The 288,358-nt window shown below is 43.3% G+C and overlaps 1 protein-coding gene and 1 long non-coding RNA gene across 5 annotated transcripts; both read left to right on the top strand.

Moving 5' to 3' along the window:
- The first annotated feature begins 20,218 nt into the window (after positions 1 to 20,218).
- Positions 20,219 to 37,846, top strand: LOC128787071 (uncharacterized). Of its 3 annotated transcripts, XR_008430559.1 has the most exons (7): positions 20,219 to 20,313; positions 20,556 to 20,649; positions 30,206 to 30,233; positions 32,793 to 32,940; positions 33,942 to 34,048; positions 34,435 to 34,555; positions 36,903 to 37,846. It is a non-coding gene; the product is annotated as an uncharacterized LOC128787071 (long non-coding RNA). The 3 variants fall into 3 exon arrangements; XR_008430558.1 differs by lacking the exon at positions 30,206 to 30,233; XR_008430560.1 differs by lacking the exons at positions 30,206 to 30,233; positions 36,903 to 37,846 and adding an exon at positions 36,210 to 36,642.
- An 8,363-nt stretch (positions 37,847 to 46,209) lies between these two features.
- On the top strand, positions 46,210 to 286,885 carry MAML3 (mastermind like transcriptional coactivator 3). 2 transcript variants are annotated; one of them, XM_053941499.1, is made up of 5 exons: positions 46,210 to 46,770; positions 200,253 to 201,725; positions 278,016 to 278,258; positions 280,126 to 280,213; positions 282,891 to 286,885. In XM_053941499.1, the coding sequence occupies exons 1-5, from the start codon at positions 46,324 to 46,326 to the stop codon at positions 283,880 to 283,882; spliced, it is 3,243 nt and encodes a 1,080-aa protein (XP_053797474.1). In that variant the 5' UTR covers positions 46,210 to 46,323; the 3' UTR covers positions 283,883 to 286,885. The 2 variants fall into 2 exon arrangements, with proteins under 2 accessions (XP_053797474.1, XP_053797475.1); XM_053941500.1 differs by lacking the exon at positions 46,210 to 46,770 and having other exon boundaries at positions 200,386 to 201,725; positions 280,129 to 280,213.
- Positions 286,886 to 288,358: the final 1,473 nt, after the last annotated feature.

Raw genomic sequence — 288,358 nt, 5'->3', positions numbered from 1 at the left:
TGCAGCTTACAGAAATTGTAAATTTTGTGCTACTTTTTAGGTTTTTTCTTCTGTTCTTTTAATTGCTTTTTTTTTATTTAGGCTTTTCGATCGGTGTCAGTGAAGTTATTGAGAACTGCTTTCACACATTATTGAAAACCAAGTACTTGCATTTTCAAAACTGTGTTGAGTTGCTTGTCTTTTGTTTTATACAGATCAGAACCAGCTCAAAATTTACCTTGTTGGTCTTGGGGTTCTCTGACTCAAGACTAGGGATTGGACTAGATGATCTTGATAGGTCCCTTTCAACTCAGCATATTCTATGATTCTTGATACTCTGTAAAGAGATTTACTGGTTACATTGCAGATCCTTGAGTATCACAAAGGGGTTCTGGATCATTTGGGTTTTTTTTTTTTTCTTCTTTCCAGGATGCAACAGCATGCTTCAAAGCTCTCATGATGAAGATAAAGCTAGAAAACATTCTGATCTTTTGTCTTCATTTTCTCTTTTATTGTTCACAGATGTGTTATGTATGGTAGAAGCATTTCAGCAAATTAGTTTGGAAGGTCTGTTTCTAAAAACATATGCAATTATATAATCTGTTACCTCTGAATTTTTAAAAATTGTATGCTTGGGGAACCTAAGGGCTGTATCTTGTCAGAACTGTGAAGCCCCCATCCGACTGGTTTAATTAACTTCTCAAGCCTGTATCAATACTGTTCTGTTATATTGGCCATGCAGGTACCCTCTGGTAGATACAGTTTCCATGTAAATTATTAGCTGGTTTTAGACAGCTTGTCACAGCAGCCAAGTGAATATGGATGTTGTGAAGTTGTTATCCATGTCTAGATCAAAGCCATTAGCAGAAGTGTTGCAGAGCAAAGGCTGTATTTTAATAATAGTCAGTAAGAAAGGTTCCTCCTGGTGATGGAGCATATGATTTTGGGAGGAGCTGGGCTGTGTCCTGAGATACACCAATCCCTGCAATTTATGGAGTCAAGCTCTTGAATTTGTGCTAAGTGCACTCCACTCTATATGGCACCAAAGAGCAGGTTACCTGAGGAGTGTTTTGTCCTTCCCTACAGAGCCAAGACTCCAAGGCTCAAAAGTGAGGCTCTCTGCAAGTGTCTCAGAGCTCATTAAAGCTCCCTGTGAAAAGGCCTTTGGCAGATGGCTTGTTTGACTCATTTCCTCAGTCAGTGCCTCTGCCTCCGAAGGAGAGAGGGAAGGTACAGATACGTGTCTCTGGGTGCATGTATCTGCCTGTGTATATAGACAAAGACAACATGGGACTCAGAACCCACACTGTTTTACAGAAGCCCTTTGCTTCCTGTGAGGACCTGGGAATCAGGTTTGTGGGAGACTTACACAGCTTGCTCGTGGAAGACTCCAACACAGAGATGGAGTTTAAAAGGAGTCTACAGTGTGGTCTTGTTTCTTTCTTGTCCCAGACAGTCTTCATATTTAAATGTGTACCTGTGTTCTGTACCTTTAAAGGCACTGTAGAATTATCTGTGGCTTGCTTGTTTCTATGAGTGCTATGGTAAAAAAAAAATTCTTTGGTGGTGTCCTGATATTTTACTGGTGAAAAAACATCTTTGGGCAGGAGATGCTATGTTAAAGTACAAGTACCCATTTCTTGCTGTCACCATGTTTCTTTTAAAAGGAGGAACACAAAGGAACAGCAGCAGACAGAGAAAGAAAAAAGCTTAAAAGAAAGCTATGTAATGGAATTAACTGTCAGAGCAAAAGGAGTTTAGTTATTTCCACAAAGTGAATTATTTTCACTGCAGTAATGGATATTAATGTAAAAGTTAATTTGGTTATAAAATATCAGTCCATCTTTCTGAGGGCTTCATTACCAAGTTGAGCAGAAGTTGTGGAATGCTGAGCAGCTGTCTGGCTGCCTTTTAAAGTAGGTGTCAGGAACTGGCAGAGAAGGTTGAGGATAGGGGAAGTATGGGAACAGCATCTTCTACAGCTGCTCCTGAGCCTTTTTGTTTGACTTTATAGCAGTAACATCATTTCATGTAGCCATGTGCTGGCCCGGTTTTGATGAGTATTGATAACAAGCATATCAGCAGATCACTGTCTGGTTATGATGGCCATCAAAGCAATAGAAAAACGCCCAGGAGTGTCTTCAGCTTGGTATTGAAATGAAGCCCAAGATTTTGAGGTTGATCTGTGTCAAGGACACAGTTACAGCAGGGTGTAGATCTTTAGATTTAAAACACCATAGCTAAACCTCCCTGGTAGTAGGTTTGCATTTGCATTACTGTAAGTACTGTGTAACTGTTCTCTAATTAAAGTGTTTTAATAGCGACCTGAAAAGGAAGTTGGCTCTGAGTTAAGTAAGGATTTATGGAGGATTTTAGCAAAACTGCAGCATGTGCTATGACTCCTGTTTATACCAAGAGTGTAACAGTGCTTATAGCAGCATGGCTGAGGCAGACTTCAACACTTCTTGGATCCATTCAAACCTGCCCTGGACTGGGAGCCGGGGAAACACGGAGAGCTTGCACTCTGTGGCCTGCTCTGGGCAGCAGCCTTTCCCAGTGCCAGAGGGACTGATCACACAGCGACCACCCACCAGAGAGACTTTCTGAATTTGTCATCTCTTCAGAGCAGCAAATGAGCTTTGTCACCTGGTATTGTCCATTTAATTTTTTTTTGTGCTGGGGAGTACTTTACCTGTTAAATAAACAGGATTTTTCCACTTCTCTCTGAGAAGATTCTTCCCAAACTGATCGGGGGGGGCCCTTTATGGAGGTTTTCTCACAGATTTGCCCTAAGCCAGGACAATAACCTGTCCCAGGGTGTGTGTTCCTTCTGCTTTTGGCAATGTATCTGACCACTAGCATCCTTCTGAAGTGAGTGTGACCAGAACACAGGAACTCTTCCTTCTTCTTGGGTGTCCCTAGGCCCCTCCAGGTCTGTAACCAGCTGACCGCTTTGCTGCTTCTGTTCCATAATGCAGATAAATGGAAAACATTTCAGATTTTGAATGTGTAGCCATTTATTGTAAACTCAGGTGAACCCGGTGGGAAGAAATAATGCTGTCTGACTCCAGTTCAGAAGGCTGAATTATTTTTTTATTATAACTATACTATAATACATTAATATACTATTTAAAGGAGATACTAAAACTACATACCTACTTTTTCTAACTACTATACCTAACTCACTCACAACTCCTGACCCTCTCTGAGAGTCCAGACACAGGTGGATCTGATTGGCCATCAGGCTCAAACAATCCTCACCAGAATCCTATCAAGCAATCACCCCAGGTAAACAATTCTCCAAACACATTCCACATGGGAAAAACAAGGAGCAGAAATATAAATTGTTTTCTCTTTTTTCCCTCTGTGCTCCTCTATGAAAAAAATCCTGAGAGAGAGAAGAATGTGCCTGCCACAGCCATTAAAATTGTCATTGCCAAATGGATGGGGGAGGCTTAATCCAAAGAAAGCTTGTTGACTAACCAACAATTAAATGCATATAATACTAATAGATTTTACTTTGCAAGAGGATTGCAGAAATGGATGGATCTCAATGCAGCCATAGAAACTTTCTGCACAACAGTTTAAGTGCTGAGATCTCTAGTTTGAGTACTTAAGCAGTGTAATTTCAGCACTGATTTCAGTGCTGGCCTCAGAACTAGAGCTGGTTTCAGGATTAGAGTAAGTGCCTTCTGCTGCAGCAGCAATGCAGACATTGGTACGCAGTCCAGCAGGGTGTCAGCCTACTAGCTCTTCTGCATCTCTTCTCAGAACCTTACCACTTACCAGGAAGAAAAATAGGGCAGATGCATAAAGCATTTTTACTATTTCAAAACTTTTTTGCCAAATCAGATGCGATCTCTTCGTGCCCTGAATCCTGCCTGCTTTGGGCTTGAATTTCATTGGATACTCTTAACTGGGCTGCCTGCTGTTGCTGCAGGCTTCGAAGGAGAGAGTCATGTGGGAACTGCATATGCTGGTCTTGGCTACTTTTGTGTGTCTAGGAGGATTTTGGCTTGTTCATAGCCCTGTAATGTGCAACTGGTGAAGAGGACTGGATCCAGAGTACCAGGCAGAATTTTCAAGCCCTTGTTGACCTATTAGCTGAAACAAATATGGCATTTGTCATTTTCTCTGACTAAAGCACATAAGCAGGCTGCTGCTCCTCGCTTGGAGCACTCTGCAGAATAAGGCGTGTGTCAAAGAATGACAAAGTCCATGCATGTATATCTATTTTTTCAAAGCCCCATACTTTAACCAATATTATTGTTGCTTGCCTGCAGATGCCTCATTTGAAGATCTCAAGTTTCCTGTTGTCACCCATCTGGTTTCTAGAGGAATCTGCAGCGGAATGCAATCATGTAACACATTTGCTCAGTCATTTGTTCCTTGCTTATTTTTGGATGTTGTCTATTTGAGCTGCAGCTATGCTGGCTTTCCTTTAGTACAAGTCTCCTGGAGGGTTATTGCTGATGGCATCTGTGGCCAAAGCTGGTCTGGAGTGATGAATTATTTAATGTGACTAATGCATTTAATGGACTTGATGATCAATAATGCTTATAATGATACGATAGTAGGGAAATCTTAGTTGAGAGCGAGAGATGTTTTCATATATGATAAAAGCAATTTCTGGAGAAGCTAGGGGTCTTTGGAGGTATTTTTCCCCCTACAAAGTGGGCTATTTCCCAGTGACTTTAGTAGAATTGTGCATAGATCTTAGTTTTATCATGAATCTTAAAATGGTGTTTCCTTAAAAAAGACCAAACTGAAATTATGTGAGAATCTTCATGGGTTTTATTTTTAAAATGTGTGACTTGTGAAAGTTAAAAGGATACCTGTGAACCGTGACAGAAACTGAACACAAATGTTAAGTATCTGAATGTATTAAGGAGAAAATCTGGTACTTTAAATCTAAATCCATGAGTCACAGCATTTAAATGCTGGACTACTCACTTTGTTCCCATGTTTTGCTCTAAAAATGTTTTATTAAGGCAAGGGTTTTTTTTTTTTTTAGAAATTTAAGTTTTTTCTTTTTTTGAGACTGTAGAAGTGGTTACAAGATTACAAGGTGTTATCTCTTATATTTGTGTTTGAGTGGCTTTGCTTACCAAATTTCCTGGGTGGGAATTGCATCATCTTGAAGAAAAGGTTTTCAGTTTTGATTTGGAAAAGCTGAAAGTAGATGGGTGTAGCAGTTTGAAAGCAAACCAGTGGGAGATCCCAAATCAAAATTACAATTTAATAGGAAAATTAGGATAAAGGCAATAATACAGAAACACTGGCTTAACCAGTCAGAGTCAAGATAGAACCTGACACCCTGTTGGTCAGGGTATTGGTAGCAGTCCAATTGAAATGGTGGCTGCAGCCCTCCTGCAGTGACAGATGTGGTTCTGTTGGAGCAGTGATCCTGTAGAAGGGTGGAGTTTTCCTCTGAAGGTCCAGTGGTGGTTATGTAGCTCTTGTCCTCTGGGAATTTAGTGGATGTGGCTGCTTGTGGTGTTGCAAACCCTCAGATTATGTCCAGGTAGGAAGGCTTGGTTCCTCCACCTGGGCAGAGCATCTCACAATGGGATGGTGTAATTTTTATCAGTCATGCAGTGCCATTCAATGGACCATTACCAGGAGATGTCTCCTGGAGTTATCAGGGATGAAGAGATAAAGAACACTGTTTTTAGCAGTTTAGGTAGATGGTGATAGAATATATACTTTTGGTGACATCTTACATTGTAACCTAAGGCAAGGGAAAAGAGAAAACAGTAAGAACAAAATGAAGCTCAATTTCCAAACCAAGTAAACTATTCAGGAAGGAAAGAGTGAAGCTGTGACAGGAATGCTAAACTTCAAGATTCAAAATGCTGCTCTGTAAGTGGTTTGACCTGAAAGAATAATATTTGGATTGCTTTAACCTTTGTGCTCTTTAGCCATGGGCATTAATACTTCTAACACCTCTTTGGGCCCAAACAAATTTTAGTTTTGTATAGGGCATCAAAGCTAAGATGTTGTTGATGAAAAGTGCATCAGGTCAAGATATAGGAGGAATTACACCATTATTTGGACACAGTCCAGGACCAAATTTTAAGAGTTGTAATGATACCTCACACTGTGAGGACCAGCTGCAAGGTCCCTGCAACAGTAACTGTACACATTCTATGTGAATGTTTGCTACCAAAAAAAAAAAAAAACACCTCACCAAAAGCCAACAAGTAGAAAAGTTGCTCTCAGAAGTGGCAAGTCTAATGATGGAATTACCTGGCATGGGCTAAAAAATGAAGCAGGTGAAGGAGCAGCAAGAAGCTTTCCTGTGTCTGTGCCTCAGCTGAAATTTCTGTAAATATGGGGAGGAACTTGGAAGCCCTTCACTCACCTCTGTGCTGTGGTTCACAGCTTTTTAGGCTTTGATCATAAATATAACGCAAGATCCTAGTACCTGGGGAAAGGGATGGGTGGGAAATCTGGCCTTATTTTTAGGAACACTACACTAATGAAATGATACATTCATAGGGAAAAGTTAAGATTGCATTATAGTTATTATTCCAAAGGTTTCATCCTTTGGAAATGAAATACAGTAACTTTAAGGGTGTTCTTCTACTGGAACAGTTTCAGGCAGAAAATGAAGATATCTGCATGTACAAGAAATTAATGGGTGAAGAGATTTCCTAAGTTCCATGGATTCTCTGCAAAAAGAAAAAAAAAAAAGGCTTATTAGTTCTCCTCGTCTAGTGTGTGAAGAGCCAGATCCTAAGATACACGCGTGGTTTTTCCTTTAACAAACTCTGAGGAAAATTGTGGTTAAGAAGCAAACAAACAAACCCACCCAAGCATCCTCTCAGGATGTGACTCTTTACAGTAATTTTCTCATTAGTCAGACCAAGAAGATGTAAGAAGATGTATTTGCCATGCAAAGGGAAAAGGAGTAATCTTTTTTCTTGATAATCTTTTCCACAGAAGGTCCCCTTCATCTTTGACTTCCCAATGGATCTCAGTCCCTTTCCTTGTATTACTTCCCAGTGGAGCAGTAGTTCCACACTCCAGCAGTGCTATGAATCAACAGCCAGGCTTCAGTGATGAGTTTGACATTCATTAATGCTAATTATTCATGCTCTGTGTATTGTATGCTTTGCATGTGTATGAACCTCACATCTCTACAGCTATTTTGTTTGATTAGCTGAGAGTTTTCTAAAATCCATTGCTTTGTATGCAAATTATCCTCTCTAATGAAAGTAGGGAAGATATTTCCAAGCCATTTTGTAATGTCGCTAAATAAATGTCTGGAAGTGGGCCCCTTTCATTTAGATTGAAGCTAGTTTGAAGGACTACTGCATATAGTGTTAAATTTAATAAATATTCCCCTCTCCAGGTCCATAGCAAGCATGGCATGAGATGTGTGGGGTTTCAGGGTGGTATTTTTCAGATAAGATTTTTAATCATGATTCTTTTGGTTAAATTCCAAGGATGGACCCATGGGAATCAGCTAAAGGATGCAATACCAGACTTGATTCCTCCAGAAGGGACTTTCTTGCTGTATTCTAAATCTGATCCAGAGGAGGGCAATTTTTTGTGTGTGTGTGTTTTTGGTTTTTTGTTTGTTTTTTTTTTTAAAGAAAGTGTTTCAGTTTGTTTGAAAAAGTCTGACTGAGACACTTTTTTTTTTAATTGAAGTTGCTGTGACAGTTGCTACTTGGGTCAGCAGAGTGCAAGGTCAGCTTCCAATTACCAGTAACTAATGGAGAAATACATTTTACTAAATCATTGCCTTCATATAGTGTCGTTGATTTTAAATTATGGATGAGGCAATGAGCATTCTCATATGCTCATAAAGCAGTTCACCAAGGTGAGCTAGACTAACATAGCTAGACTAAGTCCTTGTGTCATAATAGGAGTGCATCTATCATAAGTTACTACAGACTAACTTGGGAAGTCCAAGGATAGTTAATTTGCATTTCATTCTGCTAAATATACCCAACATTTATATGCAGTTCTTGTAAGTTTTTGGTTCTTTTTAGTTAGTTTGGTTTTTTTTGCAGAATGTATTTCTGAGCAGACTAGAAAGTGGAACTAAACACATCTATAAAGGCTCCTGTTTTGGTGGGAATGTTTACTTGATTCTTGGAGCACCACAGTAACAAAACTCAGCAGCAAATTCTTACACACATAGAGCAAGGAAATCAAGCCATAGCATTTCTAGTTCTGCTTTTTTTTTGCTGTTCACCCCTAATTTTAGCACTTTTATGCTGTGAATCTAATATCCACAGTGCATATCCCCAAATTAAATCAGTTTTGTGTGATGAGGCTCATTTAAGTGATGCAGTTGTCATCTGTTTTCCTGGGGTGACTTCATGATGCTCATATCCCAATTTGTCTGTTTAGCCCAGAAGTAAGTTTTGCACCTTTAAGACTGGTTCTGAGAGCGAAGGGAAGGAGAGAAGAAGCGTGCAATTTTTTCCACTTTTCTCCTAGGAAATCTTTTTCCTGAGCTGGTTGGGCGAGGGGTCACTTGAATTTGCTTTCTAGGGGAAACCCCTTTAGAGGTTTTCTCCCAAATTTGCCCTAAACCCGGACATCTCTGCACACGGACTTAAAAGGTTTGGCCTTTGGATGTATAAATAAATATTAGGAATTCAAGGTCTTTTGGTGGCTCAATAAGCATAGCAACATTTGTAATGCTGAGTTTCCCTGTCCCGTAGTTGCCTTCACAGCAAAACTTATCTCAGGATTTAATGTAGAGCGCAGTAATTTGTGAAAATCTTGCTTACAGCTTTGCCAACAGCCCTGCAAAAATGCTTTTTCTTAATTTTTTTAGTTCTGAAGTGGTTTTGATTTCTGACAAAATATATTTTCCAATAACATTTTGCCAGAAATGCCACCTAGAAATATAACAATTTCCTATAGAAATGAAAGAATGTGCCAGGGAAATTTACCTAGGTGTAGTCCTCCGTAACAAATATGACTTGAGCTTTACTGGCATCTCCTCAGGCTCTGCCCTGCAGTATTTTCTCAAACTGTGAACCTCTTTAATTTCATTACTGTTTATATTTATGTTGTGTACCTGATACTTAGCTGCAGGTGCAGAGTTCACTGTGTTTGATGCTGTACAAATGCAGAACAAAAGGACCACTGCTCCAGAGGGGCTGCAATTAAGAGAAACTAAAAAGAGGTGGAAGCAAGAAGAGACAGTGGGATAATGTTGGCTTTATGCCAGGCAGTATTTTCAGCACACTCACAAGCTGACTGTTGCCAAAGTTTTCTTTAGAGCATCAAAGGAGGACTGTGGAGAAAGGTAATCGGGCAGTGTTGTTGATATGTTGCAACTATCTTTAGCAAGCTGCTAGTTTGGGAATATAACAATTAAGCATCCAAGCTTGCATGGCAGTGTAATCAGAGTGGAGCATCTCAGTAAGGCACAAGAAGGTGAGAGAAGAGAACTGAGAAGTCTGAGCAATCAAAATGAGTTGAGTTTGTAGAAGAGAAGCAGCTGCTGTTTGAAAACTATAAAGAGAAAGAGATGGCCCAGTCAAAAAAAGGGGAAAAAAAAGAGCCAAGAGAAATTATCTTTGCAGTGGTATTTTGAATGAAATAAGACAGACAAGACTGCATCTGCCAAGGCCAAGGAGAAGGATGTTGTGGTAATCAAGATGAGAATCAGAGTTTCAAGCTGTGTGGATGGGGAAGAAAAGTCATGGCTTAGATTTGTTATCCAGTAAGAACATACAAGACACTTCTATTGGAAAGTACAGGTCATCTGCCTCAAGCAGTTGTTTATTAAAACAGTTGTCAAACTGTTAATTTCAGAGGAAGTGGGAGGAAGGGTGAAAAGACAGATGAAAGAGGTAAAGAATAAACTACAAGAAGGTTTTTAGCACTGCTTTCATATGCCACCATACCACAGCCAGAGGCTGATGGCATATATCTGATCATAAGGTGAAAGTTGGTCTTTTTCTTCATTATTTCATTGTTTCTCAGATCAGCAGCCTTGGTGCTGTAACGTTGAAGGAGTGTTGTGCGTCCACCCTTAGAGGTGATGATTCTCATGAGCTAAACTAAACCATCAAGCCTGCAGGACTTAATAGATACACCTCTGCCTCAAGCTCCAGCAGAGCAACTGACTGGGCTTAAATTATTAGCCAAGCCCTGATCTATGGGTTTTCACCAGCCCTGTGTTTTGCTGACAGTAACCACTTTCCTAGTGAAGTTTGATTTGATTCTCCTTCCTTACTTCATAACAACGTTTGGGTTCTTTTAAGTGTTATTTACTGAAAACACTATTGGCTGGAGTAACAAGAACATCATTTTCTCCCAGTTCACATGCATGTAAACCAGTTTATTTGTTAGTTAAGACTACAGAGAGAATCTGGCAAAGAAGTGATCACAGAATTTGCTGCTCTCTGGAATACCTAAGGGTGGTAATTGGGCCTTTTCTTCTTCTGACATTCAATCCATGGAATAAAGCTTTAATGTCAATTGACTTATGTTGTTAAAAAGATACGTAATTCTGTCTCAGTATTACACTTCACAGATGCAAAGCATTGAGTCCTAGTGAGTCATTACTGTATTCTGTTACTGGGTATCTTTCTCATACAGTCCCCAAACAATCTTTTCTATGTAATAATTATGAGTTCATGTGAAAGATAGCTTGTAGCTCAGAGAACTTCCTTGGAATATTTCCCTGTGAAATCTTGTTGAGAATGTGAGGGAAGGATTGCTCCAAACAAGCAAATGTTTTGATAGCTACTCCTTTTTCTTGGTTAGGTGATGAAAATAAGTCCTGAATTCACAAAAGCTGCAGTTGCATATTTTGAGATTTTAGAAATACAGGAGAACAGTGCTGAGACCTGGGAATCCATTAGGTAGAGTGACTTTGGTGCTTAAGGAAAAAAAAACAAACCCAAAAGCGCAACACATTTATTACAAGGGGAAGCAAGACTTACATTTCTGAATGATTGTGTTGCTCCTTCTGTTCCTGAAGTGTAAGAAGAGGAAAGAATACAAAGAGAGCTCCGAAGTCATGTCACCTGTCATGCAAAGTTGTAGATGGCATGATACCTCTTTTCTGCTAACACTATCTTGTTAAGATTTCACAATCCAAGGGGGCAGACGCGGTCTTCTGCAATAATTAGAGAAATGAAAATTCTTTTCCTGTCAATTGTGTTGCAGCAGAAGAATGTGTTCTCCTGAACTATCTTTGAGGATCCCAGAAGCCTATTCTTTGCTTGGGTTGCTTATGGAAGAAAAAAAATCGAACATCCATGAGGTGAAATAACGTTTGGCTGGCTAATATAATCCTTGCTTCTTGAGTGGCACCTTAACCCATAGGCTCAATGCCACTTGAGAGACTGGATGAAGATTTAACTCTTACATTATCTTGGGGTCATTTTGTACCTGGGTCTCCTATCTCCGTAAAAATATCAATAGGAATTGCAATCACAATTAAATGTACTTGAATTACAGCTTCCCTTTTGTGAAATTACAGCAACATGCATCCACATCAGGAACGAGAATTTGCAATTTGTTGTTCATTGCCAGAGGTTTGTTGTTTTTTTATTTAAAGTTCAAAACTTTCCTAACTATATTTTATAAATCTGTGTTTGTTTATTACCAGTTAAAATACTTGGTGTATATTGTTACAGCCCAGTTATTATTATACACTCAACCTGGATCTCTGCATTTGTTATGCTCCTCTTCTTTGGGTGTCATGGCTGGAAAGATGACATGTTTTACATGTACTGCAAAGTGCATGTTCAAGTCCTTAAGAGCTAGTCCATGTAAGAAACTAAAATGTCAGTGTGCTTGTTTGTTGACATGGTCCCTAAGTTGGTAAGTGGTTCTGCATTCAGCAGGACATTTTCTTTTTGTCTTTGCTGTTGAAGCAGAGAAAGAGGAATGCTTCTTAGAGACTGAGACACTAGAAAATCAGAAGACAGAAATTCAAACTATATCACTGATAAAAATGTCTAGGATAAGTTTGGGCAAGGTCTGGTGCTCTTCTCCCTTTTTCTCCTTTGGCAATATCTCTTCTCCTATGATCTCTCTGTCTCATCTGTTTAGACTGTTTGCCCTACTCTGGAGAACTGTTTGTTATTTTATATTTGAACAATACCAATTTTGGTTGGGGTTAATTTATCACATCAGTCATCTCTGTTCTCATTTGGTGTTCAGTTGCTCTTCCTGTTCCAGTGCATGGCAAATACTTACTTGCATTTGTTTAAAAAAAAACTTTGTTTTCTAGTGAAGATTTAAATTTTTGATTAGTGAAGTTTGAATACAATTGTCTTCAGCATCTCATTTCCTTGGCAATTGAAAGCAGATATTGTTTCAAAAGAGAGGTGACTAATAATTAGGGCTATAGCACAATCCTGTAAATCAGACTTTACCTCAAAAGGATTTAATCACTACTGTGTGACTGTCAGGATTTTTAGATTTTCAAGAAATGTAGAAAAATCCATCTACCTCTCCATATTTTCCATTTGCCTAACTTTAAATCAGGGCCTTTTTTGGTACTTTAAAATTAAATTGAGCTGTGTGGTTATTCTTTTGGGGGATAGATTCTAAGTTTTCAGGCCACTGATCTTTTGATTTAATATTTCAGCATACAAAATATAAACCCATCTAGCTGCTTTTCCAAATACATGGACTATCTGACTGCATCCTGAACCTAATGTTGTTGATGGCTTCCCTAAGGTAAGTTATGGTATCTTGATTTCTTTTCACTAGCCATATTCTAAGCATAAGAATTTAGGAATTTACTGCAAGGTGAAGTTGTACAAAACTGGAAAGGTTACAGATCAGCATAAATGGGTGGTTGTGTGTACTGATCTAACAGAATATTTGAAGTAATTATATTGAAGCTGATCCTATTATGGCTTGGTATTACAAAGAACAGGAGGAGAATGTTTCTTTTGTCAGAAGATTGCTTTAGTAGTTTATGGTGACTTCTGGTTTTTGTTGAACTACATAAATTAGATCTGCATCACTGGGGAGCATCCAGAAAGTTCTCAAGTATCATTGTTGACCTTTAAAAAATTACAAATTTAAATCTACATTCTTGTAGATGAGCTAGGAGTGCAGAGCTTTCTTTTAAAGTCTCTATTTGACTGTCTTCTGTGGAAAAGAGCTGTTGAAACTACAGAATTTTGTTGATGCAGAAGAAATAGGAGAAATGGGTTAAGACTGGGGCTAGAGAAGTTATCATTAATTTGAGCAGAGTATCTTGGTTTGACAGCATTTTTGTGCTCACTTGCCTGAAGAGAAAACTGCTGTAGAGGGTAAAAGGCCAAGGCAAAGCATCCAAGCAAACTATATTTGTTTTATAGAAAATTTAGGTCCTGTAGCTCTTCTTCTGCCTCTTCCTCCTCCAGAAACAAACTCATGTGCCTTTTGCCCAGATTTGTTTGTTTGCCAGTAATTAATGCTTCAGTATTCCACAGCCTTGGTTCTAACTGTGGATCATGACACAGGGGAGCATGACAGCTAAAAGGAAAGAAGTGAGTCCATTCTGATCACTGTATGCTGGGAACTGAAATACTTTGGCTTATTTTTGCAGAATACAATTCCCTCTCTTTCCTTGGAAATAGTGACAGGTAGGGTACATGATCTGCTGCCCACTTAGTGGTTAAACAAGCAATTTTATTTCTCAAACAGATGTTGCCTACAGGAGCGGTTTAAAATGTACGGAATATGCCTTATTTGAGTTTCATTTATTTTTATCCTTAACATTTACTTTAAAATGTTCTGATCAGACTGAAGTTATTTATGCTTATATAAGTAACAAAAGAAAATTTGCACATTTACAAATGAAGTGTGATCACTTGGTAGTTTCAAAGTTTGCTTTTGTTGTTTTATTTGCTTGCCTGTGACTTTCACATTAACAGCATGCTTATTTGCAGATGTCACTTTAAATAGTATTTTTCAAGAGTTTATTTTTCTTAGAAAACAGATGTCTGTAATTATCTTCTTTGACCTTGAAACTTATCAAAGTCAAACAGGTAATCATCCAATCAGACGAGGTATCATTATCAGAAGAAAAGTAATTATAATCTGAATGTGTTTGAACATGATTATTACAAGCTTTAAACAGTTACACTTCTGATTGGGGCAGAACTAAAGACATTATCACTTCATAATTCACATGATGTAGCTTCACTTGCTCTTGTCATTTTGGAACATGAAGAGCTAAATTTATTGAATAGTCTAGTTCTTAAAACTTGAAAAAAAAAAGTTTCTCACACCCTCTCTAAACCCAGAAGCATTCTCAAAATCTTTCTACTGAAATTAAGGAAAACTCCATTTGTAAGCACAAGAAATAAAACACAATTGAGAGCAATCTCTGAAAGGACTGAGAAGTACAGTATGTGTTTCTGTATGAAAATGCTTGGAATTAAGTGAAGCAGAAAAAACCGTTGGTAAGTGGAGAATGGAGAATATATGGGGAGAATATATGGCAGCCCTTAAATACACAGGGCTGCCCGTGGTAGAAGTTTTGATTGTTAGAGTGTGTTGCTTCCACCTGACAAGACAGGTAGAACTTGAGCATAAAGCTCTGGAGTCACACTAATATCATAGCCAGAGATATTTTCTCATTTTAAGAGAAAATTCCTGAAGAGATTGTACCTGATGAAGTTCCTGTGAGTCTGAAGGACAATGTGACCACGTTCAGTTGCTGAATATTCCTGCTCTGCACGAAATAATTGTGATGGTTGACTTTGCCAAGTGTGAGCCAGCAGAGCCAGAACCAGCTGACACGAAAATGCTCGCCAGGGGATAGTCCAGATTCTGTTTAGAGTATTTCAGCACTGTGCTTTATGTTCAAATTGGGTGGAGCAGAGTGATCTGAGAAGCAGAATCCTTCTACTTAGGATTTTGATGGTCCTGCACAAAATGCATGTGTGGAGTATGGACTGGCTCATCAAGCAGTTTCAAAGAGGGCAGAAGCTTCCCAGATCCCTGGGGAAATCTGTCAGAATTATCTAACTGCAGTGTTGGCCATTTCTTGGATCTTGCACATAGTTGAGAAAAATTACCAGCATTAGATTCTCAGTGGACCATTTGAAAATCAAATAATTTTAAAAGATGAGGAAACAGATTCTTTCATGGCAGGGTATGTCCTGTGGTGATATGAATGGGTTTGGGTTTTTTTTGCTTGGGACATGCTTCAGAGCTTCACAGAGACTTGTAACACCTAGAAGATGTCTTGGTGCTTACCACACCTCTGAAAAGGAATCAATACTCTCACACATTGTTAAGAATTATCTGAAGGCTACCAATCTTAATTAAAGCAAAATAAATGGAAGTCGTTTTGTGAAGAGAGAAACCACTTCCAGCATAACCAGTGAGACAAGAATTTGCTTGGAGGAAGAGGAAGTAGGGAGGCTGGAAGTTCTGCAGAACTATCTAACTTGCCCCAAAACTCACTGGCTTGCAGATTTTTGAAGGGCTCTATACCCATAACAGAAGGTTTATCGGTATGTGTAACCGTATTTCACAGTCCCTGCATAGGCTGGGTGAAAAAAGGAAACCGTTCCAGGAGCCAACTGCATGATTTAACATTTTTCAGCACTGAAAAGGGAGTTTGTGCACTTTCCAAATCAGCCATGTCTCAGAGTCCCTCTGATGCTGAGCATCACTATTAAAACTTAGTGTTTGACACAGAACACAAATGATGTTGCTGACTTGCTACAGAAAAGATCTAAACTCTCTGTGGAGAAATGAATTGCACTGTCTGAAATTTACAGCAGTGATTAAATGTACACAACTTTTCCACTGGTATCTGTAAGAGAGAAAGGTTATAGGCAGGAGATGAAGTGCATTGCTCTGATGAGGACTTTGCATTCAGATGTTCTTCCTGATAATAGAAAAATGAGTATTTTGATGTTGCTGCTGCTTTTAAGTCCAGGCATAAACAAAATGATGCATGCTGCTGGTGTCTGTAGCCACTGTTGCAGGTGGTTTGTTGTCTTTGCATGCTGGAGAGCAGGGAACTGACTGTCAGTAAAAAATGTGACTGCTGCAAAGAAAGCACAGTTGTCATTTTTCCTCCTTGCTTGTCAGAGGCAGAAATATCTCCATCCCCTGGAAGAAGGAACACAGAGACCAGAATTAGCCCCTACTGCAGTTAAAAGCTTCCATGATACTAGAATAATGTATAACTAGCAATTTTAGTTTCTAGTAATGAATTAGAACAAAATGTTCATATTCTACTCCTGCCCTTCCATATCAGGGATGAACTAGAAATACCCTTTCCTGATTTGCTAAAAGAAATTTGGGAGAGAAGGAGAAAAAAGCTGTACAGTGACATGGACAAGATGGAAATCAATTTGTGTTTTTATCATGGAAATGCTGAGATAAAAATGATAAAACAATTATTCTTTAAGTCAGTTGTTGAGTTGCCTAATTCTTGCTGGACTTAGAACTGACATTTGGGACCAAGATGGGAAGTGTGTCAGTTAATGATGAAATTATTTGGCATGCAAAACCAGGTTTTCTTTGGGCTTTATGGAATTAGGTCCTAGTAAGAAAAGTGAAAGACTAGAAGATATTGCCTGCAGTAGCATGGTCTTCATGGAGAAGAGCTGTGGAAAAGCCAGCTCAGGAGATGAGAGATTTCCCTGCTGTTGCTGCTGCCTGATGTAGAGTCTAAGGCATTTCTAAGTATAGGTTAAGTATAGGAGAGGCAAGAGAGACAGCTCGTTAAGGCACAGGACTGATTAAAAGGCAGGCTGGGATTTTTGAACGACAGCTCTTTGTCCCTAGTACATTCAGAGAAGCACAATTTTATATATATTTTTAGAAGAGAAATCTTATCTTGCCAAAGAAATAGTCAATGTTGTTTTTGCAGTGGCACTTTGAAGGGAACAACATCCTGTGGTGGTTTGGTCCAGGTTGAAGGGGCAACAGTGTGTTTAGTTAACCAGCTTCCTTTGGTTTATTTTTCTGAATTTGCAGTAATTTTGAATTTGTTTTACTAATGCCATCACTTCACAACTGCAACCTTGTGTAAGTTTGGAGAGTGAGTATTGTCAGGATTTATCCCAGTCCTTCAGTCAATAAAGTTTGGCTAGTCCTTTTAAATTCTTTCTTGTCTACACATCAGTTTATAATAAAGATGGTCTGTAAAATTTTTGGGCAAAAAGGAGGTCTCCCCAGACATTCCACTCTTCACAAATAAGTGAAATCCATGTAAACAATTTATTTTATAATGAAGAATTTCTTGTGCACTGTCCATGTTCCAGTCATTTAACTCCTTGATCAACACAGAAATTCAAAACCAGATTTGGATCTATTTCTTCAAAAACATACTAATAAATTCTCCTTATATAATCTTTACAGAGTTTTTTGAGCCAAAAAGAAATCTGTTTTACAATTTGATTACTCTTAAATGAGTAAAGCAATGCTGTAAATATGAAAACAACCCTAATTGTTGACTATTTAACTTTTCTCTTATTTGTAGCTTTTTTCCTATTTCTTCAAGACTATGAATATTTAGATTAAGGAAGAAAACATTCAGGTTGTGAATGAGTGAAAATTGTTTTACTGATTGTTTTTTTTTTCTGTTTTACAAACAAGCTCAATACCTGCTCCCATATTTCAGGCATTTTAAATTTCCTTCATGTGCAGTTTGTTCCCTTCCCTCTCTCTTCTTATTTATCAAATTAAATCACAGAAGTATTATTGCAGAAATACCTTAACAACCTAGTGCAGCCTATTGCTTCTGTTACTGTTCTGCTTCACTACATGCCCATAAATCCATTTAGTTGAACTAAGCTTCATCTTGTTGGAGGTATCAATCTTTTTACCCCTCAATTTCCTTGTCTTACCTAATGGGTTACTATTGTAAATGCAGGTGAACCCGGTGGGAAGAAATGCTGATGTCTAATTCCACTTCAGAAGACTGAATGATTTCTTTATTATAACTATGCTATAATACATTAATATACTATATAAAGGAGATACTAAAACTACAAACCTACTTTTTCTAACTACCATATCTAACTCACTCACAACTTGTGACCCTGTTTGCCAGAGTCCAGACACAGGTGGGTTGGATTGGCCATCAGTCTCAAACAATCCTCACCAGAATCCAATCAAGCAATCACCCCAGGTAAACAATTCTCCAAACACATTCCACATGGGAAAAACAAGGAGCAGAAATAGAAATTGTTTTCTCTTTTTTTCCTCTGTGCTCCTCTATGAAAAAGTCCTGAGAGAGAGAAGAATGTGCCTGCCACAGGTTACAGCTGCTTGGCTCTTTCCACAAAAGGTACTTTTCTTTGGTCTGAAATATTCCACTGTATCATCTTCCCTGTCCTTCCTGGCCCCTAGAGCTACTGTGGCCACACTTCCTTTCTGAGGAGGGAGTCCTTCTGGGCACACCAGGAACATAAGTTTGGAGACTTACTAGAAATGGCTCTATAATTAAAAGTGAGTCCTGTTTGGAAAATACGAAACTATAGGCAGACGCTGAACTTCCTCATATGATTTATTCTCTAAATTATTTACATTCCAGGTTATGAGAATGAAATAAATTGTATCCCCTCTTTTTAAGGTCAACAGTTTGGAGCCCTGGGCTGTTACAGCACATTGGTATTTATAGACAGCCAAGTGTATTCATGGAGCTCTGTTAATTGAATAATAAAACTAGTACATGTCTCCCAGTTCAAAAGCATCCATTCTTTGGATCCAGTGGCATCTGCCTCAGGGACTCAAACCATGCAGTTGTAGGGCTTGAAATGTCTGGAGCAGTGCAGATCTTTAACTTAAAATAATGTAGTGTCTTTAACTTGGGCTAAAATACAAACTGAAATATAGATTCAATAACAATGAGAATTATTTAATCACTAAGAGATTAATGTTCTGTGCTCCAACTTTTCAGCAGCTAAAAGCAGCAGAAATTTTGTGAGGTACCTTCTCTGGGGAAAATTACCTGCAGATAGGTTTCCAGGGAAGCTGCATGATTGTGTGTTGGTGTAAGTTAAAATAGAATTTGTCTTGCAGTTTTTGTAATACATTTCTTATACAAAACAACTGGTGTTCTTCAAGAAAATTACTTTCTAATTCTTATTTATCACACATTTACTTCCTTTCAGTGTTCTCTTATTAACTACCTAACCTAATCTTTATCTTCCAAAATTAGGCCCTCTTCCCTTTCATTAATCTGTTCCCTATTCTATTTTCAATTTCTTCCTCCAAGCTTAGTCCACGGTACTTGTGCACGAAACACAGTTATTCTGCTGGCTAAGCTTAAATTGGAAGTGCATGCACATGTGTGCTGGGCAGATTCTGAACCCAGTGATAACCCCCACTTGCAAGGCTCCCAACAGAGCAGCTCCAAAGCAAAAGTGCTCTGAAATACAAGGTAGCCATCACAAGTGCCAAATCTTACTGCCTTGATATGCTGAAAAGGAACTACGGTTCTCATCTGGTTTTGCACAGACATTATTAGAACTGCACATCCTAAAAACTTCCTTGTCACATCTAAAATATCTAATATGCCACGGGGTGGGTGGTGGGCATTACAGCAGTTTTATTTACTGCTATAAGATGCCTTTAGCTTCTCAGAAGTAAAAAAGTAGATTTTGTAATTTTTTTAGTCTGATTTCTTTCCAAAGTTATTGACATTTCTGTCATTTGCTAAAATTAATCATAATTTCCTAAATCTGGATGGATTTTTCTGAGAGAGAAAAACCCTGCTTTTTCACCTTCTCTGCTAATTCTAGTACTGACTTGACACTCTGCATGTGTATTTCTGCTATTGCAGAATTCTTCACTCTGTTTTAACCCCAGTATCTTTCCTAAGGAATCTGAACTTGCTTAATTAAGTAATTTATCTAATCCTGCTTCAAAAATTCCTCTGTTCTGCATCACAGCTAATCCTGAAACTTGGCATGAAACTATACACAATTTATTTTGCGTTATCATGCTGTATTCTTCAGAAAGTCTGACAGCATGGTTAGTGGACACACTTTCAAAGCACAAAAGACTGAGACCTATTTAATCTCTACCTTTAGCACAAGGGAGTTCCTGACCTACAAACAGTTCTGGCTGGATGGACTGTTCAGTAGCTGTTCAAGCACATTCCATCGAAAAAAAACTGTACCCAAATTTGAATAGAAACTTTTCATATTGTGCTATAAATTGTGTCTCTTATACCACTGTTGAAGCACTAGCAAGTAGATGGTGTTAGTCTTGAATTATGACATATTGGTCTATTGGAACAATGGCTTCTGTCTGTTCATTAGGTGTCCTGCAGCTTCCATCAGTTCTGTCTGACCTCATTGGACATGAATGTTTGTAGCATCATGAGCACAGAGAGCACTTTTAGAGGAGGAATTCAGTTGACTCAAGGTTGGTACGTGTGTATCTTGACTGAAAACCCACAGTCTCACTTGAAATGCTTTTAAGTGTGCTTGTGTCATTACATTCTTGTGCTTCTAGTCATCTTCCTCTTTCACTAATTGGACCAAATACCTTCTCTTGTGAACAAGTATGGGACAATGGGATAGGATTTGAACCTCTGTTTCATAGTCTGATATCAATAGCCCTGTCTTTTGCATGATATTTACCTACAGCTTTTCAATTTAATGCAGATTAAGAACCTGTTTCAATCAGGGTCTACTTGCTCTAATATGTGTAGCTGACAAATAAAGCAATCCATTGGAATAATTTTCAGCTTTGAGAATGGTGAGTATTTATTATATAGTTAGCATTAATAAATCAAACATTCCATTCTCCAAAATAAAAGTGTTTTCCATAATAAAATATAAAGATCTAAGACAACTTAATTTATTGTTTAAATATTTTTAAATAATATATTGCTCATAGTGTTTCTATAGACACTCACTTATGAGAATAATTTATGTTTCTGTCTATACTCTGTCCACACACGACTAATTTGTAATAACATTATTGTGACTGCAAAGTCAAGTGTTTAATACTGTGGGTTGTCATAATTAACATCTTATATTTAATCTATTACATTTTCTCCTTTTGGTATTTTGCTTTGTGACACTGAATTTGAATATCATTGTATTCTGTTGGTTTGGGGGTTTTAATCCCCCTAACGATCTGTCTCAGTGTCTAGCAAGGATGGTGTTAAATGGAAACAAGTCTGTGCAACGAAACAGAAGCCTGTATCTGGAAGCTACAGGTTACAGTGTCAGTGGTGTAAGGGTTACAGTTACTCAGACTTTGGCCTCTTTTTAATTACATTCCCTTTATTTAGACATTTTGTAAAATTTTGGTTCTTCCCTTTTCTTCTGTCGCTTCTTGGTCCTCGTACATCAGATTAGCTCTCCTAGATATGCAGGTATCTCATCACACCTAAACTCAACTGCCCCCTGGTTTGCAGGTCAACTTCATTTACTGTGGTGCCTCAGTGAATCAGCTCCTCCTTCATCATCTTTAGCTTCCCTCCTCGGATCATATTCCTACGCGACTTGTCAGGCGAATTCATCTGCTCCCTTCCCTATTCCAGTTTTTAGATTGACTCTATCCCCAAATGAGGTCTTTTTTCAGAGCTGCAGTGGTTCGTGCCTTCCTCTTGACCCCTCTGCAGCTGATTCAATAAACCATATTACCTAAGTGAGAACTGACTCTTGACTCTCACAAATTTTCCCACTGAAAGGTCTTAAAGAAGGTTGAAGCATTTCCCCAAGTACAGATGGCTTTGACACTGCTTCCTCTTGAAATCTTAGAGAGCTGCAGAAAGCAAAGATTAAAAATAATGCATAGTACTAACTATTGAGCAGCTCCACTAATAATATATTTGATCATCTCTCTCAATTTCTGCTTACCATGGTGATTTTTTTTTTTTAATAGCAAAAGCCACATGCTGCATCTTGCAGAGAAGGCTTTTGATAAGCACAAGCGAGGGTAAACTTGTCTGACTTTCCTTGACATCCTGTGTGCTAGAAGCATTTGATTGCTGGTCACATCTTTGCCAAAATTATCTCTGTGTCTTTAAATATATCGATATAAAGCAAAGTAAAACAGCTCCTATGTTGAACTGTAGTTATTAAAATATTTTAAATATGCTTTTAAATGTGCTTTGTTATACTTGTCACCACAGAATCATTTTGGTTGGTGCTCTAAGATCATCAAGTCTGACCATTAACCCAGCACTGCCAGGTTCACCACTAAGCCATGTCCCTAAGGGCCACATCTAGAGTTGTAATAAAGGACAAGTAATCAGTTTAAAAGCAGTGCAGGAAAAAAAAAGGAGCAGTGGAACACAGCAGCAGTTTTGATATGTTGTCTTTGTAAGAATAATATATTTTCTTAAAATACGTTGATCGCAACTTTTAAGTAAAGCTAGAAGGGAATGAGGTATTTTGCTCTTCTACAAATAATGCCAAATGTAAGAGGTCTCTGGAGAGCTGGAGAACTTAAAAAGTACTGTATAAGTAGTGACTTAACCATCTCAGCAGCTGGTATGCAAAAAGGAAATTACTTTTCCAATTACTTTTCCAGGATTGTGTTCTTAAATATTTAAATATAGGTGCACACATGGGGAACACAGTGTATATAAATAATCCCAGTGACTTTAGTAAGTGACACATTTATACGGATGCTCAGGAAAAATGGATGTCAGATCTGGACATGGAAATGCCGTTTTATAGAGCAAACAACAGGAGTGAGGATTAACTTTCTGCTGAGGATCAAGGAGAACTTCCCAATGTTTTTTGACAGGCCTTGCACTGATGTGTGCCACAGCTGTATTTCCATCTCCAGCCCTGTCACTATTGCTTTCCTCATGGAGAGTTTCCATCCTCAACACTGCCACTACACTGTCATAGCCACAGTGCTGGTACCACAGGGAAATTGGGTTCTGGAAGTCTGTAGTGGTTTCCTGGAGAAGTAGCTGCCAAGCTGACAGGAGAGCAGGACACTCGTGTGGCAAGAAGAGGCAGGGTTTACTCGGGATATCATGGCAGAAATCTGCAAAAAGAAAGCGTTTGTGATGAGATGATTAGAAAGAATTTTCTGAACAAGGCTGCTAAAAATGGTTTTCGCTTGGGATAGATGTTCTTAGTGGGTATGCAGTTACCTGTTTGGATTATACAGTGTGCCATATTCACCTGAATTGTTTTTCTTTAAATAGAAACTTTTTAACAACAAAGAATATTTTAAAGTTCTAGTGAATCTAGTCCCATTTTGTTGCATTTTGGAGGGGAAGTAGTAATGAGGTACTTCAGCTGTGCTTTGGTTTGAAAGGCCTTTTAAACAGTCACTGTTAGTGTTGGCTGTACACGTTCACTACTTGTTTTGGGGAAGTAGATTTAGTTCAGTAGATGTTCTAACGAGCCTAAGTGAGAGGAAAGGATCACTGTTCCTGAATTAGAAATTTCTTCTGATGCAATTTACACAATAAAAGAAACTTGTAGTAGTATGGAATTTAATGGTTAGGGTTCGTGGGTCTTTAATCAGGAGGTATTTCTAAACTGCTGTGTTCATTAAGCTCTGGTTTGTTCCTCTTTGGGAAGAGGAATACTTCAGTTGGAGAGATCCCAATATACTCTTAGAGAAGAAAGGAAAACAAATTGCAGGATTTAAAGCAGTGCAAGTATGAAAACACTGAGGGTGTCTGGAGATGTTTTACATTTGTATATCACGTCCTTTCCCAGCATCCACAAAGTTGCAATAATGCATTACAGACTCGCAGTATCATAAATTGTGTGTTGCTACCTCCATTTCATTGACAGGGGCTGAGATACAGAAATACTTGGGGTTTTTCAATTCATTCCATGAGCTAGCTTAAAAAATGGAAATATTGTTCCCCTTTTTTTAATTCTTATTGTGTTTCAAGTCAAAAAGGTCTTTTCCACTCATGAAATAATGTAATTAAAATATATATTTTCTTTGTAATCCCCAGTAAGAGTTCTGATTTTTTATAATATCAGTCTCAAAACATGTTTGTTTAATTGGTTCTCTAGTGACAAATACATCACAACCTCTCCAGGCAATACATTTCAATGTCTCCCTGTGCTTATCACTAGAAAAGTTTGCTGCAATTTAAATCTATTAATTCTTGTTCACAATGGGCAGGCAGAACAAATTACTCCTTTGCTTTGAAAACAGTGGCCCTACTCCTCCTCAGTGTTCCCATCTGGAGATAAAACAGTTGCAGTTCTTTTGATCTTTCAGTGTAGGCTGTGTTTTCGAACCCTCTGATGGCTCTCTTTGCTCCCTGCTGCTCTTTCTGGTTAACAACATTCTTGACGCGTGCCCAAACCAAGGCGCCGCGCTCAGGCCTGGTGCCTTATCAGTGATGAATGCAGCAGCAGGATTACTTCACTTGTCTCACACAGCAGTTTCCTGGTGCACACCAAATATGACAGCCTTTCCCCCCCCCCCCCCAAGAGTGATTCCCCCCTTTGCTGTTTCACACTGCTTGTCCTGAAGTTGGTGACCTGTTTTTCTGGGGAAAGGCTTTCCTACCGCTCCGGTCCCAGCCCGGCCTCTGTGTGCCCACCTTGCCGTTGTCACAAGACATTTGGTTTGCAGTTTTAGAGTCAGACTGTCTTTATCCTTTCTAGTGTGGATAGATTGAGCTAACAGGAGCATAAAAAGCACAGAGGCCACCCAAGCCATCGTTAGTGCAGCCATCATCATGAAATATCTACTTCTATACATTCTTCAAATGTAAGCTTTTTCTTGCCTACACCACGTTGATAATTCTGGGATGTTTGTCACCACCCAAGAGCGGTGAAATATTGGATCTAGTTGAACTGTATTCACTTGTTCTCAAAGCAGAACATTCTCCGTGGTGTAGATACCTGTGCAAAGAACAGGTATCTACCTGTCCCTTGTTACTTTCACAAGGTCCTAGAAGCCAAGGCATTTTAATCTCCTCCTGTGTCTTGAGTACTGTCAGTGACAGGATCAACTTTGGCAGCATTGCATGTTTGACTGCTATTTTCCTGGGCTGGGGTGACTGCAAAAAAAAAAGAGAAAATAATTACCTGTGGCATCTGGCAGGTGATAAACAGGTGTTGTATTTTACTTTTTCCCCCCATTTATCTTCGTACTTTTCCACTTGTTCTCGTCAAAACATTCTATGTGACGTTTTGCTCTAATGGACGCCAATGCTCTCATTAATTCGCGGTGTATTACGTCGCTGAATTCCCGAATCCTTGCACAGTCCGTTTCAGGGACGTTCGCGCTGGACCCGCCCCTCTCCCTGCCCGCTGGAGCCGGGCATCCCGAATCCCGGTGCCGGCCCCCAGGGGGCGCCCCTGCAGCGGCTCCCGCCGGGCGCGGCGCCCCGGGAGCAGCGGGAGGGGCCCGGGGCGGCGGAGGCGGTGGTGGCGGCTCCCCTTCCGCGGGGACAGCCCGGCCTGGCACTCGGCTTCTTGTGGTGCCCGAGGAGCGCGCCCCGCTCCGGGAAGATCCGCTCTTGTCTCCCGGCGTGTGTCTCGTCTTCGGGGCTCGTCTCCCTGCGCCGCGCCGCTGGTTAAAGGGCATCCCGGGCTGGGCAGCGCCGGGCGAGGGACGGGCGTGCCCGCTGCGGGCACACGGCGGGAGCGGTGCTCGGCCGGCCAGGGACAGCCAGGGACAGCCTTTCCAGGGCTCCTCCCGCCCCGCCGTGCGCTCCCTCCGGGCGCAGCCAGCGCCTTTGCAGCGCGCAGCGGAGCGGAGAGAGCGATGGTGGAGCGGGAGCGGACCTGGAAAGGGCCTGCTGGTGATCGGAGCGTGGAGAGGCTGGAGCCTCAGTGCTCCCGCTCCGTGCTTTGAGTGGTGTGCTGAAGGTGGAAAGGCTGGAGCCTCAGTGCTCCCGCTCCGTGCTTTGGGTGCTGTGCGGAGCGTGGAAAGGCTGGAGCCTCAGTGTTCCTGTTCTGTGCTTTGGGTGCTGTGCGGAGCGTGGAAAGGCTGGAGCCTCAGTGCTCCCGCTCCGTGCTTTGGGTGCTGTGCGGAGCGTGGAAAGGCTGGAGCCTCAGTGCTCCCGCTCCGTGCTTTGGGTGCTGTGCGGAGCGTGGAAAGGCTGGAGCCTCAGTGCTCCCGCTCCGTGCTTTGAGTGGTGTGCTGAAGGTGGAGAGGCTGGAGCCTCAGTGCTCCCGCTCCGTGCTTTGAGTGGTGTGCTGAAGGACTTGGTGCAAGCGCTCGAGAAATCAAAAAGGCTAGATTCAGGAAGGAGATCGGAATTAAGGAGTCGCTGATGAGCCAGACTTGTAACGTCTGCGGTGTTGCTTCATGTTCTTCATTAATTTCCTAACAGTCTTGTTAGTCAGACCGTCAGTTTTGGGAAGAGGGCTGTCAGGGGCAGTAGGGCTCTATCTGTGTTAGGCAGCAGTGGGATGCAGTGGATCTGTGCAGTGAATCTTGCTGGTGCTGGATGACCATGCTATGTGCTTTTCAGGATACTTCACTTCGTGCTGGCTCTGGTCTGGAGCAGTGGACTGAATGTCCAGTAATGGCTGAAACACATCTTCCAGTTTAGCTTCATTTGAAATTAATCCAGCTTTGAACAGCTCCATGGATTGAACAGGCCAGGATGAAATTATCAGGACAAATCTCTTCAAAAGCACACTCCTCATACAAAATGAAATAGTAGTGCCAATGCACTCTGTGCATATTTTTTATCATCCAGACCTACAATTCTTACTCACTTTTAGTACTGTGGATATAATCCATCTATTCCATGAAGTTTAGCAGGACTGCTGGCCCAATCTTTGCTAATCACCTTTGATTAACTGGGATAGAACAAGGGCTTTCCAAGAACAGCACGGGCCTTTGTGGATTTCGGAATGCAGATAGCTGCATCTCTTTCCAAACCTGAGATCAAGACCACACAGTGGCTATTTTAAGTGAAAAGAGTAAGATTTTCAGACAACTCTGTGTAAAATATACTGGCTTTTTTTTTCCCCTTTATTCCTTCAGCAACAACTTAAAAAAAAAAAAAAAAAAAGGCAGAAAGTAAGAAAGGTACAAGCCTGCCTTTGAAAGTTCACAGAATTTCAGATCTATCCCTCTTCCTCATGCTGAGCAACATTTTAACTACCTATAGAATCCACCTCAATTAAACAGTATCTCTATAATTTCCATTCAAAATTTGGAAATTTCAGTGTGAGTACCCAGGTTGAACACATCTGAACCCTTCTGTGAGTACAAACACAGTGAGTGGTCACAGTTTTCATGTTTTCATCATAATGTAGGCATAGTCAAATAAAACTAAGTGAAAATACGGGATCTGTTTTGATTTCTGAAGAGCATTCTGTGCTGGAGTGAAGGGATAAGTTCTTCTATAAGATTTGCTTTTAACAGGGGGTGCTTACAGTTGATGTTGGATTTTTGTATTTGAAACTGGAACTGGCCAGTGGAATTACCACTGACACAGAAAATAGAGATGGAAAAGCCCAGTTATATCATCTAGCCTTTCTCCTTCCTGGTGTAGGATTATTGTGTACCAACCACTTCAGTGCTTTTTCCAGTGTAGTTTTAAAAGTCCTCAGGGATATGCCATGACTCTTCCTTCAGGAAAATACTCCACAACTTTCTGTACTTTACCATTAGGAATCTTTTCCTGCAATTTGACCTAAATTTCTCCTTTCTTAAGTATATTCCTTTTGCTGAAGATTTATTACCTTGAGGGATTCTAAGTAATTCCTGTCACTCTTTAGAATTCACATCTGTAACATGCTTGTTCTTTCCTAATGCTTTGTCCTTTAATCAGAACAGCTATCCATGACTAGCCTGTGTCTTTACAGTCTTATACCACTTCTGCTTTGGTCTGTAGGCTAATAAGGATTTTTGCACTATTTGTTGCACTGCCACCTTAAGTTCATTTTCTTGAGAGTAACTTTTATAAGAGTGACTTTTTCATGGTTAAAATGCCTGAAATGGCAGGGGTTTTTTTCTGAAGGAAAAATGTAAAAATGCTGTCATTATAGTTATTGTTTTTCAAAGACGTACAGATAGAAATAAATGATTGTTTCTAATTACCAAGCAGTGGCACAGGTTACCCAGAAAAGTTGTGGAGTCTCCATCTTTGGTGATAGTCCAAAACTATCACAAAAAAAACTGTCACAAAAGTCAGCACACCTCTGGAGCTGGTGGCTTGGAGCAGGGGACTTGGAGCAGACAATCTCTAGAAGTATCTCCTAACCTCAAGTATTCTGTGATTCATTTGGAAAAGGACATATCTGGCACTAACAGTGGTAATTACATGAGAGCATCTGAGTTTGCACACTCTGTTGTTACTGCTTTGTAACTAACATCATAAGGTGTATGAGACCCTAAACACTTTTGTTCATTTAAGTCTGTTCATAGGTAGAAGCCTAAGAAATTTCCTTTAGCAAATCCTCTAGCTAAGTCACTGGGAATCACAAATTGCTTAAAATGCAGAAGTCAGATGAGCTTGCTCCTTCCAATAGGTCAAGATTAGAATTTTGAGGTCCGTCCTTGAAGGTGGACAAATGGAAATTTGCATTCATCTTCAGGAATACTAATAAGGAATTAAAGTTTCAGAGGTTATCAGCAATTGAATTGAAAAGGCAGAACAAAGAAGTAGCCAGTCGAGGTGTTTGCCTACACAGCCTCCCCTGCTATTTCACCACTTTGCTTTTGTCCCTGAGGCTCACACGCCTCAGGACACCATTTAGGTTTATCATGAACTTTGATGGCTGGCAGCTGGGCTTTTGCTTTTTAGAAAAATAAAAATCCTTCCGTGCTGGTGAAGTTCACGGGAGCCAGCACATCCCATTCAAACAGGGCTTTAATCTCCAGTGTCTGTCCCTGTGGGATGCAGCGCTGTGGGATGTGCGCTGCGGGCTGGCAGCCAGGGAGGGAGCAGCTGGATCTAGGGAATGCTTTCTCCCCTTTCAACAGATAGATTTAGGGCAAGGAAGAAAAGGGAGAGGGAAGGCTGAAATACCCAGTCCTTGTAGCATCTCTGAAGGCTAAGCTGGCTCGTTGCTCACTCTTTTAACTTCTACTGCCACAGAGTGGGGACGTCCTTGTGGGTGTCCATGTGGCAAAGCCCGCGCGTTCCCGAATCCTGGGGGCTCCCAAAGCTGGCCTTAGCTGTGGGCAGGGAGGTGCTGCTTGCCCTGCTCTCAGCAGCCCTTGGCAGCTGGCTGGAATGACACACACTGCAGCTTCCCGGGGAGTGCGCCATGCTTGGCTGCAGCTCCGCTGCTTTTAAGGGTACGGCGGAGATGGAGAGAGTAAAAAAAAACGGGGGCACGGAGTGAAGGGGAGGGAGAAAGCCTAATTATCCCCCACTTCAACTAGCTGCCTTGTTAAGTCATTACGTGTTTCTGAAAGTCCCTTGATTGATGTAGATCCTAAATGAAATCAGATGAAGGAAAGACCACATTCAGATGCCAGGAACTCTTGCCACAAAGGATTAAAATATCAGAAACAAAAAAAAAAACCCTCTAAAGCCCTCTGGGAAAATATTTGTTATTTATTTTACTATGCTCTACTAAAAAAAAAAAAATTAGGCTAATTTATCTCTTTTGGAAGGAAAGATTACATTGAGCTAACATATTGCAATGACTATTTTTGGTCTTACCATTTAAAATTATGGAGTTATAAATAGAGCAGTGCAAAATGCTGCTATTTTGGTTCTCACTGGGGTTCACACAGTCATTTGCTTTGCTTTCTATCATTGGATTCAACCCTCCACTCAATGCTGATTCTTCTTTGAATACAGAGGTTTTGTCATTTTTTTGATTTTTAAACAGCCAAATCAATTTGTATTTGAGATTTTTTTTTTTTTTGCTGATACTAGACCTTAAGCTATCTATTGTTTTTACATCACCTCAAGTTTGCCAACAAAATTGCAAAAGTTTCAGTGAAGGTGGTTTTGCAAAGAAACCCAGAATGAGGCAAATTTTGCCTGGCAGTGGACATTGTGACAAAAGCTCTGGTTATAAGGGTAGGAACATTTGTAATGGAAGTGGCCAGAGAATCCTAAACAGCAACAGAATATATTCCTATGAAATGTGTGTACCTAGAGGGGGAAAATATTATCCCACTCATGACAGAAAAGCAGCAGCTTACTCAGAGCTATTCTCAGATGTTAGAGTCGTTCACCAACTCCCTGGTCTGTGGTGGCATCCTTCTAAGTTTTGGCCTCTCCAGGCAGCTGTGATTTATGTTTTTAACAGATGAAGCAGCCAAAGTGCACAGAGAAAAGGTGGGCAAGGCTACCTGCTGTGCAAGATTATATTTAGGGGTACAGCAGAACTGTGGCTTGCATGTGTTTGAGATTTTTTTCTTTTACTCTGTTTCTCAGAGGTGAAAAGCTCCTTGAGGCCATCCAGGTGAGTTATCTTAGATCACAAGGTGTTGATTAATTACGGGTTGCCTAATCATATCAGCACTTCCTTCAAGCAAAGTCCGTTCTGAGCGTGGATCCTACACATTTCCAGGCAAGTACAGCTAAGCTTGAGTCTGGGGGATAACTCTAGGTTGTTATGGCTGCTTTACTACCAGAGTATAGTAGGGGATATTAAAACTGGGGTGCTTGGGACAGGCTTCTCAGGTGAACTTTCCTGTTTGAAAGCTTTAAAGGTTTCTTGTTGAGAAATGTGAAGTAATGAGTTGAGCATTTAGAGGTCTGCGACGGGGACCAAACTAGTGCCTGACTATTGTGCCATTGCTTCTTTCTTTCTCTCACTTCATACCACAAGGAAGAAAGAGTATCATGTACCTCTAATGGACCAAAGTCTACTTTAATTTACCCAGTCTAAATATACATATTTTTTACATGTATTAAAAGAGTAACTTCACAGCTTTCCCGACTCCAAAGCCCATTGTGTCTCCAGATGTTTCTTAAGGTTTTCCTAGATCCTGGCTCCTACTTACCCAAACCAAGAGCTTGTTGCTATTCCCATCTTACTAGGCATTAGGTTTCTGTGGAAATCAGGCTGTAGGAGGAAAAGGCTGATACCAACATAAACACAAGATTTGGTCAAGACCTAGGAAGACTCTTGCACTTTATATATCATGGGGTTACCTGCACAGATGGGAGGGAAATAGGGATCTGTAGCTCATAAACCTGTGTTTACTTAGGTGAATAAATAGCCTAGTTGTTGGAGACCGAGAGCTGCACCTTCACATCAGAGCAACACAGCTTATTTTATGGCAGCAGCATAATTGTGACTGACGTACTTATCTCAGGCATGTAGTATTACAGGCTGTTGGACCCAGAGACATCACCTTTGGTGGCACTTTTGCCTTGAAAAAAATGTTTATATTTAATAACATTTCCCAGTTAAACATTCAAAGGTATGTTTATTAGCTGATACATTGCTCAAAAAAACACCTGACGCTACAAAACCTCTTTGGCACCCAAGAGCTTAAAAAGCAGATGGATTTTTTTCCCAGCTTAAAATTAAGAAGCTCATGGACTAAAATTTCTAGTAGAACACATTCTTAAGAGCACCTTTTAAGCCTGTACAAATAGGGAGTAAATGGAAGCAGTCTCAGTTTTTTAAATATAGGAACAATTTAAAACAGAGGTTTATAGGGTTTGTAGGGAGATGAGTTATTGTTTCTTTGCATTAGGCATTAATGAAATAATTTGATGATACAAGAGAAGTTCTGCTCTTAATAGTGGGAGAAGTTAATACTGATTAAATGGTCTGACCTTATTTTATACAATACCTCTTTTATTAACAATGTTAAAAACATCTGCTGGAAGTCTGTAACACTGATTTAATAGGGAGAAAAATTAACAAAGTTCTTTAGCAATTCTGTCTTCAGTGTAATATTATGAACTTCTTTTAAAAGAAGGTTTATGTGTGCTACATTATTAACTGAAGCTCTGCTCAAATTGAAATCAGGCCCACAAAACTTGCTTTTCTTGAGATCATGCTAGGTTTTTATCACAAATATTTAAAATTACACAAGAGAATGAATGTACCTTCACTTTCTTTAGGATTTTTAAAGGCAATCAGGTCAGGTAGAGAAATATTTCTAAACACCTCTTCTCTCACTTACAGTATGTGACCTCTCTAGCAGTATTAAAGTGCCACAAAAAAAATTACCAACTTCCTCCACTAATTCATTACTAGAGAAAGAAAATCACTTCCAAAGTGACTGAATTATAACTTGTAATAAAACACCCAGTACTTTATACTGGCTTTGTCAGGTGTGAAAGATATGTCTTTAGTTATGAGAGAGACTGGGGGCAGACAAAAGGTGGGGATGGCAAAGAGGCAAAGATCATGGTCTGGAAGAAAGCTTCCTTACAGGAATTAAATACTGAGCTTAAATTAATCCCACTGTTGCCCAACTATAGATAGCATTGTGGAGTTGTTCTTTTCTTTTTTTTTTTTCCAAATGTAAATGATAAAGAATAAAATAAAGTAAAACACTTGGTATTTTTATCACTTAAATTTGCAGAGGCCTCATGTTTTCCACACCTGTAGCCTTGATGATTCTTTAGGCAGTTCTGCCAGTGATAAAAGGAATAACTCACCACTGTCAGAGGATTTGGCTGTTTCGTCACTGACATGAGAGGCCAGCCTAATTCCATGGTGGTTGCTGTGTAAATGACTTAGGTATTTTCTTTGTGCATATTTTGACTGAAGAGCAATAACTCAGGCAATGAGTTATTTGGCATCAGCCTCCAAGACAATCTGTTTCTTCTTATAAATCATGTAGTGCCTTTCAGCCACCCATTTTTAAATAAGACTATTGTGGGTTAGCTTCTAATGTGCCCTCTGTATTTAGTCAAAGGATGGTTAAAATAGATTTGCTGCTATTCTTCTTTGTTTAATTTTTTTTTTTTTTTTTTTTTGTAAAATTATATTTCCTGAAGTGGTATTGAGAAAGTGAGAGGTGAACTGAAAGACTGTCTTTATTTTACAACATAGGAGCGTGACAGGGCATTTCCTTCCTGCTGGTAGTGACACTCTCTCTTCCCAAGAAAAGACCACATTGTCCAAGAATCCAGAGGGGAAAAAATACACTAACACCAGCTTGACACTAAAGTCTTGGACACACCCAAGAGGAAGAAAAACAGTAAGTAAAAATTTTCAACAACTGAAAAATTATAAGAGATTGTGCAAGGAGGAAGGTTGTTGTACTGTAAATTTAGTAAACAACAGGTAGACTTATGCTGTGAAATGGACAGGTTTTCCCATTTGGATTTTTTTTCAGTTCTATCCAAGTGTTTGGATGAAAACAGCAGCAGTTTCTTTGCTCTAGATTTTCTAGGGTTTTATTTGGAGGATTCCCCACATAACAGGATGACTGAGTGTTAAATACAATCTGAAGAGGTGGTGGGTGCTTTGGACATCCCTTTCTGAGTGTCTTTTACTCTTTTTATTAAAGTAATCCAGTTAAATCATACAGCAATAGTCACAGCTTATATTTCTATTAAACCAATAGATCTCTTGTGTTTATCTTTTTTTCACTTTGGCTCTTAATTTTTAGACAAAGCAGTGACTGAAAAGTAGAGGTGAGTTTTACAGTATTTCCACCACGGTAATGCACAGGGCTCCAAGTTCCAAGAATCCATATCCTTTTAAGGCAGATGTTGTTTAAACAAATGTAAGGATGCAGTTCCTTCTTTGAAAGTGTGTATGAAAACCATCTGCATCAGGCAAGTGTCTTGATTTGTGTCACCAGCTGAAAGACACCGCCTTGTCAGTCCCGTTTAAAACTTGAAATGACAGTGCATCATTGTGTGGTTACTTCCAAAGAATTCTAGCTATAAAAAGTGTAGTATTTGTCAAAGAAAATAAGAATTATACATAAGGAGAAAAACTAATCACAAAGCAATTGTATGCACAGAGTCAAAAGACTCTCCATTGCCCTTACTGAGGTAGTTCAATGAGTGTCACCTGGGCTAAATTTGTATTGGGGGGTTCCTGTTAGGCACCCAAAGCAAATCAGAACAGGATTGACAGAAGAGGGGTTGCCATTCTTCACTTTTCTCTCACTCTTATTTTCATCCTTTCCTATTTTTTTTCTCTTTCATGTGTATTTTTAGGTTTTCATTTGTATTTTTTATTGTTCAGGTCGAGCTCCCTCATGAAAAAGAAGGACTTGCAGTCTTCTTCACTGTCATGGGAACAGACTGATTAGTTTTTCATTCCAAGTAGCACCCTGGAATTCGTGGCAACAGGTGGGGCAGGGCTGCTGGCCTTGGCAAACTGCAGGGCATGTTTGAGACCCAGAACTGCCTGCTATACTCGGTGGCAGTCCTGAGAGCTCTTCTGGTGCAGAAGTAGAGTTCAGCAGCAGTCCATGGCTGTGCAAACTTCCCATGTCACAGCCACTTCCATGACTGCTCCGTTGATGCCATGGTGGCTGCTACACTGTGCTTACAGTTGATGCTGCCTTCTATTCCACTCTTCATTCTCTCCATTCAGGGGTTGAATGAAGGTCCAAAACTTCAGATCTGAATTTGCTGGTTTGTGATTCTGACATTCTGATTTATTGATGCCTGATTTTTTAACCTGACAAAACCTCACTTTTATTTTCTGGTTCATTTTCGTTCTTTCTCGACAGTAAAATCTGCCAGTCATGGGAAATCACATGAATGATTCTGTGGAGGCTAACCCAAGATTGCTGAACTCATTTTCATGCATGGCTAAATGCAGAATTGAACCTCGTGCTCCAGAAATGAAAGGTTATTGATTTTAGATAATTTTAAAATAATGCTATAGGAGTGGATACAGCTACTCTCAGTCTACTCTAATCCTGTTTTTTGTTGACTCTGCCCTTGTGAAGGCACTGCTTTCTGTCAGTGATTAAGAGGAGAGATTGGCTTTCAGTTCTGTGCTGATTCAGCACAGCAAAGAATCAGTACATTAGCAAGGACTGTGAGGGAATTTTAAATATTGGTAGAGTACCAAACTTCTACTGTTACTATGTCTTGGAGGTGAAATTCCAATGTAATTACTGTCCCAGGCAATGTGGGAGAGGTGACAGCTCTCTGAGTTGTAAGAGAGAAAAATGGAGAAACCCTGTATCCAGTTTTTGGCTTGTTAGTGTCACTGCTATAAAATGATGATGTGCAAAATATAGGCCTATAGAGCTAGTGTGCATTCTACTGGACTCTTCATTCATTACCAAAATGACAGCTGAGTAATAATTAACTCTGCCAATTCAGTCTCTTTGCACTTCATGGAATGATATTCTATAATCTTGAGGTCTCTTCTTGTTTTTTGGTTGGTTTTTTTTTTTTTTCCCTAACTGCACAAAGTTAGATGCTTTCATAAATACAATGTGCAACTTGGTTCGTTTTGGTGGATGATGAGGTGCACTTAAGCACATGAAGCTCCCTCATCTGTACATCCACCCAGTGGTGTGACACTGACATAGAAATTGAAGTAGTTTGCCATTAAATACCAAGGAAACCCCACCAAAGAAAGATTTTCTTTTTTTCTCAGCTGGCAGTGTGCATAGCTGCCCTCGGGACAAAACTGGTAAAATGGGGTTAAAATGGAGTAGCTGCTGAATATTCCAGCTTGAGATGATATGTGACACAGAACTTGCCTTGGTCTCAAAATATTGCTAAAAAGCTGGATGAGTAACTTAGATTAATAGGAGAAATGGCAGTCAGACAGGTGAAGTGGAAAATGAATGACTGTACATCTCACAGGACAAGAATTAAGCAAAGAACAAATCTATACATATAGGTATTGATGCTATACCCTGGAAAAGTTAAAAATGCTCTTATTTATTTCTTGTTTTATGGGGTATTGCTTATGGCCTATGTGCTTCTGCAAAGGTAGTGCTTTAGTGGTTTTGGCAGGTAGTGCTGGATTTCTCTAGAACATGTCCCACATGGGTCACGGGGACATCGATGAGCTCAAAGGCCCATGTGTCTGTATCACCTTATTCAAGCACAATGCCTTGATGAGCTATCAAATACTAGACATGCTTAAAAAGTGAACAAGTCACCTTGAAATATCTGTTGCATGAAAATCATTCTGTGTTACATTGATACAACACAAATATTTGTTATAAACAGGTGGAAGAGGGACTGGAAATAAGGGTGTAAAAACCTCACCTGGGCAAGTTTACGACATAAAATCAACTGTAATTATAACAGCAATTAGAAGCCGATGCCCCCAGTAGTTTTACAAAGTTTGGGATCCTAATAAATAAAGGAGATGCCAATATAGGTAGCAGAGTGAAATGAAGTATCACAGGTACTGTCTTTTGCCACTTCTCTCTTCTGTGGCTCATAAATTCTCTGCAAAGAGGAATGATGACACTCAGAAAGGTCTGAGAAGCACATGCAAATAAATTCTAATTATCATCTGTGTGTATTTCAGGCAAACTCAGGAATCAGAACAGACACAAATGAACCCTCAATTGTGTCTGGTTACATCCAGGAAAACCAGAAGTCCTTTTGCAGTTGTTTGAAAGTTTGCCAGTCAGTTTAGTGCCCTGTATATGTAATTTGCACAATTACGTATCATGAATACATACACACATACATAAGCATATATATGCATATATACATATATATCTTGCCTAACATTAAGATTGCTCTTTAAGAATGACCTAACGCCCTTGGATTCCATATCTTTGGGGAACAATAGAGGTCTAAATGCCCACAACTGTTGTGTTCATTTCACCATGGGGAATTATGTGAAAATGAGAAAGTTTACCAAGAACAGACAAAGAATTCCACACAAGACAATTAAATCCATAAAGGCAAGATGAAGACTACAGAAGGAGACCCAATAGGCAGCAGAGTGCCAATGCACACTATTTACTGAACATGTCTGAAATACAAACAAGCAGTCATGGCCAAACAGCAAAGAAAAATAAAGAGGGTGTTCTTTCAAAAGCTAAAGACATATGCAGATGAAAAAAAAAACAAAAAACAAAAAACAAACAACAAAAAAAAAACCACCAAAGTGTCATAAACACTGATATATATACTCTCATAACTATTTCAAGTCTGAGACCTAACTACTGAGAATCAAAAATTGGTCAATATTCTTTTTTCAATCTATCAGGAAGGAAAAAATTGTCAGCGAGTCCGAAAATGACAAGAGTATAAACTGAACTCTCAGGAAGGGAAAAGTCACTGGAGAGAAGCTGAGCAATTTATATCCTTTGTTCACTGTGGAAGATGGGTTTGATGACCCTGACAGGATGCCAGGTGCCCACCAAGGCTGCTCTATCACAGCCCTCATCTGGACAGGGGAAAGAAAATATAACAAAAGGCTCATGAGTTAAAGACAGGGAGAGATCACTCACCCATTACCATCGTGGGCAAAACCTCCTCCCTGTCCTTCTGCACTGACCTTGGTGTCTGCAGAGTTGTTTCTCTCACATATTTTCACTCCTCTCTGTGGCTGCACTTGTGCAGGGTTTGTGGTTTCCCCTTCCTAAATACATGACCCCACAGGCATTACCACCATCACTGATGAGCTCAGCCTTGGCCAGTGGTGGGTCCATCCTGCAGCTGGTTGGCTTTGGCTCCATCAGACATAGGGGAAGTTTCTGGCAACTTGTCACAGAAGCCACCCTTGCAGCCCTCCCCTTCTAGCAAAACCTGGCCACACAAACCCAACATGGAGAAATCAGGGAAATTATCCTTCCAGAGTCCTTTCGGGGTGTTCAGGGAACTTGGCAGAGACTGTCTCTAAAACTGAAATACCTGGAAGGGGTTATGGTACAAAAGACAGGTGAATGCAGAAGACTCTCCAGGATCTGAAGGATTTACCCATGAATTCCAAGAAAACTCAGGGATGAAATTTCTACTAAAAGCAGCATGTGACATGTCTTTTCACTGTTCCTCTGTACATGAAAATCAGGTGTCAAATGTGATGTCCATCATTAAGAAAGGTTCAAGGGTATCCAGCAACTTAAAACTGACATCTGTTTCCAGGTGAACAACTAGACATTGTAAGAGAGAGAGTTAATATCTACCTGAATAAATATTACCTTAACAGTGAGAGTTAATAAAGCTCTCAGAGTTCTTCTAAAGGGGTCAGAGATATATAAATTAGGATCATCTGACTGATACAGTCAACTCACGTTTTTGAAGGACATCTGACAGAACTTTTTAATTAAGGCGTTTTAGGGAAATCAAGCAACACAGAACTGCCAGTGGCATAAGAAGGGAGATGCTGAAATGGATGAGAATATGATTTAAAAGATGGGAACATAAGATAGACCATCACTGGATGGAAGAAAAGGGTCAGTTCTTGCACAGGAAGGAGAACACAGGCAGAATTCCATCCTATTCCGTATATTCTTAAATGTCCTGAAGAAGGGAGGTTATCAGCAAGGTGACAAGGCTTTGCTGGCTACAGGAGGTTATGCAAGGCAGTTAGGATGAGGAAGATTGCATAGCCTACAGAAAGATTAACTATAGAAAAAACGAGCTGCAATTCAGCATAGATAATTGTAGAGTGGTACATTTGGGGAAGAATAATCCTATCTTCACATCTTGGGTAATTTCTAAGCTGAGCCAAAGGTCTTCAGGAAGAAGACCTTTGCATTACGATAAATATAAATATTTCCATGAAAATATCACTTAGCAGTAGTAATTCAAGGGAAAAAAAAAGTTAGGAATGATTAAGAAGTAAATAGAGAATGGACCAAAAAGGTTTGTTTTGTTCAAGTCTGTTCAAGTCCATATGCTACTGTAAAAATCCAGGGTTCTGGTCCATTTCTCTAGGACAGGATATCCAGAACTGAAATTATTTGGAGATGACCAAGGATGGTCAGAGGTATATTGTGATTGCCATTGCAACATGAAAGGAACCCATCCACTGAATATCCAAGAATCTTATTTGGAAAAACACATGACAGAGTGGGAAGGTAAGGAGGGGTTTGCAGAACTGAGAAGTCTGGAGAAAAGTAGAGTGGGATTGACTTTTTCCTGGCTCCTCTAATACAAGCATGAAGGATGTTGGAAGATAGTAAGATCTTCATTCAAAACAAACCAGAGGAACCAGTTCTTCAGACAGCCTATGTGGACCTGTGGTGATACTCCTTAAATTACTTTCTGGGTCAAGGAATTTGTGAAGAGGCAAGGAGAGACTGGAAAAAACTTTGGAAGAGATGCTGTAGAGTCCACTAACTAGATTAATCACATAATCTGACTTTAAAATTATTGAAGGCTGGGACTCCTTGCACTCCTTGCACTCCTTCTGTTTTTTCCTGAGTGTCCACTCCCATGGCTACTGTGGGAGATGGAGCACTGTGCTAGATGGACCTGTGGTCTTAACCAGTAAGTTCATATATAATCATCTCATTGTACACCAAAGTCAGAATTAAATAAATGAAGTTATTAACACCTTAAAAATATATTTATGGCTTTCAAGCTCCCTAAGTAAATGTAATGCTATGAGAATTTAGGACTAGAAGGAACTTGAAGAACCTAATCCACCACTTTGTTCCATGGCAAAATCAATTACATTGGTGTCGCTAGTGACAAATTTGTCTTACCAGTTCCTAAAGCTTTCAATGATGGAGACTCAATGGCCTCATAAGTAATCTATGTAAGTCTCACTCTTCATACTATGAGAAGGATTTCTTTCCCTGTCTAAGTGGAATCTAATCAGCTGTTGTTTGCTGCAAACCCTTAGTTAGCTGCAAGCCTGAGCTAAGATTGGAGGCGTCCTAGACTTCTGAAGAATTCTGTCCAGAAAGTTCCATGACTCTGGAAATAGCCTGAACACAGGCTCGGTTTTTAATGTAGCTTATAGTTACTTGTTTTTTAGTTTGGGTAACACGACTGAGCATGGTCAGGGATTATTTCTATGCCCTTTTACAGTTTTTCTTGTTATTCTAATGTCTTATCTCTTTAGCATTTTCTGGCTTCAGGTAAACTTCCCCTGAGCAGTATTTTCTAAACACAGCATGTTTTGACTTAGCTGCAGCAAAACCTATTTGAAAGGTGTGTCTACAGAAAAAATGGAACAAAAAGATTTCTTTAAAAATATTACTGAAAACCAGCATTTAGTATTTTCTTTCCTGTAAGGTCTAATTCTGGTTTTGCCTGTGATTCACTGAACTGTATGTGTGTGAGATTAAATGCTTGAGCTTTCTTACATGATGCTACTCAGTTCAAGCAAACTCTGCTTCTTGCAGATGGTCATTAATTGCACTCCCCATTCTCCAGGTTTGAGAATTGGGTTCTGCCTGGCAGAAATGCCAAGCACCTATGTATTCAACTGAAGTTGATGTGAGCTGCTCTTACAAAACAAAGTCTGCTCTGAGTTGTGTAGGCCTTTATAAAAAATCAGCTCAATTGGAGCATTTTAGCAAAACCTCTTAAGCTGAATTTCCTTATTCTCAGTCTCCACTCTCCAATGTAAGAGCGGTGTCTTCTCACTTGCCATGAATTGTGAAAATCAGTTTGTTGGTACAAGTGAAACACTGGAGCAGGAGTGGTAGCCATTCTTGGAAATTAATGTATATGAACAAGGTTTAAATCAATAAAAACCCATGAGGTGATATGAGGAACTAAAAGGAAAAGAAAAACAGCGTTAAATATGTTCTTCAGTGGTGAATACTGATGATTCTTTGTACAGCATGAAATAAACATCCTGTGGGAAAACAGTGTGTAACAATGTATTGGAAGACTTCATCATGCTGTGGATTGTGCAAAGATTGCACAAGTGCTTTGATTTTGGTGGTTTTAAACTCATTGCAAGGCTACAACCTCAGTGATGCAATTTCAATACAAGTCTGCAAATGTATGTGATATAAAGGTTTATTTGTAGGTTGTCAAAGTAACAGAAGGACATAACTTTGGCACATCAGAATTAATTCTCTGAATTCTTCATAAACTAAGATGTATGGTAATAACACTAATCTGACAGGATAGTGTGTGGACAACAATGCCCATTCATGGCATTTTCTTCTCTTCTTCATGTTCTTATTGTGGCATATCTGTAATCAGAACAGGAGAGAACAAGTCCACATTTTGCATTCTTTCCCCATATTTTTCCAGCCCTTACTCAGCAGAGTACTTAAGTGTGTGTGTATCTCAATCCATTTGCCTGTCCTGTTATAATAACTGCTGAATTGGGGCTTTCAGTGTTGGTCACAACTGGAAAGATTTTGTAAAAATTCTGATTTGGATTCCCCGTCTTCTACAAATTGTCATGTACAAGCTGGAAAATGTGTCTTGAGGGTGTTTTGGTTTTGTTTGTATTTACACAGACTGATCATTCCATTTCCTGCAGTGCCTCTTAATCTCTGCCTTTTGCAATTTGAACTTGCTTTCTGATTTTCTTTGTTGCTTCCCCTTCCTCCCTTTACTGTTTTGTTCTTATGTTCCTCTGAAGCTTTGATGACTTTTTCCTTAACTATTTAGAGCAACTTTTTTGTGCTCCAGATTCAGTTGATCCCTTGAAGAATCCCTACAGTTCTGGATGTTCTTACAGCCGTAGCTTGTGCCCACCCCAACTGTCATGAGAATTTTTGCCATGCTGCAGTTAGATTTCACAGATACATTCATGAATGGAGGTTGTGGGCTTTTTAGTTTTCAGTGAACACTCAATATACAGCTTTACTTTAACTATTCTCCAGATGACATTATTATTGTCCTTTTTTTTTGGCCATGGATGTATTAGACAACATGTGTTTCAGGAGCTTGTGGCCGTAATGGAAGCACATTTGATTTGCTGTTAGGTAGCACTGTGTCCAAGAGAACCTTCAGCAGAAATCCTCTGAAAAATCCTCTGAAAATCCCTTGTCAAAATGTAAGAAAGCTGCTCCCTTGCAGACCCAAGAAGTTCCAAGTTACTCAGTGAACACATTGTGTGGTTGCCTCTGGGTTTGCCTTCCAGCAGATGCCTATTTCACCATGTCATCCACTGATTTAGACATAAATCATTTCATTATTGTAGGAGCTGGCAGAAAGGTTTCTACCCAGGTGGCTACTCCGAAGGTCAATCTCTTGCCCAGGATGGTCTGAAACTTGCTGTCACGATGACTGGAGTTTCCAACCTGACTGGCAGTGCCAGGAACTAAAGTGTGATTTCTAGTGGAGTGGGACTCCCATTTGTCCTCACAGTGGTATTTTTCATGTTGCCCATCGACTGAATAACTGCCTAACTCAGTTGACCAAAGGAAAGTGGCACGTTGCTCTGCAAAGGCATATTTTATTGGCATATTTTTATGGAGCCCCTCCCACTAATATGACTAACTAGATTATCTGTAAGGCTGTGCTTGTTCTGAAACCACTATTGATTAAATGCTGAGATGATTTTTTTTTTTTTTAGAAGCTGTCATTGGAACATGCTTAGGCTGCACTTGCTGTCAGCTTAACAGTCATGTTTCTGTGTCTTCCTCTAAATTCCTCTCCCAGCTGGGCTCTTTCATATCTTAGCATTAAAATAGTTCCTTCCTAATTAGACAGATCTCTGTCATGATAATCATCTTGAGAACGTATGCTGTATTTTCATACTGCGTATCTTTTCACAGATCAGCCTGTTTTATAATTTTTTTAAATTGTAGCTCACCAAATAGATCTCTCACCAAGCAATCATCTCCTGTAACTGGTAATTAGTGTCCTGTCAGCTGATACCGGTAGGCATTATTGCTCATCTGCTGCCATCAGCAAGTTCATCTTAAATCATTTAGAATTCTGATAGATTTGATTCTTTTCAAATTCCAGTCGTGAAGATGGTATTCCAAAGCTGATGTGCAAACAGGGAAAAAAAAAAAAAAAGGTTATAGAGCAAATAAACACGTTTGTGCGTGCAAAGTGAATTTCTACTGAAGAGGTGTTTGTTTGTAAGTCCATGGTCATACAAGTAAGAGCACACACAATCATTAGTGAGTCTGTGATTGTTTCTGACTACAGAACAGAGTTGTTTGGTCAAGGTTGTGAAGAACATCTGCTTTAATGACAATAATCAGTAGTGAGAACAAAATTGAGATCTCTCTATTTCTTGCATTGCTCAGGTTATAATACAAGGAATTTGTTTCGTGTTTTTATTTTTTCAGACTCAGAGGCTTAGTAGAAGTGTTGTCCTTCTCAAAAATTGGATTTAAATAGTTCACTAAATAGCTCATTTTACTTTAGCCTTTTAGAAGCTGGTAATTGTTTATGTAAGTGTCCTTAAAATAAACGATGCAAAAATGAACTGTGAAATCTTATCTCTATTATGCTAGTTTACAATTGCCACTCAATACTTGGCTTTAAAAGAAAAACCTCCCGTCAGAAGAAAATTTTCTGTTAGCTCTTAGGTGCTGGATGACAGCTGTAAAATAATAGAGGACAATGGCCATTTTTTTATGAAATGAAAATTCTGATTCTGTTGATTGTCTTTATATATAGGAGGGGGTGCCTTATCTTATAAGAGATTGTACCGTAGAATAATGCAAAAATCACCACTGTGCTGTTAAAATGAGTAGGGAAATAGATATATATTTGCTCTGCTTTGCTTTAACCTGAGCCAATAAAAAGTATCTTTTAGTCAGAATCAAATGGGTTTTGAATGTATTCAGATGGAGGGGTTTTGTTGGGGGAGTTTTGTGTTTTGTTTCTTTCTTCCTTTCTTTGGTTGGTTGGGATTTTATTTCCACAAAACTGGTGATTTATTTGTTTGCAAAACTTCTAACACTAAGCACTGGTTACTCCAAAACTTCTTTTACTCAAATAATTTATCCTTGGCCTGTGCAGCCGGGCAGAACCAAGGTACGTAGACAAGAGATAAAAAAATTCCTACATTTTTAATAGGCTGAAATTAAATTCTATAGCAATACAACTTCCACTTCAAAATTACCATGTTGACAACTGCCAAAGTAATATACTGGAAGTTATTTGTGTGACTTCACAGATATTGAAAAAATGCTATTAATGGCAGTCGTAGGAAAAGAAGAGAACTTTTATAAAATGCACCGAAAAAGCAGTGTGTAAGAAGACCACTGCTTTTGCACGTATTTCTGACCCTGTGGGTGTAATAAAAGCTGCTTTTTTGGACTCGAGTGCTGCCCAGCGCTCTGTGGAGCCGGGCTGCAGCACACGAGCTGCGGGCTGCAGGGGGCACTCCTGAGGAATCCAAAAAGTACAAGCGCTAAGTGAAACGTACTTCACAGCCCTCTCCCTCCCTGGCCTGACTACATTTTCCATTTCAACAACAACAACAAAAATTATTATTATTATTATTATTATTATTATTATTATTATTATTATTATTATTATTATTATTATTATTATTATTATTATTATTATTCCCTCCCCCCCCCTTCCTTTTTCCTCCTCTTTCTATTCCCATATTGAATCTTAAATATTCGATTCAATAGTTGCTGAAGAAATTACAACACAACCCCCGTCTCCAAATTAAGAGAGGCACAAATCTCTGATTGACTCAGGATTGCAGTTTCCCCGTGTTCTTACACTGCTTCTGAGCAGAGCTGTAGTTTCCCCGTGCTGGTTCCGTGATAACGCAGTAATGATCATGAAGAACTTTAAATTCACTGTGGCTCTCAAACTGACACTACAGAAAAGTTTTCTTTTTTGGGGGGAAGATGTGTTTGTTGATCCCAACGTAGGGAAGGTACTAATTGCTATTTTTATTTGCCCACTATTATGTGCCATCTCAATATAGTCATGAATTGTGGCAATAGGCATGAAATCAACCCCAAATTTCACACTGCTCAGCACTTAAATAAGACAAAGACTGCTCTTTGCCACTGTATCTTAGAAATAGTATCCTATGCTAATCTGCAATGGCAAAAATGAAGATGGTTTAAATCAGATCACGTTACTAATGCCCGAGTTCCCAATTTTTGTTATATCAGCTGCATGTCAGAGAACACGGGAGTCTCTCTGAGATAATTCTGTTCTATACAGATGTATTTAAAAAATTGAAAGTCCATTTCTCACAGGGCTAGACAGAAAATAACACTCAGTGACAATTGTGGGCGCAATAGCTTTGTCTGCGAAATGGCTTAAAACTAGATTCCCGGGATGTTATTCCTGACCCATTAATCACCCGCGCTCTATATGGAGGCAGCCACCGCTCGCTCCGACAAATGCTGCTGCCCAGCGTGTCATGTTCCTCCCGCTGTCTAAAATAGAAAGTTCAGCCCCGTGCCGGGGAGGCGCAGGGCTCCGCCGCTCCGCTCCCATTCATTATGCAACAGTTGACACAGAAGGCAAGGGCGGCACACGCCGCCCGGCCGCGGGCTACGGCCGCCCCGGCGCTGCCCTCGCCGCAGCCCCGAGCGCCGGGCCCCGTGTGCCGGCGGGGAGGCCCCGCCCGCCCCCGCGCTGCGGGGAGGCCGCGGGGCCGGCAGGTGTCGGGCCCCGCTCGCCGCCGCCGCCGCCGCCGCCGGGCGTGAGCGCCGCGGGGGAAGCGCCATGCCCGCTCCTGCCGGGCGCCGTCCGTGCCGGGTTTTGCGCCTTGTCCCCGGGTCTGCCTCTCGGCCCGGAGGAGCCGCCGCCGCCGCCGCCGCCGCTGCGGTGTTTACTGAGCGCTCCTGTCCTGATATCACTCCGCTGGCATGGAGGAGGAGGAGGTGGAGGAGGAGAGCATTTGATCATTGTGATGGTGGCAGGAGGAGCAGCAGCCAGCACGACACAGCAAAGCGCTAGGCTGTATCAGCTCAGCGTTTGGCAGAGACTTCAGAGCGCTACTTTTTTTTTTTTTTTCCCTTTTTTTTTTTTTTTTTTTTTTTCGTCTCCAGCTCGGTCCGGATTGTTCATGTGTTTACTTCCCCCAGCCCGAGGATTTGCTATTTAGGTTCCTGTTGAAATGCAACTGAGCAGCCAAAGTACTTTGCGAACGCGGTGCGGCATAAACACCAAAACTTTTTTCTAGAAGGAAAATACAATAAGCAAGCGGCTTTGCCTGTCTTTTGATGCCGTGGAGTGCGAGTGAGTGTGCCGTGTGTACCCAGCGTGTGCCTGTGCTTGGATGTGTGTGTGCGAACGTGCGTGTGAACGGGTGTGTATGTGTGTGCATGTGGAGGGGCGCGTGTTTCTCCTTATCCATGGGGAGAGAAGGCTTTTGGCAAAATCTCCGGAAATCTCACGGAATCTGTTTTGAAATAATGGATTATAAAAAAGAAAGAGGAGGAAAGGAACTGGTCTGATATCTCCTGGAGTTTGCTAAGCCGAACTGCTGCTGCTTAGTTTGTTGTGCTTTTTGTGTGTGTGTGTGTGTGTGTGTGTGTGTGTTTGTTGGTTGTGTTGCTGGCGATAACCTTTTAGCACCTTCTCTATTTCCCTCCCCCCTTCCCTCTCTCTCTTTTTAATGTTTTGGAGCTTCTCGAGAGGGATTGGCTGGGGGAAAAGAGAAACATTTGCTTGGGATCGCTGTTTCCCTGATACATGATGGTGCCCCTTTCCCCCCCCCTCCCCGGTTCTCTAAAAAGTATCCCATCAGGACCCCAGAGGAGACTGTATGTGTGAAGTGTAGGATAAAAAGTTCTTCCAAAATAGTGTGCACGGGGACGAGGATGGGGGATTTTGCAGCCCCCGCTGCCGCCGCGAATGGCAGCAGTATTTGCATCAACAATAACCTGAAGAGCAGCCTCAGCGGGGCCGGTATCGGGGTTAACAGCACTCCCCATGGCCCTCCTGCCGCCGCTCCCGGTAACAATAACGCTGGTAGTGGCGGCATTCCCAAGCACAGCACGGTGGTGGAGCGGCTGAGGCAGCGCATCGAGGGCTGCCGGCGGCACCATGTCAACTGCGAGAGCAGGTACCAGCAAGCCCAGGCGGAGCAGCTGGAGCTGGAGCGCAGGGACACGGTGAGCCTCTACCAGCGGACCCTGGAGCAGAGGGCCAAGAAAACGGGCACCGGCGGCGGCGGCAGCAGCAGCAGCAAACAACAGCACCAGAGCAAACAGCAGCAAGATGCTGAGCCCGCCACGGCGGAGCAGAGGAACCACACGCTGATCATGGTAAGGGGATGCGGGCCGGGGGGGCGCAGGGGTGGCCGTCCACTCCGCGTCGCTCGCCGGGATGAGCTGGAGGTCGGCCCCGTAGCTTGTCAAGGGGGAACGGGGCTCCACTCAACTTTGGCAGGGTCTCTGGCGGGACGCTTCGCAACTTCTCACGGGCTGGGGTGGAGGGAGCGGACAATTTTTTTTTTTTTCCCCCGTCCCCTTCGGAAGGGCAGAACTGCTCTGGGGTAAGGGGGGAAGAGCGGTGCCAGGCGTGTGCCGCGGCTGCCGAGAGCCGGGGGAGTGTTTTGTGTGTGTGTGTGCGTGCGTGCGTGTTTCGCCACGGCTTCTCCGTGCGGGGGGCTGGCCGCCTTTAAATCCCGCCGCGGAGGAAGGTGGAAGGTGACTCCGCAGGCTGGGCTGCCGACTGGAGGAAAAGTTGGGCAGGTTCCTCGCTTGGGCTGCCCCGGCGTGCAGCAGCCCGGCTCCCCACGCGAGCTGAATCGCTTCCCAAAGTTTTCTCGGGATTTAAGGAGCTTAGCGAGGAGCGGAGGGAGGGGGGGGGGGGAAGGGGGCGGGGGCTGAGCCGGTAGAAGCGTAGCGGCAAGTAGGAAGCGGAGTTTCCCACTCCCAGGCTGCACCGATGATGAATAATAAGAGGTGTGGGGGGGAGCCGGGCCCTGCGCTCCGGCAGAGCCTTATTTATAGCCAGTGGTTCTGGTGGGGCGGGGGGCTGCTGCTGTTCGTCCCGGCCGACGGGGGCAGACGGGCGGCCGTGCCGCGGGCGACACACGCGTGTGTGTCCTGACGTGTCCCCGCGGCGGGGCGGGGGCGCCCGGAGCTCGGGGGCGGGCACGGGGCAGCCGGGTCCTCGCTGTCTGCCGGGCGCACAATGGGCGGTGGAGAGCGGCGGGGAGGAGGGGAGGTGCGATGGCAGCAGCGTGTGGTTTACAAGCTTCGCACGTCCCTCCCTCTCGCCTTCCTCCGCTGCGCGGGGAGGCGCGGCCGTGCGGGAGGGTCCGGCAGGGCGGCAGCTACTGCCGGCCTCCGGGGGAGGTCTCTGTGACAAAGCGGCGGGGTGGCGGTCCTCCCTCTCGCCCCCCTTACGTGAGAGGAGGGAGCCTTGTGTTTCTCCGGGGCCGCGCCGAGCCTGCCCAGCCCCGGCCGCAAGCGGCGGTTCGGTGCCGGGCGGCTCTTCCCCGCAGGGACGCGGCGCAGCCCGGCGGGCAGCACCCTTGCCGCTGCCCTGCCGGGCGCTTCGCCTGCCCCCGGCCCCGCTTGCTCACGCTGGGGTGGCTGGAGGTGGGGATCGCTTCGCCAGCGGCGAACAAAAGCTCAGCGCCGAGGGCTGCCCCCGCCTCCTGGCCTCGGGAGCACAGCTGCCGGCGGCTCGGCGCATCTCCCGGCGAGGCCGGCCGGGAGGCGGGGATGCGGAGGGAGCGGGGCCGGGCGGAGCGCGGGCGGCAGCCCTACAAAGCGGCGGGGGTGGCGGAATGCGTGCGTGTGCGCTTCGCAAACAGGAAGCAGAACGACCTCAGTGACATCTTGTTGCTTTCCTGATGTTGCCAGAGAGGCATTACCATGTTTCTCTTCCTTCTGGCGCCTTTCCTCAGGGCCCGAGGCTTTTAAATACACGCTGCCCCGCAGTACTTTGCCTCGGCTTACACCTACTCCCAGGGCAGCAACAGAGTCACTCCCTAAACCCCACGAGCAGGGACTATCTTTTCGTCAGCCCAGCTGTCCTCAAATCCCTTTTCACACCTCGTGTCTTTTCCACAAGATACGGGAAAGGGGCTGGAGGCTTAGGAGACATTCTCAGAATGACTTCTCTCCAGGGCAGCGTTATGATAGCGCTGTGTCCCCATCCAGCTCCAGAGCAGTTCGGGTGCTTTTGGGCCTAGGCTAGCGGTGGGTTGTCCTTTCCCCTTTTTCCCAAACCCAGATGCTGAAGCATTAAAGGGCAGGAATTTTACATAAGGAGGTAATTGGTCTTGACGTGAAGATGTGGGACAGAAAGGCAGAGCTATAATGTGAAAGTTGTAAAAACGAAAAAATAAAAGGAGGAAGTGCAGTTTCAGCTCTCACTCTTACTAGATTCTTTCTGCTTGGGACATTTGAAGAGCTAAGAGTAGCCTTAATGAAGAGGTAGTTTGCTATGAAATTTGTCGTAACTCAATTCCTGTGCTATGATCTTCATGTTATTTAAATATACTCAATGTGCCCTATGCTTTTAATCTTAAAAACATAAATTCTACTGCCTTACTACAAGAAAATACCCATTTCCGTTTCTTTGAAAAAATACACAAATGTTGCCAAAAAATCTAGACACATCATCTGCTTTGTTTCACTTGTAAAGTGTTAATTATGATTTTTGACTAATGTGTAAGAACACTGGGGAGCATCCATGGGAGCATGAAAGCAGTACTTAAAACCCAAGAAATGACTCTTTTTTAAAGCAGTTGAAAAGTATTTTCTCTGAGACATTTATGCTTTTTGCAGTAAAATCAAATGCAAACTCCCAGACTTCCTAATTTCTAGCAATTGTAACAGTATGGTAAGTTTAACTGTTTATGTGCACCATAATTTTTATTTAGCAAAACAATTCAACTTCTCTGGTAAACTCCAGTGGAGAGTTTTACAGTGGAACAGTCATCTTTTTACACAGAAATCATTATTAGATTTTTCTCTCATATTATTAAACTGCATGCTTTGGGAAAGAAGCTGTTTGGATTAAATGACAAACACAACGAGGACAGCAAGAAATGCTTTTTCTAATTTTTTTTTTTTTAATCAAGGAAAATTAAAGGAAAATGTGATCTGTGTGTGTGTGCGTGTGTGTCCTCCAAACCAAAAGATGCTGAGAAGGGAGGGAGGGGAGATGTGCTTAAGCCAGGCAGCGAGTCACCCAACAAACCCTCCCAGAAGCTGGTACTGACACATGCTGAGTGCCCTTCAGCAAGCTGGGTAAAAAACCCAAAAACATCTTTAGAAGATGGTTATTTAAAGGCATGCACTCGGATTTTTTTCACTGGATGGAGTACAAGCAATGCAGTTTGTACAGCGATTCTTGTTACCACCCCCACAATTTGCATCCTCCCTCCCAGAGTTCATGGAAGGCACTGTGCAGTCTCCACTGTTTAGGATTCTGTGTCAACTGACAAGAGGCTTTCAAGGGAAGCCTTTTTTCAAAACGGGGTGTGGGAGTGTAGGTTTGGCTGTATTTCATGAGTTGCTGATCTACCCTGAATCTGCATCTCGTTACAGAGAAAGTTTTCACTTGCTGAATTTTGAAATACCTGGATTTATAACTCCTTCAACCTCTTCTATCGAGGAGAACAGTGGGTTATAGAACTAGTTTGCTCATACACAGGCATAGACTGGGGTGTGCACAGAAATTAAAATAGTTTATCAATGTCTTTGTGGACCTTTCCCCCTTCCCTAGCTCAACCGGGCAAAAACCAAAGTTGTTTTCTGTGATTTTGAGTTGGATTATTAAAATGCTGTGCCAGCCTGGCTTTCAGGGGAAGTATTGGGAAAATTTGCACTTCATCCAAAACTCTGCTACTCATCTTTGGATGGGTTCCAGGAAATAACAACACATTATATCAGTTCTTTGGCTCTTTGTGAGCTAATCTGCTTTCTTGTTTCCTTCTTTCAGTGCAAGAGTCTTCTTGGCTCTGCATCCATGTTATTGTGTGGGGTTCAGAGGTTGTAGGTGTGTGTATACACATACATTATATATAGAGTAAATAATATATATTTAGTGTATAATAGCCAAATACATAATAATAACTGCAAATTATATCACCTCTTTTTCTTATCCCTGTGACTGTTGTTCTTACCATGCATTCTTTGTCCAGTGACATGTGTAATTATCACACTGGTCTTCTGGTACACATTTATTTGCATCTGAGTTCTCTTGTAAACTATGAAGAGGCTGGAGCTACTTTTTCCTACTTTAAGGCTCTTTGAGACTTTTTTTTTAATTTAGCATTGTTATGGGTTTGATAGCCACTGTCTTACTCTCTGTTTCTAACCCTAAACCCAGTTCTTAGGAAATTGTTTTAAACACCTAAACCTAAAATGTTATTTAGATCAGAGAAACTAGCGACAGAAGTCAAATAACCGACTAGATCATCTTTTTTGTTCCCCTGCTGAAGTATACTATGTCAATTCAGAATTAAAGTCAGTGAAAACATGGCTGGAAACATATGGTATTTTCCAGTCCTGCACTTTACCCATTCTGGGCTAAGGCACTGCCTTCCAGAAGTTAATGATCACACTGCACTTCTACCTGAGGGAAGGAAAATGAGCAGGCCCCACTCCTTTCAGCTTTCTCTGTGTAGGGACAGAATGACATGTCCAGAATTATAGAAATCTGGTTATATCCTTTCTGGTAGATATCCCACCACAGAAAAGTAGCTCCTTCCTCCACCTGAGTCTCTTCTTTTTGTTGAAAAAGGTATCCAGAGTGAAAAGTGGAGCATCTTCATTTGTCTTAGTGATTCATGGATAATGCCAGTAATGGAACTGAGTGCCACAGAATGTTGTCAGGCTTGTGAGGAGTTTGTTAAAGCTTACACCTGCTGTATTTAATATGTACTTGTGCACATGTTCACAAACCTGAGCTCATTTCTTGTGTTCTTTCTTGTGTAATATTGCTATTCATCTTACTTTACAGGTGTTTAGGAGTTTATCACTTGCACTACAGGAAAAGTCTATTTCTCAGGCATTGCAAAGATGAAAAAAGAAGATAATTTTTTAGATTTTATTTTCCACAAGATACTTGTAGTCCTTACTCATGCCTGATGACTAAGTAGGATTAAGCATCTCTTCAGTTAATAAGCTATGTCTGATCTTGCTCATGCAGGGGTAAAGTCAGTAGTAAATACACAACAGGAATGATACCAGAATTAAATCCCAGGCCAGCAATGCTCCTTCTCTTTCGTAAGCATCATAGAAGGAGTCATTGTGTAACCCTTTTTATTTTCCTTTTCCTATAAGGGTGGATCTCTGTGTCTTTATTACTCCACAGGCCTCTCCCATTTGTTTTCTCCTTTTCGTACCAACTCGCGCTCGATGCGCCTGTGTGGTTACTGTCCTTTAGGACGAGGAGTTTTTGTGCTGACCTCCTTTTGCAGCTAGTCAGCACAATAGGTTTCAGTTTAGCAAACTGAAAGGAATGAAGAGACTCTTCACTTCAAGCACTGCTAGCCTCTGATGACCTTTAATGCTCCGATGGAAAGTGTGTCCCTTTCAAAGACAGTGGCTTGGGTTATTACAAGCCGTAGCTGGAGCAAGGCAAGTTGTATTTTGACACAGGGTATCCAGGGGTAGTGAAATCTCAGCTTCAAGTTGACCAAACAGAAAGTGTTGAAAGTCCTGCAGTGAAATTCTAGGCATTGTTGAGTTCAGGAAGAACAGCTTTGCCTGGAGCACATCAAAATCTCGTTCTGCTAACGCAGCGCCAAAAATATTAACACGTGATTGTGTTAGGACAGTTGGTTGCATTTAGATTAACCTCAATTTACAGTAACTTGACCTAAAGCTTAAGGCTTCACAAATGGCTTCAGCTGGTGTAACCTGAGCTGCCGCCACTGAGGAAGTCTCCTCTTTCCTGCTCTTGTCGGGAGCTGTGTTTGCTGCCTTTGCAGCCGCACGGCCAGCGGGGTCACCGAGCAGGTAAGGAGGGCAGACACGCCTCTTCCTTTTCTCCTGGGTTCGTTTTTAGCTGGCTCAGATCCATCATTTGTTTGACTGTCCCTCCCGTGGGTAGCACAGCGTTGCGACATCTTAATCCTCTTGTGAAACTCAACCCTTATCCCAGGATAAACATCTGGGACCTCTTAGTTCAAACATGCTTACCTGGTAGCACACACTGAACCTCAGCTACGTTACACCTGGTGTCAGTACGCGATTCTGCTCCTGGGCACAGCCGCTGAAACAGGGGCGGCTGTAGGAGGAGTCAGGGTTCATTTTTATTTAAACACTTGCATGTATAAGACATTTGGTTGCATATTACTCCAATATGTATAAATCGTGTGAGAGATGTGCTTGAATTAGCAGAGGTTTAAGAACAGGCCTGACAGCCAGTAACTGTAATCTTTCAAGTGTGTTTTGTGAATTGAAATGTGAGGTACAATCTCTGACTGGAGTCACAAACCTGTGATCAGTTTTGCAGTCTGGGATCTCACAGGCTGTTCAGATAAGCAGCATGCCTGTACATTCAGTGGGAATTTGGGAGCTGTAACAATTTGAAATATATATTTTCCTAGTTTGTCTAAGCTGGTGAATCACAAAGTCATGTAACTTTGATTGCTCTTTTGCTTCCCTCTTACTTATTTTAGTTTCCTGATGTTAGTAGCTCAAAAGTCCTACAAACTGCTCCTGAATACTTGAAACTCAGTTTCATAGGGCTTAAGAGAAAATGTCTTTTTAAACTTGCAGCAGTTAATAAGATTGGAGCTGCTGAAATTCTGTGCTTACAGGAAGAGCTGCCTTCTTTCAAGACTTCCCTCTTTCAGACTGATTTTGTTTGCCTCCACACCCCATTAAAATTGGTGAGGAGATAAGAATAATTCAATCTTCAGTTGACCTGAGAGAAGTGTGTCCACCCATAGGAACTTTGCATTTTCTAGAAGTTTGTGGAAGTGCTAAAATCTAATGCTGCAGTGCTGTTGGTAGCACAGATGATCTATTGCCGTTTGCTTGCTGTCACTTCTTCACAACCACAGCACACAGAGAGCAGGAAAGAGGTTTGAATTTATGACTTTCAGAATAAGTAAGGGAATAAATAGAAAGATCAACAGGTCAGGGATGTGTTTTTCCTTTTTTTTTTTTTTTTAATCACTTTCTGTAAGGTTTTCATATAGGGCTCTGTAGTGTCCTTTAAGTTCTCAGCTCTCAGCAGCTGAAGCTTGCTGGAGTTGTGCTTCACTTTCCTGTCTCCTCCCTCCATTACTTTTACTATGTGCCATACAGTAACACTTCAGGTTTAATGGAACAAATCAACTTCATTTTCCTCTGCTCTTCAGATTCAGAGGAGCAATTGTTCAGTGCTGCAGTGAACGTGTAGTTTTTCTGCATCATCTTTATGATGCTTGTGAAAATCTTGGGCCAATTCAGAAAGTCCTTGGATATTGTGTACCTTGGAAAAGAACAGAGAATTGGTTTTTAACCTTACTCTGACCCCAGGTAGCATCACAACCAAGAAGCCAATATGCCTTTTTTTGTATGTGTGTTTGTATAAACCAGCACCTGTACTTACACACTGGTTTTTAACTGTACTCCAAGGCAAAATGAAAAAGGTTATGATAAGTTTTGATGGTGAAAGGGGATGTGATAGACCAACAAGTTTAAGAATCACTGACACATACCCATTTTCTATATTTTCATCCTCTTTCTCTTTCCTTTGGCTCATATCTAATCGTCTGTGATGTTTTGGCACATCTGCATTGTGTTTCATCTAAAGGAGGAAGGGAGGTGTCTATGGCAAATGAGATTGTAGAAGAGTTCTGGAAAGTACAGGAGTTTTTTAATCATTTAAGATAATTCCTTACATTAAGGAGGATAGATCAGCACTTTGCCAAAAAAGAAATTGTTGCGTTCCCTACCCCTTCTATTTATGCAGAATATTGTATTTCAGACTCTCTAGCATCTGCAAAAACGACTTTAAATCTGCCTTACCTCACACTAGTTGCCTTTGGACTGCTAAATGGATTGTTCCATTTCAGCTGTGGTCTGTGCTGCTGTTCTTTTTTGTCTTCAGAGCTGGTGGCTGTTGTTCTGATTTCTCTGGATTGCATTCCAGTGCATAACTGAGGCAGCAGAGGGAAAACTGCTATTGACAGTAAATAACCAATTTTTTTTTTTTTTAACAATGCTTTTGGCAGGCACTGTTGCTATTCATTATACATCTTTTTAGTTGTCATCAAAGCAGGTAATGCAGCTTTGAAGGCTTTAGTGGACTCATGCAGAAGACTGTAGATTTCTGTAAGTGAACGGGGGTCACATTGAAATTGGCTGAAGTGTTCTGGTGTGTAATCCATGGCTGTATATGAAGCAGTGGTTTAAAATAATCTGTAGGTCCTTCTATTATTGCACGTTTCTGGGCCGAGCTTGCAGTCCTTGCCTTCAAGTAAAAGTGGAGATATGATGCTGCGGTTGCAGCGCTGTCTTTTTTTTTTTTTTTCCCTAATTTATGCCAGGTAGTTTGTACACTGAAAGCTTTAAAGGCTGGATTGCTGCAATTTTGAAAATTTACCTAAGAGAATTTGACTTTACACTTTTTTCACTCCATAGGATTTTGCTGGAGCTTATTTTTTCTAACCCATTTCAATATGTGTTCTACATCATGTAAAACAACAACAAAAAAAATCCCACTTATTATTACTCTCCTCCATTTCATTTACAACAAAACAAAACCACTTTATGGTCACAGTAAGGTTTACTGCCCTTCTCAGTAACACTTTTGCTGTGGAAAATGTCAGCAGCGAGTATGGGGGGGGTGAAGAATTGTGAATGTAGAACAGAAAAGCTAAAATGAATTTTTGACTATTTTTGAAAATTTCACCTGTCATTGTGATCAAGTATCCATTTACTTACAACTAGACAGGGGTTCTGGTAAGTTAGGCACTACTTTTCCACTTAATGGTGTCTTCAGGTGCTACTGCCTTGGGGTTAATTAGATGAAGCAGCTGAAACAAATTAATGTTTTGCTGCCACAAAACGAGGTGGTCTCGGGGCTGCAGTCCTACACCTATGCTGTCTGCCTGTGGTACCAGTGTAGGAGGAAAATTAGCTGTCTGGGAGGAAAACTGTGGGGTTTTTTTGGATCATGCTGCCCAGGGGAGTGTTAAATATCCCTTGAGATATTTAAGAAATCTAGATGTGGCACTTAAGGACCTGGTGTAGTGATGGGCTTGGCCATGCTGGGTTAATGATGATCTTAAGGGTCCTTTCCAACCCTCCAGGTGAAAGCCTGGTAGTTGTGGTGCATTGCTGGAGTTAATTTGGGAGTGAAATACTTACACAGTTTATGGACCATCAGGCAGAACATTATTGGAAGTGTCTTCAGGAATACTGCTGCAGTTACCCTTGAGGGTGAGGTGATGATCCGAAGTGTAAAGGATGATGAAGAAAGTATCTTTCCAATCTAGTCCAAAGAAGACATCAGCTGGCCATAGCATGTATCAGGTAGGTGATAACTGTCCTTCCTGTAAGGAAAGAAAAACAGGGGGGAGCTTGTGTTCTTTTTTTTTTTTTTTGGTTTGCTAATTTCCTTCTGAAAATTTATAAACTTGGTCTCTTGCTAAAAGAAGGTTTTGCTTGATTTTTGCAGTGTGATGATTGCATTTTTTTTTTTTGGGCTGCTCAGTGTGTTGTGGTCATTTTAATTCCATGTAGAACAATTACTAGGTTGAGTAATTATGAAAAGCCCACATAAAAAGTTATCACCATTGTGATGTCTTGACTTGCATATGGAACTTGAGGTGACACTGAAGCAAGGGCCTGTGTCCAAGACAGACATTCGCATGTAGTTTTATTTTCCTTCTATCTGAATCCAAATCTGGGCAATATGATAATAATTGTATAAGTTAGTGATTAAAAAGTTCAGTGGGTTTTTGTTGGGTTTTTTTTAGGATTTTTTATGCTAATTTTTTGTTAGCATTTTTAATGTTTTTGACCTGCCTTCTCAGATGTTTTACTTCAGAATTAGCTCGTTTGCTAGAATCCAAGCTGTTAGCACAATAGGTAGATAAGAGTATTAGCCATAGTGGAATATCTAGTGCAGTGTGTTCCCTATGTTAAGTTTCACTAGTGGAGAAGACATTGTTTCTGGTTTGAAAATCATTTACTTCCCAAATCTGTGACTTGTCTCTTGTAGGTAGTGAATGCATGGGGGAGATATGTCATAAAGTCAAGTAAAAGGGTTTATGGCAGCAGGTTTGGACTAGCTAGCTTGTCCCTAAATTTAATGGCAGGAGCAAATAGTTCTGCTTGTCTCAAACATGTGTAACAAATTTTGACCAAAGTACTTCACCTCATGTTTTTTTTTTTTTTTTCCTACTTTTACAATGTGACTTTTCTCTTTTTTTTTTTGAGAAGATTTTCTAAGCTCATCATCTATAAACTTAGACATTTGTAAATGTAGAAAGATAACTGATAACTGAGGCCAGTAAGTGAAAAGCAATGATTGAGGCATATACACCGGGCTCTGTGAGAAACCTAGCACAAACAGACTCATAAAATAGTTCATTATTTTCAGAGATGCTCTTTGTTTACATATAGACAGTTCTTACACGATTCAAGATTTAGTATTTAAACTGAGGGCCTTTCCTATTGTAAAGGGAAGAAACAAAATGCCTACAGTTGTATACAACTTCTATTAATGTGATACCAGGCATATTTTTTAAATTAGACATCCATATTTTTTCAATTTTATAATACACATTTTTTTGCAAGAGTTAATTTTATAGGATATATTTCTTGCCTTTTGACCTTGGGTTGGTTGGTTGGGGGTTTTGTGAAGTGGGTTGCTTGTTTTTTTTTTTTTTTTTTCTATTCTTTGATGGGTTTTGGTTGGCTGGTTTTGTGGTTTGGAAGGAGAAGGAGGAAGGTGGTGCTTCAGAAATGCAGACACCTGAGGAAGCAGGTGGGAGGACAGGAAATAAGTGTGGGACAGAAGATGGATGGAACCCAGAGTGGGGTACACAGAGTGGAGCTAAGCAGGCATCAGCTGTAATGGAAGGACAGAAAGATACAGGAGGGTGTTTGACTTGTTGAACCAGTCTGAAGAGCAGAACTTTGCCCCTGCCCATGTACTTGGGCTTCACAAAGTCAGTGAGAGCACAGGGAATTGTAAGGAGCCCAGCTTTTGCCACCTCGAGCAGCCAGAGTTTGGTGTTGGGGCACTTAACAGGGCCATACTCGTGGTCAGCTGCAAACACCAGGTGAATTATTTGCTTTGGTTTTCTTGCTTTTCCAGGTCTTATGTCCATCAGAACATTACAGTGTGTTAGGCTAGCTGATTTTCTGCGCTGCTGTTAACTGGGTGGTGACCTTTGTTTTGTTCAGATTTCAGGAATTCCAAACACTTTCCAGTGACATGGCTAATGAATATGCATGGCAATCATTCAGCAAATGTAAGCCTCTGGGCAGCAGACTTGCTCTTCTTAGTTACCTGTTGCATGTTCCCTGGAAGTCACCAGCAGTTCACGTGAAAACCATTGCCTGGGTAACTTCCTACACATTAGTCAGGGACACATGTGTGTATTTTAAATCCTTTATGTCCAAATCCTATTTGCACATTTCTAAAGTTGGTTTAGTAAGTGGTGTGGGTTTTTTTTTTTTTTCCCTCCTGATGGATTAGCTTTGTTTTGCTAAAACAAGCTGCATTTCAGTGCACCTTTTCCCCCCCGCCCTCTATGCATATGTCCACTGCTAATATAAATCAGTTTTTAGAAATGGTTGGTGTGGCAGGTAGAAGGCAATGCATGTTTCTCAAAGCAGTGGAACAAGTGGAAAGTACTTGAGGTGGTTTAGGCACAGAGTTTTAGTGGCTGACTGTGATCCTGTTTTCTGATGGATAGAGAGAACTGCTCAGCGGTGTGCTGCAGGCACACTTAACAGCTATGAGAGATTTCCTTTCCCTTGGGTGGTACTGTCTCATATTTTGGGAGGGGAAGGAATAAACTTCTGTCCCTGAGGTCAAAATGCAGCACCAAACAGCAAGGGTTTTTGGAAAATTTACAGTTTAATAAGCCACAGTTATAATCTTGTCCTCTTGTTGTCCAAGCAATCCTCTCAGTGCCTTGGTGTGTGAAGTTGGTGCCTCAGATATTTGGGGTGATTTGCATATCCTTAAACAGGTGAGCTTGAAAATCAGTGCTGTTTTTCATCAGACCTATATGGGCCATTCCTGTCTTTGTCAAAAGAGGTGGGGTTTTCCACAAGAATCAAAAACTCTTCCCGGTGTTCTGTAACATCATTTGTATGCTCCAAAAGTCTGCCTTTTGCAGACTTAGATTGTCTGGGGAGTCCACAGAGCAAAGTTTTATATGCCACGTTCCAGTCATCATACTGAGATGTCAGCATTCCTCTATTGGTAATCACTCATAATATTGGCATTTCAGGAAGGGTCTTTGTGTCACAAAGTTGCCTTCTTTGGTCTGGAGGGTGGCAGAGGGACATATGTAGCTGACTGTGTCTTTTCAGCACAATGTTTTATCTGTCCAAGAAGTATCTGAGCTCAGTTTGGACAATTTGACTTTGGCCTTGAGGTAAAGAGAAAGAATGATATGGACGCTTATTGTTGGGAGGGCATGGGAAAATCCCTGGGGAAAATCCCATGGGAAAATCCAACTTGTTTCACACTTAGTAGGTAGGCTGTACCATGAGAGAGACCCTTTCTTTGCCCTTGGACTGTAGGACTGAGTGGAAGGTCTCATATTATTTTGTAATATTTCGTAATAGGGTTCTTATTTTCCTCTCTCATTATTGACAGCTGTGGGTTTGTGTTGCTTCTGTCACTTTTGTTGTCCTGTAAATATCAATATGAGTCAATCTCTTATTCTTTGTTCAGTTTTAAAGAGATTGTTTGTATAATGAGATATAAAAGGTGTCCTATAACTTCAGTGTAGTTCATCTTTGAGACACATGTCATAAAGGAGGCAAATTGGAAGATGCCCGTGGTGACAGAAGTGAAATCTTACTGGTAAAATTTGAACAAATTTGGGGGTATTTCTTGGAAACTTACTGCTGACAGGCAGAACCCAATTCTTGCATCAAGAACTATCTTAATTCCTGTAAGAAACTGAGTTTTGGCAAACTGTGGGCAAAAAGATATTACAGAAATCCCCAACTTATCACTACATTTGAGCCATTTATATGGATGATTTTATTGATTTTTTTTCTGTCACACGTCAGCACTTCCTGGCCCTGTTTTCCAATACTCCCTATACGTAAGTTTTATTTCTAAACCTGTAAAATTTAGAGAACCAGAGCTGTCATTTCTCACAGTTAAGAAAAACAATTTGTGTATAGGAAATTTCTGGAAGTCCTCTGCATCTCTGCCAGGAAAAAAAACTCCCCCCATGAAAGCTAAGAATCCACAAACTGTAAGCTATTAAAAACTAATACAGACCTTAAGAGCCACACGTCAAGTGCAAGATATTTTTGTAAGTTTAGGAGGTATTAGATTCAAATGATTGTTGAAGTATGTTGGCTTGGCTCATGACTGAAAGGAAGATGATAAAAACCAGATTTTTTTTTTCTTTTTTTGTTGTTTTTATTTTCTTTTTTCTTTATTTCTTTCTTTTTGTCTTTTTTTCTTTTCCCCCTTTTTTTCCTTGTTTCTTTCTTCTTGTTTCTATTTTTCTTCCCCCATTTCTTCCCCCATTTATTTCTTCCCTCCCCCCTTCCTTTCTCCCCACCTCTTTTTCCCCCCATTTTTTCCTTTTCCCTTTCATTCTTCTTTCTGTGGTAGGGGCTTTCTGTGGTCAGTCCTTCAAGGGGAAGAGACACAAATCTTCTGAATTTTTACTCTTTATGAGTGTTATTTTGTATAACTGATGTGAAAGCACACAAATTCCTCACAGCAAACCTGTCCTACGTTTCATATGTGTGTGGATATTTAAGTGCAGTCTCTGTATGATTGGTTTTGTTTAGCACAGGTGATGCCCACAGATGGTTTGTTTTTATAAGAAAAGGTACTTTCACAAGTTCTCTGTAATGATAAGTATGGTCTGTTGCTCTATCACTCTTTGTAGCAGAAGATGTTGCATTATTTTTTTAAGTGTCAGGGCAGAGCCACACAAGAAAGCCTTTGCAGTTCAGTGGCCTCATGCTGAAATTGCTCATGAGACAGTATAATTAATACAGAGAGAACCTTACAGTGAGTAATGGATTTATTTATGGCAAATGTGTGTTTTGACAACTGGGACCATACTTTTCATTTCCATTTGTAAGGTGGAAGTTTGAAGAATCGGGGGGTTCTGACACTTCAAGAAAATTATGTGATTGGAAAAAAGCTTAATTTCCTGCAAAATCATTTTTTCTGCAAAGCCTTTCATCCTGGCACAGTTAAGTTAGTTTAATTCCTCCAAGGGAAGTGTGTGTGAGTAAAAGCTCACAACAAAACTCTGTTTCTGCAATAGGGTTTTTACTGGCTGCTTTAGTTCAGTGCCCCCCTGTTACTGCATATGGATTTATCTCAATTATGGCTCAGTCACATAAAGGAGATGAAGTTTCAGAACTAGGTCATCTTTAAAATTTGTTTAGTGTTGACTTTATTCTTTCTGGCTGAAGCTTCTGTCAGGTGTAGACCACTGCTTTTAAGAAAACTGAATTGTACTCTGGTCATCTCATTGAGCTGGATGTGTGGGAATGGAGAAGTGGCAAGATCTTTCCCAGTAGTGGTATGTGAAATTATTTTCATTTAGGTGTGATGTTAGGAATATATTCTGACCTATTCAGTAACAAAGGCTGCAGGTTTTCCTCAGCACAACCAAAAAACCAAAAAAAGCATGCATCTTTAATTTTAGTAGCAAATAGCCAGTGGCTTGGAAAGGCTAATTCCACACAGCCAGGAAGGAGACCCTGATGGGCAAAAATAAAATTAATTTCCATTTCAGTGCCTATTCTCAAGGTGATGTTAGCTCTGTATTTTTGGAGTAGTTACACCTGTGTGTGTTAGTCCAGGAAATGAGGAAGCACTGGGATTAATCTGCCCCCTTATGCCACAGCATCAGAAGGTAAAAAGGAATAAGGCCATACTGCTGACTTGTTCCCTGGTGTCCTCTTGGATCCATCCGAGCTCCTCTGTTTGCTGGTCAAGCTAGAGAAAAGTATTGCAGAGAGGCAGAATCTCCTGGTCCCTGATCAGCATGTGCTGAGCTCTAGGCTGATCCCCTTCACTTGTGTGATTTCAGGGTTTTGGGATTTTTTTTTTTTTTTTTTTTTTTGGAGGATAAACAGGAGCATCAAAAGATTATTTCTTCCGTTTTTAATAAATAAGGCACATACTAGTTTAATACTTTCATATGAGCAAGTACATTAGGTACTTTAAAGAATGAAGCAAAGCAATTAAATATAAATGCTGAAATAAAGTCTGCTCTTGAAAATACAAGTTAAGGGAAGCATTTAAGTTACTTAAATCTCTCACGAAGTGTAAGGTGTTACAAGTTGGACAGTATGCAGAGCCCATTCCCACAACTAAAAAAAAAATCCTTGGCATTACTCCTGTGTGCAGGGGGAAACCCTTGATAATAAGCTTTGAGCTCACACGCTATGCTGGACATAAAAATAGCCAGCTGTCCAGGCTGTGCAGGGCTGCAGGGAGGCTTAGGAGGCAGGAGATGTACACTCCTGCTCATTGTGTGATGTGCTGGTCAGCAATGGCCAAAGCACTAGTGTCCTTCTGGGGCTAAATCCCAGCTGTTAGATGAATGGTTTTGAGGTAGGGGAGGAAATACTTTTTAAAAGATACTGTAAAAAAAAATGTGTGTCCCTCTCATAATTCTGATTTTTTTTTTTTTTTTTCACGTGCTATTTTTCTGCCATGGTTCCTTCCAATGCACATTGTTCAGTCAGTGTCGCTCACTTTGTGCAGCAGGAAAAAGATTTGACAAGAGCTTTAAAAAATGGTATTTCTGCTTTAGTTTTTTCCTATTTTTGGCACGGACTGATGTGTGAGGAACGCTCACAGATTCACTGTAGCTTTGAGCACTTTTATATGGATGTATTCCTCACTGCCCTGATTGTTCAGCTTCTGCCCCAGAAAGTTAACAGAGGCAGCAAGGGAAGAATTCACTTAGACAGAAGAAAAAACCCCAAGGTGGATTATCCTGGTAAAAGTAGCAATTCTTGGTGTCTTTCTTAAGAACTGCTACCATACTTAGTAAAACAGATTAGTCTGGCAAAAGGAAAAAATCTGCTGCCTTTTGTTTTCTGCAAACAGGAGCGATGCTGCTTTTTGCAAGCTGGAGGAGGATACGGGGAATCTAAAATTAAGCCGTGTCTGTTGATCACTAGAGAGCAGTCCAAAGGGTTTCTTTCAAATTTCCCATAGCATGGTTCCTGTCACAGTGAAAAACCACTGATAGCAGCATCCTACCCAAGACATTTTGAAACAAGACATAGCTATTTAGAATATCATATCCTAATGCTCCTTTTCCTCAGGTCCATAAAGAACTCTTTCCTCTCCCAGGTTTTGAGGTGGCTATAGAGTCATAGAATGGGTTGGGAGGGATTTTAAAGATTGTTTTACTTCCAGCCCCCTTGCCACTGACAGGGAAACTTTCCACCAGACCAAGCTGCTCAAAGCCCCATCCAAACTTATGCTATTGTCCTCTGATTACTTGCAGTCTGTGTTCCAAAAAGATAATTCAAAATTAACCAGGTTAAACTGACAGATGAGGGTGATTATTTTTTTTTTGTTGTTGTTTTCATATGTCAGCTGCAGTTATTCTTTCATGAGTTGTTTGTCATAGGTGTTTATTTCCGTTTCTCTGCTGAGGCCCTTGTTTGGAGTGTGATTTGATTCTTTTTTTTTTTTTAATAGGCACACACACACACTCTCCCCACCTGAAACACTGAATTCTTCCTAGTTCTTAATTCAGATTTATGAGCTCTATTAGTAAAGTTAAAATTAATTTTCAAAACATAAATCGGATGTGAAAACAGGATAGCCTGGGCCTAAACTTGCTGTCACCTGTTAAAATAACCCAACCACTAAAAAACAAACAAACAAACAACTGAGCACCATATTTATACTGAAATTTTGAAGGAAATTGAACCAGCAAAGGTTGACATTTAGGAAGTATTCTGGAACAAGGGGGTCCTAAAATTCTGGTCAAGGCAAGAGAAGCATTCTGTGCTGATACTGACATGGGGTCTTCATCAGTTTACTAGATTCAATTACTTTGTTTGAGGCTGAAAACTGAGTGTGAAGACAGCTGGAGGAGATTTCTGCTTCCCATAAGGTGAAAGCCAAGGTATCTACTAATCTTTAAATATCTGTAAATACAGCAAAAACCCAATTTGAACTTTCATTCTTGCATAACAGGTGCACTGAAGGTATTTTAAAAAACTAATTAGAGAACAGTATTTTTGCTATGTGAAGGCAGAGTGGTTTGTGTGTTTATGCAAAGGACATATGGAGTTGTCAAGTAACACATTTTAACAGTTACCAATCAGTAGGAATTGACCCTTCCTTAGAAAAATTAGTACAAATCCAACCATGCTCCCAAACTGATCTATTCATATCAGGATTTCCTGCTTGATCATTTAAATCCTGTTTAAATTCAGCAACTTAAATCACTTGGATTTACATCAGCCATTCTGCCTTCAAATGAAGTGGGAATGAGCTGGGACTGAGTCTTTTTGCCATTTAGCGCTACGCTTATTCCATCCTCCAATTTCAAGTTGCTTACACGGTTTGACTGATACCTATCTGCACTTCCTTTGCTGTGCTCATCAGTTCAAACATGTTCCTTTGTGTGTGTGTTTTTTAACACATATCAGAATAAGGAAGGGGTTGAGTAGTTTAACAGTGTAATTGAGATGACAATGCAGCACAAATGTGTAATTTCTACAGAGGTTTGTGACCAGTAAATATTTTGTATCATAATGAAATTTGTTTATGTACAGTTAATTTCTTTTGTTTTTACCATTTTCAGTTCTGTTTATTTTTTACTGGACTAAAATTCAGTGAGATCTTGATGGGTTTGTTTTTTTTTTTCTCAGCTAAGGACATCTCTGGCCCTCCCTGTCTCTTTTCCTTTAATTTGAAATCACAGGAGAAAATGGTACTTTTTCAGCCACAGTCTCCAGATCAGATGGATTTAATCTGTGCTCTGCTGCCAGGGGGTAAAGGTGTCTTCAGAGCAAGCAGATCTCATAAATGCACTGCTCTAGTCACTAGGGTAAATTGATTACTTTTATTTACTTAAGTTAGCAATGATTTATGATATATCGTAATGGGAAGGTTTTTTTTTTGATGCATCAACTGGCACTTTGGAATCATTTGTCATTTTAGTGTCGAAAACAATGAGGAAGGACAAAGTGTTCAAGCAAAACGCAGAAGTTTTAGAGAAATTTAGTAGTGGACTAGGGGTCTGTTGATCTAGGTGCAAAGTTGCTGTGGTGGAAGGTTTGGAAGAGCACACCACCACCCCCTCTCCCTGTTGGAAACCAGTGAGCAGACATTGTGACAAAAGATATATTTGTGTTTAAATTGAAGAGTAATGCACCACATTTCACACCACGACATTTAACAAGGAGATGAGCTTGAGGGTTGTGGAATGCTGATATCATCTCCAGCGTCTCAGTTTCAGTGTCCAGATTGTTGAATGGCTTGTCTGCCTGTTCTTCAAAGGGAAGGAATCAAATGTAACCCAGAAAGTTTGAAGTAGTAGTGGATGTGAGTTCAAGTGTCCAAGCTGTATTGTTCTGTTAGCCTGGCTGGTTGGAATGAGTCTTTTTATGTACTCTCCTCCTCAGCATTATTTGGTGCATAGATTGCAATAAAATCAGTGCAGACTGGGACATGGTTCCATCACCAGTGAGTTTTAAGTTTGTGTTGGATTTGCTGGAGACCTGATCTTGATAGCTCTTTATCCTTAGAAGAATATGAGTGGGAAATATGAGGGTACTGGATAGTGAATTCCCTTGAGGAAATGGATTTACGTGGGGATTAAAACAGAGAACTGGTTTGGCAGATGTTTTACTTCTCTGATTGTACAGATCTCACCACAGTAGAAAGTGAAGGGGAGGGTAGGAGGTTTTAGCCTGTCCTGGTAATTCATTAGAACAAGAAGGTGTGCCTATGTTTGGGAAGTACCTGGCACACACCATTGATCAGAGGGAATAGGCAGCATGGTTCACTGTGGTTTTGTAACTAAGTTTCCTTCATTATGGAGATGGGCAAAGTCCAAAAACAAATTCTGAGATTGTCATTAGTACAAATGGCTGACATGAGCAGCTAAAGACTCTGTGTGTGTGTGTATATGTATATATATGTGTATATATATAATGACATGTAGTTTTGCCAAAAATGCTAATGTAAGTCTGTGTTTTCCTGTTGAAAATATAATTGATACTGTTGCCAATTCAGCAGTTCATAGAGATCTAGCAAACCCAGTAAATGTTGTAGAAAATGACAGCTTTTGTATCTTGGGAATAATTTAAGTGTGGTTTGTCAACTGTAACCTGGTTGACCATATTGGAAAATGCTTAGCTGGAGATTGCTCGAATATCATGATCTTTTCTTAATTTGTAGACATGCATGTAAGGGAGAACTCTCTTCTCTTTTGCTCTTTGGAGTTAGATGTTGAGTGCAGGGTAATAAAATATATTTGCATACTTTTCTTCCCCCACAGATTCTATGATTAGGAAAACATAAGCAAATCTTGACTGTGACCACGCTTACCTTTCTGACCATGGAAAAAGATAAAATTCTGATAGACTAAAAATAGATTTTCAAAAATTGGTCTGTGGGAAAAGTGGGAAAGCAATTACATGGAAAAAAATTAATGCAGAAACATTTATGTGGCTTGATCTGCTTTTCCCACTTATGTCTGTGTTAGAATGTAGACAGATACACCTATATCACTTCTTTGCAGACATGCTTGGCACTAAAGTTCTGTATGTAATGAAGTCTTGAAAAATGAGTTATCTGGTTATATTGTAGGAATAAAAATGTATACCTAATGAAGTGGCACAAGAGTAGAAATTATCTGCATCACAGTTGTTAATCAATAAATACCTGCAGAGTTTATTTCTGTATTTAATGATATTTGAAATGCTTGGCCCAAATCTGATTGGTGTTCACAACAGGTAAAGTCTTTGAGCCATTCTGTGAAATTCAGACCAGGCCCTCAGTTATGCTGGAGTAAATAATCTATACTCTAATACTAATTATTTTTCCTTAATTAGTATAACTGAAAAACAGTAGTGAAGACACTACCCTTGCCCCCACCTTTCCTTTTGGTGAGAAATTATTGCACTATTTTCTAGAAAACACTTTTTCTGCAGCTGGAAACCTCAGTTAAATGTAACATTTTTTTGTAGCTTCTGGCAGGCAGATAATCTGCTCTGAGGACTGCAAGGGCCTGGAACAGACAGAATGGATAAGTACAATGTGTTCCAGACAGAGATTAGATTCAGTGTGCACACCTGTAGGTGGGTGTAGGGTTTAATATAATAAATGTTAATGAGAAATATGAAAACCCATTAAAAGGGCATGATGAGGAGGAAAGGTGGTGGAAATGGCTGTGATGTCAATAGTGTTCATTAAGTATGTCATAGTTTTATCAATTGTGACTCACTAAAACTACAGTGCACTTTTCAAGATGAGTTTGGAGTTACCAAAAGAGTTCTCTTGGCTTCTCCATAGTTAGTTGCTTGTTGTGCAAGTCCTCACCTTCCCTAAAAGCTGATTTTTTTTTTTTCAGGGGAAGTGCCTGTGGCAGCCTGTAATTTAACACCTCTCATTACTCATTAGCAAAGGCATCCAGGCTCACGTTGTAGATGTTTCCCTTTAGTCAGGCTTCACTTAGGAGAAGTGGTTGATTGATTTGTGACTTTCTTTGTAACTAATACCTAGTTTACTTGTTGACATGTGGGAGTTTTCATTCATGACATATTTTCTGTTTTCATCTGGAAAATCTCTTAATTGTTATATTGCAGAAAAGTAAATGTGCTGTGCATATTCTTTAGGATTAGTCTGTATCTGCTGTAGGGAGATAGGGGACTGATACGGAGGGAGGAATGCTGTGGCTTGTTTGTGGCAGTTTGCCTCTCAGGAAGGGGAAGATCTGGTAGGGGATTTCTTGTGTTTATTCCTGAGGAAAGACTGAGCATTGATTCAGAGTTACATGGGTTGGATGCTTACCAGACTATGTACAAATACTAGTTCTACAAAACTCTAGTTAGATGAATACTTCTTCTAGTTAGATGATGCTTCTTTCCTGCAGCAAAACCATCCTTACACATTTGACAAAGAAGTGAAAGGGGACTTCACTCCCGAGTCTGTATCTGTCTGTGGAGCTGTATTACAGCAGTTCTCATTGGAGAGGCTGAGTTTCTTGGCTCCAGCAAGAGGTCAGTACTGTGAAAAGCATTCACTTGTTGTGAAGGAGACTAGGAAGGTATTGGTGAGATTAGTTCCATTCTTGATATTGCATCCAGCTGGCAAATCTTCGCCATCCTCAGACTTCAGGTGAGATTTTGAAACTCAAAGAATCTGCAAGACAAGAGTTTAAACATAGGGGAAATAAGTCCTAAGCAATAGGTCTTAGACAACACAAGTCTTTGGGTGGTTGCAAAGCTTATCAGACAGGATTCTGTGTCTACTGTATCTGTATGAAAATTAAATGTGAACAGATGCGGAAGCATGGGATGCATAGGTACACATCCCTCTGGTCACTATTCAGTGTTTGATGCTTCCTCTCACTTTGAGGTGTGATTCACATTTCTGTTTGTGGTTCTGTTTAGTTGTCTGGGTTTTTTTTTTTTTTTGTGCTGCCTATTATGCTCATTACATTTTGGCTTTCAGTAGTCTTTATTTATCTATAAATGGCTATAAATATTATATATTTTATGTATATATAAATTCAGAGAGATGAGGCTGTATCTCAGATATTCTGACTCATGTCAGTTGTAGGATTTTGCCCTCCTGAATGCTGAAGACTCTTTGGGTTGTAGTGCTTTCCATGTAGGTTCAAGGTCTTTGATGGCTCTTAGTCACAGGATTAAGAGCATTAACAGACCAAATGCCTCAGAACAGCAGAGTTCTGATATAGGGCACTTGGATTTGTAACTTCATATTTTTGCACTGGGTTTTCTGCTTTCAGGCCACCAGACTTGCTGCTCCAGCTGGCCTTTCCCAGCTGGCTTGTTGCCAGGAAGCTGCAGTGTAAAGCCTCCAGTGATCCTGTGCATGCACAAGATCCCAGCCAAAAAAAAAAAAAAAAAAAAACAACAGTGTGTCCTGCTGCCCTGTTCCCCGTGACCCTGTGCCACACGTGCTAAGGAATGACATCCTTGCAGCAACTGTAGCTGCAAGGGAGGCTGGGGGAGAAAAAGGTGCCATCACCGTGGAGAAGCCCAGTGTTTGGGTGTGGGTATGTGGACGAAAGGGATGCTGGTGAAGGAGCTTCCCTGCTGCTATTCCTCTGGTAGCTGAACCGCACCAGAGACACAGAGCACCAAAACTGGCCAGGTCAGTGCAAAGGTAGACCTGTGACGTTTCTCTGGCCTGTTTCCAGCACAATTTCTCACTCCAGATGAGTTGTGTGCAGTGCTGACAGAGCTCCTGTGTGATGGTGGTCTGTGGCTATTCCCTGTGGCTGCTTCGTGCCTGTCCCCAGGCACAGGCCCCTGGACATGGAGAGGCACTTACTGGCACATTTCACCTCCTGCTACCCAGAATTTGCTAGACAAGATGCCTTCTGACCACATCAAGTTCAGTGAAGCATGCTGTAGTGGCCTTTGGCTCCCTGGGGTCATTCCTGAAGTCACCCCAAGCAGGGAGAACACTTGGGCAATTATGAATGAAACAGTCTGTTAAAGAGTTATTAATTCTAATTTTTCCTATTACCTGACTTGGTGGAGTCTCAATGCTCTGACTAGAGCTTGCTTTTCATGGCAAATTAGTAATAATTAGAAAGATTCTTGCATAATAAAAACCGGAGCATAAAGAAAAGAGGAGAAACTAACCCTCATATTTAGCTAAACTGTTATTCTTGTTTACAGGATTATGCTTTCAGTCCTTGCAGTGGCTATGGATACCTCTTCATTTTCTGACTGTTTCATCAACAGTGGCAGGTGGGCCCTGTCAGACTTATTCAGCTCCTTTGTCTTCCTTCTGGACAGTGTGTGTGTGTGTGTCATGTATTCTGCATAGGGACATTTATCTCAGATTAGCATTGACAAATAGAGCCAGCACTCTTCCATAAAAGCAAGGATTGGTTTGCAGACTCTCTCTATTGGTTATGCATCCCCCGTATGAATTATTAGTAGTTTAGTAAGATTAAAAACAGGAAGAGGCACCTCAACTCTGATTTCTTTCCAGAGGTTGGGTGTTGCACACAGAGGAACTCCAAAAGATGTAGCTAGTACAAGACTGAAAAGATGTTATTTGATTTGATCTTTCCCATGGAAAGGAGAGGGAAAGGAATTAAATGCATAAATGTGAGGGGGCAGGAACCAAATCTTCTCGGAAGAAGTTCTGAAGTAAATAATGTTTGACACTCTAAGACATCTTTAAAAATAAGATAGAAGTTAGTGCAGTGGTTTTGATAGTACTAACATGCAGGTATAGTAGAAGAGGAAATACTCACACTGTGACAGTGAGACACTGAAGAAATGAAGGCAAGGTATCTATTTGAGACACTCTACTTCTGCATTCCTAAAATAAGAAACCAGTTTGAGGACGTTGTCATCTTCCATCTCCGTCATGGAAGAGTCGTCAAGCCTCCATTTAAGGGGGCTGGCCCTGATTATTTCTTCACTGGGAGACGTCCAAGGCGAGCCATGGTGCCGGAGGAAGCGCTGTGCACAGTGCTGTAGGTGGCACCCTTCCCTTTGCGATGGTGCTGAACCAGTGCCAGAAGGCAGGAAGGAGCTGGGGGCCCTGGAGCAGTTGCTTGACTGGTGCAAAGCCACATAGATCTGCTGGGGTGCCTGCTTTACCCCAGCTGAAAAAAATCCATCCCCTCCCTTGCAAACACCGGGCGGAAGCAGGGCTTCGCCTACTTGTCATCAGCAGAGATTTTCCAGCTGTGCTCTGTGCAATCTGCAGAGCCCATGGCAGGCCATGCCTGCTGCCCCTCCCAGCACATCCCTGTGCCCCCTTGGGCAGCCTTGGCCGGCTGTGTCTGTGGTGCAGGCGCTAGGTTTGCACTGGGAGTCATGGAAGATGCCGCTGTTAAAGATACTATTACCTTTGTTGGTTGTAACATTTTGTTTGGCTGAGGTGTTAAAAGGTGGTCATTAAATCACAGCGTTGCTTCTCTTAAAGTGATTCGGCCATGAATGCTGAAGGTTATTTCAAATGCGTGCTTGAACTACATCAGGACTGAGGGTCCTCAGCCCTGTTTGTGTTCCTGTAAGTACAGACCAAAAAAAGACTGGCTTTTTGTTTACCTTGTGGTTTGGGAGTTGAGAGTCGGGACTCTGGGGCCGGAGCTACAGTGGGGTTACTGTGTCAGCTGAGCCAGGGTAACCCTGTATGGCAGATGCAAGGAAAGTGCTGTGAATGGAGCTTTCATTTCCTGGTGCCAATGCTGTGGCCGAAAGCATTCAACTAAAAATACGTCCCTAAAATGGGCAGTCATCTGACGTTTTATTTACTATTGTGGTTTGGACATGGGTGGATGGGACATTTTAATAAATTACTGTATCTTTTCTGTCCGTTCCTGATTTATCACATTTCACTAATTCAAGAGGTATTTATTACGTGCCTAATAAATTGGAGCTTCAACGTGCTGACTGATTTGCATCAAGGTGCTTGGAGAAGGAGGAAGGATAGGGACAAGGAGAATGAAGCAGAAAGCAAAGCTTTTCATTTGTTATTGATGTGACCTAATCTTCCAGCCCCAAATTCTGTGCCAGAAGGTATTGTATTTGTACCTACTGCAGGCACTCACTGTCCAACATTTGCCACACTTCAAAATAAGTTCTGCTGGTCTGTGTCATGGCTGGACTCCCTCTGTCCTCTCAGTTCCCTACAAGGCAGGGAAGTTATGTCCCTGTTTTAGGGGTGCAGGCTGAGTATCATTTTACCCTGATCTCCATCCTAATGACGGCTATGGCCATAGACAAAGGAATAACGTTTTGGCATTTTCTGCCAGAGCTGGAGGGAATGCAGTGATCCTTTAGGGACAGTGATCAGAAAGGGTAAAATTCTGAAGCACTGCCCTGCAGTTCCGCTTTGAAAATGAAAAATTAAGAGATGGTCTGTTACAGAGGGTGGAGAGGAGGAGCTGCTGCTCTGCTGTCTCAGACACAGAGTTCCCTCTCTCTTTAGTGACACAGTCATCTGAAGAGCCATGCTGCTTGCTGAGGCTGCTGCTGCTGCACCGTGCTTGTTCATTTTGATAGGAAGAAGTTTTCCAGGAAGGGGAGGGGAAAAGAGGGCAGCTAATATCCTCTCTTCTCTCTTTGGTGCAAAACCAAAAGGATCTTAAGTGATGCTCTACAAACAGAAGAGAAATTTTCATTTATCCCTCTTAGTGGTTGGTACATTCCCCTGCTTCTGATTAGTCCTTCAGCACTGTGAAGAGCCAGTTTGCTCACACTCTGCTGCATTTTTCTATCAGGCACAGACTAGCTTTTCACTCTTTCTCTCCTTTCCAAACCCACTTAAGGTTTCTTTTGGGGGTTTGTTTTCCTTTTTTTTTTTTTTTTTTTTTTTTTTTTTTTTTTTTTTTTTTTTGCAAAGCAGCCATGAGAGAGGAATAAAATTATTATTTTGAAGAGCATTATGTGGTGAGAATTTTGACAATGAGTGGAAGATTGTAATTACTCTCTTCCATTAGACTCAGTGGCTTTGGACAGATAAGCTGTATTGAAACGTGTGACCAGGGCATGGGATCATGGATTGTCTTTCACTGTTGTCATGGCGACAGTGATGCAGGTGGCCTATAACTGCCTGGCTGTCAGATCTTATACATCAAACTGGTGCTAAGTGAAAATATGTTAGAGGCATGGGGGGAAGAATTGCCAGCAGTGTTTATAGTATCAGGTGGAAGAGAACTAGATAGCTTTAAAGGCAGCTTTTTGTGAAAGCGGTGGATGGCTCAGGGATGCTTCTTTAGATTGTTTGTGCCTTCATATGAGCAAAGTCAGTTTCAAAGGGGGAAAATATATACAAATATATATTGTAAATGCAGGTGAACCAGGTGGGAAGAAATGATGCTGACTCCAGTTCAGAAGGCTGAATGATTTCTTTATTATAACTACACTATAATACATTAATATATTATTTAAAGGAGATACTAAAACTACAAACCTACCTTTTCTAACTACCATATCTAACTCACAACTCCTGACCCTCTCTGAGAGTCCAGACTCAGGTGGATCTGATTGGCCATCAGGCTCAAACAATCCTCACCAGAATCCAATCCAGCAATCACCCCAGGTAAACAATTCTCCAAACACATTCCACATGGGAAAAACAAGGAGCAGAAATAGAAATTGTTTTCTCTTTTTTCCCTCTGTGCTCCTCTATGAAAAAAATCCTGAGAGAGAGAAGAATGTGCCTGCCACAAATATACATCATCATTATTATGTCTTTGCTGCTTTCTCAAAGTCAAAATGATGGTGGTGTTAGGCTGAGCTGGAAAAGAAATGGGAAGAATGGCAAATACTTGTAGGTGGGAGCTGGAGCAGGCTCTAGAACCCAGCAATAGCAGAGGAGAAGTTGATGATTCACTACTGTACCTCATAGTTGCTAACAGAAAGTTGTCCAGATTTAGAGATGCTAAACAAACTTAAATTGTGAAATAGCACCTCAAAGTCAAGACCTCTTATAGGAAATGTTTGTTAGATTTCCTATAGAGTAATTTCTTTTCCAGAGCTGTTCTCTCTCATGGGTTTGAGGCCTACATTCTGTGACATTTCAGATAGATTCTGACCCTCATCCCCTCCCCTTTCCAGCTGAGGAGTTTCAAACCACTGAGATTTACAGTAATTTCTGACACTAAAATTAATCTGTGTCATTTTGGCATGTCCCCCTTGTCTTGTACTAGCTATTGAACTATCTTGCCTCTATAATGGAAGCAAACTCTTTGCAAAGAAACTAGTGAAAGTGATAGTGCAAAAATTAACTTCTGTTCATGTCAAATGTGAAGTATTTGTTTCCTGCAGTACTTTTTTCTACTTCTGGGAGAGCCTATGGGAGATTTGCTTACCTCTTGCAAGTTTTAATTGCACCTTTGTAATTGTTAATTGCATGCAATTGTGAAATGAAGATCATCAGCCAAACAATGTAAGTGTTTTCTCAGTTGAAGGATATAATCAATCCGATGTGGCTAAAATTTTAAATAGAAAAAAAATTAAATTAATACAGTTAATTTTTAGTTTCCTGGCTTAGTCCTTTCTAACCTGCTATTCAGCTTCTCTGCACTCCAGAAGCCAGTATTTCATGTTTTGGTTTTATGTATTTCGGGGTTTGTAGATGACACAAATGTTTTTCTAGCTAGTAGGAGGAACTTTTCATCAAAGTTCCCTATGGAACATTTAACTAGAGTCAAATACTTATTTATGGCTCTGTCAAGGATACTATTGATGTAGGCAATTATTGACTATTTATATAAATTAGCAAAATCAACACCTTTATACAATGTGTCTGGTAAAGATACATTGTATAAAGGGTAGTTTTGATCTGGTTGAGAGTGGAGGAGTTTCTGGATTCGTTCTGCTTTTTGTCTCTGGGTTTTTTTTTTTTGGTTTGTTTTTTTTTTTTGCTATTTTTTGATCAAGGTTAGGTCTTTATCCCTGTTCTAAACATTTCAGTACTTTAGACAAAAAGTGAAGGATGGAGTGGGAAAGGTCCTGCAGCTTAATGGTTAGTCCTGGCCAAGCAATGTGTTCTTCCTTCTCTTAAATGGCCAGTACGTTTGCAAGAATTTTGGGAGATTTGCCTACTTTTTCACTCTATTGATGGAAGGCATTAGGTAAGTTAGATACTATGCACAAATGCAAGATGAGAGTAAAAAAGTTTGGTATAGTAGTGAGGGAACAGTGTCAGATGGTTAGAACACATGAAGTTGAGCACTGAGGTTTCCATTTCGAGGTTTGCTCTTGGTGAACAATGCAGCACGGAGAAGGAAATCAGCCTTTCCTATGCCTTAAACTGGAGAGGAAACAAAAACTGTAGAGATTAATTACAACTGATTATTAATTATTATAATTAATTACTAAAACTTTGCGACTCTTGCCTCAGAAGCGTTGCGAAAGCGCGTCCTTACCGCTGACTGCATAAGTATGTTAAGATGTTCTATACCAAATACCCAGCGTTAGGTAATGGTACTCAAGTAACTCAGTAGGCATCCCAGTAATCCATGAGAATTGCCTTCAGGGGGTGTTTAGTGACAGAAGATAATCTTAGCTGAGATTTTGGCATCATCTGCGGTTGCCTTTAAAAGTACTGTGGTGTCTTTAGCTTTCATTCAGACCCCAAATGCATTAGACTAGCTCACATAAAGATTTGCATCTTTAATATAGCTTTGAGATCATCAAGAGCCAGAAGAGGCCCAGATGTGTATATATAAGGGTTTTCTAGCTTAAGATGAAAAAACCATGTTTAAGATGATGCCTTAATTCATGTGCTTGAGGTGCTTCATTGTTTTTTTAATCATAGGTTGCTGGTACCAAATTAGCATTTTGTAATAGTTTTAGCATTAGTATTCAGGACAAGTCTGGGTAGGAGGGGGCTGGGGGCTTTTTCCCAGTGTTTTTTTTTGTTGTTGTTCTTTTTCTCTTGAAGCTGGAACACAGAGGAGGTTTGATGTTTACAGTAGCCGTACACAATTTTGAAGAGCAAAAATAGGTACAGAAATGTAGCTGCTCTAACCATTTCCTGACTAACAAGTCACTCTGGTGAACTAGACTCCTGTTTCTGGTGTTGTGAATTGCATGATGCAGTTTGGATGTTAATTTGGAAGTAACCACAGAGGCTGGAGGCTGCAAAGTGTTATTACCTCATTATCCATTGCTCAGGGTTAGCTGTAAGGTTTTGACCATCTGTACACACACACAGAGGAGGAGGGAAATGGACACTACAGATTACATATTTCAAGCCAGTATGGATCCTGATTAAGTTTGCAGCTCATCACAGCAGGACAGAGCTCTCTGGTTCTGTCTCATTTTTACAGCTCAGAATAGTTGCTCAGCTATTGTTTGCTATAAACCCATGCCTTTTAACAGGTATTTTTACTAGGTTGCTGAAATAATGCTTACTGGGTTTTTTGGATAAGTGATGTTTTTCCCAGTTTTGCTGAAAAAATTGGGACTTCTGACTTTTGAATAGTTTAATCATACTCTAGGTGAAAAATAACTAAATAAGAATAATGTTATTCCATCCTCAGTGTTTTTTTAAATACGACGCTCTACCTAAATAATGAATAAGGAACCACTTTAATCCTGGCACAAACAGGCTGTAGTGACATTGTGGTTGTTGCAGCTACCACGGTGCATGTTGTTTTACATTATTAGCAAAAAGAATATGGCAGAAGCCATATGGTGGCATATCATGAGTTTTGTACTATGCAGTGGCTCTGCTAACGCACAGGAAATATGGTTTTGTAATATCTTGTTCACTGCCAGCCCTTTGAATTAGAGCAGATTATTTGTTGGGCGAGCTGAAAGGTGCTGCATGCCGAGGTGTTTCCCATTTCAGCTGCTGTGCAGCGTGCTCCGGCAGCTCCTCTTGCTCCTGCAGAAAAGGGAGCAGCAGAAGGCGAGCAGCGGTAGGTGCCTCCGAGCATCCAGCGCCACAAAGCGGGGCGGGGGAGTTTCCTGCTGTAACGACAAAGCCAACAATCATCAGGATGCTTGTCTGCCGTAGAGGAGTGTCTCTGTTTGGGTGTGAGCTGCGTTTCGTGCCTCCCTGTGAATCAAGAATCATTTATTTTGGATCTCTGAGGGTTTCTTTTCCCCTCTCTGGTAAAAGGCTCCCCCGCTTTCCTCCCTTCCCCTCCTTCCTGTCCCCCCCTTCCCAACATATCTCTCAGCGGGCAGGCTTTATCTAATGAAATCCTATGTCTAAGAACAATGGCATCTGCAAGAGTCACTTGCACAGCTTCAGTGCTGCTGACAAGGATGTCTCTTGCTGCACTAACAAATAAATGCAGCAATGTACTTCTTTTAATGGGGTGAGTAGAAGGAAGTTTGGGCTCTGAAGCTGTGCAAAGGGAGAGACTGAAGTGGCACATCCGTCCCCTCTGCATATCCTTAGTTTGGGAGCTGCTTGGGATGGAGATACAGCCTTTTGTCTCCCTGGAAATGTCCCCTGCATGTTAGGTAGGACTGGGAAGAAGTGCAGATCAGGGAATGTTTGGAGGTGAGGCTACACAAAGGCCACTCTGAGCACTCCTGAGTTGCAGACGGGGATGAAGAGCAGAGATTTAATTCTCCAGGGTGCATTTTTAGCTCTCAGATTTCCTGTGTTACAGTACTGGAGCTCACACAATTTCCTGCATTAAACTCGGTGCAGAGCCGAGCGTGCCTGCCATATCCATTTGCAACTGCTTAGCGTGAGCCTTAATACTGAGACACGTGCCACTTAAACCAAGTGGCTGTGTCTAGTGCCAAGAGCCTTAAATCCACTCGTGGTTAGTGTGCTTTCCTGCACACTTAGTCCAGCCTAGTTTAGCTTGTTTACAAAGAGATAAGGCAGTGCAGGCAAAGAGATAAGACAGTGCTACGGCTGTAGTGGCATAGGAAATAGTCCTCTGGATCCCTCTGCTCACCAAATCCATGCTCTCTTGCACAAAACTGTAAGGAAAGGCCGGGTTTATGAATGGTGAGATGGGCAGAGGTTCCTCCTTTAAAAATTGCTTCTGGTCCAGGTGTGTCCTTTCCTAGAGGTTGATTTTTATTTAATCTTTTTTTTTTTCTTTTCTAATATTGCTGCTCTTTAGGAGCCTGACAGTCTCCCTCTCCTGTGTCAGCCTTTGTCTCCTTTGTTGTGCCAGTGATGCCAACACTGACACACTCTCAGTTTGAGTGCAGCTGTGGCACAAAACAAAGGGGCCAGAGCTTGTGCTTGTACATGAGCATCATTTAGCTGACCAAAATGTGCCCTGGAGCAGACAGAAAAAAGCCAGAACTTTTCACATGTTATCAAGAAGCTGTAGATGTGGTGGTTAATTGTGACTTTAAAGATGGGTGAAAATTGCAGTGAAGGTGGAGTAGTTACATAGTCCATTCTCAGGACTGACCGACACTCTGTGTCTCAGAGTTTCAACTCTCTTTGAGAGCACATCCCAAAGCTTGGGCTGTATCAGGCCATGACTGTCATGCCAGCTTGATGGGTACTCCTCATGCCCATGTGCTAGGGAGAGCAACTCTTCCTTTCTGCCTGCCTGGAAATGCCCGTGCACAGTAGAGACAATAATAAAAATGCTGAAGAAGAACACATGCCTGCCCTCAGGGGCCAGGGTAAAGAATTCCAGTAGCAGAGGGTTTTTTTGATTCTTTCTAGCAGTAATGGAAGAATCACAGAATCAATTAGATTGGAAAAGACCTCTGAGATCGAGTCCAACCTATGACCTAACACCACCTTGTCAACCAGACCATGGCGCCGACTGCCAGATCCAGTCCTTCCTTAAACACCTCCAGGATCAGTGATTCCACCACCTCCCTGGGCAGTGCATTGCAATGTTCACCCTTTCTGTGAGTAAATTCTTTCTAACATCCAACCTAAACCTCCCCTGGTGCAGCTTAAGACTGTGTCCTCTCATCCTGTCGCTGAAGAAAAGATAGGTAAAAAAGCCTCTGCCCAAGGAGCAGAGGAGGTGATGATGATGATGGCGATTTATGAAGCTTTTGTGCAACAATTTTTGATGGTGGTCAGCACACGTAAAGGGACTGGTATGTGCTCCTATGGGTTACTCTTGGAAGTGGTCGAATCCATTCTGCTCTTGGAGTGGTCGAACTCCTTTCTGCAGTTTCCCCATTGGTGATGCTCTTAACTTTCTTGTATACCACAGTGTCAAGAGCTTAGCCAAAGCCCACAGCTCTCCTTTGTCAGGTGCTATACTGAAAGACAGTTGTGTTCCGGGTATAAGAACAGATCCCAACTGGACAGCAAGCAGAAAGCAAAATGGCAGTGACTGGATATTAACTAACATGATGGCAATGGTCTCTCAGTAGATTCTCCATCCCAGCATTGGAGGAATTGGGCAATTATGAGAGTTTTTGGGGAGCATGAAGAAATTTGACAGTTTAACTAGTAGCGAGGGGTCAGTGTCTGCCATGGGCTGATCAGTGGTGGAAGTCTAAATGTGATTCGGAAGAGACAAAGAGAGGCTATGGAGAGCCTTGAAAGTGAAGAGAAGTAGATTCCTGGAGAAGTGAATGAATGTAGTCTGTGAGGCAGTAAAATCATTGGTCCAGAGTGTAACACAACCCCTTTGCAGTGCATTGAGGACGGGTGTAGTGATGATGCCTGTTTGTCAAGGCAGGAGAAAAGAATGCTGCGCTTGGTTGCCTCTCCCCACTTCTAAAGTGGAGGATACTTTTTCCATCCAAATAGCTTCTTTTGAGTGCTGAAGTACACTTCTGGGAAGTTCTGGAAGCCAACCTTCAGACATGCAAGTTTGAAAATTACTGAATGAAATATAGTAGTATATTAGTGTATACTAATATACTATATATATTAGTATAGAAGTATAGTAGTGTATCAGTGCTGGAATTGTTCTTCTGTAATAAAAGCAAGTTGGGGTAGCATATATGGTTGATTTGGAAGTTCTTATGGACTTCTGTTTGCCAGGAAAAAATAATTTTCCTGAGTACCTTTTGGAAAGGGAAGTAGATTATGAGAAGCAGGAGCATTCTCTGATGAACTGTACATTTGGGAGAAACAGAAGCTTTAAAAAGGTGTACTTGGTGCTATTACTACTTCACAGATTGGTAGCCAAGTATTGTATGAGCTGGCAAAAAGTTGTCTTTTGCATCCTTTCCCATGGTTTGACTTTACATCCTTTACTTTCTTTTATTAGAGTTTACAGTATACAGTGGAGTACTTTGTTGCTTATGGGATTTGGAGGTACGAAGGCATCTCTTCATTCATTTATTCGTACTCATTAACTATTGAGGTAGAAGAAGTGTTTCATCTACTCTGTGTAATAAGTACTGCTTGAGCTGAACACCTTCGCAGTGAGGGACCAGAATCTGTCCAGGCTTGATGGGGATCCCTTTTTATGCAAATTAATTACCATGTGCAGTCCATTCCTCTAGTCCTTCCTGGAAATGAATTGGAGGGCTTTGGGCTCTCGGGTGATCTTGACCCCAACCCCAACTGTCACAATCCAGTTATTAAAGTTCTTAGAAATGCCTCTGCCCGAATTAAGGTACAAAGGAGACCATATGGAAGTGACAATAGTATGGGTTTTATTTAAAAGTAAATATGAGAGGGAGAGAGGTAAAAAGGAGAGTAAAAGGAAGAGAAAGAAATAGGTGAAAGAGGGGGGAGACAGAAAGAGAGTGACATAGAATAAGGAAAATATCCCCATCCGTGGATCCTGATGATGTTGCATTGATCCTTTCCAGCTGGGCTTCTTGGAGGTAATGGTCCCCCCAAAAAGTAATATTTTTCCTACCCGGCCAGGTAGGAAAATCCAGGCACCTCCCTGGCAGGGGGAGAGTTTGCTGTTGTCTCTTAGAACAGATTCTGGGTTTGTTACATCACCTGCAGTCAGTCCTGTGCCTGTAAGGCCACGGGGGAGCGCTTTAGGGGGGTCATTGGTGGATTAATGAACCCCCTCAGCTGCCTCTCACGTGAGTGTCCCATGGATGTGGCCATGGGATTGGAGATTTCACAGCTGGGCTGATTTGTGTAAGGGAGGATGGGTGTTTGTCTTGGTTTGGAAAGCCAGGTGTCTGCTAAGGAAGGCAGGAGCCTCCCCTGATGTAGACCCCTTCCCTCCGAATTGTTATAAATTTGAAATTAAGGGGGGGCTCTCAGGCAAAAATATGGGAGCAGGGATAACAGTTCTTTGTTAGGGAAGAAAATAAAAAGATAAAATAAACAATGCAGTGAACCAAAACAACACTGACAGAGTCAGAATACGACCTGACACCCTGTGGGTCAGGGTGTTGGCAGCAGTCCAGTTGGGCATTATTGCTGCAGTCCTCCTGGAGTGTCAGGTGTGGTTCTCTTGGAGCAGTGATCCTGTAGAAAAGGGTGTAGTCTTCCTCTGAAGATGCAGTGGGAGAGGCAGCTGTTCCTCTGGGAAATCCAGTGCAGAAAAAGTTGTGCTGGTGTTCCAGAAACTCAAGATTATATCCAGGTAGGAATGCTTGGCTCCTCCCTCTGGGCGGAGCATCTCACAATGGGATGTTATCGCTCTTATCAGTCACACAGTGACATTCAATGGCCCATTATCAGCAGATGTCTCCCCTGAGAGAGAATTGGTTGTGGAAGAGATAAGGAAAACTGCCCAGTTAACAGAAGACAACTTCTACACAAATGGCAATAGAAAACATCTTCCATTTTAATCTGGGACAGTGTTCACTGTCTCTGACCTGAGGTTACACCTGAAACCTCCTCCCCTCCTCATTTTGGGGGGGAGTAAGCCTGGCCTCTGTGGGTTGTGGTCTCTTGCACCCCAAATTTAGCCAGGGAAGAATCTGCTGTGTTTGGCTCTCTTGTGGACGCATTTGTCTCCTTCAGCTTTGTTTATTTCTCCCTAGACTTGAGATGATTAAACAATAGTGTGCTCTTTATCTTGTCTAGGCAGCTTAACTCACAGTCCAAAGCTCTTCAGGGAGGCTTCTGTGGTTGTAGCTTCTTTATACAGTTTTTGCTACAATGGGCAAAACTTCATAACAATGTTTAAGGCATGAACCATTCCAGTTCCTGATGTACACCCAATATCCTTTTTTCAACCTCATTCCCGCACTTGTGCAGAACCATGTTGTGCTTATCTCCAGCAGCTAGAACAAGGATGTTGATCCTGGAAAAGTGCTGCCCTACCTCTGCATGGGCCCATTATCCAGCCTCATCTTGTTCTTTTTCGTGGTGTGTCATTACCAACAATCCTTGGTCAGCTCTGCAACCATCCAGCTACTGGTATTTGAGGCACACGCATTAGCCCCTTGTCTTCTGGGATTCTTCTACACCACGCTGTGGCACAAACATCAATATGGACTTGGTGAACCATTCTTTGAAAAGGGAAAAGATGAGAAAGCTGATAGAATGCATTTGCCCCTTTCCCCCCTCTGTCTCAACTCTCTGGGGGTAAACTCTCTATAATCCTTCACAACTTGATGTAAAATGCAATTATCAAAATGAAAGGCAGAAAGGTTAATATTAAAAGAACAATCACAGGATGCAACACCTGGTTAAAAACTCCTGTTGCTGTTGGCAGCCATCCAAAGAACATGTCCCACCAATGTTTTTCCCCATCCTTTTTCACCCGTTCCATCACCTGCATTTCTTTTACATCATGAGAAGCAGTAATCAGTCTTTTGTCCATTTTCTTGTGCTTGCTTCAGTAGCAGCTTTATCAAGCTGAGATTTATTCCAACAGGGGTAGGGTGTAGGTCTTAAATCAGTGTTAAATCATAACAGTTGATAAGATGTAACAGAAGCTCAATATCTAAAATCAGATCCCATAATTTCAACACAGTTACAGACACAAATGTGAATGATTACTTGTATCTACAACAGGGTTGTCTACAAAAATAAAATCTCAAGGGGTTCTTTTGCAGATGCATCCATTCCATTGGGCCCTTACTCTCTGCTCCAGGGAATAGAGTACAGCTCTGCTGGGATTTAATCTTGACACAATGATTGGGTATGTAGTATGTACAAGGCACTGCATATTGTTAAAACAAAAATTTTGTCTTTACTCTTGGTGGAGTCGTAAGTGAAATGAATTAGTTACCACCAAGAGTGGAATTCCCTTTCAAATTTGGTTGCATTATCCAGGCTACCTTTTGAATTTCAGTGGGTAAATTACTTTCATCTCCTTCCTTTATAAATGCCATAGTAAATTGGCCCCACAGCTGAGAAATGTGTGGTGCAGAATGTACTATTGTTACCGTAAGTAAAGAACAGAATCTCCCCTCTGTGGGTTCAGCTTGTTGATGTTGAACCAAATTTGGTTCCTGCTGACAGTCATTGCTCCTGCAAGAAGGATAAGCATTCCTTCCATGGTTAATTTGATCTTCAGTGGGGATATGCTGACATAATACCCGCTATCGTTCCTGGGATGAGAAAATAATGCAAGTCCTGGTGGGGTTTGTCTGTGGCTCAAGTTGTTTAATGGCTCAAGCTGATGACAAAATTATTTTTCTTAACTCAGAATATCTGTTTCATTAAATGTAGTTGAGGTGAACTGTAAAGATCTCTTTGGTCTGTCAGGGCTGATTTGGCCTTGACGTTGCTCAGGTGGGATCTCACCTTCTGCTCCATGAAGTGGTTGCTGTACTGCTTCCCCCACCTTTCTGGGAGGGTCTCCTGTGGTTCAAGCTGCCCCCACAAATGGGATGCTCTCTGCATTTGAGTTACCTGATAGACATGTTACTATTTGTTGACAAGAACCTACTGGAATCTGAATGTATGGGCAGTCACTATGCATGCGATAGGATTCCACTTGCCAGATTTCCATCTCATCAAATAAAATGGAGGGGGGAGGGGGAAGGGTACTTTTTTTGTGTGTGATTTTTTTCCTCTCTACGCTGGGGTGGGGTCTAGTAGGCTCAGGGAGACTTGAAGATAAAGAATCATCTTCTCCCAGTTCAGTGTTGTCGGGATCAGCCCGTACATTTCCATACTGTGCAAGTCTGCTATATTTTTTTTTCTGGAACTCTGATATCTGAGTTGCTGTATGCAGCACTGTTTGGGTAGCAGTTTGCTGACCCTGGCCATTTCAGGGTGGTTGTCTGTGGTTTCAGTTTTAATGAGGGGTCCTAATGTTACTTCCTCATCATCAGATGACAATGCAATCATTACATCTCGCTTTGTCAGAAAAATAGACCTGTGTACTGTCTTCCAGCTTCTCCGTTGTTTGCAAAAAAATCAGTGTTATGAGATGGTGTTTCTGCAAATGGTCCAAATTTGAAATCCTGCAATTCCTCCTATAATATTCTCTTATCTACATCCCAAAGCTCCAACTGAAGCCTCCTAGTATGCTCACACTCAGTAAAAACCAACATTTTCTCCCAAAGCCTGCTTTCTCTCTTCTCATTTAACTGGTCCTGAAATCTTTTCACCAAATCCTGCAGATATCCAGTCATTTTTTTTCCCCTCTACTCATTTGTTGGTATACCTTTCGTTTTGGGCAGCAGTAAAAGCCGCTCCCAAAACTGCACATAAAATTGCTTTACCTTTCCTCTTTTTTACCTTTTGCTCTCTTAACACCACATTTATGCATTTAACCACCATGTCAGGATTATACCAATTTTCATTAGCCTATTCTGTGCCCAGGGGAATTGGGAAGGCATTATATTCTCTCAACTTTTCCAGAATCAGGGGGCAGTCAAGCACTGACATTTCTTGGACAGCCTTGGCTTGCAGCTGCTTGGATCCCTCCTGGCTGCTAACAATGAATAGATCACTTGCCTGCATGCCCTGGCCAGAACTCAGGGGTAGAGTGATGGTATCCCAAACAAATTCCTTCAACCACAGCATCCTGCCCTTGACACCAAAAATGTGATGTCACAGCCTTAAGGGGAAGCGAGCACACAAGATTCATAAATGCTCATGGTCTAAAGGAAGAACAAAAGCCAGAGGATCCACAAAAACTCACAATTTGTTAGTAAATTACATTCTTGGCATGGAAATTGATGCGTGAATCCCTGTCCTACTATATAAACATACAGCAGATATAAACACACAGCAGTTTTAGATGAAGGGATCAGATGAAAAGGAGAGAAAGAAAGGAAGGAAGAGGGCAAAAGAGATCACCAGTCCTGATTCCAAAGCCAAGCACACAAACTTCATTTAAGATCTAAGATCAGTGAGTGCTGTCTGCCTCTGGAAATCTGGCTGATGGCTTGTTGTCAAGATGTAAATTATAGCCAGGTTACTTCTGCCTGCTGTAGCAATTAAAGATTGCTGTTAATTAAACTGACTGACCATTAGGAGAGAACCTGAAATTTATACACTCTCAGCTGTTTTGGATGATATATGCACATGCATGCACAAGAGAGCTCTGCCTCTGATGAAACACTAAATCTCAGTCCCAAAAAAGACCTTTTTTTCTCCTCTGAGAGTTAAAAAACAAATGTAGCTATTTGTTGCATTTCTGCCTGTGCTTTCCTTACTGAGAACCTCTGGATGACTGTATGCACTATTAATCTTAGAGCTGGTTTTTTTCATACTGTTTGACTCATTGTATTTACCTGGGGATGTGGGGCAGGCAGAAAAGAAGCTGGTGTACTGTGCATCCTGTTTCAAAGTGGTCCAGGATTTCAGTGCAGTTTTCCTTGCATTTTGTACTTTAACAATTCAAATAGTTACTGCCACTCAGCCAAAGGTCCAAAGGTCCAATTGAGAGGACCCAATGTACAGTCTCAACCTAATCAGTCAACCTATTGTTGTCTCTTGTTGATCCTCTCTGGTGTTCAGATGGCATAATCCTCTAAGAATTCAGTATGAAAGGGTGTTGGGCATGTGAGGATGGTGGTGATGATCACTAAAACAGTGAGTTAGAGAAGATCTAAAATGCTTTGTCCTGGGGTGATGTTATGATACTTTCTTCCTCTATGGCCTGCTTTATGCCCAGAAATGGATGGTGTAACTTTAAGCTGGGCCCAGGGGAAGCTGGGGAAGGCAGGCAAACACTTTCAGCGGTCTGTGTTCACACACAGACACTCTTCTGCTCTCTCTCTTGCGTCTTTCTCAGCAGAGAGAGGGGGAGTTAAATTCTTTGCTTTTAACTAGCTTTTTTTTTTTGTTAGCTGAGGCAAGAAGTTAGAGAAGATGTTAATTTCAGGATCTTTCCTCCTATCTTGTCTCAAACTGAGACATCCTTCTAGAAAATTCCATGTGGAGAGTGCTTCATACCTGCTGGTACACAAGTTGTAGATACTGTATGTTCTTAAGGGAGCAGCATCTCTGTGCAGGATGGGAGCATGTACATCCTTCAGTTTGTATGGCAGGGCCACCAAAATGAGGAGCAGCAGCAGGTTTTAGTCAGAGCTCTAAAAAACATGAAAAAAGCTTCCACAAATATGCACTAATTCTGCTGCTCTGCTGATGGGAAACTGAGCCCTCCGTGGCCAAGAGCCTTTGAAGACAGCTGGCTCAACCAGTTGCTAAAGGTGGGGTTAAGAGGATAAACTTGAGGTGGGGCATTGGGGAAGTCCTCTCTCCCTAGTCACAACACCAAGGAGCCACCCTCAGTCTTTAGCTACTGTCCTTCCTGTGTCACTTGAAGAAGCATTGAATTCATCCCAGATGATTCCAGCAGACCATTCTTCCCCAGCTGTCATTCAGCTTGCCTGAAGAAATTCCCTCTGTGGAACTTCTTTTCCACCCTAACATATTCAATGCCTGGATCGCCATTCCGCTTTTAAAAGTGCAGGAGAAAAAGCCTGCATTGTAAATGCAGATTTTGAGTTTGGCAGAACCAGATTGGTAAGCCAAGTAACAAAAGGCTGTTATATTTTGTAGCAGGGGAAAAAAAAAAAAAACCATAAATAATACAGAATTACAGGACAACATGAGGTCAGTCAAGCCAGTATGAACTGAAACAGAAGAATAGCCCTGTCTGTGCCATGGTGGTGTTCAGAAGCAGAATGCCTGAGTCAGTAGTTGTGTGTGCTGTAGTGGTGGGAGTTTTTGTTCTGGAGACCCTGTTTCAAACCCTTCTTTGCTATCTGGCTTAGCATTTTTGTTCCTGGTGATAAATAGAAGGTTTTCAAATTGCCATTGTGTTGTGACTCAGTGCAGGAAAAGGGAGAAGACATATTTCCCGTGTAAAATTCTTTGGGCTTGGAGACAAAAGAGAAATGAGCAGGTTTTTTGGCTCAAGTCATCAGATAGGGAGTCAGTAACTGGTCAGCTTATTAATACAGAGGATTTCAAATACACAGTCAGCCAAAAAAGCTCATTTAGAAACAATTTAAAAGAAACCAAAAACAGGGGTGACTTACTTATTCTCTTTGCCATCGATTAACCATAGTCCAGTCTCTGGCTACTTTTTAGAAGCTGCTTTAGCTTATTTGTTTAAACATCCTATTTTTATTTATTTTTTTTCCAATGAGAGAGATCATGATGGCAGGGGAAAATAAGCTCTGTGTGAGCTTTACATGCAGGTGCTTTTTTAAACTTGAAGTGGCAATCTAGGTGTCACAGCAAATCCTAGTCTTCCATCACTTTTCTGGTGGCTAGTTAAGAAGAAAAAGCAAGCAGTGTGTTTTGTTTTGGTTTGACTTGATCTCAGGTTTTCCTTGGTTAGCATGGAGCAAAAATGCCTCTCAGATATGCTAAGGGTAGTTCACAGCCTCTGACTGCAACTCATCAGTGACAAACAACCTTTCCCTACCACACTCCTAAGTAGGAGGTAGCATTTGTTCCACACTTGCTGGCTATTTGTGTCCCACTCCATTTGGGCAATGGGCAGACAGTCTGAGTTGCCCACAGAATTTTTTAAAATTTGTTCTTTTATGGAAAAACCCATGGAAATGCATCTTGTCAGTAAATAAAGCTGATGGTTCTGTATCCCTGATTCTTTTTGGCTGAAGATATCAGAAGAAATACTATTTTCAGTGGCAGAGGCCGTGTTGAATTAGATCTAGCTGAAGTGGTTCTTCCCTCTCAGAGGTCTCTGCTGCACCTTGTGCAGTGATGAGATGTCACAGAGCAGGCTGACAAATGGAGGCACCACAGATTTTCCTGTCAGCAAGGAAGAGTGATCCCTGAGCTCCAAATACTATTAAGTAAATGGATTGTTTAAAGAGCTGATACACCTCTAAAACTGGTGGTAAATTTTTGTTGTGATACTTAGCAAATAGGCAGGCTTCAGCCTTCAGTGGAGGGAATCCATTAGGTAATGATGAACTTTTATGTTTTATTGTCTTAGCTGTGCTGTTTAGGAAGCAAAGAAGTAAATGAGCAGCTGTAGGTGCTGTGTTTTCATCTTACCTGCACAGAGTAGCAGTTGTCCTCTGGAATTCCAGCTTTCCCCACAGTCATCCTAGGCCCTCTTGCATCCCCTCCCAGCTCCTGCAGTCAGATAATGGCACACCACCAATATGTATTGTGACCATTCCCTAGCTGAGAATCCCTTGTTTTATCCATGTTCCTCCTTGACCAGTCCAGCATCTTCAAGCTGCTCGAGTGCACAGGTACAAACATCCAGCATCGTGGGCCCCAAGGTGCAGCTTCTGCACGTGGCTGCTACAAGAGTACAAAGACTGCTGCTCTGTCCTCACGCCCTGCTGAGACCTCACACAGAGCACTGGGTCCACTTTTTGGGTCCTTGGTGCCAGAGAAATGGGGCTCCTGAAGGGCTGTGAAGGTGATTCCTTCACAGCGTTCTTCTTCTGGAGGAAAGGCTGAGGGAACTGGGCCAAGTTTAATCTGGAGAAGACTGAGAGGGAATCTTATCAATGTCTATAAATATCTGAAGAGGGTGTGTCCAGAGGATGGACCTGGCCCTTCTTGGTGGTGCAGGGCAATAGGATGAGAGGCAGCAGGCTGAAACTGGAACAGAAAGTTCCACCTGAACATGAGGAAGAAGTTCTTTACTGTGCAAGTGACCAAGCACTGGAACAGGCTGCCAGAGAGGTTACAGAGTCTCCTTCCCAGGAGATATTCAAAATTCACTTGGACACAATCCCAAGTTAATGAATTTTTGGGGAGTCTGCTCAAGCAGGGAGGTTGGACTAAACCTCCAGTGGTCCTCTCCCACCTTACCATTCTGTGTGAAGAACTAAAGAATAGTCACACTGAAGTACACCAACTCTGCCTGCTGTGCAGCTTAGAAGTACAAATGGATTTGGATTAGAAAATGCAGCCGGGGATGATGGAATATCAGGAGATGCATCAGAAACAAAATGTGTACCTTTGGTATCCAGCGTGTGTCTTTCATGCCTGACCTCCTCCTGAAGAACTCCTCTGTGGCCTCTTGCAGGCTCTCAGCTGGGCTTGGGATGTCTTTCCCATGCCTGGCCATGGCGGTTCCCCGCGTGCCCCTCGGAGCACAGCGTGGTGTCAGGACTGGGGGGGTGGCTCCTGGACCCGGTGTCCCCAGGGACATGGTGTAGCATCAGCAGGCCTCAAGAATGGCTTGACTTTGCCGTGTGTCTCCATGGCTGGTGCCTGTGCCCTGGCTCCTGATGGCACAGGTTGAAATACAAATGACAGCAGTAACTGGTGAGAGATAAACCTGGCCAGAAGGGCTCCGGGCTGCAGGGAGTGAAGTGCTTAAGTGACAATTATGGTTCTGCATCCCCCAGCATCCCCAGCAGCAGTAGCCTTTGGTCTGTGCTTTAGAGGAGATGTAGCCCGTTAATTGGAATGCTTCTCTGTTAATATGTCTCACTTAGTTTCTTGTCTGATGCTGCTTTAGTGGGGAGGCGGGGGAAGGCTTCACGTTGTTGAGGTGGCTGTTTATTGTTAAATCCTATTGAAATGTGTCTCGTTTGTCATGTCGTCTCCTAAGATTGACTAGCTGCCTTGTTTTTTAAAGTAGGAGCTGCAAGGAGAGAAGTAATACAAGCTAGATGTAGTATTAGCTGCAAGCTGGAAATAGGATTTAGTATTCCTGATAAGCTTACAAATTAAAAATGTACATTTCAGCCTGACCAGCTTAGGGGATGATGTACTTCCTTCACATCTTCAGAAAAACACTGGTAGCAATAACTTAAATGGATAGATAATATACACATTTATTAGACTGAATAGTTATTTTTTTTAGTCTATACATAATTTATCCTTAATTTAAAAATTATTTTTTGCAGCTTGAAATTCAACCCTAGCCACAGTTTGGAAGACTCTGACTGGGCTTCCTTGATGTGTTTCTACCCTGACTTGCAGTATTAATAGGTGAAAGTAGTTAATTCAATAACATTTGTAAGTGGCAACCAAAACTTCCTTCTTTTAGGTTTTAAAGACTGAGAAGAAGAGAGTCCAAAGAGTCAGATCTTGATGCTATGACAGGACAGACTGTCCTGGCATGTCTGAGGCGCAATGTGGGCAATGAATATTGTAATACTGACAGATAACAAACTCCAGAGAAAACACAGGTTGCTTTCACCCATGGAAAGGTAATGCATTGCATAAAAGATTCCAGGACCTCCTTTGCAGAGTGTTTCAGCTTGAAGGCCTATAAAGTAGAGAAATGGCAGGGATAAAAATTCCAGGATAGATTGTAAAGCTGCAGCAGTAAGTAGTGTGCTGTCAGTCTCTGGATCAAAGCAGTGATAGCAAGTGCAGCAGCTCAGGAAGAGTTTAAAGACCTGGGAAAATCAACCAGAAGGGCAGTAATGGCTCCATCTGCCCACTAATGTAAACATGTTGTAAATGATAGAGGACATAGTTTGTAGGAGTGGGTAAGGACAAACAATGTTTTGAAATGGGGTTGGTTTTAATTTTCTAAAATATTCAAGAGGAAGGCTGTTTTCTTTCTAGGAGTAAATATATCTGGCCCATTTCAGCAGCTTGTTTTATGTCTTCCAGTAGTTATCCTTCTAAAAGAATGTGGTTGCACTGCACTGTGAAATGCTCTCTCATCTTTTAAGTTACTAGACTGGGCAGGTCATTGTTTGGTGGGAGACACTAATATGACTAATTGTAGAGGGAGAGGGAAAGACGGTAATTTTACTGAAAAGCATAACTCCTACAAAGGGTGACACTGAGGTACCTACAGCTTAAATGCCTTGATTCCATACCCAGGTATTGTTAGCTGCATGATGAAGAGTACAGGGAAAAGACAGCTTACAGGAAATGTCTGCTTTTAAGAAAGGTACAGGATGGAGCAGAATAGAGCTGCCCTTGCATGCTCCTGACCTAGGGCTGATCTGCAGCTTGAAAAAACTTTGGCATTACTTACACACCCTAGTGGTCTGACACATAAGTAGAGGTGACTTATATCAGGATAACTGGTCGAGCTCTGAGCTTCCTGCTGACTTCTGCTGTGTAGGTGGCAGAGCTCTCACGGTAGCTTTTGAATCTATGGTTTGCAGCCTGACGTCTTAGAAATATTGAATCTGGTGTCTGCCAACCTAAAAATGGGGTGGTTGTTACCAGCCAGGATTGGCTATAAGACACACAGCTGTCCATAGGACAAATAATTTGATCAGCTGTCCCAAGGAAGCCAAAATGTGCTCATGAGTGAGTGTATGCCCTGGGGTCCTGTGCATTGGTCACAGGACCACGGCAGCTCTGCGCTCCTGTCTGATAGGGGCCCACTGAAATGTATTTCTGGGGATGCTTGTTTCATGCTGCTGGCTAACATGAGCCCAGCTGTGCCCAGGTGGCCAAGAAGGCCAGTGGCATCCTGGCCTGGATCAGCAGTAGTGTGGCCAGCAGGAGCAGGGCAGGGATTGTCCCTTTGCACTGGTGAGGCCACACCTCGAGTGCTGTGTTCAGTTCTGGGTCCCTCACTGCAAGAAAGACATCCAGGTGCTGGGAGGTGTCCAGAGAAGGGCAATGGAGCTGGAGAGAGGTCTGGAACACAAGTCCCTGTGAAGAGCAGCTGAAGGAGCCAGGGGTGTTTGGTCTGGAGAAAAGGTGGCTCAGGGAAGACCATATCATGCTCTACAACTCCCTGAAAGGAGGAGACTGTAGCCAGGTGGGCTACAACTCCCTGAAAGGAGGAGACTGTAGCCAGGTGGGGGGTGGCTTCTTCTCCCAGGTAACAAATGAAAGGATCAGGGGAAATGGCCTCAAGTTGTGCCAGGAGAGGCTTAGGTTGAATATAGGAAATTTTTTTTTCACAGAAAGAGTTGTAAAGCAATGGAACAGGCTGCCCAGGGAGGTGGTGGAATCACTATCTCTGGAAGTCATAAAAAAATGTTTAGATATGATACTTGAGGACATGGTTTAATGGTGAACGTGGTGAGGGTGCTGGTTTGATGACTGAACTCAATTATCTAAAAGGTTTTTTCCAGCTGTCATGATTCCATGATTCTGTGTTGCTGCTTGGGAACTTTTCCAAGGAAGACCATGAAGTTAGCTGTAGAACTAGCTCTCATTTCTGCCACACCACGGGAGCTTTCCAGTTGAGCTTCCCTTCCCTGTTTCTCCTTCAGTGCACAAATACTGAAGCAAGAGCTGAAATTTCACCTGGTGTATTTTGGATGCAGTGTTTACTCAAGAATTTGAAAAATGTTATTAGAAGCTATCCCATGACACTTTTCCTAGAAAAAGGGTGTTAACAGTAACGTCTAACCCAATTCCAGGTGAGAGAATTACATTTTGCTCACCTAACTTCTCACTACATTGTCAATCTGCAGCATTGTCCTGTTGTGCTCCGTGTTCCCATGTGCTGATGAACAGCTGCTGCATATCCTCCTCCCATTCATGGATGAGTTGCTTCAGTCAACGAGGCTGTGTAGGGTTTCCAAAGCTCCTTGGGATTCTTTTAGGTAACAGACGCTACGTACGCAGAAGTCATTAGTGTTCATGTGATACCTAGCATCAAGGATGTGTTTTTTTCAGGAAAGAGGAATGAAAGAATCATCAGGTTGTCATTAGAAAAGAAGGCTGAGGAAGCTAATTGAAAAGAGCCTGAAACAAGGGGGAGTTCTCCTTTGACTTAATACAAGGAAGACTGATTTCACTCCTAGTCTGACTACACTGAACACCTCAATTTTAGCCCATTTTGAGGATCTGGTCCTGAAAAAAAAATTAAGAACCTAATTGTTTGCTGCATGGCACTGATGACCCTGACTGATTCAGGGTATCTCTGAATCCATCAGCTTGGCGCTACTGAATGTGATTAGATGCTTATACAGATAAAAGAATCAAACAGAATGATGACACTTATTTTTATAGTGTAATGGGAGAGAAAGGAGTGTAAAGGAAAGGGAAAAAAATGCTTGAATGGGAAGAGACAAATATTAATGCAGAACAATAGTTGGCGAGAGGAAAACAAGCTCAGTATGAGTCATGCAAGTAGTAAAGTGTATGTTTTTGTAGGAAAGCCAGAGACCAACATGAATGAAAGGAAGTTAAAGGGACAAATATATATATATGTATAAAAATGAGTAATTTTCTTCCAGAATTATATTAGAAACCCACTAGAGAGCTGATGAGCCTGAATAGCTCTGGAGGCTCAAGGGACAATTAAGAAGAGAAAATTAGAATATAAAATACTTTTTTTTACACTGGAATACCTGGTGAGCTTAACATTATCTTTTGGTAAAGAGTTGGCAGGAGTAGAGATACTTTTATACTTAAGAAGCCCTCGTTGAATCTCACGATTTAGCAGGCAGTGTTACAAATATGAGGCTTGGACTCTGCTTATAACTTTGCCCTGTAATGCCCTTGTCTGTGCTTCATTTTCCTGGTCTTCAAAACGGAGATAAAGATAGTGGCTTTGTTGTTAAAGCAGTTTGAGATTGACTGATATGTATATGTAAATATGGAGAATATTAATATTATAATATTTGAACTACATTAATCTATTAAGTCAGCAGTTATTTCTTTAGTATTAGCTGAATTACCCCCTAGGAAAAAAACAACCCCAAAATAAAATGTGATTTAATTTATCTTTACAGCTATAATAAGAATCTGGAAGATTGCCAGTGCTCTTTTTATTGAGGTGGGAGAGATGATAAGGGTGATCCAGGGAATTATAAACTCATGACCCTCATTTAAGTGCCTAAGAAAATTGTTGAGAAAGTCATTATAGATGTCATTATAAAGTACCTGAGGCACAAACCAGCATAAGTGTAAACTTCTTCTAATGTATTAGTATTAGAAGAAGTGCAAACTTTCTCTAAGTGTAAACTTCTTCTAATGTATTAGAATTCTTTCAAAAAGTTAAGGTAGTGCACAATGGGAGAAATGTTAGATATACTGTAACTTACACTCCTAAATGGCTTTTGTTGAAGATTTTCAGAGGAGGCTTAGGGAAAGCTGGTAATAAAGAGGTGAGTCTTATAGTCACACTGCAAGCTTAATAACTAGCTTAAATAGGAAGCAGAGAAATTGCAAATTTATACCAGGGGAAAAGGCTGGTTTGTCATGGTAGGAAAATGTTAAGAGCAGAGCACCTCGGGGGTCATGCTGCTGTATGGAATGATGACAGCACTAATGGTCCTGGAGAGGGGCTAAGCAGTTAGATCACCAACCCTTAAAAGAGATACAGCATTGCATTTGGTCAATCAAGGGTACATAGATGAACTGGGAAACCTTCCAAAAGGAGTTTCCAAAGTCCAGCTGAACCCTCAGTGTGAGGAAACCTCTCCTAGCGCGTAAGGACTTCGGTGGTGCCCAATGATAGCACAAACCCAGGCATATAATAAATATTTGACAGTACATTCAAGTGTTTGTGGCATAGTCATGTGAAAGCTTCTTCAAGAAGCTCAATGGTGAAGTAGTCAACTTTGCATGAAGAGTTCCAGCTCTGACCCATGCTTGGAAAATAGCCATGTTCTGGAAACAGAACAAGTTGGCTAATGCAGGCCTGGCCTTACTGGTTGGGCCAGAACCATTTAAAAGCAGTGTCTTCTGGGATGGTTTTGTGCCAAGTTGTATTTCACCCTCTGATTTTTGGTAGCAGGCATTAGCAGATCCCAAGAGGGCAGAGAGTGATCCTCCTTATATCTTGCCTTTAAGCCTTCCAGTTTCTGATAATCAGTGGCCAAGGAAATTCCTCAACCAAAGACCTTCATGTTTAGAAACAATTCTAAGGAACAGCAAAAGGAATCTACAGTCTATTAACTTGTTTTAATCCCTGGCTGAGCCCATTCCTAGTTTTGGTCTGCACCCACAATTGCCCAGTTTTCTGCAGTTGCATAGCAAGCAGCTTTTTCCTATTTCTCTCAAACAGGCTCAGAGATAGCTTGCTGCAAAACCTGGAAAGAGAAGAAATACTTTTCTGTGTGGGACTTTTAGTACCCACAATTTTCAGCTTCTGGTGTCTACTTCCTCACTGTTTTGTCAATTGTTAGGCTGTCTCAGGAGATTATTTTTGTTTATTAAAACTCCTAAACCACTGGAAATACTTGTAGCTTTCCTGCTGGCCATCCCCTATGCTTTGTACTCTTTTAACTCATTAAAATGGTTCATTGGCAGATATGACAAGGATCAGGGCAACACAGAATAATCTTTGTAGCTGGGAGTAGTGAGAGATAGTAGGTGGAAAGAGAATATGGGAGCTCCTCTTTTTGGAACCTATGAGTTAAGGGGTTTTGTGCCCTAAGCATGGCTTTACATCTCCTAAATACCCATCCATTCTTCTCTGTGTTGTACATGTTCAAAAGAGTTGAGGATTGTCAAAAACGAGGGGATTTTTACAGCTTGTGAGTAGTTCTCAAGAAAACATGCAAGATGCTGAAAACCTGGAATCAGATTCTGTCTGTTTGGAAATTAGCATGAATTATTTTCCCTTTAATTATGGGGTTCCCCTGGATCCTGCATGCCTCTGGATACACTTTTTTCTTTAGTGAAGAAATGCAGACCTGTGGGCTAATGCACGACTGCAGCCATGCCTCCAGATGTGAAAAGCTAATGCATTCAGAAACTGTTTTCATGCACACTCTTGAATTTGAAGGAGACACACTGGGGGAAACACAGCAGGAATTCTTTATGTTCTGCAGCTTCCCGGCCTGCTCCTTATGCTCATGCAGCAAACCTCATTGGACAGCTGCTCTCAGGCTATTTTTTTTTTTTTTTCCTATGGGAGCAGTCACTTGACTTGAGCCCTTTGTTGCGATGGCTTCTGCTGTAACTCTGCTACAGAGATTTTTTAGAGAGGCTCCTCAAAGCCAAAATTCCCTTTTTCCAGAAAGGCACGTGTCAGTAAACTAGGGGAAGGTTAGTGCGGGGAATGTAAATCTGATCGAAGGAGTGATAGTTTAAACAAACTTCAGCCCCGTTCCAGAAGGGCCCTTTATGCCCATGCTGTGCTCTGCTCATTGAGGTGGGAAGGGCACGTGCTGCCCACCTTCGGGGGCTGCAGAATGTATCGCTGTGGTGTCGCCTTCCGAGTGGGTGAAATGGCAAATGCATGCCCCCGTTTACGAGAGCAGTGGTGAAATCTGATCTGCCGGAATTTGGTGCGTACTTCCACCGAGCCAGAAGCACTACGGTGTTAATCCCCTTCCCGCTGAGGCTTTGCCCTCCCAGGGTGGGGATGTGCACTGAGGTAGAGCTGGCTCCTCTCTGCCCCTGCTGCCTGTCATAGCCTGGCAGAAGTTTGTGTAGATACGTGGCTTTACCCACTTCAGCCCAAACAAGCAAACGTGGCCGCAGAGAAGGACCTACCTGTTTGCATTGTAGCAGAGAGCAGTCTCTCTGTTTTTTACATCTCCTAAATACCCATCCATTCTGCTCTGTGTTGTACATGTTCAAAAGAGTTGAGGATTGTCAAAAACGAGGGGATTTTTACAGCTTGTGAGTAGTTCTCAAGAAAACATGCAAGATTTTTCCAGTCCTTTTCTCTGTTATCCCCTCTGTGTCACTGCTCACCTCCTGGGGTCTGTTTTCGTCGCGATTCCTACGCTGCGAATTTTTGGTGCGCGAGTTTGAACGGGTGTATTTTCTTCTCACAGTAGAAGGGGAAAATGTTACGTTGCATTGAAAAGAAATTACTTGGGGAAAAGAAGTTTTCAGAAGAGATGTTTTTTTCAGCATAACTTCTTAAAAACCTGATAGCTGTCTTTCATATTGTAAGTTTTTTCATTATCTAGTTTTACATCAAGCAGAATTTAAAAAATAAAGGGCGTGGGGCACCTTGCCCTTCTTAACTGAGCAATTCTTTTGAAGTATGTAAAATATTTAATGAGTGGTTTGGGGATTTTGTTGTTTTGCTTTTGATTATTTTGAATTTTGTTTTCCTTTTTAACACATTCCTGTCAGTAGGTTATCTTCACACAACTGCGAAGATAGCTCTAATATTTATAGGCTTTTTAAATTCTTGCAGTTCTGGCAAATAAGTAAACTCCAACTACATAAGATGATCTTAAAGACTTTTTCTGACCTAAATTCTATGATCAGAGAAAAAGTGAAGCCAGAGGATGTTAAATAAATAAATAAGACAAAAAGAGAAGATAAACAAGGTGAAAACCGCGGTCTTTAGAGAGGACATAGTTGACGTGAAAACTTGTGAACTGTATTTGGAAAAATAAATAGTCATAAGAAGTAGTAAAAGCTGTTGTGGAGACAGCACCTTGCCCAAGGTTGCCAGCCAATTTGTGTTCTGTGGTTAAGTGTCACTACATTGTGGCTGGATATCTCTGTGCAGTGTGTCTGCACTTAAAAAAGCTGTGAATCAACAACTTCACTGTGTCAAACAGCCAGAAATTTTTCTTCTCTAATATGTTTCCCTTATAGAGCTTATAAGTGTTAATTGTAAGAATAGCAAGTGTTAAGCAGGAAAAAAAAAAAAAAAAGAAGCATACAGCATGGGTCTTTAAAGGGAAAAAGCTCACTACCTTGAGGTACAACTATGTTGGAGTTCTGCTGAATAAAGTCAGAAAGATGAGATGCTTTGTTTCTTGAGTTCCTTAGTTATGCTCTGTCTTATTCCTCAGTTTCATAATATATATTCTGCTTTATCTGAGAAAGAAACCAACTAGTGCTTTTGAAGCACTAGGCTAAATTCATCCTGATCAGTCCAAGTGGAATTATACTGAGGAAGAGCTTGGTTCAGGCTTTCTGAATATACTGAGAGAACAATTATAACCTAACCTGCAAGAAAAGCATGGAAAAATCTGTAAGAGCACACTGTTGCCAACAGCATTTCTAAGGCACTTTTATTTGTCTTCCCTTTATTTTATGCTGATTACAATTGTGTTTATTACACGTGTTCCCTTCTTCTTTTCTGTAGATTAACTGTGGAAGGATAAATGTATTTGCACACAAATATGTTTACAATAGAAAACTTTGTCATCCTTCTAAAAGAAAAATCTATGTATTGCTTACAGCTACAGATATATACTATTTCATCAGATCTTAAACATTTGTAAATTGAAAGAAAAAGTATTCGAAGTACTAGATTTGCTTTCAGCATAGAAAGAACTAAGATAATAAAAATATACTGTGTTTGTTTGTCTAAGGCACAACAGTGTAGAAAATTCAGATTATGTCTCCTCTCTCCTGTAAGAGACTCAGTATTCCCTACCTTCTCTCTGCTGGCTTTTATATGTTTGGACGTGTCATTTAGATTCTTGGTGCATCGGGTCGTATTGTCAATGGGGTCTGTAGAATGAATATAAATGTATCTTCCTGGAGGGTGTTTTAAATATCTGGATCAAGTTGAAAGTCACCAGTCTAAGTCCATATCTGCAGGGGCCTGTTGTACAGGGATGCTCCAGAGTCTTTCTAGCATGGCTGAGAGGAAAAGCCATTCCACTGGGCTCCATCTAAGAATTGCTGGATTTGATTCACGTTGCACTTGCTCTGTTTTCCAACCATGCTGCCTCTGGAAGTTATGACAGTGTAAAGCTAGCGTTCTAGAATGAGCTTTATGCCACAGAGCACTGCTTATTGGCAGTGTGTATGTTCACTTTGGCCTGGCCAGTAAGTGCTGAGGTTTGACATCCCAGGAGAGAGTTGTGGATGTCAACTGCTGTCCTTGCACGATGGTCCCAGCCCTGGCCAAACTCAGCAGCAACTGAATCCCCTTACCAGGTTAAACTGCACTCACAAGTTCTTCAGCCAAAACAACCCCCACACATGTAAAATCAACAACAATTAAAAAAACCCAAAAAAAACCCAAAAAAAACCACCCCAAAGTAAATCTGAACCGCTACAGTAAAATATTAGAGTAACTAAATATTTTTTAAATGCTGCTTCAAATTAAAAAAAAAAATCTGAGTTCATTAACTGTACGTGACAGAAATGACATCTGTTAATAAGAATTTAGCCAATTGATGGTTTTGAGGACCACTCAGAAGTGTGACTTATGCTGTCATCCTTTTAGCTAAGCTAAACCAAATGGGATCAAGGTGTTCTTGTTCCACAGGGGGATGGATACCCACAGTTGCAGTTCTTCAGGATCAACAGTTGTGCTTCAGTTTCGCATCCTACCTTAATCTGAATTATTATTCAAGTCCAGGCAAGTACCATCCTTGGAGGAAAGAGTCCCTGTTAAAGCAGACAGAAAAGCAGCTATGTGCTGTATGTGATTAAACATAAGTTAATTTCAACATAAATCCACCCACGCAGTGATCTTGCTGTTACCCAGGGTTCACAAGACTTATCATTGGAAAGTGGAAATGTTGCTATCCCAGCCCTGCTTGTTGAGGGACACAGCTTCATGTCTCAGCCTGATCCCAGCCCTACCCAAGCTCCTTCATGACCACAGCCAAGCCTTGGCAGCAAAAAACCAGCACTCCAGCACAGAGATTTGAGACGCAGCAGCTACCAAAACAAATGGTGACACTCTGCTCTCTGCAACTGTGCCCCTTCCTTTGCAAGCCCCATCACTGTCTTGCTGATGGGGAGGCTGCAGTGCAGCAGCCCCACATCACCTGCTTGCCTCTGTACCCGAAACTCTCCCTTCCTCTCCCTCCCAGCTCTTGACGAGGTGTCAGAGCAAGCTGCGGCACTGCTCTGAACTTGTTCTATCCAGTTTATCTAGCCAGCCTGTTCCTAGAGGTACATTCCTGTGGCTGCCTGACGCTTCACAGGAGGAAAAATCCTTCTTGAACTCCCCCCATGCCTCCCAAGCTGTTTTATAGGCAAAGGTCAGATCATCGTTCCTTCTGCTGTCTGTTCCTCAGTTTCACACTGTCTCTTGTGGCACGACTCGGGGAGGGAAAAACCCCAACACCTTTTATTTAAATGTGTGTTTATAAGGGAAGCTGTGGAATGAGAAAGGGCAGAATTAATCTTCATAATTTTAAAAATGTTTCCTTTCCCAAATCGAACATTTTTAGACGTTTAAATCTCAAAAAAGTCTCACCTCAAATCATCAGAGGTGAGCAGAAGATTTTACAACTCCACCTATAACTTTATATAAGGATGCAGAATTTCTTTAAAGTTCCGTGCTGTGAAAAACTTTGTTAGCTTAGGTTGCTGACAAAAGCAAAAGGTGTATTTATAGCACATGATCCAGGATAAGCAGATGAGAGCTCCATTAACTAGCAGCACAAATGGCCTGGGACATGACTAACCAACAAGGGATCATGCCCCCATTAGGCCTCCTGGAGGACAGCTGGTGGAGGCAGCAACGTTGACCAAATCAGTCAGTGTGGGTGGGGCAGGGCTGGGGGAAGATGGTTTTATCTTCAATTCCTCCTTGTTTTTAGGCCTCCAGGTCATGATGATAAAGCACCCCTCATTCCTTCATGTTAAGATTATTCTTTTGGTCTGCACTGCTGTGGAACTGCTTACACTGCACTCATGGTGGGCTGTGCAAATTTATGCCTACAGAAAAATAAAGCTAGTGACTCAGCAGGCCTTACTCAGTGCAGATTATTGGAAAGATTATGTATCGTGTTCACAGCCCCACGTGAAGAAATGGCTCGAGAGGTATCTGTAGCCCAGAATTAGGCTGCTGGGTGTTTCAAGGCCACCACAGACAGGTAGCTGGAAATACTTGCTCAGGGAGATTGTGAATGAAGGTCAGTCAGTGTTGATGAACGAGTACAGTTAAAGTGGTGACAGCTGTGTTCTCTGGTGAGAAAGCTGCTGAGAATTATAATTGTGGAAATGATACACAGATGCTCAGTGCTAGGGCTTAATGCTGTTCTGAAGCCTGCAGAATTCAGGTTCTGTTCCTGGGCACGCTCCTGCTGGTGGCTCATTTTCTCTGCAGAAGTACCTCACTGAGGGACCAAACCCTGTTCCCCTTGCAAAACCTGGCAGAATTGCCGCAGCAAGGAAAGGTGGAGGGAAGGCTCCGGGAGTCTCCACCCTGCAGGAAGGAGATTTGGAAGTAGGGGTGTCAGATGTGATGGAGCTCAAGTGGCCATTTACTTTCCTAGGCATGGAAGAGCTGGGGCTCCAGGACAGCGTTCTGGAGTCTGCAAAAGGCTCTGCTCTGTGGCACGGGGAGGGAAGCTGTGCTGAGCACCCATGGGCTTCCTTGCCCAGCTGTCCTGGGCTGTGCTTTGGCCATTGGTGCCAGGCACTAGAGGGACATGTCAAGACATGGTCTTGCTTGGGACTTGCTTGGAAACTTCCCTGTGCGTGTTCCCAAGTACCTGATGCCTTTCCAAATCATCTGTGGGAGCTCTGGTACCCCAAGAGGGGTTATTTGTTAATTAAGACTGTAAATGCTTCCCTATTCAGAACACTCCCATGTAAGCTTAACAGTATCTGCTTCAGAAACCTTCCTCTTAGTGCCTTTAATGCTTTGGCTGGAAAAGTGTAATTCTGGGAATGTAAGAGGCCTTCTTTTTCTGGGTGATCATCATCTTGCTGTCTGGGTGTAGATGACTCTTCCACAATAGACAGGCCCCTCCTTGATTTGGTGGAAGAGACACCAGTAAGTTGTGTGGGCCACTCGTCTCTCGGTGAGATTTCAGTCCCCATTTGGCTTAACAGCTTTTCCAAAATGCCTGCACACCTGAGTAGCAGAAAGCAGGGTCCTGAAAAGCAAATTGGTGGCCTTGTATTCAGAAACAGTAACTAGAAACTCAGCTCCTTGCTGCAAGGGGAGATGCGTCCTGCCAGCATATGGTCAAGATAGCAAAGGTGGTTACCCTTGGTTCCCCTTTCAGTATTCATCACATTCCTGCAGTCTTGGCTTTACAGAGACCCTGTGATTGGCAGAGCAGCCCAATGCACCCCTCAGTTGTACCTTTGCCCTTTTGCAGCATGAACTCCATCTTTCTCAGTGCAGCCACAATGTAAAACCAGGTCAAGTCGTTCTGTCCTAAGGCTGAGGCACATTAGTCCTGGATGCAACTCAAGCACGGTGAGTAGAAGTTTCCCCAGGAAATAAATTTGATCCTTAACAAGCAAGTGTTTATGAGCTGATAAAAATGATCTCAAAGGCCAAGAATCAGCCTCACAAGTGGAGAGAGCAGAAATGATTGGTGGCTGTTTCTCCTGCTGTTGTGAGTCAGAAATCAATCTGAGGGTTTAGTGCAAAGAGGGTTAAAACACTTGTAATTCAGTGCCTGCCAGTTGGGAAGAATAATAAATCCTGCATTTCTGTGTTGGTATGGGGCAAATGCTGCAGAAACAGAAATTCTATTATATAACTCTGCCTCCTACGTAAAGCTTTGGGGGGCGGGAGGGAGGGGAAGCTAGCAGGACTGTGCCTCATTAAAATTACACAAAACATGCTGCCGCGATCAGAGTCCTGTGTGTGCTCAAGACTGTATGATACTCACACATTCCCTGTGGCCTTGTCACATCCATGGATTTCAGTTCACTTGGTGCACAGCTGGGAGGGAGGAGGCTGCCTGAGCAAAAGGTGCTGTGCTTTCTGCCATGGAAATGGGACATGAGAGTGTGGGAGGCGTGTTGTTGTTTGTTATCGTTTCACAAAAGATTTAATGAAATGACTGAAAGGAAAGGGAGGGAAAATGCAACTCCTAACTCGGAAAATGCTGAGCTGGGCACACCACCTCTTAAAGCAGGGAGGCTTGGAAGCACTGCAGGGTCCATGAAGCCCTTCTTGGATCATGTGTGGTTGTTATGTGGTGGCCCCTTTGCCTTCTGTAGGAGTGCTTCTCACACACACTGGTGGAAGTTGCATTCAGCTATTGTCAGGATGAGGTGGTCCACCCACAGTAAGAGACTTGCAGACTTGGAGGAAAAAAAAAGAGATCCTGGTTATTTTAATACTGGAGTAAAAAGGATCCTTTATCTCAAAGCACTGGATAAGCAACAAATCATATTAATGTCTCTTAAGATGAATTGAGCAACACTTTTCCTGTTGTACAAGTGAAAACTTTGACATTGAATGATTGTAATTCTCTCCCAGAAATGGCAGCTCCATGGATTTTCTCTGAGCACATGCCTAGTGGTCTGTCTGATGAGATTTGTACGTGCTTTCTGTTGTCTGCTTCTTCTTTAAGATCCAATGCTCAAAGTTAAGAGGAAGTGAGAAGATATTTCTGGTTTTGTGTATGTTGTCAGCAAGCCACCAATGCAGCCATGAAGAGCATTCTTCTATCTGATTTTTCAATTCTCTGTAAGCCAAAATTAAAGCATTCTTTCTGCTCTGAAGATCTGACAGTTAGAGGGTTTAATTCAGAAAAGTATTTAAACCATCTGTATTTAAATAGGCATTTAAGCACTTCTTTGGATTGTATCCTAATAGGGATGCTTAGTTGAATGAGGCTGAAATAGAAAAACTGAAGGCAAGGTGCGTATTTTATTAGTGAAACACCTGGGGATGCCTGGAAAGCATTTTGCTGCTTCCATTTCTGTTTTGCTTTGTTTTGATTCCATTTCTGTTTAGTGGATTGGAGGGAGTCATGCAGACATAGCCCCAGTGGCATAGGGCAGGGAGAGAAAGCAAAAGGGTAATGTAGGTGATGTAGCCAGGGAAATGGCAGAGGTGTGAATAAAAATCTACTTCTTTTTTTTTTTTTTTTAACATACAAAACAAAGATCTAACTATTTTAGTTCCCATACAGCTGGGAGGAATGAAGAGCTGGGTCACTAATAACGGGTTCCTCTATGTGTTTAATTGGCTCTTGGTACCCTGTGGGGGATAATCGCGTGTGACTTCTGTCAGCACGGGGGCAAAAAAGCCAGCTCAGAAATAATGGGTCAAATTCTGACCCTTGTCGGTCCAGGCAAAGTTAATGGATTTGCACTGCCCTAATGAGGAATGCAAAAGTTTAGGTGTTGCTTAGTTCCTGGGCCTGCAGAGATTTCAGACAGCATGACATAACTTACATATCCTCTAGGTATATTTTTATCACCACAGTCACGATAACGTACGGCATGCTGCCACTCTGCCCCTGTAGGTGAAACATTGCACTTGGTGGTCTGTGTGCTGGGCCACAGCGTGCTTCTTTGTAGCCTCCCTCTTTTTCCAGAGGATCATGGAATGGTTTGGGTTGACAGGAACCTTTAAAGATCATCAAGTTCCAACTTCCCTGCCATGGGCAGGGACCCCTCTCACTAAAAACCAGTTGCTCAAAGCCCCATCCAACCTGGACTTGAATAGTTCCGGGGATGGGTCATCTACAGCTTCTCTGGGCAACCTCTTCAAGTGCCTTGCCACCCTCACAGCTGTGTTGAAACCCAGATTTTGTTTTGCCATATTTATGTTTAAGATCTCATCCTTCTCCTGTGCTTGTGCAAGGCCCCACAGATGAGCCCATCAGTGCAACATGGAAGGTTTCCAGCCTGCAGTACAGCTGCTCCCAAGGCGAAACCATAGTTGAGTCCCTCTGTTTCAGGAGGTCTTTTCATTGCACATCCAGCAAGTCATAGTTATTCATTTCACTGGCACAACCAAGCCTTTGCTCCTGTTAGCACTGCTGTGTCAGTTGTTGCAGTCTGCAGTGGTGGTGGACGCAGCCTTCCCCAGGATCAAGGGGTAGGAGCCAGGAGAGCACCAACACAGACAGACAGACACACACACTCAGCAGTGAAGACACACGAGGGTCCAGGTGTGGAGTTCCAACGTGCTTCATTTCAGGCCGCGCTGAAGGGGTCCAGGGGCTAAAGACAAAGGAGGGCCCAGGGTATAAATCCAGGGAAAGAGGGGGTGGAGGAGAGCATCAGGGATCCAATGGTCTGAGGGCTCAGGGGCAGTACAAAGCACAGGAACCGGTAGGGAATTGCCAGGGTGGATGGGCAGGGTTACACACCAGTGGGGTGATGGGGAAGGAAGAACTTACTAGAACTTGAACATATAAGGGTAAATGTGGTAGGGAAGGCCAAAGGGCCAATGGGGAGGACAAAACCCAAATAAATGAACATAGTGCTGCAGAGCACCATGGGGGAAGCTTTTGTCCTCACCCTGAGCTGTGGGGAATGCCTGGAGCCTATGTGTGTTCCTCCAGGGCACTGCCACTGCCCTTTCCCTGGTAGGCTCATGGGCCTTCACACTGGCTCTCTTTTGTCTGAGCACCACAGTCAGGTGGTTCTAGCACTGCAAAGTCCTTGGTAGTGGCTGTAATGCAAGAGGCAGAGAATAGCAAACTTCCCAGTGGATGGGTTCTGTGCTGAGCTGACAATAGCAGAGGTTGGAATCGATCAAAAATCATTGAGAGAGAACAGAAAGGCTGACTTAGTTTTAACCCCATTCTTCAAGTGCTCTCCCTGCCTGTCTTAACATGCAAAATCCCAACAGCCCCACTAAGGTCAAGCAACCGGAGTGAATACAGCAGCTTTGTCTGCCTTATCTACAGAAAGCATTTCATGCCTGACTGACTTGGATGCACCATGAACGAGCTGCTTGATTATAAACCGAACACATTAGAGGCAGAGGTGTTTTATAAATCTCCCTCTAAGTCTGCAGCTAACTTAAAGAAGAGGTCAGCAAAATTTTTTAGCAGCCGAACAGTTTGCACAGCCTGTCCAAGTGTAAGCTGTTTTTATAAAGTCTCTGCCTACACAAGGCAGGCACAGGAGGCCTGTTCCATGCTCATAATGTTTGCTGAACTTTTCTAACCTAGTGTCAAATACTGAAATTAGCCTGCAGTATTTTAAAGTTGCTGTTTAGAAACTAGCACGGCTGGTATGATATAAGTGGCTCGATAAAGCCAAAGAAACCCTGTGCAGAGGTGAAGTTCTGGGGCTGCTGAAGAAAGTGGCAGGCCTTGTGTTGACTGCAGTGAAAGGCAACTTTACAGCCTGCAGTGGTCAGCAAGCTGAGAGTCAGGCCTGGGCTTGTCATTGTTTCCCATTTCCTGTCACCTTCCCTGTGAGGAGACAGATGCAGTTTTATTTGTCTTGCAGTTACTGTGAGCCAAGAGGAACAAGAGAGGGCTGAGGGTACATGAAAATAGCCTTTAAATAATCTGTGGAGTTACTTATAGGAATATAACATGCAAAGTACCCATGGCGTGATTTGCAGATTAAAATCACTATTTGTGATGTGTTACTAACTATTAGAAACTATGTAACTATGCACAGCAAACATCTCAAATCACTCTTTGCTAAAGCTTGTAATGCAGAACACATGACTTCTCTCCAAAGACCCTTACAGATGGAATGTTAGAGGAAAACAGTCATGAAGATGTAGCTGAATAAGCCCCAAGCTGCAATGTGTTTGCCATCAAACTTTACACAGTTCTAGTTAAGTATACCTGCACTGCAAACAGAAAATTTAATCCACAAATATTAAAAAGTATGGGAGGCTGGGCAGTTCTGTGTTTTGTAAGGCACCCTGTGCTCTGAGATGGTGTCCCACTATTTCCAGCAGTCATAGAGTTCAGAGATCTTCACTCAGTGTGGGGCAAGGTGACTCAGAACTTTTCTTCACCTCCAGGACTGGCTGCTTTTTGCTGTATGAGAATGCAAAGCATGAAAGAGCCCATTTCCATTCCTTCTGCAATTTTCTGATGGCCAGAATGCAGCCAAACTCCTAAAGGATGATTGAGGGGATGGGGCAGATAAAAATTCCTACAGACACGTGATTCAAAGAAATCCACTGGGCTGAAAAAGGGGATTCAAGTTCAGTTTTCATAGACCAGAGATGCCAGTAAAGTTGAACAGCAAATTCTGTTTTGCATTATCACCACCCACTTTTTCCAAAGATGTTCTACTTTTCTAAGCAGCCTCTCTACTGCTGTAGCTATAAATAAGTATATAACTGTATGCATGTGAGAGATTCAAGTTTAAGCTTATATTTAAGCTGAAAGGTTATCTATAGCAGAACTGTATTAAAGATGATAAAGGCCTCATTGTTCTGTTCATGTTTTATCTCAGTGTAGTGTGTATCTTCATGGGTATGTGTGCATACAGACAGATATTAACATAGGTAGACATGCATAAGATGTCTAAAAAACCAGTCCTGATTCTCTACTCTGTTTCTGCAGTTGGTGTAATTAACTTCCATGATGCAAAGGGAATAATTCTGTTATAAGGCAACAGGCCTAACAGACAAAACCTTGTCTGTCTGTGCACAAAGATGAAAATTTAGATAAGTATGTTATGTGGCAAAATGTCTAATTGCTAAGCTTGGTCATTTCAGGTTCACTTTAAGAATCTAATTTTCTAACCCTGCAAAAGGATTTCTGATGCTGGTTTCTTCTTGGTGTTTGGAAAGTAATCACATTTTATCCTCCCAGCAAGCTCAATTTTTTTATTAAGTAGAGAATTTTGTTTTGATCATTGCTTAGAATGGCTGTGCTTTTGAGGGCATGGAAATGCTGGTCAAGTTTATAAAGAAGAAGGAAAGTTACTAGCATAGTAGCTGGGGAAAAAAATGCCCAGATAGTACAGATCACTTGCCAAAAAGAGCAGGAATTTAGGATGCCCATCCTTTGCTTAGAGGAGGCTCTTTGGAAACTTGCTAGGGATGTTCCTAAATTCCTAATTGAGAAGCAGGTTAATGGTGTAAGCCCACAGAAGACTGTAGTACCTGCAGTTCATTTTGCTGGCTATAAAGATCTCAGCACAGGGATTTTGGACTGTAGTTTCTTCCTTGCTCTTGTTACCTGCAGGCTATTAAGGAAACAAACTAAACCAGCTAGAAACTGGACAGTCACCCCTGTGAAACTGTTGTAGAACACTGTCGTGGTTTGATACTGGCCAGACACCAGGCACCCACAAAAGTCATCACTCACCCTCTTCTGCTATAGCTGGGCAAAGGAGAGGGGGAAAAAATTAACGAAGGGTTCATGAGTTGAGACAAGAACTGGGAGAAAAACACTCTAAGGGCAAAATGTGTTCAAATTTAAAGGTGTAAAGTATATTTATTATTAACAGAGTCAGAGGAGGATAATGAAAAGTAAAAGAAGCCTCTAAAACACCTTTCCCTCCCGCCCCTCAGCCTCTTCCCCACTGACAGCACAGGGAGACAGGACGTGGAGTTTTGGTGAGTTCATCACTTGAGATCTTCTTCTGTTCACTCAGAGAGAAGAATCTTTGCTATGCCATGGGGTCCCTCCCACAAGCAAACAGTCTCCCCAAAACTGCTGTGGTGTGCATCACTCATTCATGAGGTGCAGTCCTCTAAGGACAGGCTGCTCTAGTTTGAAAGCAAGGGCTCTCTCTATCTCTGGAAGCAGGACCCTCTCTCCATTCGGGTCTCCCACTGGATCCCAACTTTCTCTGGCACCCACCCGCTCTGGCCTGAGCACTTTTCCCACGGGCTGCGAGTGGATCTCTGCATCCCCCATGGACTGCATGCACTACAGGGGACAGTTTGTTCCATCATAGTCCTCACTACTCACAGAGGAATCTCTGCTCCAATTCTTGGAGCATCTCCTCCCCATCCTTTTTCCCACTGACCTTGGTGCCACCACGTTGTTTTCCCTCTCGTGTCCATCTTCAGAGCCATGACAGACTGGCTCTGTTGGACACGGTGGAAGCTTCCAGCAGCTTCTCACAGAAGCCTCTTCTGTGGCCCTCCCCTGCTACCAAAAATCAGGCTGTGCCAAAGCAACACAAACATATCCCCCCACCCAATCTTTGCTCTAAACAGCTCCAACCAGCCTGGCTGTCAAAAGTTCAGAGGGCTCTGTCAGGTCAAATAGACGGATCCAAATGACTGTAACAAAATTGGCTGGCACGGAGCTGTGCAGGCAGCCTTTGCTCCCCTGCCACATCACACAGGGGTGGCTACTGAGACGGGATTTTCCACATGGAGGATGTTTTTGCCTTGTGAACATGGGTAGTTATTAGCACTCAGCCTAGAAGTCCTGTGCCTGAGGGAAGTCCATGGTGGCTTTGAAAGCTTCCTGGCCTCAGCTGAAGAGTTCAATGACTGTGTGTGAGCCCTTAGGAAATACCAGGTAAGAAGTGGTAGTCTGGAGCTCCATAGAAAGCTGTAAGTTAATGAGCCTTTACCTCATATTTGCTACGATCTAGCAATGCACAATTACTTCCCGTGGCTCATCCAAGTCCCGCTAATTTGTTGTGCTTGTAAACTTGGCTACTTGTCTGTGAACTCACAGACACTAGTGAAATCCACAGCCTGCCTTATTCTGTGTATCTTCCTTTTAAATTCTTTTTTTATTTTTATTTTGACTGATTTGTCATCTGTTGCTAGTCAAATGTGGTTGGTCATATGATTTTTAGGTTCTTGCAGGAATCTTTTAGTAAGATTTTATGGCTGGCTTGGCCATTTTCAATTAAAACTTTTATTTTTTTAGATACTCACTGAACCTAGGGGAGGAGTCTTGTTATTTTTGTTTTCCCTAATGTTAAAGGTAGCAAATGCTTTTTCTACTGGGCATGAATAATAGCTGGTTCCACTTCTGCTTAAGGGAAGGAGTCACATTTTGTGGGGAGTACTAGCATTTCTGGAGCCTGAATGGCAAAGAGAGCAGTCTTAGTCCCTGTGATTTGCACAACGGTGGATTTCCAAGGGCATATCTTTTTGTTAATGCTGTTTGCTTGTTCTTTTCAAGTGGTCAAGAATGGAGGTATTAGTGAATGAAATCCAGCACGGAATTCACCACCAGCCACTCAACAATGAAAGGCAGAGGAGCAGGGGGAGAGGGGGTTCCTCCCAAGCATGCCGGGAAGGATCAGCTGAAGGGTGACAGGCTTTTAGTATTCTGCCTGAGTGTCAAGTCTGGAAATGGGATTACAAACCAGTGACAACTGTGATGGCTGCTATTATATGGACACCTGTTCACCCGTCGCTGGACACGGGCTAGTGTCCATATAGGATGTTGAACAGTCACCAGATGGTGATGGCTTTGGGTTGTTGTGCATTTTTTCTAGATTTGATCCAGCAATTCAGACAAGATGTTCTTAGCTAGCAAAACAGTACTAGAAGGGACATGTAGCTCTAAAAGGATTTAAAATTAAAAGGTTTGCTAATGAAACACGAAATCACTGGGTGGAATGTGTTTGGGTTCTTGTCACTGAGGTTTCACTAAATGCCGAGGTCTAAAGCAGCCACTAAATAAATGGTTCCATCATGCAGTCATTAATGTCATTGAGTTGCTGCTGCTTTTGTGGTGTGTTTTACAAGTTGGGTTTTTTTCAAGTCTAATGGTAATATTTTTTTCTTGCCAAAAGCCTGTATTAATTTCACTGGACAAAGTTTGGACCCTGAAGTGGACCCACCCAGGCAGGGGGGGTGGAGACGAGTTTGAGTGTTGAAAAGAGGAGTCTGCTGACTTTCTTCTTCCAGTGTGTGGCCTCCTGTTGGACAATGAGCTGTAGTGTCCAGGGAAGTTACAGGGCCCAAAAGTGGGGAGAATGGAGAGGGGAAGAAGCCCCTCAAGTGGCCTAGACTCAGCAGAGCTCCTTCAAAGTCACTGGAACATGGCCTTGGCTGGCAGAAACTGCTCTGGCTTCATCAGCATTGTACACCATTATCCTCAGAGATGTAAGTCAGTATAAGCTCACTCTGGCCCTGAGAATGTTTCAGGTCACTGTGAAATATACAATGCTTTTTAAATGGTGAAAAGGTGGTTTGTAAGACCTAAAACATACACCCACTGACATCTGCTCATAAATTTCTGCTGCTTAGGTGTGATGCTCCTCTTATATCTCTTAAATTGCTCCATTTGGTGCTCAGTTCACAATAATTCTCTTAATTTTGGCCATTTATGGCCCTCTCAGTCTCAAGTCAGATTTTCTTTTGAATTTCTCATGGTTTTATCCTTGATTTACCATCCAATGTCTCTGTTCCTTGGTGTCATGTGATTAGCACATTAAGGTGAATATCTGTTGTGTTTCACTTCCAAACTGTACTATGGATTTGCTGTACAGGGGAATTTCTTATATTTGTGCTTTCAAACATTTTGCATGTCTTCTGTCTTACGGACTTTCCCCCATAATTGTTGTATTCTTCATCTGGATTTCTTTTCATGTAGATGACATCTTAAATTTCACATTCCATCACCAGCTGGTGGCAGAAGGACATGTCAAACTTAAGGAGAAACTATTGAGCTGTTGGAACGCCACGTAGAAAATCCACACTGTGGTTATCCTTTATCTCAGTGTTTTATCCCCGTTTTGCAGAAAGAGTTAACAGCTGTACTTGCATGGCTAAAGACAATTACTAGCCTGGCTGCTAATTATCTTCTCTGGTGGGTCAGACTTTCCAAGAATCAGTTTATTACAATGAGAACTGTCTCTCATCTCTCTCTTCAATCTCTCTCTCTCTCTTCTTTTTCCCCCCGAGGAAAATATTTCAAAGGGTGTGCAAAACCTGCTTTATTGTTTGAAGAGGAATAGTTTTTGAATTTTAGGTGAAAAAATAGTTCGTGAATTTCTCCTTGGGGATTTATTAATGGAAGGTTTTGCCTGTATTGCTAAAATGGATATATAAGTGTTACCTGATAGTTGTTCCTTTTCCTTCATTGTATTTCTGTTGGAAAGTGGAGTCCAGGCCCATTGACACTTGGGGTAGTTTTCAGCTAGTGATATATGCACAAGGTGTTTGAGCCCATCTCTAGTTCTTGTATCCCTAGTCTGTGCAGATTCCTTGTTTGTGTCTTTGTGTTATCTCCACTTGATTATAAATGGCAGAGAGGAAGTTTTCCTCCTCAGTGACTATGACAGGGTTTGGTGGTGTGATTAACGTTCAGGTAATTTTCTGTAGTGTAGAATGTGGCTGTCCCTGCCTGCTTTCCCATTGATCAGTTGCTTTAGATTTTTCCAGTTTCAATTACTACTCAGTAATTTTAGACTTAGACTAGTGATATGTGTAATTGTAAATGCTGTTTTGGTGCCCTAGTAAATTCTTTCCCTTCCAAGCTTAAAAGGCTGACAATTGAATTGTTTCAGTTGTCACTAGAATCACATTTTGAGCTTGCAGGAAGACACCTTGCTCATCTGCTTGTAAGACTTTTTAAAGTCTTTTGGCTGTCATTTGTGGGTGCTGTTTTTCTCCATGTGAAGTTGATTTGAGGGGAACTCCTTTCATCTTCTGTCCTACTGCTGTGGGTGGTGCATCTCTGGCCAGGTCTCCCTGCTTGGTTTCTCACCAGGGTGTAGGACCCTGTCAGAGTAGTCCAGCCTCAGGTAGACAGAATTGTCTGTCAGGTATCAGAGGATGTCACACTTGTCTAGCACCCTGATTTATTGTTTTGGTTCCCCTGAAGTACTTGGGCTGTTTCACATCCTGACTTTTATTATCTGAGGAATATTATCAGTGACAGATAATTTCTCTGTCATGGAGATGGATTTCAACTCATGCTTTCTTGAGTTTGAGACTGGATTATTGGATTCTATCTGCCTCCACCCTTTAACTCTTGTAAGCAAAATCTAAAAGCTGCAGGAAGGCTGCTGCCAAAAATCAGCTTTTCAGAACAGGAGAAGTCTTTAGTGTTCTGTGTTCAGTGGTGTGTCAGTTGTAAACTCTTCATGCTGATTTATAAAGCTTTGCATGGCCTTCGACTGTCTGATGATACTGTCTTGATAACCACCCACTGGTGCTGCCTTCCTGACTGCCTGTGGAACTGGATTTCATTCTGCCACTCACAGAGCATTTCACCATTATTCTTCTGCCTTGTGAAATTCTCCTTCCATGATAAGAGCTATCATTCCACTGAAGTTCTGTAAAGGAAGCCTGTTCTTTGGTGAAACTACCTGACACCAACAGCAAGATTCTCAGCTGGCATTCTGTTACCAGTGACACAAGTAACATAAAGCAGGAGCTTTACCAAATGGGTCATGATTGTTTAGAAATGCATTTTTATTGTAATTTTGTAAGACTTTTCTTAAAGAGACAATTAGTGATGCAGTCAGAAAAAATTTAAGGCCAGGAGCTGACCACTCGAGCTTTTCATTGTCATGCCGATATTTATATACTATGTGATTGAGCTGCCTCAGTTCTCATCTGTAGAAGGAAAGGGAGTGTGTATCCTTCTGCATTCACTGCCCTAGACACGCTGTCAATGTGCTCTGAGAATTGGTCAAACAGTAAAATGTTTTGGGCTGAGCAGGGTCTGGTGACTCCTCTGGGAAAGAAAGGTGTGACCCCACTGAAATGTCTTAAGTTGCTGTGATAAAATGAGGCAGAGTAAGGGCCTCCCACACGAAGAAGAGAATCCACTACAAAAGCAAAGAGGCAATGGTTTAGTGCCAGGTCGTGTTCCCTGAGGAGCCCTCAGAGACAGTGTGTAGGGTGCACAGTTAACAAGGTCACATCATGGTGTTTTGCATTCCAGCTGTTTGTCTGTCAGCAAAACACCATCCTTCTGTTCTTGCCGTAATTTCTGTTCTCTCAGCCAGAATGGACATTTTAATAACAAACTAAAGAGGATCTATATAAAATATAACTAAACCACCATTTTAGAAGCAGTGGGGAACTCCTTTGGCTGCTAGGAATTCCAGATTAAGAGAACAATAAGAAAACTTTTTCCTATGTAGACTTTTGCATTTAGGCTACAAAACCAGTTATGCTAAAATGAGTGGCATGGTAAGGTGGGGGCTTAGAGTTTCTCTGTGTTTGTCACAGCAGTTGTATTTGCAACATGGTAGGGGCACAAATGGGACTAGAGATTGGGTGAAGAGTGATATCCCCACCACCACCCCAAACAAACCCCTCCCAAAACACAGCCAAAACTGAATCACATGCATAGAGTGAGGATGTGTTCTTTGGTTATTGTTTTATTCTGTTGTAATGAACTATTCCTCCATTAGGTAGCTGGGTGTTGCGAGAGAGAGATCCAGACCATTTCCAAAATGTTTTTCTGTTTTGGGCTTTTTCTTGTTCTCAGCATTTTTTTTCTGCTTTTCCTTCAATGTGTTGGAAGGAGCAAGTGTGTTTATGAAAATCCTGTCTATACAGAAAAACTCTTCTCTCTAAGTGTGCTTAGTTTTTATTAACGAAATAGAAACCAGACAAAAAGAAGGTTTGGGGTGTTTATGGTGTGTTTTTTTTTTTTTTTTTTTCTTCTAAAGAATTATGTATTGTTTTCCTTAAGGTAAATTCCCTATTTTCCCTTACCAAATGAGAATCTTTAACTCCACAGAGAAGAGTATTGATTTGTCTCCTACAGTGAAATTGCTGAAGCATGAAGGAAATGTGATGTTTGTGGTGTTTTAAAAAAATTGCCTAATTATTCTTTTTCTCCCTCCTTATTCCAGTAACTTAAGGTACAAATTAAAAGATGGGCTGTTAACAGGCATTGTTCTTCCTCAGATCATACCAATTCAGAGGTGGGCATGCAAATCAGTCCCTCAAATGAGAGCTTTTAAACTGTGAATGTGTGATGTGGAGATTGTGGGTCTTTGAGTAACCTGTGAAAAGTAGAAGGTGTCCCTGCTCATGGCAGGGAGTTGGAGTGATGCCTAAAGATTTTTAGCTTTTTCATATAATTGTAGCTTTGTAGATTTGCAATATATAGTTGTCTAGTTTCCAGCATTTTCTTACCCTTTCTCACAGTTTAGGACAGTGGCTAACCCTTTCTCACACATTATGTCACACTCTTGAAATTCTATTTAGTCTTATTTTCAAGAAAAGAATTTCTAATAGGGACATCTTATTTTGCACCAGCACTTGGAAGGCATAGCAAGAAATAGGGCAAAGAACCTCCTGAAGAGACTCCAAGGGGCAGGCCCAAGGGTGGGTCACTAAGACAACCATTCCCCTATTGGATGTTCATGCTAGATATAGTAATTAATTAAACTTCAAAAAATCTTAATCATTCTGATACCATGGGTGTGCATACCTATATTTTGCGCACCTGAAAGCTTCCATGAAAGAACTGCTCTTTGTTATCGCCTCTAGTATTGTTCGGAAAGTTTCTTTCAATTCTAGGCAACAGGAGCAAGATGATCTTTGAGGTTCATTTCAACCCAAACTATTCCATGATTCTGCATATTCAGTACCATACTTCCTGCAAGCACAGAACAGGCTGCCCTGAGAGATGCTCATCTGTCTTGGCTTCCAGCTCTTCCTTAGCTCGGAGCTCAGCAGTGAACAGGAGATGATGCCTTCAGAGCAGGATTAAATGCCTGCTCTCTGCAGGGCTGTTGCTGTTGGCTGACAGCCCCCAGGACTTCAGTGCTCCACGTGAGCTGGGCACTGGGTCTCTGGCAAAAATGTTGCTTTCAACTCCTTGATGCTTCAAAGAGAGAAGAGGAAAAAAGGCCTCAGAGTTTACTCACAGGTGGAGGGTGCCAGTGCCACTGAGCTCAGAGCCCTGGTATCATAGGTCTTTTTATTTTATTCTCCACTTAAAATGCAATGTGCAGACACATGAAAATGGGATGTCGGAAGCCAAAATATATTATTGGGTCTGGGCTTTCATTTCAGTGTACTGTATTGATACTGCAAACAGATTTCACATTCATGAGATAATAGCAATGACCATGAACTTCATTTAAAGTTATGAATATATCCCAGTGGGAATCCTCAAAGCTCCCTAATACCCAAGTTTACATTTTCAGTAAGTTCTTTAAGCACTTGTAGAAGATGACTGTGAATTCAAATGCCTCAGATAACCTCCCTGCCAAAAGTGTGGAAAGGCACCTTCTAAAAAGTGCACTAACTCCCAGGTAGACTTTCTGCAGTCCTCAAATTGATGCTTCCCTGGAGCTGGGTACCTCTGTCCTTAGTGCCACACATTGAGGCATTGCCAGAGCAGCTCTGCAGAGGGCAAGGCAGGCAAAGCCCTGGGGGAGTCACCAGGGGCCATGGCAGCTGGGGAGACAGCTCCATGCAGACTGCAACCCACATTGTAGGTAGTGTAAAACTAAGGGTTTTGTAAAACTCTGCCATTCCCTGGCAGAGTCTGAAGAAATGGACACTTTTGTGGTGTCCTTTGAACGCAGGTCACCACATTCAGCAGCAGAACACAAATTATAGATGCACACACCATCACAGACCATCAAGGTGACTGGCTTCTAAGTGATGCCTTTCACACTACTGGTGAAAATGGTCATTACTTCTTTAAATTATAGAATCTGAAGGATTTTCAGTAAGACAGCATTCACATTCCCACTGGCTTTGGTAAGAGTTTGCCTGAAGCACAGGAAAGGTGACCACACCCAGGCCTTGCTTCTCTTAGGCACTTTCAGTCTCTTTGGCCATGCTCAGCCAGGTAAACATCTTAGGTTTGTTTTTCCCCCTGCCTCCTTTTTTTTTTTTTTTTTTTTTTTTCATTTTCTTTTTCTTTACACCAGACTGTTTCTCGTAGTACCAGTGGACTACTCTCAACAGTCAACTTTTTCCACCTCTGCTCACTTCCTGTAATCTGTAGATTTTTGTTGGCAAGGTGAAGTCCTTGTATGGAGGAAGTAATAGGAGAACTAGGCCTGCAACCCATGCTGTTGCTGTTCCTTCAAAAAATATAGGCTCCTCTTTAACAATTACATATATGTTTTGGATATATTGAATCTAGGGAAGTACCATTTCCTTTCCTTTATTACATATCCATTGTATTGTTGAATGTAAGGAAAATGTAATAGAATTGTCACACAAAAGAGGTGAAAAGGATAAAACAACACTCTTGGTTGCTTTTAAGCTCCTCATTCTGAGTAGAAAGAAGGTCCTGGTTGGGTTTTTTTTTTTTTTTTTTTTTTTTGAGCTGATCTGTTTAGAGCTGTTCAGCTGCTGCATTTCAGTAGCAGATTTGCAAGATTATGTGTTCAAAGTTGGAAAGACTAGTAGTGATACACTCCACATGTAGAGGGACTTACATTTAGTTTTAAAACTAAAAATTTAGAGCTACAGAAATGCAAAGCAATTGGGAGAAAGAATAGGGTCGGTGACATTTGCTCTACAGTTACTTCATTTGGGGGTGGGTGGAGAGGAGGGAGACATACCTTACATATGAGAAAATTATGGTTTCCCTGGTGGCTGCTCAGAGCTCTTCTTTAACAGTGGCAGAAGGGAAAATATCTGATGCCAGTTGCATGGGAGGGCTGCAGGCTCTATGTTCCCTGTGGAATGATCTGCATTAAATCTCTCATGTTGCTCTGAACAGCAGCTTGAAATAATCAGTAATCTCCCAGCACAAGCCTCTTGTCCTTCATAAAGGAACCAAGATCTGCAAAATACATATTTTTTTCTGTCTCAACACCTTCCTCTGCTATTCCTTTCCCTGCCCTGTAAGAAACTGTTATTCAGAAGCAGCTGAGATACAAGCTCATGCTTCTGGAGGTTGGATAATGGTACGGACAGTGTCTTACTGCAGTTGGTTAAGTCTTGGGTCTTTTGCTACTAGATAGTGGGAGAAAAAGTAGATGAAGGTAAACTCATTTGTTCTTTCTGCATAATCTTATCTCTGGCTTTTGTCCTTCCCCATCTTTTTTCTTCTAACACATCACATTTTGCATCCGTATTGTTTCAGGCACAAGAACCCATGCTTTACAACCTGCATTAAATACGGGCTTTATTGAGATTGTAGGCTCTAATTAGCTCCTATATTAGAAATGCAATATGCTGAGGCTCTCAAGCTGCTTTCAGTGGGATGCAGGGCACCAGCACCTGTTGCTGTCACCCCTGGAGGAGACAGCATTGCAAGCAGGGGCAGAGAACATCCTCTAAGCCATCCTTCCTGGCACTCTCTCCTCCTCTCTCTCACGGCTGCACACACACGTTGCCAGATAGTTTTGCTGTCTGCTGCTTCTGCTTTCTGTTGCTAAGTGAACAGCTCCAGCTCACACACAGAGCAGAGCCAATAGCATCCTGACCTTCTGAAGGCTGCTAAAGGCTGAAGAAAGGGAATCTAACGATGCCATCTTTTCTTTGCTCTCCTCTCACCCCCCTTTTCACAGGGAGGGCAGAGGGAGAATACAGGATGGTGGAGATAATTCATAATAGTCACTCGTGTTCTGGTGATACATGCAGTAATACCTGGGGAAAGAAATAGAATATTATGCTCCTTTGTATTTATACACACATGGAGGCAAACATGTTTTGCCTTGTGCTATGAGCTTCATGCTGTGATTAGGAAATGAATTAACACTATGAAGTTATTTTGCTGTGCTCTTTGCAGCTGTTAATCTTCTACTAATCACTGACACCGCAATATATTGTAAGGCTCATCTTTCCCTCTGCCAGAGAAACACTGGGCATTGCTTCAGCCTTCCTGTCACTATCACCTTACAGCTATTGTTTCCCTGCTCCTCTTCAGGAGTTCCTGGGAAGAGGGATTTGCTCAGAACGCTGCAGACACCTGAGTGATGACTATAGTCCCAGTAAGCACACAGCCACGTGGTCAGTAGCTATAGGAATTGGCCATTTTATAGTCGTATTTTGTTAAAAAGAAATTTATTTGGGCTCCTCTGTCACAAATGCAGCACGGGATTTTTGCGATTCAAGTGGTAAGGTAAAGCATGTGTTGTGCAGCTTAATGTTCAGTGGGAGCTTGGTTGTTTTGTAATATGAAGTTTTTCCTGTTTAAAGATGCTTGCATCTTGAGCACAGTTTTTTAGGCACAGCAAAGAAATGAATGAATTTTATCTGTAAACCATCAGTGGCAGTGACAAAAAGTACTTGTGTTTGCCCCATGGCTGGATCGAGTCTGCTGGTTTATGTGAGGAATATAGCACACACCTTGCCTTTAAGCATCAGTGTGAATGATTGCAGTTAGTTCTGGATCTGGAAGGAAAAGACATAACCTTCTTTCTAGGTGTAAATGAGAGCAGTATGTCTAACATTATTGTTTGCATGTCACAACCACCAAGTTTTCCCAACTGCAAACCTCAAGGCAAATGGTGGGCAGATAAAAGTTATCCATGGAGAGACAGTGTTTGATGGGATGAAATGCCCCTCAGAACTGGTGGTCAGACCTGATGAGCAGGGCAAATTTGTGAAACTCAAATACTCCATTAAAGAAATCAGATTTTTTTTAGAAAAATTTTACTCATAAATGACAATTGATCCACTTAAGCCACGTGACTGTTAACAGCTTATTTATGCTTCTGAGCAGTAGCAGTGAAGGATTTCCTGTGATAATCTAAAAGCATCAGCACAGATGTCTGTCTTCTCCAGTTGCCAGCAGAAGATGATGAGCAGTGAAGTCCACAGTAGATGAGGTTGTACAATGTAACCCACACATTGCAGGGAATGCAATAAATCACAGAGGCTGGAGAGCTGCGCTTTCCCTGCGCTGCTGGAGTGGCTCTGCTGCGGCGTCTCCTCCTGTAGTGGAGAACTGAGGGCAGGGTGGGGTCTGGGGAAGATCTCAATGTCCAGGCAAGGATTTGGGGACAAAGATTGTTCTGTCTGCTAGGGAAGAGCAGCCTAAAATCAGAATGAATCCAAGTGATGCAAGAGTTTAACACAGGGTCAGCAGTGCTTCACTGGACGTTCCTTGAAACAAAAGGTTGCTCTGCTTTTATAGTCAGGTACCATGTAAGTCACTCATGTCACCTGCTATGGCATGTCACAGCTGCCACTATGCCACTGAGCACAGTCAGAACACCTGTCCTTACAAGCCAACAGAACCCAGCTGTATGTGGCAATCTTGTTTAGTGCTTTGTAGAGCTAATCCTGTGCTTCCCTCCTTAGCCCAGCTGACGACTGTAAAAGAGTGATAGAACTTGGAACAGCTTGCCACAGTCAATAATTTTGCATTGTACAATGAAATATAATGTTACAGTTGTCACTTTTAATTAACAGATGACACATTGTCAATCTGCAATCAATTGAATTTAATTTTCGGTTTTGAACTCCCTTTGCGTTATTACCAGATTAACTGTCCTTACATTAAAAAAAAAAAAAAAAAAAGCATAAAAGCATTGTGCTGGATAAAACAATCATCTTTCTTCCTTCATGCAAAGTCTCAGCAGATTGTGAAGGGTGTAAGAGGTACCTGAGCCTGTAGTCAAGGCTGGGGGAGTCTTGTTCCATAAGGGGTCACTTTTCCTTGTGCAGCTTGGCAGCTGAGTTCAGCTAGTCTATTTGCAGCCCTGTTCCTCCTCTGGCTGCTCCTGCCTGTTCCTTGCTGCCCCTGCCTGGATGGTGCTGCATGAGCTGGTGCAGGGCAGGCACCTGGAACCTGTCCCCTTCTGCAGATTTTTTTAATTCTCTTGTACAAAATTCACTGCATAGAAATCCATTTGTCTATCTCGACTGTTGTGTTGAGTGGTGTTCCCAGTGTGCTTATTGCCATGGTATCTAAGCACTTTTTAATATGTTCCATCTGAAATTTGCCATGTGTTTCAAGCTTAACAAAGCTCCAGTAAAAGGAAGGCCTGGACTGAGGAAGAAATGACACTTTGGAAGAGCAGTTAAAGAAGAAAAATATGTTCAAATTATCCTAGTTGTTACGTTATTCCTTCCTTCTCCACAGAGGATTTATACAAATGAAATTTTGGTATGCAAACTAAGGCTGACTTTTGTCAGTTCAATTTATCCTCTGAACCTGGAGATTATTGATTGCTCTGTCACTTCCCATAACTGCACCATTCACTAATCTCCTCTGCCTTTCCCTCTTTTTCTGCCCCCACACAGCTCACTCAGGCTTTGTCTGTGTTAGGCAGTCTTGCAGTGTAAATAGATTGATGTATCAGTAGCTGCACCATTATAGACCTCTCTTAGAAGCACCCTTCTGGCACAACAGTAAACTCAAATTGTTTATTTCTTTTGGCAATTAAATCCAATTAGGCTAATCTGGACTACAGCAGTGTGCCCATTTAAAGATTTTTCACTGGTGTAACTGAATCTATTCACGTGCCAGTAGAGTTTTTCCTCTTTGTGTTGCACTGTCCAGTAGTAGAGATGTGGGGTTTGGACCTCCCTGTCGGATGGTTTGGTTGGTCAGTTCAGGTTGCTGGCACGTGGCAGTGCCCTCACAGTGTTTTAGGGGACAGCTCACGGGTGCCTGTGGCTGGTGGCACAGCTCTGGGTGTGGGTACACAGTTACCCCTTTGCTTTATGTTGCCATCGAAGGACTTTGGGGTGTGATCCCGTTGAGGTCTGGGTGTACCTTTGTACGTGTGCATGTGTTCACACAGAAAACACACTCTGTACTAAAAAATCTTACGGGTAAGAACAAATATTGACTTTCCCCTGCTTTTCATGTCACATAGGTGGTTGTTTCTGACCTGCCAGGTTGGAAGTTAAGCCACTTTCTATAGAGTCAGAAAAATGTACTTGAGGTGAAAGTGGAGAAAAAGGCTGACTTAGTTTTGCCTTCCTGATGTTCAAAACCACACTGTACAAGGGAGAATCTTATCATTCTGCTGTTCCTGATCGCTTGAATTTATATAATTCCTCTTGTCTGGAGAACTCCAAATGCTTTAAAAACTACCCTTGGTTCAGGAGAGTTAATTTCAAGATACAAAATAAGTGTACGTATTAGAATGTAATATAAAATCATCTGTGGTTCTTAAAATATTTAACAGCATAAAGTGGATCATTCCTCCCTAATTTTACACAACTGTGTAGAATTCATACAGTGTCATACACTTGCTATTAATCATACAGATAGAACTGTCATCTTTGTGGGCTTCGCTGGAATTGCTAAGGTGCCCTCTGCAGAAGATACTGTGGCTAATGTTCTCATTACCCGCTAATTGGCTAAAGAGAATTCTCTCACACTGCATTTAGTCTGATGGATATTTTCTATCACCTGATGGATGGAATGGACAGCCAAACCAATTATCACAGCAAAGAGTGCTATATACCCGAAAATTCCAGGCAGAGACAAAAGACCCTTGTAAGATTATGTCTAGTCAGTGCCAGCTGATGTTGCGGTCCATGGTGGTGGTGGACGCAGCCTTCCCCGAGAGCGTCTTGTGCCAAGGGGTAGGAGCCAGGAGAGCACCAGCAGAGACACACAGACAGACAGACAGACACACTCAGCAGTGAAGACACACGAGGGTCCAGGCGTGGAGTTCCAACGTGCTTCATTTCAGGCCACGCTGAAGGGGTCCAGGGGCCAAAGACAAAGGAGGGCCCAGGGTATAAATCCAGGGAAAGAGGGGGTGGAGGAGAGCATCAGGGATCCAATGGTCTGAGGGCTCAGGGGCGGTACACAGGGAAGGGACCGGTAGGGAATTGCCAGGGTGGATGGGCAGGGTTACACACCAGTGGGGTGATGGGGAAGGGAGAACTTACTAGAACTTGAACATACAAGGGTAAATGGAGTAGGGAAGGCCAAAGGGCCAATGGGGAGGACAAAACCCAAATAAATGAACATAGTGCTGCAGAGCACCATGGGGGAAGCTTTTGTCCTCGCCCTGAGCTGTGGGGAATGCTTGGAGCTTAAGGTGCATCTCTCCAGGGGATCACTGTTCTCCTCTCCCCAGAAGGGTCACAGGCCTCCACAAGCTGAGATTTTGTTAAACTATTAAAGGGATTTGGGTTCTTTGGTAAAAGCGCAGTTCAGAATACTTTGAAGCTTCTGTAAACCAGGCAGCCCCTGTGCTGATTTTGGCTTATGGTGTTAGTGTTTTGACCTTAAGTGGTTGTGGAAGGCTAAAAACAAATGGAGTCATCCTGAGGTGTTAACAGACAGTGTTCTGGAGACTTTTTACCTGAATGAGCCTTGTGATTCAAAAGTGCTGGGGTATGTGCTATTTGCATAGTAACCCCTAGATGCAGGCATTATTCAAATTATTTTTGTGCTTATTTTCCTTTCACGTAGCTCTAAGAAATTTGAAGGAACGTTTGTGCAGTAATTGAGATGGGAAGTTATTTGGTTCTTTTCTTTGTAGTTAATGATTTAATTTTTGAGATCTTTGTTTGAAATGCAAAGATAATTTTCTGAAGTAAGGGAGAACAGGTGTACAATTCTCTTGCAGGCCTAGCTTGCAGTGCTTTGGGAACGTGCTCTGTTTTTCCAGCATCAGTGGAAAAGCTAAAATTCCTTCTCTCTCAACCTGGGAAGCTGTCATGGGCTCTGGAGCACAGCCTTTCTGCCCTGTGGCCAGTCCATGTACCTCAGCACCCAGAGCCTGTGCTGCTGCTGCTCTTTGTGAATCCTTCTGTTACTGACTGGACTGATAAAGGAAAGGAGAGATGTGCCATGCAATTGCATTTTGATGAACAAGGCAGAGGAGAACATGAGAACTGATAAGAATCAATGACCAGGACAGAAGGTGGCAGGGAGGCCAGAGGCCCTGTGTGGGGCTGGGAGTAGAAGCCATGTGGGGTTAGTTACTCTCTTCTCCTTATCCCATCCTCTCCAGCACCAGCACTGTTCCCCCAGCCTCTCACTCCTTGGTGTGTCACCATGCAGAGCTGCCTTCCTCTTCCTCCAGCATAGCAGAAGTAAGGTGCCTCTGTCAGCTCCTCTTTAGTATTCTCCTGGAAGCAGAGATCTGCCTCCCTGATACTGTCCTCCCCATGGATTCTGGAAAAACATGCTCTTAGAGACTTGGCTAGGAATCTCACTTTTAGTAATGCATTCCTTTTTTTTTTTTAAGTCAGCTCATTTGTAGCAGAATTATTTTAAATAAGCTTTCCTTGCTTCATTAAAACCATAATGAGAATCAGAAGAAAAGAAATTTCTCAAATAAGGGCAGGTGACACAGGAGAATGTAGATTCCTTTTCATATACAAAATGAAAAGTGTGTGTGTGGTCTATTCCTTTTTTTGTTCTTTACTGTATATTCTGCCTCCTTACTAGAGGGGACTGCACAGGTTGAGAGTTTGGGCTCTGTCCCTGGGAGGCTGTAATCCAAATGGATGAAGGGAGAAGACCAGAGGAAAAGGAGAGGCTTTCCATGAGAAAATCATGTGACTGTGTGCATGCAAGTGTATGGATTGGAGCTTCTCCAAGTGTTTTGTTATTGAGAAGGGTATAAGCCAATGCTCCTAAAGAACACTCCAAGAGGGATGAGTGGAGCCGAGGGAAAACGCATTGGAGCATTGAATTGTCTTTAAATCTCATAATGTACTTTAGCTCTGCATGGCTGGCCCACAGATTATATCTTTGAGCTGCTGCAGTAGTGAAGTAAGAGAAGCACTGGGCACTGCTGATCTACATCTAATTTGAAAAAGACAAGTTTTAAGTTGAGCATTTCTTTCATCCTTGCGTCTTATTGACTGACAAGGATGATGGAGGCTGGACGTGTTCTGGCTCTGTTTTTTGGGTAGCAGTAGCTCTGTAGAGAATCTGCACCCTCCTACACACTGGGAAAAGCCAGAGAACATGTATCTCAGCATGACACAAGGGCTTGTTTGTGTTACTGAATTGTCCTCTTACATTAGTATGTAGATTAATCGAGAGCTGCTCTAGGAAAACATGAATGTGCATGCGAAGTGTTAATGCTTTGTTGTTTAATGAATACTGCAAATAAAGTGGACCAAAGGGGTAAGTGCAGTTAGTATCTCCAAGAACAACAAAGTACTGGTATATTGTGGTGACAAACCACTCAAAAATGCAGCAAGCCTCATCTCTTAATTCCTAAAGCAGTTCACTCCCTTGCATAGATGGGCTTTGTTTCATACTTCAAAGTTCATTTCAGTTCATTCTTGAATATAATGCAGCTCCTCATAGGCTCCTCAATAATAAATACATCAAAATAAAACTTTAATGATAAAATAGACACTATTCTGATCAGAATTAGACCAAAGCACGTCCTGTCAAGCTCAAGTGGGGGAAATTTGGTGTTAAACTTTATTGGTTCTATTAGCATTTTAATGAAAAGTCTTCCCAGGCATTCCCTAAAGGTAAAGAATTGTGTTGTTTCTTAAAAACGATATTTTATTGAGAGATGCAACCCAGGATGCAATAAGTGCACTCCCGGGTAAGGAAAAGGACAGTTTGGGCCAAGGCTAAAATTATAGTCAGCAAAGAAGCATACATTTACTTCTTTCACCTGCTAATAATGTGTGATTTTCCACATGATGGCCATAATCACCTTGAAGTGGGGTTTTATTCAGCATGAACATCTGCTTCTCATTGTTCTGGGTGAGCCATCCCAACTTTTTTTTTTCTTAAAAAATAGAATTGTATTTAAAAATTTTTATTGTAAGTCTCTGTCCACCCTACCTGGATTCTAACATAGGCAGCCCTTGATTGTAGATAGAATTATGGTGCATGTGAAAAATTATTCAAGATTTCTTGGCTTAATTCTTCTGGGAAATCTCAAAGTGACAACTGCCCAAATGTCAGGATGATGTTGCTCCCTTCAGATAAAGCAGCTGAGGCTGAGTTACTTTTCACTGCACAATCTCTGCTTGCCCTGATGTGAACATATTTTTCACTTTGTGTGCATCTTGTAATTGTTAGCTATGTGTATTTTCTGTCGGTGTTACTTCAAAAATTGTAATTAGTGAAACAGGTAATGGTGTCCTCTTTGAGACATTTGGGCTCTGATTCATTAATTTCACTATGTCTAGATTGCACTGGATGCAGCTTTTATTTGAAAATGAGTATGTTGATGACTGGTTTTTTTTATAGTCACATAAACTGAATGTCTGCAGGACCTGCCAGTGCTGTGTACTGTGGTTCTGTGCTCTTGACACCTGTACCACATACTGAATGCTTCTAGTACAATGTGAATATATCCAGCCTTGGGATGCACAGCTCACATCTTCAATAATATCAGAATGAGAAAATGTCCTCCTTGATTATTTAGTCAAATCAAGTGAAAAAAAGACCCAGCAGAAGTGGACATGCAGAGAGCTAGAACATGCTAGCACTGAAAATTACTTAAATAATTATCTGATGACAAGTTGTCTTCCCCACAAAGCTGGACACAGCACTCGAGGTGTGGCCTCGCCAGTGCTGAGTGCAGGGGGACAATCCCTGCCCTGGTCCTGCTGGCCACACTACTGCTGATCCAGGCCAGGATGCCACTGGCCTTCTTGACCACCTGGGCACGGCTGGCTCGTGCTCAGCTGCTGTCGGCCAGCACTGCCGGGTCCTTTTCTGCTGGGCAGTTTTCCAGCCACTCTGCCCCACCCTGTGTTGCTGCCTGGGGTTGTTGCAGCCCAAGAGCAGGACCCAGCACTTGGCCTTGTTGAACCTCACACCATTGGCCTCGTCCCACTGATCCAGCCTGTCCAGATCCCTCTGCAGAGCCTTCCTGCCCTCCTGCAGATCAACACTCTCACCTAGCTTGGTGGTGCCTGCAAAATGACTGGGAGTCCACTTGATCCCTTTGTCTAGATAATTTATAAAGATATTAAACTGGCCCAAAAACTGAACCTTGGGGAACCCCCACTAGTAACTGGCCTCCAGCTGGATTAATCTTTTCACCATCACTCTTTGGGTTTGTCACCCAGCTGTTTGTAACCCAGTGAAGAGTGCACTGCCTTAAGCAGCCCATTTCTCCAGGAGAACGCTGTGGGAAACAGAGTCAAAGGCTTTACTGAAGACTGAGTAAACAACATCCACAGCCTCTCCTTCACCCACCTCATGCCTCCATTTCCCTTGTCTAAAGACAGAGTTTGTGGTTTGTAAAGCTCCCTGCTTTTATGGGAATGGAATAGTGTTTCCAGCAGTCATGAGCAAGGAAAGGAAGCCTGGAAATGAAGCTGGTTGCACTAGCAAGGGGGAGAAATGAATGAGAGAGAGAATGACCAGGATAACAAATCCCTGAGCACAAGGGATGCACAGATGGGAGAATGGAAGGGTAAAAATCCACAATATGGTGGTCCCCAGAGCGTATGCTGACTTGGGATGAGCCCCCAAATGTGCAGCATGACCAGCTTTGGGGCTGTGAGGGCAGGGCCTGGGCAGCTCCTGCTCTCTCCAAGTGAAGGACACCTATCCCTGGGCTGCAGACATCACCTCCTGTGCTCCTCACAGATAAGGAAGCAAGAGGAAAAGTGACAGAAGAGAGGAGAGTGGAGCAGATAGCATTAGGAACTGTAAGAAAGAGCTTCACAAAAGAAATGGAAGAAAAGGGGGGAAGAGGAGTAAGGAATAACACAGTCTTATCAAGCAAGTTAAACAAGCCTTTTTAATGTCACTTCTTCCTGTAAGCATCTATAGACTAAACACAATAGGGCAGGAAAAAGCTCCTTAAAAGAGGAGATAGAAGGGAAAAGGATGCTTTGTGCAACTTATGCTGTTCAAAGGAAATAGCAATTCTGGGTTAAAAATCAAATCTATTGCAAAAGAGGTATTTAGATTAATTTATCTCTAATTTACATGAAAAAATAAATTGATGGTTTGCTTATTGCATTTTGTGAGGAACATGCACAACTGTTGGGCTAATGTAAAAATGGCATTTCAGTAATAATTATGGATATCTTGCTTCAGCCTCATTTAGAAACATGTTATTGAAGTGATAGATGTAGTGCTTATAAATAGTTTAGGTTTGCTAATGTAATAATGAGCAGTTCTCTCATTCTCTCTAGGTTTTTTCCTTTCCTACATGGTTTTGCTTCTGAAGCCTTTTTTTTTTTTAACTCATTTCCCTTCCCTGCTGCTGACCAAGAGCATTCCCGGGGGCATGCTTGGACACACTTTTATGGCCTTGTGCCCTGGGAGCCCTGTCCCTGTTGCTGGTTGGGAGTCCTGGGCAGGTGTACACAAACAGCACCAAGGTGCAACAGGCTGGGGAAGGCAGGTGGATGGAAGTGCAGCTGGCTGAGGGGCTCCTCACTGGTAGTGAGCCAGCAGGAGGAATGAAGACTGTGGAGGGAGAGAGAAAGGGCTGGAGGAGGCAGTGCAAATGTGTCATGGATTAGCAAAATTAGCGTAGCAAATCTCGATAGTGAGAGCTAGGAGACAGTGGTGATAAACGGCACAAGAGATGAGAAATCAAAATGCAATCGCATCGTGTACACTGAAGTGCTAATGAAGTCCAGGGAAGGAGGAGGAGCTAGGAGTGAGAAACTGTGGGTACAGCAGTGCTGTACTCCTCTGCAAAAGATCTTCTTCAGACAGATGACTTCCCTTGTGCAAGTTCTGCCACTCAGCTCTCCCCAGACTTTTGGAAACTCCGAGTTCTTTGCACACGCAAAGTAAGGGTAAATTAATACTGAAGGAGTGTGAGATCAGCTGAAGGAAGAAGGCATTATACAGGCTAGGGAACTGGTAGAAAAGACTGCTTTGGGAGCTGTCCCCAGCGTTACCTAAAGGGTTGTCTGGACCTGTAACATCTGAAGATTTTGTTAGGGTTTTCCTGGTGGTTTAAGGGTAGCTATTGTAAATGCAGGCAAACCCGGTGGGAAGAAATGATGCTGTCTGACTCCAGCTCAGAAGGCTGAATGATTTCTTTATTATAACTATGCTATAATACATTAATATACTATTTAAAGGAGATACTAAAACTACATACCTACTTTTTCTAACTATCATATCTAACTCACTCACAACTCGGAGAGTCCAGACACAGGTGGGTTGGATTGGCCATCAGGCTCAAACAATCCTCACCAGAATGCAATCAGGCAATCACCCCAGGTAAACAATTCTCCAAACACATTCCACATGGGGAAAACAAGGAGCAGAAATAGAAATGGTTTTCTTCTGTCCTCTGTGCTGCTCTGTGAAAAAATCCTGAGAGAGAGAAGAATGTGCCTGCCACAGGTAGCTGGTGTCTCTTTTCACGTGCTTTATGATCTACTAAGGAAGCTCTTGTAACATCTGTCAGGCAATGACTACAAGCCAGGTATTCATAACCAATGAATAGTGCATAGTATTCTATGCAGTACTGATACTGCAAAACATTCTTAAAAAATTCTGGGGACCTTTGCCCAAAAAAGAGTTTCCTTGCTCTCCGCAAATTCTGATGGAGGAGTGTTGCCACTTAGTGGTCTTTTATCTTACAAAATCTTCTCCCCCCTTGCATCTTTCATTTGTGTTCTTGTGCATAGGCAGGGTAGCTGTGAATTGTTGTTATGTGCTTTTTATTTTATCTGAACAAATGGAAATGGCATCCAAACATTAAACTGAAGGAGAGAATAGAGCTGAACAAGCTCATAATGTCTGGGAAGGAACATTTGTCTTTGTAGTGAAATGGTTTTAGGTACAAGCTTTGTGGGGCAGTGGCTTCCTGCATTATGTCTGTAAGGAGGATGAAAAATCTTCAAAAGTAGGGACAAAGTACATGCAGCATAATACCAGTGCATTTCCATTTTTTGATGTTGAAATAATTTGTTAGTGTGACCTTTGCTCCTCCTTGTCATTGGTGGGGAATGTTTCCAAATACTGGCAGTGTCTTGGATTCTTTGCTTTGAACTGCAAAACTGGTAACCTCTTGGAGCTGCCAACATCAAGCATTAGCTTAGAGGTCTTTTAGTGAAATATTGAACGTGAACCAACAGAGAGAATGAGGCAGGCTTGGGGCAGTCAGTAAAAGCAGTGTTTCATGTAGTGGATCCTATGATGTATGAAAATAGTGGTTCTAAAATATATTTTCTTAATTGCAAAGAAAAACTTAGAGTCAATAGGATTTGAGTTGTTTTCTGTGATCCCTTTTTTTGGATTGGTTTCACCTACAGGCTTATTTCTTATTAACTGTGTGGACACATGAGGATCAGGCATCTGGTGCATCTTTTTGCTCTCATGGAAGGAAATGGAAATGAAAATTTCCACTGAAAGTCTGATTGAAGCCAAATTGCCTTTAGAAGGCAGGGGCAAAAAGGAGTTTGGGGAAGAGAGTTCACTGTAGGTTTTCTTAATGGATAGATAACTCATTTATGTGAGGTAGAACAAATAAAGTTGGGACACAGGTCAGCATTTGAAATCCAAGCAGAGATGCACTGACCTTAGTACAGTAAATGTGGAAAGTAGGACTTGGTTTCCCCAAGATGTGAAGAACATCCCTTTCTCTTTGCTTCGGAGTGAGCGCAGTCGTTTTCCCAATGCATCGATTCCCCAGACCAAAGATGTCAAAGAGAGGTTATAGGTGGGAAGGCAGGGTAGAGTAAAGCATTTAAAATTGGAGGAAACTTAAAATGTAAACTCAACAGGCAGATGGCTACCAGTAAGGACCCTGTAATGTTGCAGGGTGGGAAGATCCCTTAGTGCTGGTGTGTGACTAGCCAGCTTGTAGCCATGACACCTTTGTATCACTCTGGTGAAGGATATATACATTCACATGATGGGTCCATGATAATGTGGGATTTAGGGGTTTTTTTTTTGGAGTTTTTGGTCTTTTTTAGTTGTTTTTAAACACACAAGAAGGAGAATGCTTATATGACGGCCACCACATCCCTCCTGTCTGGGTTATGTGCGAGGCCCTCTGTAAAATAATGAGACACCATTTATGTATCCTGTTATAGTTTTCCTTTCGTTCAGTGAGCAGAGCTGATTATTCAATTTCAGTGTCCACTAAAGCAATCTCCAAAAGCAGTTAAAATAAAACTCATTACCGTGTGTATGTGATATGGTATGTTTAGAATCCTGAGAATGTGCTGCAATAAAACTTCTGCTAGCTTTCCCTCTCCATGGCAGCAGATAACAAAATTTCCACTGTGTCTAAGAAACTGAGAAGATGAATCCCCACAGACGGGGCATGATTGTTTCTTTGTCTGCTGAGTAGTAGTTATTTATTTGTGAGAGAAACCCAGAAGTCACCTCCAAAGGTGAAATCTATATTTCTTGAAGATGAAAATAAGCATTCTGTGACTGATAAATGGCTGAGTTTTCTGCAAAATATGGATTTATATTTTCCCCCACCCTTTATTTTCCCACATGGTTCTTGTGAACAACATGGAAATACCTTTAACTCCTTTTGTACCTGGGATGCACTGTCCTTGACAGAGGTTGGGCTGGTGTTTGTATAAAGCTGCTTATGCTGGGAAATCTTGCCCAGTGCAGAGTGGCCATGGCTGAGATAGCACAGGCCTTATGAATACTTAACATTGAGTAAACAAGGCAGCTCGTATCCATTGTTACTACTTACATCCAAAGGCAGTGCAGCATCCTCAGCTGACAAAGGTCAGGCGAAAAACAGGTTTCTTCTCTGAGAGAGGGACTTTCTTTCTTTTGTAAAAGATGCAGAAACACTATGTTTCTCAGTTCTTGAGGGTTGCTCTGCAGAGAGGCTGTGTATAAATATTGGATAAAGTGGGAAGGAACCCCCTGTGCCACAGGTCATCCCAGATGCTAGCAACCAGAGGTATTTGGAAGGGGCAGAAGAGGTAAGGGATGATCTGGCTTGATTTGGTTGGAATCTTGCTCGGTTTATTTTTACACTGCAGTTGTTTCTTTTATGGGTCTTTCATTTTCCCAGTGCACGATAATCTTCTTTGTTTTGTTACCTCGTGGATAAGGCTGCTGCACTTCGACATCACTTGCCTCCTAGAAATGTTGTCACACTTGGAGAGTTTGTGATATCTGTTTCAAAGAGAATTCTGCTGAATAAATTGACAGCCACAACGTATCTGTACTGAAGCACCTGGGATTGCGGGTTTTTTTAAATTTCTTATTTGAGCACATTGAAAGACATACCTCTCTGGTGCTGTTGGTTGTTAGAAATCCAATCTTGCGCAGTAGAATCTATTAAAAAATACAAAACAACTGTTCCTCATTTCTTTCCTAACTACCTCTAAAAGAAATCAAGTGCCAACCTCACTACTAGAGACATTTTCCTGGCTGTGGGGCAGATGAGAAAGAGAAAAATGCTTAACAGAGTCCCATCCCCAAGGCCATTTTATAGAAATCATTCCTCTGTTGTAAACCTCCATCTTCATGGAATAGAAATTTGATGCATGCCAAAGGGTAATGCTTGGGTTAAGGTGGCACTCAGTCCAGTTGGGGTTGATAACTAAAACCAAAGTGTAGTGACCTGAAGTCTGCTCTTGGCACCATGGATCAGAAATACCAGAGAATCCATTTGCATATCTTTTTAGAGCTGTAACACCTCACAGCACCTGCAGTAGCGCCTGAAACATCTCGCTGAGTGTATTGTATTAACCTCAGAATTCCCTGGGGTGGATTGTATCCACGAAGTTGAATCCAAATGAAAGCTGTGCAGCTGCCAGACATGAGTAGCAAAGCACTCTTGTTGCTTCTGTGTTGAAATAAGCCTTCAAAACAACTTGGTTTTCAAGTTGTGGACTTTACTAACGAGTGACGATAACAAGACGAGCAGGATCCAGCTGGGCAGCTAACACGGGTGTCACCACCTCGTTCTCCCGGTGGCCTCCCTCCAGTGCAGATTGGCTATCGGCCAGTGTACATGGGCCAAGGCTGAAGTTTTGCCCAGTGCTGAAATGTTGCTGCTTGTTGTCAGCTGCTTACTGTGTATCTGAAGTGGGAAAAAGCCTCTTTGATGGAAGTGTTTAGCACCTACTTTTACAGATACCTGGCTTCTTCCGACCTGGAGGCCTATCCAGGGAAAGGGTGACTGATAATAAGCATGCAAGATCGAGTCTCAGTCGAGCAGGACTTTAGGACCCTTTGAGATAAAGCATACGTACGACGTGATTGTTACAAACGATTTGTTTGAGTTCTGCTCAAAGGCAGCTAAATCAACAGAGCGCCCAGGAGGTGATCCAGGCTGGCTTGTAGGTTTTCAGAGCGCTGTCTTCCGTGCTTTCCAGCACCACTTAAAAAGTATTCTGTAGCTTGTGGTTAAGAACATAATCTTCCAAATGTGAAAGGAATCTAAATTGGCACAGAGCAACTTGTCAGAATCAGCACCCAGTTTGCAGCAGGAGCTTGGGAGGGATGTGAACCGCCTTTGTTCTTTGCAGTGGGGGTGTTAACACTGAAGTTTATGATAATGTACTTGCCAGCATTGTTAATTATTCTGCTGGAAGGAAGGAGTTGGAGAGTCTGCACAATTTGCTGTCAGTAAGGGGCTTGTTTTGGCATTCCAGTTTGGCATGTCAAATAGGGGGTGTCTAGGACAGTCCTGTTTTCTTGGGGGGTATGTGGGGCTGTGGGAGGGGCTCTTTTCACTCCCTGATTTGTGTCTTTATTCCTCCTCGATACAAATAGGATTCTTCTGGAAACTTGGACGAGCAAGCTCTCAGTGCTTATGGTCTTAAAAAAAATATTTTTTCCCAGTTGATCCTCATAACTGTGAAGCTCATTAACCTGAATGGCTCAATTAACCAAATGCTAACATGCTGCCAGCACTGCTGCTACTGTCACTGATGCCACTTCAAAAATGTTGTGTTTCATGCATATGCTTTAAATGTTCCACTTCTGTTTTTCTCTGGGGGAAAAGATCAAGCATGTGCACTAAAAAAGATAGATATCCTTGCAGTAGTAACTGAGATAATACTGAGTAGTACTTGCCATAGTATGAACTTGTTCAATAGTTTGAACAGCAATCTGTTTTTGAGGTATCTGGAGTAAGAAACTTTGACTGTAGAATGAGAGGTTTACTACAATTAGTAGAATGAAATACATGCGATTCTCTTTGTCATGTTGTTAATGAATTTTATTGAAACATTTCAAAGCACATTTTGAAATAGTTGTATAGAGGTCAAACTTGTTGGTTTCAATCACTTTTTGTCTCTTGTATGTTGCCATTCAGATCCTCAGCTGAAATGTTACATCTTGTTTACATCACGGTGCCCATGCTCAGGACAGAGCGGTCACGTCAGCTCAGGACAGTGATAAAGCTGGGCACAGTGCATGACTGTACAGGCTGATTGTGAGAATTACATCCATGCGGGGTCTGATTGAAACAGGCGTTGCTTTTATCCAGTTTCGCAACCTGATTTTAATGATGGGGGTCTTGGCAAATATTATTGTTGGGTAACTGCCTGAAGCATTAATTTCTTTCGTTTATCCAGTGAAGCTGTAAAATGAACATAATCAGACAAACTAGTTCCCAGTTTGGGTGTTTGATGTGATTTCTCCATACCTGACCAACAAGACAGAGTGCATGTGGTTTGTTTGGATTAGCTTTTCCTCTCTTTTTCTTAAAAGAATAATAAATCTACCCTTTTTGTACTTCAGGGCTATTCCATGTTACCAGCTTCTTTCCAAGTCTTCCAGGATCTCTCTCAATGCAAGATTTTGTTTTAGAAAGTAAAATAAAAACTGGAAATACTGTTTCTATTTCTTGGGTTATGAAAATAAGAATCCAAATGTCAGTTGGTACACTGACTGATTCTTCCAATATTCAGTGTGAGCCTTCCCGAGTAGTAGCAGTCATATTGTATATAAAACCATCCTGTGTAAAATGAAGCTCTTGAGGGCAGAGGAAAATGGTTTACCACAAAAGTTGTTGTCTATTTGCATTCTTCTGTCTCTAGAAGTGGGGGTGCTGGATGAGTCTCTGGTTTTGCCTACCTCTGCTCTGCAGAAGCTTTGCCAACTCTTTTGAAGTCTGACTCTGCTCCCACTGTTTCTTGTGGAGAAATACAAAACTTGAAGGCATTTGATGTAGCCAACAAGTTGCTCTCATTTTTTTTTTCAGGTAAACAAAGCTAAGTGTCTGAGAGCCTCGCCCAAGAGGTGCATTGTCGGGTAGTTTAAGAAGTAATGAGGGTTGTGTGTGTTAAACCTCCTGCAGTCTGCGCTGGAGCAGCGATCAGGAGCAGCCAGACGAGTGTTAGGTGGAAGGAAGGACCCGACCCTACGAGTCAGAACTGAGTAGTGAGGGAGGAGCAAAACTGTCTTCGTGCTCTGAATTTCCAAGTCTGCAATAGCAGTTCCAAGGAATATTTTTACCTTTAACTTGTCTGGCTCGCACTTGACCTTCCTCTTTTGATGTGCACTCTTGCTAACCATTTAGTTAGCAAGGGGACTGGGGCAACAACAGCACAGTGGAAGTTAGGGCTTTCTATTCATCCCTCACTCCAGCCAGAGAGCCATGCCCTCTGCAGAACAGTGCATGTGGAACAGCCTGTTGCCGCTTAAGTTCACCTCCATCCCACAAACCAGGTTCTGATACTGCTGCACTGCAGCACCTTCTCTTAAACAAAGGGTAAAAAATACTACTATGATGTGTCAAAGCACGACACAGATCTCAGCCTTCCTCATCTACCTCTGTTACAGAGGATCTCTTATTTGAGCTCTTTATAGCACATATAAAGGGCAGAAGCAGTGAGAAGGACTCCATGTGCTCAGCAGTGACTCAAACTTTGTGCAGGCTGGTGCATTTGCAGGGGCAAATCTGGATGGAGTGAAACTTTGTTTTTGACTTGACTTGGCCCTGTGTTTTGTGTTCCAGTCTCAAGTAATCTGTTTTGTGGGGCAAGATGGAATGTAACGGCTCAGTTATGATGGAACTATTAATACCACACCATGTTACCTTCTTGTCAACTCTGCTGTAGCTGATAGAGGGTATGAGTCTCATTTATTTGTTCCACATTGGTAAGTTTAAAGAAATGAGATGAGAATTTCTTGTTATGTACTTATCTTGAAGTTTGCTGGTTTGGGGTCCAGAGGACCCGCTGATCTCTGAAACACTCGTTGTGTATTGCATGTCCCCAGAGAAGGGAGGGATAAAGATGCAGTGCTTGGGTGCACCACCACTCTCTGCACAGGGCGTAGCTCCCGTTATCTGCTGGAGCTGCTGTGAAAAGCCACCAGCTCCTAACTGGGAGGCAAGGAGCCACTCAGGGCAGGTAGTCCTCTCTTCCCCCGGGCCAACTCACAGCTCCATGAAGACTGGCATTAGCCAAAATCTTGAAGAGGGTTGTGGTGTTTTACACAGATTCCTGCCCCATACCAAATCCCTTCTGTGATGTGCTGATTCTGAAATGATCCCATCCAGTGCCATTCCTTGGGGGGTTGCCCTCAGCATCAGGCACAGCTCAGGTCTTGCAGTGGGTTTCAGTGAAGAGCTGGGTGCTGGGCACCCACAGAATCTCAGGCTGAGTCAGTCAAACAGCTCATTTCCATGCGTTTTCCAGTGCATCTCCCCTCACTCACACCTCACCTTTCCTTGTGCTTTATCTCACCTCACCCCAGTAGAGTTATTTATCTAACGAGTTTAGGGGTAGGGAAGATACAGGGCTTTGTATTTTCTGGGAAAAAGAGACATGTCTAGAGCTGAGTTCTGAACATTGCGTAGAAGTAAAATAAAAGAAGGTAAATGCTCACCTCTTCCCACAAACCTTAGATTATAAACTGAGCTGAAGAAAGTGGGTTGATTCCTTGCCTGGTGGCCAGCTCTGATTTGTTGTAAGGCTGTGCACAGAAACATTGCAGCTAAGAGCATGCCAGGCTTTGTTTGCTGGTTGGTTGGATATTTATGTCAGGTTGCCAGGCAAATTCATATACTGCTATGCTGCAGGCAAGGTCTTGGGGGTGGGGGAGATGAGTAAACATCTCAGAAAGATCTAAAGGTGTAGGAAGAGGTTTGGAGGGAAAGAATGAGGAGCTGGGTTTGCAAGTTGTAAAACTTGCATCTATTTTTGTCTTCTGCTGCTGAAGCAGAGGTATCCAGAGCTGAGCTGTGCTGCAGTGCTGCCAGCTTCACATCTGTGCTGCTCTGTACCCTTGTGCCATAAGCAGGCAGCATCTCATGGAAAACTTCACAAACCAGTTGGTCCCTGAGATGTGATTTGAGTTCGTGTCACTGCCTGGACAAGGGCATGTTTATGGACTCCTGCATGCCCCAAACCTGTAATAGTTTCAGTTAAAGTCTCTTCTGCCAGCGCAAACCACAAAAAGGTAATTAAATAGACGATAAATCTCTCTGTGCTCCATGAAACAGTTCCCTTTCTCACCCTTAACTGTCTTCTTTCTCCAGCCTGTATGTTACTCCTCAGGTTCAGACCTGCAGTTTATGATACAGGATGATTTTTTTTAATCACCATTTGAGTGCCTGGGAAAAAGCTGGTGACTCCCTCTGTGTTTGCAAGTGCGTGCTGTGATTTACTGGAAGACAAAGTGTGCAAGCCAAAGCAGTGATGTTCTGAAAGAAAAGTTAAATCAGGAAAGAGAAGTAAAGGCCCATATCAATCTTTTGTATATTTAGTTACCAAACAGCATCTCGTTTGTCAGCAGTACATGTAACAACCACGAAACAGAGCTGCCCATTGCTTTTAGCTACTGTCTGTGCCAGGGCATTCTGTTCTTGTAGTCAAACTCAGAAATAGCTGAAATGATTATAAATATTTTTGAGCAAACAGCAGCTTTTTTTTTTTTTTTTTTTTTTTTTTAGCAAGTGTAATTGCTAAATAAACTGGGGGGGTTGCAAAATGCTGAGGTTTAGCACTTTGCTGGACAAGCTGTGTGCATTTTTGGGACAACCAGCATATGGGAGATCGTCAGCAAACTACTATCAAAGACATTTGTGACTCACAGCAATGGAGAGTTTTGAAAAGGAAATCATGTTAGGTAATCACAGCCTTTGCAAATCAGTGAAAGCATGTTTTTCAGTTATTGCTTGAGTCCTTTCTCAGACTTGGTTGAAAATCAGTTGGTTTCATTCTCTTTTGATTAGGAAATTAGAAATTTGTGTGTTCAATCTATCATTACTTCTCTTCTGGAAAAAGGAAGGGAGTTTATTTGAAAGGTGAGTTGCAAGAGATTTTTGTTCTCTACGTGAGAAACGTTCTTTACATCTTGTTTAAAGTTGTGAAATGCAAGAAAGTTGAATCCTTATAGCTACTGAACAGGTCCTAGGGCAGGTACATGAAGTTAGTTTGCTTTCAGCAGAAATAAAGCAATTTCTTGTGTGGGAAGACTAGAGGAACAGGAATTCTTATGGAAACAAATTCTGGAAATAGCCAGCCCAGGAGAGAGGTAGCTCTCTGTTTATTTATGAAAGCTCATAATGAAATGGAAAATAACAAGTTGGCATTATGTACAATCTGGAGGGATGAACCTGTACTTGAGATTTGACAACGCTATTCTTAAAAATATTTATTTCTGCAATATCAGGAGAGACTACCAAGAGAAATAATGTTTTATTTCTGTCACTTTACCTTCACTATAACACAGAAACAAGTAATTTAAATCGTAAAAGTTCCACTGACTATCTTGCACATTAATATTTACCTTAGTGCACACCCAGGCAGTGCTTAACTGTTCTTCCTTGGCCTTGAGTGGAAGGCTGGGTAGCCCCTGTGCTGTCACTGTATTTTTCTTGACCTGCACCTCCAAGCAGTATCCACAGTGTACCCTTGGATATCTTGGGGCGATGTCACTGCTGAGGTTCATTGACAAACCAGGTGGGTTGGAAGCAGGATTGCTCTGTATCTGGGCAAGATGATTTCTGTTATCTTCAGTCTGAATATATGCAAATATACTGATGTATTCCTGCAAAGGAGCAGGTCTGTCCTGGGGCAGTAATTGGATTGTAATGGCTCAAACAACTGTCACATGCCTTTCTTCATAGGAAAGACAAGGTTTCTATCCATAACAGAGAGTATGAGCAGCATCTCCTCCTAAGACTCCAGTACTTGAAGCATTCATCGAGAGGTGAATGTCCTGATGCCATTTGTGCCCAGACCTAATTAGATGGCTGGGCAATCAGCAGTTGTAGGAAGTTCAACAAGTGCCAGTGGCAGATTCTGCACGTGGGATGGGGCAGCCCTGGATGTACTGGGGGACAGAGTGGGCAATGAGAGGCTGGAGAGCAGCGCTGTGCAAAGGGCCCTGGGGGTCCTGCTCGATGGAAAGTTGGATGTGAGTCAGCAGTGCCCTGGCAGCCAGGAGGGCAGCTGTGTCCTGGGGGGCATCAGGCACAGCATGGCCAGCTGGGCAAGGGAGGGCATTGTCCTGCTCTGCTCTGCTCTGCACAGGGGCCGCCTCAGCTCCAGCGCTGGGGGCAGTTTGGGGTGCCACGATAGAAAAAAGACGCGGAGCCATTAGCGAGTGTGCAAAGGAGGGCCACGAGGATGGTGAAGGGCCTTGAGGGGAAGTTGTATGAGGAGTGGCTGAGGTCACTTGGTCTGTTCAGCCTGGAGGGGACTGAGGGGAGACCTCATAGCGGTTATAACTTCATCAGGAGGGGAAACAGCGGGGCAGGCACCGATCTCTTCACTCTCCTGACCAGTGGCAGGAACCGAGGAAACAGCCTGAAGCTGTGTCAGGGGAGGTTTAAGTTGGGTGTCAGGAAAAGTTTCTTCACCCAGAGAGAGGCTGAGCAGGTTGAACTGGCTCCCCAGGGAAGTGTCACAGCACCAAGCCTTACAGAGTTCCAGAAGTGTTTGTAGCGTCCTCTCAGGCACCGGGTGTGATTCTCTGGGTGTCCTGTGCAGGGCCAGGAGTTGGACTCTGTGACCTTGATGGGTCCCTTCCAACTCAGCATATTCCCAGATTCTGTGATAGAATCAGTGCAGTAACAGTTCTGCATGTCAAAGGGCAAAACTTGTCTTTAAAGGCGTTTTTTTGTTTTCCTTTCTTCTTTTCTTTTCATTTCCTTCCGATTGAAGATAGTGGTAGAAATCCACATTGGGAACAGTGTCTCCTTTATTTTAAGCTGCTGATGAAATAAAATTGTATTTGTCTTGTGGGCATTGATAAAATTGCACATATTAGTTGCTTTTAATAATTTTATACTTTCTGACTCTTTTTCTTTCCTTTTCTTTGTTCTTCCTCATTACAAAGGACTAAACAAAATATTTTGCTTTATTGACAGAGCTTCTGATTCTGCAGTATTTCTTTCACAAGGAGACTTGCTTTGTGGCTGTTAGGCATAAGGCTGCATTAGTCAGCCACAAATATGTTTGCTTCCCATAGTTCCATTTGAGCCCGGAACAGAAAGCAGTCAGTGTGGGTCAAGATCAAGAAGTGGAGAAATGAGAAATTGTGCCATTTCCCAGATCCAGATAAAAGCATTGTCAGATGTCAGGGTGAGATATTAGTTGATGGTGCCGATTGTTTGATAGAGCTGAGTGCCAGGGACTCCCCACGGGGAGGAGATGGGGTCAGGGACGGGCGATAGGGAGGGGACCTGGAGTGCTCCTGCAGCAGGAGCAGGGCAGTCCCTTCCCTCAAGCACCCAGCTGAGCTGGCCACTTGGGCACAGAGCCTGCCAAGGTGCTTTGTGAGCCGAACCTGCCAGCAGTGCTGTGGTTTAAGCCCAGCCTGTCTGAGGCAAAAAGGCTGCAAGTGAGCTTCTGGTGTTTAACCTTCAATTTGAAGCAACTGTGTGTGGCAAAACGTGAAGTATTCTGTAGCCCTAGATCCCATAGCTCTAAGTGCAAAACTTGGGGTTGCTTCCTACACTTACCTGAAATAGTATTTTTTTTTGTTTACTGTCATTTTTTAAATACTTTCCAGGAAAAGACATTAGAAACCAAGAGCTGACTAGTTAAACTTTAAAATATTAAGCTATGTCTTTCCATGTGGTTTTCCAGGAGTAGTCCAGTAACATAACACATCTGATTTCCAAGCTTCTGTCTCGGTTTTACCTGCTGGAATCATGTAAATAATCTCACACTCCCACTTTTCAGATAGGCAAAAGATTTATTAAAACTCTAGCTACCTCCTTGACTCCTTCGAGTCTGTTCTTCTTGTCACAGTTCTGATTAATATGTTGGCATTATTACAAATCTAAGCAACGTTCCTCTTTGGTGTGACTGCATCTGGTGAGTGCTCCTGGGTTCCTGCATCCTGTTTTGAGCTTTTGCTGCCTGTCCTCTCTCAAAAGTGTGAGCCTTGCAATCATAAAGAACAAAACTCTCACAAGAAAAGGAAAATTCAGCAAGGAAGTGACTCTGCAACTACAGAAAACAGGATAAGGTGAACTATTCTTTATTTTTTGGGGAGAAGAAAAAATCTTTTCTGGATACTTTTTTTTTCAGGTCAGTAAAACATTTTGTCAGGCTTCATCCCTTTTTTGCTACATACATAGGCAAAGAAATTCCTAGGAGTCTCCCTGAATGAAACACTGCATCATCTGAAGGCACTGGTCTTGGACAGGAATGTCTGATAATGAAAATTTGTGTTGGAGCAAATTTCATCTTCATTTAGGTGAAGGATAGATCCCTCATGTCTGAAGGAGTAAATCTAGTAAAACATTCCAAAATAAAAAACACTGCAGTCACTCTTAGATATGGACTTCAATTTGGATCCCCTCTCTTAGTCCCTTCTAGCACAGTCTTCCAAGAGACAGACAAGAGGATGTTCCCACCACAGTCCTGAAGGGACTGCCAGGCAACTGGGCTGGGCAGTTGTATTAAAAAAAAGCTGGGTTTTAAGCTGTTACTTAAAAATCCATTGCAGAAACAACTGTGTATTTAAAAAAAGAAAAAAATGAAAAAAGCCTGTGGCTCATATAATTTTACAGCTCAGGTATCAGGAGGTGCAGGTTTATGTTCAGAGATCAGTGCAGGACAAGTGGAATCTGTCTGGAGAGTAAAGCCACCTGTTAGGCAGGTGTATCTGGAGAGTTGTTTAAAAGGTCCTGGTTAAGCCTGGAATTCAAATTGCTCTTTGCAGATTTTATAATCAATGGATGAAGGTTAAATATGAATTCTCATCCCCTCCTCTCATTAAGGCAGACAAATTTACTGTGTTCTGAATTTGTGTCCATCCCAGAACGTAATATTTTACTGGATTTTCAATTTGTCTCCACCCCAGGGCTCATGTGATCTCTCTTCCCTTCTGACCCCTTCTGGTGTCAGAGACATTGAGGAAATATTACAGAATCAGAGTGGTTTGGGTTGGAAGGGATCACGATGATCACCTTGTTTCAACCTCCTTGCCAAGGGCCAGGAGGGACACCTTTGAGCACGTTGCTCAAAGCCCCATCCAGCCTGGACTTGAACACCCGGGGTGGATGGAGCATCCACAGCTGCTCTGGGCAACCACTTCCAGTACCTCACGACCCTCACAGGAAATAATTTCTTCCTAATAGCTAATGTAAACCTGCCCTCTGTCAGTGTGAAGCCATTCCCACTTGCCCTGTCACTGCCTGCCCTTGTAGAAAGTCCCTCTCCAGCTCTCTTCAACTTGGTACTTTATCTTTTATGCTGCCACGGACTAAAGCTCAAAGGGAACTTTGTGTTGGAGTAGCTTGCCATTAACAAATGCCCCGTTGCTCCTTGGGGTGTCTGACATAAGGTGGGAACAATTCTTGCAAGATGCAAAAGTCATTTTTGAGGTGAACTGTTCGGAGTTACTTCCTCAAGTGAAGCTCTGTAATAGAAAATGGACAGAAAAATAGGCTTCCAGTGGGTTGCTGATTTTGTTACCTCTTTAGCTGTCAGAGAGAGAACAGGTTATTGTTCTTTTTGGATTCACCAGCTTGGACTTGTCAGAAAACAGGTAAGGTGGGTAAAGTTTGAAACTGGGGACTGAGGAAGGAGAGCAGCAGGGAATGATCCCATGGATGTTACCCAGCACTGGGCAGGTACTGACTGTGTGTGTGACGATGCTGCCCATACCTGGTGCCTCCATTTGAAGTTTAAGGGATGTTTAATGGGGACCTCCTGCCAGCCAGAGAAAGAGAAGCGATAGACCTGTCTGATTAGCCTTGGTTATTGCTGATAATTGAATTTAGTCAAAGCAGCACTGCATCTCTGTTGCAAAGTTAAGCAACAGCTTCTGCTTCAATCCCATGGTAGCAGTGTTCATGGCTCAGCCTTCACTGTTCCCTTGTGAGTACAAGGTGTTCTTTGTCTGCAGTGGCTTTCTTGTCTTGCAGGTCTACTATTTTAATTCACTTTCTAAATTCTTTCTCTCCCTTCCTTCTGTCGGTCGTGCTCCAAATCTTGGTTACGTGGTGCATATGTGCAGAGGGGGCTGTTTCTAATGAGCTTCTAGACAGGGAGAAGGCAAAATAGATCACTTTTAAAATTGAACGAGGAGGGTGTGGGTGGGAGTTTACACAGAGGGACACTGTATTTTTAATAGATTCTTATTTAATTAAGGGCACTTTTGGAGGGATGAGGGATGATGGTGTCTTTAGTAACACATTAGGGAGCAGCAGTTGTGTGGATATTTTTTCCCCCTAAAAGCATTCTGTGATTTTTCTTTTTGAGAGCTGCCTTTGTGCATTTACTTTATGTGCTATGGTTAATAAAGAAAAGAACACAACCATAAACCCATTGTGAAATACCTGTGTTGTCTGAAATGCATTGAAATGAGCTCTTTTTGACATACGTGTGAAGTCTGATGTCTCTCTGATTAATAATGAGGAGAAGGTTCCGGGCTTACAATGACATTGATTGGATCAGATAGACTCCCTTTAGTAAAGTATTTTTAATTAAAATTCAGACATAGAAAAGAAGTATCATCTGAAATTAAGAATTGTCACTCTAATGGATGCAACAAAAATACTAGTTCGACATAGGTCTGTTAGTACAAGCCTTAATTTAAGAAAGAAAGAAACTGATCCAACTTGGGGAAAAACCCAAGGTGGTTGTGGTGCTTATTTGATGTCCTTAGTGCCAGGAGCTCGTCCTCGGTGTCTAGCATGATTCTGCAGGGTGGGTGTGTGACACCTACTCTTGAGTGCTGCTCAGAAGTTGATAAGGTGAAGTGAGACTTCATCTAGCAAACGGTTCAAACAGTGCTTGCATCCTCAGGTGCGTTGCACAGGCTTAGTGGTGGAGGCAAGGTTGTCATAAGAGTAAGAGAGTCTTGACCCACAAGCACTTGGCTGGCTCCTCATCCTTCCCCACACAGAGTTCCATACTTTCCAGCTGATCATTGACATAAGGGCTACATCCTCTCCTCATCTCCCTAGCCTGTCTTTCCTAGGAAACCTAGAACCTTCCAGTGCTGCAGTCATAGGAGCCATCCCACCATGTGTCTGTGATACCAATTATATCATGCTCACGCAGGTGTGTGCACATCTCTAGTTCCTCTCGTTTGTTCTCCATACCATGTGGGTTTGTGTACAGGCATCTGAGCCAGGTCCTGGGTAAAGCCAACTTGATGGCTGGATATACTGGTTTGAAAGTAAACCAGCAGGATAAATGAACTCCACACAATTATCTTGCAAGAGTTTTCAGGTCAGAGTTACAATTTAATAAAAATATTACAATAAGTGCAATGGTACACAGAAAACTGGTTTAAACCCACAGAGAACAGCCTGGCACTCTGGTGGTCACAGTCTGATTAAGCAGTGGTTGCAGTCTTGTTGAAGTGATGGTTGCAGTCTTGTCAAAAACAGTGGTCCTGTGTAAGTTCTGGTCCTCCTCTCAATTCACTGAATGGTGATAGTGGTGGTGTCCCAAATTCCCAGTTATGTAAGGTCATGTGGGAATGCTCAGTACCTTCCCTGGGGTGAGGAGTTTCACAGTGGAGTGATTTAATTCTGTGAGTCATAGGGTCTTTTTGGGAGTCCTTGGTGGTCTAAGTTCCAGCTGGCCCCTTACGCTGGAGCCATTATGGCCCATTAGCAGACATGTCACCCTCAGGATGGCTGTAGCTGTGCTGGTGCTTCCCTGAGGGTGTTATCATGGTTGAGTCGTTTGTAAAGACCCCACCTCAGAGGGTTTGCCGCTTCTTCATTTCATTTAACACCCAGTTTGTAGCCTGAGGTGTCAGGTGTGCACTGGGCAGCTACTGCAAGTGACCCATCGTTAACAGTTTGTGAGAAATGGCAATAGAGGGGAGTAGAATACGCAGTTTGGTTACACCCCACATTAACACTCTCCTTCTGTAACTCAGGACACCGGAGTGTCTGGAATCCCTTTGCACTGTTCCAGGCACCCATTACAGCTTTTGGCATCTGACTGGCAAGATTGGGATGGATAGATGCCCTGACAAATCTAGTTTAAAGCCCCTTCACCCGTGCAGCAAGTTCCTGACCCAAGGTGGTTTTTATTTCGTTGTCAGATGGGCCGGTAACGTCCCTAATCCAGGCTCCTAGGAGGCAGCACACTTCCATTTAGGATAGCTCAGGCTGACCTGAGACTGGAGCCTCTGGACCTCTTAATCACTCGCTACCCTCACCCGCTGCCTTTTCTTGCTTAAACTTCCGTATTTGCGGAGCAGGTTGGGCTGTTCTGCTCAGCTCTGGCTGTTCTTTCAGCGTGGGGGTGTTGCCTCGTTAGCCTGCAGAGCTACGAAGTGGTGCTGAGTGGGCATGTCCAGCTGGGTGGGAATAGGGAATATCTGGCTGTGATGGAAGTCCTTTCCTTTTGGTAGTTCCTTTTCTCTTCCTTTTGTTGTTGTAGGCTTTTTTTTTTTTTTTTTTTTTTTTCTCCCATCACTTCCCAAGCTCCCGTGTTAATGCCCTGCCTCCCCTCTGTGTGTGCCGGGATATGAATTTTTGGCCTGTCCTCAGGACGCTGTTGTTCCCCGAGGGGCTTGGAACCAGCTGACCAATTCCCTCTCAGTCCCCACTATCTCTCGGAGTCTTTTGACTGTCTCCTGCAGCTTGACACCCTTGGGATGCTCCTGGCAATGCTCCCTTGCCTGACTGGCTCCCAAGGGCTGATGGAACTGACTGTGCTGAGCTCAGGAGCCCTCACTTCAGTTAAAAATCAGTTGGCTTCAGTTAACTTAGTTAAGTGTTCTGTATTTCCTAAGGATGAGTGGTTTTAACAGAAAAAGGTTAGGGAGCTCACAAACAAGGGGTAGACTGTGGATATGATGGTGCCAGGGGAGATGCCAGACAGCTGGTACCTCCCTGACCCTGGCCATGCTGGGATGCAGTTTTCCAGCACTGAGTGGTGAACTTTGGGGTTGAGAGTTTCTGTGACACCAGTGTGGAGGCTAGGCACAGTGCTTAAGTCTACTTCTTTTTATCTGCTCCATGTCCTCACTGCTAGCTGTGCCTGTGCTATCTAGACTGTCTTGTTTTCTCTTGTTAAAAACAAAAACAAAGTCGTCCTGCTCTCTGTTGCTGTTGTGTTAAATACCAGCGCAAACCAAGAGAGCATTTGAGAGCAGCAGAAAGCACCTATTGCAAGCACTGTCCCATCCCTTCTCACCATAAAGACACAAAACAGGCTGTGTCTTGTGATGTTGCCTCAGAACAGGTTAAGCAGATGCAGGTCGTGTGAAATATATGGGAGTGCCTTATAATCACGTTAGGAATACAGGAGTTTGTTTGTTTGTTTGTTTGTTTGTTGTTTGAAGTAATGCTATTAGCTACAGGTCGCATTGTATCCTGGCAATTCAGCTGTGTCAAAGATGTGATTAAGCCTCAGCTATGGGACTCAAGTAAAATGGGCAGACCATATTAGTAATATAATTTGTGACTGTACATTTATGTCATTTCCAGCTTTCTTTCTATGCAAGGCTTTGATGCAGATCTGGTTTTCATTCTTCACTCCTGTTCATTGAAGGGACACGTGGGATTATAAATCAGTAGTTAAAATTCATATTAGTTGGAATTTAGAAATTAAGCAGTTTGACTTCTTAATGAAGAACTTTGACTCTTTGCATTAACATTTAAATTATGGTTGATGGCAAAGCTGAGCTGGGGCCAGATATGTTCTGATTTCCTATGAGTCCTGGTTTCTCAGGCCTTGGGCATATATAGAATTTGCCCTCCACATAAACCCCACGCATGAAAAGCTGATCTTAAGATTTGGCCTCCACTGAATTTATATGTGATTCAAGGGAAGGTTTTTCAGAATCACATAAGGCAAGAAGGGTCTTCTTCCCTGTTTCTCTTTTTCTCTTTTCAGTAGAAATGAGGTCCTAACCACTGTATATTCCCAGATCTCTCAAAAGAATCCTAGTCCTGTCTGGGACCAAAATGTTCTGTCTAATATTTTAATAGCTTTTTTATTTTTACTATTTTTGTTGAAAATATTTCTATGGATTCTAGCTGGTTTAAATACACCAGTCCCGATCCACTAAGCATGGCAAACACTAGATTCATGGATTAAATCAGTCCATTCAGGTAATTTTTCTAGAACAAGTAATATTTTCTATTTAGCTATATATATCCCTTTAAGACTCCCAGTTTTATGCTTGCTGCCTTATCAAGAAGCTGGGTTTGTGATATGCATTCTTGAGCATGAAGAATTGTGTGATTTTTATTTAGTAGATTGAGAGATGTTGTAAGGAAAAAAACGTGAGCAGGCATTACTTAACCCCACATCTCTTTTCCCTCAGTCCCACAACTGCTAAATTATGGTTTTAATTTCATTATTGAAATTACAGGGCCTTCTAAAGATTTGGCTGCATCCCAAAACGGCCTATTGAAAAAATGCCTCTAAAGCTGCAGCCACGCCAAGTAACCTTCTGCACACTGAGGTCTTGAGGTATCAGTAATTGCTTGTTTGCAAGGACAGCTTAATATCTCTCACTGACAGATCCTTTGGGGAAGGCAGACAGGGATATATGTGTGCCCTGCCCTCTCTTAGCTACACTGACTGCAGTGAGGTAGATGAAGCACCCAGTCAGACCTGTGACTCGGGCAACACTTCAGAGGAGCTGGGCTTGGATCCTGGCTGGTTCCATCTGGAAAATGACACATGCAGATGATGCTAGATGAGCTGACAGTTCTGACCACCTACAAACATCCACGAAGCACAGGAATAGCCCAGTGTGTGTGCCGTAGCTGCTGTGGGGCTCCTGAGTCTTGGAGCACCCATAGACCATCCTGAGCAGGTCGTTTATGTTTCAGGAATGCTGGCCTGATCTAAAACATGCTTCAAAAAGCACTCCTGGCAATGCAAGAAGAGAAATAGCTTCTCAGTTTCTAGTTTTGATTGCTTTGGTGTTTATGTTTGTTGGGAACGAGAGGCTATGGATTCTGGCTGGGTGTACACCCCTGCAGGTGACATGGTGCTGCATTTGAGATGAACCTCAGCAAAGGCTATAAATTTTAAACGGAGGAAGTTTTCATCTTTAGTTCAAAAGTGCCGCCCAGTAATGCCAAAACTGCAGGCACACTGCAAGCACCAGCTCACAAGTGTGCACACGAACACTTCTACTGCTTGCAAAAGCCTAAGGGAAGGCATTTTGAATAATTTTGCTTAATTCTTTTAAAAAATAGTTATTTAGGCAGTGTCTTATGATGACACACACATGTCAGTGTGCGGTTCACAACAGCGCAGGTTTGATATCAGCATTGTATTTATCTTGGCTAGAAAAGATACCCTGGATAATTTCCAAGTGCCACAGCCACTTGATCTTCTCACCCACGAAGATAAAGTGTGGTAGCAAGGCTTATCTATGCTGCATTGTATGTGTGTACATGAGCCTACACACAGGGTTTGTTGGCTGGTGATGAACATTCCAGAGTCAGATTTTGATGCCAGCATAAGCAGTCTCTATAGAAGCCCCAAACCATTACAAGATTTCGGTTAAACTTTAAATAATTAACATCCTTTAGTTTTTTTTCTTCGATTCTTCAAAAAGTTTCTAGACATGAGTAGTGGCAGAATCTGAAGAAGAAAAGCAATCTCATTTTCAGAAATACTGAAGTCATATCACTGCTACTTTCTAATTTGTTTTCCAAATTAATAATTCCCATGGTGACCAGGAGAAAGAAAAAGGCAGGAAGGGGATTGTGTGCTGGTGTGAAGTGGACCTTCGCTGAGCTGCTGTGTATCAGCTGTGTTTTCAAAACTATGAATTGTGACTTTCAGATCCCTCAGACCATGTGAGTAATATTTGACAGATTCTGCCAACTACATCCTGTGATGTCTGGGAGTGAGGGCAGTCTGGCAGTAGCTTTTGCAAAAACTTTTATGCCCAACAGTAAGATAAAGCTGTCAGAGGGACCCAGAGACATTCATGGAAACAAATAATGATTCAATATGCAAAACTAGTTTTCTAGTCCCAGGGAAAGATAAGAGAGACACCTTTTTTTGAGACCTGCATTTGAGCATCCAGATGAATGAGGGAAGAGAGAATTGCAATGACCTGGTAAAGTGAATATTCTGGAGGACTTAAAATAATAGGAATTATTTCTGAAATGTTTGCTCAAAATACCAGTTTATCAAAGATAATATTTGTGGCATATCAGGCCCTGACATATGCATCTCTTTACTTAATACTGTGGAGAAAATGCTGATGTTTCTCATATTGTTTATTTTCTGGGTATGTGGAGTAGCGAGGAGAATGAGTAGACTGAGTCTGTTACAGGAAAGGATTCGTTTATTGCATTTTTTTTTAGTTGAATTGTTTAATGGAATGCAATAGCAGGTTACTAGTAATTGGCTCAAAGGACCCCTGAGATGGAGCAGGCAGTAAGAACAAGAATCACTTGATGCATGGCATTAGCAAGTTGCATTAAAGTAGCTGCCTCTCTGGTGTATTCTCAGAATTTTGTGGCCAGCAGGCTCACTGGGAAATCATTCCTCATTGGTTTAATGTCTTCTCACAAGGACAGGATTTGTTTCCCTGATTTTTGCCTTTTAATATACTTTAATTGAGCACAGAGTTGTTGTTTGTTTGGTGTTGTGTTTTTTGGGTTTTGTTTTCCTTGAATATGTGTGACAGCATATGTTGGAGTGAGTGCATTCTATTTTAGTAAAAAGCACCTGACTAATGTCCTTCAAGCTGGCACAAACTCATGCTTGTTTTGGGAGTGCCTGTAAACCCTAACCACATATCAGGATCCACTGTAACAACTGAAGGTATCCACACCTGTGCAGCCCAGATAGAGCAGAAAAGAAAATGATACCCTTGTGCCTTCATTATCCTCAATTGAAATAATTAATTGAAGTAATGAGAATGCTTGATTCTCTGTTCTCACCTTCCAGTGCTGTGCTGTCCTGCTGTATGCTACAGCTAAAAGCAAGAAGAAATCCCCAGAGCTATGTAGGTTCTTTCCTTAAAACTTGTGTTGTGGAATAAGGATCAAGTAGCTGCAGCTCTTGGAGGTCAACCAACCCAGCCACTGTTTACAGCTGTGCCAGCTGCTTCAGGTTGTTGAGGGCTGTATTCAATTGGGCTTTGAGTATCCCCAGCAATGGAGACTCCACAGTTTCTCTGGGAAGCCTGCACCAGTGTTTGGCTCTACTCACACTGGAAACCTTTATGCTGATATGTAATTGCAATTTCCTGTGTTGAAATTAATGTCTTGCCCTTCTATCCTCCTCCACTACGTGGTCCACTAAGTGGCTGACTACACCTTCCCATTCCTTGAGGGCAGCAAGAAAGTCTCCTTTTTGCCTATGATTTCTAAGGCAAGCCCCAGTTTGCTTGTTTTCAGCCAGGCCAGTCATTATTGTAGGCAGTAGTGGGGAGGGAGGGAGGGAGGGATGTGATTGTTTGAATTGCAGGTACCCTGTGCTGAACCTGCTGCTGCACAAGGTCGTTTTGTGCAGACCAAGTCTGATTTTCCCCAGCAGACTGGCTTTATGTCTTGAACTTGTTGGCCTCAGGCAGCACTTACTGGAAGGCTGGAACATTTGGAGATAGAAGCTTTTTCCCTTCTGGAAAAAGGATACTCCTTCTGGGGTATCTTGAGCCCTAGAACTGAGCTTTTTAAAACTGGCAGTTTTAAATGCCTCTAAAGCTGAAGGAATCTAAAGGATTCCTTCACAACTTTCTGCAGGAAGAAGGGAGAGAAAGAAGGGATTAACTGTCATTGCTGGCATACTTTGCTTTTTTGGTAATGAATAATTACTACCTAAGCAGGGCTCTTAGTACAAGCTTCTTTCTTAAGAGTTCACCTCACTGTGCATTGTGGTGAGGATCCTTCTTTTCATTCTATGCACAATGAGCACATTTTAGCTAAAAATCCCAATAGTTCTTGCATTCTGCCTGTTGAAACTCCCTGCTGCTGTTCAAGCAGGTTTGGAATCCACTGCCTTATGTCCCAGGCTGCTGCTCACTGATGAGGCAGCCCCAGAACAGATGAGGAGGAATCTTGGCACCCAGTTTGCAAAAACAACACAGTGGTACAGATCTGCACTATATTAATTTGCTGGTTTATAATTATTTGAAAAGTAAGGCATTTTGTGCAGTTAATTTTCTGCATTCAGGGAAAGGGTTCCTAGGGAGTACAGAATTATCTGCAGAACTAGCTGCTACAAATTCTTCTCAGATGGTTCTGTTTGGTAGTTTCTTCAAAATTTATTTTTCTTGTGGTGATTAAATACATTGTACTTGTAAAGACATTTTTGAGTGTGTTCCATTTTGCTAACAGATCCACACGGTCAGTCAGTGTTTGCTGTGGGACTGTCTGCCCTAAAACAGAAGGAAGGCTGATTCCCAAGGGATGAAAAATTGGTTTCAGATGCCCAGAATTCTAGTTCTGAGAGCAAAGGACCATCCAGGACATGAGGTCTGGTCTGCTGTACTGTTTTTATTGCCAATTAAAGAACTGATTTCCTCTGTCAGAGCATTACTTTTGGTTTAGCCCCTTAAAGGGACGGTATAGTCCCCTAAAATTAAGGGTATAATTTTAGTTATTCCTAACATGGCATTATATGTCTGTGCAAGTAATCCTTTTTCTGTATAGGAATAGGGAATAAATAACCTCTACAGTTAAAGCAGTAGAACAAGGCCTTAGTTATCTAGAAATCAAAATGCAAACCCCAAGCCTTCACCCCTGTCCTAATCCTTAAAAGGAGTTGTGGTTTAGGATGCCCGAGACAAACTAAGAAATGTTTGCTCCAGTCTTACACTCCTCTGAAACCTGTGGCAAAATTTTTACTTTCCCTAGCTGTAGAAGCTGGGAAGAGATCAGTATCTTGAGCTGATGATAATGATGAGGAGGTCAAATCACCCTGGATCATAGGTCAAGCTTGGGAAGTAATATCAGGAGACAGGTGACCTGTTACACAGACCTCTGGAAGCCAATATGCACAGTGGTCATACACTTAGTTTCCTGTGACAGATCATTCTTGAAGCAGTGTGGGGTCCCTCCACTGCTGGCCCTACAGATTGCCGTAGCATTTCCAGGTTGTATTGTTTTATGGGAAAGAACACACTTACTCCTAAGCAGATATTTGTTTCATCATTTTGAGCAGGGTGGCAAAGAAGGAGCAAGCTGGTTTGCTTGTTGACTTTTAGGATTTTCCTGGTAGCAGCCTCTTCTCCCCTCTTGTCTGTGGGTAGCCTGTGGTGTCAGGGTGGTAACCCTCGAGCTGCTGAGTGCTAAGTGCATTTGATCAGTATCATTAGCAGCCCCAAATAACTGCTTATCATCCAGAGCTGAGTGTTCAGAGGAAGCACACAGCCAATGGCAGTCACTGAATCTGTCATGCCTGCATGTTCTTGTCCTCCTGAGATCTATCAGCTGTGCAACCTCTGACCCCATCAGCAAAATCACTGATGGCTGCCTGTATTTACTGTGTACCCGTTATGTCACCTGTGTTAGCCAGCTGAACTGGCTGCAGTGAACGTGGAAGAAGGATTTAAAGCAGCAGTGGCAGTTTGTAGGTCTCACTTTAGTCTTCCTTTTCATGCATATCTAAGCCTGGGTTTTTGTGGGAAGGGGGGGGCGGTGTCTTTAAATGTACACTGTTCAATTATTTTTCTGGTGTTAGTATTAATTGCAAGACTCAAAATAGGTTGATTAGGATAAGACCTCACAGGGATGTTTATAATTCAGATTTTGGAGATGTGACTAATGAATAACAACCACAGCTAATCAGTTCTCAAAACTGATGGTAATGAGCAGAAAAGGGGGAGGAAGCCAACGTGGATCTCTGCTAATGCACTGCAGTGGAAGATGGCAAGGTCTCTTAATATGTGTTTGATTCGGATGGAATTATTGATTTTTCACAGGAAAAAATATTTTTTTAAAAGCAGAGCTTGAAGATAAATTTTAAATAACCAGTAGTCTATTACAGCCTTTAAAGTTAAGGTAGTAATTAATTGTTTGAAATGTTAGGAGACTTGAAGATTCTTATGGCAGCATCTTTGGGCTTTTTATTTATAAGTTGAGTTTTTCTGCATTCATAACTGCTACAGAAATGACAGCACTGAACACTGGAGTCCTTTATTCATAGAACTGGCACCATAGGGGCATTGACAATGTGTTTTTTCTCTGTGGTTCCAAGATCTTTGACCTTGATCAAGGTCATTTCTTAAAGATGAGATGAGGTAGTAAGTCTCTTGCTCTAACCTGCTCAGTCCTCTGCCTCTGTGCACATGTTTGTTTAACCATGTAGTGAATTTGCTATCCTGAATAAGAAAGAACTTGAAATGTATCAGAGGCTCCTGAACTGGAACTTCAGTCAGGAATGATCCTGATCCACACAGGAATTGGTATAGTGTTAGTCTTTCAAATCATAGGCAGACATCTTCATGTCAAATCTCCCTGTTTCTGCCATGCACCACATCCCTGTAAGGAGAGAATTTCCTACCAGCTCTTCAGGTCATGCATTTTAGTTTTGGGCTTTTTTGACACTGAAGGACGCATTTGTTGTCCAAGAGCGTTCTCTGCAGTTGAACAAATAATTCCACTTATACCAGTGAGACTGCTTGTGGAAAGAGGGCAAGGGAAGAAACTGTCCTTGGCTGGTGAGGCACTTGTACACAGTCCAGTGCACTCAGGGAGGCTCTGCAGATGCCTGCTGCCTTTAAGAAAAAAAAACAAAAAACAATGACCAAACGCAATTTCAGGAACTCAGTTTTGTAATATGACACAGAGCTGAGCTGATGGTTTGTGTAATTTATCTTTAAATAATACCATAGAACCCGACTCAGTGTGACCATGAGGATGAGGTTCTTCTTTTGGCAGTGAGCAGTGTGGCTTCTAAAAAAAGCTAATGGTAGAAATTTGTTGTGTTTAATGCTTCGAGTACTGGGGCAAAGAGTACATTAAGGTCAAGGTTGTTCCAGTTGCTTATATCCAGCATGAGGCTTTGGGGAAGTGAGACAGGCACCTCTGCACATCTCCTGCCCTTCACTTTCTATTCCCACTGTTTGTCATTCACAAGATCAGACTCGGGAGCAGGTCAGCTGAAAACTTTCCTGTTTTGGGGGACAGTGAGTTCAAATCAGGGAGCACTCTGCTGCAGTCCATTGTGCAGCTCCAGGAGCATTAGTGGTGCCATGGGACAGGGAAGTGGAGAGCCAGGGAATCTGAGAAACAGGCCTAGTATGTTGATACATGGGTGCATAGCTGTTTGTGCTTGTCTCAGTCTGAAAGACAGATGTTTGCCAAGGAAGGCAGGAACCTCCCTTGGAATGGAAAATATGACCCCCTTCCCTCCGAATTATTATAACTTTGAAATTAAGTGGCTTTCAGGCAAAGATATGAGAAAATAAATAACGGGAGCCGCGGTGTGTCCCAGCAGGCAGACACCCAGCAGGTGTGTTCACCAGGTGTGGTCCTACAGTGTAGTAAAAAAAAACCCTGAAGAGTGGCAGAGAAGTGGTGGGGCTGGGCAGTGGCAGCCCAGCTCCCAAACAGGGCTGGGATAGGCTCCTTCGGAGGGGCTCGGGGTTCTGGGGTTTCCCCTGAGGTACCTGAGTGGAGGGTGAGTCTCAGGGTCTGCGTGTCAGGATGACCCCAAGATTGTAAAAGTCCTCGTTTCCCAGCCTGTGCAGCTGAAGAAGGAGTCAGAATGCATAGGGTCGGCTTCTCGAGGTTGTTTATTTTTCCTTATCTATAACATTCTTTCTCTGATCTGCTGAGCTCTGTCTAGCAAGGAGGCCATGGCATTCTGTGTGTTGCCTCAGGTGGTGTTTACATTTTATACTAAAAACTACGTGTCCTATGTGTACAATAACGTGCCAATACCCATCACCTATGCTGGACAGTGTGTCCCTACCTTAAACCAATAGAAAAGTGTCACCATCACAGCAAGACATGGAGGACAAGATGAAAGAGAAGAAGGCCAGGACATGCCCAAATCCCTCCATCTTGTACCCCTGAACCACATTCTAAAAACCCCAAAATTCTACTTTTCCACCCTGTGTCAATTCAGCTACTACGCTACTCAAACCCTTGTGGCTTGTAATTCCTCATACAAAATTGACAGCTTCTTCCACAAGCTAAAATCGAAGCCACAGGTGTTTTTGACTTTGTGCCAGGGTCTCCAAGCCCCCTGCCAGGGTCTCAAGACAGCCAGGGCAGCCAGAGGGATGTCCTGGACTCTGACAGGTGAGGGTTCACTAGGGTTCAGAGGCCCTAGCACCAGCCCATTGCTGCTAATTGCAGTAATAGCTTCCTTTGGATAGGACTGGATGTTCCTAACTCTTCCATAGCCTCAGCTTTAGGGTTTGCAGGAGCAGCACGACAATGTGAAGACAGCTTCAGCTCTGCTGGGTTCCTCAGTGGCTGAAGTTTTTCATGAGAAAAAGGCTCACTGGTCAAAAGGCTTTTGTGGATGTACATTATTAAGTCCACATCAGTTCCTGGGCCAGGGCTTGCTATGAAGACGTGCGTGTTACAGTCCAGTTTTTTAAGTTGTTAGAAATGCCTGTGCCCAAATTAAGGTACAAAAGAGACCATATGCCAAAGTCAATAGTATGGGTTTTATTTAATAGAAAATATGAGAGAGAGAGAAGAAGGAAGAGAAAGAAAAATAAAAGATGTGGGGGGACAGAGAGAGAGTGACAGAGACAGAATAAAGAAAATATGACTACTCCATGGATCCCACTGGCATCCTGATGATCCTCCAGCTGGTCTTCTTGGTGGTGAGGGTCTTCTGAGAAGCACAGAATGGATTAATACACGCTCAAGCCAGGTGGGAATTTCCAGTTACCTCACTGTGGCGGGGGTGGGGAGGGGAGGAAAGCAGTTTAAGAGTCTCTTGCAGCAGACTCTGGATCTTTTGCATCACTTTGCATCATGTGCAGTGCTGTGGTGCAAGGCCTCACCAATGAGTCTGGGGAGAGCTTTGGTGCTCTTTGGTAGATGAGGACACCCCCTCAGCTGCCCATGAATGTGGCCTGTGGGATTGGGGGTTTCACAGCTGGGTTGGTTTGTGTGAGGGAGGATGGGTGTTCACTGCCTCTAACCAGAGGTTATGCCACATATCTGAAACCTCCTCCCCTCACCCTTAGTTTCAGGGAGAAGAGAGGGGGGGGTTGGAGGGGGTGGGGTTATCTGTGCAAACCTGGCCTCTGTGGGCTGTGGTCTCCTCTACCCCAAACCCAGCCAGGGATGATTCTCTGCTGTGTTTGGCTTTCTTGTGGATGCATTCCTTTTCCTCTGCCTTGTTTGTTTCTCCCTAGACCTGAGGTGATCGAACAATAGTGATCGAACAATAGTGTCTGTCACCTTTATCTTATCCAGGTGGCTTAACTCACAGTCCAAAGTTCCAGTCAGGAATCTTTAAGGAGGGGTGGGTTTCTGTGGTTGTAGCTTCTCTGTGTAGTTTTTGCTATAATGGGCAAAACTCCTTCTTAACCATGTTTAAGGCATGAAACATTTCAGTCCCTGGCAGTGTGTGATCCTCATTACTGGAACATGAACATCACATCCTAGGAACTGTAGAGACAGGAAGGTATATGTTGGGAATGGGGGGAAGAAGGAATAGTCTTTCTTCTTTTGCCTCAGCTGCAGGCTCTAAGGAAGAGAAGGATTTTCTTCACTCTTTCAACCCCTCCTTTAATTTATTTGCGGCCAGCCCTGGCAGAAGAATCATGAACAGTTAAAAATCATATATTTTATATTGCAGCTGTGATCCTCACAAGAACAGAGGTGTGAGGGACAGAGCAAACTCATGCAGGAAGCACCTTTGTAAAAACATGGCATTTTCATTTCTTGCAGTGGTTTGAATGTGTGAACATTGCCTAAAAGGGAGCAGTGCAGGCAGCATTACAGGCTGCAGGAGGGAAAGGGAGGAGAGATGCAGGTCGTTAGTCATTTATCTGCTCAGCCAGCTTCTTCCCCTGCCAGGTATTACTGGCAGGGGTGAAGTCCCATTCATAGAATCATAGAGTGGTTTGGATTAGCAGGGGCTAATCCAGAGATAGATCTCTGGATCTCTTTCCAACACTTCTGTCCCAGGCAGGAACACTTCCCACTAGACCAGGTTGCTCAAAGCCCCATCCAACCTGGCCTTGAACACTTCTAAGGATGGGGCATGCACAACTTCTCTGGGCAAACTGTTCCAGTGCCTCATCACCTTCATAGCAAAGAATTTCTTCCTAACTTCTAATCTAAACCCAAGCTCTTTCAATTTAAAGTGTTTGTGTGAAAATTGCCTTGCTATTTAGGGACTACGAGCATCCAAAAATTTAAGTCCTTAGTGGTTGTAGCCCCATCAGGCTCACTCTCAGCCGTGAGACTGTGATATAAACCAGCAGTCTTCCAAGAACAAAACATCTTAATACAGGCAGAAAAGATATTGATTGACTTTGTCTAAAGTAGTTACACTTAAAACTGTAGGGAGTTAAAGCAATGCAGAATTTTGCACAGAGCATCTTGGCATGTAACTCAAATTAATATAATTAATCCTTGCAGTCACCACCTTCTTTTAACCCAAGAGCCAGTGGAACAAGAAAGGGAAGGGCATTTTAAACATGCTTTTAACACGTCTGCAGTTAAGCACTGAAATTTGTATCTTTGCACTCAGGTAAGAGGCTGGATGTTTACACGATACATGTAAATGAGCAATAAATGGTGCCATTAAAGACATTATAAACCCCTGCAAATAACCCTCCGCTCAAGTCTAGTAACAAAATAGAGCTTCTTTTATCTCGGGCTCATTTAAGACCTGCCTAGTAAAGCCATGTTTGCAACGATGTTTCAGTTTGTAACATTTACTTGGCCTGCTGGTATTGTGTGAGAGGGACTAAATGCTTCTATATTGGCAGTAAAGTGTGATAATCAATTGAATGTAGGCAGTTCACTGGAAACAGCATGTTTTCCCTAGTCTGAGCAGTCCCGGGGGAGTTTTTCTGAAGTTCAGTCTGATACTATGCTCTCGAAATGGAGGCAGTACAATCCTGTCTTTTTTTTTTTTTTAAATTTTCTCCTTTTCCAAGCACGCAGTGAAAGCAGGTTAAATTTGGCCGTGCAGGCTGGCCAAGGGAACTGGCTGAGGATAAAGCCAGAGTGTGGAGTGGCTTCCCGGTGGCCAGGCAGCACTGAAGTGGAAAGTGGCAGCAGGGCACCCAGCAGGGATACCGGCAGGGTTGTGTCCAGCCAAAAGGGTGGCCATGGAATGACGCTGGCACATGGCCTCGGGCTGGGATGTCACGCTGAGCCCTGCTGCTGGAGCCAGAGTATACTTGTAGATGTGCCAGCCAGAGAGTCCTTTTCCACGGTTTTCAGCTCGGTGTGAGGAAATGCTCCATAAGCTGCGCTTTTAAAATAGCCCTTGGCTGGTGCCTGTGCTAGCTCTGCTGGCAGATGCCTTTGTGTGAGTGCACAGATCTGGTTAGAGGGAACCTATTCCACACTGTATTTAGGCAGTACATTCGCTGCCTGTGTTTTCTTTTCCTTGCCACTAGCAACAGAGAGACTATGCTTGTTTTGTGCTTAAATCCTCTTTATACTCTTTATTCTCTGAAGGAGCTGGATCAAAAAATAATCTTTGGATGGTAGTTAACCCCTGGAGCGGATTTTCATTTTGACTAACTCTGTTTAGGTAGCAAAATATGTACTTGGATGGCAGGACAAGAGAATCCTAGAGAATCAAATTGAATAGATGGATTTTTATTTTTAAGTGAAAAAAACCTGCATTTTAGATTCTAAAAGTATGTAGGCCTTTGGAATATGACTACACCTGGGTTACAAGTGTATATTAAGGTGCATAACTGGGAGCAGAGGAAAGTCACAGTATCTGAAGCAGTAATTTCCTGGTGAAAGAGTTTTATCTGTCTATAAACAGGAAGGCACAGAAAGCTGAAGAACCTTTCAGAAACATTTCTGTCCTACAGCATAACCAAGAAAGAATTTCAGTCATTAGGACATATTTTGCTGGAAACGAAAAATTAATTTATGTAAATTGTGGGCTTGCCTTTTAAAGTTTTAAAGTACAACTGCAAGTTGTACAGTGATCTTCGTGACTTCCAAATGCACACTGGAGACAGAGAAGTGAGAACACAGTCTCTTGTTTTTCTTTGATAGTGGTTCCTTTTTCTCTCTTTTTTTTTTTTTTTTTATTTCCAGCAGAAGAGCAGATGAATGCAGGGTGTTCTAAGAAACGTTGATGGTTTGACTGATACTGTCCCATTACATGCCTTTGGAATAAGCTTGCTCTTCCTAAATAGGACACATCAGTAGGTGAAGTACAGCTGAGACGAAAACTTGGACTTTCATTGGTGTGCAAAAAGGCAATTCTGTATGAACACAAACAAATGCATTCAAATACCTGTTAAATATTCCTGACACTGAGCAGCAAAACTACTATGGAAAATAATTGTAGGAAGATTTATTTGTCAGCCTTTTAGGGGGGCACATAATGAAAAATCTACTTATTTCACTTGTCAATCAAAATATGACTTGCCTTGAGTGGATGAGTAAAATTTTGCAGCTCTGTGTTAGGACAGGAATGGGCTGATGCTGGGGCTGCCTTGGGAGTTGTGTAACTTTAATGTAACTCATGCTGGGGGAGGTGTCTTGTTTATGCTTTGCTTTATTACTTTAAGCTGGTGTGAGTAGAAAAAGACACCCGCAAGACGATGATTTACGCATTGCTGCTGATGTTAATCCCATTACTTTGCCAGATATTTTTCATCTCTTCCCCTCCCACCCTTGAACTGAAACTTTCTTTGCCGTGAGTCGGAGCAGAGCCCGGTGTGATGAGCAGGTGTGGCTTGTAGTGCAGATGTGCTCCCCAGCTTCATGCAGGCACCCAGGATAAGTGGAAAGGAGGAGGGGATGTCTGCTCTGTGTGTGTAAATGCAAGGGAGGTGGGGAGAAAGGAGGCAGGCAGAAGGAAAGAGTGCTTGGAATTTTCTGCTTGTAAATCCTGGAGAACAGTGAGCAATATGGACTGCTCTCACTCCCAGTGCAAGGGGAAGAAAAATACAGTGACTGCAGTCACATAGGACAGAATATTGTCACAGTAGAAGAGTGGCCTTTGTGCTTCTTGCCACCACCTCTGCCCAGAGTAATAGAAGCCCCTGTCCCCATAACACGGTCTTGGGCTTCAAGGAGAATTTAGTATGTGCTGGTTGGCAACATCACCTCTCCTTCTCCTCAGGCAACCTGTACAAATCCTTTCAGACTCCCCTGTGGACTGTGTGCACTGCTCCTGCATGCTCCTGCAATGCCCTCGGTGTCCATGGGGAGGGCTGTGTTCTGGGTGGCTTGGGCACTCCTGATGAGGCAAATGTCACGCAAAGGGACAGGAGATGAGTTTCCTTCCCTTGTACGTGCTCAGGCACGGCCATCAGGGAGCCTAAGTCTGCTAACCTGTTTTCAGTCCGCTGGGAGGGTAAATTGGCTTATTTCCTCAGAGATTTGAACTTAGACTTCCATCTTTCTGGAATCCTTTTTGAAATGAAGGGAAGGTTTTGGTTGACTGTAAAACCCGAGCTAAAAGGGCAGGCCTGCAAAGTGCTCAGTTTGGTGGGATCAGCCTTGACTGATGGGGAAGGGTCACTGACTTTGCAGAATGAGACTCTCCTGCATGTGTTCCTGTGGTCAGCTCAGACCTGAAAGTGCTGAAGTGGAGCTCAGAGGGGAGCTGGGGAACTCTGTACGTGAGTAATTGGGCAAAAGATAGAAAAGATTTGTGATGAGAAGCCATCAGTAGCATTGAAAGCAAACAAACAAGCAAGGATCAGTGGTTTGGATTTCTTTGTGGTAGGAGAAATTCCCTAGGCCAAGCAGCTCCATTTATACGTTCTTGTTGTAATTGCACAAACCATTAGACCGGTTTATGCAATTTGAAAAACAAAAACAAGACACCCGGGGGCGGGGGTGGGCAGGGGGGACGTGTTGGGGAGGCGCAGGGCTGTCCTTTCCTCTGGAAAGAGTAGTCAATTCTAAACTTTTGTTCATTTGCAACAATACATAGGGGCCGTGCAGTGACTGCTTGAATGTTAAATTATAGCACTTGTTTTACTCTTTATGTCTGTGTCTTGTATGACGCAGTTTGTACCAGCAACATCTGAATGTTTTGGCTTACTTTGAAAGACTAGGGGAGTTAAGGGTCTTTCATGAAATAAAAGAAAATCCTGAAAATAGCCTTCTGTGATTTCTGAATTGTATTCTTAGCGGTATTAGCATATAGCTGGAGTTAATTCATTTGCATTAGTGAAAAGTTCAAGTGAGAGCAGAATTAGGCCTTTTTGAAAACCAAGTCGGAGCCATAGCTGATGCAACTCCATCTTGGCTTTGAACAGGAAGCCTGTCGTGTTGCTTGTGAACCTGGAGACGTGGATGTGTCACATTCATCCCAAACAGAAGCTGTGTGACATACCAAAGAAGAGGGTTGTCCTTGGAGTTGGACTGGGGCCCCTGGCTTTCCAGCCATTCCAGTAGTGGGCAGAGCCCCGGCACAGGATTTGCTGAGGTGATCCAGCCGAGTTTATTCTGTACAGTGGCTTGAGGCAGAGACTTGTCCCTTCTGTACCTCCAGTGACCATGCACAGAGCCCATGCTGAGCTGGACTCTCCTACTTTCTGAGCTGTCTGGTTCCCCAGGCTCTGTTGCTGCTTGTCTCTGACCCTATATAGGCATAGCTTTAGATGTTTCAGGGTGTGGGTTTGTGTTTGGGAGGAAATGAGGGGGTGGTCAACAGCACTGTGGGATCTCAGCATGTGATTGCCATGGATTTCAGAAGGAACTGGGTGCTCAGTTTGCACAAGCACTTTGGAAGTCCCAAGAGATGCTGTAGTGAGGCCTTCTGTCGTGATTTGATGCTGGCCAAACACCACACACCCACAAAAGCCATTTGTTCACCCTCTCTTGCTCTCAGCTGGGCAGAGGAGAGGGAAAAAAATTAACAAAGAGTTCATGAGTTGTCATGAGGACTGGGAGAAAACACTCTAAGAGCAAAATAGGTTTAAATTTAAAGGTATAATGTAAATTTATTATTAACAGAGTCAGAAGAGGACAATGAGAAGTAAAAGAAGCCTTTAAAACACCCTTTCCCCCTCCACAACCCTTTCCTCCCTCCTACCAACAGCGCAGGGAGACAGGGCATGGTGTTTTGGTCAGTTTGTCACTTGAGATCTTTTTCTGTTCACTCAGGGGAAAGAGTCTTTTCTCTGCCATTCTGTGAGTCTCTCCCATGGGCAAACAGTGTTCCCAAAACTGCTGTGGCGTGGGTCACTTGTCCATGGCGTGCAGTCCTCTAAGGACAGGCTGCTCTAGTTTGGAAGCAAGGGCTCTCTCTGTCTCTGGAAGCAGGGCCCTCTCTCCATTCGGGTCTCCCACTGGATCCCAGCTTTCTCTGGCACCCACCCGCTCTGGCCTGAGCACTTTTCCCACGGGCTGCGAGTGGATCTCTGCATCCCCCATGGACTGTGTGCACTACAGGGGGACAGTTTGTTCCACCATAGTCCTCACTACTCACAGAGGAATCTCGGCTCCAACTCTTGGAGCATCTCCTCCTTGTCTTTTCCCACTGACCTTGGTGCCACTACGTTGTTTTCCCTCTCGAGTCCTCACTTCCTTCTCTTCTCTGACTCGAAGAAAAACTGCTGCTTGTAGGTGCCACTGCCAACAAGTTCCACCAATTCAAAGATTCCTGCAGGCTCCCAAAGCACTGAGAGGATGATCTCATCCAGGTTCCACACCGGGGAGTTGCTCCTCGCATTTCCGCTGCCGGCCAGGCAGCCCTGCCACCGTGGCAGCTGTGGCAGTGCCGGCGCTGTTTAACGCCTCTCCTCGTGCCAGGTGCCAGGAAGGAAAAGCCACCACCAGCCCTGCCCTTCTGCCCGTGGCACGGCTGGGCAGGGGCAGCCAAGCAGGCAAGGCTTGCCACGGGCAGTGCCAAGGAGGTGGCCGCAGCACATCGCCACATGCTGCCCTGGTGGCGGCGCCTCTGGGAAAAAACCACACGTGTGCTGTTTTGATTTTTCTTTTTAAATGTGTCATCGCAGGCAACCTCTCTAATTGCACCACGTTCGTCTTCAGAGCCATCAGAGCTCGGCTCTGTCGGATATGGTGGAACCTTCTAGCAGCTTCTCAAAAAGCCACCTCTGCGGCTTTTCCCCTCTAGCAAAAACCAGGCTGTGCCAAATCAGCACACCTTCAAGGAGGAATTTCTTCCTCTACTTGGTTATCTCAGTTCTCCTTTGACTGATGCAGAAGGGTGGACGACCTATGTAAACTTGTAGAAAAATTATAAATCTCCCTATCCGTAAACATACAATATTTTTTCAAATCTTTAAGACTATGTCTCAACAAGACATTGAACATTGTTTTTAATCATACTGCACTTTAGATGTGTTTTCATTAAATGTCAGGGTCTTCATTTATTTCTGTTTAGGAAAATAAAAACAAAAAGGGAGCTAGACCTTCCTTAAAGCATGTACTATTGGACATAGTTTTTATCATGCCAGTCCTGATGTGAGTTTTCTTTAAACTGATAGTTACAATCTTTAAAATCCTTCCTCAGACGGAAACTTCTCCATGCCTGTAATAACATGTATCCTTTTTGAAATGAGACAGGAGGAAGTATTTGAGTGGGGAGTGTCCATGAAAGCTTTACTTACCCCTTTACTTTTTTTTTATTATTATTTCCTTGTAGTAACACATTCTCCCATCCTCTTGTTTTGTTTCTTTGCTGCTTCTTTGCCACTTCTTTGTCCTTCTGTGTAGAGCAGGAGTTTTCATTCAGCTGCCTACAGCAATGCTGAAGAATTTTCCAGGGCAGTTGCAGTTAAGGTAACATCTGTCAGCAGGTATGAGGAAACCGCAGCTCTTCATGCGCATTACCTTGCATTTGTCTATACTGAATTTCAGCTGATCAGAGAGTATTTCCTCAACATCTATGGAAATTATATAGTTATTGACTGAGGGGAAGAGAGAGGATAGAAATTAAATGGTCACAATATTTGCTGAGTATTTGCTAGCCGAGAGGGAGGGCTTCTTTGAAATGAGACCAGTTTCTCACAATCTTATTTCTCCGTGCTGTTCTCTCTCTCCATATCTACCAACAGGTTTAGGGAAGGTGTGCAAGAAATTTCCTTTAGTTGTCTTCATTTTGCCAAGACAGGGCAGTGTGAAGTTGGCATTGCAGGAGTTGTGTGCAGGGATTGTCTCAGGGCTTCCATTTACTCAGGAAAGGGAAGGTGGATCCCCTGGCCTGGCTCGGGTGGGGAGGGTGGAGTAAGCTGCTGGCAAACACTTGTCCCTAAAACTGAGAGCTGTAAGGGCAGAGCTCACAGCAGGCTTTCAAGCATGTAATAAAGCTTCCAGGGGTTAGGAGGCTGCCCTTCTGTTCTCTATGGATGCCTCACCAAGACAAGATTTTGGGGAAATCTTTTCCTCCTTGAAAGAAAACCAGCTAAAAATAATGTGCAAGTTCTTAGTTCTGATGCAGAATGAAGTAAATGTTGCCTCCTGCAGACTTGTGCATTGGTCTGTTAGCTGAGGAAAAACTGGCCAGTGCTGGGGCACACATCTGGGGCAAAGGCCGTGTTTGCTACCACAGATGATTCTAAATCACATTAACTAAAGAGAAAGTCAACTGTAATCCACATTGGGTTCAGCTGTCTGCAGTTGAGAACACACAAATTTGGAAAGCCTTAACCTGATTTTTACAAACAAAAGCACTACCCAGAAAATTCAATTCAATTTTCAGTTGTTCAAGCCAAAATTCGTATCTGTTTTCCATCCCAAGCATCTGGAGCTTCACTGTTGTCACTACTGTTTCTTCCTTGTGCCGTGGTACATGTATTATCCAGGAAGCTCTTGGGCACATGAAAGTTCATTTTCAAAGCAGATTTACACATGGTCTTATTGAAACTTCATTGATACAGTGAAGTGATGCAAGTACATATGTATTTAGGATATGTGTCTGTAAACTTTCTAGGCAGCCTGTGGCAAATGCAAACAGAATGTTTCAAATGTGTTTCTATCTTTAAAGACCAAACACACCAGCTGAGCCATCCGCAGTTCCCATTGCCATCCAACCCCCAAACCCTGCATGCTAAGGCAGTCAGGGTGAACCAGTTTTGAGCACCACCTCTAGCTGAAGATTTGGCAATGAATTATACTTTATGTGAATGACTTTTAAACAAAACTCTGATCATTCTTTAAAGAAAATGTCTCACATTTCATACCGTCTGTTCAAGTGTTTGATATGACACGAAAGGGTGACAAAGCACGGTTTTAAGAGCATCTTTCTTGAATGTGAGTTTTTGTTCCTCCTCATGCTTCTGCCTGAGCACCCATCTGCTTTGGGCTTGTAAATGGCACACGCCACTTTGCAGGCAAGTTCAACCATGGAGAACTGCCCATGGCTGCTGCTGAGATCAGGGTCACATGTGCAGGAAGGAAGGTTGATCTTGGCCTCTCTCCATGGAGAAGACCATCTTGTCAGATTTCATCTGTGGCCTCAACTCTGACACTGAGCTTCCAAGACTTTGGGGAAAACTTGAACATGGTTAATGCCTTTGTGTTAGTTTGCCAGAGCGCCTGCTGCTGCATCATTTCACTATGGTATGTACTGGGCTGAGTGAGTTTTGGAAAGCAGAATAGTGATGAGAATGGTGCAGTGTAATGCTTTCAGTACTCACCTGGTCTGCTTTTCCTTTATCCCTACTGATTTAACATTTGTCATAGAATCAGTAAGGTTTGAAAAGATCTCTAAGATCATTGACTCTAATTGTTAATGTAGCACTGCTGTGGTCATTGCTAAAATGTGTCCCCAAGTGCACACCCCCCCCCCCCCCCAAAATGTACTGCTGTGTAGTCTTGTTATATTTATAAAATGCTCTTTGAGCATATATGTCCTGGGACTTTTTTACATGGCACTAAAGCAGTTTTCTGCATGCGAAGTTACACCTGCCTGTTGAGAATGGGTGTTCAGAATGCAGTGTCTCTTCACCAGAGAAAGATATGAAGTGTGTTCACTGCTAGATTCCTATTTAAAGAGAAATCACTCAGGTGTTGTAATTGAAATACCCAAATTGTGGGCTGAGCTTCTCCTCCTGGGGTCCTGTTGCAACTTTGATATACAGACTTAGCTAAAGGTTTTGAAGGCAGAAAGCCTGCCAGGAAGAATAGTAGCAGAAAGTGGGGAAGATCAAGATATCAAAGGCAGTGGTTCTGACAGAGGAGAAGTCTGCAGTGATGAGGCTCCTATGGATCTTTTCCTTTCTCCTGCCAGTGTTCAAGAGCTCTCTCCCCCCAGCAGAAATTTAAATGGGAAGCAGTGGGCATTGATACTTTGCGCTTGTCAGGAGTGGCCCACCAGAGCCAGGGAGGAGGGAAGAGAGAGAGAGAAAGCTGTAATTTACTTCTTTTCTTGCTGGCTTCAGTGAACTTGGCTCACCACAGCTCCCTCTCTTGCTCCTGTAGAATGCATCCTGAATTCGGTGCAGAGTAAATGTGATTAATTTCTGGTCTGTGTTGAAGAGCACAGAGTGGTGCTGTCTTGCTCTTGAGCTTCCTCAGGCATACACTTCATGTATCACTTACCTACCATGCAGGGTGGTGATGAGGATTAATTAGTTAATGTTTGTACAGCACTTTGAAAATGTAATGCACTATTAGGCTTTAGTCTCTGCTTGATGCGTGAGGAGAACGCCCATTAATCTAATAGAAGTTGCATGCGTTCCTCAAGCAGGGAATACATAAATGCTAAATATCATTTTAATTATTTTTGTATTTTGCAATATTCCTTGATCATGGTTTTGTAATTTAGCTTAACTTTTTTTTTAATATATGGCTTGCAGAAATAAAAGAAAGTTCTTAATTTTTAATCTTGCTTTCAAGATCTCCTTCAGCCTGAAATAAGCAATCATCCTTTGTTCCTCCTGTTTCATTGTTTTCTTTCCCTTATTCTACCTTGTGCACGGTCTGACCAGAGGTAGGTTTCTGTGTTCTGCAGTTGGCAGAGGTGTCTTGCTAGCTAAGGAAGCAGACTCATAACACCTCACACAAATAGTATTTGATTACTGCTAATTACAGTGCTGTCACATAGACAGGGGGAAAGAACGTTGGCTGGCTTTGTCAAATAGCAATGAAATAACCTGCTGTCTGTCTACTGACTTAATGGCTTTAATTGCCAGCGCATAATCAAGATCTGGTGAATTTGTTTGAACATATCAGCAGGCACCAAATATTTCAATTAAGATCAAGTTGTATAACTAGTGTTGCTTTAGCTAGAGCAGGATTCTGGTAAATTCAGGTTTTTGAGGCTCACAAAGGGGTACTTGGCAAGAGACAGCAAGCAAACGGACTTGGGTTGTTTCTTTTTTTCTTTCAGTCTTTGAGATACCTTCCCCTCTGATGCTACTGGACCCTTGTAGGTGGTTCCCTTTTATTTTCATTCAGTCTGTTTTCTTTCTCAGGATGATGTCTCCCAGAAGAGTTCATGCACTATAGGCTTTCTACTGTGAATGAGGTCTGGGTTGTGCTGGGCCATTGAGACAACTCCTTTGGCCTGGAGTAGAGTGTGTCCCAAAGTCTTGAAGGAGGCTTGCTGTGCAGCGAGAATGGTTTAATAGTCTCTGAAGAAAATCAGAGAATCGTACAATATCCTGAGTTGGAAGGGACTCACAAGGATCAAGTCTTAACTCTAGCCTTGGACAGGACAACCAAAAGAATCATGTGCCTGAGAGCATTGTCCAAAAAGAAAAGAAAAAAGGAAAAGCTGTGGCCTGGCACACCACACGCATTTCTCCCATGTAAATGTTGATAGAGGTTTTTTACCCTTTTGGCACTCATCCTCTTGCCAGAACAGTGTTTTTCAAGAAATCAATCCTTTTCCTATAGCCAGTGGATGATACACGAGTTTGAAATAAGTGCCTTAATTATGTTCAGCTTCCAGAGATGGTTTTGTCCCAAACTGTCAGAAGGCGCTTTATTTTTGTCAAAGCCTCAAAGATTTTTGTTCTGTCTTTGAAGGATCCTTCCTTCAGGGATTCACGCCCATTCAACCAGATCATTAGCAGCTTCTGAAGCACAGAAGAACAGGTCCTTGTGATAAAATCTGCAAGGCCACGAGCTGGACTTGCATTTGCTCTTTCATTAAAGGCTGAAACAGGAACCTTCCGCTTCTCTCAATCGACTTTGAGCACTGGATGCTGTAGACTACCCTCACCTTATTCTGTTCATATTTAATCACGACATTTGAAAAGACCCACCTGGTCCAAGTTATGCCTGTTTACCTCATCAGTTTTCATTTTGCTACATAGTTGAATTTTCTGGTTTATTTATGTGGTTCCTATGGCTTGTTGCCTGGTAGGTATTAGTCTGGATTGGTGGGTGGATTTTCTTGGCACAGAGAACTCTCACGTAAATGATCTTCTTAGATTTGGTGGTTAAAATTGATGTCTTGACACCAGGAGAAATGATCTTTGCTTGTCCATATGTTGTTATCTTATCTATGACACTCTATGACCTTCATCCACATAGCACTCAGTGCAGCTTTGTTTGACCCCAAGACCTAGCTGTGACCTGTCTTCTCCCTGCCTTCCTTCACAAGCCATGAATTCTTAGGGATCGTGCTCAGCAGGCATGCACTCAAAGGCTGGCATGCAGAAAAGTTCTTTCACAAGTTCTTTCTGTTTGTTTTGAAGGACCTTTAGAAAGCTGTACCCATCCCCTGCTTAATTCTGGCAAAGCTGGAGTCATTCTTCTGTGTGTTTAGTGGGAACTGTCAGCACTCCACAGCTGTCTAGATCAGACCTGGAGCTTGAGAGCTAAAAAAAAACCCCAAAATGCAGAGATGATGTATGACAGACAGATTTACATTTGCAGAAAGGCAGAAAATTAAGCCTGAGTTTCCTTCCTACATTTTTTTTTTCTTTTTATGTTGAAGAGAAGAAACCTAGACCACTAAATGCTGCTACCAGTTTTGCTTCCTTTGGATATGTGTGTGTATGTGCTTCAGTGAGTTTACAGTATTGTAATGGGCTCTACATATGGATATTTTAAAGGTGATATCATAGTAATAATAGGGTAGGGCAGAGATGCTGAGCAAGGTCAGTGGGCTTGCAACTGATGAAGTCAAAGAGTAGGAGGAATGAGGAGGGCTTGTGAGACTATGTACTTTGTGCTTGCTATCCTTGAATCTAAATTTAGCTGAATTCAGGAAACTTTAATCACAAAGAAGCCTGCATTAAAAAAAAAATCAGATAGTCTTTAAATTTCTTTTTTTCTTTTGTTTTCTTTTTTTCTTTCCCAGATACTCAATTTCATTGTCCTGCTTAAATGACTGAAGTATCAGTCGCACAGTTGCACTGTTCTCAATGATATCACGCAGAACTAAATTACATAATGTGATAAGGGATTTTCCATCTCTACCAATGCAGAAGATGCTGGGATAGCTGCTGCCTAATCCTTACACATAAGAGCCACCACTGTGATGGACAAGGAACAGTCAGTGATCCCTACTTTGGAAGCGGAACAATAACAACAGAAAATAGAGGTTTCACACTTTGCTCTTTTGCTAGTGTGCTTTCCATTTTCTGTGTTTACTAATATGATCCCATATAGGCAACCCAGTAAGAAATTCCATTTTATGAAGTTCATCTTCATTTTCTGCTAGATAAATATCTACCCTTTGGAGGATGCTGTTTCTGTTCATTTTCCATTTCTCGATTGGTTTTCCATTTCACTAGTTGACTGTAAGCATCAGTGTTCTTAAAAGTACAGGCAGATGCTTGGAAAGGGTAAAGCAGCACAGCAAAGCAGCTGCTTCTGCTTTTGCCACCTGATACCTCCCTGTTATCTTTCCTTTTTGTCTACCCTTTGTGCATTTTGTAGCTCTGAGCAAAATTTGTTAATATTATTATTGGCAGTTTATATCTTCATTAGTTTCTGTCTTGCCTATAAATGCTACCAACATTCCTGCCTTGTTTATTTCTGTTCAAGAGCTGTAAGCTTTGGTAATTTTTCAAGCTGTCATCTCATACTTCCAAAGTCACCAGATTTCTTTCACTTGCGAAAGTGAAGTCTTTGAAGTGTCTTTTACTCCCTGCAAAGAGGTTACATCCAGCTTTTTAAAAAATTTAAAAGTCCTGTTTCCTTCTAATTATTCTCCCCAGTAAGAATTAGTCTGCACTGGTGCAAGATGTGTGTCTTTGGGAGCTCTGCTAGCTAGTGGTGAAGTTAGAAGCTCTGCTCTCAGCCTGTGTCCTCTTTAATCTTAATGAGGTGTAGGGATTGTGGATAGCAGATGTGTGAAATCCTGAAGGTTTTTACATTGCCTTTTGAATTCAGTCAAAAATAGTACTGCTGAAATGCTCCTACCATAAAGAATTTTTGGGGATGCATGTGCTTGGGTAGTGAGAGAGGTAGCAGAGAGCTTGCAACAAGTGAGGTGGAACAGAGCAGGGACAGGCACTACCAAGGTCAGATTCTTCAGTGTTCACTCCACTATTTTGATTATTTTTGTAATTCTCATTTTATTTTTGCTGATGAAATTTCTTGTTGGATGCCCTTCCGTGGAAAACTTAGTAATTTTCCTACATAGTTAATATTCAGATATAAAAAAAAACTATTACAGTCTAAATGATGAAGAGATGCTAATTTATACATATATACATATACTCAGAATGCCTAATTAATGATCTTCTGTGTCAGTCACGGATATGCAAATGATTATATTTTGCGAGTCTTATTGTAATTGTGTTGCCCTGCTAGCTTCAGTTTGGGGGGAATGTTTTTACTGCAGTTTAGGAAGGGATAAGAAAGAGACTGAGCAACAAAGCAGTAAAGAACACAACTGCTGTGCTGATCAGTCAAAACCAGGTAGATCCTGGTTGTTTTCATGTGTGCCAGAGGCATTTCTGGAGCAGGAACTAAGTGAGAGGATCTGAGTAGCTCTCACCTATCCCTGCCCACTGCAAAGTGGGCTATATTCACTATACTTTACTGGACTAATGCCTGAAGTAATGTTGGGAAGTCTTCATGAACCCAGCATTTCTCATTTTTCCTTCTCTTTGCCATTGATGCGGATGTTCCTCAAAAAGTAAAAGATTCTCCATGTATTTTAGTAGATGCTTCATAAATAATTCTACTCTCCATAGTTATGGAGGACAGTAATAAAAATAATTATTTGCTCCTCTGGTACATATGTGCACAGAAGTTGCTCCAAATCTGCAAGTCCTGGGACAGGAACAAAGGAAAATGGAAAATGTTAATCATTGTTCTATCTTTTTGATATCTTGGACTGAAAACAGCTGTGAGGGTAGAAAAATCTAATCCTGAAAAATTTCCTACAGTTACTGGCTTTGGAAAATACATGTTTTTTTAAAAAAATGAATGAACAGAAGCTTGTTTCTAACTCTCAAGCACTTGTATCAGGGTGCTGTATGTGTTTGCTGGGGGCAGCTATTTTATCAGGCGCCAGATATTTTTTAAAGGCCTCCCTTTGTCCCCTGATTCCATGGTGGAATTTGTTTGTATTGTTTCACCTGAAGCTGCATCTGTAAGCAGAAGGTGGTGGGTGTGCCACAGCCTGGGAAAAAGGCTGAATGTCACTTTGAGGAAACTCAGATCTTGCCTCCAGTAAGGAGAGGTCATGGCTCTGCTCTCAGGACAGCTCTTAAATCCCTGCTGGGATTTGCAAGGAGTTTGCAGCAGAGTAGCTATGAAATCATGGCTCTGAATTGATCCTGTGGGCTGGGATGTCAGACCCTGCTTGGGAAAGCTATTGATTCCCCAGACACAGCCTCAGAGGACAGGGAGGTGGTGTGATCTGTACTGCTGTGCTCTTTCCTCCCTCACACAAGCTACAGGGATCCAATTCTTCTCCATGAGATCCAGATTACCTTGGTCCTTACTGCTGCAGGACTGCAAAGTTGGAGTCTGTGCCTCCTGACAGTTCTACTTGGGCTTATCCTCTTTGCCTGCTTGCTTTGGCTTTGTGGTCACTTTTAGCCATGTCAGCATATTGAAAATTGCTGACAGTAAACACCAAGAGCATGCATGCATGTTACTGAAAAAAAAAAAAAGAAACAACCACAAGGAAAACAGCCTTGGGTAAACAGTGGATTTGCTCACTGTTAAATGTTCACAGCTTCCACACACAGCCTGTAGCCTCTTACTAAATACAGTTTTTTAAAGGACATGGATACAGACTGTGGCACTGCTCACTTTTCCATGTGACTTTTGGAATATGCAGTAGGAGAGAGGTTCACTCTGCATGGTGCTGCACAGAACAGCAGAAATATTAAGACTTCCAAGAGCAGCAGCCATAGGCATGCGGGATCCTGGGTTTTGTGTCAGGAAATTTGGCCATCCATCCACAAGACAGCCTGGGATGTCCCAGGGTCTGATGCTCTGCGCTGTCACTGCCGTGCCCACCTTCAGGAAGGTGTGCAGATCAGTAATTAAATGCTGTGCACTGCAGCAGGCCTGAATTTTGCACAGATTAAATGCTGGGAAAGGGAGGGCAGAAAAGGCTATATCCTTGGGCTCATCCAGGGCAGCACAGACTGGGGAAACATGCTTCTCTTGTAAGTACCTGAGCACATCCCACTGTGTCCAGGGTATCCCCATGTTCCTGCAGCTCTCCTGTAGTTTTAGCATAGCTAGCCATTAGGGATGGAGGTGAGGAGCTGGGTTCTGCTCCTGCTAAGCTTGCTTAGGTGCTGCCCAGGTCCAGGGAATTGGCCACAAAGCCCACAGCCCAGCTTTGAGCTGCACGTTGCCAGCTGCCGGACTCAGCTTACAGAGTTCAGGGAGGGGCAGGCTGGACTCAATCAGAAATGGATTTTTGCTAGGACTACATTGCTATTTTTATAGTTTACCCAGCTGCTTGGGAGCCATTGCAGCTGTCCAAAACAGTCACAGCACACACCTTCTTGGAAACACTCATCCTGTCTGGTGTTGTCGAACCTCAGAGCTGTGTCCAGCTCTTGAGAGGCTCTCACCCATAGCCGCTTACCCACCCACAAGAAGTTCCAGCGACATGGGCAGTGCCATGGAGGGTTACCCCAGGACTTCCTTCCTTTTTCCTTTGCCCCAGAAATGGTGCAGGATGCAGATGAGAAGACCTGCAAGCTGGACCAGAAACACGGACAAAACACAGGCTAGAGTTCAATTTCTCCAGAGTTAAAAGATGGCTTCTTTGTGGAAATTCTTAATTATTCTGCCATCCGATGATGCAGTTAGGATTCAGAGCTCATCTATATTAATGAAAGGAATGAGAGAGAGGTGTCTTTACAAACAAACTGTGGGCCTGCAGGTAGATAAACCCAGATACTGATATTTGAAAAAAGCAATAGGAGTAACCATAAATTCCATAAATTCCACAGGAATCCCACTAATTGACACAGACTGTTGCTCTCCCAAGGCCATGCTAAATTCTTGGACTTGGAGAAAAAGAACAGAGACAAAGAAAAAGAAGGTGGGGGGTGGGGGGGAATGCACATTGGAAGGGGGGTGTCTGTATTAGGCAATTTGGGAAGTCTGTACCTCTCAAGTACCTCAACCAATAGGGAAAGAGAGAGGGAAATGCAGCTGGGAAATTAGGATAAAAAGGAGAGAAGGCTGCATCCTCTAGCAATTTGAGAGACCCCAGAGTGATGCCCCATGGCCTCTCCTTTTATTCAAATAAAGTTGCATCACTCCAGTGTCTCCTTTTTGGACACAAACTTCTGACATCATGGATTATTTTCCTGACATCAGGAATATCTAATTAAGAAGATGGCTTCCAAACTCAGTTTACATTTGGTGTGATCTCATTCGTGCCTGTTAGCCATGCTGCATTTTAGTATGAGCTAGTCCAAGCTGGCTTAAATCTCTGCTTTGCACTGAACTAAAGAGAGACAATCCAAAGCTGACAGAGTCCTCACTGCCTTCCCAGCTCAAGGTAAAATGCCATGAGAAGCAGTTGCTGGAAGCTGGATAGAGATCAATATTAGGGGAAAAGTCAAGGGTTTTGGGGGATTTGTCTTTGTGTTGTGTGTGTGCTGCTGCCTGCTTGAGCCAACAGGTCTGGCAGAGGCTGCTCTTGCTGCCTGTGAGTGGAGATGCCCTGCTCTGAGCACTGTGCAGGCAAGGAATAAACCAACCAAAATTATTGACACCAAAGACTACTGCTGTAAAGTTCCCTGCACTGGAACCCCAAATATTTCTTAAAGAATTCCTAGGAGGAGGCTGGCATATACTGACTGATTTTGTAAATCTTGCATTAGAAATGGGCTTGTACATCGGAGAGCCTTCTGCTATATTTGGAATGAAACTCCATGCTCCTGCTGTCAGGATGGGAGCTTAATTACAGCATGCTGCAAACTTTGCTTTTGTGAAGGATATTTTTCTGCACTGCTTGCTTCAGAAAGCACAGTTTTGCTGCTATTTTTATGGTGCTTTTGCAACAGCAGCAGGAGTTTAAATGGGTTAGGTGAAACTTGAGAAGGATTCTCTGACAAAACCAGCAATAGTATCTGTGTGGTTCCCAGCATGGAACTTCTCACCAGCTGAAATTAATCAATGTCAGGAGGAAGTTGTCGCTGGTTGCTGTTGCTTTTTTTTCCTTCCTTTTTACTTTTCCCCCCTTCCTGCAACTTGCAATTCACTTTTTTATTACATGCAAATTATCTGCTCATATTTTTTTAAGGATCCATATTTGCTGCTTATGAATAGGGAGCTGCCAGGGGATTGCAAAACTGGTAAGTTTAGCACGTTTTGCATCCAAAACCAATGAAAAGGTGCACATGATTTAGCCTCCCTGCCTTAAGAGGTAGCTGCTATGTGCTTACAAGAATTGCCAAGCTCTGAGGAGTCTATTGTCCTTATCATGGAATTGGGATGCATTTTGCAGAGGCCAGCATGCTTTGCTGCAGGGAGTAGTGTTGTGTGGTGGTGATTAAGAACTTTTGGGGTGGGTGTTGGACATGAACAGCAAGGGATCTTAAGGCTGCAGAGAAAAATGTTTAGAAAATAGAAAACAAGGAAGATTCGGGGGAAATGGGGACTGGGTGGTCTGTGTTTGTTTTTTCTTAAGGACTCTTTCCCTCATTCTGAGGAGTTATGTGTTTCCTTGACCTGTGTATGCAAAAAAGGTAACTTGTGGCAGGAAAGAGTTTTAGTTTAAGCAGCACAAAAAACTCGACCTCTCCCTGAACAGTGCTACGTCGAGGGATAGATGTTTCTTTTTTGGCCAGCACAAATTGCATAGTCCTGCCTGTTGCTGAGGATAAGGATTACAGCCTAAATGACGTTGGCACCTTTCAGAAAGTTCTCAAATGCGATGCAGGACTGAGTTCCCATTAGAGTTACTCCATGAAATCTGCATTGCTGCTGTCACCATTCTGCTGCAGGAGAAGCTTTCGGTGTTTTGCACCCATCAGATGTGGGGGGAAGTAAAGCAGGGCCAAGGTATGCTGAGCTGTCGGGTCAAACAAAGGAATTTGAAAGTCCAGATTCAGTCTGTGCCTAGGAAAATATTCCCAAAGAAACTAAGTAATTCAAAGTGAGCAGCATCTGCCCACCTTTTTAAAAAATAATTTTAACATTGATTAAAGCTGTCATAAAGTGGAAAAATCCCCATTTTTAAATGGTAGCAGAGAATCTTTCTAGAAAATATTTAATTTGTCAACATGTTACACTAAAAAGGTAATAGGACATAACCTGCTGGAAAAAAACATTATTTTCAGTTCCACAAATAGTAATGTAAATGTTAAATTTGCTTTTATTTCCCCTCCTTGGTTTTTAAAAGGAAAATAAAATAATTGGCCAGATGTCTTTGAGATGTGATGATAGATTACACAGTACAGAAGCTTGACACCTGCTAGAAAGTATTCTTTCTGCAAAAGCTTTTATAATGTAACGATATAAATTCATCTATCTAGGGTAAACTATTTTCCATTCCCATGGGACTCTCACATGGTGTAAGGATTCTACGGAGACTGGTTACCCGATGAGCAGAAAATGTATACAGGTGCCATTTGCAAAATCCCAAAAGAAAGAGACTCTAGCTGGAAATAATAATAATTGAAAACATTTTTAATTTAGTCAAAGCCAAAGACATTCTCAAAGACATTCCAGCAACTTACTAGAAACGTACTGCTACAATAATAAACAATCCCAAAGGCTGGGCACGGGTTAAATAATTCGGGATCAGGAGGTGGTATTTTGCCTGTGTGCTGTGTTTCTTGCTTTTAAGGATATCATGGCTGCCCTCCTGTGAGAAGGGTGCTCATCTCCTGTAGAAAGGATGAAAAGTTTCCTCACTTTTTGAAATACTGAAGATCCCTCAGTTTCTAGAAACTCGCCTGAGTAGAGCTGCTATCTGCAAGTTGAACAAATAAACCTCACTTGTCCCTGCTTTCCCTGTGATGTGGGACTCTTGGCTCAAGCAGTACTTTGCACTGTGAAGAAAAGAATTTGTTGATATGAATTTATTAATTACGGGTCATATTCTGACATTCCAGTTCTTTGGTTATCTATTCTAAGCATCATCTGGGAAAGTAGAATGAATATTTTGCCTAGAACAACTCTGTTGTGCTTATGTTTCTTTAAAGATAATCTAAGATGTTAAAATCCTTTGTCAGTGAGATCTTTTATGCAATTCTTGCTGCAGTTAGGAATTGCATAACAATCTGATTGTTATGGATAAAAAAAATAAACTAGTAAGGATTAGCAGAATATTTGTCAAGAAAGAAAGGAGACTGGTTGTCCTGTCTTTCTGTGGAATGTGTAGAGAAAAGCTCTTCCACAGAGACCAAAGCTTTTGGAGAAGGGATTGAAATGGTTGATTTCATGTAGCTTCATAGAATAAATGTTTTGACTAATACCTTCCCCAGGTCATTAAGTACATTATAAAGCAGAGTTTCTTTGCCATAGGCTGTTCTATTTCCACGAGGGCACTTCCATGAATTTGACTGTTTTTTTGCTGAGAAGTACTGACTTACTGAAGCAGACTAGGCAAAGGGCTTCATATACAGAACATTTTTACCTCCTGTTGTCTCTCTCAATCCCATCTCTTCTCTTTAAAGGTCCTGTAACAACTCTGCGTCAGAGGTAGTTTTAAGTGAGGAGGCTGTGATTTTTTTCTTTTATTAATCTAGTTTTTATCCTAGTCAAGGTACCAATATGCTCCTTTAGGAGAGCTGTATCAATGCTGCTCATTCTCTCTTAGATGTAGTGCTAGTTCATTGCAAGGTTACTGCTGGCACCTCAGGGCTTGGTCTAGCAGGAATGGCCAAGAGGAAAATAGACACCTCGAGACCTTCTCTTCTCCAGTTCCCCTGAGAAGTGTAGATGGATGGAAAGGAGAAGCAGGGAAGCACTGGAGAGAATGTTGCTCTGTCTACCTCCTTCCTCCTATGAGCAGTAGTGCTGGAAACTTCAGTCTGAGGTGGAAGTCTTTTTTTATGGCAGGTCTGGCTTAAAAGTTGCTCTCTATCACCTTCTCTTCCCAGACCCTAACGCAGTGACAGCCAGGCTCTGGTTTCACAACACACCCATCATGGACCTCGGGAAGCAAAAAGGCCCAAAGGGTCAAGAGTCGCCTGTTACTGAGTAAATTTATCAGACCCAAAGTTTGATTTACCCAAAGTAAATTAGATCAGGCAAATATTTAGCTGTCCAGCCTGTAAACATCGTGGAGCATATAATATGTGATGGGGTAAGGCACCAATAGCTGGGCAAAGGCCCAGCAAATGTCAGGACAGCCATGCAGGGCATTCCCTGCCCTGAGCCAGGGCACAGCCTCTTGGCAGAGCCCCAGACACGAGAGAGCTGGTCCAGGTAGGGGCTGGCCATGGGAGCTAAATGAGGGAGAGAAGAAAAAATATATTCTCCTTTCTCTCCATTCTTAAAATCAGTGCTGGCTGATGTTCCTGTTGTATAAGTAACAATACATTTCAGGAATAAACATCAATAGGAGCTGGAGATTCAGAGCTAACAGCAGCACAGCCTTTATGTTCCATGGGGTTTCCCTCCTGTCACTTATTTTTCTGAAGAGAATTTTATGACTAAGATAATATTAGGTTGCTTTGTTACTGGCTCTCTTTTTGCCAGTCCACCAGGAGGAGATGCTTTGTAAGCTGGAATGAAGATAAAGTCCTGGAAGACAAAGTAATCAAAATGAGGCAGGGTGGAAGGGGGGAAAGTGCAGGAAAAGTGCAACTCAAGTGTTCCCTAACTTTGTGGCGTTCACAGCTGGGTTGCAGCTGACACAAGGGACCTGGTTCCTAGTGGATCCAAGTCTTCAACACCATGTGTTACTTGCAAAATCTGCCAGGTTCCTGTCATGAGGTCATTCTGCCCAGCAAGGAGCAGGAAGACAGAAGCTTCTGCAGGTATTAGCTGCCAAAATCAGGCAGCCCAAAAGGCTGCTCACTTGACATACCCAAGATGTCTGTTGTGGTTTTGATTTGCAGCTGCTACTCAGGTAGGGGATTTATGTGAAGTGTGGATCATAATCCAGAATTGTATTAATTACAAGACTATTTAAATTCTAGAAACTCTGGTTTGGAGTGATCACTTGTTCAAATTGCAAGAAAATAATCCCTGAACTTTTACTGGTAGGGCTGCCAGGGAAGGCTTTGGACAGATTTATATTGTTTCTTTCAGTCTGTACAACACTGCCAGTGATAGTTTCTGTGCTTTCTTCTGAAGGAGAAATTAAGGCCAAGCAATGCAAATCTTGTCACTTCCATAGGCAGAACTATCAGCCTGGCCACTAGTATGGAAGTGCCAAGAGAAACATTATATTTGCCTGGATTTTTTTTTTTTTTCCCTTTTCTCGAAGCTTTCTAAAGGATTTCCTTGGGTGAAAAAGATGCAAGGCAGAAGTACAGTGGAACATGTGCAAACTGGATCATTGACCAGAGAGCTGAAACGTGTAGTGATCTTTCTCATAAATCGCCATGCCTCCACATCAGCACACATCCCTGTGAGCTCAGAGAGAGGAGGGAAGCTGCTATAGGAAAGGAGGTACACCATGGTGTTTCCTATATAAGAACACTCTCACAGCATGTCTGAAGAAGTGTAAGCTGGAGTTCTGTGAGCCACTGTGGAGCTGGACTGACTTGGAGGGGATTGGATACCTCTCCCATAGCTGGGTGAGGTTTCCTGTAGGCATCAGTATAAATTGTCTATGAATAGCATGGCCTCTGGAAAATGACTTTGAAAGCTGAGTTTTAGATTGATATCTGAGTTTTGATCCCTAGGTTAACCTTGCCAGTTACTGGAATTGCGTTATTCTGATTTATTGATTTATTTGCTTTATTGTTACCGCTAAGAACCTGATTATATAAATATGCCATAGAGAAAAGAGAAAGTATGCACTACTGGATGATCTTAAATCTACACTGTAGGATCTAGAAATCTGATGTCTCAGGCCAAAGAGGACAGTTGTTCCATTTAGTTGGTAGAAAAAGGCCTGGTGCCCTGCAGTCCTTTTTGTGAGTGTGAATGCTTTCAATCTGCTGGCAGTGCTCAGGACAGCAGAAACATACTGAAAATGGTAATTGGTTTGCCCTGCTGATGTGGGCACCAAGAAAAACTACCTTGCAGGCCAGATCCAGTCCTTATGGCAAAGGCTGGCTGTGCCCAGTCCTCAACATCACTGCAAGTGAAACACTTTGGCTCTGTCACAGACTTTATTTGGGGAAGTAGCAGAATCCACTTTAGAAATTATTTCAGAGAGGCATTTTAAGGGGAACCTGCCACTGCTTTCAGTTTGTTTTAAATGCTGTACTATGAGTTGCAGGAATCTGAGGAGATACAACACCAAAGGTTCCAATGTGAGACACGGCTAATGATGAACAGTGGGGATATTTTCTGCTGTTTGAAACCAAACCAGCCTCCCTTGTCTGTCAGTAACACAACATCAATCCCTAGTGTGCTTTCCAAATTCTTCCCCATGGGCCACTCTCAGGATGTTCTGCAAAGTTCAAATAGCATCTAATTTGCCTCCATTCTTAATCTTCTTAAAGAGCCCAGCCAAAATCACATGTAGTCAGAAGTTCCTGATGTAAGTTTATTAATGCTTGGGCATATCATAACATTCTCATTTGGTACCTTAAGTGAAGTACAACTGATGACTTGCCATTTTTGTGCACTGTTATGTGGCTGATTTTTGTGCAGTTAGTGACAGTGAATGCCAGTGTAATGTTACTATTTCAAGCCAATGGCTATTGATGTGAACTGACAGGAACAAAAAATATCTCCAGTCTTTCAGTTTTGGGGTACTTGTTCAAAGGTACTTATGTGCAGAAGTCTCATGTTCAGAAATCTGATACTTGGCATTTTTCAAAACCTGGCTCCTCTGTATGTGTAGCTGAGACACACTTACTATTTGAACTGTTCTGGAAATGAAAATGTAGGTGGTTGCTTCTGGTGTTTTGTTTTTGTTTTTGTTTTTTTTTTCCCCTCTCTTGTTTCTGTAACTGACAACCTGAAATTCCACTTCCCAGGCCAGTAAGTGTATCTTCTGTAGTGGAGCTTGTACTTGCCCTGCTCAGGACCTAGGAACCAAGATTGGAAGTGACAACCCCTATTTCCTTACTCTTCACACCTCCACTTTCTCTTGCTGCCTTTCCACTTCACGGAAGCGGAGCTCACCCGCTCTCGCTTGTAACTGAGCTCTTCCCATGGAGGCCTGGGACTGCAAACAAAGCACTTAGTCTACCTGTGGTGGATTGGATTTGTAATGGTGAAACCTACCTCCAGATTTTCCCTGCAGGAGATGAAGCAGGAAATGGAATCTTCTCAATTTCCTTTACCTCAGCGTCACCCTGTGCATCTTCTGATGAGATTATACTATGGTTGAGGAACACTCAGAGGGTTTTTTTCTTTCCCCTAGGTTTTTCTCCTGACAAATGTAGTCTCTGTCAATCCTTCCATTTATTTCTCTTGAAAGTGTGAATTATAAGAATGTTCAGGTTTTTTTATCTAAACAGATTACAGACATTGGATGTAAAGCAATTTATTACACTTTTCTTCCACAGTATTGATGAATAGGAAACCTTTTCCATTGTGTAAACCTAGGTTCTAGGTTCCTATTTTATTCTGAGGAATGATCAACTTTAAATATATGACTATGCTGTCATGGTGCATTTTATTAAAAAGGGATGGGAAGGAGGAAGTTCTTGTTGCTTTAAAATTTATGGTGTTCTTTGTGCACTTCCTGGAGTCATATCTCAAAGAAGGAAACCAGTCAGACTCTTCAGAGGTACCATTTCAAATCAAATAGTGAAATATGTTTTAAACAAGTAACAAGTATGTAAATGTATGCCTTCAAGTAAGTGAATCTTTAAAAATTGGCAGTAATTTCATTCTGAAATTAAAATCTCCTTGGGGATTCATCTTCAGTGACCCTGTCTACACATCTATTTTGTCACTTGTGCTAGTGTGTGTCAGAGAGCATGTATTCTGTGGTCCAGGGCCAGCTCAGTGCCCAAGGAGGTTCTAGGCTGAAGGGAACAAGCAAAAACTGGAAGTCACTGAAATGAGATGGAAACTGGGGAGAGGCAGACCTTGAACAAGCTGAAGGGACCACTGAGTCCCTTCCTTGAGTCCCAAGAAATCTCCTCAGTGGTTCATGGAAGACAATGGGTGGCAGATCCTCTAGTTGCAGTGCTAGAGTTAAGAGAATGAAATTAACCTCCAGCACACCTTGTGTTATTTAACAGCCTGGTCTGTCTTTCGTGGTGCAGCTCCCCGTGCATCTCAAAGCTGGGGAGCTGAAGATCATCAACTCACCAGCACAGTGGGGTGTCAGGAGGCAGGAAAGCTTGTTGAGGAGTTCAAGGATAAGCAGCATAGCAGGATGCAAAAGGAGACAGCAAACAGCCTCATCCTGCATGGATGACACACATGTGGAGGTGATTGTGAGATTGCAAAGCCCTTCTCTGGAGCAAATACTGATACTCCTTGTGGGGTGCTGTGGCTAGACCTTCCTGCAGGACTACATCTGCAACTTCCTCTCACTGCTGAACGTAAGCAAGTGGGAAATCTACCTTTCTTGTCAATCAGAGCTTCCCAGTAACAGTGGAAGGATAAAACTGGCAGGATTCTTGGCAGTTTTGCTGCTGCCCATAGGGTACTGATTATCCTTAATGAGTCTTATTGATTTCACGGTGCAGCTTCTTGGGAACAGCAGAAGCCTGTCTGCAGACTCAGAAACACAAGCACACCAATGGTCATGTTTTAGAAGTTATTTATGCAATCACACGGGCTGGGGTTTTTGTTCTTGTTGTGTTGTTCACGTTAAAGGCAGCAGTTGATGATTTTAAGAGCCACATCCTTCCCCAGTCTCATTCAGGAAATCATTCCACTTACCACTGTTGAGTAGGTGAGTGGGTTTCTCAAGCCCTCACATAAACTGTATTCTCAGCTTCAAGAGAGTGAAGGAGTTACGTAGAATGTGACAATAACCTCTTGGGGATGTCTGGGTGTGATGCTTTCAAGGCAGCCTGGTTTTTGTTTTGGTATGGGTTAGGCTCTGGCTGCTGCATTGATCCACGCAGGACAATGGTGTTCTTTGCCTTGTCTTCTTGGTAACAATCTCTGTTCTAAGGTATGGAAATTAAATCTCTAAATTCCAAGCCCTAACTGAAGAGCAGTGTGTGGAAGGATTCCCCTTTTACCTAGACATTATGTCTCCAGCTCATTCTCCCCCCCGCCCCAGCTCTGGCAAGGAATACCAGCAAAAACAAGTGCTGTTTGTTTGTTTGTGTTTTACTGTAAAACTGAAAAGAAGAAAGTTACTGTGCTTTTTTTTTTTTCCCTTTTTTTTTTTTTTAATACACAAACCAAAACAAATGCCTCCCAACACTGTTACCCTCTTGGTTTAAAGCTCCTCATTCCTGTCAAAACACCCATCAGGCAGTCACTCTCTAACTAGCTGTACTCAGGCTGCCTGTGGCATCCTGTTGCTTGCCCTGAGTTTGGAGTCTGCAGGGGGTTTGCAGCTCTAAGACTAATTCTAGAGCAGGAAAGGTGAGATTTTGGGATTAACTCCATCCTGCCCCCAAAAGTTGTTTTCTTAAATTGTAAGAAAATAAATAAAGAAGTAGTCTCCCCTGCAGACAGCCCTTTCCAAACTAGACAAAGCTTCTTTTCCCTGTCCCCCTTGCTGCAGCGTGGAGAATGGCAGTTTCTCCCTGGTAGTGGGAGTGATGGCAGTCAGAAGAGATCCATCCTTCAGTAATTAGCTAATTGGCACAAATCTCTGCCTTTCAGCCTGCACTTCTCAGCATCACAGTGGATTTTTGACCTGTGAGAACTTTGCTTTGAAGGGACAGCTTGATCCTTAAGCCCATTAGCCAGATGCCAGCCCTGGCAGGGCACTGGGCATGGGTTGGTGCCAGTTGTGTTCTGCTGGTCGTGCCCTTCTACAGGGCAAACGTGGCCCACAGCATTGGGGACTCAGCTCTCAGGAGGACAGGTTCACTCTCAAAGGTTTTTCTCCTGATTCCCAGCTGTACACACAGTCCCTTCCCTGCAGCATGGAAGGGAGAGGAGAGTTTTAGCCCCCCACAGCCTTGGAGCTGTGGAACACAGCTGGGGCAGGATGCCAAGCTTTCTGGCTTGCTGGCCTCATCTGGTGTGGCAAATCCCCTTTTCCTAGGTTCCTGAGGGTAGCTGTGGCCACAAAAATAAAAAAAAAAGCTTGGAAAACTTTCCATATCATTTGCAAAGCCGCTGTCAGAGTGAGGTCATCTTACAGAGTCTGTTTAAAATTAAAGAAAAAAAAATATATAAAAGGAAAACATTCCCTTGCTACCGCCTCTCCTTATCTTTCACTTAGAAGTAAAGGAAGTAGAACACTTTAAAGCAGCTTTGTTTCTGTGTATTAAATGAACTGAAATGCATCTTCTTTTTCCCTCAACTTTCTGCCCCCAGCCAGGTAAAGAGCAGGTCCATTGAAATATTGACTATCATTAGTCTGAGATTAGGATTTTTCTTCATCTCTCAATGAAGCACAGATCTTTTTTTGGTTACCATCAGCCCTCTGTCATAGCTGCTCCTGTGTAACACTTCCACTTTGATATGACAATAACTTTGTGCAGAGGAAAGGACCTTTAGCAGGGGAAGAATTGTTTCAAGAATCAATGAAGGATGAAACAAAATTGGCAGCATATAATTTAAAATTAATTAAAAAAAAAAAAAAAGTGGGAGCAGGGAGGAAAGAGAGCACAACTTGGTATGTGGATGAAGAGGGAAGGAGCTCTGTGGGGGTAGGAGAACATTGCTACCAGGCCCTTTTAACAATGTGCAGTTGCTCTTCCCAGCTGGCCCATTGACTTCCTCCTGCCCTCCACAGGCCTGGCTGCAGTGAAACCTTGTGTCTTCCTAGTGATGCCGAACCGAAATCAGATTTTGCTTTTAGCTGTTCAATCAAATTTTCCTTCCTTGAGCTTAGAAGGCACACTTGGGACTTTATAGTAATTGCCTCCCCACGCTGAACTGCTGATACCTTTATTGGATTGGCATAGGGTTTCAGAGGACTGTGTTTAACATGCAGTGAGCCGCAGCAATGCAAACAGCTCCAGTGTTTAAACAAGCATCCATTAGTCCAGGAAACAAGACAGTGCCAGCCCATTTGGTGCTCTTTAGAGCTGGCAGCTTAAGGGGAAGGGTGCAGCAGGGGTTTGCTGGGACGGGGGGGGGGGGGGGGGGGGGGGCCAGGATGGGGGAGTCACAATTGCAGTGTCAGGAAAACAAGCAAAACATCTCTGTAGGTTTGTGAGAAATGAGCTGCGGAGGGGGGGAGCACTTGGAACTGGGGACATGTGCAAAGCTCATTACTATCTCATTATGTTCGAATTGCAGTCTCCCAGAAGATTGGCATTAATGTGTGATGTGCTGGAGGAAGGGGCTACAGGAGAGCAGCAGGGATATTTTAAGCAAGCTTTTTTTTTTTTTTTTTTTTTCTTTCTTTTTTTCCTTTACATTGAAGAGGCAGAACAAAATAATGCGTGCCAGCAAACCATGATGTTTTGTGCATCAGCCCAGTACAGTGCACTTCATCAAACAAGAACAGTGCTCAGTTGGGCTTATCATAGCACCCACTAGCATCTTTCAGTATTTCCAATAAACCTTCTTTATTTTCAGCATTGCTTAAGTCAGTTGTAAAGTTTGGCTCAGTGTGAAACCTCCAACATTCAACATCTCAGCCCAGGATTAATTCTCCCCACCCCCAGCTGAAAGGATTAGGGAGTGCAGAGGGTACTTAGACTTTTTTTTCCCCCTCCCATAAGTTTATAGGTAGAATGATGTCCAAAATACTTTTTCTCATGCTCCTATACTGAAATAGCTTTTGTTTTATCCTTAACTGGAGCGCTGCAGTCATTAGCTTATCAGCTGATAAGCTGCAGTCATTAGCTTATCAACTGACATCAGTGCCTGTACTTGCTTCTGCAGGACCACGTAACAGTTTTCTGATAAGATCTTGGCTGCCCTGTTACTGGGAAAAGACCCATTAGTTTCAGAGCCAGTTATTCCTCAACTTTCTGTACCTGAACATATAAATCCTCTTAAAAAAATAAAAGGCAGCTCTCAGCAATGGCTTATCCAAAGAAGAACCGTCAAAGACTTGGTGTAGTGGGAGCACCCCGCTGTGCTCCCAGTTGCTGAGTTGCCTGATTTATCCCCGTAAACTTTCATTGGAGTCGTGAGAGGGACAGAGAATGTGCTTCTTTTGTACTCTGCAGCACTGGGCTTTCATAAAGAAGCGTTTTACTAGCACATCCTAGGAGGAAAAAAAAAAAAAAACCTATGGGTTTTGCTTTCCTGCAGACATCTACTCATTCTGCGATTGCACACAGCACACAAAAACCATTTTACCAGGTGGTGTATTGGAGGAGACGTTTATAGCCAAACTGTAGGAAAATCATTCTTCTTCAAATCCTTTTAAGCTACAAGAGCAAAACAACAGTAAATTAGTCCTGACTCTTACAAAATGCTTGCAAGCCCATAGATCTTGGTTCACACTGAGTATTTTGTTTGAACTTTATTGCCCAGGCTATTTGTTATGTGTTTATCCTTCCTAGTAAACTTTTTTTTTTTGCTTTTATGAAACAATATTGGAGCCCTCCAGTGGCCAAACTAATCATTCTGAGGAATGGAGTTCAAGTTCTGCCAACGAGGTTGATTTTTTTTTTCCTTCCCTATTAAAAATTTAATTTGATGATCTTTTTATATTCAGAATTTATGTGGAGTTAATTTGAGTCACAGCATCATATGTGAAAAGTAAGGAAACCTAGGGAAAAGAAAAAATTGTCTCTTTGCCTTTCTAGAATCTCCATATTTTTATTCTTCTATATTTTTTAAAATTTAAAGAGTTTATTGTTTAATTAAATTCTATTAGATTTCATTTTTGGAGAGGATCCCATTATACTTACAAGGCAGAGAAAATGCATTTTGAGTATCATGACAATTCACGTTTCCTTAAGTGACTTTTATCAGTTCTGTGACTTTTTATCTATGACGTGACTGGTGTGTTCTCTAGCAAAACCTAATTTTTCAACAGGACATCATCATTTGTTTCAGGGGCCTCAGCACATTGAAGATTTTGGCCTCAAGGCTCTCGGTCATCTGTGGCTTTCACTTTCCATGTGAAATGGATCCTCTGCATATATGAAAAAATAGCTTTTAATTACATTGTGTGGCCTGGATGTTAGTGAAAGCAGTTCTCTTTAGAAAGGATGTTGAGTTCCTAACAGCTAAAATTGCTTACTTATGCCTCCTCATGTTTAGTGTGGTAGTTTTCACAGTCCTTCCTTCTTCCAAACTGCAATGACAGTCTTTCAAAATCCAAAATCAGATAGGTAGGTTTGGGTTGTGTTGGAGCTGCAGGTTTTGGGTGGAGGTGGGGAATGAACAGGAGGAGGGAAGAAAGTATGGTCAATTGGCTATCTTCTGATGGGATGACCACAGTCTGGCATTCAGTCCACATTCAAAAAGCAGTAAAGCAAGGGATTAGGGTTGTTCTTTTGCACCAGTTTGTCTTTATTTAGGGGCTACTGGAAATGCGTTTCCACCACATTGCATTGTATAGATGCTGCTTTGTAAAGTCATATATTATCATTAAAATGCTTCATAACAGAACATTGAAAGTCTCGTAGAGGGAGGGTTCTGTTTGTTTTATTTCAGTAAAGAGCTTTTAAGTAGCATTTCTTCTGCAGACACCTGGGTATAGGAGCAGTTGTACTGGGTCATCTCAAAGGGACATTTAGTCCAGTGTCCTTTCATTGAGCGAGTGTAAGAAAGAGAGCAGGCACACAGTCAGCCTTCCCTGGCACATCTTCCAGCTCTCCCAGGTCTAAGAACCTCTTGCTGAGCCCATCTGTACACAGTTTGCTTTTGCAGCCCCCTGTATATGTGAAAGACGGTTTCTTCTTGTTCCTGAAGAGTGGGGTGAAATGAGGAAAGCCAAGAAAACAGCTGTAGCAGAAGCTTCTTGTTTGCACTGCACATGGGGGGCATGTTATGCAAATTCCTCTCATGGCAGTAGATGGAATTCCTGCAGCAACCCTAGGCTTTGTCTCCTTTCATGCTTTTCATGTGAGTTCGAAAATTGCTGGAGGAGATGAATGCCCTGCTTCAATTCACCTTTTGAGGAAGCTGCTAATGAGGTCAGTTTTCCTCGTGGCTTTATTCAAGACCGTAAACACCAGCAGAGCTGGGAAGAAAGCAGTTGGAAAGGTGGGGAGAAGTTGTTTGCAGAATATGAGCGTGCAGCAGGCAAGCAGAGGCCCTGTAGCTGTCACAAGGAAAGCTCATGTCCTAAGGCTACCTTGCCTTCTGCAGCCACAAAACCTGAGGCTGCAGAAGGCTCACACTATGAGGCTGTGAGATCTGAACTGGAACAGGAGAGGGGAAAAAGGTGGGACTGTGCAAGGGGGGGGAGCCTGCCTGATGCACATTTCACACCCAGCTCCCTGCAGCCTCACATCACTGCACAGATCTGCGATGGCACCTTGCCACTCAACTCTTGAGGCTTCCTCTGGTCACTGCTGCCAGCCTGCTGAGAGCTCCAGGGCTCCAGCAGAGCGCTGGGAAAGCCGAGGGGGCAGGGACCACTTGAAGCTCTTAGGCAGCAGCACAAGAGCAGCTTTATCCCCAGGGGGGAACTCCTGCATGTGCACCTTTACTGGGAGAGCCAGGAATGCCAGAGCACACAGGCTGTCTGCAGCCCTGCTGCGCAGGGACCAAGAGGAGAATCTCTGCAGTTCTGTGGTTTAGTCTGAATCCTTTTGAATCTGACTCCAGTAAGCTACCTGGGGAGACAACGCTCCCAAGCAGGGTGCTGTGCCCTGTTGTGTTCCCCTGCAGCTCCTTAGGGAGCCTTTTACCCAGGGCCCACTTTGTAGTTCTCTGTTTGGTGGCATTTCCATGCCTCGTGCAGAGAAAACTTTGTTTGGTAGAGAGGCATTGGGAACACTCAATTGGAAAAATACCTGCTTTAGTTCCAGGCACTGCAGTCCTTTCTCATTAGCAGGGAGAGGAGAAGGCTGCCACTACTTTACTGATGAGTCAGGAAAATCCTCTGTGTTTACAGTGTTGAATGTTTCTAATATGATTATTGCAGGTCTGAATTTGGAGTTTGGCAATATCAGAAAGCTTTTGAGTTTTGAGGGAAAAAAAAAAAAAGAAGGAAAACAGTAATGACTTATGTCCCCAGATACAATGAAATCACAGTCTCCTGCAAATCCTACAGCCACCAGGACTCACACTATTCAAAGTTGTTCTTGGCCTCATATCATCCACCTGGCATTGAAAAAAAGTCAGTCTCAGGCAGCTGTGCCTTTTAAAACTGGGCCCTTACTGTAATTCTGAAATATGCTAATTGCCAGGCTTTTCTTTTCATTTGACTGTTTTGAAAAGCTTAGAAGAAAGGAGGAAAAATAAAGGAGTTTTGGAAATAGCCCTAGGAAAAACCTCAACCTGCTTCCCATGTAATTTCCTTTAAAAACAAATTTTGTACTATGTGAAACTTTATCACACAGCAGATTTGCACACAATCCTATATGTTTAATGTCTGTGTGATTTTATATAATTTCTTTAGCATGCTTGTTCATTGTTACAGTTGTTGCTAAGGTTATTATAACTGTCATTAAAGAAGGAGGAAGTGCATGCTTACCCCAAAGTTTGTCTGTGGTTCCCTGTGTATCTAATTACAAATCCTTTTTTTCCCCCTCTCTACAGACTTTGCTTAGAACATCATGGTTCTAACACTACTTAACTGTTTATCTAGGATTTAAACTGAAGCTCCTCCTGCTAGCTCTCCCCTTCTCCTTGCCTCTCTTAAATAACCTAGAAGTGATTGAACCTGTTAGTTACTAAGCAAGAACCTGGGGCTGCACAACCTTCTTTCCCTTGGCAAAGCAAGAAAGTTGCAAAGAGTAAGTGCAGTATCGTTATTATAGGCCAAGCAATGATTTCAAGCTTATTTTCTTAGAGTTTAGTGGAACAACAAAACTGAAGCCTCTGGAAATGAAAGAGGGGGAATGACCCGACCCACGCAGACAGAAATCTTTATTAAACACAGATGTCAACAGCAGTAGCATGTAATTAGTGCCCTAATTGTGACTGGGCAAATAACAGTGGCTTGGGGAGGGTCCAGATGGAGGCGTCTGACTGTGGATGTGTCTTTTTCCACTAGTTACCAAGGCTCCCTTTAAGGTCAGTGAAAAAGAAAAAAAAGGTACTTTCTGGAGCACGATTTATCCCATCTCTGCCTGGTACAGGGGGCATGAATTGCATTCTTAAGACTGGACTGACTTGACCTGGTTTTGCCTGCACCTTTCTTATGGTGCCTGCAAGGATTCCCAGACTCCATGTCCTGTTCATAGGTCCCCGTACACACCCCTTGTTTATCCTGAATAAGAAAAAAAGGAGACATAAAAGCACATTGATCTGACAAGATATAAGGTATTTTGTATTTCTGTTGGCTGGGGACAGGATTTGAGAGATTTGAGCCCAATTCTAACCCTGCCACTGACTTAATAGACAGCTTTAGGCAACTCCCTGCTCTGTTTTTTGAAGTGAAATTTAGAGATTTAATGTATGTTTGCATCTGAATGACAACATTTAAGTCATAAATGGTGGGGGGAGGTAGGAGGGCTGACACACAATTAGTTTTGTTTTTCTCTGAGACCAAATTCCACATAATTCTGGTAGTAGACCAAGGGTACTGTATCTTCAGATTAAGAAATTAAAAGCACTGAGTACTAGGTGGCTTACCATTCCTACAATAGGAGAAAAAGGAGGGAAGGGGAAGTCCTTTAAAAAGAAAAATAAGATTAGTGGAAGTCCATGGTATGACTTATAATGGCTTATAATCATAATTACACTGGCTTATAATGCATTTCTATCATGGCTTATCTACCAGTAAACGATGATGTCTAGTGCTTCAGACCTTCAGGGGGTTTAGGAAAGGACTGTAGTGTTCTCTGTGACTTGATTTTTACCTACAACAAGTTCTTTATTGTCTTGTGCTTATTTAGCACTGTTAAGGGCACAAACTTTCAGTGGTGAATGGGACTTGAAGTCTAAATTTAATTTTAATTAGCTGCTAATATATGCTTAGTATGCTGGGATTAAAACCCATGTGAGTGGGCAGTGGCTACATATGCGTGTGTGCACTTGGGTGGAAAAACCACAGAATTTTTCCTGACAGCAAAATGATAAAAAAAAGAAAAATATTCGTGTTGTGTACACTGGGAATGTACAGACATCTATAGCATTATGAGTTGCAATTCCTTCCCTTGGAGGGCTGTTTTCAAAATAACACAAATAGATAAAAGTGCCTGGTTGTAATGTGGTGCATGGGCACAACTAACTGGGAATGTAACCTGTTTGGCAGAGCACTGCCCACCTTTCTCCTGGTTATCCTTTTTGGTTTGTGTGGAGAGATCTCAAAGCCTTACACACCTGTGGGGTTTGGGAATCTTCCTGCCATTGCTGCCATGAGTTCAGCACTACACTGTATGTGCATTCAGAGTAGGATGGGAGAGAGGAGGAGGTTTATCATGGGATGGAGACAGCTGCTGTGGATGAAATAAAGAAGGTAAGACCTGAGCAAAGGTCTTGGTCTGATCTTCTCATTTATTGCATAAACCTTTCTTTGTATTTTGGGTTGCTTAGTACACTCAAGGTGAACCATGTGTTAAATATTGTGCTGAATCAGGGCCTTCATTTGCTTAAAATCTTTTTATTTACACTTCATCAGTAGACTTAAATGGTACATTTGCAGTTCACACCACACAGCAGGTCCAGTCTTGTGTGTCTGTGACTCTGGTAATTGCTGGGAGCTGGGAGACCAGATGTGCTTTTCCATTAGTTGTGCTGTGCGCCTTTGCGACACCTGAGGTCAGATTGATGCAAAGGCACTGAGGCCACAAAGAGCTAAAGTTTGTATGGATTACTTGGCCATATTTAGAGCAAATCTGCTATTCAGTGCCCTCTGGCCTTTAGCCCATGGCAAATAGCTCCCAAACTGTGCTCAGAGTAATTCAGAACATCCTATACAGTCCTTTGATTCCTTGAGTCTTCACAGATCTTCAGTGATCCTGTTTTGTTTTGTTTTTGTTTTTTTTTTTCCTCAGTACTTGCTATAACTTGTATTGAAATAAAAAAATGAATGCAAAGAGGAGTTGCTCCATCAGACATAGTGTCTATCTCTGAAGAAATTTGAATGCAGAAGAAATAAACTTAAGAATGTACCCCTAAGGTCAGGCTGGATGGGGTCCTAAACAACCTGGTCTGGGGTGTTACCCCTGCTCGTGGCAGGGGTGTTGGAACAGGGTGCTCTTTAAAGTCCCTTCCAGACCAGACCTTTCTGTGGTCCTGTGACCCGAGGGCTTCAGCACCTCTCAGGATTGAGCCATGGGTTTTGTCCAGGAGTCTTTCAGAACTGCTGCTTCCTGTGTTCTTTTTAAAGAGATATGCAAAGTCAAGATGAACAACCAGTTCCTGCATTGCTCTTCTTTCCTAGAGATGGATCAAGCTGATTGTGCTGATCAGGAAATTGTTTGACTGAAGAAAAAAGCTGTCTCTGACATCTTTTCTATTTTGGGATTTTCAGTTATTTGATTTTATTTTTTTTTTATGGTCAGTAGCTTAGCACAAATTTATTTCCAAACTCATCTGTCTCATGGTGGATTTTTTTCCTTTCTCCAAAAGACATATCTCATTACTATGCAAACAATTAAAATGTAGAAAAAATATGAGAACTAATTACCATGCAAAGCATTCATTTCCCTCTCCTTTCCCCATGCTTGGGTCTCCTTTGCAATTCTTACTGTATCATTAATTGTTCAATCTATACTTGGATACCTGTACTCCTTTAAAGGTATTTGTCCTTGCAGAGAAATCTTCAGCTGACCTATGTCCTTGGCCAAGCTGCCTATTCAGGGAACAGATGGGAAAAAGGAGGCTAAATTTACCATTTTGTTTGCAGCACAGTATGACTGATTCACAAGATTTTTCTTTTAATGTCTTAGTTGTGGAAATCTGTTGATTTGATATTTAAATTGTTTTCAAGTGGAAGCTTCATTTATGATGTTACCTCAATGTGTGGGCTTGAACAGGTACAGTGTATAGACTGTGTGGCTCTCATTTCCTTCCTTTTCCAATTGTATGAAACACTTTGCTTCAGAAAGCATGAACTTGGTCATGTGGGAGAATCCCTGGAATTACTTAACCCACACTGATTTGAGGAACCAGAAGGTGCTGCTTCATGCACCTATGGAATTAGTAGCTCTGTTGCCATGAGGTGATGTGTGCTGGGAATTAACACCAGTGATGTGAATGGAAGACAACTGTGCCATTTCTGATTTCAGCCTTCTGTCAGTTTGCTATCTGTCTGCTAGAGATCATGCACTAGACAGGCTTCGCTAGTGAAAGAGATCCAGTAGAAACTCATGGTCCATGGAAATCTGTGGTGTCATCAGGGAGTTACTGTCATGCCTTTACCATCTCTTCTGGCTCGTTCCTCAGAGTTTTCTGAGAATAGTCTGGAGTAATATATTGTGTATGTAGATTGTGCCATGGTGGTATTTTGCAAGCAGCTGTGATGCTGTTGAGCCTGGGACGGGCAAAATGACTCGTATGATTTTAGAAGGCGAATGAACGTTTATTCAAAAGCACTTCTCTCTTTTGTAGAGAACATTGTGAACATTAATTCCATTGGTCTTAGAGTCAAAACATTTCACCTGATCAGTACGCTGGACTTAGATCAGTGTGGTAGAACATATCTATAAACAATATGAATGGAAAACAAGGTAACAGATTGTTTACATTCCTCTCGGACTTCTTCCCAGGCTTAGCCTGGCAGAAATCTTTCTCTTTTTCTCTTTGACTGAACTGAGAATATCCACACAGCTGGAAGGTAATTTGCTTGCCCTAAGCATAGGAAGGGCTTTTCCCTTACATCAGTTAGACAAGGTTTTAGTCTGTCAGTTCTGAAGTCAGGAACAGAGCTCACATGCTACTGGTGCCTTAATGACAAGGAAAGCAGAGGAGAGCTGCTCCTCCTTTGCAGAGGACAGGAATGCTTTCATGTCCCATGTACCTCTTTGCTAGGCAGGCAGGATGCCATCAGCATACTTCACTAGCCTGCTACGACTTGTGCTCCTCCAAGGATGAGCTGGGACAAGATTTTTTCCCAGGAAGCCATTTCTAGTGTCACATACACAGTTTAAAGAGCTACTGAGTAGCTATGGTGCATGTGCAACAACACTAGGTGTGTTAGTGTTAAACCAGCTGCTCCTTAGTTTAAAACACAAGAGGTTCCTGCATTTCTTTTCTATCCTGATTTGTAGTTCTTTGGGAAGCATAGCTTTAATAATCTCCAGTGTCTGCTTTTTATCATTGCCCTCTCTTCTGTCCAGATACAAAGCAGATTGGAAAAGTTGAAGACTTATCAGAACAACTCCCAGACAAGTTGATTGCAGGTTGCCTGACTAAATTCTCATAACACACCCTGAAGATGCAGCTCATGCCATCTGCAAGGACAATTTCAGAGAGAGCAGATCTCAGCTGCTGGGTGTGAGAGGCAGGAGTAGGCACTGCCAGCTCAGTAGTTCAGCTTATAGGCTCTTAGCACCTTCCTAAGACTTTTGCACAAATGGAGCAGCGCTGGCACTGCAATGAGGTGATTGCTTTGCCAGTGTTTACCCCATTGGGCCAAAGCAGGATTCAATTAGGTAGATCTGAAGAGGAGTAAACCATGTGGATCATACACTTGGGCAGGAAGGCTCTTTGACAGCGATAGCAACGTTCCATCCATGAAAAAGTTTGTGCTCTAAAGTTCAGTTAAATTTGCTGTGCAGTGTCTTTGCACTCAGCTCTTCTCAAGCTGCTTTAGCCCACACCAGCATGCTTACCTAGCTGACCAAGGGCATTTGCCTGCTTTGACTTTCCCAGTGCTGTTGCTATTTTGCTCTCAGGCAGTGCCTTTTTTTGTTACCCTTCTTCCCTGTTCTCTGCTTGATGTCCCAGTGTGATCCAGTTCCTGCTGGTGGCTGGGAGCCTGACAGGCTGTGCTGCCAGCTCTGCATCCAAGAGTCACCATGGCTCTTTACTCTCACTCTTCAGAGAGCAGCCCTTCCTGTCCGACCGGCTAAAATGTGAGGAAGTGGATTGTTTTCCTCTCTGCTGACTCTTGTAGTTTCACCCAGAGCCTTGCTCATCATTTTACTATTATTGGGAGGTATTTTGTTCTTCTGGTGACTGATGGCAAAAACAAGGGTGATGACAAGAGATCCCAGCAGTCCTTTGCAGGGTAAGGGGTGGAAGGTTGAGCCCCTTCCTGAGGCAGAGGTTACTCTATGGGCCTTCAGAGTTGAACAGACAAGGTTGGCAGGATGAGATTTTACCAACTTCAGACAGATTCCACAATATATGCGAATTTCCTGTATATTTGAAATGTTGCCCTGGCCAACAAGAGCTGGGCAGCCAGGCCTAGCACGGAGAAACACAGCATGTGCTTTAAATTAGCAATTGTGCTCCAAAATCAAGTTGCTACATCAGGTTTCATCCGGTGAGTTAGCAGGTATCAGTGCCATGCTCTCAGCAGCATGAAGAAATTAAGATATTAGGGGAGTGGTTGGATGCATGAAACACTTTCATTTGTGGGAAGTGGTGACCTGTAACTCACCTTCATGTTGCTTGGCTGCTTGTCTGAGTTCAGCTCCAGCAGAGATTTCTGAAAGGCTCCACCTCTGCAGGACACTGCAAGTGTCATTGGGAAGCTACTATGGACTTAAAACACTGGTGACAAGATGTGGCTGTACCTCAGGCAGTGGCACATTGACTTTTGAATGGCAGCGTCAGAGGTGATACAGCAAGGAGGTGCATGCAAAAAATCCTTTCAAATGTTGAAGCTGAATTTCTGGCGTGCAAATGGCAGTGCTGATTATTCCTTACTGATCTTAGATGCTGTCATGTCAAATCCACTTGCTTAGTGTCACTTCATAGCCACCTCTGGGACACTTCCTGAATTCTTGATAGGATTTAAGTGCAGCACGAGAGATTAAGTAGCAAACTTTAGTCAGTCTTTAGGGTGCAGGCTGGAGACTGTTGAATTGGGGTGGTGTTTGGCAGAGCTCATGGTCAGTACTCCCTGTTGGGGGTACGAAGTATCAAGATCTTTCTATAGAAGCTCTAGAAGAAGAAAGGGGGGGACGAACCCAAGAACAGACACACTGGTGGAAGGGAGAGTAGAAACCCTAGAGGAAGGCCCAAGACTTGACTTCTTCTCATGGAAAGGAACTGAAGGTCATGATGGCTGATGGGCCAGACTGATTCAACATGAAGAACTGAAAAGATCAATCTTTAACAGAAAGAGTCGCAGAGGAGCACATGGAGAAGATAATCACCCTTGTTTTTTTGTAAACATGCGTATCCTCTGAGTAAGATGGACTTTGGGCTTTGGCCAGTTTCTCTGCTTTCCCACAGGGAGCAAAGATAGCTCCAGAGCAGGGCACATTCCAGCAGGGCTGGGCAGCCAAGTGGACAAAACGTCTCAGAACTCTTGCCCTTGTCTTGTATTGAAGTGGCTGGAGCTGCCCTAGGGAGAGGGAAGTCAGCGGCTACGTGTAGCTGGCACGCAGAAACATCTGCAAAAGCGCCATCAGCCTCCTTTTCTGCGGGCTCACAGAGGAGGACTGGACCCGTGTTAGACCCTGTGAACAGCTTCTACAGGCATCGAGACAATTTAGCCTCTCGGCTTCCCCACCTCCCTCTGGTTTTTGCGTTGCTCTTTTTAAAGGAGCAATGAGAGGATATTCTGCTGCCACAGCCTCAGTCGCTCCCCGTGCGCGACTGGAACAGCTGCCCACCAAAGGCAGCTCCAGCGTGGAGGATGGGCTGCCGGGTGGCTCGGCTGTTGCTATAACGACAGTGCCTCTGTCTCGTTTCTTTTGAAAAATGGATTGCTGCTGGTGAGATGAAGCGGAGCAGCTTCTCCTCACAGATGAAAGCCCTGCCGACAGCCCCCACACACTCTTGTTTATCTGTTGGGTCTGTCACGGCACGTCCGAGCAGCTCTGCCGAGGATTTCAGGATGGGCTGGTGTGTGTTTGCGTGCACAGACTCTGTCCCCCTGCCTCTCCTCCAATTGAAAGTCATTTAAAAAGTCAACCTGCCAAAATCTGACCTTTTCTCACTCTTCAACTGGAGTTTTTTCAAAGGCATATAAAGAATCAAGAGTCCTGCTTCACCCTCTTGTGCTTTGGGGTAGAAAGCTGCACTGAAATGGAGATTCATCAGCCAAATATTTTTTGTGAACAAAGCTAAAAGCTTATGAAGCTGAAAGGGGGTTGTTTTATTTCAATATTTTCCTTTGATTTTGATATTTTCCTTTAATTTTTATTCTGTGTGTCAACAATCTTCTGTTCTTAGACATAAATCTCTCAGCTCCTGCTAATATCTTCACAACACATGCCGTAAAACATGCACAAACTATGTTCTAAGAAGGAGAGGGAGGGTACTTTAAAAGGTACTATTTTACTTCAGGGATTGTGTTTTTAGAGGGAAGAAGAAGTGCTGGGATTTTAATCTAAGACACTGTGCAATCCTGCTTGTGGCAAACTGTTTGCCAGAGTATGCTCAGTGTAGGATATCCAAACTATTCAAGAGTTAATAATGGTGACTGGGAATGAAATCAAGATATGAAAAGGAAAGTTTTCATTAAAATCATTTGGTAAGAGTATTTCTGTGTTGTACCTCAAAAAAAGGAGATGCATTTATTGTAATGGCTCCCAACTCCCCCAAAATGCTGGGAATCAAGGGGCTTCCCCACCTGCAAAGGTTGTACCCAGCATGTTGCCTTCAAACAAACCTTTCATGTTAAGTCTCTGTCTACCTACAGTTTTTCGATGAACAAAGAAAATACAAATATTAGTGTCTGTTAACCCCCCAGATACTAAAGTCTCTGAAGGAGAGCAATGTGGAGGTAGAAACTTAGAATAGGTTTAATTTAATTTCTTTTTGCAATGAGGCACAACTTCTGTGTGTTTCATATTTCATAGAAAATAGTTTTCATGTGTAGCTGCTTTTTGTTATAATACATTATAAACATGATTATGAATATTTATATACTGGGCCTGCTTTTACTTTCACTGAAGTCACTGTCTAGTTGTACAGGAGGGACATCCAAGTTCCAGCACATGATGAATCTTTAGGAACTGATATTTTTAGGGCTGGTTATTTGCCACTAGATAGTTTTGATTCTTTTGGTAAACATTCACATACAAATAAGATGATAGATTCAGGATAAAATGGTAAATGTTTTAAAACCTGAAAGTGTGAAACCATGTAAAAGCATATCACTCTTACCAATATTTTTGTAAAGTATTCATTCAAACTTGCAAAACATATGGAGTCTGTTCATTTGTATTCCTCAGGAGATAATCACTCTCACTAGTCCTGGCCTTGTCATTAAGACAAACTTTTTTCCCATCTTTTCCTTATAGAAACTTTACTTCATGATGAGAAGAATGCCACCAGGTCCTGTTCTTACTTTAGCCCAGCATTTGATCAATATGAACTTGGCCATGACACATTTTGAACATTTCTTCAAATCCTGGTTTTGCCTGTGCACTCCCATTGAGCTTGGTCTTGAGTCCCTTGCTGTTTGGGGAATGTTTTTCTGATGTGGCAATAGCGACTTTGCAGTGTGATGGCTTAGGAGCTGAAATGAGTGATTTCAGCTGTAAATTGTGTGAGTGGCCCATTAGGGGCAATATTTAAATATGCTATTTTAACCCATTATATCAACTGACCGCCTGCACTTGAGGCCAGCTCGTGCTCTTTCTTTCCTTGCCCTGGAGCTGTGCTGCTGTACTTGTGAAGCGGTGCCGTTACCACATCTGTACCATCCTTTCCTGTCTCCAGGGTCTGACCCAGGGTTATGTAAAGATCAGTGGAACCAACTCAGCTGTAGGATTCTGCAGCAAGGCGGATACACGACTCAAAAAGCAGCAGGGAGCTGTAAGGCCACACACCGATGTTCAGCTTAACACGGGCTTTAGGGGAGGGAGGCAGCCGAGGTGAGAGCCATACCATAAGCCCCCTTGTGGGGTCTGATTTTGATCCTTCACACCAGTCCTGGACCTCCTTTCCACATGGCTGCTAACTGGCCCAGATTGAGGCAATTACCCCCTCTGGGCAAGCACCTCTTGCTAGCAGAGCTCTGCTGCTGTGGCACAGAGAGATGTACAGGTGTGGACAGAAGGCGATGCTCTCCTGCGGGGCTCTGTGCTCTGCAGCCTATTATGGTTGCTAAACTTGACTGTGCCAGGCTTTAATCTAGAGAGAGTGGCACAGTGTGCATTTCCACCTGCATCTGTGGAGCTCATGGGGACCAGAGCTGTTGCATTTGGGAGAGGAGTGGGAATGGAGTGACAGGGACTTGATAGGGAGGCCCAAAACAGGCCTACAGCCGTCTTGACGCTCACATTACTGCAGGCTAGTTCCCCATCACACTCTGCAGCACAGGAAGAGGAACTTCTTGGTGCAAACCACTGGCCGTGCCTGTTCCCTCATCTCCAGAATCTGGGGAGGGGAGAGACTCAGGGTATGGACAGCTGCTACAGAGCTGCATAGGCATAAATTCATAGAATTTAGGAAGGGTTGGAAGGGACCTTAAAAATCATCTAATTCCAACCCCCTTGCCATGGGCAGGGACACCTTCCACTAGACCAGGTTGCTCAGAGCCTCATCCAGCCTGGCCTTGAACTCTTCCAGGGATGGGACATCCACAGCTTCTCTGGGCAACCTGTACCAACACCTCACCATCCTCACAGGGAAGAATTTCATACTAATATCTAATCTAAACCCACCCTCTGTCAGTTTGAATCCATTACGCCTTGTCCTATCACTTGTAGGAAGTCCTTCTCCAGCTCTCTTGTGGGCCCTTTGGGTGCTGGAAGGTGCTGTAAAGGTCTACCCAGAACTTTCTCATCCCCAAGATGAACACCCACAACTCTCCAAATTCAGGTTTTTAAAACCAAACACCAGAGAAGGAGAGCAGCCATGGGGCAGAGGCTGTGGTTACAGAGCAGCTGGTCTATGTGGCACCACAGAAGCCACAAGGTGGAGGAATTTCTGCCTGTGGGAGGCTCGGCACACGCTGGCTTTGTGCAAGGTGGAACAGGCAGCAAAGTCTCGGTCATTTATGCCAACAGTGACCCACTGGGGACTCTTATTTACATTTCAATTATTTTCCCACATTAAAAAGCTGTTCTGCTCCAGTGCAAATCAAGGAGTTGATGGTCTGCTTAGACTCGTAGCCTTGCCCTTCTGCTTGGTTCTCTGCAGAAGAGCAACCTCACAGTGGCCAGGAGTCCCATGCATGCTCAGCTGTGCTGCAGCAATGCCTGTGCTGGCCACATCCCTCTGCACGGTGTGCTGAAAGAGGCCTCAGGGGCAGGAGAAGGGCACAGCCTTCCCAGAACCACTCCCTCCAAAACCTAGGCAAGATATGGATTTGCTTGCCTGTCTTACACACGGGATGAAAGGGGAACCAGCCCTCTGGGATGGGAGAAATAAATGGGATCTGGATTATGAGAAGAAAGAAGGTTGAGGACCTCTAGGTTAGGGAAGGGGTGGGAGTTGCATATCACCGACTTTCCTACCAGTAAGAATACTTTAAAAACTGATAAAATCTTTCAGTATTTTGTCTTCCATTGTTCTAGTATCAAGGATGCAAGTGTGTCCTGAAGGCGTTTGCTAGAGCTGTGACCTCTCTGCTTCCTCCCCTCCCCACTATTGTTCCTGGCCTTAGCTGAAGAGAGATGCTTTTTTTAGCCTCGTACATAAGTAAAGGACTCCACTTGGGTGTGAGTGGGGAGGACTGCTGCTTGCTACAGTTCTCTGCTATGCTTCTGTAACCTGACTTAAAGCTGATGTTAATACATTATTTTCTATAAAATTATTATATTCCAATATATTTGCTTTTCTGTAGACTTGTCTTGCTATTATTTCTGTTTGCTATTTATGGTTTATGTTAGCTCTTAGCACATAGCTGGTTTCCTTTTTTAAATTATTTGACTGAGTTAATGTTATGCAAAGCACCTTCTAGATTCTAGGGTGGATGTATTTTTTTTTTTCTCCCTTAAAAGTGATTCTCAATGTGTTAGCCAAGAACATAGGGCTAATCAAATGAGACTATGTAATTTTTTTTTGTCAACAACACATTTCAATATAAGTAGTCAATCAATTATATTGCAGTTATTTTTTTAGAAGCTTCTAGAAACTTCCAACTAAAAAAAATCAGAGTGATTAGTAAATTTTAGTGATTCCTTTTTTCTCTTTTTTTTGTTCCATTTTCAGACTTCTCACTGTGTTAGGCACACTGTTTAAATCTCATCTCTGTACTAGGCACTCAAATGTTGAATTAGTCAACTTGCTCCCTAAATTTCTTGGAAGTTAGCATAGGCTCAGCTTGGAAAGCTCAGACATATTTTACAGTTCTGCTTTCCCAGTCAAGGGAAGGTTTGGTTTGGGACAGGGGGAAGTGTTTGGTTGTCAGGGGGTTTTTAGACTGTGTTTTCAAATTGATCAAGCCATAAGAATGAAATCAGAGAAACTTCCTAATAAGTTTTAAAACTGGCTTGATGAGGAGTATCTTGTCACAGTGCCCATGAGCACTTCTTTTGCATCTGCAAATGGTTAATTTTTTTTCTTTCCTCTTGTTTTCTTTAAGCTTCAAGAGACGGTCAAAAGGAAGTTGGAAGGCGCACGTTCACCTCTCAATGGGGAACAGCAGAATGGAGTTTGTGACGGGAACTTTTCTCCAACCAGCAAGCGGACACGCAAGGATGTGCCGGGCGTTGAGGCAATCAACAGCTTGCCCATTAATTTGCCTTTGCCTGCTGTTTCTCCTCTCCACCAGCTTGACATGAAAGCTCCTCTGCTCCTGCAGAACAGTGGAACTCACAGGAGTGGTCTGGAAGACTTGGGTGAAAATGGTGGGCTTTCTGAGATAAAGCTCCCTGTTAATGGCTGCAATGAGCTGGATGACAGTTTTAACATCCTGCACAACAAGGAACTAAAGCAAGAGCCTCTGGATGACTCCAACTGCATAGACACTTCTGAAACATCTCTTTCAAATCAGAACAAGCTCTTCTCAGACATTAACCTAAACGATCAGGAGTGGCAGGAGCTCATAGATGAGCTGGCGAACACCGTCCCGGAAGACGATATACAGGATTTGTTTAATGAAGACTTTGAAGAGAAGAAGGAGCCCGAATTTCCCAAGCCTGCCACAGAGACTCAGGAGAGTGCGAGCGTAAAAAGCGATCCATCCCATTCTCCATTTGCTCATGTCCCATTAGGGTCTCCCCAGGTCAGACCGTCTTCTTCTGGCCCTCCATTTTCCAACATCTCCTCAGGCTCCAGCATTGCTTCTGCATCCAGTGCCCCACTGGCCCCAGTCCCTGCTGGATCACCAGCAAACTGTGTTGTCCAGTCCCCTCAGACTCCCAGCCAGGCCCACACTCCCGGGCAGACACAGGTGCGCTCTGGAAATGGCTTCCTGATGAACCCAGCATCGGGGCCTGGGCCAGTGACCCTGCCCAGCGCTGACCTGTCCCCAGCTGAGCAGCTCAAGCAGATGGCAGCCCAGCAGCAGCAAAGAGCCAAGCTCATGCAGCAGAAGCAGCAACAGCATCCAAATCAGCCCTCAAGCTGGTCACCGGTGGGGCCTCCATCTAGTCCCTACGGAGGACCCTTCAGCGCAGACAAACCAAATAGTCCAATGATGTATTCTCAAGCCTTTAACAACCAAAACCCTGGAGTGCCTCCTATGGCAAACAATCCCCAGAAGACCACAATTAATAACTACCTCCCTCAAAATCACATGAACATGATCGGTCAGCAGCCAAATAATTTGGTCACAAACTCCTTGGGCAAACAGCCCAATGTGCTTTCTTATGGCAACACTAAACCTCTGACCCATTTCAATACTGAGCTGAGTCAGATGATGAGCCCAGCAATGGCAAATCCCGGGAAGAACACCATGATGCCGTACATCCAGCAGCAGCAGCAGTCCCAGCAGACGCAGATGCCAGCTCAAGTGGCACACCTGAGCGAGGAGCAGAAACGCATGCTCATCATGAAGCAGAAAGGAATGATAAACCAGCCCATGGCGTATGCAGCGCTCCCTGCCCTTGGTCAGGTAAGTGTGGGTGCACGACACGTGGGCAACAAGAGGCTTTGTACAAGAGGCCTCTTGTATCGGCCAACAAGAGACAACACCTCTTTGTCCAGTCTCCTCCATTTGCTCCCTCCTTCCCCTTGAAAGCATGGAATGTCTTTGCAGATGCTTCTTGGATTTTTCACATGGTATTGGAGCCTGATTATCTTAAGAAATGACTGAAATTATGTTGCATTATACTTTAGATCTGTTCTTAATTCACTGCTCTTTCCCTGTGCCTCTTCTGATGAGTGCTTAAGGGCCATTCTGGGAAATTTTGGGTCAGAAGTCACTCTTCCTTGGAGTTTATTTGCTTTTTTTTTCATAACGCAAGACTTGGTGGTTGTGGATCCCAAACCACTGCATGGCTTAATTTCCAGAGTGTAGTTAGCATTGCACCAAAAAGATGGAGCAGTTGGTCCCTTCTTCTTGGGGTAGAGATCAAGCCAGCTTTATACAGCATCTTTGGCTTTTTGGCTCTGGGAGCAAAGGAAGAACATTTTGGGTGCCAATTGCCTTTGGTTTTGACTGGAAAAAGTAAGAACAACGGGATGCTTTAAGTGGTGCTTGGTCGATGATGATGAGATGTGGCGGTTTATTCTGGGACTTTCAAGCAGTCTTTAGCAACCCCGAGTGTTTTGTCTTTGAGAAAGAGGCTAAAGCCATGTTGGCTTAGCGTCACTGGCATCGCTGCCTCACGTGTATTCATGCTAAGCTCCGGTGCAGCAGTTGCCAGGCTTGGGGAATACTTTGTAGTGAGTTAATAACCAGTTGGAATAGCGGTGACATCAATGCCCTATCACCCCCTGGGTCAGCAGGGTATTCTTAGCTGTGCAGCCCCTGGAAAGATCTCCCCGCTGGTGTCATGGGAAGGTTCAAGAACAAATTTTCTGAGTGTTGTACTGAGAGTTTAAAAATGGATTAAAGTTAATAATCAATTCCCAAAGTGATGCCTTCACAGAAGTTATGTCCCACCAAAACACATCAAGAAGTCTGATATACACCTATGGTGTGTAATACACTAATAGAATTGTTGGTTGATCATTTTAGCACAACAGCTTTTCACCAAATTAGCTGTTTGCACACCACCTACAAGGAATACTTCATTCTGAGCATGGTTTAACTGTGACTCACACTGTAATGCATGTAGAAATACAGCAAATTTTGTCATTCCTTCAGCTTATGGAGTTTGGAGATCAACCAGTAAGGAGAAGTAGGAGCTTTATCAGGTCAGACCACATCACATATTATTTAAAATTAATTGCAAAGCAAAAAGAAATGTTCATCTGCCTCCTGGTTTTGGTTCAGGATGTGTGATGACAGCACAAAGGTTCGTATTTTTATCCTAATTCTGCTTGCCTATTTTATTAGACATAGGTGATCTAAAGCCTCTCCGTTTGGGGAAGGTTTATCTAGAGAAATACTGGAATAATGACATAGAACTCAGACTGTAATTGTGGCTACAGATATATCAGTTTGTAACTAAGAGGCAGAGGATGCTTGGTCATGCTGCCTAATGCTTTGTCGTTTCTTGTTTTTGCTTTTGTTAAATCTGCTGAACTCAAAGACCCATCAAGCAGCTGAGAGGATGAACTGCCTGTGTGAAAGAGTTAATGCCATCTCCTCCATTTCATAAGTCAAGAAATTAATGTTAATAGCTCTCTGCAATTTCACAATATGAATGGGTAGCCAAGGTTTCATACATTTCATATATCTAATATATCATATATCTAATATATTCATATATCTAATCTCATTCAGTTCCTCTTTTTTTTCTCTTTCTAATGTAAGAAAAACTAGATATTTGGGTAGAATTAGACATTCTTCCATAAACAAGTCCAGATATGAAGTAATTTCTGTGACATACAAAGAAGAAACTTAAGGCAGAGCCATACTTTGTTATACAATATGTGCAATTCACATTTATCGATCCATCCAGGATGAGGGACTTCTTGCTTTTGTGTAGACATCAAAAGGTCCCTTTACTACTTGTGGAACCCACTTGCCTACACTGAAGGGATTTATTTTGATGAGAAAGGTTGAAGTAATAAGTTTCTAACTGTAAAGTATTTCTTCCTTCTTTGTCTCCTGCTCCCCTGAAAAGCATTTTCCTGTGAAAAATTAGAAAGCTTATTATTGTGAAATGTGCTTGATGGAACTTACTGTTTTTTGCAAAAGGGGTAAAAATGTTGAAACTGTTAAGATAAGTTAAAGTTAAGTTAAACACAGACTGATGTAGACTATCTGATTCTACAACTTACTACATGCTGATAGTCACAGATGAAAAATAAGAATATTGCACTCTTCAGTTTGAAATACATTTCTGAATGTAAAGTGAATGTATCTTTCTGTCAGTTCATAGGTTTTACTTTCATTGTAGTTTTGGGGTTTGATAAAGATTTGTAAAAGTGTATGTTTGTGTTAAATAATCACAATGATTTAACAAATTATATTTTATGAGAAAAAGAATCTACCTGTTGCACCTAACAGTTAGCAGTGACCATATACTTCTCTCAAGTTACTCTTACAAGGGCATATTCAAGAACCAAAAGCTGATTAGAGACCATCTGACATGTACATAAAGTGCCTTGGCTTATTTTCTGTGTACTGCTGTGAAATTCAGGTATGGCTCAGTTCTGTGCATGCGTACACACACTAATCAAAACCCATTTGTGCCTGAGGTATTTCTGTCGTAGTGAGCAGCGTTCTTACATGAACACATTGCTTCAGTTGTTGAGTTTATTTTAGTGAGCTACACCGTTGGTTTCAGTCCAGCTGGGGCTTAGCAAATGCTCTGTGGAGGTCAGCTGCCCATGACTCTGATTCATGTGTCAGTGCTCTGGGCTTGTGTCCTGGGCACGCTGAGCATCACTGCCTACTCTTGTGAAGAGAAGAAGCCTTTTCCTCTCAGTATTTGTGTGAGCAGTTGGACAGGCAGAGTGCTAAATCAGCAGCCTAGCTAGCACAACTAGTATCCAACAGAAGCAGCACTTCTCTGAAGGATCTCTGCACTGTGGGTTTTTAGACTCTTCTTGTCAGATGTGTTAGTCCTTTGCTTTGCTGCGGAGATTCTGGACTGATACTGGCACTGTAGCCCTCAGCATACTCTTGCTGAAACGACCCATGTGCCCTGAATCATTAAGTCCTATATCTTATTTTATACCTTGTTTCTCTTCACAGGAGCACTGGTTGGGGTGTTTTTACTCAGAGCAGATACTGGTTTGGATTTTTGAGTCAGGGATTTTTCCAGAGGTGGCCTGAAGGTAATTTTGATGGAATTTTGTTTCTGGAACTGAGTGTTAAAACCATAGGCAGATCCTGACCCATCTATATCCAGCAAAACTCATGGTGGATCCTGACTCGTCTACCTTATCAAGACTCTTTCCTGCTAATTTTAGCTCATACTTGACTGTTCTCCACTTGGTCAGACTCACACTTTAGAATTCCCTGCTCTCTACCTTGCTCCATGTACCCTGATCTGCCCTAAACCCAGTTGTTAGTTTGTGACTGTGTGGCAGGTGTTGCCCTTTTTTGCTCTTGCTTTTTCTGTGGGTTTCTTCCATTCTTGCTTAGCTGGGGCTCACAGGCTAATCCAGCAAGTAGATTTTCACAGGGCTGGTAACTTGCTTGGCATTTGAGGGGTAGAGGTCCTCTTCTCTTCTGGTTCTCATGTCATAATAAAAGAAATCAGTTCCCCACCAAGATGCAACAGTGGCTTTGTTTAGATTTTTTATAGGATTTTAGAAATAAAAGGAAGAAAACCTGAACCACCTCTTTCTCAAAAATTACACTGTTGTTTAAACTAAAATGTTCCATTAAGTTTTTGAGATGTATGCAAGGTTTTATGGGAGACAATTTTTCTCTTGTTCCTCAACCCAAAATTTCATACTGAGGAAAAGTAAAACCATTTGCTTTGGGAAATTTAGGAATAATTAATTGTGCTTTTTCTTGGTTCCAGCTGTTCTATATGAATGCATAATGGTAAGAAAAAGAAAAGCAGCCCTAAGGAATAACTGCTGAATAGCTGGGGCAAAATTTGATGTTTGGAGCCAAGTGTGTGAGGGAAAGTAATGAGAGGTCAAAACAAAACCGAATTCTCCAAGGGTGTAAGAAAAGTAAAACTAGACTGCAGCTATTTGCCTGCATGGGACTGTCAGAATGCTGCAATTATTTCCTAATGAAACCACTAGTTATTTTGTTTAAAATTGTAGGGATGTGAATGAAGGCGAGAAATGACACCATCCTGCAAGCATATATTAATATTTAATTATCTGTCCTTTCAAGAAGCATCATCTGCTCAGTCTGGTTTTGCATGCCAAAGGTAAAGGGAGACCTGTGTCCTGAGTGCATTTACAAAACATAATCATCATTTGTCCTTTAGAAGTGAAAGGATGTGTTTCTCTTCAAAATGGCAAAGGAGATTTTACACTTTTTTGAAGGTTGTCTTTGAGCTAGTAAGACAAAGAGATTGTTGATGTTCTGGAATTTGGCCTTTTTCAAAAGCCTACCTGGAAGTAAAGAAGAAAGATTTGTATTCACTGCATGAAACTGTGACAGAGAAACAACTGTCTTACCAGATTTTAGGGGACACAGGCTGGAATGGAAATAATGAAGGAGATAGTGAGGATCACTTGCTGAGCAGCCTATTGAGCTATAGTGAATGCCTGTCTGTGCTATGTTTGGCTTGTAGACACTGCTTTCCACAAAAGCTTTGACTTGGAGTTTAGATGCTGTGCCTGCCTTTTACAAAACTCCCTGGAAATGAGTCTCGGGTAGACTTTTAAGGACAGATGGGTTAACAAAACATGCTCAGATGGATTCTGACCATCTTACCAGGCAATTTGGGAACATAGCCTAGCCTTCTTACCATGCATGCTGTCATCTGCACATTGTGTTGTAAAGAAGGCCATGTTAGCATAAATCACTAGAAACAAACATTGGATAGCATTTTGGCTGAGATCTCCGTGGCATAAGCCTCAAAACCAATTTTGCTGGTGATTCCTCATTTTGTGACCTGTGGGCGTGTACTTATTAATGTAACACAAACTTTGTTAGTTTCATTTTTGGTAATGTTTTTTCTTCAATATCAAGTTTTTTTCCCAAGCCTAGACCTTGCCAAATTAAAGTATAAGAGCACTGCTCCCATGCCTCAGCTAAAGCACTCATCCCGTTTTAAGGAAATGGGATCAGACTGCCCAGGCAAGTGGTTGATTCACCACCCTTGGGGGTATTTCAAAACATGCACATGCGTGGCCCTAAGAGCAGAGTTGGGTTAAAGGCTGAACTCAGTGATCTTAGAGGTCTTTTCCAGACTAAATAACCCTATGATTCTTTGAAATTCTTTGGTGAAACCTACTCTCCTGAAACCATGCTGACCAGTATTCACTGTTAAATCCTCCAAGTTGTTGCTGGTAGAGAGCTGAAAGCAGTTGTTCCATTGCTTTGCTAGAGAGTGTGTCAGAAAAACTGGTCTCTTCCACTTTATAAAACACAGTTGTAGTGGTAACTCTTTGATTCATAGAAACTTCTCCATTTGTTTAAGAGTTATAAAAATACATTGTTGTGTGATTTTCTTCTTGTCAAGTTTCTTGAAGACTTATAGTGTGTATTATTCACATTTGTAAAGAAAATGTCCTATGTTATTTTTAGAAGCAGATATTTTGTATTACTGACTGCACGAAGTAAAGTGTATATTAAATGTCCTCTATTTTACTTCTTTTCTTTACACTTTTCCTTCCAACATGATCTAGATTGCTATGTAAAGAACAGTTTGTCCTGTTATTTAGCAAGGTCCAATAGTTTAATGATTTAATGTGTGCCAATCAACTCCTCTTCAGTTTTATTCATTACAACTGCAGTTGTGAAGCACTATGGCCTTGAAATGTCTATAGCCAATAGCAGCATATTTTTGCATAGAGTGCTACCCTTTCCTGGGTGGGTTTTTTGTGCCATATTTTTCTGAAAGTGCAAGTTAGCATCATCAGTTTTAGCTTTCCAATCTCATGACCCATTCTACCTGCTTTCAGCAATGCCAGCCATAACAAACTTCTTATTGTCCACAGGCCTTTGTAACTCTCTGCGTTTATTGCAAACCAATAAACTGTCCTGTTTTCATGTAGACAGTGAGTTCAGGTCATAAGTTAGATTTTGTTACTTTCCATTTTTATTTTGAGAAAAGGCTTTTTCCGAAGATGAAGAGTAAGGTTCCTATCCTTGAGAGTACTTTGTCTATTTAGCCTTTAGTACCTCACTACTGGTTGCCAGAACTCGCTCTGTCTGAGCATTTTGGTTTGACTTGCTCTGATTCCTTTTTCTCCAGTCTGGGATCTTGCAATACCCAGCCATGATGCAGATTGAATCATAGCTTGCACTTAGATAATATTTGAGTTTTAGATTTGTCCTTGTGTAAATTTTGTAAGTCTGTATGCATCCTTATCTTTACCTTTTACCTTTTCCTGGAGTGTAGACACTTAGAATTCTTCTTGCCCCTGTATTTATTAATTTCCCTTCTACAAAGCCTAGGTTTGCCAATTTGCTTCTCAACATCTCAAAAACATTAATCAGACCTTAATTTTGCAGGAATGTATAGTCCTGTGTTTAAATTCATAAATATAGAACTCTGAATGCCTAAAACAAAAGTCAAGCCTCACAATGCTGCTAGTTGGAAATATTCAGAAATTCTAAAATTGCTTTAAAATCATGAGCTCATAAAATTAATACATATTAGGGATAAGGTAGTAGTTACCTTCCTGTTTTCTGAACTCCTAGGATTCTTGATTTCCAGCTGTTCTGTATCCATTTGGGACAGGAGTTTGCTTTTTAGGGTAAATCTTTGATTCTTCCTTCCACTTTTGGCTTCAGAATAGTAAAGTGAAGGGAAAACATCTGAAATTATGAATCTTCTAATGATAAGATAAATGTAATGCTGGGAATTTTCCGTGCCCCCATTTCAATCCAACCTGTTCTTTTACCCAGCTGTACCCTAAGGTTCTGGTGCAGCTCCAGACCTCTTTCTTGGGAGCTCCCCTTTGGTTGTTGTGCTTGTATTTCTATGGTGTCACATAGTCCTTTTAGAAAATGCACATCACAAAAGGAAATGACATTGCTTCCAAGTTACAGCCCATGCTGAATACACAGGTGAAGTAATTACTCAACGTGTACCAAATTTCCTTTATCTGCCACAAGCAAGAAGGCTGCGAGTGCAGCGGGATTACGGGGCCTTGTCGTTTGCAGCAATGATAAAATCAGCAGCAGGTCCTGGCCAAATTCAACAGTACAGATCCAGGGCCAGGAAGATCTCTCTACTTCATCTCTTTTTCAGAGGACGAGGGAATATCTCTGCCCAATCTTCCAGGGCTCATGCTAGCCCACCAATGAGATTGGTGGTCAGCTTTCCCTTGCTGGTAGTGGGAGCCAGGCAAGTCTTGCAACTCATTTTGGAAGAGAATAGGCTCTGCTGGAAAGCCCAAGGGAAGGCTTTGCAGTTGTCCACCCATTTTCTCTGGCACTGTTTTGGATCTGAACACACTCAGACCTATCTTATATCCACAGAGTAACCATTTAAAGGGAGGTGGGTGGGGCTGTCCTTGTAATTTCTAAAGATCTGAATATAAATGCATAAATCAATGAATGATTAGCCTTCATCAGGCATATAACAATGAACTGTAGATTACTGAGATCTGGGGCCCTTACTGCTCTCTGTACTGATTAAAAGAGCTGAAACAAACTGCCTCCTTTCAGGCTGCATTTCCACCCTCAGCAGCATTTCTAAGCCTCAGTGTCATTTCACGTATCTCTGCCGACATTAGATTTAAAATTGCCTTTTGACTATTCTGTTCTGCAGGAAACAAATTGTTAGCAAATGCCTTTGCTGGGAAAGCCTTTTCTGGGTAGTCTGGGAGTTTATTTTTCAATTTAAGCATAGTGTCATTGTCTTTCCCACCCTTTGTAAAGGGAACAAGAAACTGGATTAAAAATTAACTCTTTCCATCTCTTTTACCATCTCCCTCCATAGTAGGGGCGTACAAAAGCTGAGATTTAATTCCAAGCAAACTTGAAATTCAGTTTTTCAGTAGTATTTCAGGAAGAGTTTAATTGTACATATAGAAATATTCTTGAAACAGGAGTTATTCTTGCACAAGCAGTATCCTCCCCTGTGCTCTCGTTACTGCATGAAGGATGGAATGTCTTTGCTGCTTAACTCAGTTAAGTAGGTTTCATGCAGTTTCTGCTCCACACTGATCACCTAGCCTGCTCTGCCAGGGACCTCCTTTTCTTTTCCTGTTTCTCCCTCTGCTCTGATTTCTCTCTGTTAAGGATCTTGCAGCAAAGAAAACTTATCAAACAATCAGTCAATACGGATAAAGGTTACAGGGTATCCTCTAATTCAAAATGCTACGTTGAACTAAATTGTGATTATCTTAAAAGCAACCTCCATCCTGTTCTTCTCTTTATTTTTCTGCAATCTGCAATCTTCTTCTTTTTTTTTTTTTCTTTTTTGTTTTTTTTTTTTAATGTGTAGGTGACTCCTTCCCTGCTCATGTCTCCACACTCAGGTAAACAGACATCATCGGGGGAGGAATGGGGAGGGGAAAATGATGAAAAGTCAGCCCCCAGGCGGGCTCCTCTTCGCCCCAGAGGACTGTTCACTGACTCCCTGTGCTGTACACATCCTCCTGTGCTGTCTCCTGCATCACCTCCTCTTTCCTGTTTGCAGGCTAGCTGGGGATGGCACTGGCTTTTGTGAAGGGCTGGTGCACATAGAGAGCCAGCCCTAGGGAGCAGGGCAAACTGCAGCCTTCCTCTCCCCACGTACCCATCACCAGCTACCAGTGTAAAGGGGAAATGGGCTCCTTTGTGAATGGGGGAATACATGGCAGTCCTTTCCCAACTGCTCCTTCAGGCAGACCTGTGCACCTGATCAAGCTGTTAAAAAAACCTCAGTTGTTGTGAGGGAAGAAAATGTAGGTATTTCTGTTCTGGTGGAGGGTGTCAGAACCACATGTCAGAAGAGGCAGTGCCCACTTCAGCGGTGTTGCAGCCAATTAGAGATTACACAGTAACAGCTTCATTTTGGGTAGCACTGTGAAGAGGTCTGAAAAACAGAAATTCCACAACTGGATATCTGTGCTGCTCCACAAGGTGCAGGAATGGCAGAGGAGGAAGAAAGACACAGAGAGATGTCTGGGAGACTAAGCACTGCCAGAAAGAGAAAATCCCCTACTCTGTTGTAATCCCTGTGTTCCTTAAACGTCCTCTCTCCACCCCCTGCCCCTCCACAAGAACATTTTGATGGCACTGAAAGTTTGTTTGTCCCAGGAGCATGAATATATCTTTTGCTTGAGGATAACATCATTAAGTACTGACTGATGTTCCAGCTAGGAACTTAGGACCAAGTAATGCTCATCTTTTCAAAGGAAAAGTAATAGCCCCATCTTTAGAGGCTCATTTTTGCTCAGATTTCTTTACTGCACTTCATGACTGTAGCTCAGAAGTGTTCTGAATGTCACTGTGTTTTCTGGAATTACATGTGGAAACCAACAGCCCTTTTAAAACTTGTGTTTACATATTCCTTTGTGGTTAGTGTAGCTTTTTGGACACATATTACCAGGAGTTTTTTAATCCCTTCTCTAAAGCAATATGACTTACAGCCTGGTTGTGCCTCAGCAGAGGTCTTGGCCACCTGATCCCAGAGCAGTGATACCAGGACCAATGTCAGAATCCCTTCAAAGCTCTGAGCTCAACATCTACCTAGCCTGTGTCTGCATGAAGGAGCACTCTCTGATGGTCAGTCTGCACTCCCTGGATGGCTAGGATGTTCCACATCAGCAGCAAGGTGTACCTCTCACTTCTGACTTCCTATTTCGTCTTTCATTTTATCTACGTGGATCCTATTTCTGATGCTTTCCAAAACATTTTGCAATATTCAAGCCTTATGCTACCTAGAAGCATTATGTTATTGGTATGTGTGTTCCCTCCAGGAAGATTTCCTAATGCTGCAATGTGTGTGTGTGTCCATAGCAGGAACACTTAATATCTCTTGAAAGACTGTCCAAGGAAGTGGTTAAGTGCAGATTTGGAGTCCTTGGCTCAGGAGGTTCTGCCAAATCCCAGCTGATGCATCTAATTTGCTAAAGAATGTGGCTTCTGCTCTCTCAGCAAAGATTTCATTCCTCATGGGCAACGGGAAGCTTGCCCTCTTTATGTTAATGTTCACCAGCTTAGTGTTGTCTGCGACAGCCAAGTGTGTTAATAAGGAGAGGAACCGATCTGTTGGTCCCTGTGTTCTTTGTTCTCTTGTTGCATTCTGGAGTCCTCCCACTCACACTCAGCCCCTTTTTCTTGTGTGAGAGGAACGTTTTGTATGCATTACCCTGCAAGCGTATCTTACACACTGGGACAAAACCACCCATTCTGTGGCAACACCTCTTCCAAACAGGTGCTTCCTCATTTGCACCCGGTGGGAGCTTGTTAGCAGCTCTTCCTCTGCAGTAAGAGAGGAGCTGCCTAGAGAGGATCAAGTGTCTCATAGGAAAGCAAGCCGAAGTTTAGCAGTGCTGTCACAAAGTCATGTTTCCTCGGTCTCCTTTTCACTTCTGTTTCACACTTGGGCAGTATTAAAGCTGATTACTTACTCCAGGAGCTTTGTCTTTGGCTCATGCTAGCGCTCCTCTGTAGAATCTGTTCTGTCAGATCTCTCACTTCTGGTTAAAATATGGTTTGAAAAACAGGTGAACCTGTAAGATGCCTTTTGTTTGCATATGCTGTTTGGAGAAACTGGGGGAAAGTCAATGTCTTTATAAAACAGAAAGAAAAAGGTTTTGAAAGTGTCTACCTAGAGAGAGTGTAAGGTCTGTCCTGAGATGACTTCTCCTTTTGTGACATCATATTCCTTGAAGAGTAAACATCCCCAAAAGAATCTGAATTTTAAATTCATTTTTGTACATGGTATTGCCTAGAGAAAGCAAGATTCCTGAGACTGCCCAAGATGCACTTTCCAATTCCACTGGGATTATTTTTCCAGTGTGTATTCCTTCCCCTCTGAATCCAGCAGGTTGGGGAGGATTTTTTTTTCTACTGGCTTTTTTTTGCTTTTAATCTGTCCTATATTATTTGTCTGCTTCTTTTCTCTCTCCCACTACTCCATAAGCCATTTTTCTTTTTCTCTGTCTAAGTTCCCTGTTTAAGTTTACCTCCTGTTTCCCCTCATCCAGCTTTTATCTCTCTGCTTCCCCTCCTTACCCATTTAATAGCACAGGACCTTTTTTTTGGTATTGTCACAGTGCACAGGAAATTCCAGGCTTCCATGGCTTTCTGTGGTCTGTATACCTCTGGCAGATGGAAATTGTACGAAATATTTATTGTCATATTAAATGGTCTTTTAACCACTCCTGGGACAGGTGAAGAACTGAGGGATCTCAGCTAAAATCTCACTAATGTAGTAGCACCATCCATGAGATAAATCCCTGAGATAAATTTGGTCTCTCTACCTGCAGTCTGACCGCTAATCCATCTCTACCAGAATTTGGAACAGCTTCACTGGATCAAGATTATTTGCAGTGTGCCCTTATCACAGACGGCTAAAACAAAACTAAATATGTGGGAATTTTCTATTGTTAAGTGGCCAGGGACATGCACACCTAAAGGATTTGTCTATGGCAGGAGAATTCAGTAAATTAGGGTTACAAACCCTTGCAGTCTTACAGATGGAAGAGCAATTTTAAGTTATTTTTTTGGGAGAGTAACTTTTAAACCCTTCATATCATGCAAAACTGGTCCCATTACTCGAAGACAACTTCACTGTTCTTACAGACACATGCATAGAACAGAAATATTTAAAGCCTTTTAAGACATTTCTGGAATAGTTACTATGTGTATCACAAACTGCACATGGATGCATAGTAAAATTTAGTGTATGTGGTCAGTCTGAAGATGTATTCACTTTATTCATCTGACTCCATGGGGGTTGCTAGTCCAGGATCAAGGAGGATCATTTCTGTATCTCCCCAAGCACCTGCTCACATCCCCCAGGTAAAAGACAACACGATGGGGAAACTGTATGTACCAAAAAGCTTGTGTGTCTGAAGTGGGTGAAGCTCTGGGTGTCAGTGGGAGATGTCAGAGATTTCTCACCGTGACACAAGAGAAGTCACCAAGCAGCTGTGCTGCTCTAGAAATTTCCCTTTGCACTCACCCATTCCTGCACCTGGTTTGCAAACAGCACGGGGGATTACATCCCCAGTCCTTCCCAAGATGCAGATAGGAGTGAAAACTGCTACCAAAAAAAAAAAAACAAAAAACAACCCCCTAAAATAAAATAAAATAAAATAAAATAAAATAAAATAAAATAAAATAAAATAAAATAAAATAAAATAAAATAAAATAAAATAAAATAAAATAAAATCCTTGACTCAGGTTACATAAGGGGTGGGCTGTTTTCCAAGTGCTGAAAGGGACACAGGTGTCACCTGCAGGAACACTTGCAGAAGCCTGCTTTGGCTGGAGATGGACAGTGTGTCAGATGTACTGAAAGCCTGGGATTTTTGTGCTAATGGAGCAGTGGAAAAGGCCCCAGCTTGGCAATGACTGGGGGGTCAGGGAGGGGGAAATCCACAGGTACCAGTGCTGCCCTTCAAGAGAAAGCAGCCTGAGGAAAGAACAGGGCCCCTAAGCCTTTCTGCCTTTCAGTAAAAGCTGCAATGCTCACACCATGCACAGCAATACAGCATCGTTGCAGCAATCCTGCATTGTTGCAGCAATCCTGCATTGTTTCCCACTGCAGCTGGCCTGGGAAAGGTGCCTTTATTATCCACTCACCTGTCTGGAGCTTGCCTGCTCTGCTTCCCAGCTACTTGGCAAGCATTGTGCCAGAGAGGGCTCTGGCTTCTGGGCAGCACAGGTCAGAGCAGAGTGGAAATGTCAGGGGTGTAACTTAAGCAGAGCTCCCAGCTTTGTGCTTCCTGTAGCACACAGCAGCTGTGGAGTGGCCAGCACAGACTGGGAGCTCTCCTGGGTGTACTCTGGCATTGCTCTTCCAGCTGATGTGTCTGCTCTCTGCTTTAAGTACAGTGTACTGGGTCAGAAACCCCAAAACATTAATGTCAATAAATAGGCTAATTTATTCATGCTCCTGAGCAGCACATTCCTCTGTAAAAAGCATGGACTTTTGGAAAATCCTCATGGATAAGTCTGAAAATACATGTACTGGAGAGGACATTGAATGGCAGGGCATTATTTTTTTTTTTTCAAGGTGGTCTTTTATCACTTAGATTCCTCAAAGACAAGAACGTGGGTTATTGTGATTGATTTTCATGTAACTGAGAATACAATACGTGGTCTCTCTTTCTCTCTCCTCCATTTTTCTTAGATATTCCACCACTTTTAATTTCCTATTAATAGACTGTGCTTTTCCTTTTCAGCTTAGTGAGGTATTTCTCACCTACACAACCTTAGTCAATGGGAGCACACTTACATAAGGACTGCACAGTCTGCCCCTGTGCATCTTAATGAAATTGGAGAAATGGTGGGGGGTTTGTTCCCCCTTGTTCTTTGGAATTGCATTCCTCTTTCTCAAAGACTTTTTTTGGCCTCACAAAATTAGATCACAACTTTGCAAAAAACAACCCACTGTGATCACAGCTTCATTGCACAATGCCTGTGCTTTCTTGAATGTTGTTCCCATCTCTTCAAGACTAAGTAAGATCCAGTGGGTTGGACCTTTGATCTGCATAATAAAAGGTAAGGAGGTAGTTTGTAAATCCTTCCTTTCCATCTTTATTCTTTGCAGTTTGGGACCTGAAGATCTGAAATAATTTTTGCTTGCTAAGAGGAAACTTTACGTAATATATGTGGAGATGCTATTATGATAATTGGTGTTGTTAGGAAAAAATCAATGTGTGTAAGTCATCCAACAGCAAGCAATGGTCTTCTCACAATCAGCAATTTATCATGCATTGCCAATGCAGGAGGGCTAGGACTATCTTATTCAGATAAATTTCTCATTCATTTAGTCAGTAAATCATGGTGCACTTCATGATAGTAATTTTTAACGTGACTGCATTTTGTTAAGTTTTAATCACACATAATGGATTTTATCTGACAATGAGGTCAACCTGTAGCCTCTTCCTCTGTCATTTGTATCTTACTGTCCCATCATGGGGAAGATCACAGTCACACCTGGACACCAGTCCCAGACTGCAAGGAGATAGGGAAATACAAGAGGCAAAGAAGATAAGTTTTTTGACTAATTTTTAAAAATGGAGGCTTAAGTAAGGATTTACTCTTGGTGGAACAATAACAGATTATACTGGATGTATCCTTGTGTCTGAGTGTAGCTGAATTTGTTTGAAAGCTCTTTGCCTGAGCTCTCCAGTGACACTTTTGATCTGACCAGTTTGAGCCCGGGCTGCAGGAGCACCTTTAATCCACTGGGAACCCTGGGAGGGATGTAGCTAATGCTGCTCTTTTGTCTGCATTCCACGGTGAACTCTTTCATTGGAAAAGCAGTCGAAGATGAGGCATAGAAGTGAGGCAGGGAAACTTTGTGGTTTTCAGTGAGAGACAGGTTCTTCAGCATCTTCATCTTGAGTCTGAACCCTGCTGTGACTAGCTCATTCTTAAGCTAGTAGAAAAAGCCCTGCTGTCTTCCTCTACAACAGGAATGTGCCCTGGATCTCCCTTGCAGCTTCAGTACAATTCAGGTCTTGCTTTTGTTTCTGAGTGGCTCTGGAGTGTTTCCATTTGCTTCTTATATATGTGGTTTGACTTGATGTCTTTCCCTCTGAAGCAAGCTATGGATGTCTTTCCTTTTTCCTGCTGATTTCCCTGTGTTTTGGTAATCTTTTCCCCTGCACTGCCTTGCACAGGTCTGTGTTACATAGTCGGGTCCAGGCTTATTAAACTGCTGGGGCAGAGACCTGCATTTCCTGTGGGTGTTCCTGTGCTCCTTCTAGCACAGGAGCTGCCATATGACCACCTGCATAGACATGGTTTTCTCTGCTCCCTTTCACTGGATGCAGCCTTCATGGGAGATGAGCATATCATTCAGAAAGGTGTTTGAGTTCCTTGGGGAGGAAAGGTCCTATGGAAGTATAAAATCCTCATAATGTCCCAGAAGGCTGGCCATTGATCTTGGAAGACCCATTTAATGTCTCCCTTCAGATCCCCTGATTTCTTTCTTTTGTTATTCCTCTGAGAGAGTGACAATTTAGAGACTGATGACCCGTGCACTTACTACAGTACTAGAGAGGGGAGAGGGAGAATTAAGTCTCCATGAATTTTGCAGGAGTTTTTTCCTCCTGTATCAAGAGATTGGCATACCTTGCATGTACTGAAGCTGTGACTTGCCACCCTTGTGATGGCTTCCATGTGGAGCCTGACCTGCTCTTTCTAGGTCAGACTCTCTCTTGTTACACTGCTGCAAGTCAGGAATATTCATTGGATAATGAACTTATGCAGAAGCACTTTAGGAAAAAAAAAAAAAAAAAGTGGTCATTGGTTTGGTAAATGGAAATTGAATAAACCTTCTCTGATGTTTTGTTTGGGTGGTTGGGGTTTTGTTTTGTTAGTACTGAAGAGCAACCTGAAAACATTTTTTCTTAGCAGGTTTTTTGTATCTCTCTCTGTGTCTTTCTCTGTCTCACTGATGCAACTTAGCCTACAGCTTCATGCATTAGCAATGCAAAGCAGATTTTGAAAGCCAAGGGAATCCAGGCTCTTCCAGATGAACACTGATTGTAAAAAAGACAAAAATCCAGAAAAAATAAAGGTTGTTCAAGTGACATATGGTGTGACAGTGACCCTACTGTAAGGACAGATGTACAGAGCTAATAGTAATCCTACACCAGAGCCAGATAACATTCTGAGGTTAGGAAATCAAAGCCCCATGCTTTGGCTTAGCAGAGAATTAGCATGTGGAGCCTGCCTTAGCTCTGGAAACTGGGCAATTCAGTTCTTAGTCATGTTGCATTTGGGGCTTTCAGCTTTGGTAGCAGCAAAATCCTACCTCATCCTGCGCCGGAAAATCAGACCCATGTAGTTTGAGCGGGGAACAGAGTGTATTTAGTAAAGCTTCAGTGTTTAGATGGTTTTGTGGAGAAGGTGTATACTCCCTCTGATAATTAGTTCTGAGAAGTTCGTGTCTATTACTGCAGAAACTGGTCATACACTGCTTCAGAGCTGTGGGGCTTTTAAACTGGGGAGTAAGTGCTGATGTTGAGAGCAGAGGACTGGAGCAGAGGCAGCAGCAGTTGGTACCCAAGGGGTGTTTTGGAGCCTTTTTCACATGGGGACCCCAGGAGGTAACCTACAGCAAACTAAGCCTCAGGTTTGTACAAGAGCCACCTCTGCACACAGAAATTTGGTATCTTTTAATGACAGAAGTGAATCCCAAGGCTTGGAGTGCAGCCGTGGTTCCCTTGAGTCCCAGCACAGGCAGCCCCTGGCCAGCAGAGTTTGGGGGCAGCTTCAGGTGGCCAAGCACTGTGCAAAGGCATATTCTTCTTCCAGAGAAGAGAGGGGAGTGCACATGATGACATTATTTTATTTGCCAGTGGCTTGGCATTTACATGAACCCTGTGCCCTTGTTAAAAAAGTCATGATCAGTAGCAAAAACCAGGAATGTTTTGTGTTCTCTGCCAAACTACCTCTACCTCACTCAAGCCCCCCTCTCTGCCCTACTTCTTGTGACTCCCCTCTCTCTCCTCTGGTTTTAAAATATCTTTAGCAATGAGATCTTCCTTATTTGTATTCTCTGAAAATACAGGAAGTAGGTCATGTCTTCCAATACATGATATCCGCAGCAATCCTTGGAAAAGAGAAATTAATAGGGTAGGACCATAATTTTTTGGTGCAGTTTTGGATGCCTTAGCAGCATTCAATTAGACTTGAATTTTAAAATGGCAAAATGTTCCCAGTATCAACAAAAAGGTGATCATCACTGACTTTTTACCATACTCATTCCTTTTTTTTTTTTTTTTAATATTTAGTTTTGCTTTCCCTCAAAGGAAGTATTTGGGTACAGGAGAAAAACACAAATCTAAAATGTCTAAAGGCAACACGCGATTAAAAAGTGAAAAAGTGCTTTCAGGCTTATTTTGGAAGACGATGTCCTGGCTCAGTTGCAAAAGGTAGACAAGGATTTAAAGTATTTGTTGATGTTGTTCTTCAAATTCTGTGCACATGTTTTGTATCATTATTGTTCAGGCATGGGGACCTGTTGTACTTTTTTTCCTATTTGCTATCAAATATTTTCTGTCATAGTATCTGGATCCAAGTACAAAACTAAGGTTATGACAAAGATGTATTTCAGTCACTCCAAAGTTGAACTGCTTTATCTACTTAAAAGGCACATGTCAGATTTTTTTTATACAATCTTTTTGAAAGATTTTTGGGCTTATTCATTACTTTAGAAACAAGCTTGGATGTTAGTGTCATTTCCCTTTGCATTTTGCATTCAAATGGTGGTGTAATTTAAAAAAAGAATTAATTGGCCTCTGTGCGTATCTGTCTCGGCTTTTCTGTCGCATCATCTGCTTCTTGTTTCCCTCCTGCAAGCAGTTATGTCCTCTTGCTTAGAACAGTGCATGATAGGGGAAAAGAGGAAACTAATTTAAACACTTAAACCAGGAAATGGTCCCCTCTTGTTTTTGGTGGTGTCCCTGGAAACCAGAGCACCGTTGGTCATTCCTGCACACACAGGCAAACAGTCACCTCCAATAGTGAATATTTAAAATCCAGGCTGTTCACTGAGTATCCATATTGGGTTTTGTTGCAAGTGTTGATCACTAATAGTTTAAAACTCAGAGACTGGGAACTTCTTTCATAAATTGAAGGGGATTATTTCATGCTGTTGAGTGCCCCTGTCAGAGTAGAAAGGTCTATTAGGAGAGGCGGGGTTCTGCATCCAGGGGTTGCTTGCAATATGTAATTTCAGTAAAAACTGAAAACATACACACATAGGAAAAATCAAACCAAGCAGACAAAATTTCAACTCTGTGCTGCTACTCTCAGATCAAGCACCTGGAAAGGAAACACTACATGATACTCACCTGGCAAATGTGGCCTGATTGGGTTTTTTGCCTTGTGAAATATGGTTTGGCTCAGCAACTAATAAAGTGACTTGTAATACAGAGGGCTTGCTCAAAAATGGTGTTGTGAAAATTCTTTTAATTGTTACACATAATCGCTCCTGAACTTCATGGTAATTCTATTTTGGAGTACTAAAATTTAAGTTAGTAGAATCATAAGAACTGAGCCAGTCTGCCTGCTCTTGTTCCATGCTCTTGACAGCAGGTGCAATATTTCGGTTCACCCAAGCTGTGTTCTTCACATGCAAAGGGAAGTTTTCAAAAAGGTGGTGATGCTCCCGAATCCCACAGAAACTGAGTGCAGTTATGTCACTGAGTCTCTAACTCTCATTTCTTCTTTTAAAAATTTCTCTCTGTATCTTTATAATTTTGGTTTGACTAGCAAAGAATTTACAGCTGGTAAATTTTATTAGAAACACTGACAGATAAATATAATCCCTGCTACCCTTCCCATATTCCTGGTTTCACAGGCATTGGCCGTTAGCCCTTCAGAACTGGGAAACAAAATGTAATAAATCTTTCATTTCCCCTCTTTCTCGCCCTTTTTCTATCAGAGTTGCCCTAAAAGGGCTTTCGGTCCCCATGACACCTCTCCATAGCCTGTGTCAGGGATGATATAGCACTGGCATTTTGGGAAATCCCTGTAGTTCTGGGGACTTAATGATTGGGCTTAGGAATCACCGCCTCTTTACTTGAGTCAGTGATCTTACTAGAGAAACCTCCTAGAAACAAGGTTGTAATTTTTTGGAAAAAGACAGACAGCCAACTGCAGGACACAGTTTTTTCCCTAGAGTCAATGTGCACCTTTTTTTCATCCCAGTAGAGCAGAAGACTCCAGAGTGGCAATGCTGTCTCGGGAAATGCCTTTTCCATTGCAGAGCTGAACTGCTCAGGGTCTCTCCAAAAGAGTGCTTGTCAGCAACTCAATCTTTGACATACTCAAATCTTACCCTACTTCTGTGTACCTGCACTCCTCTTCCTTTAACATCCCGTTGTTTCTTTGAAACCTTGAAAGGGCGAAGGAATGTAGTGCTGATTCTTACTTTCTGTTGAATGATGCCCTTGAGTGACCTCTGAGGGAGATAACACTTCTCAGGCTTATCGCCTTTTTGGTATGGAAAACCCATTTTTTCCCCTCCAAGGGAGGTATGAGTGTCCTTGGGTCTCTTACCTCAAAGTTCAGGATAAGCCTTTGCTCTCTTTCTCTGACAAAATCACAGTGAGTGGAAGGGGACTGGGGCATTCACAGCTGGCATAGAAACCTTGTGAAATACAGAAGCTTCCTTGACTATGGAGTAACTGAGATGTCCAGAGTTCATCCAGGGACGTAGAGGGGAGGCCAGGTCCCTCCTGTTGAGCAGATAGACAATCATGGAGAAGTGTGCCTTGCTGCAGTTCTCCTTGGGTTCTCCAGTCCTCATTCCCAACACAGCTGCTAAGGGCTGTTCTTAAACCAGAGAGGGATTTCTTCCCCTCTGCACACTACAGTCACTTGGCCAAAGAATTAAACAAAGGTGAGATAAAGAGAGGGGCTGAGACATCATCTTGCAAGGTGGCAAATGCTGCAGTACTCATCAAACTCCAGCAGAGAAAGAAGGTGTCTTTTTCTGCCTCACCTGTGAATGTCCAAGGCCCAATACATCCAGTCTCCTTGACCTTACATGTGATTAGTGCACATCTCTGTAATTTCCAGAATTGTCTCACTTTAGGAGATTTGATCCTGACTAGCTGGGAGTCTGGCAAATAGCAGAGAGTATATAAGGGGTGCAGACACAGAACTGCTCCTAGGCTTTCTGATTTGTGAGCTAGAATAATGTGTAACAATAGTTAGAGCTTCATATCAAAATGTACTAAAATAGAAAGCTTCCTATTTGATTTGCTTTGAGCCACACCTCCACAAAATCCAGCCACCCACAAATGAAGCACCAACAGCTTCAACTCGACACTTTTAAATATAGCAAAAAGCTCTTGAGAAGACTTCCAGGACAGCATACGTTTTTTGGGACATGTAAATCCATTTTTCCCTGCAAGAAGGAGAGGCGGTTCTGTGCAGCATGAACAGGAGTGTGGAGCAGCAATGGGAATTAGAGTGAATTTTCCCCCATCAGTCTAGAGAGTGATCACTTTAGAGTTCCACCTTGTTAAATGGCTGGCTGAAATCGTGCATGATTAATGGACAAAATGAAAATTAGATTATGTGTCTTCACTCTTCCTGTGACCTCTACTTTCTCCTGTATCAACTTAAAGCAGCTGGGGGTGGCGGGAAGGGAAAGGGAAGGAAAATAATTTAAATCCTGTATAAAAATCCAGAAGACAAAGGGAAGAGGAAAGGAAAGGTGCAGAGCCGCTCTGTAAATTGTATGCTGTCCCCAAGAATCATGGCTTCTGAAGAATGAATCCTGTAGTACTAAAGCTTGAGGAATTAAAACGTGGAACAAATGCCAAATTTTCAGGCTGCCTGTCGGTAGCATCGCATATGCCAATCACCCATGTGGAACTGCATCCTCTGGGGAATTTGGTTTCCCTGTGCAGCTGCACACAGGAGGTGACCTGTGGTTTAGACACAGTTAAGCTATTGGAATAGATGCTTTCCCTTTTCTGGAAGAAAGTTTTAGTGTGTTGCTCGTTTTTTGGAACTCCTGTTTGGGCTATAAATTTGAAGATGGGAGTCTTAAAGGCAGAGGTAAATCACTGCTTGCCTGCAGGCATGGGGCTCTTTGGCAGTTTTGACATCCTTCAGTGCTGTCTTGTGATCAGAGCATGGATCTCTGCACTCACTCAGGGGCACCTGCATGTGTGGAGGCACCAGGAGCCTGTTCTCTTTTCATGCCTCTGTCTGTAATATCAGAAAGCAAAGGTTTTCTGTTCCACTTACAGACTGCTTTCGCAGAACAAAATGTGTCTTGCTGTGCCCTCTACAACTTCATTCTTTGAAGGAAAAATGCACATGTGAATCCTATATTCACTTAAAATAGCTAAAAATCAATGTCTTACATGATTTGCTACCCCAATAAACTCAATGGGTAGGTTAACACAGGGTGAGTAGAGCAGGAATATGGTATCAGACTGAGTGAAATTGTTTTTTCTCCCCTTTTTTCCATGTGCAGCCACTGGCCTTGGGGACTCAGGCAGTGGGATTTCATTTGAAGGGACCGAAATTCCCATGTGACTCTTGCCTATTCCTGTGTCTCAGAAGGGTTGATGAGTGAGAACCATGCTTTCAGAAGACAATCCGTGTTCTCCAGCTTACATTTTAACACGGAGTTTTATTTGGTGTCTTCTTTGGAAGGTCTCAGATCCTGTAACTTCATTTCTGTGTTTTAGGAAAGGCATCTTCTAGGAAAGGAAAGCTCGAACCTGGCACCTGCAAAAATGGGCAAAGGAGAAAAAGACAAAACATGATACTGAGAAGAAATACTGAGGTCTGATCTCTTCTCTCTGGTAACCAGAGAAAATACCTGAGGGAATGGCCTGAAGCTGAGTCAGGGAGGTTCAGTATCAGAAGAAAGTTTTTCACCTCAAGGGTGGTTGAGCCTGGAACAGATTCCCCATGGCAGTGGTCACAGCACCAAACCTGGCAGAGTTCAAGGAGCGTTTGGACAGTGCTCTCAGGCACAGGGTATGAGTCCTAGGATATCCTGTGCAGGGCCAGGAGCTGGACTCTATGATCCTTGTGGATCCCTTCCAACTCAGGATATTCTATGATTTTAGCGATTTGCTTCCTGATTTTTAAAGGTTGGCTGTTCTGGGATGATCTTTTAATCTCCCTTGCATAAGAGTAACAAAAATGCTATAAGAAACTTCAACGTTTCCTTTGGGAGTCACTAACTAGGTCATGGGTATTGCTGCTGTGGAGGTACATAAAGTTTCCTTTAAATTGTTCTGAAAATCAGAGGCTTAAAGGAAGAGAAGATGGTTCTGAGCAGAAGTTCTATTTCAGGATTGGCATGTTTTTCCATCCTTTAATCAACTTGTCCGGATTCCATTCTTCTTTTGTTGTCACTTGAGTTATCAGAGTTGGGCAGTACAAAGTGAAGGTGGGTAATGGTAACTGTAACAAAGACCTCCTTGTGCCTAACATAGCACAGTTCTCAACAGGTTGGTTTGGCCACTTTCTACCTAAAGTCTTCTGCTGTTCCACTGGCCTACAGCAGGAGATCCCATCTCTCCATGGCATCATGCTGAGGAGCCCAGGACACAGTGCAGCCTTGTTCTTTGTCTCATTCATGCCTTTTTTTTTTTCCTGACTTTCATGTCAGAATTCTCTGTGCCTGTCCTGTCATCTTCTAATGTTTCTTTTGTAAAGGGGAGCCCTCTGAGAGTGTGTCATCCCTGCTAGAGCTGTCTGTTGCTACAGGGAGAGATATAACTGAAGTGACCCACCTCTGAAAATCATGGTGGGAGACCAAGGACTGTAGCTTTTATCTGGAGTTGCTCATCAAGGTCAGTCTGGTCCCTGAGAAATCTCTCTGTCTCCTGCTTCTGCTACAGTTCTACAGCTACCTTGTGATTCGTCGTTCATTTTGCTCCCTGTAGAAATCATCCTCTTGTGTGAAGGGAAAGGTAGAGCCTTAGAGAATTGCAGGAAACATTTTCCATGAGAAAATTTTCTTATGAAGACCATTGACTCCATGGTCCTCAAACAGCAAGTTAAGGACCGTGTTCTTCGTAGAGGTGTAGGTGGTCATGATACATGTCCGAGAGTTGAATACACGTATAATTGAACATACATTTCTACTCAGGTATTTTCACCACTCAGCTAATAGCTGTGAGTAAGGTATTCTGCCCTCTTCTATCAGTTCATCTGCCACTCTCACCTGCTTAGTAAGATATATGCTGCTTTTTATGCATATAACTCTTGTTAATGCTAAGGATCATTATGAGTGTGGTTTGAGAGGTGTCCTTGCTTCATCCTTTCAGGACATTGTCCCTGAAGAGAAGGAGTTACTGCTTTGTATGATTTGGCTGTCCAGAAATGCTTGCAAATCGAATGCTTTCATTTGCTGTTTGTGCAGGGAGTGGGAAGGAAGGGGACTGCGCACCTTAAAAAATCCTCTCACCCAGTATCTTGCTTTAAAGAACAAAGTTCTTTTTAGGTTTGTAGGAGCACAAAAAGACATTCAGTCACATCCACTTTGAATAATTTGATATGAACCTGTATTGTTAGTTAGATATCTGTCTGCAAAGTCTATTTTAAAAAAAAATTGGTTTTGGTTTGGTGCTATCCCTGTCTAAGCAGGGAGTGGGTGTCAGGAAATCCTAAGTTTGTTTCCAGCCTCTAACACAGCTGTCCACATAACATACAGTGAGTCGCTTAACTTCTCTTTTTCTTCATCTCTTACTGGTTGAACAGTTTCCCAATGTATCTTTTCTTTCATGTTGCCCATCTGTTCAGTTCTGTGCTTTTTTTTTTTTTTTTTTTTTTTTTTTTTTTGGCCTAGAATTTCCATTATTCCTCCAGCAAGGCGTGTAGTCAGGGCATAAGGCATAGCAAGTGGTGATTGTCTGTTCAACATATAGCAAATGTGAGTGAAGAAAAGCAGAGTTTTATTTACACAACAGTCCCAGTCTGTGCCATGGCACCACAGTCAGCCACGCAGCTACACATGTTCTGGAATATGGGTACTCCATGTGCTGTTTTTCAGCCTCCTGGGAGAGCTTGCCTGCTAAAGCTGTGGGATCTGGGTCTGCTGTGTATTCAGTGTCATTTTTTGTACCAGCTGATGGCATAAAGGCTGAATTAATTTGCCTCATGTTAGACATGGCCCTCTGCAAAGAAACACCCATGCTAAGAAAACCCTCCATGACGTAATTAGTTGTCTGTGAGCCACGGTATCACTGTGCAGGGTAATCAGTTGTGTTTACTTAAAGGAGCCCCAGAAAGCTACCAGGAGGTCCGTGTGCAGTGGACCAAGAAGAGGAAAAAGAAGAGATAAAAGCCCCTGTGTGGTGGTTATTAGTCTCTTCATCATACTAAGGGACAGCTTGTAAGGAATTGCACTTGCTATCGGTGGCCCCGAGTAGCAGCAATCATGCAGGGGCATTGCTTCTCCTTGCCAGTGATAAGGGCGACTTGTGGTGGCTTGGACAGGGTGCTAATTTTTATCTGCTAAGTGCATGATGCTTGTAAAAACAGAAGTGGCCTTGTTACCACTTGACATGACACTAGTTTTGGCTGTTTATGCTGACAAACCAGTGCAGTCTTTTAAAGCTCCAACCTGGGCTGAGATTCATTAGAGAACTTCCGAAATGATAGTGATACAGCATCTGGACTGATTTCTTTATGCTCTCTGCTCCAAGCAAGAGGGAGAGAGGCAGTGCAGCCCAGTGGATGGTCTTTTGTCAGATTTACTTTCTGTGATGAAATAGTGGCTTTTGGAAAAGCAAATGAGGTACTTCATTTATCTGTAGGTTGACTTACACAAGGATAGGGAAGGTAACTCTGTCTGCAAGCCTTGAGAGATGAAAAGGAAACAGGCTCCAGCACAGGCTGTGTGCAGCTGGCTGGTGGCCCCAGCTTCCAGTAGTGATGCTTCTGAGGAAAGAGCCGTGGCAGTGGCTAGGCTCAAACAGATCTTGCAAACATTTAAGACTCCTGAACTGAAAAGTCTTAAAAAAAGTGTCACCTACAGCATTTGCTTCTGAAACCTGTGGCATTTAATATATTGGAGTTTTTTCCTACAAGATTTCTAAACCATCTTATATAGGCTATTAGTGAATTATTTCCCTGTTCTGTAATTGGCTTATAAATTTTACAGAGGGGTTATTAGCTATAAAGGCTTGTGACAAAAGACCTGTGTGAAAGAGGAAAACTCAGTTAAACTTTTCTTCCCTGCCTCCACCCCTAGATTTAGCAGCCGTGCTAAGTCTGTGCAGGCTTTCCATCTTTGTAAAGATGGGTACCTGTGAGGAGATCAGTGAGTGATCCTAAGCTCCAGGGAAAGGGCGTCTCTCGAGATGGGGAGAAAACCTTCTGGAGTTCCCCACTGAGACTGCAGCAAGTATTAGTGATGAGCTGCCTGAGTCAGCTGAAATAGAGACTATAGGTAATTGTAGGGGCCCTGATCTGAGCTTCTGCATGGAGAATGTTCCCATTTACTACCCTAAATCCACACACAGGTTTGGAACAGTTTTGGTGGAAACAAAGCTGTGTCTCCCAAATTCTGTCAGATCAGGCAAGAGGATGTTGCTGCTGCAAAAAAGGGACAGTCTTCACAAAGAACTAGGAAACCTCTGGCAGTGGCATGTGGCTAGAATCCATTTAATAATCAGGACTCCTTTGTCTGAGCTTCTGCAGAAGCTCATTTTCAGATCTCTGCTCTCCAAGGTGTCCTGAGTAATTTCTGTATATAAACCAAGCCATTAAATAAATAAGTAATCCCCATCTTCTCAGTACCCTCAAGTCATATTTTATATCAGGGCTGTCCCTTAGATATCTTTTACTTCCAAATGCTCTCACTTCTACATACCATGTAGTATAAATAATACTGCTAGGAATCTGAAAGCTGCAGATTTTTATTGCCAAACTGTGATATTATTCTCTGAATTCACATTACTAATTTCCCTGCTTGTGGCTGGCATCCAGCCCTCCTTTCCATGCGGCCATCCTGTTCTGTTCCACCATCAGCTGCCCTGGGATTGCTGCATGTGCAATGCACCTGTAATCATTCAGCCTGAAAGCGTGGGGGGGGAGGTAGCCAACCAAACATATGAGTAAGATTTTTGCAAGCGTATTTGAGTCATTTGTCAAGAGTTTCTTGTTTCCATGGGAATTAGTGAGTGAGAGAAGACATAAGTCAATCTTACTCCTTGCTTTAGCCTCAAGTCTGCCTGCATCAACCTGCAGGCCCTATAATTTAGACCCGTGGGGGACTGAGAGAATTCATTTTCCTTTTTAATTATTATTGCAGTGAGTAGATGGTGACCTATCATGGGAGGAGAGGAATTGTATGTCTACTTGTTAGAACAGCCCAGCACTGCAGTCTAAACTTCCTTGTGTGGCTGTAAATATGCCAGGCCTGCCTTTGTGGTGAACTACAAATGCTCTCAGACTTTTGAGAAGCCCAGGGAGTCAATTCCACACTCTAAGGAAGAACAATTCATCCCTTTTCCCACCCCCCTGTACGTACATACACCATCCCCTTGTCTCTTTTTAGGTCATTTATAATCAGCAGTCATGGAGCACTGGCCTCATTAGTGATATAGCCATTCCTTCAGCGCTTCAGAAATAATCATTTAGAAAAAAATGCATGGTTTTCTTCCCTTGAGAGCCCGTGAGTGATGAATTTATTTCAGTCTGGCTGTCTTGGCTGTCTTGCTCAGACTTATCTCCATATTTATTTCAACAAATAATGTACTATGGTGTCCTGGTTTAGGGCAAATTTGGGAGAGAACCTCTGAAGGGGTTCTTCTAAAAAGCAGATTCAAGCGGCCCCTACCCCAACCAGTTCAGGAAAATACTTCCTTGGAGAAAGGTGGAAAAAAAACCTGTTTATCTAACAGGCAAAGCATTCACCAGCACAAAAAAAAAAGAACAATATTAAACAATAAAACCTCTAGCTGCTCGGAAGAGATGACAAACTCAGCAAGTCCCCTTGGTGGGCCGTAGCTCAGCTCACCCAGGTTGTTATCAGTCCCTCCAGCGCTGGAAATCCAGGTGGGCCACAGGTGTGAGGAGCCGCTGCTCTTCTGGGTGTTCGTCCAGAGCAGGTTTGAACAGGTCCAAGAAAAAGAAAAACCACAGTCCAGGGAACTTCTCTGTCCCAGCTAGCTAAAAACCAACTAAAAGCAAAGGAGAGCTCTGTCCCGCTGTCTGTCCATCTGCAGACAACACAGTCCAGGAGGGGATTGTGGAGGAGTGAGAGCAGCTTCTGAAAACAAACTGCGCGCTTCTTCTCTCCCTCCCTTCGCTCTCAGAACCAGTCTTAAAGGTGCAAAACTTATTTCTGGGCTAAACAGACGAATGAAGTTATGAGCATCATGAAGTCGCCCTAGGGGAACAACCAAACAGAGACAGACAGGACAGTCTGGGCAGGGAAAGGTTAACCAGGGAGATGGTATTGGAAAGCTGGGGCTCAGGGGGAGGCATTTTTATTCAGAAGAATTTGTTAATGTATATACTGTCTGAGTGTTTGTGTTCGTAGAGGTTCAGAAACCCTGGGATTTGGCTGTTGGTTTATTCATGGGACACCATTTAAAGAACAGACATTCTCCCCTGAGTGATCCCAGCCACCAACCTTTCTCCTGTAGGGACCATCCCTTTCGAAAGAGCGGACAGATGATTAACTTTCCATGCCAGCTAATGGCTTGGGTCTCTCACTAGCAAACACTGCTAATTGTGGCTGGTCAGGAGGGCCAGGGCCACTGTCCTGGGATCCATGTCCTCAGCAGCCCCCTGTACTCAAGATCCAGCTACATATTCTTCCATCTCCAGGAATCAGCACTTGCAGTGACTCTAAACCAGAGTCACAGAGGGACTTCAACTTGTGATTTTTACTATGCCAGTGGCCATTCCATTAACTGGGTGTTATACTCTGGAAGCTGAAATTCCAAGCTCAGTGGCCAAGGACTGAGAGGCAGAGCTCTTCTTCAGACGTCCTGGGCAGCCCGGCTGTCACTTCCCAGCGTGCACATCAGACTTAAACACAGCCTTTTCCTCCAAGCTACCACAGCCACAGTAGGTTTATTTGAATAGCATTAAATGCTCTGTATTCCTTGAAATTATGCTTTCTAAGGATTGGCTTTCCAAGTGGCTAAGCTCTTCCTGTTAGACCACTGGGCACCCTTGCTGCTGGGCAAATAAATCTGAGTATGTGGCATCACTTCATGCCATGTGGTTGCAAGCACAAGTCAGCTCTGCATGACAGGTGGTTTTATTTGAAGTTTGGGTTTATGTGTACTTACGAAAAGGAAATCTGAGCCTGTCCTCTGCCAAAATATAGCCCCTCTCTTTCCCTCTTCCCTTCTCATGCAAGCTCACATGTGAAGTGGTTTTGCCACTAGGGCTTGTGCCTGCGTTTCATTTGTTCCCTGGGATGGCTTTTCTGAAGCCTCTGGAACTTGTGATTTTTGTGTGCAGCTCTAAAGTATGTGCAGTTTGCCTTGCTCTACATTTTCAGAAGCAGCTCCTATCCAGATTTACTTACAGGCAGCATTTGTGAACAGAACACCCAGCGTTTGACTGCAGGGTTCCAAGCAGTGATGCACATAGCAGCCCTGCTGTATATTTTGTGTACGTGCACAAATATTCTCAATGCCTCTTCCAGGTTTTGTTTTCCATAGTGAACATGGCATTCATTTACCAAAAACCCTTCCCCTGCTGACTTGTTAATTAATACATATTCCCAAAGTTTTCTTTCGTCCTCTGTCCCTTTTATACTGAACTTTCAAAGGCCCAAGCTAACCAGCTTTCTGCCAGCATAAGGATAAGAGGTTAGCAGCTAATATTTTAAAGCCAGTTCAAATGTTGCTTGAGTCAGCCTCCAAATGTAGAGACAAATATGCCCCTCCAGTCTTTTCTACTGAGGCAAGATGATTGTTTAGTTATTTTCAGCTGGTTTCTTCATGCATTGCTTTCTAATCACCTTGGTAGCAGGACTGTAACTAGGTAATGGGGGAATAACTAGCAGTTGGCTTGCTGTCTTCTTCCATAAGAAAAATCAGTGCATGCATCTGCCCTACCTCAGGGATAAGCATCAGCAACTCAGGAAGTGTGGGGGGGTGTTTATAACCAGGAAGGCTCAGAAAGGTGGCATCTCTCTGTGAATAGGCAGAGTTCTCAGGGGAGGAATTTAGCACTTTATTCTTTCCAGCTGCTTGTTGGGAATGCTTTCAGCTTTTGCAAAGTCATACCTCCCTTGCCTTAAAAGAGTTTACCCTTCAGAGGGCAAAGAGGAAGCATAGATCCATATCTTTGAAACACTGCAGCTGGTCACCTTTGTTTTACAGGTTGAGAAAATGTCTTGAAAAGAATTTCACAACAGGCAACAGTTGGGGGAGAAGGGGTGGATTCTGAAAGAGAGCAGGTAGCTTTCACTTTGCTGTATAGGCCTCAAGGATATCTCTGCTTTCTGACAGAGAAACTCCTGAAAGTCTCAAAGACATTTTTTTCATCTTTATTGAAAAGCTGGAAGTTTTACATTTACAGAACAGATGTCCTTTGTTACAAATTTTTCAGTTCTTTTTGAAATAGATATGAGGAAGAATTCATACCACACAAACTCAGGGGGAAGCAGCATTTTAAATGGAATGATTAAAAACCTTGCCTTCTGCCATTGCTTCATTTTTTACTTGTGACTCCTGTGATGTCACCCGTTTTCTCTTCTCCAGTTGTCATAGCTTTTGCTGGAGAAGAGAGGAGAAACTCACCTTGGGTGTCCTTAGCCAAAGTCAAAGGTAAGGGAAAAAGAAAACAGAGTAGAGGGGATATCTCTTTTAATCTTTCCAGATCAGAACGATCAGGATCCACACCTGATATGTCTTCTTGATGCTCATTAAGTTGTGCTTGTGGTAACCTACTGTAGAGCATTAAGGCTTCAGGCCCGAGAGCAGGCTAAGGTGCTGTGCTGGCCATCACTCCCAGATGAATGATCAGAAGTGACAGGTCAATACATCAACAAAACCTTGGCCGGGACCAAGTTCATTGTTCAGGCAGTGTGAAAGGAGGTCCCTCTGTGCAACTGAGGTTGCTGGATCCTGCACCTAACATGTGAGCCAGCTAAACCAGTTTACACCAAAAGTTTGTGAGTTTCTGGAACTGTATGGTTGCTAGCGATATTAATTTACTACAAATCCTTCCTGTAAGCTCTTTGTAGAGTTTCACACTGTGAGCTTCTTTTTCTGGTAATCTTTTCTTTTGTGGGGCTGAGTTTAGCGCTGGTGAGGAAAGGCAGCCTGATGTCCATGGAAAATTAAATCCTTTATTTATCCATAGACTAAGCACCAGCTGTTCCAGCAGTAGAACCCACTGCAAGATTTAATTCAGCTCAGTCAGCCCTCTCCTTCCCCTTGGTTTGCCTTCTCCAATTGCCTGTTGTGTAGTGAAATTGGTAAAATGGATGTATCATCCATTATAAGTTAGACTGACACCACTGAGTTGCCTTTCAATAGTCTTGCAGGTTTTGTCAAGTACAGTAAGACTGAGCCACTTCAAATTTGTCAGTCAAAGTAGGTGCTTCGAAGGGCCGTGCTTTACCTTTAAGATTCACACACTATGGTATATGCTAACCACTCGCAGAGCTCAGGGGTGTAGGGGTTTCTGCATCTATCTGTGGAGAAACTCTGCAAAGTCCTGACCACCACCCTGCCCATTACAAAAACACTACACAGAGCTCAGGTGCTGCTGCTGCTTTCACACAGGACAGGTAGATTGTCCTAGAGACACCACTCTTCCAGCATCCTCATGTCCCAGCAGAAGGCCCCCAGCTGGACCACGGGGCTCCCTAAAAGGCTGAGTTGTAGGATCCCTGCTTGACCACAACAAGCTTTGAGCTTCTTCACTGCCTGGGTCTGTGACCTGTGTGTCATAAGCAAGGTAACTTTCAATGTGCATTCTGGCCTTAAGAAGTGTTGAAGCCTTCATCAGAAAAGAACGTTTAAAGGAGAATCGACAAAATGCAGACCAAAGGTTGGAGGAAGTGGTGAAGATTTTAATGAAAAAGCCATTAAATTTTCCAGTTACTTTTGCTCCCAATGCTAGGTCCTCATCCATTTTCATCCCTATTATATTGGTTTGTCAACAGCTACTGAGGCCAGTTTTAAAGCTGGAGCAAAACCATCAAGTTCACACTATTTATCCTGATGTTTCAGCCTCAGGTGGATTTGCTTTAGGCTGTGAACACAAGTCAGCCTCCTCTAGTGCTTCCCTTGTTTTTCATCTATTTGTGTATCATGTAAGTGAACCTAGATTAATTGTATTTTTCTTCCTCTCTAGACCTGACTGTCTTGAGCAGCTGTAACACCTGCAGGATATGGTTCAGTCAGGGATTCAAATGGATTAATATCTTCCTTTAGCCCTTGGCCAAATGCAAGAAATCCCACCCCAAAGCATCCTAGCTTTCTTTAGTTTGGCTTTTGCAATACTGGTTTTAGACTCCATCTGATTTCCACAGCTTTGGCTTGTAGATGACATGAGCAATCCTCCTGACCCTCCTTCCTTCCTTGTAGACTTAGTTTTGTTGACGTTTTGGGAGTGAGCAGTTCATCACACCGAGCAAATTCTGCCCAAACCCACACAGAGTGATTGCATGATTGAGAAAGTGATGCTTCTACGCCAGAAATCCTGGAACTAAAGCAGTTCCCCCAGTTACCAAGCCAGCCCTGTTTCTAGTCTGTGCCCTGCTCTTAACCCCACAGCCAGTTTTTAATTGCCTCGTAACAGTTTGGCCACTTCCACCACCTGTTCAGCAGAGCCACCAAAACAGGGAATTTTGCAGAAGCTTGTGCAGCAGGATTGTGGCTGGCTGTGGGATCAGAAGTCACCAATTGTTGATAGCTACTGGTGAAGCTGCTGCTGTAAGAGGTCTGCGCTAGCCTCAAGCCAAGCCACGTTCCCCTACCAAACCTTGCTGTCAAATCTTTGCAGCCTTCGGCTGATACTTGACACAACTTTACTGAAAAGTTTGCAGGTTTCCTGACAGACTTACCAGGATCAGGATTTAACCCTTCTTAGCTGGTATGGTGCTGAATGCTGTACTTTGGCTTATCTACTCTAGGTATGGAAATAAGATGTGCCTTGTCTTACATAACTTGGGGGCTTGCAGTCATGACTGAATGCAAGGTTCTTTTTGTTACATGTAGAAAAGATGAGGTGAGATTTATTTTCTCACAGTTTCTTTCATTTCTCTAAAAATCTCTTGGAGATGGTGGGAGATAAGTCCTTGGTTGTAATTCCTCTGAGCCTAAACTTAGATTTATGTACAGGAGAATAGCCTCTAACAAAGCTGTGTGACCAGCAGGCAGAGATGATATAAGTAGCAATGGCAGAAACACTGTAGAAATCCTCATGTAAAGCACAGGGATGGAGGTCTGGAATAATTTCTGCTGCTGGCATATCTCACTCTCCTACACATGCAAAAATGGGGACTGAGGAGCTTTGGGTTAGAGCAAGTTTTGCAGCTCTGCATCAAAATGGCAGTGCTTTGTTAGGGCCTTTCTTCCAGAGTTCCTCCTTTCCTGGCTGACAGCAGACAGGAATGAGAGATACGGTTTTTTTCTTGGTGCTCTGCCTTGGTGCCATTCTCCTGTTCTCCCCTCTCCATCCTCCCCCCTCCCCTACTCTCCTGCACTCCTCTTACTCCCCACTGCCCACATTGAACATGTACAGATTTTATGGTTCACTGGAGAATAAGTGGCTGTCATTTCACAGATGGGCCAGGATGTAATTAGCCACAATGCATCGGAGTAATGGAACAGATGTCTCTTTGTAAACTGAGTTTGCTGTTGCACACTCTGTGTGTGTGACCTGCCGACTGCTGCAGGCAATTCCTCCCAGCCCACTCACCCCCTCCCCTCGCTCTGTTGCCAAGCCAAGGGCTCAGCTCACATCAAGTGTTTGTGTGTTTGCAGGTTCGTTTGTCTCCCTTTCTTATGTGGTCTCTCCTGTTGTAAGGCCACTGATTGTGTGATGGATTGTTAGCAAGCAGAACCTGCATTTATCGATGGAGTCATTCAAAATAGAAAAGGTGATACCCCTCTTATGAGATAATTGGCAGTTTCGAGTTGCTCTTATTACCCGATGATAATACACCAGCAAAATCATAAATTACTGTTATGATGCCCAGCCTCCTCCTTTCTTTTTTTCTTCTTTCTTTAACTGAAACTAAAATAGCTGTTCTCCCTGAGCCCTCAAATTAGTATTTATATTTTACATAAGAGATAGACTGTTGGATTGGTTACAATGTGATAATGCACACAAGCTGACAACAAACACAGCCACTCTCAGAAAGGTGCCCATCTGACTTAGATAGGGACTGCAATCCAACCACCAGTACAAACTTAAAAGGGGCAAAACCAGAACCTGCTCATTTTGTAGAGCATGCTTGTCTTGGTCAAGTACAGAAAATGGACACATTTAATTTAATCTAGTGGAAGGTGCCCCTGTACATGGAGGGCTGGAATGAGATGACAAATTTAAGGTCTCTTCCAACCCCAAACCATTCTATGATTCTACAAATCAAAGAATTTTCTCACTTAATATTATTGATACATACTTTCAGGCTATATCTATGCAGGTTTTCCATTCCTTTAGCTCCTGAACCCTGCGCATCTTAGCGCTGGCAGATCTCCAGTTGTGCTGCTTTACCTGCTCCTGCTGAGGGTTTCCTGCCAGTGCTCCACACCAAGGCAGGGGGCAAAAAGACCCACAGGGCCAGGCTGGCTCTTGGCCTCCAATGCTGAATTTGGCTCCACTTACAGCTCAGCCAAGCCATGGAAGAGCTAAACACCATGACCAGGCACCAGTTACTATCAGCAGAAACCTAATGGTGACACAGACAGGAAGGAGATTTAGGGAAAACACATGATTGTGTTTTTGATGCTTCTGGGTATTGTCGTTGTTTGTGTGTCAGAACGCTCATAGTCAAATCATGTAGGTAGTCCTTCTGCCTGTGTGTGTGTGTTCTTGCATGCAGTTATGGTTTATTTTCACACCAATTTCCTGAAGAGACACACTGTTTCCCCAGGGTAGTTTTGATGGGAAGTTTCCCATTAGTTCCCCTGGCTTTCACCCAGCAAGCTTAACTTCAGATTGCACATCTTCTGAGAGTTAATAGTGGTGAGATGCATTCAATGATGATGGCAAAAAGAGGGTCTTTTCTGTAGGTAGGACTAAGTTCTTACCTCGAGCTAAAATGATAAAGAGGCAAGCATAGCATGGTGATGTGTGTAAATACACTGGATGTGTGGAAACTAGAGAGCAGTATCATAACCCAAAATAGACCTCTGCTGTTTTGTGGATAAGGCATTGGCCTGCTGCCATCTTCAACCCATGGAGTGGTTGATTAAAGATGTTAAAGGACACAAACATTTGGGATTGGGCTGAAGCTTCATGGGTACATCTCAGAATAGCCATAGTGAAACACAAGAGAGAAATAATAACCCAGTTGGTGCCTGCCCTTGAAAGCAAATCATCAGGCAGTGGGTTTCTCTACCCTACCACAAAGCTCTTTTCACTTGTGTGGACACATGCACTGAGCAATTCCCGTGCTGGCCTGAAAGTCAGGAAACACAGGACTCACCAGCCCTGCGAGTATCCATTGTGGAGGACACCAGAGCTTTTCCAGTCCTCTGGGTGTGTGCACAGGACTGACAGTGCTAGAGAATCTTCTGAGTCTTATCAGACCAGCAGCAAATTTTACAAACACTGTAGTGCAGACTCCTTTGAGCCAAAGACCACATAATGAGACATGAGGAGTAGCCTTTAGTGCGATAGTATGCATTTCCACAGGAAAAAAAAAGAAATAAAGCAAATTATGCTATGGAGTTGAGAATGTAGCTTTTAGCTTCCTCTGACAGTTTAAGTAGTAGGTATTTCATGAGACAAGAAATACGGAGTTGTGACACAGTTTTGTTGTGCTGCTATTCCTGGCCAGGGCTTATTTCTGCCCAGCAATTAGTGAAGGGAGCAAAGCACACAGATGCAGCCCAGGCCCATGACCTCACTAAACCCACTGACCCAAAGATCTGCCAACGGGGTTGAGCGTGCAGGTGTCTCTCTCTGGCAGAGCCATTCACACTGGCAGGAACGCTTCCATGGAGTTCTGTCGGTGCTGGCTCTCTGCAAACCTCATGTCTCCCAAGGAGGACTTTCCTGAGCTATCTGCTTCCAGCTCCTTCCTTTGTGTTTGGCTTTTCTTTTTTTTTTTTTTTTTTCTTTCGACACTCATCTCACCTGCATTAATGGAAAGTACTCTTAACCCACATTATTGGGAGAGAAAAAAAGTGGTCATTGGTTGTGATTTTTCAAACTTGCTCAATAAAAAAGGTCCAGTGGGTTCCTTGGGTTGCAGTCAGCGTTGTACTCTGTATGGTTGGTCTGCAATGAAGTTGATACTTGCATGATATTTGTGGCTGGTTTCATCTGGTCCCTGCCTTTCAAGAGGCAAAACTTGAGGTTCGTCATGTCTTTGCAATACAGTAAAATTGCAAAGCAGGTACAATGGATTGGATGAGCATTTCCTTTGCCTTGTCTCAGAAGAACCAAGCCTATTGCTGCAAATGCAGGATGGTCTTGTTACAGGGAGAAAGAGGGAGTTTCTGTTTGGGTCTAAACAAAGGCAGTTTCTGGCAGCTTAAACTCAAAGTGGTTTTTCAATCCCTGATTATTGACAATTGCACAACACTTGGGAAGAGACTGTACAGCAGCAAGTGCTTATGACAATGAATTATCCCTACTGAACTCTTTTTAAAATAGTATACAGTTTATTTGACAAGAATGACTTTTTTTTTTACTGTGTAAACAATAGCTTTAATGCTTCCAATGCCCTTTCTCCCTGGCAAAGCTCCCCCCAGCAGAACCCAGCAGAAGGAAGACTGAGTTGAAACCGTGACAACAGCTATCACAGAATCACAGAATGGTTTGCTTTGGAAGTAATCTTAAAGATCATCTCATTCCAATACTCCTGCCATGGGCAGGGACACCTTCCACTAGAACAAGTTGCTCAGAGCCCCATCCAGCCTGGCCTTGAACACTCCCAGGGGTGGGGCATCCACAGCTTGTCTGGGCAACCTGTGCCAGTACCTCACCACCCTCACAGAAAATAATTTGTTCCTAGTATCCAATCTAAACTTACCCTCTGTCAGTGTGGAGCCATTCCCTGTTGTCCTGTCACCACGTGCCCTTGTAAAACGTCCCTGCCCAGCTCTCTGTAGGCTCTCCCTTAGGTACTGGAAGGTGCTGTAACGTACTGGAAGGCTGCATACAGGGTTTAAGTGCATGTCACTTGATTTTAAAAAAACAGCAGCTGATCACCAAATGCACATCTGTCTTTGCAATTACCTATGACAGTTTACACAGCATCCTAAGATGGTAGCTGTTTTTCTGTATACTCTGACAATGGACGGGGTAAACTGAGGCAGGGAGCAATTAAGTACCCAATTCTGTCCCCAGCACATACCGGTGAGGGTCATAAAATGGGATTCTGTGGTTCTGAATGGTAGGACATGCATTAAATATGGGGGATCATGACTTGCCACTGATGTTTAATGTTGGGTTGTGCTAGTAGAAAGAGCTTTCCTGCAAATCCCTGTGCTTCCAGGGTGTGTGTTACTGGAGCCCTCTAGCAGGGACCCTCTAGCTTGTTAATGGTGGGTCCCTGGCACTACGCTTTTGGAGATTGCTGCTGCAAAGCAGCACAGGTACTGAGAGCAAAACCACTTATCCTTCACAAGAGCAATGCAGCCTTACTGTGATGTGAGGCTGACCCTGGAGGAAACACAATCAAGCATTCCCAGGTTCATGCTCAAGTGCTACTGGAGTCTGGCACTACTTTGGTTCCTGTGTAGATTTTACACGTTTCAAAGCATGTCCCTAGGCTCAAGGACAACTTTATGTACCTTCGAAAAACATGGCCTGACCCTTTAGGGCAGCGTAATGGCCTGCTTAAGGTGGGGTTAATGTGAATCTGAACTCCAGCAAAGCAAAGGTCCTGCTTGCTGTACAGTGCTGCAGGGAAAGGCTCTGAGTGCCAGCAGGAGGCAGCCCAGGAGACAGCCAAGTGCCCAGGAGGACATGGAAAAAGCCTGTGTGACAGGGCAGGTGAAAGCTGGGCTCAGGATAATGGTCCATCCGGACAATCGTTCAAGAACATGTATTCCTTTCTCTCTCTCTCTTTACATCTGACTGGTTATCTATTGCTCCTCTTTACTGCAGTCTGCTTGTAGAGCTTCATAGCTTTTGAAGGTATAAGAATAGGGCTTCCTTTCCTCTTTTTTTTTTTTTTTTAATTTTTTTTTATTTCTCTTGCCTTGAAGTAATCATCTATATTTAGGTCAGTGACACGATGAAAGATGTTTATGTGTTTTTATCTAAAGCTGGAAATTGCCTTTCCGGATATCACTGAATGGAAGAAAGCTAATGGAGCCTTGTTGTGCTTTCACTGTTTTTGAAGTGCTCTTCTCGTTTTAGTACTGGGGCACACGAAGCATCCCTTCCCCACCGCACGGCCCTCGGCTCCCCCGTACAGAGGGGACTCAGAGAAGGGCAAGGGGAAGGTCACATGAAGTTGTTTCTGTCTCCAGCTACCTGGAGCAGGCATTGCCAGCTCTGGCCTATTAAGTGGAAAACGTGGCACTGATAAATCCTGTCCACTAAGGAACTGAGCCTTTTTAATATGCAAGTGCTTAGTCAAAGAAAGCAAACGGACATCTCCTTCTGCTGGGAATTATTTGACAAATGTCTCCCTCCCCTTACCCTCCTTCCTTCCTCCTCCCTTCCATTTAAGTGTAGGAAATTCTGCTTACTTTATTTGATAAAGAGGAGGAGGGGAAAGGACATGTACTGAATCACGGTTAAGCTGCTGTCTTCTACCTCAAGACCTTCCAGTGTAGATGTGCTTCATTAGTTTGATAAGCAGACACCAAAAAGGGGGAGGGGTGTGGGGTTTGCATGAGGGGATCTGCCTAGGGGCTGCCCGGAGGTTTAAGAAGATGAACTGCTAATGATGTTGAAGCTGTACCTTTTTGGGACCTTGGCTCCTGGAGGAAAAACGGGCCCTTTTCACTAATTGTGTTGTGCTCAGTAGTGTGGTGGAAAGGATCTCACAGGGGAACGAAACAGAATGAATATCGGCTGGGCTCTTCCCCTGAGCAGCCCCCTCTCCCCTCCTCCCCCATGCCAACCCGCCTTCCTTCAGTGCTGTGTCTGGCACGAAGTAATCCTAAATACTGGGAGACAACATTAAGAGAAGAGATTATTCAGTCATTTATTTGGACAGTTTGGTGCAAGCCTTGTGAACTGAACATGGATTTTAAACAAATGTTGTCCAAATTGGCAGCGCAAATGTTTTGATGAATAGTTACCAGCAAGACTGTGAACCTCGGATCCGGCCCCGCCTGTGTGCAAACACAGGATCTGAGGCCTTTCAAACGCTGCTCTCCCTAATCCTGTGCCAGCCCCTTTCCTCTCTGCCTGATCCGTGTCTCGGGAGGGGATAACTGCATTTTCCCTGTGCAGTGGGGTGTGCAGGTTTTCACCTCAGGTGCTGTTGAGTGTTTCCACGTGTACTTCTTTTCCTTTCAGCAACTGGACGCCACCCCAGTTGGGAAGGTGAAGAGCAATCCCCAGGTGCACTTACTATTCCCATGCTGAGCACCCTTGCTCACCATGGCATTTCCTTTCTCCTGCAGCGATGTTAGCCCTGCTCAGCAAACTCTGGTGTGAGTTTTGGCGTGGGGGGGGGCTGGTAGTGGAGCGACAGGCTGTGCTAGGCTATGCCAGAGAGCCTGTGTCCAGCCTCCTGCCAAATGCCACCCCAGTGAACCCCATGTTAATTGGGCTCCTCCTGCCCTGGACAGAGGAGGCAGAGGCTTGGCACCTTTTCTTTCTCAAATACCACCGGGCACAGCGTGCCCAAACCATGCAGATTGGTGGGCCTCTAGGTTCAGGAGGGAGGTTTTTAACCTGGGCATAGCATCCTCTTAAAATTGTGTATCCCTGCCACAATCAGTGGCTGGCTAGTCAGTGACAAAGAGGTGGGAATCACTTGAAAAGCTGTTCCGTAAGAGAGACATGAGTGGGACTTCAGGAGACAGCTGGGTACCCAGGGAACTGCCCCAAATGTGAGATTTCCCCACTGTCAAGGAAAAAGAGCATGATAATGTAGTGTCTCTGGAGCATTTCAGCAGCACAGGAGTGGGTAGTAGGCTTAAAGCAGAAGAATGTTTTGGGGTTTCTTTTGTTTTTCTGCACAACTTCAGCTGATGCACAACACAACAATACGCAGAATTCCCTGCTGCATGCTGCTGCAGGGATTGTATGTAAAAGGAATTGTTTAAATACACCAAGGAGAGCTTTGCAGAAAAGAACAAGGGTGTTAGATCTATAGAGCCACCAGCACAGGATGCTCTTAATCCTAATTGCTGGACGCTGGTAGGGATCCCAGGGGCCAGCTTACTGTGAATCCATCCTTGTTCCTTTTACACTTTTCCTAAGAATTTGTGGCTGGCTACTGTCAGAGATGGGACACTGGGTTAGCAGAACCTCTAAGTGTGAGAACATTACGTTGTACTGACAGGACAAGAATGGAATGAATGCCTGAACTGGGACATGGTGGGATAAGGCAGGCAGCCCAGGCTGCAGAGCAGAGCTTTATGGCACTGCTGCTGGTCATAAGTGGTTCCATACATGACTTCCTCAGCATTCCTTTGATGGGGTTGGTAAAAAGAGGAGTGCTGGCAGATGGTGCAATAAATGCTGATGTTATATGTGTTGTAAACTACTTCACAGGGAGAGGTGAACATTTCCCAGGGATTGGTGTGGCAAGGCTGGGAGACGGACTGTTTGAAGTTATGACCAACTGCGTCTCTTCCTTTCTTTTCAGAGGTGACTTTACATAGTGGGTGACACAGACACCACAGACAACCCCAAGAAAAGCTTATTTGAGAGTTTTTGCCCGCCTTCTACCCCTCTGCCTCCTGCCTCAGCCCCATGTCTGTCCCCTGACACTCAGGGAGGGACCATCAGGGGCAGCTTGGTGGTTGCTCCCACCCAACCTCCCATTCTGTAGTGCTACTGGTCCTCCCTCTCACTCAGCATATGCTGTATTTGCACCGCTGCCCTGACCAAAATCCCTGCCCTGTCAGCTCCCAGCAGCAGAGGTGGTATGGGAAGGAAGTTGGATTGCCCTCACTCATTGGGAGGATGCAAGGCAGTCTATTCTCATAAAGAAAATGTGCATCACATGGGGTGAGGGAGAAGGGACTGTGCCTTGGTCCCTATAATAATACCCATCTGTTACTTCCCTGTCTCCGCCGCCGCTGCTGAAACACACAAAGAATCACAAGTGTGGTTTAAGCCCCTGGAGAAGGCAATGACTACATTTGAACAAGCCAAGTTGGCCTCCAGAGCCCCACTTATACTGCCCCACTCATAGTGCTGCATGCTGGGCTGAGGAGGGCTGCTCTGGCCCAAGCCATCAGCTCTGCTGCCCAGTCATTATTAACTCACTGCCTTTTCGTGCCTTCTGCTGCTGTGGCCAGACTGGTGCAGGAAGGACGATGCTAGAGCACTTCCTCCTTTCCCTGTCACAGTGACTGGTTTGGGAGTTCAGGGCTTTCCACATTAGTTGCACTGATAAACTGGGTTTGCTCTGCAGTTGCTCTTGTTGTCTGTGCCCTCTTGTCATTGCTGTTGACTCATCAGGCTGAAGTGTCTGAGCTTAATTGAAGCAGTAACAATGCAATCAACATTTCTCTCTATTTTTATCTGCATCTCCCCCTCCCCTCTGGTTTTTCTGCTACTTGACATGCTATTTCTGGGGCTGAGAGCTTGGCAGCCTTGCCAAGGGTTGCACTGGAAGGGAATGGAGCCACAAAGAGAGTAAACCCACCAAAAGTAACAGAGGGTGGGGTTTTTTTTTTTTTTTTTTTTTTTTTTCCTGAGTGCAGCTGGACTCTCTGCATTGCATTCATCCTTACTGTGCCTTGTCAGCTCCCCCTGTCATCCTTTCTGCAGCTGAAGAAGGCCTGGGCAGAGGGAAGTAATTCTATAGCAGGGCTGCATTGATACACCTAATTAGCATAAAATTAACATAACCCTCTTTGTTTAACAGAGTACTCAGCTCTCCTCTTTTATCCAAGTGATGTGACCAGAGGCAGGGAAAAGTGACTGGTCTTGGTGCAATCATTATAAGAGACTGGGGGTGAAGATGCTGCCAGCTTGGTCTTTGAACACCAAAGCATTCTCCCCTGCCTTGAGGAGAGCAGAGCGTTCCTGCCAGCTATAGCCTATAGCAAGGAGAGCATTTTCCTGAGGTATAGGAGCTGGAAGTTCTCAAGTCTCTGTAAACATGCCCACTTAGATAAAAAATAGTGGCAGGAGGCAGGAAGGAGTAAGAAAATGTGGCCATTTTGTAATAAATGAAATAGCATCGTTTGAATGCAGTTTCTGTGGACGGAGTAGCAAAAAACCACGTGTAGCTTAAAGGTTTAAAAAGGATGCCAGCTGGCTTTTAAATGTTTCTTCTTCTGAAATCAGTTAGGGTTACTATTGATGTTGGTAAAACCTAAAGTGCTGAGAGGAAAAAGTATGAGGCAAACCAGTGTTTTTATTTTTTTGCCCTATCAAATGTCTTGGCGCACTGAGCAACGCACGTTTGTCATTGGTGTCCAAGCTTTTTCCATCCCCCCAAATGCATATTTAGCTCTTCTGCAAAGTGATGGCAGGCAGAGAATCATCTGAAAGTATGAAAACATCAATAGAAAAAAAAAAAAAAAACAAAAGTGAGAGCAGGCATCTGGGTAGGTAAATTTATTGAAAATACTGTAGCTTATGTCTGTGAAATGCCTGGATTTCAGGTTGACAGAGTCCTTTGCCATGAAACATGCCTCTCCTTTGTGTGAACCTTACCACCCTGCATCCTCTTTCTGCATGCACCTTTTTAGCATTGTTATTGGACTGCTCATCTCTGTTTTGTAATCCTATTCACTTCTTTTAATACAGAATTAACATGCTCTTCTCCTCCTCTATACCACCCTGCAGTACAGAGAAAGACTGCTGCTTTCAAACCCAGAATTGTTTTTAAGGCAATAAACATATATTTAGACCTCTTACCATTCATGCTGTAATCTCTGCTGGCATCCTCAATAATTTTATGTCCTTGTGTTAGACTTTGCCTCCCAAATATATATACAAAGCCCAAATTGTGTTATCTAGACAACAAATGCTTTCAAATCTGTTCAAAGGGTGTGTAAGAACCAGACAGTAAAGCAAAGGAAGGCAAGAGGCAGCTGACTTGGTTAAATATTTGTTAATACCTCTTGCTGTTGGCAGTGCCTGGAGTTGTAATCAGCTCTGTCTGTGTGTCTCTCTATGCCTTCTGCCTATGCATGTGCCTTTTTGGGCCCATTTTTGGATGATTTGTGCGTAGCTGCATGCCTGCTGGCATGTCTCCCGCAGGTGCGCAGCGCTCCGGCGCTGCGTGCCTGCCTGCTCTACGCAGGCTCTGCTCCCTGCCTGCTCTACCCAGGCTCTGCTCCGGTGTGCCCCAGCACGTCTGCCTGCACAGGGTCCCCGAAACGTGCCAGTGTGTGCCCCCCCTGTGCTCCTGAGCGGGATATGTGGACATCCCTGGCTGCCTGCGCACATCTCTCTCCCCGTGCCTCGGCGTATTTGTACGCCTGGAGGTGGAACGGGATGCAGGATGCTTTGTGTGTGGCAGGGCTGGCAGCGTTTTAAGATGACCGTGCTCGTGTTGAGATGAGGACTCCGTCGTTTCCCTCTGTCAGCCTAAATGACACTTGCACCAGGGAGGAAAAGCTGTTGCCTTCGTGGCTTCAGTGAAGTGAAATAAAATGCTGCTTCAAGTCGGTGGGAGTGGGGATCGCTTTGCAGATGTCAGCTCCTTAAAAATGGCCTCACTTAAAATATATCTGGAGTGAAGTAAATGGATTTTTCTCTTAAAGGAGGGGCTTGTACCCTTGCATGGTGTTGGATTTCCTTCCCCCCCCATCCCACCCGCCAAAATCCAGGCAGAATGCTGTGCTCTGAAGGGAAGGTCTTTAAAAACAAAACAAAAGGCAGCTGTCAATTTAATCCAAGCTCCCTGATAAAATTCCAGCAGAGTTCCTTTTCTCAGAGATGAAATAAGAACCCTGGCAGGCCCTCTTGACTGGCCACATAAATCATTTGTGGTAATTGCTCTGAGAAAGACGAGTGCCTCTTAGGTGCAGGGAGGGGGGAAGGCACCCACAGCCACTGCACAGCACCCCGGGTACCTCAGCTTGTGGGGACCCCTGCCCTGGGCCTGGGGGCCAGCTACCTGCAGCAGGGGTGGGTGCTGCGAACCCGGGGGGGGGGGGGGGGCAATGTGCTGCAGAGGATGAATAATAGGGTTTCCTGTTGCCTTCCCTTTGTTGTTGGTCCTGCTTTTAATTGCCCTAGAGGGATTAGAAGTCAGACGGTGGGGGAGGATTTGGGGAAGGAGGGGCTGAGGAGGAGAGGGGGAGGGAAGGATGAAGGCGCAGGGAAGGTGGAGAGAATGAGATGGAGGTGAGATAGGAAGAAGGAAGAGATTGATTTAAGTGACTAGCATTTAGTGCAGTGGGGCACAATTTCAATTAGCTAATATCTCCTTGGGTTGGTACATGACTCTGCATGCTCCTTGTTGCTCCAATTAGGAGTAGAATGGCAATAAAAAGCAGAGTGCCAGGCTCTGGTGTCAGCTTTTTTGGCTGCAGCAGTGCAGGGGGACAGCTGCTCCAGGAAGCCACAAAGCTGTGATTGCACTTTCCCTGGGAACTCATAAAGATGGGGATAATAAAATAACAGGGATCTGAAGCAGCACTACAGGAGTGGCTACCAGCCACAAACTCCACGAAGAGGGCATTGCTCGATTCAATCCTTCGCTTTCAGCGTAGAAGCAGCAGGGTGTAGTCGTTATCATATTTAGTATAAATCTGCAACTGCTGCTTCAAAATGAGCTTTTCTTAAGGGTTTGTCAAACCCCAGTGGTCTGAGTAGTTTTGGCGGCGTAGCTGCGGCTAAGAATAAAAATGTAAATTATATATAAAATAGAGTCAGTGCATATGAACAAGGGAGCTAAAGGTGACGGGCACGAGGAGCAGAGTGGGAGCCTGGAGGTCTGGCTTGTATTCCTGTTCTGCCACTGGGCCACGCTGGACCAGACTCCTCTCCCCTGAGCCCACCACCTCTTGGAACCTACCTGGAGCAGCCTCTGGGTTATGGGAGGGATGTGTGAGCTGGGCAGCAGAGCTGCATGGTGGCACAAGAGCCACTGCCGTGGGAGCAGCGACATGGTGGCTTTCAGCATCTCGTAAGTGTGCTGCTGGCTCTCTGGGTGAGCCCTGCCTGCTGCCTTGCAGGTGAGTATTGCTGTTCAGCACTTTAGCTTTGAAATACGAACTGCACCAATCGGTTCTGCGGCACCCGCTTATTCTGCTGATCTCCACGGGGGAAGCCCACTGCCATTCCTGGTGCAGAGCCAGAGCTGACATGGCCTCTTTTCCTTGCCACAAACAAGCGGCTCTGCCAGTGTGTCAGACATCTCATTCCCTTCCTTTTTTTGTGGGCATGGAGCCCAGCTGCTGAGCACATGCTGCAGTCTCTCTCTGAGCAGGGCCCTCAGAGAAAGACTGAGGAACAAAGGAGTGCAGCCAGCATGGCTGACTGGCAGCTGGAGTCAGTCTCCCAGACAAGTTGCTTGTATTGTTTCCAGCACAGTCCCTGGGCTGAGAAGGGGGCACAAATGTGTGCTCACTGTCCACCCCCCTGCTGCTCACTCCCAGGTTCCACAAATGCCAAGCTCTGGGAATGGCCCTCAGAGCCAGTAGCATCCCTCGTTTTTTGGGTTGCCACTTCCATGCCCTTCTTGCACTCCTCTCTCTCTTTAAAAACACACAGGCACTTGCAACAGAGAGGAAAAAAAATAGTTTATGGGTGGGAAAATTGTTTGTGGGTGGAAATGAGTTAAGGTGTGTGGGAGAACAACTGCAAAGGTATGGCACGTGGCCTTACACACGCATGTGCTGCACACGTGTACGTACCTGACAGGGCCTGTATTGAACCAGACTGTGGTAAGTCCCTCAGTCCCCCTCCCTCCTTCTGAGGGCCTTGGCCTGGAAACATGTGTGAGTTCACGTGCAGCAGTGAAGGAAGTTGCTGTGCCCGGCTGTCATCCATCCCTGATCCCAAAGTAGCTGCCCTTGGAGCAAGAGCCACTTAATCATTTTTGAATCAGCTCCTGAACAGCCATAGCTCACAGCCCAGCACATTAAGGTGAACTGGCACAGACTGCAGTTTGCCTTAATGGACTGCAGCCGTGCAGGAGAGGCTTTTCCAGCAATGAAGCCCTCCCTGCCACACAGGTGGGGGGTGTAGTGGGATGGACAGAGCCCCAGCCTCATCCATCAGTGCTGGAGAGCTAACTGGCAGATGGAAGGTGAGCGAGCTTGCATGCTGCAGGAGAGTGCAGGGATTTTAGCCCGCTTCCTGCACACGCTGGGCCAAGCTTGGGGAGCCCTCCTGGCCCAGTCCCCCTCTGTCATCACCAGATGTGCCAACAGCACCAGTTAGTGATGGGGTTATCCTCCTAACTATCAGAAAGGAAGCAGTGGATTTCCCTTTTAGGAAAACTGGGACACAAAGAGGTAAAGAGCCAAGAGTGAAGTAGTTTGGGATAAAGACCTCTGTGTCAGCAGTGGCATCCTACTATTTCTCTAGTACACACTTCTTGCTTTCATGAACCCTCTGCTTCATTCTAATCAGTTCTGCATGAAAAGTATGCATTGTCTTGCAGGTACAACATTCATTCTCCTGTTCCATTTATTCTCCCAATTGCTTACATTTTTCCTTTTCTGTTCTTACCACTTTTGTAAAATGTATTAAACTACATTTCCTGCTGTTTAAAAATGAACCAGAATTAAAAAGCACCTTGCCTTTGAGGTGAAGCTGTTAGAAATCATAAAAGGGTGTTAAAACATCAGCACCCACAATCTGTTTCACGGTGGGCCGCAGTTCTAAGGAAGCTGCTGACTGGGTGGAAAAACTGGCAGTTCCCATGTGGTGTGATGGGGAAGGGCTGATTTCCTGCCCTGGAGCCCTTAGGACAGAGGTGATGAAACCCTGGTGTCACTTAGGACACACTTGTGTCACTTGAGGACTGCCACCTCGAGAGCCACCATCCCACCCTTGCAGACGGGCTCAGTGATCCTGCAGGCTGGCCTGGGAGAGGGAGGTGAACTGTCCCTGCTCCCTGCTCCAGCCTCTGGAGAGCCTCACTGAGAGCTCTTTAGTCACTGGCATCTCTCACCAGCTCTGGCTGATGGTGAGAGAGTGGTTCCAATCTCACTGGCGGAGACACGGAGGATGTGGCACTGTGGGAGTTCCCAGTCAGAGGGAAAAGGAGGATGGCCTGGAGAGAGGGCCTGTCTCTCTCTCTCCCCTAGCAGCTCCAGAAGCTATCCCAGGGCCAGCTGCCAGGTGTTTCGTTTGTTACGCTGCTAAATGCAGGGATGCTGCTTCATAGGATGGCTGTCCAGAAAACCGGGCTAGATTCCCCCATGAGACCCAGGCTGCTGAAGTTACCTCCCAGAGAGCTAAATGAGTACTCCTTTGTGAATAAAGCTCTAGGAAACGTTCACTGAAAGTGTAGGAGAGTCTGCATCTCTGTTACAGTTAAATGTGTGATCATTCCTGTTAACTGATGGATTGTGACCCCTTGAAGTGCTTCTGAGTCACGGTAAAGTTGTTTCCTTACTTGCTGGATTTTGAAATGATCTTTGTATCTTCCTGTAGACTTTACTAGGGCTCTGGTTTGCACGTGATTCCACTGGAGCTGGCCTGAGGAACACATTTCTACTTAGCCAGCTAAAATGTCTACCTCACTGCCCTCTCGTCAGGTGGAGCATTCAGAGGTGCTCTCTAAACCTGACCCCTATGGGCTCGTGAGGGCTGGTGGGATCCCAGGGGGGCTTGGACACCTTGTGTTGATATTAATAGCAGCTGTCAGCATGCAAGTCAGTGTAGTGATAGAAAGGTAAGCAAGTGTATGCTCTCAGGCCAAAGCTTCCCACAGAGAATAGGATAGGATTTCTTACAGTTAAAGCTATCTCCTTTTGGATCTATCAGCTGTGCAGGTGAGTCCCTGTGCTGCAGTGGGAGCTATGCCTTTTTTTTTTTTTTTTTCCTGGGCAGTTCCACAGAAGGTGGAACTGAGGGAAAACATTACTACAGGCAACCTCGTATGTGCTTGGGGTCAGAGAGAAACATTGTACTGATGTTAACGCAAACCCCAGTCATGTTTTTAACCTCTGCTGTGCGAAATGCATAATCCAGGGTTATCTTTTACTTAAGTGTAAGCAATCGCTGAGCTAAGTTTCCAGCTGTGAATACAGCTTACCCTGTAACTGCAGCACTGGGATGCTGACAGATGTGTTACCAGCTGACACTTGGAAAGCCAGATTGATTGGCGCAAACAGAAATTGAGAGATTTATTTGAGGGTTGTGTAGGATCTTCAGAGCATCTACTCCATTCAGGCTGTCAGTTCTGCCTAATAAGCACATCTGAGAGGTGGCTGTACAGGTTCTGCTTAGATGCAACATGGCAGAATTACAGTTTGTTCTAATTTTTTTACAGATATAGTAAAATGAAGTCTAAGGTTCATTTCAGTTCATTGCATAAGGTTTTCTGTAAGCTACAGATCTGGAAACTGCTTGGTTAGTTCAGGGTGATATGCTGGCACATCTAGCCCCTCCTCTGAGGCTGTGCAAGGTATTAAAGGAGAGAGCCTCAGAATCCAAATGGTATTTTAGCATGATATATTTCATTCTGTGTTCACTGTAATGTCTTTTTAATGACAGTACAGAAATCTCTGCAAGGTGTACTTTCCACCTGTATCTCCATACTCAGGTCTCATACATTTGTACTCAGGAGGTACATCCACTTTGTTCTTCCTAACTTGGATCAAGCAGATTTTATTTGAGCACATCTCTGGCTGTGTTATGCCTTATGCCTGAATATTTAGGAACTGAATTCCCAATTAGCTCGCCTTTTGCAACTAAAATCCTGTTGATTTCAACAGTATAGCCTTGTTTGAAATACACAGTGAAACTGCTCTCCCAGTGCATCCCAGGGGAACCTTGTAATCTTATTAGATGCACCTGCTGCCATTTCATTTTAACCTCTAAGTTTTTCCCTGAAGCATAATGAATTCAATATTCCTCTGCCACAGAAAACCTTCCCAAATGTGCTTTGCCATCACTTTGAGGAGGAGCATACCTGCCTCTGAGGTGCTACCAGCAGCACCTCCATCCTCCACTGCCCAACCTGGAGCAGCTGGGAATCACCTCCACCTTCTGCAGGTGCCAGCAGACCCTCCTAGGTCCCATGGATGCTCACATGACCATTCCTGGTGTGTGTCCCAGCCCCAGAGAGGTGCTGCAGGTGCTTATGGGGAGCTGTGCACGCCTCTCAGTCTGCAGAAACTTGGCTCTAAATCTTTTCATGTGGCTGTTAAATCTGTAATAAAGCAGGATATAAAGTGTTCTTGAAGCTTCTGGGATATCAGGCCTCTTCACTGCTGGCTTCACAGCTGTTACTTCTAATCAGCTGGGCAGACACCATAGAAATGTCAATTTTAATAAACACTCCTTCATTTCAAGTTGGGTTTAGGTTTTACTGGTGGAGAGGAGGGACCGCTGACCTTGCAATCTCCCACGTCAGAGCTGCTCACAGAATACATGTTGCTTCCTCCTTTGCTGCCCTCCCGTGTCCTGAAAATGGAGTGGGGAACGACAACATTAAACCCAACAAGTGACCAGCCTGAGCCCATGGACTTGGCATCCCGACCTAGCATCCTACCCTGGACAGTGGGTGGAAGCCAATACCTCAGGAGGAATGTGAGGGCATGAGAGGGCTATGGAGCTTTCCCCAAGAGACTCTGAGCTTCAGTGCTCTTCACTGCTCAGGGACTTCAAGAACCACCCACCACATCTCTGTGTTTAATTAGAGGCACATAATTAGCAGTGGCTCTGTTTGGATCTTAAGCTGCTTTGAGCCCAGACTGTGCCAAACTTGGTAAGTACTGTAGAGCAGCCGCTTAAAAATCCGGGAATAAATAAATGGCAGAGTCAGCATCCTGGCTTGAATCCCTGCTGGGAGCCTTACATGGTGGGCTGAGACTTGGGTCTTGCCTCCAGGGCTCAGGTTCCTCTTCGCCCCTCCCGCTCTGTGCCAGGCTGTGAGCTCTCCAAAAAGACCTGCCCTCGGTGCCACTCTCTTGCCATAAGGCTTCGACTGCCCACCACCATTTCCTTGCCTCTACAAGCCAAAAACACATGGGCATCCTGTAACATTTTTATTGCTCTTTGTTGGCCTTGCTGTGCCGGGGAAAGCTACCAGATGTTATCCAAGGTTTAGGGGAGAGTAGCTTCTTGCAGGTACCATTTTTTATCAAAGCTGTGTGGGTTAAGGGAAGAAAAAGAAGATGAAGAATACTGATTTGTTCATTTTTCAGTCACTGCTGTGGAATTACAGGCATGGGAATGAATCCATTCCCAGGATGCCACCGGTAGAATTTGTTAAAGGGTATGAGATGAAGTATTCTCAGCAAGTGGAAGTAAATCATGGTGGGAAAGAGACAGGGAGAGGGGGAAGGCCCCCATGAGCCCCATTGCAGATGCTGCCTTCTCAGCCCAGCAGCATTCCAGGGCAGACACCGATGTGGTTTGGCTCGCAGGACTCCCACCACCACCTTCAGACCCAGGAAAAGCATTCTCCTCTCACAGTGCTGTCAGAAGCTGTTGCACAAGAGCATGTATTTGTCTGCATGTCCATGTTCCACTTGTGCATGTGTACCTCAGCGTGGGGGGAAAGCAGGCAGGGTTTCATGCTGATCCTGGGGAATTTGGCTTCCATTAAACTCAGGATCTCTGCTCAAACTCATTTTTTCCCCCAGCAATCCCTCTTTGTCGGGACCTCGGTATTTTCTGGAAGCCTGTAATATGTCTGGCCATTTCTGTCTGTTGAGGAAAATGAACGTGTGGGTTGTAATATGTATTAATTCCCTGGAGGAACATTGAACTGTTTCCTCTGCCCAGGTGGAAAAGGATAAACACAGCCACTGACATGCTGTTTAGTCTGAAAATAGCCCACTGAATGCATAATGAAGAGCCTCCTGAGGTGTTACTCTGCATGTTAAAATGGTGTTCAGCAGCCTGTGCTGTCACACAACATAATTAGACAATAAATGTGCATCTAATCAGCCTCCCAATAGCTGACTGTCACTGTCTGGCCATTAGTATTACCTGTCTGTTCAATGGTAGCCTCATCTTTGGGAAACAAGAACTTCGTTGGTCCCAAAAATATGTCTTATATGTGAGCGAGACAAATGAGGAGCTCTATGTCTTGGCTTTGTGCTCAGTGTGCATTTCATGCTGAACAGCCCCTTGGGTTTAGCTGGTGAGGACAAAGGAAAATGAACATTTTTCTTCCATGGGAGGATTTCTGAATGATCAGGGGAAAGAGCACCCTATGTCCTTTGTAAGCCTAATGAAGGCAGAGCAGCTGAGGGTCCTTCAGTGAATGATGCGGCATCTTCTGGTGCACACAGTCCCTGCCTGCACTGAAATAAAAATTGTCAACCTTGATCCTTTAAAACGCAAGCCAGGTTTTGAGCAAAATGGCTCAGGTTGGAGTCAATTGACAAGTGGCTTCTGCTGTTTAATTCACACCCTGGTAACAACACTTGCATGAATGATATATAGACAACCACTTTTGTCTCTGAACGTTTGACAGCAATTAGGGCTTCACTCCAGGGCAGAACATCATACTAACACTGGAGTGCTGGAGGAGGAGGTTAGGGCAAAGAAATTAGCCATCTGTCTGGTGGAGACTGTATCCTCCAGGAGGCAGTTGGATGTCAAGAAGAGGAAAAATGTTTCCATTCTCATTGTCCCGCACTTCAGTTGTACACAAAGGCATGAAAGGCACATTCACTCCCAGTTATGCAGAGCTCTGCCACCAGCCACCCCAACAAACACTCCCTGGCAGTTGCAGCAAGTGGCAGCTGAGAGCTGCTCCCCTCTGCGCTGTTTGTAGAGCAACCTGTCAATTTTGGCTGTCCCATCATGGAGAGCTGGGAGGCAGGGACATAGCTGTTCAGCAGGGGAAAGCAGAGCCTGACTGCAAATGAAGAGGCAAAGTGGTTCTTACAGCCCTTCACTTCAGGCAGGAGGATGGATCCAGTGCAGGCTTGGGCTCTGCAGCACATTTCTGTGCGGTGAGCCCTGGATACAGCACTGCAGCCGTGCCAGAGAGGAGCAGGCAGGTCTCATCAGCCCTGGGTGGCTGTTTGTCAGCTCACCCAGCGTGGCCATGCTCCACGTCACTTGGAGCAGCGCATCCATCACACTGATGCTTGGATCCTTGATTTAAGGAGCTCCTCGTTGCCAAGGACAGTCCCTGCTAGATTAGGCTGGTTGAGGGTTTAGGGAGCATGTGTTGACATTTGGTCATGTTAGTCACACTGAGCTACACAGCCAGAGAAAACTGCCAGGTCTCTTGCTGCCTGCTCTGAAGGACTGCCTCTATAATTTCTGCTGCACAGGCATGTTACTTTTTTCTTTTGTTTTATTTTCTTTTCTGTTTAAAGAAATCAATCAGCTACAGCATTTCCCCATCAAGAATCTAGTTCTGATAAACAAAATGCCCTTGCACAAGTCCCCTAGCTTGATGATTATAAAATTCAAATACAGGATAATTTTTCTTGCCTAATTTTTAAATGTGTCTGTGTGTTTATAGAGAAAAGCACTTGTGAGAGAGCAAGGGGCAGCAGAACTTGTATTTTCATTGTCTGTATTTGTCAGCTTCAAAGGGTAACTTGATTCCAAACTACTGTCATGGTAAAAAAAAAATACAACTCACCAGTAAAGCTGCTCTTGTCAGCCTTCCTAATTGTACCTAATTGAAAGCAAATCAGTAGGAGACTCCAAGTCAGAACCACAATTTAATAGGAAAATGAAAATAAATACAAAAAACCTCACTGGCTTAACGTGACAGAGTCACCAGACACCCTGTGGGTCAGGGTGTTGGTAGCAGTCCAATTAAATGGTGGCTGCAATCCTCAAGAAGTGACAGATGTGGTTCTGTTGGAGCAGTGATCCTGTAGAAGGGTGGAATTTTCCTCTGAATGTCAAGTGGTGGTTATGTAGCTCTTGTCCTTTGGGAATGCAGTGGATGCAGCTGCTTGTGGTGTTCCAAAGCTCAGATTATATCCAGGTAGGAATGCTTGGTTCCTCCCGCTGGGTGGAGCGTCTCACAATGAGATGGTGTAATTTCATCAATGGTGCAGTGAGACTTGATGGCCCATTAGCAGAAGAAATCCCCTGGAGGTATCAGGAATGAGTCATGGGAGAGATAAAGAACACTGTCCCACCTGGTTTTAACAGCTTATGGAGATGGCGATAGAATACTTTTTTGTTTGTTTGTTTGTTGGTTGGTTGGTTTTTGGGGGGGGGGTTGGGTTTTGTTTTGTTGTTGTTGTTATTTTGGTTGGTTGGTTTTTTGGGGGTTTGGTCTGGTTTGGTTTTTTGTTCCATCTTACATTGAAACCTAAGACACTAATGTGCAAAAGAAAGCCACACACAATGGCTAAGGTAGGGCTCTGGCCCCCTGATGTGCCCCAAATGACAAGTTGTCATCTCCCTTCCTCCAGATCCTTCACGCTAATTCTTGTACATTTTTGAAGTGGAAGACTGTAATGAAAGTTAACTCTCTGAAGCTTCCAAATCTCAAACAAGACTTGCAACAGTGACAGAACTAGGAATTGCTCTGTTTCCTTCCTGGATGCTCTCAAGTCTGCCTTTCAAGGCTTGGGCATCAAGCTGTTACCTTTCCCCAGTCTCACGTCTGACAACTTCCTACTCCTGCACTGGGCTGTAGGCTGTAAGTACTAACTTGTGGTCAGCTGAGCTGAGTTTGGACAAATCTGTCTGGCTTCCTCATAGGAGCACATGGCCAGAGGCAAGCCAAGTTTTCTTTATTAACGGTAGGAACTGTTCCTGTGATTAAATATATTTTAAATCAGTGGTGCCCGTGCACGCTGCCCATGCTGCCTGCCCAGCAGATGATACCTCCAGTAGATTCTTCAGGACATCCCAGCAGATGTCTCAGTTGTCCTTCCTCAGCAAATGCTTTTCTTTTTCATAGAGTCCCTCTCTGAACTTCCTCAGTTTTTGTTCTTATTCCCCCCTAATTTGTGTGGAGTCCTTCCCAAACCATTTGTTATCTGGGTAGAGGCAGATGGTCAGACCTGCAGTGCTAATAGGGCACGTTTTGTCTCTCAGCAGAGCCATGATCACTCATGGATGGCTTGTCAGGACTACTTGTTTCATTCTTGGTATCCTTTAATGAAATATTAACATTAACAAAATCATTTCATTTACATTGTAAGCATTACACTAACCAGGTCAACTTATAGAACTCATAAATTGTTACTGTGGCTGTTTTAGGGAATGAAGATCCAGAAACCAGCCTGGCACAGAGATCCCACAGGACACTTCCTATACCTTGTATGGAAGTCATAGATTTAGTATTTCACAGATTTAGTATTTCAGAGCAAAGTTTGGTAGGGGCATCTTCTTCTTACCTAGTTGTTAGGATTTAATTATTGTTTGGATTTAATATTCCAGGAGCAGTCAGTACCTAAAATAAGTGGAGGACTGATGTGAAATCCTCGACCTCTTACAGTCCTTCACAACCCTTGGTAGAAAGGAGCAGGGAAAGCAAAAGATTAAATGCACAACAATGGCAGTGGAATCCTTGGGAAAAAAATGAGAAAAGAAAGTAAAGGAGAAGGAGAGAAATTTTATTACTTGTTTCCTTTCGTAGCTTGGATTTGGTTTGGATGTTTCATCTGCTCTTGCTGCTGCTGCCACCAGTATTTATTATTCATTATTTTAGCACAGTTAAGGAAAAATAGTTGAAATAAACTCAAGAGCATGACACTGGGTAACAAATGATTTTGAATTCTGTCCTCCGGCATAAAGTTTCAGATTCATATTTCAAAGGTTATATAGATGGAAGATCCCACTGTGGATGAAAATAAAATCCAGCTGGTGGGTATGTGGATCTGTAAATAGATGCTGGTGGGCTTTTTTTCCTAACCAATCTGGCTGCTGAAACTTTCAGTAGCCTGGACCTGAACACAAGCACAGTTCTGTTTTCTGACACGGGTACTTATTGAAAGGCTTAACGCTGTACTCAGGGATTAAGGACGTTTACAAACACGAGTTATGAGCGAGATTATTACTTCAGATGAGCCCAGTACTGCAACAGGACTTTGAGCCATCCAACTCCTCCCGGCACCCCAAATTCTGAAATGGCCTTATCTGGGAAACCCCATTTTCTACAGAAAAAAAGTGTTAGCTGTTGGTATAGAAGACGTAAAAATGCTAAGCATCAGAAACCTTCTTAAGCAGTTTACAGAGTGTTGAAATGATGTAGGTAGAGATTCTCTGAGAGGCATTTTTGGTGAAAGTGAAGACTTTCTAGTGACAGCAACAGCTGGGTGTTACTGGCTCATTTACTATCTCCACTCCGGTTGTGATCTCTGTGATTGTGTTAGTTTGGCACAGCCAGGTTTTTGGTAGCAGGAGAGGTGGGGGTGCACAGGGGTAGCTTCTGTGAGAAGCTGCTAGAAGTTTCCACAATGGCTGACAGAGCCAGTCTCTGATGGCTCTGAAGATGGACTTGCTGCTGGCCCACTCAGAGAAGCTGGCAACACCTCTGTGATGACATATTTAAGAAAAAAAGGCAAAACAGCACATGTGCAGTTTTTTCTTTTAGTCAGAGAAGAGGAGGAAGTGAGGACATGTAAGAGAAAACATGGCAGCACCAAGGTCAGTGGGGAAAAGGATGGGGAGGAGATGCTCTAAGAGTTGGAGCCGAGATTCCTCTGTGAGTAGTGAGGACTATGGTGGAACAAACTGTCCCCCTGTAGTGCATGCAGTCCATGGGGGATGCAGAGATCCACTCGCAGCCCGTGGGAAAAGTGCTCATGCCAGAGCGGGTGGGTGCCAGAGAAAGTTGGGATCCAGTGGGAGACCCGAATGGAGAGAGGGCCCTGCTTCCAGAGATAGAGAGAGCCCTTGCTTCCAAACTAGAGCAGCCTATCCTGCACCCCATGAATGAGTGACCCACGCCACAACAGTTTTGGGAAGACTGTTTGCCCGTGGGAGGGACCCCACAGCATAGCAGAAGAAAGACTCCTCTCCCTGAGCAAACAGAAAAAGAACCCGAGTGACAAACTGACCAAAACTCCCACAGCCTGTCTCCCTCCTCTGTCAGTGGGAAGGAGGGAGGGGCTGGGGGGAAAAAGTTGATTTAAGAACTTATTTTGCTTCTCATCATCCTCCTCTGACTCTACTAATAATAAATTTACTTTATACCTTCAAATTTAAACCTATTTTGCCCTTGGAGTGTTTTTCTCCCAATCCTTATCTCAATTCATGAACCATTTGTTAATTCCTTTATTTTCCCCTCTCTTCTGCCCAACTGTAGCTGAAGAGGGTAAGCAGACAACTCTCGTGAGTGCCTGGCATTTAGCCAGTGTCAAACCACAAGAGCAATCTAAAGTTGTTGACTTTTGTTGGGACTGGTTTGTACAACACAAGTTTCATTTGGGTCAGTAGAAAAGATGCTGGTGTGAAGGGGAGGACTATGTGTGAGCCTGCATGTAAAGTCCCTGAAAACAGATGCTTCTGTTGAATAACAGAACGTGTTGAGGCTGAGAATCTTGGAGCACTTTACGTGCTGCTGCAGACTAATATTGAAAAGTAGAAGAGAGCAAGGATGGGCCATACACTAAAACAGGGAGCTGTTGAGAATGGATGGAGAGCAGTCAGCATAAAGAAACATCATGTAGAAGATTTGAACAGAAGTTACTGTGGCTTTGCTGCTCCAGAAGATAAAAATTTGTTCTTTCCCCTTCCCTCAGCCAGCTGTCCCTTCTCTTTCTTTGCATCAAAAGTGGACACTGCAGTAAAATTCCTTACAGGTGTTATTTCTTCATGAAGGATTACTGCTTCCTGCCACATCTCCTATGATGTGAAATCTGGGATATGCTTCATGAAGTGAGGTAATCACGTGAACCTCACAAGCAGAGATGTATGTGGACAGCAATTACAGCTAAAGCTATGCAATGTGTACCATGGCCTGGAAGAGAGGCAGATCATTTAACAATTAGAAAAATAAGAAAAATAAATAAACACTTCCTTCCAGACCTTGGTGCAGTCCATCCCTGCTTTCCCAAATTAATCTTCTTAAGTTTCCACAGAGGGTGTGTGTGGTTGAGGAAACACTCATAATTTGTTGTTTTGCAGAGGGATGGTTCCCTGTGCCTTTGCAAAGAGGTCTTTGCTGAAAACCAAACAACAACAAAAACTTTTGCTCCAGGAAGCCAAAACCTGGTATTTGAAAGCGTACAAGCATATCCATTGATTTTGGCATGGTCTCTCTGCAAGCGTCCAAGAACAAATTTTGCTCTGAAAGCAATGAGACGTGTGTGGAAGAAGCAGTAACACTCTGCACATGTGTCACAACACACTGAAAATATCATCCCCGCTGTAAAATACGTTCAGGATCTCATAGTGGTTTCTGGGCAAGCAAAGGGCTGGTGCATCTTGTATTTCTTTGTTTGTAGTGCTCCAGATAGCCACTTAAACTCTGGGGGGAAAAGTCTTAAGAAATGGGTATTAAGCAAGAAGCAAAACCTATTTTCCAATTCTAAACATAACTAAATGCCATCGTAATATTTTGTTACACTGGCAACTCTAGAAATAAATTTAATCAATTTCTAAATTATTTTGCTTTAAGTTTCTGCCTTCAGGGAAAATGGTGTCTCTTCTGTTTATTCTTTTTGGAATCTGGCCATGTATAAGTCAAGTGGTAATGTTGTTACACTGTGGGATTTTGTCTGTTGGTTTTTGTCCCAAGACCTGGATTCCTGGAGTCAGATGATTGAATGTCTCACTACAGCTCTTGTATTTTTTTAAGCAAGTTTCTGTACTCCATGGATGTAAAGTTTCACATCTGGAGCAGAACCAGCTGCAGGTGTACTTTCTATCCTTAACTCTCTGGTGGAGAAAGGCAAGATGAGCTCCTGATTTTGAGACATGAGAGAGCTCCAGCACGGAGATTTGCAGCACTCCAGAAACCAGGAGCATCCTGTCATTCTGCGAGTTTCTTGCAGAAGGCGTGATTGCCAGGGAGACACATCTTCCAGTGGTATTTACAGCTCAGTGTTGATCATATGGCACAACTCATTAGAAGCCTGACCACTTTCTTATCCTCTCCAGTACTGTAAATAGGGCATTCCACTCCCAGGCTGTGGAAGCTTGCAGATCACTTTCTTACCTATCCTCTCACCTTCCCATTGGGATGTGTTTGCCAAGCCTAAGCAGCACTTTGGAGCTGAGTGAAACTCAGAGGTATCTGATGCCTGAGCAGGCATCTCTGGTTAAAGTTAAGCTCCCAGATTTCCTCTCAGTGCCAAGTGGCAGCTTCAGGGAGGGTGGTCAAGTAGCACCTTGCAGGGATTTGGTTTCACTGCCAGTGCACCCATGCTGGCATGTCACCCCCTCCTTGGGCTGGGACCCAGCAGGCTTGTGGCATGTTGGTGGCTCTGACAGAAACTAGCTTGGAAAGCTTCTGATGAAGCTCATCAGGAGGAGGCTTGCAGGGAAGACAACATTCCTCTTTTGTGAAATGGCAAGGCAGTTTTACTCCAGAGAGCCTCTAAGGAGGCTCCTCTCCCAGCAGCCATGTGAATGAAAGACCACAGGTAAAGACTACTTGGGAAAAAACACCCACCACATTTTTCCTTTGTACCGACTTTGACTTTCTTCTTTCAGATGTGAAAGAAAGAGCTGGCAGAGGATGCCTTCCCTTCCTGCAAATGAGATTTCAATACTCAAAGAAGTTGACAGTGTCCCTCTCTATCTTATACTCTGACACAGGGGAAGGCTTCAACTTAACCCTGGTAGTTATGACATAATTGTCTGAATTGAGCCAGGGGGAAGCTGTGGAAAAGTGACACATGTATCCTTTTTTTTTTTTTTTTTAAATGTCACTCATCCAATTGGCTTTTAACAAGAGCACTCTCCAGGCCATCTCTAGAAGGACCTGTCTGCTAATGGGCATATATCGCAAACTTCTTGATCACCTCCTCTTCCCAGGCTTTTTATTGTTTGTTAAGGAGCACTGATGTGCTGCAAGGTTCTCTTGTTACAGTAATTCCAGTGTGTTGGACTAAAAAGTCCTCATGGGAGCTGAGAGACGGGCTAGCTGATCTTCTCCATCACTGCCTTCTGTGATTCCGTCGTCGGTACGTGACGCTTCTCTAAACACTGCCCTTAGAGAGCACTGCTGGCAATACAGGTCTGAAATGCTGGGATTATGCAAGGAGAGCCTTTCTAGCTCAAAGCAAATTGCAAAATAGGAGGTGTAGACAGCTTAACCGAAGCAGTGGTTTTGCAGTCCAAGCATGTGGTGCATAGTGGGGGAACTGTGGCTCCAATCCCATTGTCTGCCACTCAGCTCATGACCTGGCATGGCAATTTTTTGGGAGCATGGTGCATTGCTCTGCAGAGCTGTCACCATGCTGAAGAGCCACCCCAGGAGAGCAGGCTGCTGAGCAGCCTCATACCCTGGAACATGCTCTGGCAGCTGGACCAGAGCCTTGGTGCACAAGGGCTCCATACCTCCCTCAGTTCTTCCACTCATGGGTAATCTCTGGGGTTACTCCCTGCTTGGGCGGGGGGGGGGTCTCCTGTTCACTAAACCTTGCTTCCACTGGACACAGCAGTGAGTGAGTGCTGGTGGTGTAGCACAGCCCAAGAGACACCACCACAGCCATCAGTGCCGCCGAAAGCAGCCCAGAGCAGCAAGCACGGCCAGCCTTGGCCCTCATCTCCACATCCTCCCTTAAATCTCCCCACAGCGACTGAGCCTTGCTGTGGCATGGCAGAGGTGCCCATAAGGAGGGGCCGGGTGTGTCAAGTGACACCTGACAAAGGGGCAAGCAGTTTGCTGAAGGGGGAACACACAGCTGTCAGCTCCCTACAACCATGATGAATTCATGGGGCTCTGCTGCTCCATCTCACCCTGGGAGATATAAGGAGATGTTTGTCTCAGAATCCACAGAAGCTGGAACCACCTGGGCCACAGAAAATCCCTCAGTTTTAGCCAAGAATCCTGTTGTCCTTTTCCTGCCTTCTCCTTAACCTATGTTTTTAGTGACATTGCTCAAAGGAAGTAGAAATCACATAGGATAGAGAAATTTATTTACTTTCTTGAGTCTTGAGGAAGGCTTTTTTTTCCATCGATTTGTTTAAGCGCATGCAGACAAGAAATACAATTCTAAGCTTTAATTTGGAGAAAATGTTTTATCTGAGAGTGTAACTAAAGCATGCTGGCACTGTTGCTCCCTGGATCCTGTTGCTTTGCTGGGGGTTGGGGCAGTTTGTTGGAATCAGAGGAACCGTCGCTGTTCCATAGGGGTGGAGATGCTAAGGCATCAGGCACAGCAGTGATTTGTCCAAAATCTGCATTGTGAATATATCAGGCTGCCAAAAAACAGTCGTACAACATCTTCTCCTGTGTAGGGTTAATAAAAACACATCCTGCACACTTCCTACAGCTGCATACACCTACCTGCCCCCTTTCCACCAGCTAATGAGCTGTCTGAAATTTATCTGTTCTTGGGAGACCAGTTAGCCGTAGGCAAGGTGGCACCCTAGGCTTTTTGCCTGAAAGAAAATAGGTTGATCTAAATAAGATTCTGAAATAAATTCCTTTTCTTTTCCCGTGTCAACAGCATGCAGGACCCTAAGGCCACAGTACTTCCTTACATTGCTATTGACAGAATGCTCTGGATCCCAAGGAGCTCTTCAAGGAGGGACAACTTGTTTGCATTTACTCCTTTTGGAGCTTGCTTCACAAGCACACAGAGCTGTCCTGCCACTGAGCAAAGAGAGGTGTGCTCCGGCTGACTGGAATTTCTTGGGCAGTACAGAGCATTCCCAAAGCTGAGATGAAATGGAAGCAGTCAGCTAGCCACCACTTGAGAAAAAATTATAAGATAGAGTAAGAAAGCACTTACTAACAGAAAACAGGAGCTGGTTTTGCATCCTGCTTTTTCATTATCTCAGTAGGGAAAGGTTCTGTGTTGTATTCAGGCCTTAACTGTGGTAAAGTCAAGGGGCCTGATCCTTCTCCAAGACTGAGGCAGTAGGTGAGGTTGTGGCCAAAGTGCCCTGTGCTTGCCCAGTGCTGGACAGGCTGCTCAGGAACCATGAGAGCATTGGGCAAAATGCCATTTAAAAACATCAGGGACAAGAATTTGACGGGATTCTCTGTCTGTTCACTTGCCCTGGAATTGTTTCCACAACCCATGTGTAGATACTCCTTATGGAAAAGAAAGCCTATGTTAGATGTGTGCTCTCTTTTATGGTTTCTCTCTCTTGAAATGGATCTGACAACTCTTAAAATTTCTGAAAGCTTCAGAGGAGGAAGAAAAAATCTCTGTGTGCATGTTCAGCACTAGTCTCATCTCCAGTTCTCTCTCCTCAGACTTCTCCCCTTCCCATCTACTCATGAGCATGGGATTGGGAACAGGATGTATCAATTCAGCCTTATCCCAGCAAGAGATAGCTGTTGCTATTTTGGGTCACCCTGCCTGCCGTGAACCCAGCACAGTGAAGTGTTTTATTCAGACTCCTCGCTCATTTGAAAGGAGGCTGTTGAGCACTCTGACCACCACTGAAGCCCCACTTTTACAGCTGGCCATGAATTTCCAAGTGTGCAGTGATATCTTTAGCTCTGACTCCAGAGATTTCCTGCGGAGCTGCGAGATGCAATCCTGCAAGAGCCCTGGAGCTAAATATACTTTCCTGAGCTGATATGCAGCCAGACAAACAGGGGCAGTGTCAACACCAGCCTCTTCCAGTGCTGAACAGGTTGAGTCATTCTGGAGGAGGTGAGGTCTAGTTCAATTAATTAGGCAATTAAGTTTGTTTTGGTATTGAACCAATCTTTGGGCTTCTCTGTGTTTATCTTGTTTGTACAGCTCTAGAAAATGCCGTGTGACCATTGCAGAGGAAGGTTTTTACCCTCCAGGCAGACTCTGGCTGCAAAGCAATGTTGTAGGTTTTCACTTGTATAAGGCCACAGACTTTAAGAAAGTTGAGAAAGTAAATTTTGAAGCAGTCCAAGTTTAGTGAGGGATAATAACGGTAAAAACCTGGAAATGAGACACACAACACTGGTTTGTTTCACATAAAATCACCAAACTGCCAAATTGCTGCCACACAATTTAGATCATAAGGAAATATTTTGAGGGAATGAAATAAAGCTAATTAGTCCTTCAGGTTGTGCACCTTGATTTTGCCATTATAAGTCTTCAGTCATTTTCTCCTGCAAACAGCTGTGTCCATGCCCAGCACCTACTGAAGATGCAGCAGCTTTCCTCCTCTGCATATGCATTTGGCTTTTTATTCTCTGTGTGAGTGTGGAGCTGTTTGGTTTTCAAAAGGAAGGGTGCTTCCAGGTGACAGCTATGGCTGTCACTGCACTTGCAGTCACCCAGGAGAGCTACAGGACAGAGGTTCACAGTCTGCTGTGAGGACAAACAGCAGGAAGACAGGGCCACTCCACGAGCTTCCTCTACCACTTCCCCCAGCAGCTTTTGAAGGCTTGTGGCTCTGCCTTGGCTTGCATCTCTGCTGATTTTAGTGGCTAGCCAAAGCAGCTGGAGTTTGCTGCAGGATTGTTTCTGAAATGTCAGGGAGAGGAAGAATGAGGTTTACTTACACTTGGGGTTTTCTTCCTGAGCATTATCACCATGCCTTTTTCAGGCAATGGTGTGTTTCCATCTCTTAAGAGAGAAATGTCTCTGTGTAAGCACTGAAAACACGCACTACTACCTCAGCTCAGAGTAATAGAATAATTTGGAAGGAAGCCAGCAAAGAAAACATGCCACTCTACAGTTAAATAAAAATAATACTTCTGGTTGATGAGTATAGGGCAACAATGCACATTGCTGATGTGTTGTGCTTGTTAAAGAGCTGATGTTTTTGCAGTGACAAACTGAACACTGAAGTCTGATGACTGTTACAGTTTGGAGATGTCTGGCAAAGTTAGACCTGTGTCATCATAATATCTGGAAAATCAGGTGTGGGGTAATTAGGTTGAAATCCAGTGAAAATTCAACAAAATGTTTGCACCCAAAGGATACAGGTCAACATTTTCAGGAGATGCTACCATGGAGATGCCTGAGTGCTTTGATTTTTGGACACTGAGAAGCAGATGAGAGTCTTCAGAGACTCACAAAAATTGTGACATTCCTCATAGTGATGACTGCATCTTTTATTTGAAACATTATTAACTCAGCTTACCAGCTAGAATATAGCACAGGAATCTCACCTCACATGGTGTTAGGGGGAATATTTGGTTAACAAGTTTGCTAATGAAGCAACAGTGCTGCTGAAAAGTGACCCAGACCTGTTAAACCTGTCTGAAGTAAGAATTGTGATTCATTTAGGTGTTTCCTACTAGGTACCCAGTCTATTGCAGTGTTGTAGGTAGTTTTGGAGGAAAAAAAAAATCAGATGCTAATGACAGAGTTAACAGCTACAACCTGAGGGGAGGTGGAGCTAAAAAAAAGAAGGATTCATTAGAGAACAAAAGAAACACTGGAGACTTTGAACCTAAGAGTCTCCCACACATCAACTAGGTGTACTGCCAGTATGCTACAGATGTGTGTTACATGAACACATAAGGTAATGATATGTCTACAAAGGGCTGAATGCATCTGTTTGATATTTTGTAGTTGAATTATATTTAAGTAGGTGGGAAGCTGCAAACTCCCCAGTCCTTCCACATATCAGAAATAAGGTATTAAGAAGTCCAAAGCTCTCTTCTGCAGTTTCTGTAGACTCACAGCTGACAGCCACACCATGTGTTGGTAAATTGGAGCCCTGCTCCGTCATTGGGAAGTACAGCCTGTGGTTTCACAAAGCCACTGCTGGCTTTGCTTTGTGAAGGATTTGAGGTATCAGCTCTCTGGGCAAAGTCTTTTGAATGCAGACAAAGGATGAAGTAGCGGGAAGGAAGGAGGCAAGCCGTATCACTGGGGATTTCAGAGCCTCCCTTTTTCCATGGTTCACCAAGTGAACACTGGTGGGATGCTCAGAGAGGGACCCTGGTTTGGGACAGGGCACACACAGAGCTCCCAGCCCCTGTTTCCCCAAATACCCACTGATTCAGCCTGGGGAGCACGGGGGGTGCATTGCACTGATTACCAAGGAGACTGTGCAGTCAGACCCAAAATAATTTGGCCTCCAAATCAGGATTTGGTTGCAGGGAAAAGTGACTGCTGTGCCAGTAACCCAGGTGTGTAGCAGAAGGAAGCCCAAGTAGAGGTACTCACACCAGAAAGTTGTACTGCAGGAGTTTGCCCAACAACCTGCTTTGTGCTTCACTGCAGAAAATAAAGCAACATCAGTGTCCAGGACAGACCTCTCATGAGTTCCTGGCTTTACTGTAGCTTTTCTTATTCCTTCTGAGGAGAGCACAGCTGGGAGATGCAGATAAGATGTGGCTTTTGCTAGTGACTTCTACAACAGTCAGGCTGGACCCTTAGGGTGGGGCCAAGAAGATTTCAAGGGAAGCAAGAAAGAAGATGGGATTCTTGCAGCTGCAGAAAGATCAGGGTCAGAATGCAAGTGCATCACAGACACTTATTCATCCATAGAGAAGCAACCAAAATATGCCATTAGCACCAAGCTCTTCGGAATTAGATTTATTTAGCTCTAGGTAAATCTGTATAGTTTTTCTCGTGCTATTCCATTTTTTGCTATTGCACATTGGTTTCTCATTGAGCATTTGAATAGAAAAGGTATCAAAGCTGCTTTGGAAGACCTTTAATTGTAGGTTGCTCCCTTTTTCACTATACATTATGAAAAAATGGAGTAAGGAAATGTGAATGCTCAGCTAGAGGATGTCACCGACAACCTAGGCACCTGCCAATGTCATTAGCTCCTTTGGATTTTGCACTGTAGGAACCTAAAGGAAATGTTCCCTAAAAATAGCCATCTAACTTACAAAAATGAGTCAGCCAAACCTTCCTCAGCTGAGCCACAGCTGCCTGAGCATTCTGAGCAGTGGTAATAGCTGCATTATGGATGCTTTTTCCTTTTCTCAGGAGACTCAACTTTACAAAGGATAAAAAATGATGGATGGGAGATCTGCCCTGTTTTCGGTTAAATAACTTCTAATATCACCTAAGAGGGAGCAGAGAGATTCTGTCATTCCATCAGCATTTTAGATTTTTGCAGAGCCTGGCCTTGGTTTGGTGACTGGGATTTGAGTCACCAGTGCTCTGCCACTTACTGGGGCTTTTTTCAGATACACAAACAGCTTTGCATTGGGACCCTGAGACATGGTCAAATTCACAGTGATGGCAGGTTGTATTAATGAAGGGCATCATTCTTTGCAAACAGTGGTGTTTTTAATTAATAACTCCAGCAGGACTTTTCTGAGATTTGCATTTTTCTATTCCATGTCCTTTTTAAGTTACTGAGATAATGAAATTACAAGGATGAAAGTGGGGGCAGGGGGAACGCAACTCAAAGTCTGGAAAATAATTGCTGCATTTTTTTTCTGAAGAAAGACTGTAGTCTTCATTCCCGTTAGTGATAGCTCAAACAAGGCACCAGAGTTGACTGGCAACTGCACCAATTAGCAATGCTGCTGTTGGTTTGTGAATTGCATGTGAAATATAGAATTGTCCAGAAGTGCTAATGCAAATTGCTCAACAAAAATGTGCCTTCTGTGTCAAGTCTTTTCACTTGTTCTGACACACTGATGTCTCCCCAGATTTCTCTGATCGGCAGATCCCTCTCTCAGTTGACAGCTACCAGAGCTCATAAAATAATGAAAATATTTCTTATTGCCATTACCTGTATCTTTTCAAGGAGGACTCCAAGCCAGCACCAGCTACTTGCTATGCAACGTAATTCTGACTTTTATTTATAGCATATTGGACTTCACATTTCCAGACTTAAATGCTAAAAGCCCAGTAAATGCCTAAGATTTTACCTGCACAGAAGTTCAAAGACCTGGTTATCTGCCACAACAGTAATTTGGTCACTTTGCATGTGTTCAGCATCCCCTGTTATTGTACATGGTGATAACCTTTGTACGGCACTGGAGGGGGCTGAGTTGCAATTGCCATGGGAACTGTAACTTAACATTTCCTGGCTTTTTCAGCACATGATAGCTCATCCTTATATTATGTTCTTTAAGAGAAGAAGTAGTGAAGCAAGGGCACAGTGAAATAATGGTGTTTTCACACCTACAGAATATAAAATAGTGCATTTAGCTGTATGCAGATTGAAGTTGGATTTGTTGCACTATTTATTGCACCTCTGAGCCATAGTCCCAGTTTAGGAGTCTCATTGTTCTGGGCTCTCTTCAGATGCAGGATGTAAATACGTTTCCTTCCCCACAAATACTTCTAACCTAAGAGTAAGATAAGAGATAATTCAGGGAGACAAACACACCAGGGAGTACAAGGAAACAGAAGACTTCTGGACATCATGGAGACAGAAACTTCTACAAATATAACTATACTGGGGCACGGTTCAGGGTCAGACTTGTGTGATTTCGAGAGTCTCCTCCCAAGAATGAGATCCAGCAGGGAGGAAAGCATGAAGGCACTTATAGCTAAAATGTAACATGTGGAAAAGAGTGGGTTGTGATGGGGTGACAGAAAGTCTCAGCAGTGAAAGAGAGATGATGTGTGAGGTGGCATATGCTGCAGCTGAATTTGAGAGCAAAGAAGGGTGTGGAAATCCAGAGTAAAGGGAATCGAAGAGAGGGCCACAAGGAGAGAGATGGCACAGGCAGGATGACTGGCAAAAAAAAAAAGAGCAAGATGGCAGATCTTGGGCAGTCTATAAGCAGGGTAAGATTGCAAGTGTCAGGGTGTGAGGCAAAGTGAGCCTGGCTGTGGGACCGCACAGAGCATGGGAGCACAGATAACAACCAGACCATGGACTGAGTGACAGCCAGGCCATGGGGACTGAAGGAACAGGAAGGACAGCAGGCCTAGGGAGTAAGATGGGAGCCTACTTTGAGCCTGAGCTGACAGATATCCACAAAATAATCCCAGAGGCAGGGCATGAATTTAGTCAGAACAGACGGGAAGTGGCCAGGGACAGAGAGGCAGGTCACTGGTGCAGAGAAGGTTCCTGAATGTGTGCAGAGGGAGAGCTCACTCTGAGACCCGAGGGAGAAGGAAAGGAGACAAGGAAGGAGCACACAGAGCCAAAGAACAGCAGCAGGTGAGAGGGTGAGCAGCGATGAACTAGTCTGAGTAACCCTGAGCAAGAAAAGGAAGGTGTTGGAGTCAAGTAGGAGCACTGGGATGGGAGGACCAGATTTCCAGAAGGAGCTGACAGGCTATGACAGAGAGCCTGGCGTAGTGCAGAGCTGCAGCCAGACAAAGAAAATTAGAAACTCTCTGATTCTGCTTCTGTGACAGGAGAGATGTGAAAGCCTGTTTCAAAAAGAATCTGTTGGAGATGGAGCCTAAATTCAGTCTAAATCATATAAATCATCATCAGCAGACTCAATAAGCTTAGAGCTGACAGTGAAAAGAGATAGAGAGTGAGAGCTGGAGAGTCACTAGGAGTCAAAGGTTGTTTGGATTGTTTTTTTTTTTTTTTAAGCATGAAGATAAAGCATGTTGTGCTGCAATGGGAAAGAGCAAGAGGAGAGTGAGATATAAAAAAGGAGAAGGCAGATGAGGGCAAGAGAGATGAGAAGAGAGGACCCAGTGAGGTTGCCAGGACAAGAATAAGGGCTGGGGACCACTGATGAGGCCGCCTCCTCTGTGGCCAGGAGCAGAGAGCTGGGCAGGATGGGAAGTGAGGGTAGAGAGAGATCATGTCTTGCTTTAAGTCTCTCATGGGAGAGACCAACACAATCCTGTGCAAAGACCTGTCTCCAGTGAAGGCAGGGCTTCAGAAGTGAGTCCAAGGCTGCGAAAAGGCAGCTGGGGTAGCACTGGGAGGGCTAGTTAAGCTGGCAAACATAAGTAGGCATTAGGAAGATGGCAGCATAGAAGGAGGCAGAAAAAGCATTCATGTTGTGGAGGGAGGGGAAAAGAAAAAAAGAAAGAGGAAATGTAAGGCTTAAGAGGTGTCAAGGCTATCTAGAAAGCCTCAGATAGCATTTATAAGGGCTTGATCAGCAAAGCAAGCTATGCCTTAGAGACCTGGAAGTCTAGGAATAAAGTCAGTTCTTCTAAAACTTGAGCTGAGTTAGGACTTGCAAAGGAAATTAATTCAATTGTGAGGCTTTCCTTAGTCGTATAAATGGAGGGAGCCATACAGTATGGGACATATTGAGATTAAAGACAAGCTAGGCATAGCCCAAATCAGAATGCATTATCTCAGTTTTCAGTAAGAGTAAGACGACTGTGTCAAAGTAAAGGCCAGGTGGCTAATGGAAACGCAAAGACAACATCCAAGAGGGAGGAAAAGTCAAAAGAGTTTCAAGTGCTGGAACTAGGTGGTCTGGATTGCTTGGATTCAAGGATGTTAAAAGAACTAGCTAATGAAATCCTACACCTAGTTGTGCCATCCCAACCAGCTCGATTTATCAGCAGCTAGCTGTGTGAAACCACAGCAAAGATCCCGTTGCTTTGCCAGGCAACCAGACCACTTCCCTTGGGCCTGCTGGCTACCTTATGGAAATATTTGGCTCTTGATTTGAGATGGAAGTCCCACCTCCAGAGGGGCTGCACAGACAAGCACATGCAAACAAGGCAAGGGAGTTATTCCAGCTCTTTGAAGTCACTGTCAGGCAGAGGAAGATCGTGGAATTTATGCACGAATAGGTACAGATGAACATTCTTCACAAGCACCAATGCCTTTATCAGTCCCACTGATAATCTGCTGAAGCCCACCAGGGATCTGAGTTACTGTGTATCCAAGGGACACTCTCCCTCTGCGATCTGTATGGGCACAGAGCAGAAGGAAGTCCTCACTTCACCCAGCCCTGCTGGTGTGTGATCTCCCTCTCCTGAGGGCACGGTGTGAGTGAGGGAGAAGAGAAAGAAGCTGTGCTGGGAAATACCCAGGAAGACAGTGCAGCTGTACTGCAAGCACCAGGGACACGCTGCCTGACCCCTCCCCGCATTCCTGCCAGGCCAGAGACCAGTCACAGAATCAGGCACAGTGCAGGACAGATCCCTGGAGCCATGCAGGAAGAGGGCTACTTTGTGAAAGCCTTTGCCATACATTTTTCTGGGGATTTTTTTTTTTTTTTTTTTTTTTGCCTCAGCAGAAGCAACACCATGGGGGTGACTGCAGCTTCTTCCCAATTTCTGAGGTAAGGTGCCTTCTGCATATGGGAAGGAGAGCATATGGACCACTGTGTTTATTTCTCAGCCAGGATTCTTTCAGGCTTGGCAAATTACACACTGCTTACTGAGGAGCAACACAAGTGCCAAGTTGGAATTTCTAAAAATGAAAGATTTAACTTATCACAGCACAGAGAAAGTGATCTGAAAAACACCTTTAAGTGTGAAAAAAATACCTTTTGTTTATGCTCAAACAAAACAACCAAGAGGAAGTTTAAAAAAATTCCAGTTAGAGTAAAAAAAAAAAAAATCTCTGCAGTCATCCACAGGAGACTTCAGGCAGCTTCTGCTAGGCGTGAGCTAGAGCCAGGCTCTGCAAAATACCTCAACAACCAGTGAGCTCCATGGGGTCCAAGGTGATAATGTGGTACAGGCTCGGGCCATTAGAAGGAAAGGGGCTGCCTGATAATGTAGAGTGTTAACTTCTAGAGAGCTCCATTAGAGTATCTTTTTCTTACACTTTTGCTTTTTCCAAGCCCCGTATTTTTCCCTGTGTGTGCTTAGAAGCTTTTCTTTTTCTTACATCATTTATTTTTATTGTGCCATTTTCCCTCTTTCCCCCTTTTCATTGGCCCTGTGTGAGTGTTTGTTTAAACCATTTGCTTGCTTTCATCTTCCATTTTTCTTCTCTCCCTCCTTGCAGGAGCTCTCTAGCCGTGATTATCCTTATGCTTCACATTAGCTTTCCTCCCTCCTGCTCCAGGATGGGCTTGAAGGAGGCATTGATTAAAGCTGAAACCTGCAGCAGGAAAATTTCTATCAGGCAACCAGCTTCAGGGTCCAGTGGCTTCCATGAGCTCAGCTCTCACTTCGTTTTTCTCCAGGACCAGTTTCTAAAGTCCCAGGAAATCTACCATGACAGAGCCGAGCTGGCACTGAAGTGGCAAGTCACAGCTCCTCTTGAGGGCCTGATTTGTATCCATGGAAGCCCTCAACTGTGGGAGAAGGCAGCAGGGATGTGGCATGGAAAAGCTTTGGCCCATGCCAACTCCCTCCTCCTGCCTTTTGCTCCCTGAAGGTTCCCTCTTGCATTCTGAGTGGTAGGACACACTGTGGAATGCCATGATGGCACAGCTTCACGCAGCAGTCTTTGAGTGGGGTAATTACAGCCTTCACAATACGCCTAAAATATAAGGTTGGGCACTTCAGTGTTTCTTCAAATCCTCGCCCTCCTTCCCTCCCTGCCACCAGCTTTGACTGGAGGCCAGTGCTTATTTATTTCTCCTTTTTTTTTTTTTTTTTTTAAGACATGGATGTAAAGAGGGTATTTTGTAATGAATTTCAGCTGATCCACTTTTTTTTTTCTCTTAAAAATAATAATACCAATTAAAATTGCAAGTACAAGGATAATAGTTATTTGAGATAAATGAATACTTCTCAGTGCACAAACCCAACTATTATATCCTTACACTCCATACCATGGTCTTATGGTATGCTGGTGAAAGTGGGGGTAAACGAAACTGAAAGCAGGAGTGATTTCCCCTGCAAAGGTTTCTTTCTTGAGAGAAGGGAGAGATCACCAGAGCTGTTATTTGTAAAAGAGGAAATGAGCCTGGTTTTATTAAGCTGGTTGAAGTTCAGTGGTGTTCTGTTGAAATGCTACATTCCCGAATCCGTCATTCCTTTCCAGAATTCCATCAGTTGTGCTCAGGGTTTGTGGAGTGGAACCCCTGGGCTGGAAAAGAAGTGGGTGCATGGGGAGGTGCCAGCAAAGCCCCTTCTCCTCACAGGCTTTGAGAAGAACTTCTGCTGGCATTTAGCTCTTAAACAGAATTAGAAAAACAGTTGCCCCTTTTAGAGCCCTTTGTTACTTCATCACCAGAAAGGAAGACATTGGAAAATTCTTAGAAGAAAACAAAAATACAGCAAAGTCTAACAGATCCTGTTTGTTCTGTGGGCAGAATAAACTGTATGGAAAACACAGGGAGGAGAGATACAGGTGAAGAGAGGTGAAAGGAAAACAAATTGGCTGCATGCAGAGGTCTGGTGTCAAACATCAGAGGGATCTTGTTTGCTCAGATACTGTATGAAAGACCATGGCAACCGGGGACCTGGGGGGAGAGGAGCAGTTTACAGCCCCTCCCTGAGGCTGGATGACAGAGGAAATAGGTGAAGCAATCTGCTCTGCTGAGCCTGCTGCTGGAGCTGGAGTTTTGAACCAGCGTATTCCATCCCTTCGTCCTATACACTGTTTTTTTCTGAGGCAAAAAACACCCCCCAGAAGTCTGAAATGAATGGATTTGTAATTCCCTCAGTCTGTCAGATGGCACCATTCTGAGAAAGGTGGCTTTGCTGTGGGCAGTCTGATTTAGAGAGAGGATTAAGATCCCTGCAAGACACAATAAGTCACAACATTACAAGGAATTCAACAGAAATATTGCTGAGGGAGTATAGGAATGTGCTTTCAGGCTGCTCTGAAAACAGTGGGTAGAGATGATGTTTTACTGTGAGCTAGTGTATGGAAATGGAGTAATATTTTTGATCCCAGTAATAGGTTGGAGATCCCCCTTCTTAACAGCCAGCCACACACACACACAGACACGCAGGCAGTGCCCATGTCCCCAGCAGCAGCTCAGGGCTGTGCAGAGCCCTGTGAGGGCAGACAGTGCTGTTCATCAGCACTGTACATCACCTCACACATCACACCCATTCCTCTGCACCAGTGTTGTGTTTATCCAGAAAGGCATAGCTCCTTGAAGACATCCCATTGTGGAGATCTGCCATTTCTGATGGGTAATGGAACCGGAGGGTGAAAATGTGATTCTTCTTTCTGATTTGAATCTGTTTTCAGCTTCTAGTCCTTGTATCTGGTTTTGCCTTCTTTGCTGGATAAAAGAGCTCTTTAAGGAATTTCTTCCCTCATGAAGGTATTTTTATCCACCATGGTCAAAGCATCTCTCTGTTCTTTCTGTGGTAAGCTAAATGGATGGAGCTCTTTAAGTCACTCGCTGGCAGGCATTTTCTGCCACAGATCATTTTTTTGTCTACTTTTTCTGCTCTGACTCTAAAATGTAGATGTCTGTATACATTTTTCTAGTGTAATTCTTCTGATGCAGTGTGCAGGATAAGCTACCTCCTGGCTTCTATTTGCTTTTTATATTCAATATCCATTTGCTCACATGACACAGAACGGCACAGGAAATTATGTTTGTTTGTCTGTTTTACACACCCACAACCGTGCTTTCCAGTCTATATTTCTCACAGCTTGTTGGGCAACGCTTTGCTCCCAGACATGGAATACCCATCCTCTGTTGATTTCTGCCAGTAGTTGCCCAGAACAGCCCCCTTTTCCCTGAGGTGCCACTTTGGCCCCCTGGCCTTCAGCAGGAGCAGAGCTGGCTCCTCCAAATATATCAGTCTGTGCACAGAGGGATAATGGGCAGGCTTGGGTGTCCCCGCCTGGTGCTTGGGGCTTCAGCTGGTGGTCGTTCTGCTTGTTCTGAAAGGAAATTGTGTGACTGCTTTTAGCTGCAGTTGGGGGATTGAATGACATGTGGAAGGAATAAATCACTGCATGATAAGGAAGAGGCACATAAGATTTGAGACAAAGAGGAAAATCTCGTTTCCACTCCCCTTTGTTATCCTTTTACTGTGCAGAACTGTACATATTGCACATATTACTCTGAGCTCCTGCGGGGTATTCCATCACTCCAGTAGAGCCCTGGAAATACACTGGGAGGACACAGGATTTATCTTCCTGTTGCTTAACTAAGGATCAGATTATCCACAGGGGGCAACTGCCATGGAGGCATTAAGTGAGCAGTCAGATCCCTGTACAAGTTCTCTTACCTGGTGCCCTGTAGCTGTCCAAACCTACAAACCTGTCCAGGTGTGTTGTGCTGACCATTTGGAAACAGTGGCTGCTTTTTGGCTCTGTGAACAGGCAGCTCTTTGGCTCCTGCAATACCTGCTTTTGTTCCCAGGGGCCGAGCTCTTAATTCTATCCTGGCCTGCCTTAAAAATGGACAGCTGAGGCTGCAGGGGCAGGAGGACTCCTGGGAGGCTGAGGTAGGGCCAGCCTGTGCTTGAACTTGCTCTGTGTCACAGCTGAGGGGCCTTGGCACCATTCTCCCTTTATGTAACCAGCTCCTGGCTTCACCTGTCCCTCAGAGAGGACCCTGCAGCAGAGCTGCAGCACCACTGTTCCCGACCGGAATGCTCTGCTCGAGCCACTGTTAGCAGGAGAGAGCTGTTTGCAGCCTGAGAGCAGCACACAGCGGCTTTGGGTGGTGTTAGAAAGAGGCAGAGTGAAAAAATGAGAAATCACATTGTACCGTTTTCCCAGATATCACAACCTGAGAGCACAATCCGTGTTTCCCCTTCCAGGGCACCGTGTCACTCTCGTCAGGGACTACCTGCCCACAGAGCACCCCCGTACACACAGGAGCACGGCGCCCTGGGGGAAAGAGCTGGGCAGTCCCCTTGCTGCTGCAGATCCCCGGGAGTTACAGGGTGAGCCAAGCTGTGCTCATGGGCCACTGGGGAGACGAGCCTGGGCGGGATGCAGCTACAGGCTGGGTGCTGATGGGGGTGTCTGGAGAGCGAAGCAAGAGACAGCAGTGCCAGTTGGTGGAGAAAGGAAAATGCAGAGGCTGGGCAGAGGGTGTAGGAAGGAGAAAGGGATAGCAGGGAATGAGGAGGAGGAGGAGCAGGAAGTCTAGGGGCAGTAGGAGGATGAGGGAACAGTCAGGCAGAGCAGGAGCAAAGAGGGTTGTCAGTGAAGCTTGCATTAGTTTGGTTTTTAAGCTCTGTAAGTGTGAAAGCGCTGCACTTAGCCTGAGTTGCTTGACTTGGTGCTCAGCTCCTGTGGTGAGACTGCATCTGGGTCTGGAGCTGCCATGGCTTGTAAGAGGCAGCCCTGTAGAGTCCAGTGTTGCTTCCTCCATCCCCAGTTCCCTGCCTCATAGCCCACAGCCAGGTGTCACCTCCACACACTCCCCTCGGAGGACAACTGCAGCAGTGCCAGGCTGCAGAGCTAAAGCTCTGGGGAAAGAGCTCTGCTCCCAGGTGCTAGGGAGCATTTTCCTGCAGACACTTTTTGCCTGGGCTGCACTCTTATTTTCAGGACACGCAACCCAGGGCTGCTCCCAGTGATCTCAGAAGGGCCTTTCATCATCAGCTGGAAAGAGCTTTTGCCATGAAACAAAAGGAAAGGAGAAGAAATGTTCTAGGCAGGAGGGTGGTCTAAATGAAGAAGGCCTGACTTTAACAGAAACAGGAAGTTTTCATTATGTGCCTCGAAATTACTAAACACACAACACTGGAAGTGACACCTGTGTGCTAATCTTCTTATTTCCTTCAGCTGCTGCACAGTTCACCGGGCTCACATCATCTGGTGGGGCTCCTTTCAAAACTTTCTTCCTTTTAAACTCCAGAATTAATTTATAACATAATTCATCAGAAAATGGAGTGCTTTCTGCATGAGGTGAGCGTGTCCCCCAGCTATACCCATGTGTGCATTAGGAGCCAGGACAGGAGTTCTGTAGGAAGATTTTTTTTTTTTTTAAGGCAATTCAGTGAGGACTTGGGCTGCAGCCCCAAAGGCAGCTGTGCACTGAAGCTTGCAGAGGAAGCTCCAAGGGATGTCACAGCATGCCCTTCGGCTCCTGGGGTTTTCCCCCCTCTCCTTTTTCTTCATCTTGTAGTGGCTGCAGCAAAGGCTCCATTATCTGGCAGCGTGGCCTTGCTTTTGTCTATAAATGGAAGCAGTTGGCCGTTATCCCAGTATAACACAGGATAGTCCTGTGCATCAGTTATGCAATTGGTAGCTTGATGACTTCATCAGAAGCCGGGGGAGGGCCAGGGGGTGGTAGAAAAAGGCTTTTGCCATCAGCTCTGCTGGAGACAACCAATAAATGTGTGTGTCCCCCCACCAAAGCAAAGAAAGCAGGAGCTCAGCGACAGGGGTGGGTGAAGGGGTCGGTGCAGGAGCAGCTGAGGGATCCTTAGTGATTCCTTGACCCCAGCTTGGGGGAGACCCAGCCACTGCTGCAGCCCTGGCCCTTAGGATGCTGCAGGGACCGTGCTTGACCAGGTTGTAAAGTGCAAAGTGCAGTGGGCGATGGGACTGGAGGAGAAGTGGAAAGAGGAACAGGGAGAGAACTTTCAAACCAATACAGATGTTAAAAGGGGGAAGAACATAAATATTGGAGAGCTGCCTTTCAACAGAGCCCTTCAGGGAGTATCTGTGAAAAGTGGAGATGTGGACAAATTGTATTTGTTATTTCCACAGGAGGGTCCTTGAAAACCTGACCTTTATGCAGAAGGGCTGACCCTCATTTCCCAAGCTACACTCCAGCATTTAACTTAACCCTTTCCCTGACTGGGTTGGGGTGGGTGCTGCAAGATGACCTTTCTGTACGCCCAGATCACACAGTGACTGACATAACTCAAAACTCAAACGTGGGGCAGGTGAATCTGAACCTCACCCTGGCAGGTTTTTGAACAAAGGATGCTAAAGTGATACAGGTCCTTTCCAGCATGTCGGTGGTTTTGAATAAGGACCTGTCGTCTCTATTCATCGATTAAAGAGGTTCTACGGGCTCTTAACAGCCGAGATAGGGACAGGGCACGCAGTCGCTGGTTTTCAAATACGGCATCAAGGGCGGCGTGGTGCCGAGCCGGGCCCCTAGGGAGTCCCGTTTGCCCTGGCCGCGGGACCGCAGCCGAGTGCCGGGAATGCTCCCCGGGGGCCCCGGGAGGCGACCGGCCCTGTGCTCTGCTCCGCCCGGGCCGGGCCGCGGGACAGCCTCGGGCTGGGCGGTGGCGGCCCCGGGACCGCAGCCGAGGGCCGGGAATGCTCCCCGGAGGCCCCGGGAGGAGGCCGGCCCCGCTCGGCTCGGGCCGGGCCGGGCCGCGGGGGAGCAGCGCCACCTGCCGGCAGCGGCAGCGCCGGGAGGGCTCCGCTGGGCCCGGCCCTAATCCCTGAGGGGATGGATCCACCTGAGCCCGACCCTCATCCCTGAGGGGATGGATCCACCTGAGCCAGCCCTAATCCCTGAGGGGATGGATCCACCTAAACCCAACCCTCATCCCTGAGGGGATCCACCTCAGCCCGGCCCTAATCCCTGAGGGGATGGATCCACCTGAGTCCGACCCTCATCCCTGAGGGGAAGGATCCACCTGAGCCCGACCCTCATCCCTGGGGGGATCCACCTGAGCCCGACCCTAATCCCTGAGGGGATGGATCCACCAGAGTCTGGCCCTAATCCCTGAGGGGATGGATCCACCTGAGCTCAACCCTAATCCCTGAGGGGATCCACCTGAGCCTGACCCTCATCCCTGAGGGGATCCACCTGAGCCCGACCCTAATCCCTGAGGGGATGGATCCACCTGAGCCCGACCCTCATCCCTGAGGGGATCCACCTGAGCCCGACCCTCATCCCGTCCTTCCACCGCGACGTGGGGTGGGGTTTCCCTCCCCGCCTTTGGTCGGTGCTTTTCCCAGCACTAAAAGGCAGCAAAGTTTGATTTAGAACACGGAGAGAGAGTGGGGGTGTGCAGGGAAGACGCTTGCCCTGATTCCTTCCAGACCCACGCACTGGTCCAGTGCTGCAGGATGGAAGTCTTGGATAAACGCGGAACAGAGTTAAATCCTGAGGTTCTGGAGAAGAATTAGTGCTGCCAGCTCCCACTGTTCATTGGGTGCACCTAACACCTTGGCTCCTCAATCCAGGGGGCTATGTTAAATTGCTGTTATGAAGAGAGGAAAACAGAAAGGAAAATGTACTTATCTCCTTGAGAAGGGAGAAAAAGTTTAGAAAAACATTTCTCTGAAGCATGAAAAAACTTAGCTCACAACTTCATTGTTTCACTAATAATTAATTATCAAGCGCTCCTGCTTTACCTGAGGGGCTTTGAATTCCAGGATAAAAGAGGAACCTATTCCCTGTGGGGAGCAGTCCACGGCTCGGTCTTTCTCCAAGCTCCAGGCTTCACCCACAGGCTCTGTGCCTCCTTGGTGAGCTGCGATTTCCCTGGCCTGTGGGGTACCCAGTAACAAGGCATTCCCTCTCTCTTTGCACAGGAGCACCAGGTGGGATTGTCGCGGCCCGCGGGGCCCATGCCGCCTTCTGTGCCGGCCGGCTCCAGCAGCATAGTCGCAGGCACCGGCTCCGGGGGGCACTTCCTTGGGAGCCAGCCCCAGGCAGCCATCATGAAGCAGATGCTGATCGAGCAGAGAGCGCAGCTCCATGTGATGGAGCAGCAGAAGCAACAGTTTCTCCGAGAGCAGAGGCAGCAGCAGCAGCAGCAGATCTTAGCGGAGCAGGTACAGTACCCATCTGTCTCCAGCGCGTGCTGGGACGAGCATGAGCACTACAGACAGTGCAGCAGCAGCCCTTCCTTCTAGATTTGGGAATTCTCTCTCTCCGTGCGTCCTGTCAGGGTATTTCAGCAGTGGTTGTCAAAGAAGAGGCAACTGTTTCAGTCCTACCGTTAGCTTGGCAAGTGTTACCCGTGTTTCCAATAGCCACGTTGGATTTTAGGCACTGGAAAAGTTTGCTCTTAACCTGGCATCTAATGTTGATGCCAGGTTAAGAGCAACAACCTCTTGCATTTAGTCCAGCAGAAGCAGACTCGGCTGCAGTTACGGTCACAGGTCCTCTCCCCTAGCTCTAATTGTGGTCTTGCATTGGCAAAATGTGTGCACAGCTGCACAGTGATCTGGGACAAAGAATGGACATGGGTTACAAGAAGACTTAGCAAAGAGAAAATGTTACTATTTACCCAGACCAATTCCTTGATCCGGTTTATTGAGTGTCAGTAGGAGCAATTAGATCATACAAGGGAGAGACAGCAGCAAGGGGAGACCCAGAGACCGAAGTGGGAGAACAGTAAAACCACCTCTAGCAGCGGCAATGTGGAAGAGCTGCGTTGGAGCTATAACCTGGGTTCCTGAACTCCTGGGCTTTGCAATATGGATGTCAAATTATGCACTCTGAACAGTGGTGTGTGCTTACTTCAGGTGTTGTTTTAAAGCAGCCCAAGAAAAAGCCAGTGGAAAGTCACACTGTTGTGTTCCTACAAGATCATACCCAAGTTGGAAGTTGCAGCTCCCTAATGTTACTTAGATAATGCTCTGGTAGGTCAGCAGTTGCTTTAAGCTTCGCTTCTCCTCTCTTGCTAAGGAAAAACAGCTTAAGACCATCTGCTTAAATTTGTGTTAGAAGACATGCATGCCATGTAACCACAGAAATACATATTGCATTCCCCCCACCCCCCTTTCTCTTATTGCTCCTGAGAAACAGAAAAATGTAGTCTCAGTGAACAGGAAGGATGCTCCTAGAATTATTTAGGATGAAGATGCCTGAACTGATTCAAGCGTGAACAAGTGCATGAGAGTGAGGATGCAGTAATGCATCTCATGGATTGGGCCAATTCAAATGCTTGAAGCCAAGAGCCAGTAAGTGACTTGGATGCTGAAGGCAAGCCTAAAAGGGTTAAAAGGCCACCAAGCCAAGGCTGTCAAGTGTGCTGACACACTTTTCAGAGATGAAAAACGGTAAAGTCACAGTCCTCAGGCTCTTAGCTTCTTTCCTATCTCTGCCATTCTCAGACCTTTGTTACACATCATTGGTTTTGGACACAGTATTTGTACAGCTGCAGGTGATGCTCCCAGACATGCCCTTTCAGCCCTTAGCTGAGTACACTGTAGCATCTGAAAGCTCTGTTTTTATAATCAGCCCTTGATTCTGTTTTAAAATATTCACAAGTATTCGTAGAAAACAACCACAGAGGATCAACGTGGTCTGGATCAAGGGAGCATTTTGCAGTCACCGCTCCTCAAATATCATTCGCTGAAGCACAAGTGGAAATGCGCCTTAGTAATCCATTTCTGCTTTGGCTCAGGAATGTTCCAAGGCTGCAGTGCTTGGGTCAGGATGCAGTAATCCTTGCAGCTGAGTGTTAGAAATGCAGACGTGGAGCAAAGTCTTGCACCACGAACACAAACCTCTGGACCAGGCAGGACTGAGTAGCCCCAGTGCTCTGAGGAGGACTCTCCAGATGACTCTGCCTGTCTCTCCAGAACACCTCACCAGATAAAAACCACTGCAAGTTCTGCAGTTTTGCCACCAGCCCATTAATTAATTAATCATCTCTTTATCTTCTGCTTTCTTTCTGTCCTTCATTTTCAGCAGATGCAGCAGCAGTCACATTTGCCTCGGCAGCACCTGCATCAACAGCGAAGCCCATATCCAGTGCAACAGGTCAATCAATTCCAAGGTAAAAGTCAAATTGTTTTCCCTGTTTTGGAGTCAATGCCCTAAAGATAGCAAATGTATGAAAGCTTGTGCAGTTTGTGACTACTGGGTTTTAAGCAGTGTAGCAGAAGAGGAATACAGGCTGTTGCACGCACCACATATTTTACCAAAGAGGAATGCCCAAGTTTGCATATTCAGTTAAGTTTATATTTTCCTTTTTGCTCCCTTCAGTGAAAACTGCTTGCTTTTTCTTTTTTTTTTTTAATTTTTTACTTTTTTTCCCCGTTTTTTTCCCTTTTTTTTTTACATTTGTTTTGCCTCTTTGACATCCAGATGTCATGGATTCATTCTTGGATTGATCTCTACTCTTATGAGTTTTTTTTCCTGCTAGCATTTCTGACTGTATCTTGGTTTTGCCCCTCTTTCATTCCTCACTTTATCTAATTCGATAAGCAGAGAATTAAAAAGAGGGGTCATCGTTACCTGGAGAAGGGACTGATAAATGTCAGGTGTGGGAAACACAGTCAAATATCTGAGATGTAAATAGAGATTTTTTTTCAATGACCTCAAAAAAAGCATAAGTATTATTTTGATGTGCTCCCAGGTAACTGAAGAATGTAAGTGCACTCATTTTGGCTTAGGAAAATAAGTTAATTCTGAGCTTTTTAAGTGAAAAGCATCAGCTGAATGTCTTCACTAACCATGATTTCTGTACAGACATGAAATGAACACACACACTTATGCTGTATATTCATGATAATATCATGTAGATGCAACAGAAAACAAGGGAGGTAGTTCTGGACATTTCACATTGCCATTCTGGTTCCCAGGATGTGAACAGGCAGCCACATCTTCTGCTGGCATATATCAGGGTGGCTTCTTCTAATCACCTCCTCATTTTTTTCTTTGGCACCATAGGTTCTGTATGAAATTACTTTTTCCCCCAATAATTCATTTCCAAAATCAAGAAGTGTGTGTGCACAGCTCAGATGCACACATACACCCTCTGCATTCATGCTTCTTTGAAACACTGCCTTTGTATGTATTATTTAAAATAAAGGGAGAAGAGCTGAGGCTAATCTGACAGAGCAAGGAATTCATTTTCATAAATGAACTAATTTAAATAGTTCACCATTTCTTCCTTTTCAGTCACATGAATGTAATCCAGTGCAGTAGGTTATGTGTAAATGAGACCAGAAGGTGGCCTAAAACCTTGAAATCTGTTGCATCTCTCTTTTAACTACTCCTTGTCTGATCTCCTGTCACTTATGCCATGTACAGTAGCTAACAAAAGTACTTTGTGAACCACTTGCTGTTAGTGACTCCTTTGGAGCTTTTCAACTGCCATTTTCAATTAAAAAATAGCTAAAGATGCATTAAGATTTTAACATTATCTGTGTCTTAAGCACTTGCTGGAGTAATCATAAAAAGACTTTCTAATCATGAAAGGAGCTGATCTAAGTTAAGAAAAATCAAGGGAACCCCACTGCCAATCATTAAGAAAGCAGTTTGATAGCATGAATAAAGTAAAAGCTGCCACTACATGTGGCCTGTTCCAGTGAGATCCAGATGGTCTCACTTCATGCTACAAAATGTTTCATTTAGCTGTGTGCTGGAGCTAAAAGCACCCACCAGAAGCTTGTGGTGCTGCAGAAAATGGAGTTATAGCCATCATCTGTAATAGAATTATACTTATAGAAATGTTGCTTCCTTTATCCACCTGTTTCTCATGGAAACCAAGCCAATGCTGATAACAGGGACCAGTGTCTCCTCTCCCCATGGATATTCAAGGATGTTGTCTGCCGCTGAGGGACAACAAATAAGGGCTGATTTAAGAACATTCAGATTCTGTTGTACAGTTCTGAACTCTTAAGCAATGATTTTATATTTACACCTGGCCTTTAATAACATTTGAGCCTGGAGCAATTGTGTGCCTTATCCACTCTGAGCTTCACCTGCCATGTTGTATTTAGTCAGCAACTCAAATCTGAAGAATTTGACTATTTAGTTAGTGACTCAAATCTGACTGTTGTATTTGGTGGTGACTCAAATCCACAACGAACCCATGGCATAATCTGAGCTCCAGGTAATTGTCTTTATTTAAAGATAGCAAGTATAGAAGCATATTGGCTTCCCAGAAATCAATAGCTCCCCCTTACCCCTGAAAGTAAGACACAAGCGTGGTTAAGTTATCTGTCACAGTGTGGAATTTAACAAGGCTAGGATTTTCTGGGTTCCCGTCACTGGCCTAAGGTGAAGTAAAATGTGCTTATAGTATCGATTCACTAATACACTCTCCCTGCTTTAAATGTCCACAAAAACCTGGTTTTTCTTCTTTCCATAGAATTAATCAGCAGCAATGCTATAGAAAATCCATTCATTAATGCCTCCTGAGTCGTTAAAAGAATTGATTGGCCTTCTGAGACTGACATTTCCATTTTCAAGGCTTACTTTTGAAAGACAATGGAGATATTTAAAGGAGAGCTTCAAATGGTAAACTGAAGTTCAGCTGCTTTGCTGCTAATGAAGAAGACCAGTGGAAGTTTTTCCATTTGCTTGCTAGAAGCTGAATTAGGTGTAGCTGAAGAAGATAAGTGCTGCTGAGGATGCTCCTACAGATTCTCTCTTAGGGAAAAGCGTGTTAATTAAGATTTACAGGGTTGTGGGCTTTTTCTTACCTTCCTCTCTTTTTGGCGCAGGTTCACCCCAGGATATAGTGGCTGTGAGAAACCAGGTAGCGCTCCAGAGCATGAGAACATCCCGAATGATGGCCCAGAACACGAGCATGATGGCCATGGGTCCCTCCCAGACCCCGAGCACGCTGCTCACCGCTGCGGGCCAGTCGGATATGGCCATGACTCCTTACAGCAACGCCTCTTCCAGCCAGCCAGGAATGTACAGCATGAGCACAGGCATGAGCCAAATGTTGCAGCACCCAAACCAAAGTGGCATGAACATGGCACAGAGCACGGGCCAGGGAACGAGGCAGCCTGCCTCTGGACAAGCAGTGGGAATGGTTGGCAATTTTGGTCAGAACATGCTGGTAAACTCTGCTCTTCCCCAGCATCAGCAGCAGATGAAAGGACCTGTGGGCCAGGTGTTGCCAAGGCCACAAGCACCACGACTTCAAAACCTGATGGGGACTGTCCCTCAAGGAACGCAGAACTGGCAGCAGCGAGGCTTGCAAGGCATACCTGGAAGGACTAGTGGTGAAATGGGGCCCTTCAACAACGGCACCACGTATGCGATGCCATCTGGGCAGCCACGGCTGTCCAAGCAGCACTTCCCACAGGGGCTCAATCAGACAGTTGTGGACACAAGTGGGACAGTGAGAGCCGTGAACCCAGCGCTGGGGAGACAGTTGCTGCAACCTCTACCTGGGCAACAGGCAGGCAGCCAGGCCAGGCCGATGGTGATGCCAGGAATAAGCCCAGGGGTGCCTGCCATGTCAGGCTTCAATCAGCCCCCAACGCAGCAAATGCCAGGTGGTACCTTTGCTCAGAGCAGCCAAGGTCAGGCCTATGAGAGGAATCCCACTCAGGACATGTCTTACAACTACAGTAATGGAGGAGCAGGGGGGTCATTCTCCAGTTTAGCAGAGGGCACAGACCTTGTGGACTCCATTATTAAGAGCGGACCAGGGGATGAGTGGATTCAAGAACTTGATGAGTTGTTTGGAAACCCCCAGTGAATGGGATTGTATAGTCTGGAGCTTTGGTTACGTTTTGTTACGTTTGAACAAGCAAAGAGGGAGTCAGATGTTCTCCTCATCCCTGGATTGTTGGTTTTTGTTTGTGTTGAGTTGGTTTGGGGTTACTTTGTTTTCTTTTGTTTTTAATTGTGCAAACCGAGCTGATCTGTAGCCAACTTTGGAAGATTCAGGGGACGATGAAAACATCAGCATCCCAAAACTGTCACCAAGCAATCTCTGCTGTGTAGCAGCGCCCACTCAGCGTGTGTGTGAGGCAGAATGGAGAAACTGGAAAAGCCGGCTGATTGCACAGCGGTGAGGGGTGGTCCCGGTATCTCCCACCTCATATGACTGTGCACATTGCAGCTGCCAGGGGAGCAGATGGAAGAGCAGGGAGCAAAGCCTACAGACATTCAGGGGCGATTGCACAGGCCCTGGTCAGAAACGGGCTTAACCCCAAGGGCAAGCAGGTCTCGGAGAGCCATGGCCAGGCCGATGGAGCTGGCTATGGGCTGTCCTAAGGGAATGCACAACACTCACATGGCAAACCTAAACAACCACAGGGAGGTCACTGTTTTCACTGCAGAGTGATAAACCCCACTACAAGTGCAGAAGAACATAAATCTGGCAGTGTTGTGAGGGCAGATTGATTATGTGACTGCTGCTGGAGACAGCCTAGTGGTGGGTTAACTTAATGAACTGCTTAGTCCCCTTGAGACTTGAAATAGTGCTTAGCAAGTCAGAGCACTTGGCATGGCCCAGCTGCATGGGGTGTTGAAGGGCTGAGAGGTACCAAGAGACATTAGCAGAGCTCCTCAGCTGGTCCCTCCCTCTCCTTCCTCCCCAGGGTGTTCTCAGTTCACTCCCTTCCCCTCCTGTTCCTTCAGTGTAAAGTGAGCTGAGCTGGCTGCACTTTCTTTTTCAGGCAAGCCACAAAGGGCCAGGCAAAGGAGGAGAAAACAGGCATGAGAAAACATACAGTGAGGGTTTGGCACACAGGAAGACTTTCTCCTCCCCTCTTGAAAAGCCCAGGTTTGCCATGTAGTATTACCTCAGGACGTCTGGGCTCTTGATGTGATATGTTCAGTTTTAAATAGATGTTTGGTCTAATCTCTCTGGTTTGCTGGAATAAAATTCACTGCAGTATTTGAAGAACAGGAGTCAGTGAAGGACTACCGTAAAGAACATTCATGAGTTGGTAAAATAATTGATATTACAAACATGGAATCTGCCCAAATAAGGTTTTAGATAATAGGGATGTATCAGTATCTCCACTGTTTGGACCAGTGCTGAGCAGCCCTGTGATGAAGCTGTGACAGATCTCACACAACACTGAAGTCACCAGCCATTCTGAGTGTATACAGCAGGGTTCTCAAACTGCAGTTGGAGGCTGTTTTCTGGAACCTATTACCTCTTATCAGTGTTTTCAGCTGAGAGCTGTTTATCAGGTTATATAGTTATGCATATAAAAACATTAACATGACCCACAGTCCAGAGCTTTAGCACCCTCTGGCCTAGCGCTGGCCTCTGAGAGCCATGAGTCGTGCTCTGCAGCAGTGTTCTAGTGCCAGTCCCAATTCCCCAGCTCCTAATCACCTCCTTTTGTGCAGTTCTCCCTGGGCCCAGCCATGCCAAGTGCTGAGCCCCTGGCTTCCATGGAATCTGAGGGCCTTGGCACTTGGCAGTTTCATGTCCTGCCTTTCCCCATGGAGCACAGACATGCATCACATTAAAGAGGGAGTCTGGAACCATCTCAGTGCGCCATTGAAGCTCCCTTTTGAGCAATTTCCCTTGCTGGGCTTGCCTAGTGGGGGGAATTACCTGTTCTAAATGCTGTGATGCAGCAGGACAAGCTGCATTTTTAATGTGCTAAAGGTGAGCCATCAATCCAACCTGCCCTGACTGCTACATTTTTAAAAATGGCTTTAATCGCATCTCTTTTAGCTGACCCCTTTTCAAAATACAGCACAAGGGCCAATTCCAGCTCCTGCTGAGGATGATGAGCATGATTAGCATGCCTGCTCCATCAGTAGGAGCCAGACTGGGCCCTAATTCAGAGAAAGGGAGCACCAGCCAAAGTTTTTGGTTCACCCTGTGGGTCAGTATCTCTTGGTCAGAATGGAAGGGATAGGCAAACTCTGGGAGAAGCAGCACCCTGAAGGGACCAGGGTGCTGTGGCTCCATGTGTGTCAGCGTGAGCATGGGGCACACGCATGTGTGACAGAGCTGTGACGGGGTGGGGGGGCAGCCACCCTGCTGGGCAGGGGACGGTGCTGGGGACAGCACAGCCCCCATGCCTTGGGTGAGAGCGATCAGGGCTCACCTCTCAACACAGAGGTGGGAAAGGGGAATTCAGAAACACACACCCACCTCACAGCAGCCAATGCAAGCTGGTGTGCATCGGGGAGATACAGGCCTTGATGATAAATGGTGGTCAAGAGGAGTCTCTGTTGTCTTTGTAAAGCTTCCTCCAAATACTCCATACTGGGATCAAGTACTAGAGAACAGATTTTATTAGATTTGGGTTGATTGGGGTTTTTTTGTTTTTTTTTCTTTCTTACTATGGTGCTGATGTATATGTAATGTTTTAAAAAAAGTCATTTGTAAATATGTTTTTACAATTCTACAGATATCACTGGGTCTACTATCTGTAAAATATATACATATAAATATATATATAAATATATATATATACTGTTTGTTTAAAATAGAGTATTTTTATTTCATTCCTTGACTCATCCTTACTGCAGTGGCATTGCACTTCAGATGACATCTAATTACTAATTTGTACTGTATCCCTGACAGCAACATGCTCTGTTTTATTCAGATTTTTCTAGTTTTCTGGTTTTACTTTGTACATTAAGCATTGCTTATTTCCTTTTAAGATCTGTACAGAGTCTGAAAACATAGAAAAATACCTGATGTTGCTTTTAAAGAAAAAGAAACAAAACAAGAACAAACAAAACAAAACAAAAAACCAACCAAACAAATAAAAGATGGTTATATGAGTCATATACCTGGTGTATATGGATCATGTCTTGCCCCACTCTTGCGTCTCAGTGAGCAATCTTCCATGGAGGGGAGGGAAGCTGCATGCAGGCAGGTCTGAATCAGCCCTGGATTTTCTGTATGGCGGCATCAAAGCACCTGGTGGAGCTACAAGTGTTAGACCTCTGCAGTAACAGACTGGGTATGGCCCATCCCAGGATGCCCCTCTTGCTCCAGCAGGTTCAGCAGCCAGTGAATCCCAACATCCCAGGCGGCCCCAGCAGAGCCCAGACTGCTGTAATGAGCTGCTGGATGGGACGTGCTTCACCACCTTCTGCCACACTGCCCCTTTCTCCAGCAAGGTGGGCTACCAAAGCTCCCTGTGCTCTGAGGAGAGGCCTGATGCTGCGGGGAAGTTGGTCCTTAATTGGGTCTGTTAGAGGTGGCAGATCCAACCTTTTCTGTTTATTCTGTGCGGGGAGTAAAAATAGGGAGTGGGGAGGTGCTTCCAGGGGAGGAGACAAGATGGAGACAAGGTTGGGGGGGAAGAAGGGAAATGTGTAGCTGGACATAGAAGCTGGAGAAAACAGGAAAACTGGAGAAGGATAAAGAGCAATTAGAGCAATTCACTATCACCTACCACTACAGCAGTGTGAGAATTGTGTTGTCAGAAGCCTTTAGGAACTTGCACGTAGATCTGTTGAACATGTATGGCCTGTCTATACATGGGGGAGGAGGGGAGGCGAGGAGAAGCGACACGAAGAGGAAGAGGAAGAGGAAGAGGAAGAGGAGAGGAAGAGGAAGAGGAAGAGGAAGAGGAAGAGGAAGAGGAAGAGGAAGAGGAAGAGGAAGAGGAAGAGGAAGAGGAAGAGGAAGAGGAGAGGAGAGGAGAGGAGAGGAGAGGAGAGGAGAGGAGAGGAGAGGAGAGGAGAGGAGAGGAGAGGAGAGGAGAGGAGAGGAGAGGAGAGGAGAGAAGAGAAGAGAAGAGAAGAGAAGAGAAGAGAAGAGAAGAGAAGAGAAGAGAAGAGAAGAGAAGAGAAGAGAAGAGAAGAGAAGAGAAGAGAAGAGAAGAGAAGAGAAGAGAAGAGAAGAGAAGAGAAGAGAAGAGAAGAGAAGAGAAGAGAAGAGAAGAGAAGAGAAGAGAAGAGAAGAGAAGAGAAGAGAAGAGTAACACATCAAAGCACTACAACAGGTAAGCTTGGAATCATTTCAGAGGCAAAGAAGGACCTATTTTAATCAGTAGATGGCCTTTGGACCTCCTCTAGTCTGTATTTCAAGTCTGTTACATAGTTTGGACCTTTGTCTTGATTTTGGTTCTGGCAGCAGTGTTTCTTGCTGCCTCTGTGTCTAGGTTTGAAAGCAGCCTGGCACCACAACCACAGTAGCAAACTGCACCCTTCCCCCTCCTCCTCCCAGCCACATCTTTTGTCTCTTAAGTATCATTATCATCTCTCAGGTAACAAATGGCTGAAAATTCCCTGAGACAAA

This window comes from Vidua chalybeata, chromosome 4, assembly GCF_026979565.1.
Source record: "Vidua chalybeata isolate OUT-0048 chromosome 4, bVidCha1 merged haplotype, whole genome shotgun sequence".
Lineage (NCBI taxonomy): Eukaryota > Metazoa > Chordata > Aves > Passeriformes > Viduidae > Vidua > Vidua chalybeata.
The sequence above is the reverse complement of the archived record's forward strand: the minus strand, read 5'-3'. Positions and strand labels throughout refer to the sequence as shown.

Coding starts and splice junctions, on each gene's coding strand:
- MAML3 (XM_053941499.1), top strand. CDS start 46,324: ATGGGGGATTTTGCAGCCCCCGCTGCCGCCGCGAATGGCAGCAGTATT. Junction 46,771..200,252: donor GGAACCACACGCTGATCATG/GTAAGGGGATGC, acceptor GTTTTCTTTAAG/CTTCAAGAGACGGTCAAAAG. Junction 280,214..282,890: donor ACAGGTCAATCAATTCCAAG/GTAAAAGTCAAA, acceptor TTTTTGGCGCAG/GTTCACCCCAGGATATAGTG.